General features: G+C 43.3%; 2 protein-coding genes and 1 long non-coding RNA gene across 6 annotated transcripts; 2 read left to right on the top strand and 1 right to left on the bottom strand.

Moving 5' to 3' along the window:
- Positions 1–40,359: 40,359 nt before the first annotated feature.
- On the top strand, positions 40,360–62,819 carry pdzk1 (PDZ domain containing 1). Its single transcript, XM_041198735.1, has 8 exons — positions 40,360–40,569; positions 43,371–43,602; positions 47,476–47,612; positions 50,185–50,380; positions 52,864–53,060; positions 54,710–54,910; positions 57,548–57,877; positions 62,760–62,819. Exons 1-8 carry the CDS (start codon positions 40,360–40,362, stop codon positions 62,817–62,819), a joined length of 1,563 nt encoding a protein of 520 aa, XP_041054669.1.
- Positions 62,820–72,744: 9,925 nt separating this feature from the next.
- Positions 72,745–121,363, bottom strand: si:ch73-390b10.2 (Golgi pH regulator). 4 transcript variants are annotated; one of them, XM_041199644.1, is made up of 14 exons: positions 121,276–121,363; positions 116,900–116,959; positions 115,570–115,673; positions 113,507–113,613; positions 112,158–112,259; positions 109,247–109,367; positions 105,056–105,136; positions 85,767–85,876; positions 84,521–84,609; positions 82,206–82,298; positions 79,637–79,732; positions 77,137–77,226; positions 75,224–75,289; positions 72,745–73,985 (listed from the first exon to the last, which is right to left on the bottom strand). In XM_041199644.1, exons 1-14 carry the CDS (start codon positions 121,315–121,317, stop codon positions 73,779–73,781), a joined length of 1,368 nt encoding a protein of 455 aa, XP_041055578.1. In that variant the 5' UTR covers positions 121,318–121,363; the 3' UTR covers positions 72,745–73,778. The 4 variants fall into 4 exon arrangements, with proteins under 4 accessions (XP_041055578.1, XP_041055580.1, XP_041055581.1 ...); XM_041199646.1 differs by having other exon boundaries at positions 121,227–121,336; XM_041199648.1 differs by lacking the exon at positions 72,745–73,985 and adding an exon at positions 74,007–74,688.
- LOC121284290 lies at positions 121,165–153,040 on the top strand. The gene is made up of 3 exons (XR_005944461.1): positions 121,165–121,446; positions 140,489–140,617; positions 152,803–153,040. It is a non-coding gene; the product is annotated as an uncharacterized LOC121284290 (long non-coding RNA).
- Positions 153,041–226,410: the final 73,370 nt, after the last annotated feature.

The raw sequence follows: 226,410 nt of genomic DNA, 5'->3' as shown, positions 1-226,410 counted from the left end.
ACACAAGTAAAGAGATATAAATTAAACTTAAATATATGGCTTATTCCTAACGCACACAAATACAAATATAAATTACTTAAAACTATCTCTAGTTCCTCCTGTTCTGCCAAATCCAGCCCTCACACTCACACATTCAGACAAACACACTCAAACAGATATTCTCACACATACACAGCCACTCACAGACTTTAGGTGTCCCTGCCAGTGGGTGTGAAAGCAGGGGTCTCAGAAAATCCAGTAGGTAGCCTGCCCACCACCTGCCAGGCCACCTTTGCCCCAGTTACAATTTTACCAGCAATGGGGGTGGCATTGTGTAGCCCACAGGCCAGTAGGCCAACTAATGCCCTTATGTGGGCAATTAATGAGCACTTAAGGGCCTCACCCTCCCACCACTGGGACTTAACCAGCAGTGGGAGGGGCCCACGGTAAGTGGACAGCCAAGAGGTTTCCCTGTGCGGCCTGGTGGTGGGCTGGGTGGAGCTCCCTCCTTAAGGGGCCCTCTGGGCTTATTGGAGGCCTCACCCCCACCAAAGGTGTTATCCTCCTGTGTTCCCCTTCTGCACGGCCTCTCAAACTCCAAACCCAGCCCCTTTGCCAGGCCCTGCCGGTTTGGCACCCATTGAGACCCCCAAACAGAACGTGATCCAGCACAGGTCACCTCCTCACCCCTCCACCCACAACCCCCCACACCCCCACCCCCCACCCCACCCCAACTGAGTACAATACTGGCAGCGGCCACCGCTCCCAGTACTAGAGAGCCGCTAGCCTCTGATTGGCCGATAGCCCTCTGGGGCGCGACTACCTGGTCCTATGGGGAAGAAATCCCTCCTCCAGTCTATTACTGGCCAATCGGACTTTAATTGGCAGCGGGACAGTCGTTCTTTGCTTTGGGTGGGCATTTTAGCCATGGGGTTGGGGACCCCAGAACCCTGTAAGACCCAGCCCAGTGACACTCACACACATGCACTCAGGCTGAATCTCCCAGCTCCCCCTCTGATGTGGAAACCCCACGGCGGGGCCTGCAAGCCATTGAAATCTCTGTTCACATCGATGGGCATGAGCGGCTGGAAATTCCAGCCTCAGAATCTCAATATAAGCCTCTCACAGAGACACATAAACTCACAAATCATCAATTAATCATGACCCACTTTCACCAATTTGTAGCATTTATTCAAGAAACTTAAGCATTGAAGCAGTCCCTGACTGAGTGATCACCCACATCTACTCAAAACACAGTGAGTGTTTAACTTTCTGTAAGCTGAAAATTTACAATTAACAATAAAAGTAATGAAAAATGCTTTATAATCAGTTTTATCAAACGCCCAATTTAAACATGGGTTCTTAAGTAATGAGGCCTCCATCAAGGACATTTGTTCATTTGCCAATCTGTCAGAAAAGGAACAGTGATACAAAGGCCTGGTCAGACCACACCTGGAGTTACTGTGAGTAGTTCTGCGCAACAAACCTTCTGAAGGATATAAAAAATAGAAAACGCTGGAAAAACTCAGCAGGTCTGACAGCATCTGTGGAGAGAGCAACAGAGTTAACGTTTCAAGTCCGCATGACTCTCTGACGAAGGATCAAAGGGACTCGAAACGTTAACTCTGTTGCTCTCTCCACAGAAGCTGTCAGACCTGATGGGCAGGTGGGTGCGAACCCAATTGGGTCTGTGCCGCCATTTTACATGGGCGGGCCAGCTAAGGCCCACCCAGCGTGACACCCACCCAGAAGTGCTGCGCACTCCCTGTGCGGGTGGCGAGGGTTTGCCTGAGTCAGGAGTATGCTGTTTCGTGCGTGGGCGCGAAAGAGGTGCCTCAGGGAGATTAGTTTTAAGCCCAAAAAGTTTAATAAAGTGGCGAGAAAGTTTTTATGACATGTCCACCTCATGTGAAACTGTCACATGGGCTGGAACACGTCCATTCATTTCAATAAAAATTTCTGTCAAAATTTAAAATCATTCATGAAACCTCATCCCGCCTTGTGGATGTGATCCCATGAAAAATGCGAAGGCCGCCTGGGCTCTTCGCCTGTCCGACAACCTTAAGGTCGGACAGGGAACTCTGTTAATTATTTTAATTGAGAGTTAAATGTCCTCAACAGGCCTTTGACAATTTGGTGGGTGCACAGCTGACTCGGGTGCTCACCCACCGAACTGAAAGTCTGAATGACGCGCAGTGATGTTGGGACACAGGCTCAACAGCACCATGTGTCATTTTGTGTCTCAGCGAATGGGCCCCACCCCCGCTCGCCAAGCCAAAGATTCAGCTCGATGAGTTTTTCCAACATTTTCTGTTTTTATTTCAGATTTTCAGCACCTGCAGTATTTTACTCTTATCTTAAGAAGGATATATTGGTTTTGGAGTGAGTGCATTGTAGGTTTATCAGAGGGATACCTAGACTTCCAAGGGTTAAATTATGAGGAGAGATTACACAAACTAGGGCTGTTCTCTCTTGAATTTATAAGGTTAAGGGGGTGATTTGATCAAAATTTTCAAGATATTAAGGGGAAATGATAGGGTCAATAGAGAGAAACTATTTCCGCAGGTTGGAAAGTCTAGGACCAAGGGACATAACCTAAAAATTAGACCCAAACCTTTCAGGAATGAAATTTGGTAACAAGAAGTCTGGAACTCCCCTTTTCAAATGGCAATCGATGCTGGATCAATTGTAAATTTTAAATTTGCGATTGATAGGCTTTTGTTATTCAGGGATATGTGACAAATGTGTATGTGGAGTTAAGTCACAGATCAGCCATGATCTCATTGAATGGTGGAACAGGCTCGAGGGGCTGAATGGCCTCCCCTTGTTAACACTTGTCTAGATTTTAAGACAATTTTCTCCTGAACATTTAACAAAGATTCACAGTTTCATTAACATGTTTTTAATAGCAGGTTTTTATTGAGATGCGTGACATACAGAAAGAAATTATAAACACAAGCGAGTGTAAAATAAAGAACTCAATCCATTTTTAATACCGGGAATACTCATCTGACCATGAATATCAAATTCGCCTGGAACTGAAGGTAAATTTAAATATAAACAGCTAATGCTGGAAATAGTCAGCAGGTGAGGAGGCATCTGTGGCGAGAGGATGTTTCGAGTTGATAACCTTTCATCAGAACTCAATACTTTGCACCCTTCTGGACTTGACAACTTCAGATCATAACCACCATCTCTTCAGGCAGCAGGTGCTGGGAATGATTCTGTTTACCATTTACACCTCCTCTTGACCCATCTTTTGTTTCTTGTTCCATTACAATCTCCTTTTGGATTGCCCTAAGGAGAGATTGAGGAGACTGCTCCTGTATTCTCTAGAGTTTAGAAGAATGAGAAGTGATCTCATTGAAGTCCACAAAATTCTTCCAGGACTCAACGGAATAGCTGCATGAAGGATGTTTCTCCCGGTTGGACGGGTCTAGAACCAGGGGACACAGTCTCAGAATAAGGGATTTAGGATTGAGATGAGGAGGATTTTTTTCACTCAGAGGGTGGTGAATCTTTGGAATTCTCTACCCCAGAGGGCTGTGGAGGCTCAATCACTGAGTATATTCAAGACGGAAATTGTTAGATTTCTAGATATTAATGATGTCAAGGGACATGGGGATTGTGTGGGAAGACGGCTTTGAGGTAGAAGATCAGTCACGATCCAGTTAAATGGCGGAGCAGACTCAAGGAGCTGAATGGCCTACTCCTGCTTCTACCTTCCTATGTTCCTTTTGTCTAACGTCATCACCCCATCAGTATTTTAATCTCTCCTGCTGTCCACCCTATCAGAGACACTCCCCCTTGTTACTTCCTCCCTCCCCCTGCCTTTCCCTGCCACTGAACTTGCTCAAAACCTATTCCATCTCTTTTTCCAGTTTGAATGAAAGGTCATTGGCCAGAAACGCTAACTCACTCTCCACAGATGCTGTCAGACGTGCTGAGCATTTCTAGCGTTGTCTCTTTTTATTTCAGATTTCCAGCATCTGCAGTACTTTGCTTTTGTATGAAATGATTAAAATGTCAGTTTAATAGGTGTTTTGATATTTCCTCAAAACCGTTTTAAATTACATGCCTCCATGTAAACAAACTAAAATTAACTCAACAAAGAGAAGCTTCCATCCACGACAGCCCAGACTTTGTCACTACTGAGTCAATCTCCGAAGACAGAAACTCAAAGTTTTTCACCAAGTTTCTGCTAGGTAGAATTTCCAATTTAACCCTGGAAACAGCCTGTAACAAAACAAATATCAAAGTGTTACAGACCCCAACCCCATACCCCAAGCTTCAAAATACAAATTGGAATCAAGATCAGGGACAACAGACACACTTACAGGTCACTCAAGAGCCACTCCAGAGACTTGAGAACAATATCCAGGCTGACATTCTCAGTGCAGTACTGAGGGAGTGCTGCACTGTCAGATGTGCCATTTTTCAGATGAGATGTTAAACTGAGGCTCCGTCTGCCCTCTCAGGTGGATGTAAAAGATCCCATGCACTGTTTTGAAGAAGAACAGGGGAGATCTCCCTAGTGCCCTGGCGAATATTTATCCCTTATTCAACATCCCTAAGAAAACAGATTATCAGGTCATGACTTGGACTGAATAAAGTTTTACAATCGGCCCCCTGTGATCTTGTGAATAAGGGCTAGTTGGTCAAAATAGCTTATGGTGAGTGCTGTTGACAGTGCATTACGTATAACCATGAGATAACAATTGGTTTATTTTTAACTGGAAGTGAATCATTATCTTTCTGTCTCTAAAATCACCTCTGGTCTCCATTACTCTGCTCCTTGGTGTGTACCTTTCTCTATCGATAGTAATGATAAAAGGAAAAACATTACATTGATATTGCATCTTCCATATCCTCAAGACATTCCAAGGCATTTTACAGCAAATGATATACTTTCAAAGTGTCCCTGTTTTAATTTAGGAAACACAGCAGCCAGTTTGTGCAGAGCAAGATCCCACAAGCAGCAACGCGATAAAGATAAGATAATCGATTTTGTTTTGATATTGATTGAGTTAATGGTAATAGTCGAAGAATAAATATTGGTCAAGGCACCAGGGAGAACTCTCTCTGCTCTTTTAACTAGATAATAGTTTCTCAAACAATAATGGCAACAAGTAAAACTAGAGATCAACAAGGTGTGGGACTGATAGTTACAAAAGTAATTTCAGCAACACAGATAGTACATTCCAGATCACAACAACTCGCTGTGTAAAATAAATTACCCTCATCTCCCCCTATGGATATTTTGCCATTTACCAGAAATCTGGGGTCCTCTGGTTATCGATGCCCTGCTACTGGGGATATTTTCTGTCTATCTACTCAATTAAAAGATAAAAACAAGAACTCGAAATGTCAACTCTTTTCTTCTCCGCCGATGCTGCCAGACCTGCTGAGTTTTTCCAGGTAATTCTGTTTTTGTTTTGTACTCAATTAAAAGCTTTGCCGATTGTACTCAGCCCCTCGTTAGCTTTTCCTGTTCTTCACAGAACGCCAGGAGTCAATTCAGATCATTGAGATCGATGAGGGAAAGAAATTGACGCTGAATTGCACCGTGAAATACAGCAACTTAAATAATGGAAAGCCTAAGATTCATTGGTGTAAGAGACTGAAGGGAGAAATCGGACATCCTGGGATAGAAAATTACAGTAACTATGAAGTTGACTTCACAGAACTGAAATCACATGAAGATGGCAGCTTTGCGGTGATTGCGTTAAGGAGGGAGCTCCACCCAGCCGAGCTGTCAACCGCCACTTAAGGACTTTAAAAAAGTAATTAAGCCAATGAATGTGCCTACCCGTCCAAGGTTAAGGTTGGCGGGCAAACCAGGAGGCCAGGCGGCCTTTAGAAAAAACATGAAACCTCATCCACGGGCGGGGTGAGGTTTTGCGAGGGATTTAAAATGTTTATGAAATGTTCAAATGAAAGAAATGGACATGTTCCAGCTCATTTTTTCCCCTCCTTTATTGAAATTTTCAAAGCTGAGCTGATCTCCCTGAGGCAGTGCTTAGCCCCAGGGAGATGAGTGCGTTTGTTCACGCGCAAGCACGAAACAGCGTGCTCCCCGCTCAGGGAATCCAGCCCCCCACCACCCCCCCAACCCGCACAGGGAGCGCTTAGCTCCTTTATTGGCCCACCCATGTACAATAGCAGCGCGCCCCCGACCAGGGCGTCGATCAGGAACCCGCCTGCTTGCGCCTGCTCCTGCACAACACCCCACCCCCACCCCACAATGGACGAAGCCAAAAACAGTTGAATATCTAATCTCATTGAGATCACAGTCATACCACAGTAATGACGTGACTAATTTTACACAGCAACTTGTTGTGATCTGGAATGCGCTGCCTGAAAGGGCGGTGGAAGCAGATTCAATAGTAACTTTCAAAGAGAATTGGATAAATACTTGAAAAGCAAAAAATTGTAGGCCTGCGGGGCCGGCGGGGGCGGGGGGTGGAGAGAGCAGAGGGAGTGGGGCTAATTGGATAGCACTTTCAAAGAGCCAGCACAGGCACAATGTGCCGAATGGCCTCCTTCTGTGTGGCATCGCTCTAACATCTATTGGCTAAATATTTGTGCTAATATCAGCTTCTAGTTTATTACGAAAATCTGCTTTAGGCTGTAAAAGACAGATCTCAAAGACAATTGAATTCATCTTTTTTAAAGAAAACGGTGTGTCATTTTTTAAAAAATTTGTTTTTAGGATCTGAGTGAGTGTGGCTCAGGGGTTGGCACTCTCACCCCTGGGTCTCAGGATGTGGGTTCTAAGTCCCACTCCCACCCACTTGCTTTTGTCCACTTCTGAATTGGAGGAGGGCAGAGGTCTCAAGAGCGTTGTGGGGCTGGAGGGGGGTCACAGAGATAGGGAGGAGGCCAGGCCATGGAGGGATTTAAAAACAATGGGCGGACTCCCCTGGTCATGCTGGCTGTGACGGAGTTGCGGGGGGGGTGGGGGGGGAACTTAATTTGATGCGAGGCCAAAAATCAGTTTCACGAGGGCAGGCTGAGCTGTAGGAGTTTGTTCCTGGGACTTTAAAGGTGGGTTAAGGGGTGGGGGGGGGGGGGTCAAGCTTCCTGACAAACAATGTCGGGAAGTCCTTTTGCATACATTAGCATGTCATGCATGCTCATTAAAAGGCCACCTAGCTGGAAATAAGTTCCACCTCCAAGTTAAGCTCCCTGCTGGCAGGAAATAGAACATTCACATTTACAACTGTGTATAAGTGGCGGGTTTCTGGTGAGCTTCACTTCTTCCACAGCTTTGGGGTCAGCATGTGTTGCTTTCACCTTCTTGGGGTCGGCTCATAACTTCACCCATAGCGGGTGCTGGGAGGTGGCGGGGGGAGGGGGGCGTTGGGGAGTGGGTAGGGGGTAGGGTGGAAGGGTGGAGAGTAGGCTGGACCTTGGGTGGCAGGCTAAGGGCGGAAGGGAGGGAGATTGTCCGGGTTTCCTTTAAATATGGCATCGTCAAGTCCATGAGGTAACAGCGGGGAAGGTGATTCCCTGCCCACCCCCCGCCGTGACATTCACTACGTGGGAATCACTCCCACTTCCATGCCCATCACCAAACTTAAGACTTCAGAGTGGAGGATTCCACCCAGGAATGGGAATTTTAAAGCTGAGGCACTGGCAGTCCAAGAGAGATAGCTAGCATGAACATGACGGGCCTAATGTCCTCCTTCTGTACTGTAACCATTCCACGATTCTCTTGGAGCTAATGCAGGTGAAGCGAGCACAGGGGCTGGAGAGTGAACAGGACTTGGTGTGGGTCAGGACATGGCAGCAGCAACAACAGGAAAACAAGTTGGAAGACGGGTTTTAAAAGGCCATGAACTGATTTTGAGGTTGCGGGGACGTAATGCAACACTTAAACTTTGGTCTTTGAGTTTATGATGTGATTAAAACTCTTTTGATAAGATTATCTAGTCTGCTATCAGGTTCATTGTGACACGCAATAAAACACAAGGGGCAGGATCTAGCCCTCGATGGGCGTGTGGGCCCCACCGGCTCGGCAGAGGGCGGAGACAGCCGACCCCCACCACCGAAACGGGCCCCGCCGCCATTTTGAGTGGGTGGGCCAATTAAGGCCCACCCAGCGGCCTGCCCGACAGGAAGCGGAGGGAATCCCCATCTGTCAAAGTGCACTCTGCACCCTGAGGCAAAGTCCTGTCTCAGGGAGATTCGTGACAGGTAAGAAAAGTCAAAAAATAGAGAAATATTAAAATTATTAACATGTCCCCCTCATGTGACAATGCCACACGAGATGGGACATGTTAATAATAAACACTTAAAATTTATTACGTTTTTTAAAAACGGATATGAAGCTTCATGCCGCCAGTGGATGAAGTTGCATGAATAATCTGGAGCCCACTGGGGCTCCTGGCCTACCCGCCGGCGTTAAGCTTGGACGGGCAGGTCTTTAATTATCTTAACTAGCCTGTCAATGGCTTCAATTGGCCATTGACAGGTCGGTGGGCGGACAGCTGATTTCACTGTTCGCCCACCTTCCTTAAGATTTAAAGGGACTGGGATGACTTCGGGGATTCCTCTCGATGTCATCCCGCGTCATTTTCCCCTCGGCGAGCAGGCCCCACCCACAAATCGCCAAGGGGGAAATCCTGGCCAAGGAATGAAAATTATAATTGGATTGATATCATGTAAAGATGATCTAATTCTAATTAATTTACCCAATACCAATCAACAATACATAAAATGTGATTAAAAATAGACTTTTCTACCATCCAATATCACTGAACTGAGTCCACTGAGTTAAAATTGGCTCAATATAAGAGAGTCACTAATAAAACCAATAGGGGATTCAGGAGAAACTTCTTTACCCAGAGAGTGGTGAGAATGTGGAACTCACTCCCACAGGGAGTGGTTGAGGTGAATAGTACAAATACATTTCAGGGGAAACTGGATAAACACATGGGGGAGAAAAGAATAGAAAGATATAGTGATGGGGTGAGATTTATAGGGATGGGAGGAGGCTCATGTGGAGCATAAACACCAGCATGGACCAATTGGGCCGAGTGGCCTGTTTCTGTGTTATAAAATGTGTGAATTGGCTCCTGACCCAGTGATTGCACAAACTGGAATGACTTTCAGGCACTTAAATAACACCAGCTTGCATTCACGTAGAGCCTTTAATGCTGTAAAAGAGCTCAAGGTATTTCACAAGAATGATTATCAAATAAAGTAAGACATTAGAATAGATGAGCAAAAACTTGGTCAGAAAGGTAGGTTTTAAGGAGTGTCTTTAATTGAAGGAGGAGAGAGAAGTGGAGAAGTAATGAGGGAGAGGCGGAGCGGTTTATGGAGCGAGAGGCCGTTGAGGCTCTTGGGTTTTCCTGCCATTTAGAAGCTGCCCCTGGGCACACATAAGGCAAATACAGGGCTGGTCCCACCCTGGGAGCGTTCAGGTGTTGAGCTGCAGTGGGCAGGGAAGTGGACAATGGGGAATTCTGATGGGGCATCTCACAGATCCTCTTGCCACCCATTTCAGCAGCTGATGAGTTGAGGTGAAGTGGAGGCAGGCGATATTATGGGGGTTATCTTTGAGATGTTTGTTTACATTCTTGGACTCCCCCCACATATTAGTCATTATCAAGCATAAATCAACCAGAGAGATAAATAATTAACTCCTGCTTGTCAAAACAAGTGGAAAGCCTTAATCAACATCTCCTTGAGTTAACAACAAGGATAAAGCAATTAATCACAAGGCTAAGTGCAAGGTTAGGTAAAATAATAATTAGGTAAGTACTATTTTTCAACAGAGCATAAAAGCAGAAAAGTGAGGTGCTGGAAATCTGAAATAATAACAGAAAATGCCGGAAATACTCAGCATGTCTGGCATCATCCGTGGAGTGTGAAACAGAGTTAATATTTCAGGTTGGTGACCTTTCATCAGAATTGGAAGAAGTTCAAGTTAATATGAGGCAGGGAAAAGATGGGAGGCAGGGAAAGAACTGATAAAGTGGAGGGCAGGAGTAAATAAATGTCAAAATTATCGTAAGTCCAACAGTGATTGAAGTGTGGCACACTAGCTCACTCAACCTGAACACTGTTAATATAATACAGGTGAATGTCTAATTAATGATAAGAAAGGTATATTTATGATATCAGGGCTAGTCCTAGGCTCTAATCAGTGGAGGAGCTATGACATATGAAGCAGCCATCCATTGGCAACTTTGCTCAGGAATTGTGTTGATGGCTTCATTTGATCTCGGAATCACTGGATGATGCCAAGGATGGAGTCCAGGTCTGTTGTTTACTGAAAATGCCACAGTATGTACAGCTTGAAAATGACACCAAATGGCATTTATATAGCACCTTTAAGACAGCAAATTGTCCTAAGGTCCTCCATACGAACTTATCAGACAAAATTTGACACAAAGCCAGTAAGGAGATATTATGACAGGTAAACCAAAAGCTCGGTCAATGAGGTAGGTTTCAAGGAGTGCCTTAAAGGAGGAGAGAGAGGCAGAGAGGATTCGGGAGGAATTTCCAGAGCTTAGGGCCCAAGGCCACCAATGGTGGTGTAATTAGATCTGGGGTCTTCAAGAGGCCAGAAGTGGAGGAGCTCAGAGGTCTTAGAGTGCTGTAGGACTGGGAGAGATTACAGAGAAAGGGAAGGGTGAGACACGGAGGGATTTGAAAGCAAGGATGAGAATTTTAAAATCGAAGCGTTGCTTGACTAGTAACCAATGTAGGTGAGCAAGCACTGGGATAATAGGTGAACAGGATTTGGTATGAGTTAGGACATGGACAGCAGAGTTTTGGATAAGCTCAAGTCCATGGAGGTTGGAGAAAGGAGACCAGCCAGGAATGCAGAGGAATACTCAAATCGAAAGATAATGAAGGCATGAATGAGGGTTTCAGCAGCAGATGAGCTGAGACAGAGGCGGTGCTGGACGATGTTACAGAGGTGGAAATAGGTGGTCTCAGTGATGGGACGGATGTATACTCAACTAGAGGTCATATATGACAGGATACAAGCAGTCTGATTCAGCGCCTCAGGTAGTTACCACAGAGATGAATGAAGTCGGTGTGGGAAAATGGAGCTTGTGGCAGAGATCAAAGACTCTTCCCAATGTTTACTTAGAAGAAAATTCTGCTCATCCAGTACTGGATGTCGGATAAACAGCCTGATAATTTAGAGACAGTGAGGGATCAGGAGAGGGGCTGGTGAGGTAGAGCTGGGTGTTGTCAATGTGCATGTGGAAACTGACAGCTGTACTCAAAGTTGTCTGGTCACTGTGGAACCCACTTAGTCATAGTTGTTCACAAAGCCCGTGAAAGATCTATAATTAGAAGCAAGTTTTTAACCTGCAACTTACAAAATGATGCAACTCAAAAAACCCACCCTGGGTTATTGTGCGTGACACACGAGTTCCCCAAACCATCACCAACAGGCCAGCCTGTCATATTTTCCTATGGTGAAGCCTTTTCCTTTTTAGGTCAGCACCCACAATTCTGGCTGCATGTATAGTCTATAATTTGAATCTCCTGTTTCTTCACCATGCAAACCTGCAGTCTGATGGGTTTGACCATAGTGGATTCTTAACATTGAACTTACATCACCGAAACAGGCCGTTCAACCCATCTGTTCCATGCCAGGATTAATGCTCCACGTGAGCCTCCTCCCATTCCCAACTTCATCTCACCCTACCAGCATATCCTTCTATCCTTCTATTCATTTCTTCCTAATGTGTTTATCCAGCTTCCCTCTTAAATGCATCTGTACTATTCACCTCAACCACTCCCTGTTGTAGTGAGTTCCACACTCTCACCACTCTCTGGCTAAAGAAGTTTCCCTGAATTCCCTTCCGGATTTATTAGTGACTACCTTATACTTATAACCCCCAGGGATCTCCTCCCCAAGTGGAAACATCTTCTCTAGGTCTACCCTATCAAACTCCTTCATTCATTTTGACGGTCTGTATGAGGTCACTCTTGGTCAGTTTGTTGGCTACCAGGTAGCTTGGTTTCTCCTAAACCTGAAGGGGATTGCGATGAGTGTCCTCGGAACAGTCAAACTCGGTATAAGATTTCACAATAGCAGCGATCGGCATTCTGACACTCAGCGAAGGAGACGCGTGATATGCGGCCTGATTTTGGGGATGTAAATAAACGTCTGAGAAGATTGATGCTTCACTGAATTTTGAAGTACGAGGGTCTTAGAAGCTCACCGGCACCATGCCTGATTTACAAGCCCAGAACGGGCTATCGCCATGCTTGAAGGGCCCACCTGTCATATTGGTAAAGGCTCCTGTACATTCAAGCTTGGACATAAAATGGGGATTGGGCCTTTTGCAAATCGGGGGCTCAACTCCTGCTTCAAGACCTTTTTACAAATTTCGTTCACAACTGACCACAGAGTGGATGGAGTCAGTATTCTCAGGTTCTTGGCAGCCAACCCAGCGGTTTTTAAAGAGCTGCTGGGGGCTGACTCCCAAAAGGCTGAATTTTTATTTCTTTTTCTTACTACATTTTAATGTCAGGAAGAAGCAGGAATGGTCGCCCCTGTTTCACACTAAATTAGGGGGAGGCACTGCCTCCCTAACTCTCAAATACTTCATACCACACCCCCCCTGCATCCACTCCCCCCCAACCCCCCCGCCCCCACCCCAGGACTTACAGCCTCGGTTGGTGTTCAAGTTGACTGATCTTGGTGAACTGTCTGAACTGTCCGAGATCTCTGTGCTCCACCGATTCTGGCCTCTTGTGCTCCCCTGATTTTAATACAATTGGCGGCTGTGCCTTCAACTGCCTGGGCCCTAAGCTCTGGAATTTCCTCCCTAAATCTCTCTGCCTCTATACTCTCTACTTAAAATCTAGACCAAGTTTTTGGTTACCTGCCTGAATATCTTCTTATGTGGCTCAGTGACAAACTTTGCTTCATAACTCTCTTGTAAACATGTAGTCAGTTGAAGGCGCTATATAAATTCAATTCTTGCTCAGTCAGGGAGATAAAATTCTAACCTGACAGGTTTTGTTTCGACATTACAACAGTGGCTACACTTCATAAGCACTTCATTGGCTGTACAGCACTTTGAGTTGTCCAGCGGTCATACAAAGTGGTATATAAACGCAAGTCAGTCAGTCTTTCTTTCTCTCTTTATTTGATTCTCTCCTTCTCTCCCTCTCCTTCTCTCTTTTCTACCATTGAAGCAAATGCACTTCAGTGAAAGTTTAATGAATGTTGTAGGTGCACTGGGCTCTATACACACAGGAAGCCATTGGAACAAAAGCATTAAAGGTATTTTCCTTAAACACCACAACAGCCATTCTCTTAACACTTTCTGTCTGCAGAGCTACGGAGAGATAGGGGTGGTGGGTTAATGTCAAAGGAAACTTAAGCCAGGGGTTGCACCTCCAAATGACTAGCTAGCTGTTCAAAACCACTATAATATTTTCAGCAGCTGTTATGTAACATTAACATCTAGTCCAAAAGCGATAGAATTTGTGAGGTAAGGGTGGCAGAGGATAAGGAGAAAAGACAGGTAACTAAAGTTAAGGTGCAGATCAGCTGTAGAATTCTGGACCAACAAGAAAATGCAGTCAGATGGCACAGAGTAAGCTTTGCAAAATAAACCTATCTGCACAAATATCTGCACTTAGATCTTAATATTGCCTTAATGTATCTCTTCTTTCTAATTTTTAACACTTCCGCAACTTATCTTTAGATATTAGAAGGCCACGTCTCAGCACGTCACATGTTGTTGCACTGGAACTTAGGAACTGTCGAGCCTGATCCATCAGTCAGTGAGCTCATGGCAGATCTGCAATCTAACCTCGTAGACCCTGTCTTTGCCTCACATCTCTTAATACCTTGGATAACAACAGCTATTAGTCTCAGATTTAAATTAACAATTGACCTACCATCAATTGCCATCTGTGGAAGATAGCTCCAAACTTCTACCTCTGTGTGTAAAAGTGTTTCCGACTTTCACTCCTGAAACATCTGGCTCTATTTTTTTTTGACTGCGCCCCCTAGTCCTTGATTCCCCAACCAGTGGAAATAGTTCCTCTCTGTCTACCTGATCTGTTGCCCCTGATATCTCAAAAATTTCAATCAAAATATTCCTTAACCTTTTATATTCCAGGGAATTCAATCCTAGTTTGAGTAATCCCTCCTCAAGATGTAAATGTGGAGTCCAGGTCTCATTCTGATAAAACTACACTGTACTCCCTCCGAGGGCAACATACTCTACCTAAGGTGTGATGCCTAGAACTGCTCATACTCCAAGTGTGCTCCGATCAGGTGTTTGTTAGTAACTGAAGTGTGATTTCTTCCTGATGCATTCTAGTCCGCTTGATTCCTTGGTGATTAAAAGTCATCTTAAAATGCAGGTGATTTCAGAGCTGCAGCCTAGCTCAAACTGCAAACCTCCTTAACTGTTATTTTAACAAATTTGTACTTCATTCACCAAAGTATGAACAATAAGCTAATAATGTCCGTATAACTGGCTAAGCAGTAAGGTTTACTGTGAGAGTAAAGGATGCCTTTGACATTTCTATATCATCTCCCCCTCACTCACAGTGATCTGGAAGAAGGTCAAAGTTTGCAAAATGAAGGGACTGAATATATAATATCTATGATAAAATAGCATTGGGTTCAAATACAGAAAGTATACAATACGCTGATACAAATAAGCTGATAACCGTTAATGCTCTAGTTATACTGCAGGATCACTTCAAGAGCAAACAGTTCTAAATACATGAATGGTTTGGTTAAGAATGTTGGTGCACCAAGTTACATAGGCATGGGTTGCACACACACAATTCTCCATTTTAATTATCTGTGCTGGCAGATGGCACGGTTCAATGGGTTGCTCTCTCCCATCTAAGGTCATAAATTTAAGCCCCAGGCCAAAGGCTTGAGCACAAAATATAGGCAGACACTCCCAACGCAGTACTGAGGGAGTGCTGCACTGCCAGAGGGACAATACTGATGGGCACTGCACTGTCAGGAGGTCAGTACTGAGGGAGTGCTGCATTGTCGGAGGGTCAGTAATGAGGGAGCACCGCACTACCAGAAGGACAATATTGATGGGCACTGCACTGTCAGAGGGTCAGTACTGAGGGAGTGCTGCACTGTCTGAGGGACTGTACTGATGGGCACTGCACTGTCGGAGGGTCAGAACTGAGGGAGCATTGCACTGTCAGAGGGTCAGTTCTGAGGGAGCATTGCAGTGTCAGAGGGTCAGTACTGATGGAGTGCTGTATTGTCAGAGGTGCCATTTTTTGCTGTTCTGTTAAACCTAGGCCTTGTCTACCGGTGAATGTAAAAGATCAGATAGCAATGTTCATATCATTGCAGCACAGAAACAGGCTGGTCGAATAAATAGTTTGTGCCATATGAGCCTCCTAAATTCTTCTTCATCTCACCCTATCAGCATATCCCTCTATTTCTTTTTCCCTCAGTGTTTATCAATCTTCCCCTTAAATGTATCTGTACTATTCACAGCTACTCCATGTGGTAGCGAGTTCCACATTCTCCCTACTCTCTGTGTTAGGCATTTTCCATGAATTCTCCATTGGATTTATTAGTCACTATCTTACAATTATAACCCTAGGTCCAGTTGCCCACATAAATGGAAACCTTTTATCTACATCTCCCTATCAAACATCGTCATTACCTTAAAGATTTCAATCAGGTCACCCCTCAGCCTAAAGAGTTGGGGCATTCTCCCCAATATTCATCTCTCAACCAATATCACTAAATCTGCTCCTTATCTAATTAGAACCACATAAATTTTGGTGAGATCTGCTCTCTGTAAATCTTGAAGATCTTTATCAGGTTCCCCTCAAAATGAAAGAGCCTCAGCCTGATCAGTCTTTCCTGGTAGCTGTAAACTCACTTCTGACATCATCCTCGTAAATCTTTTTTGCCTCCAAAATCATTTTAAACTCCTTAAAGCAAAAGCAGAACGCTCACAGAAACTCGATGTGAATGAGAGATGCTCTTCCTAATACTCAGGCCTGATGTTAACCGAGATCCAGTGGCGATGCTCAGGGATAACGATGCAAACATCGATTGCAGCAAAGGTTAAACGAAACATTCAATATTTTAATGCATTAAAGGCAGCATTGTAACTCGCAGTGACCATATGTAACATCATAAGTACTTAACATTGAATCGGTCCAAAACTTTTAATAAGTCTGCAGAAACTCAAATGCTCACCACTTCATGGTGCTGAATTCCTACCTTTGTACTTGCAACATCCACAACAGCGTGATAGTCACAGACATAAGCTCATCTGCTATGTGCACTCGCAAACATGGTTAATTACCCTGATTAGAAAGCATTTTACAGTTAATGTTCTATTCTAATGATGAGGGGTAATAAATGAAACTCGACAGCGAAACCAATCAGGCTTTGTGTCCATTCCTGATGTACATGGTGTTACCTCCGAATGAACATTAATAGAGCGCACTGTCTTTTTCGAATAGTCCCATGACATCTTTAGCGTATGTTGCATCTGGTGGCTGCAAAAGCTGGACACTTCCTTGCACATCACCTCTGTAAACAAATAGTTTCCATTCACCTCGAACTCACGGTATGAGACACCCTGGGGCCGCTGCTGTTGCTGGTCCATTGACCGCTGACGCCCTCCACTGATTCGCCGCCCAGCCTTGGCTTGCACAAGGTTCGTGGAAAAGCTGGGTGCGGTGTGACTTTTCAATGGCTTTGTGGTGGCTCAAAAGAGCAACTGAGACAAAAGGGATACCCAGTCAGGGGGTTATGTCACCTTGGGGCATAGAATCATGCAGGCCAGAAAGAGGCCATTTGGCCTATTGTGCCTATTCTGGCTCCTTGAAAGAGATATCCAATTAGTCCCACTCTCGTGCTCTTTCCCCATAGCCCAGAAATTGTTCTTACCTTTTCAAGTAGATTTGTCTTGTATATTCCACTGAGAAGAACACACCATGTGGAGTTGTGATCTCAGCTGTAATTGTCACTGGACAAGCCTGAGCCCAGGTTGGAACCCAGCTTGATAGATCCTAACTGCAGGGGGGCTACTGAACAAAGTCACAGGAGTCAGCTAATGAACTTTTAACAAAAGCATAAAACATTTATTAAACAAGAAAAGATGAATTATATTACAATACTCCTTCACCCACAACAATACCTTTACAGATATCTATGGATTTGTAAGGATAACATGAATTTAAAAAACTACCTTATACTTTAATGTTCCCAGTAGGTACACAGTCCACGTAGGTCTATGGCACCCTGTGGTCAGACACACCACATTCTGAAACAAGTGACAGATGCCACCTTAACCAAATGCTATGGATCCTCATCAACTCCCCCCATACGCTTGTCCCAACAAAAGCCAACCAGTCTCACTGAACTCTGTCTTTCTCACAAGGGTTTCCAATCTCCACTCTCCAAGAACTCACTTTGCAGTCTTCTCCCAAACCCATGCTTTCTCTCAGACGCTTTCTGCAAGGGTTCACCTTCAGGGTTTCAAACTCTCCTTCCAATGTTCTTCTCCCCTAGGTCACCACATGCATTCAAGTTGTCTTCCCATGCACTCTCTCTCACTGACTCAGCCATCAATAGTACACCACTGCTGCACAAGCCCATAGAAAAGAGTTACAGACCTTCAGCCATCTCTTTGGACCTTCTTGCCTCTTGCAAGCTGTTCACGCTTTAAATCTGCTTTCTGCAACTTTTGTCTCTTTAAATATGAAGCATGGAGTCTTTCTCTCTATCCCTCATTCTTAACTTCACTTAACAGGACCTTTTCCAGGTTCCTGTCCTTCCTTTGATTAGACGGTCTGCTTGGGACTTTCTCCTGTTCCACTCCTCTGGATTCTTGGGGACTTTCTTCTTTATCTTGGGACTGGCTATCTGTCCCCTTTCCAGTCTCTCCTGCCAACTACTTTTAACCAAACTTTAGCTTGGGACTGGCTAATTGCCCCTTCTAGGCAGCTGTCTCCAAAATTGAACTCAAAAATGCTTTTCTAGCTCTTTCTGTGTGTGTCTGTGGGAGGGACCTGCCTCACTGGACCCCTGTTGCTAGGCAACAGCACTGGTTTTTTCTACTCTTGTTTGTTTAACTTAGCTGCAACAGTTGTAAAACTCTTATTAGAAATGCAAGCACCTTTTAAAGTGAAACTAAAACTCAATTTGACCTTTTATTAGCGCACACATACAGAAATACAAATCAAACTTGAACTTTAAAGCTAAAACTCATTCTTAACAACCACAAATACAAATATAATTTACTTTAACTATCTCTATTTCCTAACAGTGGATTCACTATAAGCAACCATTGAACTAACCTATTTACACCTCCCCAACACAGAGGGGAATATAACAAAATGCTCAGACCTTACAATATACAACATTCCCTCCCCACTTAAAAAAAGCTTATAAATTGAAATATAAAATGATATATGTGTATAAGTTCACAGAATATAATATGACTGAACCAATATTAACAATACCTGAAACGTAATAGGTTGGGTTGCATGCGTTTTGCTACCGTAATCACAACCAAAACATACATGACCGGAGCACAAATTGGCTGTCACATTTTCTACATTACAATAGCGTGTACAATTCAACAGTATTTCATTGGCTGTAGAGTGCTTTGAGACATCCAGTGGTTGTGAAAGGTGCTGTATAAAACAAATCTTTCTTTCTGTCTTCTCATTTCAATCCTTAATGAACTAGCTCTAATCTTATAATTAAATTCCCTTGTTCTGGATGCTGCTGTACAGAGGAAGTATTTCACCGTATCTGCTCCATTGAATCCCTTTATTATTTTAAACACTTTAATGAGATCACACCTCAACCTTCTAAAGGTAAAGAAATACACACCTAGTTTAGGCAACCTGCCCTCATAATTTAAATCTTTTAGGCCAGTATCATTCTGGCAAATCTACTCTGCACACCCACCAAGGCCATACCATCCTTGCTGAGGTGCAGAGCCCAGGACTGAAAACAGGGCTCTAAATGGGACCTAACCAACTGAAGCAACACTGCCTCATGTGAAGCAGTGGGGTTTGCACAAGGGATGGACTCAGAGGAAGAGAGTTCACATCCGGAGAATGTTGCAGAAACAGGGAGGCATGGGATCTTAGAGGGTCTTAAACACAAGGAAAGATTTACAGGAATGGTTGCTGGGACAGAGGGACTTCAGTTTCTTGCAAGGATTGGAGAAACTGTGGTTGTTCTCCTGAAAGAAGAGAAGGTTGAGAAGAGATTTGATGGAGGTATTTAAAAACATGAGGGACCTGGACAAAGTAGATAGTCTCTTCCTATTGATGAAACGGTCAAGAACCAGAAGACATCGATTTAAGGTGATTGGCAAAAGAAGCAATGGTGACATGAGGTAAAAGCCTTCTCACACAGCGCAGCAAGTGTTTAGGGTCTGGAATGCACTGTCTGAGAGTGTGGTGGAGGCAGGGCCAATCAAGTGGTTAGGAACTAGAATGCACTGCCTGAGAGTGTGGTGGAGGCAGGGCCAATCAAGTGGTTAGGAACTAGAATGCACTGTCTGAGAGTGTGGTGGAGGCAGGGTCAATTGAGTGGTTAGGGTCCGGAATGCGCTGCCTGAGAGTGTGGTGGAGGCAGGGTCAATCGAGTGGTTAGGAGCTAGAAAGTACTACGTGAGAGTGTGGTGGAGGCAGGGTCAATCGAGTGGTTAGGAACTAGAATGCACTACCTGAGAGTGTGGTGGAGGCAGGGTCAATCATGGCTTTCAAAAGAGAATTGGATAATTATCTGAACAGAAGAAATTGCAGCGTACAGGGAAAGGTTGGGGAGTGGGACTATCAATGCTGTTCTTGAGAGAGAGCCAGCATGGACACAATGGGCTGAATGGCCATCTTCTATGCTGTTACCATGTGATTCTACAAGCAGAAGAAACTTAAACAGGAGTCAATGCGGGTCCATAGGGCAGGGAACAACAACAGCAACAACTTGCATTTATGCAGCACTTTAATGAAGTCGAGCTCCCCAAGGTGCTTCACAGAATTGACTAAATTTAATACCAAGACATTTATGGAGATTTTAGGACAGGTGACTAAAAGCTTGGCCAAAGAGCTAATATTTAAGAAGCAGAGAGAGGTGGAGATGTTTAGGGAGGGAATTTCGGAGTTCAGGATGCAGGCAGCTGAAGTCATGGCTGCCAATGGTGGAACAATGAAAATCAGGGATGTGGAAGAGGCCAGAATTGGTGAGTTTGGAAAATGGGATTCCAGCAGTAGAATTTTGAATGAGTGCAATGCTGAAGATTTCTCACTGTGAGGATTGTTTCTACTGCAGAGTTGAAAGATTAAAAGGAAGAAAATTTGTGGAATGTAAGTTGAAGTATTTAATGAGTTACTTGTTATAGAAAAGAATACTCCTGAAACACACGGAGGGGAATTAAATTGTTGCATTTCGGTTTCTCTATAAAGCATCTCAGACAACTCTTCAGTTTACATTCTAACAGCATAGTCCAACATCTCCAAGTCAAGCTAGTGTGCACTTTTTGCAAATCAAGGCACCTTATCTGATCTATAATGCTCATCCTCTGGTAATAAATGATTAACAGCAGCTATTTTTGAAAAAAAAATTGGACTTTATTCAAACGGAAGAGATTATGATTATGGAGATTTTGGAATAACCTTTTCCTTGAGTTCTTTGAGACCTGGTATCTCTCACTCTGCTCGGTTTACATGTCCTTTATAAGTTAATCTTCAATGTCACTGCTGTCATGTAGCAGTCAGGGCCCTGAACTCTTTCTAAGCTGGGTTTCCTGAAACTGATTCACCCTAGAAGTTGGGAGTTGAGGAACCTGATGTTCAGGGAGGATAACAACAATGGCAATCTCAGCCCTGTCGACCCTGCAAAGTCCTCCTTACTAGCATCTGGGGGCTAGTGCCAAAATTGGGAGAGCTGTCTCATAGACTAGTCAAGCAACAGCCTGACATGGTCATCCTCACGGAATCATACCTTACAGATAATGTCCCAGACACCACCATCACCATCCCTGGGTATGTCCTGTCCCACTGGCAGGACAGGCCCAGTAGAGATGGCTGCACAGTGGTATACAATCAGGAGGGAGTTGCCCTGGGAATCCTCAACATCGACTCCGGACCCCATGAAATCTCGTGGCACCAGGCCAAACATGGGCAAGGAAACCTCCTGCTGATTACCATGTACCGCCCTCCCTCGGCTGATGAATCATTGCTCCTCTATGTTGAACAACACTTGGAGGAAGTGCTGAGGGTGGCAAGGGCACAGAATGTGCTCTGGGTGGGGGACTTCAATGTCTATCACCAAGAGTGTCTCGGTAGCACCACTACTGGCCAAGCTGGCCAAGTCCTAAAGGACACAGCTGCTAGACTGGGTCTGTGGCAGGTGGTGAGGGAACCAACAAGAGGGAGAAACATACTTGACCTCATCCTCACCAACCTGCCTGCCGCAGATGCATCTGTCCATGACAGTATCGGTAGGAGTGACCATTGCACAGTCGTTCTGGACACAAAGTCCCACCTTCATATTGAGAATACCCTCCATCGTGTTGTGTGGCACTATCACCGTGCTAAACGGGATAGATTTCGAACAGATCTAACAACTCAAGACTGGGTATCCATGAGGTGCTGTGGGCCATCAGCAGCAGCAGAATTGTATTCGAACACAATCTGTAACTTCATGGCCCAGCATATCCCCCACTCTACCATTACCACCAAGCCAGGGTATCAACCTTGGTTCAATGAACAGTGCAGGAGGGCATGCCAGGAGCAGCACCAGGCATACCCTAAAACTGAGGTGAAGCAATAACATAGGACTACTTGTGTGCCAAACAGAATAAGCAGCAAGTGATAGACAGAGCTAAGGGGTCCCAAAGCCAACAGATCAGATCTAAGCTCTGCAGTCCTGCCACATCCAGTCGTGAGTGATGGCGGACAGTTAAACAACTCACTGGAGGAGGAGGCTTCACAAATATCTCCATCCTCAGTGATAGAGGAGCCCAGCACATCAGTGCAAAAGATAAGGTTGAAGCATTTGCTACAATCTTCAGCCAGAAGTGCCGAGTGGATGGTCCATCTCAGCCTCTTCTGGAGGTCCCCAGCATCACAGATGTCAGTCTTCAGCCAATTCAACTAATTCACCGTGATATCAAGAAATGGCTGAAGGCACTGGATGCTGCAAAGGCTATGTGCCCTGACAATATTCCGGCAATTGTACTGAAGACTTGTGCTCCAGAACTTGCTGCGCCCCTAGCCAAGCTGTTCCAATGCAGCTACAACACTGGCATCTACCCGGCTATGTGGAAAATTGTCCAGGTATGTCCTGTACACAAAAAGCAGGACAAATCCAACCTGACCAATTACCACCCCATCAGGCTACTCTCCATCATCAGTAAAGTAATGGAAGGGGTCATCAACAGTGCTATCAAGCGGCACTTGCTTAGCAATAACCTACTCACTGACGCCCAGTTTGGGTTCTGCCAGGGCCACTCAGCTCCTGAGCTCATTACAGCCTTGGTTCAAACAGGACAAAAATGATTAAAGTTTGCGACATGAAAGATAAAACAATCTAGACAGGTATTGGAGGAATGCTGTGCCTCCCAGCCAGGTAAAGGAAGGCAACATAAACTTATACCAGGAAATAAGAAGGATTAAATGAGGTCACTGTGTAATATTGATCAATCAATCCACTGTAAACTTGGCACGTCTTCAAAAAAGATCAGAACTAGTGAATGTAGAACCAGATAAGACCCGGAACACCCCCTAACAGAACTGTGGGTGTCCCAACACCACTGGGACTGCAGTGGGTGAAGGTGGCGGCTCACCACCACTTTCTCAATGGCAATTAGGGATGGGCAATAAACGCTGGCCCAGCCAGCGAAGCCCACATCCCGGGAATGAATAAAGGAAAAAAAAGTTTACCCCATTCGCAGAGTATGATATTTGGGAAATGTACTTATGCATGTATCTGGCATGAAGATAAGGGCCTTCTGCAGAACTGCACCCATTCAACAGAACAACACTCCCTCAGTACTGATCTTCTGATAATGCAGCACTCCCTCAGTACTGACCTCTGACAGTGCAATGCGCTCTCAGTACTGATCCTCCAACTGGTCAGCACTCCCTCAGGACTGACCCTCTAAACGTGCAGTGTGCACTCAGTACTGACCCTCCAACTGTGCAGCACTCCCTCAGTACTGCAGTCCAACAATGTAATTAAGATGATTAGAGGGTTTGGTCGGGTCAATAGAGAGAACTATTTCCTTGCTGGGGGGTGGTGGGTGGGTGGGGGGTGGGGGAGGGTGGGTGGCAGGGTGGGGAGCCCAGAACAAGGGGGCAGAATCTTAAAATTCGAGCCAGGTGGTTCAGGGGTGAAGTCAGGAAGCACTTCTTCACACAAAGTGGAGTGGAAATCTAGAACTCTCTCCCCACAAAAGGCTGTTGAGGCTGGAGGGCAATTGAAAATTTCATGTTTGCTGCTCATGGTTATGAAACGAAGGCAGCAGAGAGAGACAGATCAGCCACGCCCAGTTTGACTGGTGGTGGAACAGAGTCCAGGGGCTGAATGGCCTTTCCTTGTTCTATTGAGTTCCCAGGAAGGTGTTTATCCTGTCGTATGGCTGTTTGATGCCTTGTTAATTTAATGCAATGAAACCCACTTCCCAGCATGATGCTTGTGAAAGTTTGATGCCACAAAATATACTGTCCAGGCAAGAGGTTGGAAACTCTGCTCTGGGTTTTAGGGGCAGAGTTCAGAAGCCCTGGAAAGGTGTTTTGAAAGTAGTTCTTGCTCTGTCCAACTTCAACAGGTTTGATCGAGTGGGGTGGGATGGGAGGGTTGCGCGTGACCCTTCAAAAGGCACCACCCTCATTTACATGTACAAGGGGTCCACCCTGGTTTAGGCGGGAACTTGCAAAACCCAAACATTCCCACCAAATGAAGCAGTCAACCCAAAGCAGGACATCCAACTGCTAAATTGGTCAGCGTTACACCTGATTTACACACAAAATAATGGGCACAACACACACCAATGTCTATTGTCAGGAGTTTGAATTTTAATGGATAGCACAGCTCTGGTGGACGGTGACAAGGTTCCAGTGACTTCAGGTCCTCTGCTTAAAGGCAGTCTGCCCCTCTGAAAGATAAGGGCTATCTCCTGCTGGTTCATGAAGATGATTTTCTTGGGCTCCCTTATTTTCTGATGGTGCCTTGAAGGGGTTCAAAGAGCAGGTGAGCTGTAGAAAGGAGAAACCCCTTCCCCTCTGATCAGTACAATGTGCTTCAGTACAATGAGCATTTATTGTCCATCCCTAATTGCCCTTGAGAAGGTGCTGGTGAGCTGCCTTCTTGAACCACTGCAGTCCATGTGGTGTAGGTGCACCCACAGTGCTGTTAGGGAGGGAGTTCCAGGATTTTGACCCAGTGACAATGAAGGAACGGCGATATATTTCCAAGTCAGGATGGTGAGTGGCTTGGAGAGGAACTTCCAGGTGGTGGTATTCTCATATACCTGCTGTCCTTGTCCTTCTAGATGGTAGTGGTCATGGGTTTGGAAGGTGTTGTCTAAGGAGCCTTGTTGAATTCCTGAAGTGTATCTTGTAGATGGTACACACTGCTGCTATTGTGCATCTGCGGTGGAAGGAGTAAATGTTTTTGGATATGGTGCCAATCAAGTGGGCTGCTTTGTCCTGGATGGTGTCAAGCTGCACTCATCCAGGCAAGTGGGAAATATTCCATCACACTCCTGGCATGCCCTCCTGTATTCTTCATTGAACCAGGGTTGATCCCCTGGCTTGATGGTAATGGTAGAGAGAGGGATATGCCTGGCCATGAGGTTACAGATTGTGTTCGAGAACAATTCTGCTGCTGCTGATGGCCAACAGCACCTCATGGATGCCCAGTCTTGACTTGGTAGATCTGTTAGAAATCTATCCCATTTAGCATGGTGGTAGTACCACACAACACGATGGAGGGTATCTTCAATGTAACGGCAGGGCTTCGCCTCCACAATGACTGTGCAATGGTCACTCCTATCGATACTTTCATGGACAGATGCATCTGCGGCAGACAGGTTGGTGAGAATGAGGCCAAGTATGTTTTGCCCTCTTGTTGGTTGCAGTTATATCCTTTAGGACTTGGCCAGTAGTGGTGCTACCGAGCCACTCTTGATGATAGACATTGAAGTCCCCCACCCAGAGTACATTCTGCACCCTTGCCACCCTCAGTGCTTCCTCCAAGTGCTGTTCAACATGGAGGAGGCACTGATTTATCAGTTGAGGGAGGGCGGTACGTGGTAATCAGCAGGAGGTTTCCTTGCCCATGTTTGACCTGATGCCATGAGACTTCATGGGGTCTGGAGTTGATGTTGAGGATTCCCAGGGCAACTCCCTCCTGACCTTATACCGCCTCTGCTGGGTCTGTCCTGCCAGTGGGTGACACTGGTATCTGGCACATTATCTGTAACGATATATGATTCTGTGAGGATGACTATTTCAGGCTGTGAGGCAGCTCTCCCACTTACCCCCAGATGTTAGTAAGGAGGACTTTGCATGATCGACAGGGCCGCGATTGCCATTTCCGGTTACTCTATGGCGATTTGATACGACTAGGCCATTTCCGAGGGGATTTAAGAGTCAGCCACATTGGGACACTGGACACTGTGGGTCTGGATCAGACTCCTCCCTAAAGGGAACCAGATGGGCTTTTACAACAATCAACAATTCAATTGATTTTTATTGAATTCAAATTCCACTAATCTGCCATGATGGGATTCAAACCCGGGTCCTCAGAGCATTACCCTGGGTTTCTAGATTACTAGTACCGTGACAATACCACTACGCCATCACCTCCCCACTGAAGCAAATGCAATTCAAACAGATCTGGGGTAATTATAGTTCAAATGTAACCTGCTTTTATTTAATTAGGCGAGAGTTAGCAGAAAGAAAACTTAATCAATGGGTGACCTGTCTTTGAGCTTTTGTTAGGGACAGGAGGTCTGCAGCTATTTCAATAAGGGATTTACATTATTCATGTAGTTCCTTGATCAACAAAGTTAAAAGCGCCTTTGTAAACAAGGGGGTTGTTTGGCAGAACCAGGAAGTCAGGGGAGAGGGTTGTTAATTTCATTAGAGATATGAATTATTCAGGTGGGTCCCATAATTGAAGAGTGTTTTGTTGATAACTATGATTAGTTTACACTTCTGTTTGGAACATCCCAAGTATGCTACTTTGTCATAGAGATGGGCTGTGGGGCTTAGCCATGTTCTTTTGTTTATTTTTCTGTGTGTTTGCTCACAGAAGCAAGTAGTCAGCAGCTCAGTTTGGAAAAAGACGGAGACAGTTGCAGCTCACTGAGTTGAGCTACCTGTACAGAGCCAGCCCTGACCTTAAGAAAAGAAAATACTAACTTTTTCATTCACCTTGTGCAATGCAGTTTGGAGAAAGAATTCACGAGGGAAAAGAGGCTGGAAGATTTGCCTAGCTTGGTCCCAGATGAAGAAATTTACAGTAACTCTCATAGAAAACCAACTTGTAGAAGGCAGGGAAAGAGAGAGAGAGAGGGAGAGATGGTTCTTGAGGAGCTGGAAAACAGCTATGGGACCAAGAACTTCACATCAGTGTAGAGACCATTAGGAACCAGGGGTGTTCCTGATGTTTAAATCACCGATCACAAATGCAGTGAAGCCTAAGCTTGAGCTGGAGTCCACAGTCATGAGATTCTGAAGAAAAGTTGGAGGATTGCTTAGCCAAAAGCTAATGGAAGGATCCCAATGAAATCTCATACCTCAGAGAATAGCTGAAACACTGAGGAGAAATGAAAGTGAATTCCGGAGAGCTGAGGCATACTTAGTTTGAAAAGGAGAAATTAAAGAATCCTCCATATCTTGTAATGTATACTAAAACTCTTGGGTGGAATTAGGAGGTGAAGGTGGAACTGGGTTTATAATCCAAGTCTTGACAAGCTAAGTTAACAGTGCTGCTTTGTTTAAATTTTTATAAGTACAGTAAAGTTTGTTTATGTTTAAAAACATGAAATCTTGTGGTGTGGTTCTTTCAGTTAATCGATGGGTATTCAATTTTCTCTTTAAATATTAATAGTCTCTACAGAGATTGTAACAATGCCCAGCCCAGTTTGACAGTTGCAATGGGATGAGGTGGAAGAGCAAATCAATGCCAGCCTCGTTGTATCCAAGAACAGTTCAGGAAGAAGTTTAATGATCAGACCAGGACTACAAAGGTAAGACTCACCCTTCAATGTCTGCCTTACTCTCTCCTTGGCCCCAGTACCAGCAATACTTCTCTCCATCTTACCGTTAGTCCCCCAACTTCCTATAACTGCCCTCCAATCACTCTGGGATGCTACACTGCCTATGCTTACACATTCAACTACTCACAATTACTCCCCCTTAGGCTGACATTTCTTGACCCTTCCCTTCAAGCACTGTTAAGCTGCCTAACACATCTTCAGAAAAATCCTTCAAAAGCTTACACACTAACCCTTCCTGAAGAAGAAACCTTCCTAACCTAGAGCAACACACAGCCACTTAGCTCCTAAACGGTAAAGAGGTTTACGCAGTGTCCTGGCCAAGTGTCTATGTTCACATTAGTTGGTAAATTCCCTTCACTACCAGAAGCGAGAATTGGATCAATTATTGGACGTAATGAAATAGAGAATGTTATTGACATCCCACTTATATTTTCCAGTCCTCTGTTGAATTGCTAAACCTTTTAACCAACCCTTGATCAAAGTCCATTGGTGTAGATTGCACCTAAAAAGGAACATTCAAAGATTCTTTCAGAACTGAGCCAGCCAGAGTTTGGTAAGCGCTTTTCTCCCATATTTTACCTGAATTAACTTTGGACAGAGATATGGCTTGAATTTAATTGTAAGTTGTTAACATTGTAATATAACCAGTGTCTCTGAATTCCCCTGTGTCTGTTTTAATCATTTATCACATTGCTAATCTGTGTCATGAATTATGCTGCTGTTCAAATATTGGCCGCAATCATCAAGAATCGGGTTTAATCGAATAATCAGGTAAATAACTTTTAATTACAAATTCTACACTTTCTTTGCATTTTCGCAATTTAAGCAAAGCAAAAAATTCAGGCAGCCTGGAATTCTCAGTCAATAAGATTTGTTATCCCAACTATTTTATTCCATAACAGACTATAGCCCTGGTTCAATTTTCCAAACTAATTTAACAGCATTGATTCAGGTACGGTAACTTACTTCTGAAAATCTATTTCGCAGATGGGATGATCACCAAATGCAAAAGGCATATTAATTATATTAGGCACCCTAATGTGGAGAAATAGTGTTGCTCATTTGGAAAGCCAGCAGACATGATGGACCAAATGGCCTCTCCTTCTGTGCTATTGCAAATCTCTAATTCTGTGATTTTGTGATTAGCAGATCTACACACCCTTTAGCTAAAATCTTTCTGTGTTAACTATGGCTCAATGATAGCACTCTTGGCCCTAAGTCAGGAGGTGCTATCTAAATGCAAGGTTTTTCTATTTTTATTTACACACATTGAGAATAATAAATGACTCTGTGCTGCTGACACTGAGTTCACTGCCACCACTCAAAGGGTTAATTTACGAGGACAGGCTGAACAGAGTAGGCTTGAATTCTCTTGAGTATAGAAGGTTAAGGGATGATCTAATTGAGATGTTTAAGATGATTCAGTAGTAAGGTTAATTCTTGCCAGGGTGGCAGCATGATCAGGGCTCATGTGGAGACCAAACCACCTCACTTCACTCGGTGTAGCAGCCTGGACTATTACCTATAATAGGGTAGATAGAGAGGAATTATTGCCTCTGGTAGGGGAGTGCAGAACAAGGGGTAGCATCTTAAAATTTGATAAAAACAAAAAAACTGCGGATGCTGGAAATCCAAAACAAATCCTTCGGGTCATGAGGCCTCGAAACATCAACTCTTTTCTTCTCCGCCGATGCTGCCAGACCTGCTGAGTTTTTCCAGGTAATTCTTAAAATTTGAGCCAAGCCGTTCAGGGGTGAAGCACTTTTTCACACAAATGAGAGTGGAAACCTGGAACTCTCTCCTCCCAAACATTTGCACCAATTGGCGCTTCAAGACTGAGATTGGTAGACATTGTTGAGTATGAGGATCAAGGGATAAGGGCCAAAGGCATGTAAATGGAGCTGAGGTAGAGCCATGAACTAGCGATATAGGCTGGAGGGGCTGAATTACTTCCTCCTGTTACGAATATGGCTTTGCAGTATGATCACAATGTTGTAGTATGCTCTGGAATCTGGTGAGAACCTCTGCCATGGGTGGACCTCTGGACAATTAGCCACAGCAATGTTCCCTCGAATTTTTCTCTGTTTTGTGTGGCCTATTTATAGCATTGCGTGGAACATTGCCAATCACTGCACTCACACAGCTTAAAGGGAACATTCATGCTGTGCCAAGGACAAAAAATTTGGTTCATGTGCATACCAGGGTTAATATTTACCTGTGCTACCAGTGCAGAGCTTAACATTAATGGCTGGAAATTCACAGCGCTATGCCCCTGAATTTCTGATATGCTTCCCTGATTTTTTGGAGATGCGGGTGCCCAGTGAGTGAGATTGTGAAACAAAAACAGAAAATGCTGGAAAAACTCAGCAGGTCCGACAGCATCCGCGGAGAGAGAAACAGAGTTAATGTTTCAAGTCCGAATGGCCCTTCTTCAGAGCTAAAGAGATGTAAAAATGTGATGAAATTTATACTGTTTAAGGAGCGGTGGAGCAGATGAAACTGGATAGAAGACCAGCGAAAGGTGGGGGCAAAGGAGAGATTGACAAAGATGTCATGAAGAAGCGGACAAACGGGTGTTAATGATAGTGGTACTGGCTAAAGGAGGTGCTGATAGAGGCATTAAGGTTAGAAAGCAGAATGTGATAATAGCAGGACAAGAGTAAGCACTCTGGAAAGAACAACATGAACAAGTGACAGACGGCCCTAGTGGGGGTGGGGAAAAAGATTGAAAATAGGATAAAAGGTGGGGATAAAACAATGAATATAAATGAAAATAAATAAAAATAAAAATAAGTGGATAAAAAATAAAAATAAAAATGAATATTGAAAAAAGGGGATAAAAAAGGAGTGAGAATGGAGGAGAGAGTTGATGGTCTGAAGTTGTTGGAGATTGTGACAATGAAATTGTGAAATTGTCCTGAATGGCTCTAATGCACCTCATGGTGGTGGTGGGACATTTCTGACAGCAGATCTGGTTACCAGGTCCCCTATGGGTTCCCAAGGTCTCTGCAATGCCTTGGGAAAAAGCCTTCCATCTGCCCCTCACAAGTTAAATGACAGCCAAGGCGGAGAAGAAAGAAAGATCTTGTATACCTGTGACACCTATCACAATCTCAGGCCAGCCCAAATCGCTTTACAGCCAATGAAATACTTTTAAAACATAGTCACTGTTGTAATGTAGGAAGCACAGTGGTCAATTTTCACACAGCAAGATCCCACAAACAACAATGTGAAAATGACCAGGTAATCTGTTTTAATATAAAAGCAAAAAGATAATCTGTTTTAAAGTGGTTTGCTGAGGGATCAATTGGCCAAGACACTGAGGAGAACTCCACTGCTCTCCTTCGAACCTGAGAGGGTGGACAGACTCTTGGTTTAACAATGCATCTGAAAGACAGCACCTCCAACAGTGCAGCACTCCCTCGATACTAAACTTGGAGTGTCAGTCTGGATTTTGTGCTTAAGTCACTGGTCTTGAACCCACAGCCTGTTGACTCAAAAGTGTGAGTGTCACCACTGAGACACAGTTGATAACTTAAGGAAGTCTCTTCCAACCGGGAACTTGGTTGGCTCCAGGGTATTATGGAGGCAGCTAGACCGAGTGAAGTGAAGTGGTTTGGGCTCTGGAAGAGTCCTACACAATGCCATCAACCTGCCAAGAATCAACATTATTTTTTGTAGCAGATTAGCCCCCACATTCGGGGAGGTGTAAGATCCACTAACAGATTCAGAGGACAGCTGGGTGCATGGGGGTGGATGCCAAACTTTCAGGTAGGCAAAGGCCTTCACCAATGGCAGCCATACCTCCAGCTGCTTGAGTCCCAAGCACTGGAATACCCTCCCTTCACCTGCCGGCCTTAGGACTGTCTTTAAAACCTACTAGACTTGTTCTAAAACCTTCTTATGTGACTCGAGTGTCAAAACTTCATTTGATAATTGCTCCTGTGAAACACATTGGGACACTTTACGGCCTTAAAGATGCTGAACAAATGTGAATTGTTGTTGGACACTTCAATATGTTCAGGAGGCTGCTAAGTCGGGCTACTGGGTGATGCTGGAGGCTGAGTCTGGGCTCGAGTCTAGTCTTATTGGGTGAATGAATGTTCTCTACCTGCGTAGAGGAGTCTTCATTCCTCAATGGCCATGTGAGAGCTCAGTGCGGGTTAGTGTTGCCCACCCTCCAGAACTGGCCTGGAGTCTCCAGAATTGAATATTGATCTTCAGGACACTGCAAAGAGCAAAAACACAGGAGAAAATTCACTGGGGATGTTAAAAAAGGTGCGTTTTATTCTCTTTGTTTGAACCCTTCCGTTCATCTCTTATTGGAGATGGGAAGAAATAAAAGGTCATTTGACTGGGAGCCAGGTATCATCCGATCAGACAGTGAAGAGTCTGTGGGAAGGACGTTGGGAAGGTTGTATTGGGTGACCAGCTAGCCAATGGCAGCACTGCAGGTGTTGGGCAGTTGGAGGTAGTGGGGAAACTTCGGGATACAATTGGTAAACCCTAGTGTGGATTGGGACCAAAGTTTAGCTCTCTGGGTCTGCATAGCAACCATCACCAGGGGCAACTCCATTCCAGCACATTGGTTTTGGTGGGGGGGCGATCCTGGTTTGTTGAGTGAAAAGGGTTTCCATCCACCTCCTGCTGAAGTGACAATGATCGAGAAGGGGGAAATTAACCCCCACCCCTGCCATATCCAATAAAATGTGAGGTGCATAATCATATAAAAGCAAACTAATGTGGAGGCTGGAAATCTGAAATAAAAACAGAAAGCGCTGGAAAATCTCAGCCGGTCTGGCAGCATCTGTGGAGAGAGAAGGGGAGTTAATGTTTCAAGTCCAATGTGACTTCTTCTTCAGAATGTGTGAGGTCTATAAGGACATGATGGTTGCAATGAGGAGCACAGTAAGTCACTACTCAAGGTACACCCACACACTTACAACAAAACAATTTGCATTTGTATAGCTCCTTTAATGTGGTAAAACATTCCACGTGCTTCAAAGGAGAAGTTATCAGACTATATTTGACACTGAGTCATACAAGGCAATATTAGGACAGATGATCAAAAGCTTGGTCAAAGAGGTCAGTTTTAAGGAGAATCTTACAGGAGGAGAGAGAGAGGTGGAGAGGTTTAGGGAGGGAATTCCAGAGCTTTGGGGCCAAGGCAGCTGCAGGCGCAGCCGCCAATGGTGCAAAGATAAAAATCTGGGGTGTGCACGAGGCCAGAATTGGAAGGGCACAGAAATCTCGGAGGATTGCAGGGCTGGAGAAGGTTACAGAGATAGGGAAGGGTAAGGCCATGGAGGGATATGAAAACAAGGATGAGAATTTTCAAAATTGAGGTGTTTCCAAACCGGAGCCACTGTAGGTTAGCGAGCATGGGGGTGATAAGTGAATGGGACTTGCTGCGAGTTAGGGTATGGGCAGCAGAGTTTTGAATGATGCTCTCGTCGGGACCTGGAAAAATTTATTAATTTTGCTTCCAATTTCCACCCCTCCATCATTTTCACATGGTTCATCTCTGACACTTCCCTTCCGTTCCTTGACCTCTCTGTCTCAATTTCTGGTGATAGACTGTCCACCAATATTCATTACAAGCCTACCGACTCCCACAGCTACCTTGACTACAGCTGCTCACACCCCGCTTCCTGTAAGGACTCCATCCTATTCTCTCAGTTCCTTCACCTCCGTCACATCTGTTCTGATGTTGCCATTTTCAAAAACAGTTCCTCTGACATGTCCTCCTTCTTCCTTAACCGAGGTTTTCCACCCGTGGTGGTTGACAGGGCCCTCAACCGTGTCTGACCCATCTCCCGCGCATCCGCCCTCACACCTTCTCCTCCCTCCCAGAAACATGATAGGGTCCACTTATCACCCCACCAGCCTCCGCATTCAAAGGATCATCCTCCCCTATTTCTGCCAACTCTAGCATGATGCCACCATCAAACACATCTTCCCTTCACCCCCCTGGTGGCATTCCGTAGGGATCGTTTCCTCCGGGACACCTTGATCCAGTCCTCCATCACCCCCTACTCCTCAACCCCCTCCCACGGCACCTTCCCATGCAACCGCAGAAGGTGCAACACCTGCCCCTTTACTGCCCCTCTCCTCACCGTCCAAGGGCCCAAACACTCCTTTGAAGTGAAGCACCATTTCACTTGCACTTCCCTCAATTTAGTCTACTGCATTCGTTGCTCCCAATGCGGTTTCCTCTACATTGGAGAGACCAAACGTAGACTGGGTGACCGCTTTGCAGAACACCTTTGGCCTGTCCGCAAGCATGACCCAGACCTCCCTGTCGCTTGCCATTTCAACACTCCACCCTGCTCTCATGCCCACATGTCCGTCCTTGGCCTGCAGCATTGTTCCAGTGAAGCTCAACGCAAACTGGAGGAATAGCACCTCATCTTCCAACTAGGCACTTTACAGCCTTCCGGACTGAATATTGAGTTCAACAAGTTTAGATCATGAACTCTCTCCTCCATCCCCACCCCCTTTCCATTTTTTCCCTCTCCTTTTTGTTTTTTTCAATAATTTATTTGGATTTTTCTTTTCCCACCTATTTCCATCCATTGTTTTATCTCTACCTTTTAGCCTTTTTCGATTCCTTTACCCCACCCTACCCCCACTAGAGCTATCTATACTTTGCTTGTCCTGCTTTCTACCCTTAATTAGCACATTCCTTAGATAATATCACCACCTTCAACACCTCTTTGTCCTTTTGTCTGTGACATCTTTTGGTTATCTCCACCTGTCGCAGGTCCTTTACCTAGCTCTTCTTGTCCCAACACACCCCACCCCCCCCCCCCCCCACCCCCTTAAACCAGCTTATATTTCACCCCTTTCCTATTTCTACTTAGTTCTGTTGAAGGGTCATGAGGACTCGAAACATCAACTTTATTCTTCTCCGCCGATGCTGCCAGACCTGCTGAGTTTTTCCAGGTATTTTTGTTTTTGTTTTAGTTTTGAATGAGCTTTGGTTTACACTGCTTGCATGAGGACTTGGGCCAGACTCCAGGTCAGGCTGCTATATGAAGTGAGCTGCACTGATTTCACCCCAGTGTAATTAAACAGGCCGCTGTACACAGACACGCAACCTTCCTCATTGGGTAATCATTATCAAAGCAAACAAGTTAATCATGAACATGATCATGAAAGTTCAGCAATGCTGGTCTTGCTCAGCAGTAAATAGCAGAAGTACCTGTCAGCAGAATTCCTGTACCTGTGCTATGTATAGCATTAAAGCAGCAGACCTTTGCTCCAAATGTTGCTGCATTAATAAATGTGTGAGAAATATTGCAGCTCAGTGTGAAGTCTCAGCTCTGAAGTTGTGTCTGGCAGGTGTGAAACACATCTGCTGGAAAATTCCTTCAAGGGAGCTGAGGTTTGTTTGATCTCGTGTGGAACTTTGGTGTGGAATCAATTCAGGTCACGACCCAGCGTATCTGGACAGTGAAGGGAATTTTGCCCAGGATTTGTAATGTATGGCAGTAGATATTAAAGAAATGGTGTGAATTTCCTAGGGAATGCTCCCTCTTGGTAGCTGTAATTCTTCATTTAGCAGAACAGGAAAATTCCCAATGGAATTCTCACCTCACACCATTTGAACAAGTGTGCAGAGAGTTTCCACGCAAATGGAATGCTACCACCTCCCACCCCACCAAAATCCTGGCTGAAACATTGACGCCCTTGACTCTGGAATCTCATCCCACAGATTGTCGTCGCCCCCTTGACGGCAGCTCACAATATCCTACAAACACCTTTGCCAGCAGAAATTCCTGTGTCAACATCTACAATGGGAAGTGATTTCAAGTCGATGGCTGCTTCCTTGCCCTGGTTTCTCTTGCAATGTCATTTTGGTTCGGAATCTGTTCTCAGTCAGCAGGACTGTGGTTTCTGGCCCCATACCAAAACCCGAGCACCTTACCTCCGTTAACACTGCAAGTCCTGCGAGAAGACTTGAAAGAACTTGCATTTATAGAAACGTTGAATCATAGAATGGTCACAGCTCAGTGCAAAAAAACTTCACTACTACTATCTGGTTGCTGTCACTGTCAACGGTTGTAACAATGCTACCACTGTCCCTTTTATTCTCTGCGCTCTTTTGAGGTTGTAACCCTTATTTGTTTTGCCTCTCTTTGTTCTTCCTGCCAAAATGTTTCACTTCACACTTCTCTGCATTAAATTTAATCTCCCACGTACCTGCCCATTCCACCAGTCTGTGTAAAATTAGTTAAACGTGATTTTTATGCAGTATCTTTCAGACTTCAGGACATCCCAAAACACTCTACAGACAACGGTGATTGTAATTTTCCCGAGTTCCCCTGTCTCTTCCGCTCCCTGATTTACAGCTTAAAATGTGGTCACTGTTGTAATGTAGCAAACGTGGCAGCAAATTTGTGCACAGCAAGCTCCCACAAACAGCAATATTCCTTTGACAGCACCTTCCTAAGTTGGATAGGAATATAAAGTCAGGTAGTAAGAGTTTTTATAGATATTTTGAAAAGAAAAGAGTTAACAAGTGAGTCCTATAGAAAGAGATTCTGGGGAATTCGTAATGGAAAATAAGAAGGTGGCAGATGAATTGAGCAGGTATTTTGTATCAGTCTTCACTATAAAGAATACAAGTCGCATCCCAGAAATAACTGTAAGTCAGAAAATGGAGAAGAGGGAGGAACTCAGGAAAATTACAATCACCAGAGAAGTGGTAATGAGTAAATTGTTGGAACTGTGGACTGAAAAGGTCCTGGGTCCTGATGGACTTAACCCTACGGTCTTAAAAGAAGTGGCTGGTTGACCTGTTGGTTTTAATTTTCCAAATCCCTAGATTCAGGGAAGGTTCCATTAGATTGGAAAATAGCAAATATAACTCCTTTGTTCAAAAAGGGAAGGAGACAGAAAGCAGGAAACTACAGGCCAGTCCACCTAACATCTCTCGTAAGGAAAATTTTAGAAGCTATTATTAAAGATGTTATAGCAGGGCACTTGGAAAAATTCAGAGTAATCTGGCAGAGTCAACATGGTCTTGTAAAAGGGAAATTGTGCTTAACCAATTTATTGGAGGTCTTTGAAGAAGCAATATATGCTGTGGATAAGGGGGAACTGGTGGATGTACTGTATTTAGATTTCCAGAAGGCATTTGATAAGGTGCCACATCAAAGATTATTGCAAAAAATGTAGTTGCTAAATTTGCTGATGACACAAAGGTAGGATAGTAAGATGTGAAGATGGGGATACAAGGAGGCTACAAAGGGATATAAGTAGGTTAAGTGAGTGGGCAAAGACCTGGCAAATGGAGTATAATGTGGAAAAGTGTGAAATTGTCCATCTTGGCAGGAAGAATAAAAGAGGAGCATTTTATCTAAATGGTGAGAGATTGCAGAACTCTAAGGTGCAGAGGGATCTGGGTGTCCTAGTGCATGAATCACAAAAGGTTAGTATGCAGGTACAGCAAGTAATTACGAAAGCTAATAGAATGTTAGCATTTATTGCGAGGGGAATTGAATACATAAGTAGTGAGCTTATGATTCAGTTATGCAGGGCACTGGTGAGACCACATCTGGAGTACTGTGTACAGTATTGGTCACCTTATTTAAGGAAGGATGTAAATGCACTAGAAGCAGTGGAATGGGCAGGTTGTCTCATGAGGAAATGTTGGACAGGTTAGACTTGTATCCGCTGGAGTTTAGAAGAGTAAGAGGTGACTTGATTGAAACGTATAAGATCCTGAGGGGTCTTGACAGGGTGGATGTGGAGAGGATGTTTCCTCTAGTGGGAGAACCTAGTACTAGGGGCCACCATTTAAAAATAAGAGGTCGCCCATTTAAGACAGAGATCAAGAGAAATATTTCTCTCAGAGGGTTGTGAGTCTTTGGAACTCTCTTCCTCAAAAGGTGGTGGAAGCAGAGTCTTTAAATATCAGGTCAGTCATAATCTCTTTGAATGTTGGAGCAGGCTTGAAGGGCTGGGTGGCTACTCCTGCTCCCAATTCGCATGTTCGTATGTTCCAAACCCACAACCACTACCATCTAGAAGGACAAGGGCAGCAGACACATGGGAACACCACCACCTGGAAGTTCCCATCCAAGTCACTCACCATCCTGACTTGGAAATATATCGCCGTTCCTTCACCGTCGCTGGGTCAAAATCCTGGAACTCCCTCCCTAACAGCACTGTGGGTGTACCTACACCACATGGACTGCAGCGGCTCAAGAAGGCAGCTCACCACCACCTTCTCAAGGGCAATGAGGGATGAGCAATAAATGCTGGCCCAGCCAGCAATACCCACATCCCATGAGTGAATAGATACATTTGATAATGACCAGATATTCTGTTTTTTTAGTTGGTAGTTATATTCTCCAGAATACTGCAGACAACTCCCCTGCTCTGCTTCAAGATGGTGCCATTAGGTTTTTTTACACCCATCTGAGAGGGCAGTTGAGGCCTCAGTTTAACAACAAATATGAATCATGGTATAGCTGGCAGTGCAGCAATCCTTCAGTGCTGCACTGGGACTGTCAGCCTAGATTTTGGTCCTCAGGTCTCTGGAGTGGGACTTGAACCCATAATCTTTTGACTCAGAGTGGGATTCCAGCCACAGAGCTGTGGCTGATATTGTACATCCAACTTCCAATGTTAAACCAGGGTCTAGCCTAACTTTTCACATCTTTGGTGAAAATCCCACAGCAGAATTAGAAAAAGCGCAGAAAGCTCCACTGGGCCAGTATTCCTCATTCAACCAATGTCATGGAGGAAAAAAGTTTATCTGGCCAATTCGTTCATTTGCTGCTTCTGGGATCTTGCTGTGTCTAAAATGCCAATATAGCAATGACTAAACTTCAGAAGTGCTCCATTAATTATAAAACACTTTGGAATGTCCTGAGGACGTGACAAGGTGATACATAAATGCATATTGTCTCTTCCTGAGAGAAATGATACAGAGCTGCCCGGGTGTATCAGTAAACAGCACAAGACCTGAGGAAATGGACAAGCCATTGATAACTGGGGGGAGGTACAGGAATTGGGGGGGAATTCCTCCACAGTGAGCTCTGTTACTAATTGCAGAGACCCTGATCTCATTATGCTGAGCTGGATTTAAATTCAAATCAATTCATTACTAAGTATTCAAACCACAGAGGAGTAACTTTACCCTAACTCTCCAGATGGGAATCCCACGGGAACAAACACAAGATGCTGAAAATCTGAAATAAAAACAGTAAATGCTGGAAATACTCAGCAGGTCAGGCAGCACCTGTGGAGAGAGAAAGAAACATAGCTAATGTTTCAGGACGGTGACCTCTTGTCCATGTGAATATCCTATGGGGTTCTAGGGGATTGTGTGGAATGTCTGTTTTACATGCCACCCAATATTGACTTCAACAAAGTGGGCATCAATGGAAAAACTAGCATTTGTTGCTCACCCCTAATTGCCCTTGAGAAGGCGGTGGTGAGCTGCCTTCTTGCTGCAGTCCATATGGTACACCCACAGTGCTGTTAGGGAGGGAGTTCCAGGATTTTGACACAGAGACAGTGAAGGAACAGTGATATATTTCCAAGTCAGGATGGTGAGTGACTTGGAGGGGAACCTCCAGGTTGTGGTGTTCCCACCTGTCTGCTGCCCTTGTCCTTCTAGATGGTAGAGGTCGCAGGTTTGAAAGGTGCTGCCTTAGGAGCTTTGGTGAATTTCTGCAGTGCATCTTGTAGATGGTACACAGACTGCTGCTACTGTGCGTCTGTGGTGGAGGGAGTGAATGTTTGTGGATGGAGTGCCAATCAAGTGGCTGCTTTGTCTTGGATGGTTTCAAGCTTCTTGAGTGTTGTGGGAGCTGCACTCATCCAGGCAAGTGGGGAGTATTCCATTACACTCCTGACTTGTGCCTTGTCGATGGTGGACAGGCTTTGGGGAGTCAGCAGGTGAGTCACTCACCGCAGGATTTCCAGCCTCTGACCTGCTCTTGTATCCACGGCGTTTATACAGCTAGTCCAGTTCAGATTCTGGACAATGGTAACCCCCAGGATGTTGATAGTGGGGAATTCAGTGATGGAAATGCCATTGAATGTCAAGGGGCGATGGTTAGATTCTCTCTTGTTGGAGATGATCATTGCTTGGCACTGGTGTGGCACAAATACTATGTACTACTTGTCAGCCCAAGCCTGGATATTGTCCAGAGCTTGCTGCATTTAGATTAAAATTGGATGGGGTGCAAAGCCAGCGAGCACCCAAGCCTGGCAATTTTCTTATGTGCATGTTGGATTAAAATTGGCATGATAGAAGCTGCAGTGATGACATCATTTATTTCCCACATACACCATTAGGCTTTGCCCGATTCACTGTGGACACAGTGGCTGAGCTTCCGGTTTGAGTGCAATCAGAAACCTGGGAGCAAATCACTCTCAGTGTTGAGCTAGCTTTCCAAACTGATATTTTTCATCAAATTTCTGCTCAACTTATTTGCATAACCACAAACGTGAAATCTTCCACCATGCAGCACAATCAGGTATTGGAATGTAATTGTTTTCCTTTGCTTTGCAAAGTATTCCTTGATAGATTTAAAGTGGTCACCAGGTGCAGTTTTATTAGCACAGCTGAAAGTGGATGTATCACCAAAAATAAGTCTTAAAAATTAGACCGAACGATGTGTTCGTTCCATTGGTGTACACCAGCCAGTTTCTTAGTAAATTAAGCATTTTTCTTAATATTGAAAAGCCTTTAATAGGTGCCTCGTATTGGCCTCTAAGCCAAAAAGAAAAGCTTAGTATGAAGAGCCTTCTGAAAGACTCATGAACAGGCACAATTAGGGGCAACCCATCATGAGGATCAACTTGATATGGGGCATAGGCTGTCTTGTGGGCGGGGCTGACTTGCTGCATGATTTTTTTAAAAAACTAGCACAAAGATTTAAATATATCAAGGAAACCCTAGTTGCGCTGGATGTAACTTGCATTAAAAATCCAGTGATCTTTTGGCTGATTCTGAGCGGCCTTTTTCTGAAGTGGCCGAGCTGTAACCCTTAGATACTTAACAGAAATATTTGTAGGTCTGAAACCAGCTAGTTCTTAATTTGACCAATTACTGCCACATATTTCATCTTTTTTTTTGTCTCTGAAACACCAGGTGATGGCAACTGACATTCAGCCTCGGGTCTGCAAACTGTCTAAGAAGGAAGGTGGAAGCTTTGGTTTCTACTTAAGGATAGAGAAAGATACTGAGGGGCACTTGATCCGCTGTGTGATGACAGGAGGTCCAGCTGACAACGTTGGACTGAGAGATGGTGATCGAATCATTAGGGTCAACGCGGTTTTCGTGGATAATGAGGAACATCAACAGGTAAGAGCTGCATATGCTGATGGCTTATTGTTAAGGTATCTTAGTTGTACATACACGTATATTGTGAGACTAGGATTTATGTTAATCACATGAGGTTAAAGTGCTTACTGATTTTTACTCAATGAAATGGTTAAAAGTTGTTCATTCCTAGGATGCTGTCAGGTTTTTTTGTGACAGGGTGTGCAATTTAACTTGAAACTTACAACATTCTTAAGGGCCTAGATAGGGTAGATGTAGACAGGATGTTTCTCCTGGCTTGGAGATTTAGAACCAGGGGACGCAGTCTCAGAATAAGGGGCAGGCCATTTAAGACAGAGATGAGGAGGAGTTTCGTCACTCAGAGGCTAGTGAATCTTTGGAATTCTCTACCTCAGAGGGCGGTGAAGGGTCAGTCATTGACTATGTTCAAAACAGATAGACTTCTAGATGTTAAAGAAATCAGGGATATGGAGATATGCGGGAAAATGGCATGGAGGTGGATGATCAGCCATAATCTAGTTGAATGGTGAAGGAGGCTCGGGGGCCTGAATTGGCTACTCCTGCTCCTATTTCTTATGTTCCAAACTCAGGTTAAGGTGCTGGCTGAAACTGTAGAATTTGTGTATTTTCACAGCAATGTTGTGAAACAGTTAAGGCAGCTTAGAGGTAAAAAATAAACCTATGGAAGCAGAATGAAAACAGCTGGAATCCGTTATCTTGAAGGAAATGGATCCTTTCTGGAGCTCATGTTCACAATAACACTTGTCATGTCATAATTAATTAGCACTGATAGTTCTGCTTTTGACGAACAGATAGGTCTTAATCTTTTCTTAACAAGTTACAGAGAGAGTTGGATTCGAAAAGGAACAAAAAAGATTTCTAACCGGGAAAACTGAATGGGGAAATAATTCGAAACAAAAACAAAAATAGCTGGAAAAACTCAACATGTCTGACAGCATCTGCAGAGAGGAATACAGTTAACATTTCGAGTCCATATGACTCTTTAACAAAACTAAGGAAAAATAGAAATGAGGTGAAATATAAGCTGGTTGAGGGGGATGGGACAGGTATTTCCATTATTTTTAAATTTATTTCCATCCATTGTTTTATCTCCACCTTTCAGCCTATTTCGATCCCTTCCCTCACCCCACCCCCACTCGGGCTATCTGTACCTTGTTTGTCCTGCTTTCTACCCTTAATGTCACCATTAGCACATTCCTCAGCTAATATCACCACTGTTAATACTCCTTTGTCCTCTTGTCTATGACATCTTTAGCAATCTCTTCTTTGCCTCCACCTATCACTGACCCTCTATCCAGCTCTACCTGTCGTTTCACCCCCCCACCCCCCAACCAGCTTATATTTCGCCTCATTTCTATATTCCCCCAGTTCTGATGAAGAGTCATACGGACTCGAAACATTAACTGTGTTCCTCTCCGCAGATGCTGTCAGACCTGCTGAGTTTTTCCAGCTATTTTTATTTTTGTTTCAGATTTCCAGTGTCCGCAGTATTTTGCTTTTATCTTATAAGGGGAAATAATTGTTTATTTCTTCATGTGTTGACTGCTTGAAGATACTGGGCGGGAATTTTACAGCCCCTCCGGCCGGTGGGATTTTCCGTTCCCGCCAAAGTCAATGGAATTTTGAACGGCTCACCGCATTTTACGGTCACGCCCCCACTGCAATGGGGCCTTGGAATCAAACCCATTGTGTCTATCTAGGGCTTGCTTGAATACAATAAGCAGAGAGTTGCAAACCAATAGTTAGGTGTCAGAAATCAAACTCCTTACATGATTCCATTCTACCTTCACTGTCCCTACACCGCCCCCCACCACCACCAGCCCACCGCCCCCCCCCCCCCCCCCCCCCCCCCCCCCCCTCCACCAACCACCACCACCCTTTTTTCGGATTGTATTGGATCGCCACAGGGATAGGGACCTTCTCTACCAGCCCCCAGAATGGAGGAAGAATTGTGCCCACAATGTATTTATAGGAATTTATGTAAAAAAAGAGGCATAGAGTACAAAAACAAGAAAATTATGCCAAGCCTTCATTATCTACTGGTTAGGCCTCAGCAGTATTGTGTTCAACTCTGGATGCTGTACTTTAGGGTGGGTGGTAGGGCCCTGAAGGGGGTGTAGAGGAGATTTATTGGAATTTATTTTTTATTCTTTCATGGGATGTGGGCTTCGCTGGCTGGGCCAGCATTCATTGCCCATCCCTAATTGCTCTTGAGAAGGTGGTGGTGAGCTGCCTTCTTAAAAAATGTCGGTGCAGGAACACCCACAAGTGCTGTTAGGGTGCCAGGGATATCAGGGTTGGGGACTTGAGTTAATGTGGAGACACTGGAGAGGCTGGGATAGTTCTCCTTAGGGATGAGGAGGTTGAGGAGAGATTTAATAGAGGTGTTCAAAATCATGGGGTGGGGGGGGGGGGTGTCAGTAAGCAGAGGGACACAGGTTTAAGATAATTGACAAAAGAACCAGAGGGGAGATGATGGGAATTTTTTTACACAGCAAGTTGTTGTGATCTGGAATGTGTTGCCTGAAAAGGTGATGGAAGCAGGTTCAATAATGACTTTCAAAAGGAAATTGGATCAATAGTTGGAAAGAAAAATTTTCAGGGCTGTGAGGAAAGAGCAGGGGGAGTGGGACTAATTGGATAGCTCTTTCAAAGAGCCAAGGACGATGGGCTGAATGTAAGGTAAACTGCGCACAGTATAAAGCTGATTCATTGTCGCCTGTCAGTGATCAATTTCAATCACATGGTATTGTAAAGGAAACTGATAGCTCCATGTTCCACACTGTCACTTTCTGTTTCAGGTGGTAGAACTGATTAAAAAGTCTGGGAATTCTGTCTCCCTTTTGATATTGGATGATGCTTCTTACACACATGCCAAGAAGCAAGGCATTGACTTAGCTCAACTGAGCAGTCCCAACCCCGCCCCAGTCCAGCCGGTGATGAATGGAGTCAGTGGAAAAACACTACAGCCAAAACTGTGCTACCTGGTGAAACAAGCTTCAAGCTTTGGATTTTCACTTCAGACCATCCAAGGTAAAGATTTAAAATAATTTAGTGTGTATTGATTGAAGAGGGCAAATGGTATGTTAACCTTTATTGCAAGCAGGTTGCAGTCTGAGTAAGCAAATCTTGATGCAGGTTATGTAGGGCTTTGGTGAGACCACATCTGGAGGAATGTGTATAGTTTTGGTGTTCTTACCTGGGGAAGGATATCTTTGCCTTAGAGAGAGGTGCAACTATGGTCCACTAGATTGATTCCTGGGGTTAGAGGGCTGTTTTATGAGGGGAGATTGAATAAAATTGGTTTATATTCTCTAGAGATTAGAAGAATCTTATTGAAATGGATACATTTCCTAGTGAGCTTAAGATAGATGCTGAGAGGCTGTTACCCCTGGTTGGAGAGTCCAAAACCAGGTGTCATAGTGTCAGAATAAGGAGCCAATCATTTAGGACATGCAAACATACAGATTAGGAACAAGAATAGGCCATTCAGCCCCTCGAAAATGCTTTGCCATTTAATAAGATCATCACTGATCTTATTGCAGCCTCAATGCCTCTATACTGTCTGCCCCCGATACCTTTTATTCCTTGTTAGTCAAGAATCTATTGACCTCTACCTTAAAAATATTCAATCACCTTGCCTCTACCACTCTTTGGCGAAGAGCTCCATAGTCTCATGAATGAAGCTTTGGAATTCTCTACCTTAAACAGCACTGGGTGGTCAGTCATTGCGTATATTCAGACAGGAATCAATAGACTTTTGGGAATAGAATTCAGGGATATGGGGATAGGGCAGAAAAGTGAACGCAGTGTAGATCAGCCATGATATGGATACCTGAGGACTGAAATAAGTGATATTTTTAAAAATCATTATTGTGATGTAAGCATCATTCGCAAAGCCAGCCAGCATTATTGCCTGTCCCTAGTTGCCCTTGAGAAGGTGGTGGTGAGCTGCCTTCTTAAACTGCTGTAGTCCATGTAGTGTAGGTACGCCCACAGTGCTGTTAGGGAGAACATAAGAACATAAGAAATAAGAGCAGGAGTAGGCCATTCAGCCCCTCAAGCCTGCCTCAGCATTCAATAAGATCATGGCTGATCTGCCCCAGGCCTCAATGCCTCTTTCGTGTCAGCTCCTCATAGCCCTCAACTCCCCAATATTTCAAAAATCTATCTACCTCCTCTTTAATTACTTTCATTACTTTAATTACTTTAATTACTTCACAACTCCCTGAGGTAGAGAATTCCAGACATTCACTACCCTCTGAGAGAAGAAATTCCTTTGCATTTCAGTTTTAAATCAGTATTCCCTTATTCTGTAACTATGCCCCCTAGTTCGAGATTCCCCCACTAATAATATCTGTTCAACATCTACCCTGTCAAGGCCTCTCGGAATCTTGAATGTTTCAATAAAATCACCCCTCATTCTTCTGAACTCTAATTAGTAAAGGCCAAACCTGTTTATCCATTCTTGATAAGTCAACCGCTTCATCCCTGGAATCAGCCTAGTGAATCTCTGTTGAACTGCCTCCAATGCCAGTATATCCTTTCTTAAATGCGGGGACCGAAACTGTACACAGTACTCAGGTATGGCCTCACCAACACCCTGTACAGTTATAACAAGACTTCCCTATTTTTAAACTCCAGCCCCCTAGCAATACAGGCCAAAATTTCATTTGTCTTCTTAATTACTTGCTGCACCTGCATGCTAACCTTTTATGTTTCATGCACAAGGACACCCAAATCCCTCTGTGCTGCACTTTTTTGGAATCTCTCTCTATTTAAGTAATAGCCTGCCTTTTGATTTTTCCTACCAAAGTGCATAACCTCACACTTTCCTACATTAAACTCCACCTGCCAAGTTTTTGCCCGATCACTCCACCTATCTATATCCCCTTGCAGATTCCTTATGGCCTCATCATAACATGTGCTCCCACCTATTTTTGTATCATTAGCAAATTTGGATACATTACACTCTGCCCCCTCCTCCAAGTCATTAATATAGATAGCAAATAATTAAAGCCCTAGGTCTGATCTTTGTGGCACTCCACTAGTTACGTCTTTCCAACCTGAAAGAGACCCATTAATCCCGACTTTCTGTCTTCTGTATGTTAACCAATCCTCAATCCATGCTAATACATTACCCCCAATATCATGAGTTCCCATCTTGTGCAATAAACTTTTATATGGCACCTTATCAAATGCCTTTGGAAATCTAAATACATTACATCTACCGGTTCTTCTTTATCAACTCTGCTTGTTCTATCCTCAAAGAACTCTAGAAAATTTGTCAAACATGATTTCCCTTTCACAAAACCATGTTGACTCTGTTTAATTGTGTTAAACTTTTCTAAATATCCTGCTATTTCTTCCTTAATAATGGACTCTAGCATTTTCCCAACGGTAGATGTTAGGCTGACTGGCCTATAGTTTCTGTTTTTTTGTCTCCCTCCCTTCTTGAACAGGGGTGTCATATTAGCGGTTTTCCAATCCGCTGGGGCCCTCCCAGAATCCAGTGAGTTCCGGAATATTTTGACCAATGCCTCCACTATCTCTGCAGCCACTTCCTTTAAAACCCTTGGATGCAAGTCATCAGGTCCTGGCGACTTGTCTGCCTTTAGTTCCATTAGTATCTCCAATATTTTGTCCCACGTGATAGAGATTGTTACGAGATCTTTCATACCATTAGCTCCTTGCACCTCTACCACAAAGACCGATGCAAAATATTGGTTTAAATTATCTGCCATTTCCCTGTTCCCCATTATCAATTCTCCAGTCACATCCTCCAAGAGTCCCACACTCACTTTAGCCACTCTCTTTCTTTTCATATACTCATAGGAGCTCTTGCTGTTTGTTTTTATATTTCTTGCCAATTTACTTTAATAATCAATTTCCATTGCTGGCTCCTAAAAAATTTCCAATCCTCTGGCCTATCACTAGTTTTCGCCACTTTGTATGCTTTAGTTTTTGATTGGATACTCTGGAAGTTCCAGGATTTTGACCCCATGACAGTAAAGGAATGGCAATATATTTCCAAGTCTGGATGTTGTGTAGCTTGGAGGGGAACTTCCAGGTGGTGGTGTTCCAATGTATCTGCTACTCTTGTCCTTCTAGTTGATAGAGGTCGTGGAATTGGAAGGTGCTGTTGAAGAAACCTTGGTGAGTTCCTGCAATGCATCCTGTAGACGGTACACACTGCTGCCAATGTGTGTCGGTGGTGGAGGGAGTGGGTGTTGAAGGGGGTGGATGTTGTGTCAATCAAGTGGGCTTCTTTGTCCTGGATGGTGCTGAACTTCTTGAGTGTGTTTGGAACTGCACTCATTCGTGCAAATGGAGACTATTCCATCACACTCCTGACTTGGATCTTGCTGTCGTGGGATATTCCAGACCTTTGATGTGTGAGCTGGTTTGATTTGCCTGATGTGTGTGAAGGATGATGTACTAGGTTAGCGCTGTGATAGCAATCAATAAGGATTGTAACCCCAACTACTTGGTAAGTCTAAGTACACAAACGGTAACTGGATCTTAATGTGGTGGTATTTACATCTATCTGTTCTTGTATTCAGTGCATCTTAACAAGGTGCAAGCTCCTGTGTAGACATAATTGTTTCTGCCCAAAATGAATAGATGCTTAAGACACTGTAACTGGTAACATTAAAATTGACATGGACACAAATAGTTACCGGTTATCACATGTTGGAGGAGATAAGCAGCTACTTAATTGAAAGTTGACAAATGGTGAGAACTGTATTATTTTACAAGGTTCCTTTAAAAAAGATGTGCGGGTGTGCATGTTAGAAAATGAACATTATCCACGTGTTCAGGGAGTGAGCATTCTTGAGGAGCCCCTGTCTGACCCAGCCCGGGATCCACTTAAGTTAGCATTTACTCAAAGCTCCCCTTTTGCAGGAGTCCCTGGTGTGTTCATGGCTGAGATCATTCCCGCTGGTGCAGCCTTCAACGCCGGAGTTCAACTCAACGACCGAATAGTTGAACTGAACGGGGAAAATGTTGAAAACCTCACTCATCAGCAAATGGTGGCTAAGGTACTCAGTGCAATGTCTTGACTCATTCTCCGAATGTATAACGAAATTTTCTTTGTAACAACAATTTGCATTTATATAGCACCTTTAAGGCAGTAAAACACCTCAAGGAAGTTGACAGGAATGTTTGTAAAACACTGAGCTGTGAGGAGGCATTAGGACGGGTGACGAAAAGCTTGGTAGATTTTAAAGGAGGGTTTTGAAGGAGGAGAGTGAAGTGGAGAGGTTTAGGGAGGGAATTTCAGACCTTACGGCCCAAACAGGGGAAGGTACGGCTGCCAATACTGTTAACGATTTAAATTGGGGATTTTAGGAGATCTTAGCTGGAGGATCACGGAGATCACCAAGTGTTGCAATGTTAGATAGTGAAAAGTTTTCCAAAATAGTTAGCCATTCAAGTCTAGGATGCAAACTAATACTTGATCAGGTGCTGGCACTGAAGCTATGGCAATGGTTGCTATAGGAACTGCTAGTGTCCTGCTGCTGTCTAATTTGCACAAAGTCTTGCTTGTCCATCATCCTGTATCATTGTCTGACACCTCAAATTTGAAATTCTCATCCTTGTGTTCAAATCCTTCTCTCTCTCTGTAAACTCCTCCAGCCTTTTAACCTTCCGAGATCGCTGCACTCATCTACTTCGAACCTCTTGTCATCTCTGATTGCCTTTGCTGCGCCTTTAGCTTGTTTTTCAGTCGTTCATGGGATGTGGGCATTTAGAGTCAACCACATTGCTGTAAGGACATCAGATTTCCTTCCCTAAATGGCATCAATGAACCTGATGGCTTTTCATGACAATCAATGATAATTTCATGGTTACCAATTTTCAATTCCAGATTGTTTTTAAATTGATTGAATTAATTCCACCAGCTGCTAGAGTGGGATTTGAACCGCTGGCCCCAGGGCATTAGCCTGGGCCTCTGGATTGCTAGTCCAGTGACATTACCATTACACGACTACCTTCCTCTCAAGTTGCGAAGACTCTAAGCTCTGAACTTCTCTGCCTCTCTGCCTCTCTACCTTTCTTGCCTCCATATTACATATAAGATGCAGCTTAAAACCTACCTCTCTGACCAAGCTTTTGGTCATCTGCCCTAATATCTTCTTATGTGGCTCAATGTTAAATTTTGACTGGAAACGCTCCTGTGAACCACCTTGAGGCTTTTTTTCACAATGTTAATGGCGCTATATAAATACAGCTTGCTGGGATGGTAACTTTGAAGTCGAAGTTAAGTCACAGTGTGGGGTAGAAAGATGCTGGAAGCCTTGGTACCTGATTATATTTGTTTGCCAAGATGGATTGTTCCAATCCTGGTGCAGAAGCTCTTTCTGGGGAGGGTGACTTTCTGCTTTCATCCTACCAGGTCATGGAACCATCAGAGTGATTTTCAAGGTGACCTGTCAACCATGTACTTTGTCTCTTTATCAAATCATATAGTGGAGAAGGAGGCCATTTGGCCCATTGTGCCTGTGCTGGCTCTTTGAAGGAGCTATCTGATTAGTCCTCCTGCTCTTTCCCCATAGCGCTGCAGATCTTTCCTTTTCAAGTATTTATCCAATTCCCCTTTTAAAAGTTACTATTAAATCTGCTTCCAACGCCTTCTCAGGCAGCAGGTTATAACAAATCGCTGCATAAGAAATGTTTCCTCATCTCCCCCCTGGATCTTTAACTGTATTTAAATTACACATGACCACACTTGTCAATGTGATCCTATCCATAGGACTGAGGGTGTGAGTCCTAACAGACTGAGTGGTGGTCTTACTGCTGGGTACAGTAGGATCCCTCCTGCTGGTGGTACCTAACGTGGAGAAAAGGTGGAGGGAGAGAGAGACAGCTCCAGCTACTCCAGGAAACCTAATTCCCCATTCTTTATATTATGGTCTGCCCATGTGGCATGAGACATTGACACAAGAAATAGGCAGCTCCTGATAATTTACTGAGAGGTAGGGTTTCTTGGGAGGGCTGCAAGTAACAATCAACATTCTAAGTGTATTCACAAGGAGCAGTGTGTGGTCTCACTACAAACAGAGCATTGAGGAAGCCTTTCCCCCAAGTAGAAGACCACAGTCTGACACTGAGAATAGCCGGAGTAAAGGTTCACCAGTTTATAGGATCTGGGCTGTGAACAGGTCGTTCTTGATTTCTCCGGCCAGTCCCGTGGTGGTGGGGGGGGCGCAACCAATCTTCTTCCTTCCCTGAAGCTGCAGGCTCAGGGCCTCCTGTGGTCCCGTTCTACTGCCCACCTTCCAGTTCCATTCCAAAGAGCCTGTTCGTTCTCACTATGGATTTAAAAACTCTATTGATGCTATGTAAAGAAGAGTAAGGTGTTCTCCCAACGTCGTGGCCATCATTCCACACCTTAACTGACTTAATTAAACAGATTTACCGGTTATTTAGTGTATTTGCTATTTGTGGAACTCGCTGTGCTACATTTATTGAAATAACACCAGTGGTTGCCTTTCAAAAGGCTTGTGCAGAGCACATGATGGCAGGTTCTTGCTTTTGTAACATTGGCTTTGGTTAAAGCTTCTTTTGTGAAACTTCTGTGTATTTTTAACTGTGTTATATCATTTTCAGATGAAAGATTTGGGGAACAATATGACGTTACTGCTGATTGACAGGGCCTCGGATAACTACTTCAAAAGCAAAATGATTAAGGTTGAGGCATCAATGGCAAGTGTGAAAGGACTGCCTCACAAACCACGGATTGTGCAGCTAACCAAAGGACCTCTAGGCTATGGTTTCTGTTTGAGAGTCGAACAAGGCCGTGAGGGTGTGTATTGTAAACCAAGGTGTTATTTGTAAGGGCTTGATTTCCTGATTGTGTGCTCCTGGTGCAGAGCCTCCCCAGTGGGACCCAGCATCAGGAAATCATAGGGGTGGCCCTTGGCCTTAATAAACCCTGCCTAATGAAGCTAAAAATGATATCAACCAAAGCTGCTGTTCCTATTCTTGCTCCAGCTGGGTTCACGGAATAATATTTGCATTCCCAGTGCCAACTCTCTCCCAAAGGGAGAGTGTTTTGGAAAGTTGACCATATGCTGTGCATCATATTCATGGTTTAAGCCTTGCTTGCTTTCAGACCTGACCATTCCAATTCTCTCCTCACTGACCTCACACCTTCTATCCTCTGTAAACTTCGGCTCACCCAAAACTCAACTATATGTATCTTAACTCGCATCAACTCCCATTCACCTATCACACCCTGGACTCGCTGACCTGCACTGGATCTCAGTGTTGCAACACTGCGATTTTAAAATTCTCATCCTCATGTTCAAATCCCTCTCTGATCTCATGCGCCCTCCCCTAACTTTGTAACATTCTTCATCCCCACAACAATCCAAGACATCTGCATCCCTCCAAATCCTTACATTCCTGGTTTCCTTCGATTCACCAGTGGGGGCTGAACTTTCAGCTGTCTAGACCCTAAGCTCTGGAATCTCTGCCCTAACCCTCTCCACGTCTCTTTCATCCTTTAGGATGTTCCTTAAAGCCTACCTCTTTGATGAAGTAAAACCAGAAAATGCCAGAAAGGACTCAGCAAGTCTGACAGCATCTGTGGAGAGGGACACAGAGTTTACGTTTCGAGTCCGTATGATTGTTCAGAGCTAAAGCACTAGCTCTGAAGAAGAGTCTTACAGACTCGAAACATTAACTCTGTTTCTCTCTCCACAGATGCTGTCGGACTTGCTGAGTATTTCCAGCATTTTCTGTTCTTATTTCTGATTTCTAGCATCCGCAGTATTTTGCTTTTATCTCTTTGATAAAGACTTTGATCACCCACCCAATGGTAGGTGAGTAACGTATCCAAGTTTATGGACAATATAAAGCTGGGCAGGGATATAAACCATGTAAAGAACACAATGAGGCTGCAAAGGGATTTCGACAGGTTAAGTAAGTCGACAATAAGATGGCAGTGGAGTATGGTGTAGGAAAGAGTGAGGTCATTCACTCTGACAGGACGAATAGAAAAGCAGAACACTGTATTTTTAAGTTGAGAATCTTGTTAATGTTAATGTTCAGAGCGACTTGGGTGTCCTTGTAAAAGAAACACAGAAAGTTAACATGCAGGTACAGCAAGCAATTAAGGAGGCCTTTATTGCAAGGGGATTGGAGTACAGGAATAACGAAGTCTTGCTACAGTGGTACAGGGCTTTGATAAGACCACATCTGGAATACTGTGTGCAGTTTTGGTCTCCATATTTAAGGTAGGGTATACTTACATTGGGGGCGGTACAGCAAAGGTTCACTAAATTGGTCCCTGTGATGAGAGGGTTTTCCTATGATGAGGCTGAGTAAATTGGGTCTATATTCTCTGGAGTTTAGGAGAATGAAAGGTGATCTCATTGAAACATACAAGATTCTGAAGGGACTTAACAGGGTGGAGACTGAGGGATGGTTTCTCCTGGCTGGGGAATCTAGAACATGTGGAATATGGTCTTGGGATAAACGGTTGATCATTTAAGACTGAGATGTGGAGGAATTTCTTCAGTAAACCTTTGGAATTCTCCAACCAAGAAGGTTGCTGATGCTTCGTCCGTGAGTATATTGAAGTCTGAGGTAGATTTTTTGGCCACTGAGAGAATCAAGAGATTATGGGGAGTGGATGCGAAAGTCCAGTTGATGTAAAAGATCAGCCATGATTGTACTGAATGGCGGAGCTGGTTTGATGGCCCCCCAGTGGGTCTATTCCTGCCCCTATTTTTTATAATTGTGGATCTAAAGCCAGCTTAGCTTTTACAAATTAATGCACAGCTAAGCAACAATTCTGATTGTTAAACTTTGGTTGAAATTTCAATGGCCGCTTGGGGAGACAGAAAATAATTCCTTTACCTTAAGTGATCTGCATTTTAACTCAAACCAAATTGAAAAGACAAGGGTGTTCTCTCTCTGTCTGGGATACAAAGTCACCTTTGACCCATCTCAACCTATTTTATAAAAGTGCCTCGAGTGTGCCACTATTTGATAAGAAGTTGGGAATCTTGTTTGAAGAGGAACAGGGTTGGCTGGTGTGTGAAATGAAGAACAATCAGAGATACAGTAAAGCTTCCAGTAAGTTGGTGGGTTCAAGTTCAGGAACTTTTACCTGCATCTAATGTGTATCTCCATCAGTTCTTCGTTGTTAGCCACAGATGTAATTCCCAACTCTTCATCTTCATGTCTGAAGACTACACCATGGTAAAAGTGACCTTGAACCTGTCGCATTGTTTAAAAACCCAACTGGTTTACTAATACCATTTTTTTGTAAACGTCTAGGTCACTGCATCAGGGAGATTGACCCAAACAGTCCAGCAAGTAAAGCTGGGCTACTTGATGGTGATCTTCTGGTTGCTGTGAATGGGAATGTCGTAGATCATCTAGATCATGAATCATTAGTTGATAAGATAAGGAAATGCGGGAACCAAACCACATTCCTTGTTGTCGATAGTCCAACTAATGAGCTTTACAAGCAGGTGGGTGAATGAATCAACATGGAGCCATACGCAAATGAGGAAACCCAACCTCACTGACCCAAGCGACACTGGGAGTGGAATCCAGAATTGTGTCCAGATTAAATCTCTCTCTTAAATCAGGACCCCATCAAATTGAAACTCCAGAACTGTGGGGATTTTAATCACATTTGGTTTTATTCTGATGCACCATGACATAATCTTAGCAAAGCGTCTATGTACTTTCCTGGGAGAGTGTACAGAGAGTTTATAGTGCAGGCCTGCTGGTTCATCTCTTGTTGAGATGGTATGAAGGCTCTTGCAACCTCTGAGTTAGGTTGGGGTTAATATCAGCCAGGGTTTCTGCTCCTAACTGCTAACAGTCACTTATGCTGCAATGTAGGTGAGCAGACATCTTGTGGATAGAAGAGATCAAGTATGGCTTCTACAGATGGGTAGGGGTCATGTTTCAGATACACAAAACCCTGGTTAGACCACACCTGGAGTAACTCTGAGCAGTTCTGGGCACCAGACCTTAAGAAGAATAGATTGACTGTGGAGGGAGTGCAGTGTAGGTTTACTAGAATCCCAACAGGTAAATTACGAGGGATGATTATACCCTGGGTCAGTATCACTCTGTACAGTACAATTACCCCCAGGGTCAGTAACAGTCTGTACAGTACAATTACCCCCAGGGTCAGTAACACTCTGTACAGTACAATTACCCCCAGGGTCAATCATACTCTGTACAGGACAATTACCCCCAGGGTCAGTAACACTCTGTACGGTACAATTACTCCCAGGGTCAATCGTACTCTGTACAGGACAATTACCCCCAGGGTCAGTATCACTCTGCACAGTACAATTACCCTCAAGATCAGTTTTATTCTGTACAGTACAATTACCCCCAGGGACAGTATCACTCTGTACAGGACAATTACCCCCAGTGTCAGTATCACTCTGTACAGGACAATTACCCACAGGGTCAGTATCACCCTGTACAGTACAATTACCCCCAGGGACAGTATCACCCTGTACAGGACAATTATCCCCAGGGTCAGTATCACTCCACACCGTACAATTACCCCCAGGGTCAATATCGCTCTGTACAGTGCAATTATCCCCAGGGACGGTATTACTTTGTACAGTACAATCACCCCCAGGGACAGTATCACTCTGTACAGTACAATTACCCCCAGGGACAGTGTCACTCTGTACAGTACAATTACCCCCAGGGACAGTGTCACTCTGTACAGTACAATTACCCCCAGGGACAGTGTCACTCTGTACAGTACAATCACCCCCAGGGACAGTATTACTTTGTACAGTACAATCACCCCCAGGGACAGTATCACTCTGTATAGGACAATTACACGCAGGGCTTATTTCCTCAATGACTAATTCTTGAGAATCATTGTCACTGGCTCTGATAGTTTTGATTATCCATTTTTAGCAAGGGGTCTGTGTGAGAGGGAGTGGAGGAGCAGCAGATTGCAGATAAAATCTTCTTCCTCCTGCACTATTTACATATGCTGAGATTACTTTAGCTCCCCACAACCTGGACGATGAACCTGTGAACTCCCCAAAATGAATCAAAATTTCATCCTGGCTGTTCAAGGTGAAGGCTAAATTAATGTGGAAATTTTCATCGTCTTCTTAATGCCTAATCACAGGCTGGCATTTCTCCAGTTTGTTACTGGGAAGAGGTTTATGAACCGTGTCGACCAGTGGAAGTTGAGGAGCCCCGAGAGAGTCAGAGATCAACAGACAGTCCTCAGTGTTGTCCCAAAGTGTGTCACCTCACAAAAGGTCCAGATGGATATGGCTTCACTATCAACGCTATCAAGGGTGTGCAAGGACAGTTCATTAAACAGGTACGAACATTTGGTCTGGGATCAAAGTAAGAATGTAGAGTCTTACAGCATGGGAGGTGGCCATTTGGCCCATTGCGCCTGTGCCAGCTCTTTGTGAGTGTCATCCAATTATTTCTCTATCCAATTCCTTTTTGAATGTTCCTGTTGAGGGGTCAGGAGGAGAGACGTGTACCCAACATAACAACATGAGTGTGGGTGGTGGTTAAGCTGCTGGACCAGCAATCCTGAAACATGGGGTAGAACTTTGCCCTTGGGCGTGTGGGATCGGCGGGGGCAGGCTGGTGGGGGGGGGGGGGGTGTGGAGGAGGGTGAGTGGGCTGAGTGTGAACCTCGCGCATGTGCGGGAGAGAGTGCAGGATAATCTCCAAGGCACGGAGCTGCCTCAGGGAGATGAAGAGATATTTTTAAAAAATAATAAAGATCAGCAAAGTGTAATGAAGCATGTCCCCTCATGGGAGTGACTCTGTCACGTCAGCAGGGACATGTTTTTAATTACAAAAAATAAAGGTTTTATCTTATTTGTATTTGCTTTTGGAAACCTCATCCCGTCCGTGGATGAGGTTTCCAAAGAATTGCCAAAGGCCGCTTGGCCTTTTCGCCTGCTCACCAGCCACAAGGTTTAACGGGCAGTGAAAAATTAAAGTCAATTGATAACTTAATAGGCCTTCTAATTGTCGGCGGGAGCACTGCCGGCTCTGGAGTGCGCCCACCAACCGAACAATCGCACGACTGCGCCTTGACGTCAGTCGGCTCAGTCAACGTCATCGTGTCATTTCACGCTCAGTCAGGTCGGTCACCCCAATCTGCTGAGCTAAAAATTCTAGCCGTGTGTTTAAATCCCACCATGACATCTGAGGTCAATTCATTAAATACATCCAGAATAAAAAGCTAGTATCAGTAACGGTAACCATGAAACAGCCAGCTTGTTATAAAAAACCCACCTGGTTCACTAATGCTCTTTAGGGAAGGGAATCTGTTGTCCTTACCCGATCTGGCCTGCATGTGACTCCAGTCCCACAGCAATGTGATTAACCCTTAATTGCCCTCTGAAATGGCCGAGCAAGCCATTCAGTTGCAGTCAAGAAGGCAGCTCACCACCACCTTCTCAAGGACAATTGGGGTGGGCAATAAATGCTGGGCTAGCCAGCAACAGCCACACCCCAGAATGAATAAAAAGAGCTTATGCCCTGCATTTGTAGCCACGGTGTTAATACAGCTGGGCCGGTTAAGCTTCTGGTCAATGACCACCCACCGTGATGTTGAAGGTGAAGTGAAGGAACTAACAATGGCTGAAGGTCAAGAGAGGTGATTTTGAAAAGCTCCTTTCTTGTTACCAAGAAGCTCATAGTGTGTAACAGCCAATGAGTTACAGTTGCATTGCAATGTTTAGGTGAATGTCGGGTGGGCAACAGTTACAGTCCTGCAGATGAAGTGACATGTTAAAATATGACTGGAACAATTTGGATCAATTATTGTTTTCATGGTTATTTGGAGGTCATTCCTGTAGCCTTTCAGTCAATAATTAACTGTAAGGTCTCTCAACCTGAGTCAATATCAGTATAACATTGAGATGGCAAGTTAAAGTTACAAGGAAGTAACAAACAGCGCTCAGAAATTTGCTGTACACAAGCCAAGATCCTAATTTATTTTCATTCTGTCATGGGACGTGAGAGCCTCTGGCTGGGCCAGCCTTTATTGCCCATCTCTAATGGTCCTTGAGCAGGTGGTGGTGAGCTGCCTTCTTGAACCGCTGGAGTCTATGTGGACCACAGTGCTGTTGGGGAAGGAGTTCCGGGATTTTGACCCAGTGGCAGTGAAGGAACGGCAATATATTTCTAAGTCAGGATGGTATGTGGCTTGGAGGGGAAGTTGCAGCTGGTGGTGTTCCCATGCATCTGCTGCCCTTGTCCTCCTAGGCGGTAGAGGTCATGGGTTTGGAAGGTGCTGTTGAAGGTGCCTTGATGAATTGCTGGAGTGCGAAAAATGTGAGCAGGAGTCAGATTGCTTGCATTTAAGGCCTAACATAGAATATCACAACACAGAAGGGGGCCATTCAGCCCATCCTGGCTGTGTCAACTCTTTGATAGAACTATCCAATTAGTCCCACTCACCCACTCTTTCTCTTTAGCCTTGCAAATGTTTCCTTTTCTCATATATATCTAATTCAAACTTAAGTTAGCAAGGAATCTGCTTCCATCACATTTTCAGGCAGCACGTCCTAAATAGGGTTGTCAACTGTGATTAAATGTATTTCATCACTTGATTTGCCACCATGCTCCAGCCATTAGTCAGCCAACACATCCATCCTTATGACACAATGCCTTCCTTTGCCAACTGGAAGGCAAAAAAAGACTCATTACCCAATTAGATTATGCTTGACTGTCAGCCAAACTGCCTTCTTTGCCCTTTTCCGGTATCTTTATATCTAGTAAAGAGAAATATTCAAAGAAAATTTCAGAAAATAACCTTTTTTAATGTCCCGAAGATTTTTCTCCAGGGTTGGACACAGCAATGTCCTGTAGATTGATCTTCAATTTCTGGAAACTCCAGGCTAATTCTGCAGGGTTGGCAACCTTGATTCTAGGCATTAACAATGTGCTGCACAAAGAAATGTCTACTTATCTTGCTCTGCCCTAGGTTGTTAAAGGAAGCACAGCTGAAGAAGCAGGCCTGCAAGTGAATGACATACTAGTCGAGGTGAATGGTGTCAATGTGGAGGCAGATACACATGAAGAACTGGTGGAGAAAATAAAGAGCAGTGGGATCAAGCTGAGCATGCTGGTGATTGGAAAGGAAGACTATGATCACTTCAAAGCAACCAACACCCAAACCTCTCCAACAGAAATCCCGGTGCCAAAGCCTGGACCAGTTAGTGCTCCCGAGAATACCAAAGAGGAAAGCACACCTGAGGAGCCAGTAACTCAGGAGCCAGTAGCCGACAGTCCTACCCAGGAAAGGAGAGAGCGGGTAAGTCACTCAATAATAGCAACAACTTGCATTTATATAGCACCTTTAACATAGTAGCTCCTCCCAAGACGTTGCACAGGAGCACAATCAAACAACATTTGACAGCAGGCCACATAAGGAGGTATTAAGGCTGGTGGTCCAAAAGCTGGGTCAAAGAGGGGTTTTAAAGAGTGTCTAAAAAGATGAGAGAACACTAGGGAGGGAATTCCATGCCTTAGGGTCTTGACAGCTAAAGGCATGGCAACCAATCTGAAGGGAATTGGGGATGTGCAAGAGGCTAGATTGGAGGAACGTAGAATTACAAAGTATTATACAATAGTTACATCACAGAAACAGATCATTTGGCCTACCTGATTGATGTTTATGCTCCACCCAAGCCTTTTTCCACCCTACTTCACCTCACCCTATCAGCAGCATATGTTTTGTTTCCTTAATCCCTCATGTGTTTATTCAGCTTCCCTTGAATGTATCTATACCGTTCACCATGCCCTGTGATAGCAAGTTCTGCATTCTCACATCTCTCTGGATAAAGAAGTTTGACCTGAATTCCCTATTGGATTTGTTAGTGAAGGTCATGGGTTCCAATCCCATTGCAGACACTTGACAATATAACTATTGCATAATGAACAAGTGCTGCACTATTGGAGAGGCAGTACTGAGGGAGTGTTGTATTGTCGAAGGGGAAGTAATGAGGGAGGGCCACACTGTCAGGGGGTCAGCATTGAGGGAGCGCTGCACTTTCAGAGGGTCAGTACTGAGGGAGAGCTGCACTATTGGAGGGTCAGTACTGAAGGAGCGCTGCACCATTGGAGGGTCAGTACTGATGAAGTGCTGCACTGTCAGAGGTGCCATCTTTTGGCTGAGAGATGAAAACGAGGCCCAATTTACCCAAAACAAAAACAAAAATACCTGGAAAAACTCAGCAGGTCTGACAGCATCTGTGGAGAGGGATGCGGTTGGCGTTTTGAGTCCGAATGACCCTTCAATACGGTCATATGGACTCAAAACGTCAACTGTATCCCTCTCCGCAGATGCTGTCAGACTTGCTGAGTTTTTCCAGGTATTTTTGTTTTTGTTCTAAATTTCCAGCATCTGCAGTATTTTGCTTTTACCCAATTTACCCACTCAGGTTCATGTAAAAGATTCTGTGGCATTGTTTTACGGAAGAGAAAAAGCATTCTCCCCGGTATTCTGGCCACAAATTAAATACAGCAGTTTGAGTTCTGTTATCTTTTACCCCCTCCCCCTGCCCCCAGCAAGGGCAAATCTTCCTTTTGAATTCATTGCAAAATTAAAACCTCAACTAAAAGAAATTCTAAGTTATCATAAGAGCTTAATCAGCTATGCTAAGTAGTGATTTTATCCTAAGATAAAATGTCCTTTCTTCCAGGAACTTTTAGACTAAACAAAATTAGTTCAGGAAGAAATATGCACCGTAGAGTGTAACAGATCTGTTATTCCTAAAAATAACACTCTCAGAAAATTTATAGAATCCTATAGTTAAGAATTCTAGAAGATTTATAGGGTTTGTGAGGTTACAGATTGAGACTATAACCTTTATAATAATTACCATATAATACTTCATAATAAGTTTAAATCTTGGATTACAATATTGTTTTGAATATAAGGCATAAACACAAGATAAACAAATTCATCTAAAAGTACTAACTTCAAATCTACATCAGGTAATAATATTCTCAGGACGTACAAACAATTAGCTCATTTTATACTTACAACCCGAAGTATAAAGCGTAGCTTTTGCCTTTTGATCTCCGTTTATGGGGAGATTTAATAAGACCTCAACTCTATAACTGCAGAGATCTTACTCCCTTGTGGATTTTGAAGGTTTGAGTACTTGTTTATGTAAATTCCTAATAAAAAGAGATTCTGTTGCCTTTTAGAATAAGACTCTTATTGTGTGTTTTACTTCTGAGGATTTGTCTGAAAATGTTTGAGAATCAAAACAACATGTTTCTGTAAAAAGCAACTGCGTGTTATCAGCTTAACAAAAACAGAATTACCTGGAAAAACTCAGCAGGTCTGGCAGCATCGGCGGAGAAGAAAAGAGTTGACGTTTTGAGTCCTCATGACCCTTCAACAGAACTGAGTAAAAATAGGAGAGGGGTGAAATATAAGCTGGTTTAAGGTTGGGTGGGGGGGGTGGGAGAGAAGTGGAGTGGGTGTGGTTGTGGGGACAAGCAAGCAGTGATAGGAGCAGATAATCAAAAGATGTCACAGACAAAAGAACAAAGAGGTGTTGAAGGTGGTGATATTATCTAAGCGAATGTGCTAATTAAGAATGGATGGCAGGACACACAAAGTACAGCTCTAGTGGGGGTGGGGTGGAATAAGACTAACCGGGCAAAAAAGGTATAGATTTAAAAATAATGGAAATAGGTAGGAAAAGAAAACTCTATATAAATTATTGGAAAAAACAAAAGGGAGGGGGAACAAACAGAAAGGGGGTGGGGATGGAGGAGAGAGTTCAATATATAAAGTTGTTGAATCAATATTCAGTCCGGAAGGCTGTAAAGTGCCTAGTCGGAAGATGAGGTGTTGTTCCTCCAGTTTGCGTTGGGCTTCGCTGGAACAATGCAGCAAGCCAAGGACAGACATGTGGGCAAGAGAGCAGGGTGGAGTGTTAAAATGGCAAGCGACAGGGAGGTTTGGGTCGTTCTTGCGGACAGACCGCAGGTGTTCTGCAAAGCGGTCGCCCAGTTTGCGTTTGGTCTCTCCAATGTAGAGGAGACCACATTGAGAGCAACGAATGCAGTAGACTAAGTTGGGGGAAATGCAAGTGAAATGCTGCTTCACTTGAAAGGAGTGTTTGGGCTCTTGGACGGTGAGGAGAGAGGAAGTGAAGGGGCAGGTGTTGCATCTTTTGCGTGGGCATGGGGAGGTGCCGTAGGTGGGGGTTGAGGAGTAGGGGGTGATGGAGGAGTGAACCAAGGTGTCACGGAGGGAACAATCCCTACGGAATGCCGCTGGGAGTGGGTGGGGGGGGTGTTGGTTGAAGGGAAGATGTGTTTGGTGGATGTGTTTCACCCTCCCGGGTGGCATTCCTTAGGGATTGTTCCCTCCGGGACACCCTGGTCCACTCCTCCATCACCCCTTATTCCTCAACCCCCACTTACGGCACCTCCCCCATGCAAACACAAAAGATGCAACACCTGCCCCTTCACTTCCTCTCTCCTCACCGTCCAAGGGCCCAAACACTCCTTTCAAGTGAAGCAGAATTTCACTTGCATTTCCCCCAACTTAGTCTACTGCATTCGTTGCTCCCAATGCGGTCTCCTCTACATTGGAGAGACCAAACGCAGACTGGTTGACCGCTTTGCAGAACGGTCTGTCCACAAGAATGACCCAAACCTCCCTGTCGCTTGCCATTTTAACACTCCACCCTGCTCTCTTGCCCACATGTCTGTCCTTGGCTTGCTGCATTGTTCCAGTGAAGCCCAACGCAAACCGGAGGAACAGCACCTTATCTTCCGACTAGGCACTTTACAGCCTTCCGGACTGAATATTGAATTCAACAACTTTAGGTCTTGACCTCCCTCCTCCATCCCCACCCCCTTTCTGTTTCTTCCCCCTTCCTTTTGTTTTTTCCAATAATTTATATAGATTTTTCTTTTCCCACCTATTTCCATTATTTTTAAATCTATACCTTTTATGCCCAGTTAGTCTTATTCCACCCCACGCCCACTAGAGCTGTACCTTGTATGCCCTGCCATCCATTCTTAATTAGCACATTTGTTTAGATAATATCACCACCTTCAACACCTCTTTGTTCTGTTGTCTGTGACATCTTTTGATTATCTGCTCTTATCACTGCTTGCTTGTCCCTACAACCACCCCCCCACCGCACCCCCCCACCTCTCCACCCACTTTAAACTAGCTTATATTTCACCCCCCTCCTATTTTTACTCAGTTCTGTCGAAGGGTCATGAGGACTCGAAACATCAGTTTTTTTCTTCTCCGCCGATGCTGCCAGACCTGCGGAGTTTTTCCAGGTAATTCTGTTTTTGTTATGATTTCCAGCATCCACAGTTTTTTTGTTTTTATCTCTGTGTTATCAGCTTAAACCTGTTTTTCTTGCCTGGAAAGGCCTCACTTTCAAGACCTCTTGTCTCTCTCTCTCTCTCTCTCTCTGTGTATATGTGTATTTCTCTCAGAAAACCTCTAGCTGCGTTTTGAGTTAAATTTTCAACCCTTTCATAGGCTGAGTCAATCCCTTTAACAGTGCTGTTGAATTTCCACACCAGTCACTGTCCCCACCCCATCACAAGATCCTCTCCAGCGGTCACGAACAGTCAATGGCTGGGACTTTCCAGCCCCCGTCACCTGCGGGTCCCACTGTGGGTGAGGTGGCCCCCCCCCAGCCAGAAGTCCATTGACTTGCAGTGGGACCGGAAGATCCTTGTGGTGGGCGGGAGCGGAAAATCCCACCCAATATTTTCAAGTGTCTTCTTTCTGCTGTTAGTGAAATATGCCAATTTGTTCCTTATTAACAGAAAAGTGCCAATTATATACAAGGCTGAGAATAAAACTAAAACTTCTTTATTAACATAGAATTTACAGAAAAATGTCATTGTGCCCATCTGGTCTACGCTGCTGTTTAAGTGCCACACGAGCCTCCTCCCATCTCTCTTCATCTTACCCCAACATATCCTTGCATTCCTTTCTCAGTCTTGGATGGTTGTAGAGCTGATGAGGTTAAAGATAGGGATGGTCGAGGCCATGGAGTGAGTTCAACACGAGGATAAAATTTTGAAGTGTTACTGAACTGGGTGCCAATATAGGTCAGCAAGCAACAGGATATGAATGAATGGAACTTGGTGCGAGTTTGGATATTTAAACTGAAGTGCTTATTATTATTTTCTAGGCCAAGTCATCTTCCCCATCGTCAGCTGAAGAGAGCACAGATGATGATACACAATTGTAACAAGTTCTTAGAGGAGCAACGTAATCACTTCCTAGCAACTTTTAATAACTGGAATAATCGGCAATGGTTTCTGGCTGTAGTTAATAATTTGCTAATCAAACTTTGTTCCTCATTGAAGCAAATTTCTTACAAAGAAGTGTTTCAAAGTGATGATACTTAATTATTCATTATCTTTAAAATTAAATCATAGAATATATCAGAGAGTACTATTCAGCCCATTGTACCTGTGCCAGCTCTTTGGAATTAGTCCCATTGTCCTGTATGTTTTCCATAACCTTGCAATTTTCGCCCTTCAAGTATTTAATCTGCTTCTGCTGTCAGATCCAGGTCACACCAACTCGCTCTGTAAAAATTTATTTCACGTCACCTCTGGTTCTTTTGGCAATCACCTTAAATCTGTGGCCTCTGGTTACCGACTGACCTGCCAGTGGATTAAATCTCCTTTAACCTTCTCTGCTCTAAGGAGAAGAATCCTCTCGAATGAAGCCACTTGAAATGAACCGAAGTCTGCAGCCAAGGAACTTTGCTAGGAAATATTATTTAACATATGTATCAACCTGTTCGAATTTAAATTCATGACCACTGACATAAACTTCATTGTAGGTGTGTGCAGTGTGCATGAAAGATAGACATGACAAGCTGAACAGCTTTATTCGCTATTGTAAACATTCTGATTCTATGTATTATCTGCATTAGCACCTATGTTACAGAGCTCATGATGATAGGACTGCTACTTGGAATAAAAACAAAAAAACTGCAGATGCTGGAAATCCAAAACAAAAACAGAATTACCTGGAAAAACTCAGCAGGTCTGGCAGCATCGGCGGAGAAGAAAAGAGTTGACGTTTCGAGTCCTCATGACCCTTCGACAGAACTTGAGTTCGAGTCCAGGAAAGAGCTGAAATATAAGCTGGTTTAAGGTGTGTGTGTGGGGGGCGGAGAGATAGAGAGACAGAGAGGTGGAGGGGGTTGGTGTGGTTGTAGCGACAAACAAGCAGTGATAGAAGCAGATCATCAAAAGATGTCAACAACAATAGTACAATAGAACACATAGGTGTTAAAGTTAAAGTTGGTGATATTATCTAAACGAATGTGCTAATTAAGAATGGATGGTAGGGCACTCAAGGTATAGCTCTAGTGGGTTTTTTTTTTATTTTTTTTTTTATTTTTTTTTATTTTATATAATGGAAATAGGTGGGAAAAGGAAAATCTTTATAATTTATTGGGAAAAAAAAAAGGGGGAAACAGAAAGGGGGTGGGGATGGGGGAGGGGACTCACGACCTAAAGTTGTTGAATTCAATATTCAGTCCGGAAGGCTGTAAAGTCCCTAGTCGGAAGATGAGGTGTTGTTCCTCCAGTTTGCGTTGGGCTTCACTGGAACAATGCAGCAAGCCAAGGACAGACATGTGGGCAAGAGAGCAGGGTGGAGTGTTAAAATGGCAAGCGACAGGGAGGTTTGGGTCATTCTTGCGGACAGACCGCAGGTGTTCTGCAAAGCGGTCGCCCAGTTTACGTTTGGTCTCTCCAATGTAGAGGAGACCACATTGGGAGCAACGAATGCAGTAGACTAAGTTGGGGGAAATGCAAGTGAAATGCTGCTTCACTTGAAAGGAGTGTTTGGGTCCTTGGACGGTGAGGAGAGAGGAAGTGAAGGGGCAGGTGTTGCATCTTTTGCGTGGGCAAGGGGTTGTGCCATAGGAGGGGGTTGAGGAGTAGGGGGTGATGGAGGAGTGGACCAGGGTGTCCCGGAGGGAGCGATCCCTACGGAATGCCGATAAGGGGGGTGAAGGGAAGATGTGTTTGGTAGTGGCATCATGCTGGAGTTGGCGGAAATGGCGGAGGATGATCCTTTGAATGCGGAGGCTGGTGGGGTGATAAGTGAGGACAAGGGGGACCCTATCATGTTTCTGGGAGGGAGGAGAAGGAGTGAGGGCGGATGCGCGGGAGATGGGCCGGACACGGTTGAGGGCCCTGTCAACGACCGTGGGTGGAAAACCTCGGTTAAGGAAGAAGGAGGACATGTCAGAGGAACTGTTTTTGAATGTAGCATCATCGGAACAGATGCGACGGAGGCGAAGGAACTGAGAGAATGGGATGGAGTCCTTACAGGAAGTGGGGTGTGAGGAGCTGTAGTCGAGATAGCTGTGGGTGTCGGTGGGTTTGTAATGGATATTGGTGGACAGTCTATCACCAGAGATTGAGACAGAGAGGTCAAGGAAGGGAAGGGAAGTGTCAGAGATGGACCACGTGAAAATGATGGAGGGGTGGAGATTGGAAGCAAAATTAATAAATTTTTCCAAGTCCTGACGAGAGCATGAAGCAGCACCAAAGTAATCATCGATGTACCGGAGAAAGAGTTGTGGAAGGGGGCCGGAGTAGGACTGCAACAAGGAATGTTCCACATACCCCATAAAGAGACAGGCATAGCTGGGGCCCATGCGGGTACCCATAGCCACACCTTTTATTTGGAGGAAGTGAGAGGAGTTGAAGGAGAAATTGTTCAGCGTGAGAACAAGTCCAACCCTGACATTGTCATCAAACCTGCTGACAAGGGTGGTGCTGTTGTTGTCTGGCGCACTGACCTCTACCACGCGGAGGCTGAGCGTCAACTCGCAGACACTTCCTCCTACCTCTCCCTGGACCATGACCCCACCACTGAACATCAAGCCACTGTTTCCAGGACTGTCACTGACCTCATCTCCTCTGGGGATCTCCCTCCCACAGCTTCCAACCTGATAGTTGCCCAACCTCGGACGGCCCGCTTCTATCTCCTACCCAAAATCCACAAACAGAACTGCCCCGGTAGACCGATCGTCTCAGCTTGCTCCTGCCCCACAGAACTCATTTCTCGTTATCTTGACTCCCTTCTCTCTCCCCTTGTCCAGTCCCTTCCCACCTACATCCGTGATTCCTCTGACACCTTACGTCACATCAACAATTTCCAGTTCCCTGGCCCCTACCGCTTCCTCTTCACCATGGACGTCCAATCCCTCTACACCTCCATCCCCCACCAGGATGGTCTGAGGGCCCTTAGCTTCTTCCTCGAACAGAGGCCCGAACAATCCCCATCCACCACTACTCTCCTCCGTCTGGCTGAACTTGTTCTCACGCTGAACAATTTCTCCTTCAACTCCTCTCACTTCCTCCAAATAAAAGGTGTGGCTATGGGTACCCGCATGGGCCCCAGCTATGCCTGTCTCTTTATGGGGTATGTGGAACATTCCTTGTTGCAGTCCTACTCCGGCCCCCTTCCACAACTCTTTCTCCGGTACATCGATGATTACTTTGGTGCTGCTTCATGCTCTCGTCAGGACTTGGAAAAATTTATTAATTTTGCTTCCAATCTCCACCCCTCCATCATTTTCACGTGGTCCATCTCTGACACTTCCCTTCCCTTCCTTGACCTCTCTGTCTCAATCTCTGGTGATAGACTGTCCACCAATATCCATTACAAACCCACCGACACCCACAGCTATCTCGACTACAGCTCCTCACACCCCACTTCCTGTAAGGACTCCATCCCATTCTCTCAGTTCCTTCGCCTCCGTCGCATCTGTTCCGATGATGCTACATTCAAAAACAGTTCCTCTGACATGTCCTCCTTCTTCCTTAACCGAGGTTTTCCACCCACGGTCGTTGACAGGGCCCTCAACCGTGTCCGGCCCATCTCCCGCGCATCCGCCCTCACTCCTTCTCCTCCCTCCCAGAAACATGATAGGGTCCCCCTTGTCCTCACTTATCACCCCACCAGCCTCCGCATTCAAAGGATCATCCTCCGCCATTTCCGCCAACTCCAGCATGATGCCACTACCAAACACATCTTCCCTTCACCCCCCTTATCGGCATTCCGTAGGGATCGCTCCCTCCGGGACACCCTGGTCCACTCCTCCATCACCCCCTACTCCTCAACCCCCTCCTATGGCACAACCCCTTGCCCACGCAAAAGATGCAACACCTGCCCCTTCACTTCCTCTCTCCTCACCGTCCAAGGACCCAAACACTCCTTTCAAGTGAAGCAGCATTTCACTTGCATTTCCCCCAACTTAGTCTACTGCATTCGTTGCTCCCAATGTGGTCTCCTCTACATTGGAGAGACCAAACGTAAACTGGGCGACCGCTTTGCAGAACACCTGCGGTCTGTCCGCAAGAATGACCCAAACCTCCCTGTCGCTTGCCATTTTAACACTCCACCCTGCTCTCTTGCCCACATGTCTGTCCTTGGCTTGCTGCATTGTTCCAGTGAAGCCCAACGCAAACTGGAGGAACAACACCTCATCTTCCGACTAGGGACTTTACAGCCTTCCGGACTGAATATTGAATTCAACAACTTTAGGTCGTGAGTCCCCTCCCCCATCCCCACCCCCTTTCTGTTTCCCCCTTTTTTTTCCCAATAAATTATAAAGATTTTCCTTTTCCCACCTATTTCCATTATATAAAATAAAAAAAATAAAAAAAAAACCCACTAGAGCTATACCTTGAGTGCCCTACCATCCATTCTTAATTAGCACATTCGTTTAGATAATATCACCAACTTTAACTTTAACACCTATGTGTTCTATTGTACTATTGTTGTTGACATCTTTTGATGATCTGCTTCTATCACTGCTTGTTTGTCGCTACAACCACACCAACCCCCTCCACCTCTCTGTCTCTCTATCTCTCCGCCCCCCACACACACACCTTAAACCAGCTTATATTTCAGCTCTTTCCTGGACTCGAACTCAAGTTCTGTCGAAGGGTCATGAGGACTCGAAACGTCAACTCTTTTCTTCTCCGCCGATGCTGCCAGACCTGCTGAGTTTTTCCAGGTAATTCTGTTTTTGTTCTGCTACTTGGAATATTGGGTTTAGAAGTTACTTACCTGATTCCTGGCCTGCCAAATAAAAAAAACATCCCCACCTCATGAGCCCCTTTATTTTCTCAATCCTCCAGTCATCTGGGTAATGAAAGGAGTGTTCATCAATGCTTAAAGGGGTAGATTTTCCCCAACAGGAGAGTCTAGAATAAGGGGTTGGCCCTTTAGGACTGAGTTGGGGAGAATTTTTTTTCATTCGAGAGGGTTGTGAAATTTTGAATTTCTGTACTCATGAGCTATTGATGCTCTGTCGTTGAGTACATTTGATACTGAAATCAAGAGATTTTGGGCATGAAGGGAATCAAGAGATGTGGGGAGCGGGTGGGAAAATGGAGTTGATAATGAAGGCGAGCTATGATCTTATTGAATGGGAGAGAATGAAGGCTGACTGTCCTACTCCTGCTATTTCTCATGTCCTTGTCAATTGAAAAAAGGTCCATTGGATCCCTGCAACTCACAGGTCTCTCCTCCTTTCCAACTGTCACAACAACTTGCATTTATATGAACACCTTTAACGCAGTAATAAAAAAAGTCCCAAGTAGCTTCACGAGAGTTAAAAGTCATCAATTTCAATTCTGCATGTTGGTACTTCCCAGTGACCAAGCATCTTAGCTTTATTCTGTTTGTGCACACTATCCTTTTTACATCATTTGTCGACAGGAACAGCCACTGGAAAAGAAAGCAGGGAGGGGTGCCTAGGATCACTTATTGATGGTGAGTGAATGAGCCAGACTACATTGTGATCACAGACATTCCAGTTTATTAATAGCATTTTCAACTTCGCATTTTGAGAGCACCTTTAATTTAATAAAATGCCCCAAGATGCTTCACAATAGTGTTATCACTGAGCCACACAAAGGTATATTAAGGCAGGTGTCCAAAAACTTCAACATCTCCTCTAAAAGGGGCAAAATTAAAATTGGGTTGACAGGAGGGTGGGTGTAAATCTGGTAGCAGCAAATTAACCCCCATTAAACATTTCATCCAATTCTTCCATCTACCTTTCGAATGAGATGTTAAAGAGGTTGCAACCACCCTCTCAAAAGATTCCACAACAGTAAAGACCAGGGGAGTGGACCTAACATTCTGCATCAATATTCACCCCACAGTAAAATCTGAAGTAGAAAATCTGGAACGCTCTTCTCCCAAAAGACTCTGAATTCTGGGGGTTGATTGGAGTTTTCAGGATTGTGTTAGATATTCTGCAAGTAAGGGGATCAAGGGATATGGAGCAAGGTAGGTAAATAGAGTTCAGCCATGATCCAACCACTCGATAGGCTGAACAGTCGTCTCCTGTTCCTTTAAACTTAGTTGAGGAAAATGTGATCCAGTTGCTTTATGACGAGTGCCCTGAGGATCAAGATATTGTTTTCTATTTTCTTTCATGGGATGCGGGTGTCACTGGCTAGGGCAGCATTTGTTGCCCATCCCTAATTGCCCTTGAATTGAGTGGCTTGTTAGACCATTTCAGGGGGCAGTTAAGAGTCAACTACATTGCTGTCAGCCTGGAGTCACATGTAGGCCAGGCCAAGGGTAAGGACGGCAGATTCCCTTCCCTAAAGAGCATTAGTAAAACAGATGGGTTTTTACAACACTCGATGATAGTTCTCACCATTACTGAGATATCCATTACAGGCAGCAGGGTCAGTAACCAGAGGACACAGATATAAAATCATCGGCAGAGAAATAAGCAGGAGATGAGGAGAATAATTTTTATGTAGCAAGTTATGATCTGGAATACATTACCTGAAAGAGCAGTGGGAGACATTTCAACAGTAACTTTCAAAAGGGAATTAGCAAAACACTTAAAAATGAAAAAATTGCAGGGCTGTGGGAAAGGACAGGAATGGACCTAATTGGATAATTCTATCAAAGAACCAGCACTGGCACAATGGACCGAATGGTCTCCTTCTGTGCTGTATGATTCTACAAGATTATATAACTTTTACTCAAAAACTGGCGATCCCAAGTCCTTGTCCAACACAACACCAGCAACGAGGTTAAACTTTGAGGAATTCATAGCGCACTTACAGTGCAATGTAATGTCCATTGAAAAAACACAAAGTATTGGAAATGCACAGCAGATCCAATGGAATCTATAAAGAGAAAAGGCAAGTTGTTTCAGGGATCATCTAGTTGGATGCAAGGGACAAACACCCATGAGTTTTCTCATTGGAACATGTAAACCTGACGAGTATTGCCATTATTCTTGTATTTTCATTTCAAACTTTCAGTATCTGCTGTTTTTTATGCTTTGTTTTCAACATCAGTTAAGCAAGATTGACAAACAGGATATTTCTATGTATACATGTACTTGAGCAATACATCTGGCATATTTGACTTTGTAGCTGTTCTCAAAACTCAACAGCTCAGGAGCCCAGCTAAAGTTATGAAGCGCTATTTTATTGAATCAAGGTAGAGTGAGTTCACTCAGCTGCAAACTTATCTTATTCTATCAAGGTTCAAAGCAACCTTTAATAAATCACTGTTCAAATATACTTCAGTTTATAGCTGTGTGTACGTGCACGCCGGTGTGTGTGTGTGTGTGTGTATACGTGCACGCTGGTGTGTGTGTGTGTATACGTGCACGCCGGTGTGTGTGTATACGTGCACGCCGGTGCGCGCGCGTGTGTATATACATGCACGCTGTTGCACGCCTGTGTGTGTTTGTGCATGTCAGTGTGTGTGGTTTGTGCATGTCAGTGTGTGTGTTTGTGCATGTCAGTGTGTGTGTTTGTGCATGTCAGTGTGTGTTTGTGCATGTCAGTGTGTGTGTTTGTGCATGTCAGTGTGTGTGTTTGTGCATGTCAGTGTGTGTCTGTGCATGTCAGTGTGTGTGTTTGTGCACGTCAGTGTGTGTGTTTGTGCACGTCAGTGTGTGTTTGTGCACGTCAGTGTGTGTTTGTGCACGTCAGTGTGTGTGTTTGTGCACGTCAGTGTGTGTGGTTTGTGCACGTCAGTGTGTGTGGTTTGTGCACGTCAGTGTGTGTGTTTGTGCACGTCAGTGTGTGTGGTTTGTGCACGTCAGTGTGTGTGGTCTGTGCACGTCAGTGTGTTTGTGCATGTCAGAGTGTGTGGTTTGTGCATGTCAGTGTGTGTGGTTTGTGCATGTCAGTGTGTGTGGTTTGTGCATGTCTGTGTGGTTTGTGCATGTCAGTGTGTGTGTTTGTGCATGTCAGTGTGTGTGTTTGTGCATGTCAGTGTGTGTGTTTGTGCATGTCAGTGTGTGTGGTTTGTGCATGTCAGTGTGTGTGTTTGTGCATGTCAGTGTGTGTGGTTTGTGCATGTCAGTGTGTGTGTTTGTGCATGTCAGTGTGTGTGTTTGTGCATGTCAGTGTGTGTGTTTGTGCGTCAGTGTGTGTGTTTGTGCATGTCAGTGTGTGTGTTTGTGCATGTCAGTGTGTGTGTTTGTGTATGTCAGTGTGTGTGCATGTCAGTGTGTGGTTTGTGCATGTCAGTGTGTGTGTGCATGTCAGTGTGTGTTTGTGCATGTCAGTGTGTGTTTGTGCATGTCAGTGTGTGTGTGCATGTCAGTGTGTGTGTTTGTGCACGTCAGTGTGTGTGGTTTGTGCACGTCAGTGTGTGTGGTTTGTGCACGTCAGTGTGTTTGTGCACGTCAGTGTGTTTGTGCACGTCAGTGTGTTTGTGCACGTCAGTGTGTTTGTGCACGTCAGTGTGTGTTTGTGCATGTCAGTGTGTGTTTGTGTATGTCAGTGTGTGTTTGTGCATGTCAGTGTGTGTTTGTGCATGTCAGTGTGTGTGTTTGTGCATGTCAGTGTGTGTGTTTGTGCATGTCAGTGTGTGTGTTTGTGCATGTCAGTGTGTGTGTTTGTGCATGTCAGTGCGTGTGGTTTGTGCATGTCAGTGCGTGTGTTTGTGCATGTCAGTGTGTGTTTGTGCATGTCAGTGTGTGTTTGTGCATGTCAGTGTGTGTTTGTGCATGTCAGTGTGTGTTTGTGCATGTCAGTGTGTTTGTGCATGTCAGTGTGTGTTTGTGCATGTCAGTGTGTGTTTGTGCATGTCAGTGTGTGTTTGTGCATGTCAGTGTGTGTTTATGCATGTCAGTGTGTGTGTTTGTGCATGTCAGTGTGTGTGTTTGTGCATGTCAGTGTGTATGTTCAGAAGGGACAATGGAAATGATCAATGAACGTGGATCAGTTTATTATGTACTGCATGAAAGGTTAATATATTAGCCTCATCCTTTTGAGTGTCACTGACCAACATCCTCATTCAACAATAAACACTGTTAAATGGTAGACCCTGAAATGGCTGCCTATACATTATTTTCATTTGATAATTTAATATGCAGAATGCAAGATTATACAATAAAGTTGGATTTGCATACACAACTTGTATTCATATCATGCTTGTAATGTAATAAAACATCCCAAGGTGCTTCACAAGAACATTTTAAAGGAAAATTTGACAGTGACCAAAAACTTGGTCATAGAGGTAGGTTTTAAAGGGTGACTTAAAGGAGGAAAGAGAGGTGGAGAGACGGGGAGGTTTAGGGAGGAAATTTAAGAGCTTAGAGTCCAGGTAACCAAGTCATGGATGCTAATGGTGAAGCAATTAAAATCAAGGATGGGCAATAAGTCAGGATAAGAGGAGCAGAGAGATCAGAGAGTTGTGGGGCTGGAGGAGATTACAGGGGTAGGGAGGAGCAATGCCGTGGAGGGATTTGAAAATAAGAATAAAAATTTTTAAACTGAAGTATTGCTTACCCTGGGTCCAACGCAGGTCAGTGAGCACATGGATGATAAATGATTAGGACCTTGAGAGAGTTAGGACATAGCAGCAGAGTTTGGATGACCTCAAGTTTACAGACAAGCTTACACACAAAATAAGTCACAAGTTAGAGATTTAAAACAAAATCTGGGAGATCAACAGTTAACAGCGAATCCACTCGTGTTCAATGCGCAGGCACAGCAGGAGGTGCTGGGAGTGTAAAGTAAATTGAGCTGCATAAAAGTTCATTCAGAATATTATAAAGCTTTGTCATTACGCTTTGTTGTTGAATCCAATATCTGCTAAAGCTCATATTAAACATCCATGATTTCTACACATAATTTTCTTTGCATAAGGAATATTTAATTTATTGGACACATTAAGTTTTTCAGGAAAACACAGCAGCACCATCACAACAGAAACACTGAAGTCAGGGTAATAAAGAACCTGGAGAAATCAGACACTATAAAACAGGACCCTTTTAGATCTTCCAAAGAATACAGACACACTTGAGGTAGACTCAGATGACATACAATGCACACATAGATGATGCTTCCACCTAGTGCTTATGATGCTTCTGTGAGAACAATCGGAAAGTCATGATCGACACACAATTTCTTTTACTGAAAGAATTTGAAGCATACCCTGGATGACACACTCCACATATCAGAAGCCTGAGAGGCTACCTAGAGAAGTGCCAATGTTGCTGGGGTCACCACTTCAACAATTCTCTAAAATACATTGCAAGGTCAGTGGTGGCAAGCTATGTCTCATTAAAATGCACCTTTCCGTTCACTGAAAGGAAAAGATCTTTCCGAAATGTTTACAAAGTAGGAGGTCAATCAAATTCCTATGCAAAGTTCCTAAGGCTTTGAGGTTATCTGCTGATGGGAATTAAGGGTTAATTTTTATAAATGCACACTCCCAAGCTGCAGCCTTACTTACTGGCAGCACACTCTTGGGAACTGCAGGTGCACTTCTGTAGCTTTTCTTCCAACAAATGGAAAATGTCTCTCTTAAAAGTTATTTTTTTTTTTACAGTACTTACGAAAACAAAATTCCAACATCAATGACAGTTTTCAAAAAACTGACTTATTGTGTATGATTTCAATTCAAAAATAATTGTAAACTTTAGCAGTGATTTTGCTTCTGATATTTATCCAAACGAAGCCTCCTATAAGTTAAATCTTTTCATTTCATTTACATCAAACCACCAACTATCCAGGTATTGTCATCCCCAAGTGGGCTTGTCTGCATACTGTCCTTTCTCAAGCCTTCTTGATATACAAGTGGTGGATTTGACAGAACTCTATGGTCCAGTGGTTTGTAGCGTGGATGTGAACACAGAAGCTGAGTGCCTGGATCGGCAGTGGTTTTAGAAGCTCATGTGTTTCTCTGGAGCTTGTTTGTGTGCCAGGTAAAGGAAGACGATACTGGACAGCGCACTGACTAAGAAGATGACATCAAACCAGCGATGGTAGAAATTAAACTGCAGCTCTCCCAGGACCTCAGTGACAATAGTGCGATACTCAAGGGGCATGCTCATTCTCATCAGCAACACCGATGACACAAAATACATCCCCTGTGCCAAGAGACAGGACAAGAGGGTAAAACTATGAACATTCTGTACATCAGAATAAATGTTAGTTAATATATGGTAACATTTTTAATGCTACTATTCATTCTGTGGTGCTTTTTGAATTTGGAGTCAAGGGTGAGGTTTGAAGCCAAGAGATATTTAATCAGATGTAAATCTGTTCCCATTTTAAAATCATTACGATCTTTATTCTCCATTACAAGTTTCTCTATCCAAATGTTTGTAATGTAAATTGCCTCAACTTCTCACTCTGCATTTACACTCTCCTAGTATTAGAAGTGGTGCAGTCCCTCCACTGGGAAGAGGAGGTTGTTACAGTGTGACACATTTACACAGGCAACCCCAGTATAAAATGTGGGAATTTATAATGGGAACAGTTTGCAAAATGCAAACACATAATTCATTTGCTAACATAGATAAATGCAATTTCTGTAACTGAACATTAAATGGAACAGCAATAATTTAAACAAGGCATATGGCACAAAGATCACAAGGTGTTTCCCCTCCCTTAAAAAACAGAAGAGGAGGAGTAGGCTATTTGGCTCCCTCGGATCTGCTCTGATTAGTCTGATCTTGGTTTTATTTCCACATTCTTGCGGGTTCCCATAACCACTGACTCCTGTTTAGTTCAAGAATCTCTCCATCTCAGTCTTGAAGATATTCAATGACTTAGCATCCAGTGTTGCTGCTGTATTCCAAAGATTGACAATACTTTGACAGAAGAAGTTCTTTTTATCACTTGTAAAGAAAGCTTGCATTTATGTTAGAATTCAGACATCTGGTTAAAAGCACCGACGACACAATACTGAAACTGGTCATTTGAGTTTTTTGTTACGTTTAGCATATTATCTGAAAGACGGCACCTTCGAAAGTGCAGCACTCCCTCAGTACTCAGCAAGTCTTGGTGCTGGAACCCAGAACCTTCTAACTCAGAGGCGAATGCTTCCCAGGGATATCACGTATCTAATCTCAGGTTAGCTATAGCGACTCCTATTCTCTGACCCAAGGTAAGATCTGCCTGATATTTAAATTCTCCAGACCAGCCAAAATTTCTCACTGAATTGAGCATAACTTTGTTTTAGGAACTGAGTTGCAATTGTCCCAACTTATTTCAAATAGAGCTCTTATAGCTAGCAGGCAGAAGAAATATTTGTCCACTTATCTCGAGCTGCCCATAAATCACTAACAAGCCCAACCACCTTACCAATGCTTTCATTACTTACCATAATCTGTGCAAGGACCAGTACTATAACATTGGATGATTTATTGCTGGAGATTGCATAGAAGAACTAGGAGAGAAACAAAGCAAGCATTAAATTAAATTAGATCAAAGGAGAGACAAGACAAACTGGGATTATTCTCCTTTCATTTACATCTTTTGTTTCTTTACTATACCCATTACCACTCTCTTTAGCTTTTGTACCATGAAACGTTTTGCCATTTAATCTCTCTTGCCCTCCAAACCATCACAGACTTTCCCTGTTGTTGTTCTTGCTCCTGCCCTCCTTTGACTGTCTCAAAATGTATTCCATTTCTCGAGGATCTTTCGATTAGGCACTTTACAGCCTTCTGGGCTCAGTTTAACAATTTCAGGCAATTAATTAATCCTCCATTTTGATTCTGCTTTTTTTTTGTCATGTGCTGGTTTGAATCTTGTTTCTCATGTTTTTGCTCTTGCACAGAGCTGTTCATTATTCTGGCATTTACACTCACTCTAGGCAAAATGCTTTATCTCCTTATTATAAACATTATCACTCCCTTTGGCTTTTATTTCAGGACATCTTTGCCATTTAATCTCTCCCACCCTCCACCCTTCCCTTCCCTTTTGTTCTTCCTTCCCCTTTCGATGGTATCTAACCCATCACATTTCCAAAAATAGCTGGAGAAACTTAGCAGGTCTGACAGCTTCTGATGAAGATTGATACGGACTCGAAACGTTAACTGTGTTCCTTTCCGCAGATGCTGTCAGACTGCTGAGTTTCTCCAGCTATTTTTATTTTTGTTTCAGAGTTCCAGCATCCGTAGTATTTTGCTTTTACCATCACATTTCTACCTCCCTTCAGTTCTGAAGCGCCATATTTGACTTGAAATGTTAACTCTTGTTTCTCTCTCCACAGATGCCATTACACTTGCTAGGTATTTCCAGCATTTTCTGTTTTTATTGCTCTCCTTACAGCAGAAAAGGTTAAGGAGAGATTTAATAGAAATGTTCAAAATTATGATGGTGGGTTGTTCAGAAAACCTATCACCACCTTCCCAAGAGCAACAAGACATGACAATGTTGGCCTTGCCAGTGACATTCACATTCTGTGAATAAATTTCAGCTAGTAACTCTGAGTTAAAGTACAGTTATGCAGAACCAAATGCCTAATGGCCACAGTGCTCAGCGAGAGACAGTGTGTTGTTACTGGGTGAGAGCATAAGTATGTACACAGGTATATGTCAGCGTGTGTGTTAGTAGTCTGTGTGTGAATGGTGTGTGAGTGAGAGCATCAGTATATACACAGGTATATGTGAGTGCATGTGTGAGTAAATGTGTAATAAAGAGAAGTGTGTGCCCACTTGCATATTTCTTCCTTCTGTTTCTTTTGTACTGCTCTTCTCTTTGTTGGCTTGCTGTCTTTGTGCTGTTCTGGTCTGGTTGTGTATGTTGCTTATATTTTCCCCCCTCTCTCGCCTCTCTGGTTGTCTTTCTCACTGTTTGACTCTATCCCCTTCTCCCTGTTTCTTTCTGTCCATTTCCTTCCTCTTTGTCAGTCAAATAAGTTGGAAAGTGATGGAAGCAGATTGGCTTTGGGGGTGATCAGGAGAAGGATCTGGCCAGGGCCACAGGCTGGCAATGAAAGAGGGACCAGATCAGGTCCCATCCAAAAAAAAAGAGAAGTCCAGCTCCTGGCACTATGGTGTAGAGTGTCACCCTACCTTAGAGATACAAATTGAGAGCTGGGAAGACTGAAAGTTATGTTGTATTTAAAACGTTACAACCAATTGTGACAGCTAATCATGAAAGAAATAGCATGAATTGTGCACTAGAAGCAAGAGAATTAAAGGTTAATAGAAATTCTACAATATATGCAGCTATCCTTTACACTGAATAAAAACACAGTAAAAGCTGAACCTTTGTTCTCGCACATACCTTGGTGAGCGTTATCAACAAGCCCCGAATGGAAGTGACAATAATGATTCCCACAAGTATAAAGGAAATATGTTGAGACCAAAACTTCACCTGCATTCAAAGGAAACCGACATGAAAATGTAACATGAAGACAGAATGTTTCCCCATTCTGCTCAGAAACTAGGAGCCAAGAGAGAATATACAATAACTCAGGGCTAATATAACATTACATACGAGAAAAAAAAGTCTTTCACAAACTCAGGGCATCCCAAAGCACTTTACCACCAATGAAGCACTTTTGAACTACAGGCCAGGGATTTCCCCTCAGTGATTTGGGGGCGGGGCCCGCTCACCGAGGGGAAAATGACGCGGGATGATGTCAGGAGGAATCCCTGATGTCATCTGAGGCCATTTACATCTTAAGGAAGGCGGGCGGACAGCGACATCAGGCCACTGACAGGCTCATTAAGATAGTTAAATGCCCTGGCCGGGACAAGCTTAAGGCTGGCGGGTAGGCCAGGAACCCCAGAGGCCTGTAGATTATTAACGAAACTTCATCCAGGCGGGATGAAGCTTCATTAACGTTTTGTAAAAACTTATTAAATTTTATGAGTTTGTTATCAACATGTCCCATCTCGTGTGACATTGTCACATGAGGGGGACATGTTAATAATTTTAAAATGTCTTTATTTTTTTTTGACTTTACTTACCTTTCACTGAACTCCCTGAAACAGGACTTTGCCTCAGGGAGCAGTGCGTTCTTTGACATGCATGCGCGAAAGAGCGCACTTTGACAGATGAGGATTCCCTCCCCCTCCCGACCCCTGGGAACAGGAAACACATAGCACTTTCTGTCGGGGATGCCGCTGGGTGGGCCTTAATTGGCCCGCCCACTCAAAATGGTGGCGGGCCCCGTTTTGACGGCGGGGTTTGGCTGCCCGTCTGCCAGCCAAGGGCTAAATTCTGCCCATAGTCACTGTTGCATTACAGGAAATGTGGCAGCCTATTTGCACACAGCAAGCTCCCACAAGCAGCAATGTGATAATGATCGGATCATCTATTTTGGGTTGTTGATTGAAGGGTTAATAGGGTAGATCATCCCTGCTCTTCGAAATAGTAGCCAAGGGATCTTTTACCTTCACCCAAAAAGGGGGATGGGGTTGTGGTTTAATGTCTCATCCAAAAGACAGCACTTCCAACAGTGCAGCACACCCTCAGCACTGCACTGGAATGTCAGCCTTGATTTTTGCTTTCAAGTCCTGGAGTGGCACTTGAACTCAGAACTTTCAAAGGCGAGTGCACTACCCATTTGATATCTTGTGGGCATTGAGGACAAATATTAAGAGGAAAATATTTGGAACAATATATAAAATGTGATAACAGGATTACTTAAAGTACAATTAGGTGACATAACTGAAAAGCTCATGTATGAGAAGGCTGAACTTTGGTGGGCTGAATGACCTTTGTTTCTTATTCCTGACTTTTATGTTGTCAGCAATGAAAAAGTAAAGAACAGTGTTGATACCTACTTGGCCACCTACAATCAAGGTGAGGATTCATTTGGAATTAACCTGGCGTAATAAATTTACCACAAAATGCATGACAGATTGAAAATTATCTTTGTCCTCCTAACAGTCAAGCAGGCTATTTTGAACATGTCAGTGTCATGTGAAGCATGTGGCTGAAAGTACAATCTATTTTGACCTGATGTACAGGAATAGATCAAGAGTTACTTCCCTCAAAAGAGAGCTCACTTCTGTAAAAGTAAACACAAGAAACAAGGAAGCAAAAATGTTTAGTTTCCTTAATGAAATTTAACGTCTGCAGTTATGACAGGCTCTCCTCTTCAGTTTGGATTCTGCTGAGCCTGTATTTTCAAGAGGCTCTTGTCTCACTGGTAGACACATCTCTGGCAAAACAACCAGAGGGGAGATGAGGAGAAATTTAACACAGTACGTTGGTATCTAAGGGTGGTAAAGCAGATTCAATAGTAACGTCAAAAGGGGATTGGATAAATAGTTGAAAAAGAGAAATTTACAGGGCTATGGGGAAAGAATGGGGGAGTGGGGCTAATTGAATAGCTCTTTCAAAGGGCTGGCACAGGCACGATGGGCCAAATGGACCCTTTCTGTGTTGTAAGATTCTATCCCACATCAGAATCCCAAGATATGTCAGCACCAGTTACTTCAGCTATGTGTAAATGAAGAAAGACTTGAGTACAATTTTGTATGTGGCCTGTATGATACGCCAATAATGCAGTCTTTAAACACAAAAGCTTGGTATCTCTTTTATTGGAGTGATGAACTTTGATGGCTAAATGGCTTTTCCCTCACTCCTGAACTCCAATTATGTTCTGAACTCTATTTTGGATAACTTGATGAAGAGTGGCAAGTGTGAGCCAGGTGGGTGTTAGGCAATAACTATTTAAGAATCAGAACAGTAGGTATTCAACCAGTCATCACATCAAGATGATTCCAAGATCCAGAAATCAGGCATTACAATGGGCGATAATTAGACTTACATCAAACTGAATGCCCAAATAGTTCACTGTGATCTCTATACCGCGAGTGACTGGGTCAGTTTTACCAACTCGATCGAAGACAATATTTATGGTTGCCTGCAATTTGAATGGGGGAAAAATACAAATCAAACATCCAACAAGACCAGGGTTACCTACAATGGATTACATTTAAGTTACATCAGCTTGTCCATGTTAACATAGTTTAATAAAAGCAAAGAAGTCACTCACAAATAGCTTAAAATGTCAGACCGAAAACAATTGATGAATACTAACTTGGCAGTGTCAGATTTAGTGTGGACGTCAAGTGCTTAAAACTAACTCACTGAACCCTTTAAAGTCAGCCTGCTGTAAATTAACAACAAAACAGAGCCTGGAGGAAACCATTCAGCCCCTTGAGCTGGATTCACCGTTCAATTGGAACATGACTGATCCATATCTCAACTCATCTATGTGCCTTGGTTCTGTAGTCCTTAATCCTCTTACCCAACAAAAATCTATCCACCTTGGTTGCAAAGTTTTCAATTAGTGTTGATTGACTGAGTTCCCCAGGATTATTTTTCTTATCTGGGTTTCTTCTCCTCCTCTCCCAGGAGGTTATATAGTTGTGGCAGCACATACGAACAATCGAATTAGCAGGAGTAGGCCACTCAACCCATCGCTCCTGCTCTGCCATTCAGTAAGATCATGGCTGATCTGACTGTAACCTCAACCCCACATTCTCTCCTACCCCCGAAAATCTTTTACTTGCTGTGAGGGAGGTGGGAGTGGGAAGGGGTGTCTAATTAAGATGCACTGCTTCTCAGGCTTGATGGACCAGCTGGACCTTTCCTGCCTGTGAATTCTGCAGGTTCAATAGAAGCACTGAATAAATTTAAGGTGGAGATAGACAGATTTTTAATTAGTAATGGGTTGAAAGGTTATGGGGAGAGGGTGGGAAATTGGAGTTGAGGCCGAAATGAGATCAGCCATGATCGTAATGAATGGCAGGGCAGGCTCGATGGACTGAATTGCCTACTCCTGCTCCTAGTTCTTATGCTCCAGGACAAAAGGGGGCTAGATATTCTGCCGTTGCAGACTTGCAGAGCGGTTATGCTGCGGTGGTACATAAATTCACCACAAATGGGGATCCCAGGACCTTGGCTGTACTACTGGCTGTGGGTTATTTTGATAGTTTTTGGCTTTTGCCAGGGAGTCTGCTCAGAAGGATGGGATGGAGATTGGCTGAAAGGAAAACCAGTCATTGTGTAGTGTGGCCAGGGACGTCCACGTGCCTGTTAAAGGTTTTAAAAAAAAAATCTAAAATCTTTAAAAGTTGGGCCCAAACATGTGCAACTGGATACCATAGGTCTTACAGATGTCAAATTTTAAACTGTTTCCCCCTTGCCTCTAAACCAAATCTTGGACGCCAGGAGAGAACAGGTGTCCCTTAGGTAATGTTGGAATATGTATTTTCATCCTTTGCATATCTGTAGAGCTATGCGGAAAGAGCAGGGGGGTGAGTCTAATTGGACAGCTCTTTCAAAGAGCCAGCACAGACACAATGGACCAAATAGCCTTCTTGTGTGCCGCATCATTCTAAGATTCAGAAATACACATCACATCTGGGGAAAATGATGGGGCCATAAAAATAATCTATTATCCAACCAAAAAGCAATCTATGGAGGGAACTGGAGTTTCGTAGCTAGAATTTTTCTTGCGATTCTCCATTTGGTGAGTTACCAATCTCAATTACTTTGGGGGACCTGAGATGGAGGCAGGTGATTCTTGCAAAACGAGAATGGTCAGAAGGAGAGTTTATCAGCAATGCACCAAACTAACACTGGGACTCAAAGCATTATACTTAAGGTACAAGTTATACACACAAAGCTGACATTCCCTTGAGTGTAGAAGATTAAGGGGTGATTTAATTGAGGTATTTAAGATACTTAGAGGATTTGATAGGGTAGATAGGGAGAAACTAAAGTTCGAGCCAGGCTGTTCAGGGGTGATGTCAGGAAGCACTTCTTCACACAAAGGGGAGTGGAAATCTGGAACTCTCTCTCCCACCAAAAGTGTTGAGGCTGAGGGTCAATTAAAAATTTCAAGACTGAAATTGATAAGATTTTTGTTGAGTAAGGGGATTAAGGGTTACAGAGACAAGGTGGGCAGATGGAGTGAACCAGCAATGGTCTAACCCTACAGTGGAACAGGTTCAAGGGACTGAATGACCTTCTCCTGTCCCAATGTAACACACAGCTCCACTCAAGAGCGGGATTGGCCTAGCTATAATCTCAGCCAGTGATGGTGTTGAGTGCGGGGGTGGGAGAAGAGAGAGAAGGGCAGGCTTCCTTAAGTAACTGAGACATTCAGTTCAGAAAATATCTGGACTGGAAATTCTGTGGTTTACATTAACCAGACAAAATTCAAACAGAATAAGATTTATATAAAACAAAAGAAGTGATTTGCCTAGGTTTCATGCAGCTGGGGGTTTGAGGTCCACTAATAGTGGCTTAACACGGTAAATGCTTCCATCAACCCCAACCTTCCCCTTTCAGAGTACATCAGTGCCACATGATAAAGTTATACTCACCATGAAGATTTTCCAGACGCAGTATATGGAGAAAAAGTAACCCAAGAAATTGAAATATTTCCCTTGAAATGTTTTTGAGTATTCAATTCTTTCCTGTAAAAAGTTAAAAAGGAGACATGCTTTTAGCACCAAATTTCTGCATCTCTAGGATGTTTTTGTTATGGTGAAGGAAGTGTAGAGGCCAATCCCATGAAACCTTTAGGGAAGGTCTGGAATTCTCTCAGTCCAATCATTTTCCAACTGCAACTTTGTTATTCATGATCTCTTTGTTACACATGACTACATCAAAGCTATTCCATTTCCATCAAAGGCAAAAAATAATATGGAGATACAAAAAAACATGATCTCAGTTTGAAACAATTACCAAAGAAGCTATGTTAATCCTTTATTGAACACTGGTTAGACCGCGGGTGGAGGATTGTGCCTAATTCTGGGCACCACACTTTAGGAAGGATGTCAAGGCCTTGGAGAGGGTGCAGAGGAGATTTACTAGGCTGGTACAAAGGATGAGGGACTTCAGTTACATGGAAAGACTGAAGAAGCTTGGGCTGTTCTTCTTGGAGCAGAGGTGGTCAAGGGGAAATTTAATAGAGGTGTTCAAAATCAAGAGGGGTTTTGATGGAGTAAATAAGGAGAAGCTAATACAGCAGGCAGAAGGATTGGTACCCAGAGGGGCAGAGATTTAAGGTAATTGGCAAAAGAACCAAAGGCGAAATGAGGAGAACTTTTATGTAGTAAGTTACGATGATCTGGAATGCGCTGCCTGGAAGGGTGCTGGAAACAGATTCAATAGTAACTTTCAAAAGGGAATTGACTAAATACTTGAAAGGGAGAAAATGTTTGGACTACGGGGGAAGAGCAGGGGAGTGGGAATAATTGGATAGATCTTTCCCAGTGTTGGCATAGGCTAAATGGGCCAAATGGCCTCCTTCAGTGTTGTAAGATTCTATCCCACATCAGCAACTTGCAATATCTGTAAATTAATGAAGACTTGTTTAAAACTTTGTATGTGGCTCCCATGATATGTAACCATGCAGCCCACAAACATGAATGCTCAGTGGCTCTCATACATACAATTTGATTGAGGAAATGATTCATCTCCACACCATGCAATTTTTTGCAGGGATTATCCAAATTTCTTTTTAACCATACGTCTGTCACTTCCTAATTTTCTAACTGTAAACAAAGACTCAGTCATTAAGAATTCAATTAGTGCTTTGGTTAAGAAATTTTCCAAGCTGGAATGTAACTGTCAATTTAAGCCGGCAGACTTAAACACACCAATCTAGGCTTTACTGATGGAGTGCTACACTGTTGAGATGAGACATTAAATTGAGGGCCCTATCTGCCCTCTCTGGCAGATGTGAAGGATGCCATGGCCACTACTTTGAAGGAGAGCAGAGGGATTCTCTCCAGTGTTCTGTCTAATATTATCCCTCAAAATGGGTTATCTGGTCATCATCATGCTCCTGTTTGTGGGACCTTGCTGTGCTCAAATTGGCTGCTGCATTTCCTACCCTACAACAGTGACTACACTTAAAGTGCTTCACTGGCTGTACAGCATTTTCCTTGCCCTGAGGTTGTGAAGGGCACTACAGAATTATAAGCTCATTATTTGTTTCTTCCTGAAGTTCAGCAGTGCCCATACACAAATGCTCCATTCTTAATACATTAGTCAATTACCCAGGTGGACAAGGCCATAGTTTCCAAGTGAAGGAGGGTTGCAGGGTGAGAAATAATTCAATATAATACTTTTGTTTCTTTTTATTTATAGTTAAATGACAAAACCTAGGTTGGAGGATAGCAGTTTAGACACAGTAAGCACAAAACTGAGGCTGCAGCACCATCATTGGCAAGATGGTATAACTACAATGTCCAAGTTAACGTGGAGAGTTTCCAATAGAAATATGCACACAGGAATAGATAATGGAAAAAAGTTGACACAAAGTTGTGACCAGAAGCTGTGATTAAAGCAAACACAAAAGGCTAGTGGAAGCAGATTCAACAGTAACTCTCAAAGGGGAATTGGGGATATAGTTAAAAAGGAAATAATTGCAGGGCTATGGGGAAAGAGCAGGGGGAGTGGGACTAATTGGATAGCTCTTTCGAAGAGCCAGCACAGGCACGACAGACTGATAGGCCTTCTTCTGAGCTGTATCACTCTATGAATAGAAGTCAGATTTCATAAAGGGGGTGTGGAAGATTTTTAATATATCATAATAAAGTTAATCTTGATCTTTTCCAGCAGTACAAATTCTTGTAGACACATGTCTGTACTATTTCAGATGGTGAACCAATGGTCAGTTTATTAATACCTTAGTCGCGTGAAGGTCAACTGTTTCGAGAAACAACTGTCGACTCAGTTCCTCCAGTGCATCCACTTCTTGCTGGATAAGTGAAAGATCTGAAGAGAAATGTTAAAGAGAGTGCCAAGTGAACTGAACTGAGCCCAGCGTGACACCCATGAGCTGCATCTTTAACTACAATAGTGACAAAAAACTATATGCAGGTTAAGTAAGAGATGGAAGGAAGTTTGGCTACTTGCAAGAAATGATGTGGATTCTTTTAATATACTTCAAGAGCCACTGCCTTAGTTATGGTCTCCATATTGTACAAGGATCTACAGGCACTGGAGAAAGTGCAAAAAATAGATTTACAAGGATGATACTGGAGCTGAGATAACCCATCAAGAAAGACAGAAGGCTCGGGCTCTTTTCTCTAAAAAAAGATGGCTGAGGGGTGACCTGAAAGGGGTTTTTAAAACAATTAAAGGGTTCTATAGGGTAGATATAAAGATGTTCCCACATGTGTGGGAGTCCAAAATTAGTGGCCAAAATATAAGTTAGTCACCAATAAATCCAATTGGGAATTTAGGAAAACACCTTTACCGAGAGAGTGGTGAGAATATGGAACTCATTATCACAGGGTATAGTTGAGGAGAATAGTGTAGATATATTACAGGGGAAACTGAATAAACACAAAGGGGAAAGGAATAGAAGGATATGGTAATAGGTTGATATGAAGAGGGTGGGAGGAGGCTCATGTGGAGCATAAACACCAGCATAGTGTTTATGAGCAGGTGGTGGCATAGTGGTATTGTCACTGGACTAGTAATCCAGAGACCCAGAATAATGCTCTGGGAACATGCGTTCGAATCCCACCACAGCAGATGGTGGAATTTGAATTCAATAAAAAAAATCTGGAATTAAAATTCTGATGATGACGACCATGAAACCACTGCCGATTGTTGTAAAAACCATCTGGTTCACTAATGCCCTTTGTTAATGCTATTACCTGGTCTAACCTACAAGTGACTCCAGGCCCACAGCAATGTGGTTGACTCCTAAAACGCCCTCTGAACAATGACAATTAGGGATGGGCAATAACTGGTGGCCCAGCCGTTGACACCCACATCCTACGAACGAATTAAAAAAAGCATGAGGCAGTTTCTGTGCTGTAAATTCTATGCAACTCAGGGTATATCAGATAGCTTTGAAATCCATTGTGTAAAATAACATGTTACAGAATGTGGCATCCCATTTAGTCATCATCAAAGGATATTTTCACTGTTGGAAGATGATGATGTCACACTTTTAATCATTCCCCAAAATCCTGCAGGTTTATTCTGCACCTCTCCACGTTGATACATCATCCTCCTGGTCATTGCAATTCTATCAGGGAACCAAACAAGAATTAAATCAGGTTGGATCTCTTACATGGGGACAGGCACATTACTAAGTAAAACACAATATCACCAATTAACAGAAAGGTTATCCAGAACTCAACACACATCAAGGAAATGTATTGAAATAAAAGCAGACAGTGCTGGAAAAACTCAGCAGGTCTGGCAGAACCTGTGGAGAGAGAAACAGAGTTAACATTGAGTCAAATGTGCTTCTTCAGTGCTCCTTCAGGTTAACAGCAAAGGGCAGGTTTTGGAGAGGAAAAGGCAGGGGGGTGGTGGCTTGGGGGAAAGGGTTGAGAAGCTCAGAATTTATATTATAAATATAGGAACAAACTTTAGCTGAACAGGTACAGCCATTGGGTACAGCTGCAACCGAAGAGTCCACTGCAATTATCATCATTACCAACAGCCCAATGCTGCTCAACAATGTCCTATAAGTCACTGATAACCTAGCCATTATAGAGCTCTGCTGAACATCTTGGAAAGTTATGGGTTAATAATTGAACTTCCTTGAATCTTAGAACAACAGGTTTTCATGATAAACAGAATGGTTTCAAAGTGTCACGACGAAAGCATGGCTTGTTTTCGGCTTTTAGTGCCCGAGCGTTATATACGAGAAATGTTTGCGCAAGGAAATAAAATGACAGCGATGTCATCAAGCATGAGTGATTTAGGTATAGCTTTGGTGGTGAGTGCAATAACTAAAGGTAGAGGGATCCATTAACTATAGCATGGAAAGATAATGGTTAAAAAGTCTATTCTTCGAAGGATTCAGGAACAGTCAAGTCATGAAGTCTTGTTTAATGGAAGTAGCTTTGCAGTAAACAAGCACAACTGTTAACACAGACTGTTTCCAAAAGATTCATGAATAGAAACATCATGAGGTCTTATCTGAGACATGTATCTTTGATGTAAAATATAGTGTAGACAAATGAGCATAGCTTTCAACAGTTGTTTGGAGGGCTTGAAAGATAAAAACAGGGAAAAATCCACAAGCTGTTAGATCAATCACCAATACGCAGTATCAATGAAATCTATTCCGTATACCCCACCATCATGTGTCTTGTGCTGACTCAAAGCATGCTGCTGTGAACCAGAGTAGGAAGGAGTTTGAGAGATAGTTAAATGTTAACAGACTTTTCTGAAGGGTTGAAAGTGCTTGGTGCCAGACATTCTCAGTGGGTAGCACTCTCACCTCTGAGTCAGAAAGATGTGGGTTTAAGTCCCACTCCAGAGACTTCAACACAAAAATCCAGCCTGACACCTCAGTGCAGTACTGAGGGAGTGCTGCACGTCAGGGGTGTAATGTTAAACTGAGGTTCCATCTGCTCTCTCAGGTGTTTGTGCAAGATCCCATGACACTAATTGAAGAAGATCCAGGGAGCTCTCTGTGGTGTCCTGGCTGATATTTACTCCTAACATCACCAGGAAACAGATCATCTCGTCATAATGACATTGCTGTTTGTGGGGTCTTGCTGTGTGCAATTTGGCTGCCAGGTTTCCTACATTTCAAAAGTGAATATACTTCAAAAGTACTTCATTGGTGTAAAGCACTTTGGAATGTGAAAGGGACTAAAGAAAGCAAGTTCTTTCCTTTTCATCTTCAATGCTGAACTTACCCATCTCTCCCCTTTAGAATGCTTAAAGCATAGCTCTTTGACCAAGCCTTTGGCCACTTGTTTTAATCTCTTTATGTGATTTGATGTCAAATTTTGTCTGATAATGCACCTGTGAAGTACCTTGAAGAAAGTTTACTATGTTAAAGACGCTATGCGAAAGCAATACACTGTTGTTGTTGGTTATTGGGTATTTGGGTTACAAAAGATTACCTGTACTGCTAAAAATGCACAAAGTTCCATGCTCCAGCGGCTTTTAAAGGCTGATGTATTAACAACTAGACTTATCCTTGGAATTGGAATTCTCTTCCTTTTGACTTGGAAATGATTGCAGATTTTGGATGGCTATGGGAGCTGGGGACCAAATCCCAAACACCAGAAATCTGGCATCAAAAACTTTGACAGTTTAAGTTGCCACTTTGCTGTCCTGTTCTTGGTTTCACATTATTGAGGCCTGACTAAGTGGTGTGATTGATGGATTTTAAAAAAATTCTTTGATGGGATGTGGGTATTGCAGGCAAGCATTTGTTGCCCATCTCTATTTGTCCATGAATTGAGTGACTTGTCAGGCCAATCAGAGGGCAGTTAAGAGTCAACCACATCTGGAGTCACATATAGGCTAGACCAGGTAAGGGCAGCAGATTTCCTTCCCTAAAGGGCATTAGTGAACCAGATGGGCTTTTATGACAATCGGCAATGGTTATGTAGTCATCATAAGGCTTTTAATTCTAGGATTTTTTATTGAATTCAAATTTCGTCTTTTGCCATATTGATTCGAACCCAGGTCCCCAGAGCATTAAGATAAAAGCAAAAAACCGTGGATGCTGGAAATCCAAAACAAAAATAAAAATGCCTGGAAAAATTCAGCAGGTCTGGCAGCATCTGCGGAGAGGAACACAGTTAACGTTTCGAGTCCGTATGACTCTCCAACAGAACTAAATAAAAATAGAAGAGAGGTGAAATATAAGCTGGTTTAAGGAGGGGGTGGGTGGAACAAGTAGAGCTGGATAGAGGGCCAGTGATAGGGGGAGATACCCAAAAGATGTCATAGACAAAAGGTCAAAGAGGTGTTGAAGGTGGTGATATTATCTAAGGAAGGTGCTAATTAAGGGTAGAAAGCAGGACACACAAGGTACAGATAGCCCTAGTGGGGGTGGGGTGGGGGGAAGGGGTCGAAATAGGCTAAAAGGTAGAGATAAAACAATGGATGGAAATACATTTAAAAATAATGGAAATAGGTGGGAAAAGAAAAATCTTTAGATAGCTTACGAGGCTTGATGAGTAGTTAGCTTGATTGACAACCCCCAATTCTTGTTCAGCCTTGTCCACTAAAATGACCTTGCTTGAGCCCATTCTCACCTCAGAGGGAATTTAAACTTTATTTATTTGTAGAATCTTACAATACAGGAGATGGCCATTTGGCCCATCATGCATGTGCCAGCTCTTTGAAAGCTATCCAATTTCATCCCACACCTCCACCTTTTCCCCATAACCCTGAAAATTAATTCTTTTCAAGTATATGTCCAATTACCTTTTGAAAGTTTCTATGGAATCTGATTTCTCCATCCTTTCAGGCAGTGTTCCAGATTTTAATAACTCTCATTTCTCCTTTTACTTCTTTTGCCAATTATTTTAAATCTGTGATCCCTGGTTACCATCTCACTTGCCAGAAGAAATAGTTTTGCCATCAAGACTCCTCATAATTTTGAATGAGTTTTTATTTCTACCTTTTAGCCTATTTCGATTCCTTCATCCCACCCCACCCCCACTCTGTTGAATCCCCCCTTAACCTTCTCTGCTCTAAGGTGAGTAACTCCAGCTTCCCCAGTCTCTCCAATTACGTAAAGCCCCATATACTTGCTACCATCCTCACAAACCTCCTCTGTAATTTCTCCAAGGCCTTGACATCCTTCATCATGTGTAGTGCTCACAACCATATTCATTCTCAAAATGTGGGCATCACTAGCATGGCCAGCATTTATTGCCCATCACTGGTTGTCTTTGAAAAGTAGTGGAGTGCTGTGTTCCTAAACTGTTACAGTACTTGTGGGTGAAGGTACTGCCAGGGCCATCAGGTCTTCACAGTCTTTTTGGACCCCAAACATTGACACGGTTTCCCTTCCCACAGATGCTGCCAGAGTCTCTCCAACATTTTGTTTTTATTTCAGGTTTAAACAGTGTTCCCCGGACAAGCTCTCTGGATCTCCTGGAGGCTTTCTAAAACGTACCCGGAGATAATGCAGATATGTAGTGCAATGCTTTCAGCTACACTCCTTAAAATTGAAATGTTGAGAGAGCAGCTGTGTTAAATCAGGCAACATAAATGGGCCTTTGTCCATCTGGAAATGATCTGAGCATCACACATGAGTAATTGTAATATAAGTACAGCGTAAGATTTTATTTTCTGCAAAAATATTCTACTAACTTCACTGATTCATGTACAGCTAAGGGGCATAAATTCAACAACAGCTTCTATTTATACAGCAGCTTTATTGGAGAAAGGCAATTCACAGGAGTGTTAGCAAACGCAAAACTAACAATGAGCCAAAGGTAGAGATTAAAGGAGTGAGAAAGCTTGGTTTAGGGGTAGGTTATTAGGTTAGTTTTAAAGGACAAGAAAGAGCTGGAGAGGTTTAGGGAGGGAATTCCAGAGCTTAGGACTTTGGCAGCCGAATGCATGGCTGAAGCAATTAAAATTGGGTATGCACCAGTGACCAGAAATGCAGAGATCTCAGATGGCTGGAGAAGGTTACAGAGATGGGTGGGGGGTGGGGGCATATAGATGGCTCTGAATATGAGGATGAGAATTTGAAATTTGTGCTAGTGCACTGGGAGCTAATTTGATGGATGAACGGGACTAGCTTCAAGTTAGTATACCTTTGAATGTTTATCGAGGGCTATCCCAAGAAGAATGAAGAAGGAAACCAGAAGAAATTTTCCATGGAGTTATTAGCTCATGGAATACTTTATCAGAAGTGGATTGTAAGAAAGACATTAGAACATCACTTACAAGGCAATTAGATAACTTTGAAAATAATTCACAATGATGCAGAGGTCGCGAAATGGGCATGGTGAGATGCAGTGTAGAAGTGTAACACAGTGACCTTTAAACTTAAGCCAGGATTCAGAAAATGCTGAAGGGAGTTGCAGGAAATAGAACATTTATTCAAATCTCTTTTTCTCCTGAAGATTAAAAAAAAATCCCTACCACTTCAATCTGCATGCTGGTTTCACCAAATGCACATAACAGGCAGTGTAGGCACACGGAAAGTACTGCGCAGTTTACCAGAAACAACATGCAGCAAGAAAATCAGATTTAACTCATCGGGTATTGCATTGTAACATTCTAGACCAGAGTGGGAGATGCAGGAGATGAAATAAAAGGCTGTTAGGCATTTCAAAACCAGGGGCCATAAACATAAGATAGTCACTAATAAATTTAATAGAGAATTCAAGAGAAACTTTCTTTACCCAGAGAGTGGTAAGAATGTAGAACTCACTACCACATGCAGTGGGTGAGGAAACTAGCACTGATGTGTTTAAGGGGAAGCTACATAAATACATGAGGGAGCAGGCAATAGGAAGACCTACTGATAGGATGAAATGAAGTAGGGCGGGAGGAGGTTTGTGTGGGGCATAAGCACCAGCATAGACCAGTTGAGCTGAATGACCTGTTTCTGCACTGTAATTTATATGTAATTTTGAATGCTTATAGCATCAGCACTATTCGGCCCATCATTTCGAACCAAGCTCTTTGTTTAGGCAATTCAAATTAATTGACCTCCCTTGCTTTGTCCTTGCAACACTACTTTCTTCCTGCTTCAAATATTTAATCCTTTCCCCCCTAAAAAGCAAAGGTTTCTACTTCAGTCAGTCTATGCGCCAAAGCATTCCATGCTCCAGAAAATTTCTTTCCATCGCTCCTCTCTCTGTGAATATTTTAAATTCGCCATTAATGACTCCCCAACGAAGGGAGTAGTCTTTTGCTACTCACCCGATCAAAGCCCACCATCATTTTAAAAATCTATTAAATTTACACGCCTTCAGTGGCAGAAGCTTTTAAAAAAACTGTATTTGTCAAAATCCTGGAACTCTCTCCCTAATAGCACTGTAGGTGCAGCGGTTCAAGAAGGCAGCTCACCACTACCTAAGGGCAATTAGGGATGGGCAATAAATGCTGCCCTTGCCAGCGAAGCCACATCCCAGGAATGAATATAAAAAGAACTTGTGAAGCAAACTTTTAATTGGTTATTTCACTGCAGGTTTCTAAATATAAATTGCACAATGACACACTGACTGCTTAGTTCAGCAGTAAAAGACATTTTAAAACAAGGTGTGTTACTACATGGTTAAATGAACATAAAAAAAACTTACAAGGCAGAAAAAGACCAGCTGAAACACAGAGATAAAAACAAAAAAACTGCGGATGCTGGAAATCCAAAACAAAAACAGAATTACCTGGAAAAACTCAGCAGGTCTGGCAGCATCGGCGGAGAAGAAAAGAGTTGACGTTTCGAGTCCTCATGACCCTTCGACAGAACTGAGTGAATCCAAGAAAGGGGTGAAATATAAGCTGAAACACAGCCTGCTCCGGACCTCATGAAGGCTAGAGCAACAGGACCAGACACTTCACACATCTCTGCATTTTTTGAGAAAGCCACCACAATACAGATATTGTTCCTGTGGCCCCAACATTGTTAGAAGACATGAAGGAATATATATATATGTCTATATCATCCTGACTACTTTATAAACTTAGTACTTTTTTTAAAAAATTGTCAAATGGCTGGACTGATAAAAAGGCAGCAGCTGACCACATGATGGTAGTTTTGGAAGTTTCCGAGTAGTTGATAAATGGACAAAGGTTAAATCATCAAACTCCTGTAACGTAACCATCTTGCATTGTGTAAACATTCTAGCCAAGTCAACACAAAGGGCTAATAGACGTGCGCCTGCACCAGCCAGTGCTGGACAAAGGCAGAGCTTTTGGGACACCTCATCTCTATGGTTCTACAGTTACCTGCTTGAAACACAATGAGTTTTAACAAGGGGTCCTCGTTAGCTGAACAGCTTGACCCGAAACCACCCTGTCACATGACCGAGACTTGAGCTGTTTGAACTGCTTTAATTTTACAGCTTTTGGGTTCTATCTTCAGTCACTGTTTAGTCTCAGAAGAGAAGCAGGACTCCAGGCTAGCAGCCTGCCTCTGTCTACCATTTACCACCTAACAAGTTTCAATTGTCTGGCCCTCATCTACAGTGTGTACTACTGGAACATTTAAACTTCTGTATCTGGGCCTACAAGACTAACTCATCTCTACATGCAAAAACAAAAATACCTGGAAAAACTCAGCAGGTCTGGCAGCATCTGCGGAGAGGAACACAGTTAACGTTTCGAGTCCGAATGACCCTTCAACAGAACTAAGGAAAAATAGAAGAGAGGTGAATATTTTTCCTTAGTTCTGTTAATGGGTCATTCGGACTCGAAACGTTAACTGTGTTCCTCTCCGCAGATGCTGCCAGACCTGCTGGGTTTTTCCAGGTATTTTTGTTTTTGTTTTGGATTTCCAGCATCCGCAGCTTTTTCCTTTCATCCCTACATGCCTTCTTCCATCGTGGAAGTCATCACTTCTGGAAAAGCAGATCATCCTGCAACAGTTTCAGTCTGCTAACCTCAGAAGGAATGCACCATGGACATTTTGAGCTTGGACTCATATGAAACCATAATTCTTATTTTTGCCTGTGGTCTTTGCCTTGAACCCCTTTCTTTCCCCTTATCCCTCTTTTATTGTATGAATGCAAAAAGGAATGGACATTGCAAACCCTCTTCTCATGTTTTGTGTGTAAAAAAAACTAACCCACTTATTTTGTCTTATCTCAAATTAGCTGTGGGATTATTAATTGAAGAAACTGAAAGGTTGGGGAAAATACACCACCATTTGTAAAGGGGGGGGGGAATCAAAAACATTTTTTCTGTTTATAGGTGGGTAGTGGGTGGAGAAATCAGGGCTGTGCTAAATTCAAATCCCTCCTGTCTACAACAATTGTCTAGGGTTATTAAGGTGCCGAGGATCAGGGTATATGGTACATGCTGTTCCAGACATTCAGTAACCCTCAATCCTCCCAGAAGGTGAAATGATGCACCTTTAAACAACATGATTGATTAGGTTCGTAAAAATATTAATTAGTCTCAAACTAGCATTTGGAAGGTGACTTTATAGAATTTGGCAAATCATCTCTCTTGCTTAGAAATGCAGAGTGTAGATCCTTGGACCACTGGTGCCATGCCAGAACAAAAAAGATGACTTTCCTCCTTTTATTGCCACTTTTCAACAAAGGCAAGTCCTAGAAGAATGGTTCACTTACTAATACCCAGTTATATATCTGTCGTAGTTCAGTTGGTAGTGTTCTCACCTGAGTCAGAAGGTTCTGTGTTGAAACCCACTCCCAAGACTACGGCACAAAAATCTAGGCTGACACTCCAGTGCAGCACTGAAGGAATGCTACACTGTTGGAGGTGCTGTTTTTCGGATGAAACTTTAACTCATCTGCCCTCTCAGGTGGAAGTAAAAGATCCCATGGTACTATTGGTAGAAGAGCAGGGGAGTACTGCCTGGTGTCCTGGGGCCAATATTTATCCTTCAATCAAAATCACTAAAACAGATTATCCGGTCATTATCACATTGCTGCTTGTGAGAGCTTGTTGTGCATAAACTGGCTGCCACAATTCCTACATTAGAACAGTGATGACGCTTCAAAGGTAATTCATAGGCTGTAAAGCACTTTTGGGGGGCAGGGTGCCTGATGTTGTGAAAGACGCTATATAAATGCAAGTCTTTTTTATATGGACTATCTGACCCACGGATCCATTCCCATTTTGTGTGGAGTTACTTAATCTTGTTTGGGGCAACTTTTGAATGGGTGCTATAAATGGCCATTGGACCACAGAAGGAAATCAGCTAGTAATCCTGCCATTGACACCCACCCTGCTGGAAGCTGCCCATGCTCATGTGAGGGTAGGATAAAGCGTGCAGTCACAGTTGAAGTGTCTGTCAACACACGCTTTTGAGCTTCATTTTAGAACGGCCATTTGGATAAAGTGCTAAAGGCCAACTCACGGCAATGGAATTGTACAGATATCAATGACTGGACTTGGGTACACAGGACATAATTTCAAAATTTGCAGATGACATTGACAGAGTGGCAGGCACATGATGGATGCAATTTAAAGCTGAGAAGTAAGGAGGGATGAGCTTTAAAAGGAAAAATGGGGAGAAGCAATATTAACTAAATGGTACAATTTTAAAAGGGGTGCAGGAACACAAATCTTTGAAGGTGGCAGGACAAGTCAAGAAGGTTGTTGAAAAGGCATATAGGATCCTGGGCTTTAAAAATAGAGGCATGGAGTATAAAAGTAAGGAAGTCACGTTAAACCTTCATAAAACACTGGTCAGGTCTCAACTGGAGCAGTGTGCCCAATTCTGGGAGCCACGCTTCAGGAAGGATGTCAAAGCCTTGGAGAGGGTTTACTAGAATGATACCAGGGATGAAGGACTTCAGTTATGTGGAGAGGTTAGAGAAGTTGGGATGCTCTCCTGAGAACAGAAAAGGTTGAGAGGAAATTCAATAGAGGTGTTAAACATCTTGAAGGTTTTGATAGTATCTCCTTATTTACTCTATTTCCACTGTTAGAAGGATCAGTAACCAGAGGATACAGATTAGAACCAAAGGTGAAATGAGGAAAAATGTGCGCACGTGTGATGCGCATGTGTGCCCGCGCGCGTGATGCACGCATGTGATGTGCACGTGTGCGCGTGATGTGCACGTGTGCGCGTGATGTGCACGTGTGCGCGTGCGTGTGATGTGCACGTGTGCGCGTGCGTGTGATGTGCACGTGTGCGCGTGCGTGTGATGTGCACGTGTGCGCGTGCGTGTGATGTGCACGTGTGCGCGTGCGTGTGATGTGCACGTGTCTGTGTATGTATGTAGGGAGAGGGAGGTGGGAAACTTCAATATTGCAATATGAAAATACTTTAAAAGGAACCCAAGTATTTCGGGATTTCCCTGTCCATTAAACTATATAAATAATAATGCTTTATGTAACACATTTAATGGAGTTTCAAACAACATAATATTCCTCTTGATTCAAATTATTAATTCTTTAAGAGCATAAATTCCCATTTCTGTCATACTTAAAAGAAAGACTTGCGTTTATATAGAATTTTTCACCACCTCAGGACATTCCAAATGATTCACAGGAATGAGTAACTTTTGCGAGTACAGTCACTGTTTTAATGTGGGGAAATACAGTAGCCAATTTGTGCACAGCAAGCTCCCACAAACAGTAAATGTGATAATGACTAGATAATCTGTTTTAATGATGTTGATTGAGGGATATATATTGCCCAGGACACCAGGGAGAACTCCACTGCTCTGCTACGGAATATGGCTACAGGGTCTTTTATGTCCATCTGAGGGGGCAGATAGGGCCCTCGGTTAAAAATGGCACCTCTGATAGTGCAGCACTCTCTCACAACTGTACTGGGATGTCAGCCTGCATCTTGTGGTGTGGGCCTTGCACACACAACCTTATGACTCAGGGGCAAGTGTGCTACCTCAAAAGCATGGCTGACAACTTGGAGTTGCTTAATTTGAATTATTGAGTAATTCAATTTATTTTTAATTGTAAATAATGGATCAGTAGACTGCAACTAATGTAGATGTTTAAAAGGTGCATTGGTGCCAGAGATTTCTGCTTTCAGATAAATTGGACCATGATCCAAATCCAGTATTCCAATCAACAGAAAGTCAGCTACCAATTTTTCAACATTAGTCTGGACACTCTTTGCGTGATGTCTCTTCTCTTTGAAGCATCTGAACACTGACCTTTCAATAACATCCTCAGCAATTTCAATCCATTACTCTCCTCACCTCCGAAGGCTGGAAAATTCCACTGGCTAGTTCGCCCGAAACAAATTAATGTTCAGCTTTGGTGAGTTGAAAAACAAAGCAACTTGTTTTTATCCCTCCACTGCTATCTGTAAAAGGGAACAGTGTAGGGCAATCTCCTACAAAAGGCAGTAACATTCCAAAGAGGTAAAAGCCCCTTTTCCACCTCTATTAAATATTACATAAATTATTGAAGAATGCATTTTTCCATCATCATTTCTTTTAAAAATTAAACCATTAGTTGGAGAGACTGCAGAAGCTGGCATTATTCTCCTTGTAGTGGAGGAGGTTAAGGTGAGATTTGAGAGAGGTGTTCAAAACAATGAAGGAATAAATAAGTAGAAACTGTTTCCACTGGCAGAAGGGTCGATAACTGGAGGACACAGGTTTAAGGTAATTTATAAAAGAGCCAGAGGGGAGATGAAAAAAATTTTAATGTGGTGTATAATGATGATCTGTGCAGCCTGCAAGGGTGGTGGAAGCAGATTCAATAGAGAATTGGATAAAGGCTTGAAAAGGAAAAATTTGTTCATAGTGGGGAAAGGGCAGGGGAGTGAGACTTTTTAAAAAATTAATTCATGGGATGTGGGCGTCGCTGGCTAGTCCAGTATTTATTGCCCATGCCTAATTGCCCTTGTTCAGAGGGCATTTTAAGAGTCACCCACATTGCTGTGGGTCTGGAGTCACATGTAGGTGAGACCAGGTAAGGACAGATTTCCTTCCCTAAAGGTCATCAGTGAACCTGATGGGTTTTTACAACAATTGGCAATGATTTTATGGTCATCATTAGACTTTTAATTCCAGATTTTTACTGAATTCAAATTCCACCATGGCAGAATTCGAAACCGGTCCCCAGAACTTTACCCTGGGTCTCTGGATTACTAGTCCAGTGAAAATATCACTACACCATCGCCTCCCCTCGGGCGTCACTCTTTGAAAGAGCTGAGACAAGTATGATGGGCTGAATGGTCTCCTGTGCTGTATTACACTGATTAGTCCTCGAATGATTTATTCTATCCAGTCGATTTAATTTACTTTAATTGGATGATATTGAGGTGGTGAAAGGTATGATTTAAAAGCATAATTTATCTTTCTTGAAAAAAATATACATTTCTTCTCGTTTGATTAGCCAGTGTGCAGTACAAAACTTAAAAACCACGTCTTCAAACTTTGCATTTCCTCACTGTTGTAAAAAGCAGAATGTGAAACGTGCTGCAAATCACACTCTGGAAAGGTGCAGTACTTTAGATAGTCCTCCTTTCAGTTATGAAAATGAAAATTTCAGCTTTTGTATCAACTGCTACACTCCTGTCTTAAAACATTGCTACAGCTTTTCTTCCCATTGTTTGTTGTTTACATTCTTCATTTGAATTTCATCAGTTTGTTTTCCATCCTTTCTGCTCCCAGGGTGTTTAAGGGTACTGCAATGTTGATCTGATTAGTATAGTTGCTGTTATGCTAAAGTAACAAGCCCTTTGTGCAACTAATCTTTGTGAATCAGTAATGTAGGTCACAGACTTACGTTACAAGGTAAGCACTATGAAACCGCAGTGATCCGAAAATGTGCACTTCCTGAGAACTTTAAATTGCACAGTAAAATGATGAAAAACTTTCAAACTCTAGTTGCAATGCAGATAAACCACATCCTGACAAAAATTGTGTATTATCCTATGGCAATATTATGCATATTATTGAGAATATTCGAAGAGAAATGAGCAATTTACCATATGTGAAAGGAAATGGCCACAACGAGGTTTGAGATCCATGTGTACAAGAAGTCCCATAAAGAGGACAGAACAAAAGGGATTCTAGGTCATTTAAAAAAAGCCTGTATCCCAGAACAGAAAATGGACCCAGAATTACGAAATGTTTGAAGAAGAGGAGCTCGCCCCAGTGTCATCTGATCCCAAGAGAAGTTCGCCCCAGTGTCCTGGCTAATATTGGTCCTTCAATCAACAGATGAACTGGTTCATTACCCCATTACTGTTTGTGGGAGCTTGCTGTGTGCAAATTGGTTGCCATGTTTCCTACGTTACAATAATGATTACACTTATATGCCTTCCTAATGACCTTGCGAGATTTGTGATGTCTGGCTGCTTTGGGCCATCCTGAGGTCATGAAAGGCGCTGTAGTAATGCAAGTCATTCATTCGATTTGACTTTTCTAAGCACGTCTGGTACCATGAATATGCAGAAGCATCAGGTTGGCATTGAGCTTTGTACAGCACAGGAACAGCTACATGTCAAGTCAGGAAAGCTGGTTGTTGTTTGAGACGCAGGAGCAGAAGTAGGCCATTTGGTCCATTGAGTCTGCTCCACCATTCATGGGGAGGCAATGCGGAGTGGTATTGTCGCTGGCCTATTAATCCAGCGACCCAGGGTAATAGATTCAAGATAAGAGGCAGAAGGTGTAGGGGGGATATGAGGAAGAACTTTTTTTTTAAACACAGAGGGTAGTGGGTGCCCGGAATTTGCTGCCCAAGTTGGTGGTAGAGGCAGAAACTTTAAACTCTTTTAAAAAGTACCTGGATCTGCACCTAAAGTGCTGTAAGCTGCAGGGCTATGGGCCGGGTGTAAGAAGGTGGGATTAGAAAGGGCACCTGGGTGTCCTCGGGCTGGCATGGACAAGATGGGCCGAACAGCCTCCTTTTGTGCTGTAACTTTTCTATGGTTCTAATGCTCTGTGGACCCGAGTTCCAATCCTACCACGACAAATGGTGGAATTTGAATACAATAAAAATCTGGAATTAAAAGTCCAATGATGACGATTTTGTAAAAACCCATCTGGTTCACTAATGTCCTTTAGGGAAGGAAACCTGCCGGTCTTACCTGGTCTGGCCTACATGTGAGTCCAGACCCACAGAAATGCCCTCTGAAATGGCCTAGCGAGCCACTCAGTTATAACAAACCACTACAAAGACACAAAAAAGGAATGAAACCAGACGGACCACCTGGCATCAACTTAGGCACCGGAAACGATAACAGCAATCTCAGTCCTGTCGACCCCGGAAAGTCCTCCTTACTAACATCTGGGGGCTAGTGCCAAAATTGGGAGAGCTGTCTCACAGACTAGTCAAGCAACAGCCTGACATAGTCATCCTCATGGAACAGATAATGTCCCAGACTCCACCATCACCATCCCTGGGTATGTCCTGTCCCACCGGCAGGACAGACCCAGTAGAGGTGGCGGCGCAGTGGTATACAGTCGGGATGGAGTTGCCCTGGGAGTCCTCAACATCGACTCCAGACCCCATGTAGTCTCATGGCATCAGGTCAAACATGGGCAAGGATTACCACATACCGCCCTCCCTCAGCTGATGCATCAGTGCCTCCTCCATGTTGAACACCACTTGGAGGAAGCACTGAGGGTGGCGACGGCGCAGAATGTTCTCTGGGTGGGGGACTTCAATGTCCATCACCAAGAGTGGCTCAGTAGCACCACTACTCACCGTCTGGCCAAGTCCTAAATGACATAGCTGCTATAATGGGTCTGCGGCAGGTGGTGAGGGAACCAACAAGAGGGAGAAACATACTTGACCTCATCCTCACCAACCTGCCTACCGCAGATGTATCTGTCCATGACGGTATCGGTAGGAGTGATCACCGCATAATCATTGTGGAGACAAAGTCCCACCTTCACGTTGAGGATACCCTCCATCGTGTTGTGTGGCACTACCACCGTGCTAAACGGGATAGACTTCAAACAGATCTAGCAACTCAAGACAAGACATTCATGAGGCGCTGTGGGCCATCAGCAGCAGCAGAATTGTACTTGAACACAATCTGTAACCTCATGGCCCAGCATATCCCCCACTCTACCATTACCACCAAGCCAGGGGATCGACCCTGGTTCAATGAAGAGTGCAGGAGGGCATGTCAGGAGCAGCACCAGGCATACTTAAAAATGAGATGTCAACCTGGTGAAGCTAGAAAACAGGACTACTTGCGTGCCAAACAGCATAAGCAGCAAGTGATAGACAGAGCTAAGCGATCCCACAACCAACGGATCAGATATCAGCTCTGCAGACCGGCCACATCCAGTCGTGAATGGTGGTGGACAATTAAACAACTCATGGGAGGAGGTGGTACATAAATATCCCCCTCCTCAATGATGGAGGAGCCCAGCACAGCAGTTCTATTACATTCGTAACAATCTTCAGCCAGAAGTACCGAGTGAATGATCCATCTCGGCCTCCTCCAGAGGTCCCCAGCATCACAGATGCCAGTCTTCAGCCAATTCGATTCACTCCACGTGATATCAAGAAATGGCTGAAGGTACTGATAATGCAAAGTCTACAGGCCCTGACAATATTGCAGCAATAGTACTGAACACTTGTGCTCCAGAACTTGCCGCGCCCCCTAGCCAAGCTGTTCCAGTGCAGCTACAACACTGGCATCTACCCGTCTATCTGGAAAATTGCCCAGGTTTGTCCTGTACACAAAAAGCAGGACAAATCCAACCCGGCCAATTACCGCCCCATCAGTTTACTCTCCATCATCAGTAAAGTAATGGAAGGGGTCATCAACAGTGCTATCATGCGGCACTTGCTTAGCAATAACCTGATCACTGATGTCCAGTTTGGGTTCCACCAGGGCCACTCAGCTCCTGACCTCATTACAGCCTTGGTTCAAACATAGACAAAAGAGCTGAACTCCCGAATCAGTGGGAAAACTCTTTACTGATTGGAATCATACCTAGCATAAAGGAAGATGGTTGTGGTTGTTGGAGGTCAATCATCTCAGCTCCAGGACATCACTGCAGGAGTTCCTCAGGATAGTGTCCTTGGCCCAACCATCTTCAGCTGCTTCATCAATGATCTTCCTTCCATCATAAGGTCAGAAGTGGGGATGTTCGCTGATGATTGCACAATGTTCAGCATCATTTGCGACTCCTCAGATACTGAAGCAGTCCATGTCCAAATGCAGCAAGACCTGGACAATATCCAGGCTTGGGCTGACAAGTGGCAAGTAACATTCGCACCACAAAAGTGTCAGGCAATGATCATCTCCAACAAGGGAGGATCTAACCATCGCCCCTTGATGTTCAATGGCATTACCATCATTGAATCCCCCACTATCAACACCCTGGGGGTTACCATTGGCCAGAAACTGAACTGGGTCAGCCATATAAATATGGCTGCAAGAGCAGGTCAGAGGCTAGGAATCGTGCAACGAGTAACTTGTCTCCTGACTCCCCAAAGCCTGTTGTCCATCTACAAGGCACAAGCCAGGAGTGTGATGGAATACTCCCCACTTGCCTGGGTGAGTGCAGCACTACAACACTGAAGAAGCTTGACAAAGCAGTTTGATTGTTTGGCACCACATCCACAAACATTCACTCCCTCCACCACCAACACACAGTAGCAGCAGTGTGCACCATCTACAAGATGCACTGCAGGAATTCACCAAGGCTCCTTAGACAGCACCTTCCAAACCCACGACCACTACCAGCTAGAAGCACTAGGACAGCAGATAGGTGGGAACACCACCACCTGGAAGTTCCCCTCCAAGCCACTCACCATCCTGACTTGGAAATATATCACCGTTCCTTCACTGTCGCTGGGTCAAAACCCTGGAACTCCCTCCCTATCAGCACTGTGGGTGTATCTACACCACAGGGACTGCAGTGGCTCAAGAAGGCAGTTCACTACAACCTTCTCAATGGCAACTAGGGATGGACAATAAATGCTGGCCCAGCCATCGAAGCCCAAATCTCGCGAATGAATAAAAAAAAAATCATGGCTGATCTGATAATCCTCAACTCCACTTTCCTGCCTTTTCCCCATAACCCTTGATTCTCTTACTGATTAAAAATCTGTTTACACTATAAAGGCTCGTCCCCCTCAGGGATGAGATTGCCCGACACAATATCAATAGTGAGATCTTGAAACTTTGCTTGTGCTCCCTTGAGCTTAGAGGGTTGAGTGGTGATCTAATTGAGGCATTTAAAGTGATAAAAGGATATAACAGGGCAGATACAGGCAAACTATTTCTTTTGGTGGGAGAGTCCATAAAAAAAAGCGTAATCTTAAAAGCAACACAACCTTTCACAGAAGGTAATGGAAATCTGGAACTCGCCTCTTCTAATATCCTGGGGATCGTATGAAATGAATACTGAGCTCAAGATGTTTATTAGGTAAAGGGGCAAAATGGCCCACTCCTACTCCTAACTTGTATGCTCATACGCAAGGGATATTAAAAGTGCAAAAATGGGGTTAAGGTACAGATTAGCCATGTAACTGAATTGTGATACAGCTCTGATGGACCGAATGGCTGACTTCTGTGCCTATAAAGTTGATCTCGAGTAGATGCATCTAGTAGCTTGATAGTGCCACCAACTGGAGGTTAATAGTATGGCAGCCCTTTGCACAGTCACCTTAATATTCAGAAGCAACTAAGACAGTAAGGGTAAATGTCTGAAAATTAAGGTGAACTCACCCAGTATCTGCAAAGTAAGCTGGAGCTAGGTGCAACATCAGTACTTCAATGCATCAATTATTCAAGACACTTCAATCAATACTGATGCACGGCAAGATACAAACCTATCCAAAAGTCACTATATCCATCCATAACAAGGGATGTTTTTGTATATCACAGGGTAAAATTGTATAATATGACAGAGTAAAATACAAATTGAACTGCAAAGTTATGTTAAATACTCGTGGATCTGCTCATGTGAAATTTCAGGATATTGCTTTATCATAAGACTTGCAGTCGGATAGAAATCACTGACAAGCCCCATGTGTTCCCATAGCAACATTATTTAAGGTACATGCACTAATTTTAGTCAAAAATGCCTTATACATAGGTAAATGTGCTTCACATGTGTACATTTGTTTCACAAACATCTTCTCCGTTCAATAACCAAGGGAGTAAAGCGCTCATATCAATCAAAAAAGCACACACAATCAGCTTTTCCTCTTACTATTTTACCAACAAATGCATAGGAAGGTTTAAAGTTCTCATGCAGGTGCTGTGAGGACATGAGTATTGAGATCATAGACCCAATTACTCACTGTTCAGTTACTTATGAAAAATGCATTTGGCAACATATAGATTTCCAAATGTCCCTGTGTGGCTAGTGACTAATGTACTGGGCATCACTATTTTAAGGACATTCCTCATGTGAATTGGGGGATACAATGTTTTATTTAACACTGAATACAGTCTATGCCTCCTTATTCATTGCTCATTTAGTCATTCTGATTAAGCAGTTTGAATGCAATGGCATTTTCTTCTGCTCCATAAAATTCAAATTAACAGATAACAGACAGCTTCAAATCAAAAGTAGACTGTATAGAAACAGATTATTAGAAATTCCTCTTGGTCAACAGGAACACAATCGGAATAACCATGTGATCACAATGCATTCCAGTATGTCCGACAGCATCATGAATTTCTGTTACAGCTTTTACCTAGTTGCAGGAATTTTGCAATAGTCATAGAATTCGTATAAAGTGATTTTTTTTAAAAAAAATTCATTCACAGATGTGGGTGTCGCTGACAGGATCAGCGTTTATTGATCATCCCTAAATGCCTCCAAGCAGGTGGTGGTGAACTTTTTTAAACTGCTGCAGTCCATATGAACATACATGTGAATTAGGAGGAGTACGCCACTTGGCCCTTCGATCCTGCTCTGCCATTCAATGAGGTCATGGTTGATCTGATTGTAACCTCAACTCCACATTCTCGCCTACCCCCGTTAACCTTTCACCCTCTTGCTTATCAACAATCTATGTACCTCTGCCTGAATAAAAATATTCAAAGACACTGCTTCTACTGCCTTTTGAGGAACAGAGTTCTAAAGACTCCATGTGTTGTTGGACCACCCATAATGCTGTTAGGAAGGAATTTCCAGGGTTTTCAATTAGCGACAGTGAAAGAATGGTGATATAATTCCAAGTTGGGATGGTGCGCGTCTTGAAGGGGAACTTGATTAATAAGGAAATTGGAAAGAGTGTAAATCCAGCTTCCGATTTTGCTATTAACCAAGAGGAATTTTATAATATTCTGTTTCTATACTGCCCACTTGTTTTGATTTGAATCTGTTTGTTGCCAATCAGGAGGGCGGTAAACAACAATGCCTTCAGCTGCCTGGGCCCTAGCTCTGCAATTACCTCCCTAAATCTCTAAACTCCTTTAAGAAACTCCTGAAAACCCACTCATTGACCAAGCTTTTGGTCACCTGTCTAATGTCTCCTTATGGTTCAGTATGTTTGATAACACTCCTGTAGAATGCCTTGGAAGTTGCTACTATTTAAAGGTGCTATATAATGCATGCTGTTGTTGTATTGTTCAAAGGCATGGACTTTTCCAAACAGAACCTGGTCCCTACCCTTGAGGAAAAAAGCAAAATACTGCGGATGCTGAAAATCTGAAACAAAAACAGAAAATGCTGGAAAAACTCAGCAGGGATAACAGCATCTGTGGATAGAGAGACAGAGTTAATGTTTCTAGTCCATATGACTCTTAAGAGTCATATGGACTAGAAACGTTAACTGTCTTTCTCACCACAAATGCTGTCAGACCTGCTGAGCCCTTCCCCTTGAGGTCCTGCTGTAAAGAAAAGCTGCTGGTGTTCGTAATGCTGACAGATCCTACCTCTTCTTCTTGCTGACGATCATGTCCATCGTCTGCAGTAACCGTCTCTCCAGTGCAAGTATGTCACTGTCAGTCACATTTCTTGGAACAGGGACAAAAGGAAAGAGTGAGAGGCACATCATAAAATCAGATACATGTCAAAATGGAATCTAAATAGCTATCAGCACACACAGTAGAAGAACCCATGGTTGTAGAAGATAGCTCAAGGCAAGGTACATGGACTGAGGCTGCATGCTTTGAAATTACACTGATCCATAAGATCTTTCGGCAGTGGCATAGTGGTATTGTCACTGGGCTAGCATTCCAGAGACAAAAACAGAAAATATTGGAAAAACTCAACAGCTCTGACAGCATCTGCTGAGAGAGATACAGAGTTGACATTGCGAGTCTGTATAACTCTTTTTCAGAGCTCATTAGACCCTTCCTCAGAGCTCAGAGTATTCCAGAGACCTAGGGTAAAGCTCTGGGGATCCAGGTTCAAATCCCACCATGGCAGATAATGAAATTTGAATTCAATCAAAAATCTGGAATTAAAAGTGTGATGGCGACCACGAAACCATTGTCAATTGTCATAAAAACCCACCTGGTTCACTAATGTCCTTTAGGGAAGGAAATCTACTGCCTTTACCTGGTCTGGCCCATATGAGACTCCAGACCCACAGCAACGTAGTTGACTCTTAAATGCCCTCTGAACAAGGGCAGTTAGGGATGGGCAATAAATGCTGGCCTTGTCAGTGATGCCCACATCCCAAGAACGAATAAAAAAAAAATCATAATCAGGAAATCTTACAGCACAGGAGGAATCCATTTTGTCTATCATGTGTGTCTTTGAAATATCTGTCTAACTAATCAACCCCCCACCCCTCCCCCAACAGCTTTTTCCTCTGAGCCCTGCAAATGTTTCCTTTTCAAGTATTTATCCAATTCCCTTTTGAAAATTATTACTGAATCTGCTTCCACCACCGGTTTAGACAGAAAATTCCAAATCGCAACTCGCTACATAAAGAAAACTCTCATTTCCCTCAGTTCTTTTGCTAGTTATTTTAATTATTTTCCTGATTACTGGTCCTTAAAGTATAAAGATTGTTGTATGTAAAAAGGCAAATTAAATTTTAAAAAGAAAGCAGCTGATCTTCTATTGCATTACTGAGGTTAAAATAAACACTGAGTGTAAACTTCCTCACTGCTCAACTCTCATCTTGTGTCTTCAACCCTTCAATTCCTTTCCATTTGTGCTTCTATTGTTTCCATTCTCCCTTTCAGTCAATCTTTGCCTTTCCGTGCCCCCTCGCTTTTGTACACACACTTGTGTACAAGTGTGTCTGTGCCCTACTGATTTACTCAAACATCACTTTAACCTCTTAAGAAAATAAAAGCAAAACCCAGAGCTGTTTTAATATTAATTTTTAAATGGAAGTTAGTCTCCCTGTGTCATGAAGGTTATCGGCTGGTTTTTAAGATCAGCACTGAATGAACAGCCTTCTCCAATGAGCTCAAAAAAAAAATGCCCACAAAGAATCAGCGGGGTTCTAGAGTACAGACTTCCTCTATTCAGGTGTCAGTTTGGCCGTTCAGCACCAAATATGACTTGGTTTGCCATAAAAAGCCCAGTTATACCTGATTGAACAAGGGTTAAAATTCTCATTGGTCATTTCACTGAGAATAATGTGCAAATTGTTGGAGGTTCCTGACAAATCAGTTCATTCCTAATGATTTAACCTGTGAAGACTGCAACAGTGAACCCTGTGGAGGAGCCGGGTATCACTGACTCAACAGTGAGCTCTGTGGAGGAGCCGGGTATCACTGACTCAACTGTGAACCCTGTGGAGGAGCAGGGTATCACTGACTCAACTGTGAACCCTGTGGAGGAGCAGGGTATCACTGACTCAACTGTGAACCCTGTGGAGGAGCAGGGTATCACCGACTCAACTGTGAACCCTGTGGAGGAGCAGGGTATCACTGACTCAACTGTGAACCCTGTGGAGGAGCAGGGTATCACTGACTCAACTGTGAACCCTGTGGAGGAGCAGGGTATCACTGACTCAACTGTGAACCCTGTGGAGGAGCAGGGTATCACTGACTCAACTGTGAGCTCTGTGGAGGAGCAGGGTATCAATGATTCAACTGTGAACCCTGTGGAGGAGCAGGGTATCACTGACTCAACTGTGAGCTCTGTGGAGGAGCAGGGTATCAATGATTCAACAGTGAACCCTGTGGAGAAGCAGGGTATCACTGACTCAACTGTCAGGTTTCGGTCATTAACTGTACCATGTGCAGATGCCAGAATTTGCTGTCTGATTTAAATAAAGTGAATGCGTACAGCCTCACCATTATTACTACTGCAAGCTCCAGGACATTATTTAATCGCGAAGAAAATTAACTCTTCAGGACTATTCGTTGCAACCACACATCTATCTTGCGAATTCCTGAGTAAGACCTCCAAAGGATTTCAACTTTTTTTAAGCTAGCTGAAGCATATTTCAGTATTTGTTCTTAGAATGTGGTGACATGAGTATGGCCACAGTTGTTGCCCCTTGGCAGTGGGCTGCCTCCTTGAACTGCTCATAATCGTCCCATGTGGCCTTATATCAGGAATCTCAGGAAACTGATCCAGCAACGATGAAGGCACAGCAACATATGCCCATGTCAAGAGTGCTGCGTGGCTCGAAGGAGAAACTGGAGATGGTGGGCTCCCATGACATTGCTACCCTTGTCCCTCCAGGCGGTGGAAGTTGCAGATAAGGGAGGTACAACCATTGTGCAGTGGGTGGGGTAGACAGAGTTCTTTGGCAAGGACACCAATCCTGTTCACATCCAGACGAGTGACAGCCCTTGACTTCAAAGCAGCATTTGACCAAATGTGGCATCAAGGAGCCCCAGCAAAATTGAAGGCAATGGGATTCAAGGGGAAAACTCTCCACTGGTTGGAGTCATGCTTATCACAAAGGAAAGTGATTGTGGTTGTTGGAGGTCAATCATCTCAGCTTCAGGACATCGCTGAAGGAGTTCCTCAGTGTAGCGTTCTCGGCCAAACCATCTTTAGCTACTTCATCACTGACATTTTCTCCATTGTAAGGACAGGAGTGAGGATACTTGCTGATCATTGACAGTATTCAGGCCCATTCTTTGCTCCTCAGATATTCAAGCAGTCCATTTCCATATGCAGCAAGGCCTGGGCAATATTTAGGCTTCGGCTGATAAGTAGCAAGCAACATTCGCGTCACACAAGTGCCAGGTGACGACCATCCCAACAAGAAAGAATCTAACCATATACCACTTAACTCACCTCCTGACTCCCGAAATCTTGTCCGCCAACTACAAGGCACAAGTCAAGAGTGTGATAGAACATTCTCCACCTATCTGGATGAGTGCAGCTCCAACAACACTCAAGAAGCGTGATAGCATTCAGGACAGAGCTGCCACTTGATCGACAACCCATCCACCACCTTAAACATTCACTCCCTCTACCACCACTGCACAGTGATAGCAGTGTGCACCATCTACAAGATGCACTGCCGCACCTTCCAATCCTGTGACTGCTACCACCTGGAAGAATAAGGACAACAGACACATGGGAACACCGTCAACTGCAAGTTTCCTTCCAAGTCACACATCATTCTGATTTAGAAATAAATCATTGTTCCTTCATTATCTCTGGGACAAAATCCTGAAACTCCCTCCCTAACCATGGTCTCGCTTTCCGGAATTCAATGGAGTTATTTGGTCTCAGGAGTGGGGAGCAGGTATAGAGCTGCTCAGAATTTATGGGGTGGTTTTGGTCTCACACACACTTGCAGGGTTTAGTGCTCAGAATTCGAGGCGCGGTTTCTCTCTTGATGGATTTGATACCATCAGACACTGATGTTCGCCATTGTGATTAGGTGCTCTTAAAAGTTAATTGAACAGTGTAAATCCGCTGATTCAGATCAGAGTGAAACCAGAGGCACTACAACCAGGGAGGGAACGCATTACTATGAAGGTAGTGTGCTCTGCTGATCGATGATGGAGAGGGGAGCATTTATTGTCAAACAAGAAGGAAGACACACAGCCTGAAATTGAATGTGAAACAATGGGCATCAAAAGTGAGTGGTAACTTAAATGGGCACACCTAACAGATGATTCCTAGAATAACAGTAGGGGAGTTTGAGGGTGCAATAGAGCTGTACAGCAACCAATCATCAGCTTCCTCACCTCAGAAAGTATGACATGTAGGTATACGGGCAATTGACTGCACCAAAGCCTGATAGCAGTGCCATTAGCGTGACACCAATGACCCCAACTCTGCTGATCAGTTGTTCGATTGATAGAATACCTGATGGAGAGAAGATACAGAAATCAAACACAAATGAATTTGCATGTTAATGACACCAGGTTTCTAAAAATAAAATGCAACATTGCTAGAAATCACAAATATATCTGCTATATAATCAGTCCGGACGAGCATAGTAAAACCCAATAAACCTCTGATTTAAGGTAAACCCACTAGAAAATGCCAGAATGGTTTTAAAAACATATAGTTAAGATCATACTGACTGAAGTAAAATGACGGTGCTTTAATATTACTGACAGCACATTGTGATACATTTAGAGAGGACAGGTATTTAGTATCAGGATTCCATCCACAACTTATCTGCTCAAGTTATTAGTCTCAGCTGTATGACGGAGGAAATAGAAGTAGGAGTAGGTCATTCAGCCCCTCAAGCCTGCTCTGCCATTCAACTAGATCATGGTGGATCGTCTGCCTCAACGCCATTTTCCCTCACTATCCCCATATCCTTTGACATTATTAATATCAAGAAGTCTATTGATCTCCGTGTTGAACATATCCAATGACTGAGCCTCCACAGCCCTCTGGGGTAGAGAATTCCTAAGATTTACCACCCTGAGTGAAAAAATTCCTCCTCATCTCAGTCCTAAATGGCCTGCCCCTTATTCTGAGCCTGTGTCCCATGGTTCTAGATACTGCCCCACCTGCCCCATCAAGCTCTCCTCATAGGATAATTCCACCACCCCAGGATTCAGTCTGGTGAACCTTTTCTTTTTGTTATTCTTTCGCAGGATGTGCATGTTGCTGGCAGGGCCAGCATCTATTGCCAATCCCTAATTGCCCTCGAGATAGAGGTGGTGAGCCGCCTTCTTGAACCATTACACTCCATCTAAGGCAACTATATCCTTCCTTAGTTCAAGAGACCAAAACTATGCACAACACTCCAGACGAGATCTCATCAAGGCTCTATACAATTGCAGCAAGACATCTTTATTCCTGTACTCAAATCCTCTAGCAATAAAAGCCAACATACAATATGCCTTCTTAACTACTTGCTGCACCTGCATGTTAGCTTTCAGTGACTCATGAACAAGGACATCCAGGTCTCTTTGGACATCAACAGTTCCTAAACTCTCACCATTTAAGAAATACGTTTCATTTCTGTTTTTCCTACCAAAGTGGATAACTTTGCATTTTTTCACATTATATTCCATTGCCATGTTCTTGCCCACTTACATCACTATGGGGAAACAACAGTGGATCAGACAAGGGGCTCTCTCAGCTGTGTGTAAGTCAAGGAGGGAGTAAATCAAAGCTGTTGTTATGGGACTGTAGAATCCACAGCAAAAGCAATCTCTGGCCATTACACACCAGTTTCAAGGAGAAGCAATTCAGAGAATAAATTGAGCATGGATGATGGGAAAAGTTTTGCTTCTGGCAAGGGTAAAACCCACTAGGTCTCACTTATTTTAGTGTAATAATGTGACTCATTGGAATGTACATCAAAATAAAGACAACTGCAAGTTGTACCAATGGGCCTTCAAGCTGTCTTTATGTCAGAATTTCAATAACTTTTCCCCAGTGTCGACAGCTCTTAACAAGAATATGCATGCAATTGTAAAACAACATTTTGCGTCATAATAGCACCTTTTAATTACTACACTCACTGGTTTTTCCATTTTCTACACCAACCATTCTGTGACTTGAGCGAAGTTTGCCAGTTTGCGGCTAGTTAACAACCGTGGGTGGCACTGGGTTAAAGAGTGCTTAAACTCATTTCTCTTTACATAGACTTTCCTCCCACTATAGTCTAGGCTACATCTGGGCCCACATCCCATCCAATCTTCCCATCAGTACATTTACTCTAGTTGTGAAGATTGAATTTGATAAATCTAACAAATGAAAGACTGGTCAGTGCCGGAGAAGTCACTGTAAAAATTACTCAATTGTAGTAAAAACCCAGCTGGTTAGAATCATAGGATCTTACAGTACAGATGGAGGCCTTCATGCCTGTACTGGCTCTTAGAAAGGGCTGTCCAATTTATTCCCATGCCCCAGCTTTTACCCCATAACCCTGAAAATTAGTTATCTTCAAGCACACATCCACTTATTTTTGGAAGCTCCTCTGGAATCTGATGCCACCACCCTTTCAGATAGAGTATTTCACATCTTAACAACCCTCTCTGTGAAAAACAAATTCTCATCTCCCCTCAAGATCTTTTGCCAATGATTTTAAATCTATAGCCTCGGGTTGCTGATCCACTTGCCAGAGGGAATTCTTTATCCCCATCTACGCTATCAAAGCCGCTCAGGTTTTCCAGCTTTGTCTGCACCCCAGAATCAAATAATCAAATGATCACACATTTCCATACAATTATTTTGAGTTATGAATGACGATCTGGTTTTAGTTATTATAGAAAACTGACTCTGACAGTTTTACAAGTCATGGGTGACCCAAGCAGGCTTGGGACAGAACCCACGGGCTACAAAATGACTTATCTGTCATAATGTCCTTCATCTTTCATAGATGAAAGGATGCCGTACAAATGACTCTACTTAAGAATGTAAGAAATCTGAGCAGGAACAATGACAAATATACAAGAGACTGGAATATTTATTCTAAAAGACTGGGCTTTGAACTAGGAATCAATGATGAGGTTTAAATAGGTTTTCTCCACAGCCTCCTCATTACTCCAAGTGCAATTCAATCCATCAGGTGTTTTTGCAAAAAGAAAATGCAGCTGCCTTTTAATGGTAAGAAAAACCTTTCATCAATATATTATTTGTGAAATTATATGTAGCAAATTATCCTCACAGAAGTTGGAATGGACTCACCATGTTTTGGGCTTAGGATGGGAAAAGGATCTCCAATCTTCCAGAAAAAGTATATGAATGCCAACCAAATGACACATGCAAATAGGAATCTCTTTCTCTGTACTAAAGAAAATATACAGGTTATTACCAGAGGAATGGAGCACACAAAGCCAATTCAGCTCATCATGCCCATGCCAGCTCTTTGAAAGAACTATCCAAATAGTCCCACTCTCATGTTCTTTCCCTATAGCCCTGCAAATTTTTCCTCTTGAAGTATTTATCCAACTCTCCTAAGACAGGTTTCCTATTGAATCTGCTCCCACTGTGCAGTGCATTCCAAATCAAAATAATTCGCTGTGTAAAACATTTTCTTCTTTTCTTGCCCCTGGTTCTTTTGTCAATTACCTTATATCTGTGTCCTCTGGTTACTGACCCTCTTGCTAATGGAAACAGTTTATTCTTATTTACTTGATCAAAACCCTCCATGGTTTTGAACATTGATCAAATCTCCCCTTCACTTTCTCTGCTCCAAGAGGAACAATCCCAGCTTCTCCAGTCTCCCCATGCAACTGTTAATAGGGTCTACAAATGTGATCACCACTCTAGTGTAGATAGGGATTTGCTAATGTGAGCAATGTACCCTCTAATTTGTTTTTGTGGTGATTTAAGGGCTTACGTTTTTTTGCAAGGCTGTGCATGAGCGTTAACTTAAGGAGACGGACTTGTGCCCGGCCTGTGTGGGAACGTTTGCCCAGCTGCGTAGCTTAGAGGGAAAACTGAACGTTATACCTTCATTACAAATTTCAACAAAATGGTTCCAAAACCTTTGCTCCAAGTAGATATCAGCAAGAACCACAGAAAATAGCTCAACTTGAACTGGATCATAACATTTTTGAAGGGTAAACAATATACCATCTTCGATAGGGGCCGTTTCTAATTTTAATTTTATGGTCAATTCCATTATTTGACCATAATATAAGACTGTAAACAAAAAGAAAAGCAATAGCTATCATTTATTATCACATACAAATTGTTGACTAATCGCCAAAATTGCATAGTAAAAGAATCAAACATATAAGGATGCAAATTACCAACCCTAATGTCCCAGCCTCGATGACAGATCTAAATGGACAAGTGATTAGACTGTTTCAGTGATGAATTTTTAGGATGATAATTAATAGTCAGGATAATTAATAATTATCGTGATGAGGCACCTTGGCACCTGTAAGGATTACTGAGAAATTGTGACAGCACATTCTAAAACAAAATTATAGCTCAGCTCACTTCAAGATATACAAATCAAATGTTTTTTAATGTATATATGCATTGTAATATTATTTTGGGTACATGATATGGTTGCAACTACTTACAAAGTCGAATGTTGCTGACCACAAAATAGCCAATGTAGAAAGGGACGATAAAAATAAGTGCCACAAGGGTGACATATAGATTCAACTTCCAATGAAAATACCTTGAGCTGGAAGACGACAAAAGTTAGATGCAGTTAAAAGTCCTGTACTGCTAAAATGCTGACCGTAAGCAGAATGTCACTTCATCTGATCAGAATGGCCCAGGTTTTGCTTTTATTTGCCCTAAATGACCTGGATTATGCCTTTACCTGCCCAATAAGGCTCAGATTATGTCTCTAGCTGCCCAATATATAGGCCAATGTAGCGAGACTCGGGGATCAGACAGGGCATCCTTACCGTTGTGCTCTGGTTTACTGGATCACATACAGCAAAATGATAGCAAGCTCTTCAATAGATACTTGAATAAACATTGATCAAATTGAGACTCAGGATAAGTAACCAACAGAGCAGTGTTCGTCCATGAAATTCAGCCCAGACAGTTGGGATGAAAGTCTCTTCTGTTTGTTGATGTTTGTTGGGTAAGAGTGCCAAGGAATATGGATCAGAGATGGGTGAAGTTAAACTCAGATACAGATCGACCATGATTTGATTGAATGATGGAACAGGCTCAAGGGGTAGAATTACCTCCTCTTGTTCCTGTTTAATGGCTCTGCTCTTTCTCCCAAATTCATTCAACTTTCCATCTTGCAAACCATCCAAAGTTGCCAACTTTTCTACCTTCTAACTTCTTTTATCTTCAGATGTATTAAATGGCAGTTAGTCTTACCCATGTTCTCAAAAGTACTTTAAGCTTTAGGGATTGTTTCACCTATTTTAAAGGGAACATTCCAATTTTTGTGCCTTAGAGCTACAATTTAAATAAAACAGGAAGAACTACAAATGGTGATTAAAACCAAAAAAGAGAACAAATTAGCCAGTGTGTGGGCTGGAAATCTCTACCCAGGATATTGCGAAAACTAACACGGCTTAAAAATTTAAATAAATACAGTATAAAAGTGACAGATTTAAGATTGTGTTGTTATAAAATAACAAGGGCAAGCACTGCAATACCATTATTTTAAGGTAACATGGACCAAAATTAAACATTCAATTTAATTTTGCTGTTGACTCACAGAATACTTCAGAGAAAACACACACAAAGTTGGCGACTAAAAACTAGTGTTTCGTTTTTCTGATGACTAGAATTGTATTCTTCATATTAAAAGCTAATTCAATCTCAAATCTCACACCTAGTTTGTACGTCGATTATAATCTAGAGTTAGTTACTACATACAGACAAAGCAGCCCACTTGATCTGCACCCAATCTACCACCGATGCACAGTGGCAGCAATACGTGCCATCTACAAGATGCACTGCAGCAACCTTGCCAAGGCTCTTTTGACAGCACCTTCCACAACCCCACCACCTTGACTATGCCAAGGGCAGCAGGTGCATGGGAACATCACCACTTGCAAGTTTTCTTCCAAGTCACTCGCCATCCTGACCTGGGGCTATTTCACCATTCCTTCAGTGTTGCCAGGTCAAAATCCTAGAACTCCCTACCTAACAGCACTGTGGGTGCAGCTACACTGCCATGGACTGCAGAGGTTCAAGGCGGCAGATCACCACCACCTTCTCAAGGGTAGTTAGAGAAGGGCAATAAATAGAGGTCTTGTCAGCATTGCCCATATTCCATAAACAAATTTTAAAAATGCTGAGGTGGATGGAAAAAATCCCATAGCACTATTTCGAAGAAGAGCAGGGGAGTCCTCCCCAGTGTTCTGGCCAATACTTACCTGCCAATCAACATCATTAAAAGCATGATCTAATCATTATCACAGTGCTGTTTATGGGACTTGTAATGTGCAACTTTGTAGTTTTTCTATAAATAAGAATTTGGCAAGGAACTTATTTTGGCTAACTGTGCTGGTAAAGTAATAAGCAAATTAACTCCAATTAGCTCAAAAACACCTGACAACCTTTATGTACAACTGGAAAAGCACAGGAAGGATGTTCTTGGGCTGATCAATAAGGGGTGCATCCCTACACAATCTTAAAATGGTGATAAGGAATACACACTCACCTGCTGTTTAGAAGACCCAGAATCTCAAAGATGATGAGTTCAAACATAGTACAGGAGAAAGCAAACATCACAGAGAAAACTATTTGGACAACATACTGTCGCACCTGCATCAAAGAAGAAAGACAACATTTAGCAATGTGTAGGACGATGGACTGTAGCTCCCAGCAGTACAAACATGGGGACAGCTGCTAATCTTGGTAGTAAAATATTAAAACAGGCAAACAGGCAGAATAATGTTATTCAGTGTAAAGACGGTAATTATTGCTGGTAGCAGGAAGAGTAGGCAATGTGGTCCAGGTGTACCCATCGTAAATGCATCACATAGAATATACAGCACAAAAAACAGGCCATTCAACCCAACAGGTCTATGTCAGCACTTATGCTCCATATAAGTCTCGCCCTACCTTATTTCATCGTATCACGAAATCATTTCTTCTTGGTAGTGTCTGGCAAGGCCACTCCTAAAGCACATTCCTAGTTGCCATTAACTGAATGACTTGCTAGGCCAATTTACAGGAGAGTTAAGAGTCAATTGCGTTGGTGTTGGACTGGGGAAACAAAGTGCCACACCAGGTAAGGAGGGCAGGATTTGTTCCTGAAGGGACACTGATAAATACTGGTCTGATGGATTACTGGTATTAAGTATCAGAAACTCTAAGCCTTGATGATAAAAATTTCTCCCACACAGTACGATCTACATGTGTAATCTGATGAAGAAAACTTAAAATGGGGGGGGAAAAGACAGCTTAATAAATTTTTAAAAATTATTTCTGCTTCTGAACAGCCCCAACCTGTTCAATCTATACTGATAGATATAACTTCTCAGTTCTGGTATTTTCCTTGTAAATCTTTTTTATATTTTCTCCAGTGCTTTTACAACACGGAGAGCAGAACTGTGCACACTGCTCCAAGTGCGATCTAACCAAGGTATATGGAGAATAGAGCCATGCACTGTGTGGACTAACCAAGGTATATGGAGTCTAGGACTGTGCACAATGCTCTGAGTGTTGTCTTACCAAGGTTCTATATGTTAAACAATAATTTATACAGTGTTTTTAATGTAATAAAACATTCCAAGACACTAATTACATTCAACCTAATTTTCCTAATGTTAAATCTATTCTTCTAGAGCATAGAGAAAAGGAGAATGAAAAAAACAAATAATTACACTCAGAATCCCAAGAATTGGGATCCAAAACATGGTACAACCAAAGTAAAAAAAAATAATAATTTGAGGAGCATATTGTATCCAATGACAACCCAAGACATAACGAACCTCATTTTGGATATTTGTTTTATTGAGTTGACTTTGTAGGACTTGGAAATTTACCTCATAATCCTTGAATAACTGCCGCATGAAGAAAAGCCATCCGAATCCAAAAAACAAGACCTGCAAAAGTGACACACAAAAAATGTCAATTTCCCTAGTCAACTGCAGGGGCTTCATTCTTATATGTAGGACTGAAATGTTCCAATGACTCAGACTAGCACAGTACAACGACTTGTATTTAAATAACACTTTTAACGTAGAGCCTTATCAGACAAAATCTGACTCTGAGCCATGTAAGATGATATTAGGCCAGATGACCAAAAGCTCGATCAGAGGTAGGTTTTAAGGAATGCCTTAAAGAAGAGAAGCAAGGTGGAGAGGCGATGAGCTTGTAACAGTTGCAAGGTGGGATACGGACAGCAGAGTTTAGAATGAGCTCAGGTTTATGGGAGATGCAAGACAATTGGCCAGCCAGGAGAGAATACTATCAGGATCAAAGGATAATTTAGTCAAGGCTATCCGGTAGTAATTTTACATCTGACAGTAAGTTCTAAACCACTCAAAAACAACTTGTATTTACACAGCACCTTTAATGTAGTAAAATGTCCCCAGGTGCTTCATGTGAGCGTAATCAGCCAAAGAGTGACACTAAGCCAAAGATATTAGGATATGACCAAGCATTTGATCAAAGAGGTAGGTTTTAAGTGTGGCTTTAAAAGCAAGAGTGGTGGAGATGCAACGTTTGGGCAGAGGATTCCAGAGTTCAGAGCCCAGGCAGCTGAAAAATCGACCACCAATGGTGGGGCAAGGGATACATAAAAGGCCAGAATGGAAGGGGCACAGATATATCAATTTGACGGTTGTGAGTCTGGAGGAAATTAGGGATAGGGAAGGGCAAGTCCACAGAGGGATTTGAAAAACAAGGATGAGAATTTTAAAATTAAGGTTTTGGTAGACCAAGAGCCAATGTAGGCCAGCAAGAATAGGGGGTGATGGGCTAGCTGGAGCTTTTACACTCAAAATTTAAAACAGAACAACCTAGTAATTTAACAAGTACACAAAACGCAAAAGTTTTTTTTTTGCTTTTGAAAATTGTTTTTGTACAACACATTGGGACCACATCTAGGGCAGTGGAGACTTTAAATCCATCTCCAAAAATATTGCTGCAACCAGTAATCCCGCTATTTGTTTGGCCATCATGGCATGGGGAAGCATTACTGTCTCAGCTTGGCGTTTCAAAATCCAGTCAATTATCAGAAGGCAAAAAAGAAAGATACGTGTCTATAGTCTCAGAATGTCTCACAGTTCTTTACAGCTACTGAAGTACTTTTTGAAGTCCAGTCACAAATATAACATAGGAAATACAGTAGCCAATTTACACACAGCAAACTCCCACAGTGTGATAACAACCAAGTCATATGTTTTAGTAATGCTGACAAATATTGGTCAAGGCACTTCTCAAAAGCTGACTATGGGTTCTTTTATGTCCTTCTACATGTGCTTATGGGCTCTCAGCAGAACACATCACCCAAAAGACAACATCTCTGACAATGCAGTGCTTCCTCAGTAGTGCCCTAAAAGTATCAGCCTGGACTGCTGTGCTCAAATTTCTGGAGTGGTTCTTGAACCACCAACCTTCTGACTCAGGGGCAAGCATGCTATCTACTGAGGCACAGCTGACACAGAAGACTGAAGGCACTTTTATCTTAGAGGATTGCCCTTGATCACAGTCACAGTTCTCAATATTTTAGTGGTACTGTCAAACATCCTGGCTGCTAGTTCCGCCGGAAATGCAAGCTCACGCTTTTGTGGTTTTACAGTCCATTTCTGGGTTAATTGCCCGTTAAAGGCAGGGAGTTGGGTTGTGTGTTTTTAACACAAGTGAAACACCAAAGACACACATGCCCAGCGCTGTGTACACCTTTCCAGATCCATTCTTCAAAATCCTGGATTGAATATCTTCTTGCTGGCAACTGGTGCTTTGAATCTCGATAACACTAGGCGAGTCACTATGTGAATATGTCACATCCGGAAGTCACTACTACAAGGAATAGCTGGGCAGAATAGCAAAGATACATTTAAGGGGAGATGGCCTAAACACAACAGAGAAAGAGTTTGAAGGATATGTTGTTCCAGTGATGAAGTTCATATGGAACAGAAATCAGATAGGCCTGTTTCTGTGCTGTAAATTCTAACACTTCTGTTCATTCTAAAGGATAGAAAATCCTGCACACCCAAATTACAGACAAAAATGTGCAGCCAAAGAAGCTCAACACCAAAGGGAACAAATTAGCATAGAACCCCTTTTGGTGCAAATGCAAAATACTACATCTGTTGGAAATTGGAAGTAGATACAAAAAATACTCAGCAGGTCAGGCAGCAGCTTTGGAGAGAGAAAGAGAGTTAATGTTTCAGGTCAATGATGACTTATCGTGAGGCAGGGTCATGGCTGACCTGAAACTTTAATTCTGTTACCCTTTTCGCAGCTGCTGCCTGACCTGATTGTTTCCAGCATTTTCTACATTCATTCTCCTTTTGGCAGTAGGGAAAGGGTGAAGGTGCTGAGGTGAGAGAGGGGGACAGGGAGGGCTGAGGGATGAAGGGGGCAGCAGAGGGGGGGTGTGCTGGAGGTGAGGATAGGACAGGGTGGGGTGAAAGGGGCAACAGAGGAGGCTGAGCTGGAGGTGAGGAGGGGACAGGGAGGGTTGGGGGGGCGGACAGGGATGGCTGGGGGGTGAAGGGGGCAGCAGAGGAGGGTGTGCTGGAGGGGACAGTGAGGGGTGAAGGGGAGGAGGGGACAGTGAGGGATGAAGGGGAGGAGGGGACAGTGAGGGGTGAAGGGGAGGAGGGGACAGGGAGGGGTGAAGGGGAGGAGGGGACAGGGAGGGGTGAAGGGGACAGGGAGGGGTGAAGGGGAGGAGGGGACAGGGAGGGGTGAAGGGGAGGGAGGGGACAGGGAGGGGTGAGGGGTGAAGGGGAGGGAGGAGACAGGGAGGGGTGAAGGGGAGGGAGGGGACAGGGAGGGGTGAGGGGTGAAGGGGAGGGAGGAGACAGGGAGGGGTGAGGGGTGAAGGGGAGGGAGGGGACAGGGAGGGGTGAAGGGGAGGGAGGGGACAGGGAGGGGTGAGGGGTGAAGGGGAGGGAGGAGACAGGGAGGGGTGAAGGGGAGGGAGGGGACAGGGAGGGGTGAGGGGTGAAGGGGAGGAGGGCTCAGGGAGGGGTGAGGGGTGAAGGGGAGGGAGGAGACAGGGAGGGGTGAACGGGAGGGAGGGGACAGGGAGGGGTGAGGGGTGAAGGGGAGGGAGGAGACAGGGAGGGGTGAAGGGGAGGGAGGGGACAGGGAGGGGTGAGGGGTGAAGGGGAGGGAGGAGACAGGGAGGGGTGAAGGGGAGGGAGAGGACAGGGAGGGGTGAAGGGGAGGGAGGGGACAGGGAGGGGTGAGGGGTGAAGGGGAGGGAGGGGACAGGGAGGGGTGAGGGGTGAAGGGGAGGGAGGAGACAGGGAGGGGTGAAGGGGAGGGAGGGGACAGGGAGGGGTGAGGGGTGAAGGGGAGGAGGGCTCAGGGAGGGGTGAGGGGTGAAGGGGAGGGAGGAGACAGGGAGGGGTGAACGGGAGGGAGGGGACAGGGAGGGGTGAGGGGTGAAGGGGAGGAGGGGTCAGGGAGGGGTGAGGGGTGAAAGGGAGGGGTGAGGGGTGAAGGGGACAGGGAGGGGTGAGGGGTGAAGGGGAGGAGGGGTCAGGGAGGGGTGAGGGGTGAAAGGGAGGAGGGGTCAGGGAGGGGTGAGGGTTGAAAGGGAGGGGTGAGGGGTGAAGGAGAGGGAGGGGACGGGGAGGGGACGGGGAGGGGTCTAGGGGAGGGAGGGGACGGGGAGGGGTCTAGGGGAGGGAGGGGACGGGGAGGGGTCTAGGGGAGGGAGGGGACGGGGAGGGGTCTAGGGGAGGGAGGGGACGGGGAGGGGTCTAGGGGAGGGAGGGAGGGGACGGGGAGGGGTCTAGGGGAGGGAGGGGACGGGGAGGGGTCTAGGGGAGGGAGGGGACAGGGAGGGGTCTAGGGGAGGGAGGGGACAGGGAGGGGTCTAGGGGAGGGAGGGGTGAGGGGTGAAGGGGACAGGGAGGAGTGATGCACTGTCAGAGGGTCAGGTGGGCAGGTGGGGGTGGGGAGGGGGGGGGAGGGGGAGGGTGGGGGGTGGGGGGGGAGGGGGAGGGGGAGGGGGAGGGGGAGGGGGAGGGGGGCGGGTAAGGCGGACAGTGCGTGGGCCGAGCTGTAGGAGGTGAATGGGGAGGGACGGGTGGCAAAGGGGGAGTGAGGGAGACTGGGAAATGGCGGGCGGGGGACAGACTTTTTAGGGAGAAGTGGGATAGGCTTCGGGTCTCTGTCCTGGATTACCGTCCCTCGCCCGGCCAGGGGTGAGAGTCCGGCCTCCGGCCACACCGACCTGCGACGAGAACATGATAACCGAATCCACAACAAACGACATGGCCCCAGCCCGGCTCCCGCTACGTCATCAACACGCGACCACACGCTGACGTCATGTAGCGCGACGGAGGGTAAAGAAACCATAGCAACCGGGGGAGGGGCCTGAGTGACAGAAGATGGAGAAAGCTCAGTGAGTAAATACACAAACCTCACAGTCTGCAAACTACATCCAGTGCAGAGTCATCAGCTAAGAACTGTAGGGTCAGTACTGAGTGAGCACCACACTGTCAGAGAGTCAGTACTGAGGGAGTGCTGCACTGTCAGAGGGTCAGTACTGAGGGAGTGCTGCACTGTCAGAGAGTCAGTACTGAGGGAGTGCTGCACTGTCAGAGGGTCAGTACTGAGGGAGTGCTGCACTGTCAGAGGGTCAGTACTGAGGGAGCGCTGCACTGTCAGAGGGTCAGTACTGAGGGAGTGCTGCACTGTAGGAGGGTCAGTATTGAGGGAGTGCTGCACTGTAGGAGGGTCAGGACTGAGGGAGTGCTGCACTGTAGGAGGGTCAGTACTGAGGGAGCGCTGCACTGTCAGAGGGTCAGTATTGAGGGAGTGCTGCACTGTAGGAGGGTCAGTATTGAGGGAGTGCTGCACTGTAGGAGGGTCAGGACTGAGGGAGTGCTGCACTGTAGGAGGGTCAGGACTGAGGGAGTGCTGCACTGTAGAAGGGTCAGTACTGAGGGAGTGCTGCACTGTAGGAGGGTCAGTATTGAGGGAGTGCTGCACTGTAGGAGGGTCAGGACTGAGGGAGTGCTGCACTGTAGGAGGGTCAGTACTGAGGGAGCACCACACTGTCAGAGGGTCAGTACTGAGGGAGTGCTGCACTGTCAGAGGGTCAGTACTGAGGGAGTGCTGCACTGTCAGAGGGTCAGTACTGAGGGAGTGCTGCACTGTTGGAGGGTCAGTACCGAGGGAGCACTGCACTGTTGGAGGGTCAGTACTGAGGGAGTGCTGCACTGTAGGAGGGTCAGTATTGAGGGAGTGCTGCACTGTAGGAGGGTCAGGACTGAGGGAGTGCTGCACTGTAGGAGGGTCAGGACTGAGGGAGTGCTGCACTGTAGGAGGGTCAGTACTGAGGGAGTGCTGCACTGTAGGAGGGTCAATACTGAGGGAGTGCTGCACTGTAGGAGGGTCAATACTGAGGCAGTTCTGCACTGTCAGAGGGTCAGTACTGAGGGAGTGCTGCACTGTCAGAGGGTCAGTACTGAGGGAGTGCTGCACTGTCAGAGGGTCAGTACTGAGGGAGTGCTGCACTGTCAGAGGGTGAGTAATGAGGGAGTGCTGCACTGTCAGAGGGTGAGTAATGAGGGAGTGCTGCACTGTCAGAGGGTGAGTAATGAGGGAGTGCTGCACTGTCAGAGGGTGAGTAATGAGGGAGTGCTGCACTGTCAGAGGGTCAGTACTGAGGGAGTGCTGCACTGTCAGAGGGTCAGTACTGAGGGAGTGCTGCACTGTCAGAGGGTGAGTACTGAGGGAGTGCTGCACTGTCAGAGGGTGAGTACTGAGGGAGTGCTGCACTGTCAGAGGGTGAGTACTGAGGGAGTGCTGCACTGTCAGAGGGTCAGTACTGAGGGAGTGCTGCACTGTCAGAGGGTCAGTACTGAGGGAGTGCTGCACTGTCAGAGGGTCAGTACTGAGGGAGTGCTGCACTGTCAGAGGGTCAGTACTGAGGGAGTGCTGCACTGTCAGAGGGTCAGTACTGAGGGAGTGCTGCACTGTCAGAGGGTCAGTACTGAGGGAATGCTGCACTGTCAGAGGGTCAGTACTAAGGGAGTGCTGCACTGTAGGAGGGTCAGTACTGAGGGAGTGCTGCGCCACCAGAGGGTCAGTACCGAGGGAGCACTGCACTGTTGGAGGGTCAGTACCGAGGGAGCGCTGCACTGTAGGAGGGTCAGTACCGAGGGAGTGCTGCACTGTTGGAGGGTCAGTACCGAGGGAGTGCTGCACTGTTGGAGGGTCAGTACCGAGGGAGTGCTGCACTGTTGGAGGGTCAGTACCGGGGGAGTGCTGCACTGTTGGAGGGTCAGTACCGGGGGAGTGCTGCACTGTTGGAGGGTCAGTACCGAGGGAGTGCTGCACTGTTGGAGGGTCAGTACCGAGGGAGTGCTGCACTGTTGGAGGGTCAGTACCGAGGGAGTGCTGCACTGTTGGAGGGTCAGTACCGAGGGAGTGCTGCACTGTTGGAGGGTCAGTACCGAGGGAGTGCTGCACTGTTGGAGGGTCAGTACTGAGGGAGCGTTTGCACTGTCAGAGGGTCAGTACTCAGGGAGTGCCACGTTGTTGGAGGTTTAGTACTGAGGGAGCGCCCTGCTGTTGGAGGTTCAGTACTGAGGGACCGTCAAGTTGTGGGGGTTCAGTACTAAGGGAGCGCCGTGCTGTTGGAGGTTCAGTACTGAGGGAGCGCCATACTGTCTGAGGGTCAGTAACAAGGGAGTGCTGCACTGTTGGAGTGACCTTACTGAGAGAGTGCCACAATTTTAAGATGAAATGTTAAACCGAGGGTTCATCTGGGCTGTACAGGGTTTTGGTGAGACCATAGGAGTACTGTGTGCAGTTTTGATCTCCATTTAAGGAAGGATACACTTGCATTGGAGACGGACAGCGAGGGTTCACTAGATTGGTCCATGGGATAAAGGGGTTGTCCTGCGATGAGAGGCCGTCTAAAGTGTGCTTGTATTCTCTGGAATTTAGGAGGATGAGAGGTGATCTCATTGAAACCTACAAGATTTCAAAAGGGCCTGATGGAGTGGACGCTGAGAGATTGTTTCCATTGATTGGGGAATCTAAAACATGGGGTCACAGTCTCAGGATAAGGGGTGGATCATTTAGGACTGGGACGTGGAGAAATTACTTTACTCAAAAGGTTTCTGTAATTCAGTAATCATTGTGCAGTTTGCAATGATTGCAAATCTTTGGAATTCTCTATCCCAGAGGGTTTTGGATGCTTCAACATTGAATATATTTAAGGCTGGGATAGACAGATTTTTGGTCTCTTGAAGTTGAGGGATATGGGGAAAATGGAGTTGGAGCCCAAGATCAACTATGATTGTGTTGAATAGCCGAGCAGGTTCTGAGGGCCATTTGGTCTACTCCTGCACCTATTTCTTATGTCCTTGTGTAGTAATTCTCCTCTGCACCCTCTCGAAGGTATTGATATCCTTCCTAAAATGTGTGGTTTCCAGAATTGAACTCTATATAAAACAGGGTGAATATAGGTTTGGCATGACTTCCTTGCATCTTGACAGCCTTTTCAACTTGTCCAGCCACCTTCAAAGTTTTGTGTACATACATTTCCAATTCTCCCTGTTCTTTCACCTCCTTTAAAATTGTACCCTTTAGTTTATATGGCCTACTTGTTCTTCCTACCAAAATGTATCACTTCACACTTCTCAGCATTGAATTTAACCTGCTGTGCGTCTGCAGTTTCACCAGTCTGTCCATGTCCTTCGAACCTCTCTTATTATCCCCCTCATTATTAATTACATTTCCCCGTTTCTTTCTGTCTTTGCATTTTTGCTGCACTATTGATCTGTGGCCACAAGAGAGTAGCAGCAAACTGCACAATGATTACTGTTCCACGATTACATGTTATAGCTCTATCTGGTGGAAGATATTAATTCTACTAGGGAAATTCTTTTTGTAAATGTGAGTCTTGATGTGAATCTTCACTTAATGGAGTTTGGAGCAGAGAATTGGGAGTGCAACTTCTGGTAGTAGGAAAAGGCTTGTGATCAGGTTGGTTGGGAGTTTGGCTTGGGGGTGGGGAAAGACATAATTACAGTGGGAGGAGACTTGTGTGGTGTAGAATCACTGGCAGAGACCTGTTTGTCTGAATGATCTGTTTCTGTGCTGTGAATTTTTTGTAATTCTATAAGTATAAAATAAGACTAATCAACTATATTTCTTCACGTCCATGGGACATCTCAGGGCAATTCACAGCCAATGAATTCCCGTTGAAGTGTATCACTTACTTGCACAAGCAAATGTAGCAGCCAATTTGCCAATTTAACACACAGAAAGATCCTTCAAGCAACAATGAAATAAATATTTTTCTGTGGTCTTTGTTGAGTGTCAAATTCTAGTCAGAATGCTGAGAGAACTCCCTGTTCTTCATCAAGGCTGTACCATGGGATAATTTCCTTGCATATGAACAGGCTTAATGTCTCGTTCAAAAGACAGAACCATTGACAGTGCAGCGCTCCCTCAGCACTGCACAGAAGTGTCAGCCTAGGTTATGTGATCAAGTACTACACAAAATTAGGGCTCATGAGACTGGGAAGTAATATTTTAGCAGGAACTGGGGATTGGTTAACAAACAGAAACCAGAGTAAGTGGGTCATTTGTGGGTTGTCAAGGTGTAACTAGTTGGGTACAGCAATTATCAATGATGGGGCTTTAGCTGTTAACAGCCTATTCAATCACTTAGATGAGGGGACCGACTATAATGTATCCAAGGCTTGGCCTAAATAGCCAAGTGGTTATGGTACTGGGTTTGTAACCCTAAGATCAAGAGTTCAAATCTCACAATGGTTAAAATCATGAAACAATGTAATTTCATCTGAAAAAATAGATGGAAATGTGTTTGTACTTGAAAGAGTTATAATGTATCCAAGGCTTGGCCTAAATAGCCAAGTGGCTATGGTACTGGGTTTGTAACCCCAAGATCAAGAGTTCAAATCTCACAATGGCAAACTATGAAACAATGTAACTTCATCTGAAACAGATAAAAATGGGTTTGTACTCGAAAGAGTTACAGACATCAAGAGTTCAAATCAAGAGTTCAAAAAATCTCACAATGGCAAACTATGAAACAATGTAATTTCATCTGAAACAGATGGAAACGGGTTTGTACTCGAAAGAGTTACATCTTTAAGGCTTGGCCTAAATAGCCAAGTGGTTATGGTACTGGGTTTGTAACCCCAAGCTCAAGCGTTCAAATCTCACAATGGCAAACTATGAAACAATGTAACTTCATCTGAAACAGATGGAAATGTGTTTGTACTCGAAAGAGTTATAATGTATCCAAGTTTGCTGATGATACAAAGGTAGGTGAGAAAGCAAGTTGTGAAGCTGCAAAGGATTGATTAAGTGAGTGGACAAAGATGTCCCAGATGGAATATAATTTTGCAAAGTGTGAACTTATCCTTTTGTTAGGGAAAAATAGAAAAGTAGAATAGTTTTAAATAGTGAGAAATTGGAAATTGTTGGTATCAGAGGGACCTGGATGCCCTTGAACACAAATCACAGAAAATTAACATGCAGGTAGGATGCAATTAGGAAAACAAAAAAATATATTAGTCTTTATTACAGAAGTATTGGAGTATAACAGTAAAGAAATCCAAAACAAAAACAGAATTACCTGGAAAAACTCAGCAGGTCTGGCAGCATCGGCGGAGAAGAAAAAAGTTGACGTTTCGAGTCCTCATGACCCTTCAACAGTACTGAGTGACATTAGGAGAGGGGTGAAATATAAGCTGGTTTAAGGTGGGGGGGAGAGGGGGGTTGGGGGGAGAGAAGTGGAGGGGGTGTGGTTGTAGGGACAAGCAAGCAGTGATAGGAGCAGATAATCAAAAAATGTCACAGACAAAAGAACAAAGAGGTGTTGAAGGTGGTGATATTATCTAAACGAATGTGCTAATTAAGAATAGATGGCAGGACTTACAAGGTACAGCTCTAGTGGGGGTGGGGTGGAAAGACTAACAGGGCATAAAAGGTATAGATTTAAAATAATGGAAATAGGTGGGAAAAGAAAAATCTATATAAATTATTGGAAAAAAACAAAAGGGCGAGAGAAGAAACGGAGAGGGGGTGGGGATGGAGAAGGGGGTTGAAGATCTAAAGTTGTTGAATTCAATATTCAGTCTGGAAGGCTGTAAAGTGCCTAGTCGGAAGATGAGGTGCTGTTCCTCCAGTTTGCGTTGGGCTTCACTGGAACAATGCAGCAAGCCAAGGACAGACACGTGGGCAAGAGAGCAGGGTGGAGTGTTAAAATGGCAAGCGACAGGGAGGTTTGGGTCTTTCTTGCGGACAGACCGCAGGTGTTCTGCAAAGTGGTCGCCCAGTTTGCATTTGGTCTCTCCAATGTAGAGGAGACCGCATTGGGAGCAACGAATGCAGTAGACTAAGTTGGGGAAATGCAAGTGAAATGCTGCTTCACTTGAAAGGAGTGTTTGGGCCCTTGGACGGTGAGGAGAGAGGAAGTGAAGGGGCAGGTGTTGCATCTTTTGCGTTTGCATGGGGAGGTGCCATAGGTGGGGGTTGAGGAGTAGGGATTGATGGAGAAGTGGACCAGGGTGTCCCGGAGGGAACAATCCCTATGGAATGCTGCTGGGGTAGGGGTGAAGAGAAGATGTTTTTGGTGGTGGCGTCATGCTGGAGTTGGCGGAAATGATGGAGGATGATCCTTTGAATGCGGAGGCTGGTGGGGTGATAAGTGAGGACAAGGGGGACCCTATCATGTTTCTGGGAGGGAGGAGAAGGCGTGAGGGCGGATATTTTGTTGCAATTATATAGAGTCTTCGTGAGACTGGACTCGGAGCAGTGTGTGCAGTTTTATCTCCTTGCGAAAGGAAAGACATACTTGCCTTAGAAGGAGTGCAATGAATGTTCACCAGACTGATTCATGGGATGAGGGGATTGTCCGATGAGGAGAGATTGAGTAAAGTAGGCCCATATTCCCTGGAGTTTAGAAGAATGAGAGCTGATCTCATTGAAACATATAATATTTTTAAGGAGTTTGATAGGGTTAATGTTTCCACTGCTGAGGAGTCGAGAACTGGGGTCATAGTTTCAGGATAGGGAGTTGATCATTTTGGACTGAGAAGACTAGAAATTTCTTCACTCTGAGGGTTGTGAATCTTTGTAATTCATGACTCCAGAAGCTGTGCATGCTCAGTTCAGTATATTCAAAATGAGATTGATAGTTTTTTTGTACGTCAAGGGATATGGAAATAGTGCAGGTAGTTGTAGTTGATGCTGAAGATCAGCCATGATTTTGTTGAATGGTGAAGTAGGCTCATGGGGCCGAATGGCCTTCACCTGCTCCTTTTTTTATGTGTCTGGAGTGGGGCTTGAACCTATGACCAAGGAGTTAGAGTGCTGCCTATTGAACCAAATGGACATTTGTGATAAGGAATATGGCCGTGATTTACAATGGAGCAGTATTCACAGGGATGGAAATGGTAGTACACTTCTCATCATTTTCCAGACTCTGTGGATGGTTTTTCTTGAAATGCAATCCCTGCAAGGACCACTTCTCATGCGGCATATCCATCCTGGAGTTACTACTGAAATGCAATGACAATTGTATGAATTTGTAGAGTTTGACCACGCAAGTTAATGGATAAAAAATCATGGGGTGTGTGCACTCTAATTCCTGATCCTGTGTTTCATATTGGGTATTGCAAATTTGCAAAAATGTTACCCCTGTATTGCTTTACTTCGTGCATTTAAGGGTAAGCCAGATAAACACAAGAGGGGGAAAAGAATAAATGGATATGCTGATAAGGTGAGATGAAGTAAGAGTGTGAAGCATAAATACCAGCATGGACCACTTGGGCCGAATTGCCTGATTCAGTGCTGTATACTCTATGTAATGCAATTCTTGAGCTTGGGGTTATTTTCTTTGGAACAGGGGAGACTGAAGCAACATTTAATTGAAGTGTATAAAATTATGATGGGCCTAGATGGAGCGGATAGGAAGGAGTTATTTCTATTCTCAGAGAGATCAATAACCAGGAGATTTAAACCATAGATTTAAAGTAACTTGATGAAGAACTAGAGGAGAATTGAGTAATGTTTTCAGCCAGAGGGTGGTGAGGGTCTGGAACTTACTACCTCAAAGAGTGGTAAAGATAAAAACCCTCACCACATTTAAAAAATACTTGGCTATGCAGTTGAGATGCTACAGGATTATGGACCAAGGGCTGGAAAGTGGGATTAGGCTGGATAGCTCTTTTTTGATTGGCACAGACACAATGGACTGAATGGCCTCTTTCAGTGCCGTATATCTTTCTGTGTTTCTAAGGGCCGTATAGTTTACTCCTGCTCCGATCTCTTATGTTGTATTGTTCATAAAATACAGCTTCTCCTTAATAAAATGGTATTGTACCACTGTGTGACTTTGGATTCTTTATTCATTAGCTGTAACCTGCAGGCACTTGATTGAAGCACACAATTTGAATTCCTCGAGGAGATTATTGAATGCAGGTTTGTTTGCGTTACCCATGTAAGCTGATGCAGTGTTGCCGTATAATTTTCTAGCTGTTGAGAGCACAGTTAGTTTAATTCCCAGTTCATAGTGATTTAAACTAGACTGAATTTGGATTCCCCTTTGATTTGATGTTTGTTGCTTGTTAGTTGTTGTGTGACGTCATTTCATTTTCAATCACTGCTCCATGTGGAATAAATGTACCTACGCTGTCCCTTGTGAGCCAGACTACACATACTCCTCTAACAAGAACAAATTGTCGAATCTCAAAAGCCATGTTAACAAGATTACCTGGACTGTTTGGATAAAGCATTGAATTGCCCCCAAAATAATTCAGTGCAAATCTATACTAAATCATGAATCTCTCACGATCAGTTCAATGCTTTTTGTTTATATTTGATGTGAGCTACATATGTGAACCTTTGTTGCCAATGTTCCTCATGTCACCTTGGGCTTATTCCTTTATGCTGATAGCTCAGTTGGAATAGCAACCACTTTTTTGCACTTTCATGAGAATTGCATGGCAATATTGTTAGGCACACCTCTCCAAGGGATTAAGATTACCAACTGCTCATTTGAGATTCAGTGCTTTATATACTGTTTTTTTCCCCAACCCTTGTTTTCAGCTGCAAAGTTGTTATTTGTAAAATAGGGTACTGGAATTGTACAACTTTCAGTTCTATTTACAAATGTTGATGACTTTAATTATAAACAGAAAATGGTGGTAATACTCAACAGCAGGAAGCACCTGCGCAGGCAGAGAGAGAGAGAAAAACAGAGGCCAGAATTTTACAGGGATAGCTGAAGTTCTGCCATTGGGGCCGAAAGCTGGAGGCAGCTCCGTTTTGGTGGGTGGCGAGACCTGGGGAGATATTTCCCGATTAAGGATGGCAGCTTGCCTCCAAGGGCAATCACAGAGATGGCAGCTCAGCAGTCTTAGCCACACTACCGCTAGCGGTGGTCTTTGCTGAGGTTGTAGCTTCAAGGAGAAGGTGCCTTGATGGTCAGGCACACACCCAAAGAGGGAGGTGTGTTTGAGGGATGCCAGGGCCAGGCAGGCAGACAGGCCTGGATTTAGGAGGGGTCCTCAGTGCATAACTGATGCCCTTGCCAGATAGGTGGCAATTTCTTGTAGGCCATGGAATGCCCAAAATGGAAGGACCCTCTCAGAGTCTGATAGTAGGCTTCCAGGTTTCACTGGACTGTCTCCCACACAGTGGTAGCTTCCCCCCTACAATGTGGGAAAAGAACTGTGGAGGTGGGAGGTGACCCTTAATTGTCCACTTAAATGACTTTATTGGTCTCCTGGCGAACAGCCAATCTGCCAATGCTGTAGCCACTGGCAAAATGGGATGGTGGTGGGCGGAGGCTGGGCATGCCCCCAATGCCTTCCTGTGCTATTTTGCCAGCCTTTCTGCCTCCTAGCCTCTTGTCAAAGTGCTGGTAAAATTCTGGCCAAAGTTTCAGGTCAATGCCGTTTTTTCATCCGAATTGGAAAAAGATGTAAAAACAAAAAAACTGTGGATGCTGGAAATCCAAAACAAAAACAGAATTACCTGGAAAAACTCAGCAGGTCTGGCAGCATCGGCGGAGAAGAAAAGAGTTGACATTTCGAGTCCTCATGGCCCTTCAGCAGAACTAAGTGATCAATCCCCATCCACCACTACTCTCCTCCGTCTGGCTGAACTTGTCCTCACACTGAACAATTTCTCCTTCAACTCCTCTCAGTTCCTCCAAATAAAAGGTGTGGCTATGGGTACCCGCATGGGCCCCAGCTATGCCTGTCTCTATGGGGTATGTGGAACATTCCTTGTTCCAGTCCTACTCTGGCCCCCTTCCACAATTCTTTCTCTGGTACATCGATGATTACCTTGGTGCTGCTTCATGATCTCGTCGGGACTTGGAAAAATTTATTAATTTTGCTTCCAATCTCCACCCCTCCATCATTTTCACGTGGTCCATCTCTGACACTTCCCTTCCCTTCCTTGACCTCTCTGTCTCAATCTCTGGTGATAGACTGTCCACCAATATCCATTACAAACCTACCGATTCCCACAGCTACCTCGACTACAGCTCCTCACACCCCGCTTCCTGTAAGGACTCCATCCCATTCTCTCAGTTCCTTCGCCTCCGTCGCATCTGTTCCGATGATGCTACCTTCAAAAACAGTTCCTCTGACATGTCCTCCTTCTTCCTTATCCGAGGTTTTCCACCCACGGTCGTTGACAGGGCCCTCAACCATGGCCGGCCCATCTCCCGCGCATCCACCCTCACCCCTTCTCCTCCCTCCCAGAAACATGATAGGGTCCCCCTTGTCCTCACTTATCACCCCACCAGCCTCTGCATTCAAAGGATCATCCTCCGCCATTTCTGCCAACTCCAGCATGATGCCACCACCAAACACATCTTCCCTTCACCCCCACTGTCGGCATTCCATAGGGATCGTTCCCTCCAGGACACCCTGGTCTACTCCTCCATCACCCCCTACTCCTCAACCCCCTCCTATGGCACCACCCCATGCCCACGCAAAAGATGTTACACCTGCCCCTTCACTTCCTCTCTCCTCACCGTCCAAGGACCCAAACACTCCTTTCAAGTGAAGCAGCATTTCACTTGCATTTCCCCCAACTTAGTCTACTGCATTCGTTGCTCCCAATGTGGTCTCCTCTACATTGGAGAGACCAAACGTAAACTGGGCGACCGCTTTGCAGAACACCTGCGGTCTGTCCGCAAGAATGACCCAAACCTCCCTGTTGCTTGCCATTTTAACACTCCACCCTGCTCTCTTGCCCACATGTCTGTCCTTGGCTTGCTGCATTGTTCCAGTGAAGCCCAACACAAACTGAAGGAACAACACCTCATCTTCCGACTAGGCACTTTACAGCCTTCCGGACTGAATATTGAATTCAACAACTTTAGGTCTTGAGCTCCCTCCTCCATCCCCACCCCCTTTCTGTTTCTTCCCCCTTCCTTTTGGTTTTTCCAATAAATTATATAGATTTTTCTTTTCCCACCTATTTCCATTATTTTTAAATATTTTTAAATCTTTTATGCTCCCCCCACCCCCACTAGAGCTATACCTTGAGTGCCCTACCATCCATTCTTAATTAGCACATTCGTTTAGATAATATCACCAACTTCAACACCTATGTGTTCTTTTGTTCTGTTGTCTGTGACATCTTTTGATGATCTGCTTCTATCACTGCTTGTTTGTCCCTACAATCACACCACCCCCCTCCACTTCTCTCCCCCAACCCAAACCGCCACCCCCCCCCCTCCCCAACACACCTTAAACCAGCTTATATTTCACCCCTTCCTTGGATTTACCTAGTTCTGTTGAAGGGTCATGAGGACTCGAAACGTCAACTCTTTTCTTCTCCGCCGATGCTGCCAGACCTGTTGAGTTTTTCCAGGTAATTCTGTTTTTGGAAAAAGATGTGTCAGGTTTTCAGAAGTACAGATGCAGGAGAAGAGGGGATGCAGCAAAAAGGCCAAAAGGGAAAGTCTATGATAGGGCGGAAAACATGAGGGATTAAATGTTTGGTGGTGGAGTTAATGGGCCAAGTGAAAAAACAAAAGCTGTGTCTGGAGGAGGTGTAAATGGCAAATGCATTTTTTAGCACTTTTTAAATTTCAGATTTCCAATATCCACAGTATTTTTGATAACTTTGATATTAATTCACTTATGTTATTGTTATGTCAATATGACATGAAAAGAAATCCAAAATTGTACATATCAAAACTTGAGTCTTTTTGCTATTTCTAAATGGACTTTCTGCTGAACCAAAATAAGATGGCTGCTACTGAACTAGATTGGACCTGCTCCCTAATAATCGGATTGAATTATGTTTTAAGTCCACAGGAAGTAATCATTTACTCTTTTTAGTTGAATCGCACTTAAAATGTAACTAATTGTTAATATAAACAAGCAAACTTTAGTGCTATGATAGTGCTGAACTCTGGCTCCTATGTGAAAGAACTCCTCATTGGACTCTGATAATCATGTGAACTAATATCCGTTTCTGTGGTTTTTGTGCTGTTAGTGTCCATGGTTGTAAGCCTTTCTTTTTTTTCCTATCCCCTTACTGTGTATGTGTCGTGAAGTGGGACGATGCAAACACTCGTCCCCTGCGTTTGAATGTGAATAAACTAACCTACTGAGTTAATCATAATGTGAGTTTGCTGCAAGTCATTAGCAAATTGGATCACAAAAACTGAGGGTTTGAGAAAAACGCCATAGCCTACTTTAAAAAATAGTTCAAAAACACCTTCTGTTTACAGACAGATGGTGAGAGGAAAGAAGTTCAGTTTGCCTTTCTCTCCTGTCCGTAATATTATTTGCCAGTATCAAATATTATAGCACTAAAGTTTGCTTGTTTATATTAACAATTAGTTACATTTTCAGTGTGATTCAACTAAAAAGTAAATTATTACTTCTTGTGGATTTAAAACACAATTTGATCCAATTATTAGGGAGCAGATCCAATCTAGTTCAATAACATTGGATGAGATTTTAACTCACTCAAAAGCCATCCCCTTGCACAGCTTTAAAATTGCGCACATTGTCCACGATATTTCCCTGGCTTCATTTGTGCCAAATGTTTTACTGGAATAGGGTTTATAGTGTTGCAGGAGTAAATTCTGCCCTTTCAAAAGTGAAACATGGTGATAAAATTGCAATTGAGTTATTTCAAGACGAGTAGTGGAAAAGAATGAAATAGTACCTGAACATAAATAAATGTTCACTGGCGAACCAACATGGTGGGCCGAGTTACCGCCTCCTGTCTGATTCTATGAGTAGACATCAGGCTTTATGGGGATAGATTCTCTTTTGGCCATCACTTGTGATCGCTACAGTTGGACAATTGGAAAACTGGACACAGACTGAACAGCCAGTGCACATTTTAAAGTGTATGGGATCATATGTCCTTGCAAGTTTTCTGAAACATGTGATCTTTGGCTTGATTTTTCTGGTTAAGTATCAAATTCCTTCAGATTATTCTTAGTGTTTTCCCATATCTCAACCCCCCTCCTCCACCCCAATGTACTTTTTTTGCTTTCATAAGCTGGGTGGACAATATTGGTTTGGAGAGCTATTTGTCTAGTGTGTAACATGTCAAGGCAGTGCTGCAGTTGCTATACAAACCATGGCTTCACTGCTAGTCATGTTGGCATAGAATCACAGAATCTTTACTATGCAGAATGAGGCCATTTGGCCTGTCGAGTATGCACTGGCTTGCTGAAAGAGCATTCTACCTAATCCTGCTCCCTTGCCTAACCTTACACATTCTCTCTTTGCAGATAGCAATCCAACTCCCTTTTGAATACCTCGATCAAACTTGCCTCCAATCACCCTTTCAGGAAGTTTGTCCCAGACTCTAACCACCCTCTGGGTGGAAAAAAAAATCCTCACATCACTTCTACTCCTTTTGCCCATTATTTTGAATCTATGCCCTCTAGTTCTTGATGTACTCCTGAGAGGGAACACTTTCTCACTATTTACCCTGTCCATACCCCACAGGATCTTGAATACCTTGACCAAGTCTCCTTTCAGCCTTCTTTTCTCCAAGGAAAACAGACTCAACTTCTCCAATCTATCCTCATAGCTACATTTGTTTATCTCTGGAATAATTCTTCTGAATCTCCTCTATACTGTCTCCAATGCCTTCACATCCTTTCTCAAGTATTGGACACAGTACTCCAGATGAAGCCTAACTAGTGTCCTATACAAGTTCAACATGACCTCCTTACTCTTGTATTCAATGCTCCTATTAATAAAACCAGGATACCACATGCTTTATTAACTGCTCTCTCAGCATGCCCTGCCATCTTCAATGACTTTTGTACATATGCACTGAGGTCCCTTTGTTCCCGCACCTTCTTAAGAGTTTCTCCATTATTTTATACTGTCTCCAAATTCTTCCTGCCAAAATGAATCACCTCACACTTCTCTGCATTGAACTTCATCTGCCACTTGTCTGCCTAATCCACCAATGTGTCTATGTCCTTTTGAAGTTCATGACTATTCTCATCACAGTTAACAAAGCTTCCAAAGTTTGTATTAAAATCATGTTCTGCACACCATAATATATATCAGGAAGGGCAAGGGTCCTAACACTGACCTCTGGGGAACTCCAGTACAAACCTTTCTCCAATCTGAAAAACAACCATTTATTACTACTCTCTATTTTCTGTCACTCAGCCAATTTCTTATCCAAGTGCCTACTTTCCCTTTTATTCCATGAGCTAGAATTTTGCTCACAAGTCTGTTGTGTGGCATTTTGCTATTCATCTAGTTGTCTTACTATTTAGTTTTTATGAGAAATTCTGGGGGGAAGTTTTAAACCAAACAGATGGGATGGGAATACTTTGTACAGTTTTGGTCTCTCTATATAAGGAGGGATATACTTGCATTGGAGGTGATACAGCGAAGGTTCGCTAAATTGGTCCCTGGGTTGTGGGGATTGTCCTATGTTGAGATGCTGAGTACATTGGGCCTATATTCTCTGGAATTTAGAAGAATGAGGGGTGATCTCATTGAAATGTACAAAATTCTGAAGGTGCTTGACAGGGTGGAGGCTAAGATAGATTCCTCGACCAATGGGAACAATAACAAGAGGAGAGAGTCTCAGGATAAAGGGTTAATTATTTAGGACTGAGACGAGGAGAAATTTCTTCACTCGAAAGGTTGTAAATCTTTGGAACTCTCTACCTCAGAGTGTTGTGGTGCTCCATTGTTGAATACAGTTAAGACTTAATATAGATAAATTCTTGGTCCCACAGGTAATCAAGGGATTTGGGGAGTTGGGGGTGGGGGGAGTGAGGTTGAAGCCTAAGATCAGCCATGATATGGAGCAGGCTCGATGGTCTGTAAGGTCTACTCCTACTTCTATTTCTTGTGTTCATATGCTACATTGGTTTTACACTTGCTCAAGTTTACTTATTCATCTAAGTCAACAAAGGGTAATATTGGACAGAGTTTAAAACTAACCAGTTCCATGAATCCATGGACTTCCCTCCTGGCAACTGAAGTTAAAATTATCCCCAAATATGTATTTGTTGAAAATAAGGAAACCAAATGTTCAGGTTTTGTGGTATGAATCCAACTGCACTGTCTCTCTACAACTTTGCCTTTACCTTCAGGTTGTGTTGGGTTCAATAGGCCATGATGTAAGGGACTGTATGAACCATTGTACTTGATGTGGCTGTTGTTCTCTCCATATACACATGTACGAAGCTTATTTATCTTTGCTCCCTTTCATGATCTTGGGTTCATTTCAAACTTTGTGCAGTGGAGAATATTGACAACACAGCCATGTTGGATGGCGTTGTTGGGGTGTTGCCGTTAGTGGAATCCATCCTCATCAAATCCATTGCTCTATATATCTTGAAGCTTTACTGAATTCAGAAGCAAGGGATGGGATCAGATGGCAATCATGATTCTCTAATTAAAGTCTTCAATTTATTTTTTAATTGTGTGTTTTTATTTAGCAGTTGTGCCCTGAGAATGTCAAATTCAATTAATATCAAATTTCAACACATTTTGATGAATGACCAATTAAATTTATTTCTGTATACGACATTTACACAATCTCAGTGATTTTTAAAGTTTCTCCCCCCTCCTTTTTGTTTTTTCCAATAATTTATATAGATGTTTCTTTTCCCACTTTTTTCCATTATTTTTAAATGTATTTCCATCCATTGTTTATTTCTACCTTTTAGTATTCCCCCACCCCCACTAGAGCTATCTGTACCTTATCTGTCCTGTCTTCTACTCTTAATTAGCACATTCCTTTAGATAATATCACCACCTTCAACACCTCTTTGTTCTTTTGTCTGTGACAGCTTTTGGTTATCTCCACCTATTACTGGCTGCTTGTCCCAATAACAACACCCCGCCTCCTTAACCCAGCTTATATTTCACCCCTTTCCTATTTTTACTTAGTTCTGTTGAAGGGTCATGAGGATTTGAAACGTCACCTGTGCTCTCCTCCGCCGATGCTGCCAAACCTGCTGAGTTTTTCCAGGTATTTCTGTTTCTGTTTTTGTTTTGGATTTCCAGCATCCACAGTTTTTTGCTTTTATCTCTGTATTAAAATGCTCTTAGCTCCTTAACCTCGGTTTGACCAGCAGAAATCGTTTTTTAAATGTCACAGTAATAAGTTAGAATTCTCCATTACTACATCATTAATTTTCACTCTCAGAAACATAATAGGAGGCCATTCAGCCCCGCAAGCCTGTTCCACAATTCAGTGAGATCATGTACTTGGTCAAGAAGCGATTGGTCTTATTTTGTCAGAAGCACCCATGATCTGTATATTAACTCCATCCATCTACCTTGACTCCATTCATCTGCCTTGACTCCATATCCCTTTAATACCCTTGTCTAGGAAAATCTATTGACCTCAGATTTTAAATTATTAATTGAGCCAGCAGCTACTGCTTTATGTGGGAGGGAGTTCCACACTTCTACCACTCCTTGCATGAAGAAGTGTTTCCTACCTTCTCTCCTGAATGGTCTGACTCTGATTTTAACTTGTGTTCTTTTGTCCTGGATTCCCCACCAGTGGAAAAAGGTAGATAGTGAGAAACTATCAGTTCACTGTCATGAAAAAACATTGATTCCATTGCCTTTGGAAAGTTTATTTAGTTCCACAAGTCAGTCACTTCTCCGCCATCCTGCAAGATGATGTGTGTGAAGACGTAGAAACCATTGACGCACCTGAAAGGGCGAGGGGTCGGAGGGAGGGGGGGTCTAAGGAATCATGAATTGATACAGATTCAAGTATTAATGAACAGAAACCATTAATATAACTTTTCAATTGCTACCATGAAAATAAAGCTCCCATTAAGGACACAGGGAAAACAAAAATCTGAGTCGGCCCTCGCGAGGAGAGCTAGGAGGTAGGGAGAAGCTGGGAAAATCACAAGGAGCCGCAACAGATCTCCCTTTCAAGTATTTATCCAATTCCCTTTTGAAAATTATTGTTGAATCAGCTTCCATCACTCTTTCAGGCAGTGAATTCCAGATCACAACTCACTGTGTAAAAAACAACTCATCTCCCTGCTGGCTACTGATTACCTTAAATCTGTGTCCTCTGGTTATCCACCCTCCTGCCAGTGGAAACAGTTTGTCCTTAATTATTCTGTCAAAAGCCTTTGTGATTTTGAACACATCTGTTACATTTAGCCCTAACTTTTGAATTTAATCATTTCAAATTGTTACATTAAAGATGACTTGCTTTAATTCACTTCATCAGATGGGAGACCAAGTGCTGTATGTCACCAGTATTTTCTATTTATATTTCAGGCTGCTAGCATTTCTGTGTTTTTAATTGTTTTATTTATGTTAAATATGGTTTGCCACCCTGAAGAGATGGAAAAACAAACATTATTAGCATCCCAGCCTTTTGTAGAATGCTAGTGGGAGAGTATGCATGGGTTGGATAAAGGGTCTGGTCATATCTCCAGGTCAGTGCGTTCACAAATAACAAATTCCTTTGTGCACAATTTACATATTTGTCATAGGAACAGAAGGAGGCCTTTCAACCCCTCTAGCCTGTTCTGTCATTCAGTTAGATCATGTAGCTTAACTCCACCTACCTGCCTTCGTTCCATAACCTTTAGTACCCTCATCCACAAATATCTGTCAATCTGTTTTGAAATTTTCAATTGACCCCCCAGCCTCAGCAGCTTTTTGGGGAAGAGAGTTCCAGATTTCCAAGCGTCTTTGTGTGAAGAAGTACTTCCTGGCATTACCCCTGAACAGCCTGGTTCTGGCCCCTTGTTCTGGTCTCCCTGCCCCACCACCAGAGGAAATAGTTTTTGTCTTTATTCAATCAACCCCTTTAATCACCTTTAACATTTCAATTAGATCAGCCCCTAATTTTCTATATTTGAGAGAATGTATATTGGTGGGCTAGACCATGGTGTAGAAGGCACAATTTCAAAGTTTGCAGATGATACAAAACTTGGAAGCATTATGGATTGTGAAGAGAATAGTGTAGAACTTCAAATGGACATAGCCAAGTTGGTGGAATGGGTGCACAGGTGGCAGATGAAGTTCAATGCAGAGAAATGTGAAGTGATTCATTTTGGTAGGAACAACATGAAGAGCCAATATAAAATAAAGGGTGCAACTCTAAACAGAGATGCAGGAGCAGGGGGACCTGGGTGTATAAGTCACTGAAGGTGGCAGGACAGGTTGAGAGAACAGTTAATAAAGCATACAGTATCCTAGGCTTTATTAACAAGGGCATAGGGTACAAGAGCAAGGAGGTTATGTTGAACTTGAATAATAACTAGTTTGGCCTCAGCTGGAGTACTGAATCCAGTCCTGGGCACTGCAATTCAGGAAGGATGTGAAGGCATTGGAGAGAGTGCAGAAAAGATTCACAAGAATGATACCAGGGATGAGGAACTTCTCTTATGAAGATAGATTGGAGAAATTAGGACTATTTTCCTTGGAGAAAAGAAGACCAAGAGGGGATTTAATAGAGGTATTCAAAATCATGAGGGATGGACAGAGAAGATAGGGAGGAACTGTTCTCATTCGTAAAAGGATTGAGAACAAGAGGTCAAAGATTTAAAGTAATTGGTGAAAGAAGCAATGGTGACATGAGGAAAATCTTTTTCATGCAGTGAGTGGTTGAGGTCTGAAATGCACTGCCTAAGAGTGTGGTGGAGGCAGTTTAAACTGTAGCACTCTAAAGGGAATTAGACTGTTATCTGGAATGTGCAGGGTGATGGAGAGAACAGGGAGAATGGTACTAAGTGAATTACTCATTCAGAGAGACAGTGTAGATACGATGGGCCAAATGGCATCCTCTGCATTGTAACAATTCTGTGATTCTGTAAATACAAGTTTCTAATTCACCTCAGGGTGTGCCTTTCTAGACAACCTTCCCACATTTGATTCCAAGGTATCTGCAGAATTAAACTAATTTCTTCACTTTCCTATATATTACAGGAATATCTCAGGAGGAAATAGACTTGGCTGCTGAAAACAATGAGATGAAAACCCTTGAGTTTTCTGTGACTAAACTGTGGATATTAATATTTCTTTTACAGTGGGTCACTGGGTTCAATTGGTGAACATGTAAGTGGAAGATTTTCTTCACAATGTCACAATTACATCCATGCTTTTACCGTATTAGTTTTCCCAATGATATCTATTTAATGTATTCAGTCCGGGATGTGGGTGTCACTGGCAAGACCGGCATTTATTGCCCATCCATAATTGCCTTTAAGGTGGTGATGGTGAACTGCCTTCTTGAACCGTTACTGTCCATGTGGTATAGGCACATCCAGGGCACTGTTAGGGAGTTTCAGCACGTAACCCAGCAATGATGAAGGAAGGGTTGATATATTTCAATGTCAGGATGGTGTGTGACTTGCAGGGGAACCTAGAACAAGATTTTGTACTGTGCTGCGGAAGTAAACATTATTTTGTATTTCCCCAAACTAACAAGCCTGCGCATGTACACGAGATGTTTACATTAGTTGTTCTGAGAACATGAGCTGAGTAGATTGAATAAAAGCTCCGTGTCTTGGCAGAAGATGTAGGCTTTATATCATGTTGGTGGATTTACAAGGTGCAGGCATTTTTTGAATAAGTCAGAAGATGACTTTAATCAATATTATCTGTTTGAAGGAGCTGGCTGTACCATCAAGGTGGCTAGGACAGGTTTCCTGCGTAAAATATTTACAGACAAATGCCCTTTTCTGGAGAGCAAGGGAGTAGCCATGGTCAAGTTAATTTGGTAGCCTTGCTTAATTAGTAATGCTGTAAAAATTTGTCGAGGTTAAAAACTTATTTATTTAGGAAATTTTAATCTTGCCATTTGTTTTTTTATTCTTTCCTGGGATGTGGGCGTCGCTGGCAAGGCCAGCATTTGTTGCCCATCCCTAATTGCCACTTGAACTGAGTGGCTTCCTGGGCCATTTCACAGGGCAGTTAAGCTGTGGGTCTGGAGTTACATGTAGGCCAGACCAGGTAAGGGTGGCAGGTTTCATTTCCTAAGGACATTAGTGAACCAGATGGGTTTTTATGACAATTGGCAATGGTTTTGTGGTCATCATCAGACTTTTAATTCCAGGTTTTTTTATTGAATTCAAATTTCATCATCTGTTGTGGTGGGATTTGAACCCAGATCCCCAGAGCTTTACCCTGGTTACCAATTACAATGCTGACTTAAAACTAAATGAACAAACTGATTAATGACCTTACCTTAATTCATAAATCTGGAAAAATAAGCAATTTCTTTTTATTAGAAACTTTCTTGATACTATGATTATATGATTTGCAGTATCATTTTTGAATGGCTCTCCTAGAAAGTAATGGAAGTTAGGATATAATTTGTCTGGTCCCCATATTATAAAGAGGATATAGAGGCACTGGAGAAGGTGCAAAAAAAGATGCATCAAGAAGATACCAGAACTGAGAGGTTATAACAATCAAAAAGATTGAACAGGTTGGGGCTTTTCTTCCCCAGAAAAGAAAAGGTGAGACAAAGTAGAGTTGGGGGAGGAGGCTCCTGTGGAGTATAGGCAGAATAGCTTGTTTCTGTGCTATAAATACTATGTAATAACAAAGTTTTAGTTTTATTCTCAGTCTTGCAAGTGTCGGTTACTAGACATATGTAATTGACGATTTTTGGTCAATAAGGAACAAGTTGGTTTATTTCAGTGGCTGCACTAATGTTATGGTCAGGACATTGAGAAGGTCTCCCTATCTCAGCAAGATGGATCTCAGTCTCAGCATCATGGATCTCAGTCTCAGTGCGATGAATCTCAGTCTCATAATGATGGAGCTCAGTCTCTGAATGATGGATCTCAGTCTCAGTGCGATGAAACTGTCTTTAAAATATTGCTGTGGGAACCTTTACATGTACCTGAGCAGGTAGGTAGTAGCTCAGGTAGTAGCTTCCAACAGTACTTCCCCTTTGACAGTGCAGTGCTCACTCAGTAATTGTCCCTCCGGCAATGCGGCGCTTAATCAGTACTGCCTCTCTGACATTGCAGCACTCCCTCAGGACTCCCGCTCTTGAGGGCTTTTAGATTTCCACTGTTACTTCAGTGGATTTGTTACAGAATGAGAGATACAGTTCCAAATGATTGAATATAATTGTACCACATTTTGTCATGCAGACGCTGTACACGTATTACTTGCAATTCTTTTTTCATATTCATGCCCAAGTGGAAGAAAAAGAAACCTAGAAACAGGTGGAGGTCATTCAGCCCTCGAGCCTATTACCCAGGAATAGGACGAGGCCATTCAGCTCTCCAGCCTGTTACTCAAGAACAAAAGGAGACCATTCAACCACTTGAGGCCAATATACAGGAACATGTGGAGGCCTTTTAGCCCCTCAAACCTGTTATGTAGGGACAAGTGGAGCCAGTCAGCACCTTGAATCAGTTATTCAGGAACAGGTGGCGGCCATTCAGCCCCTTGGCTGTTTCCCACCATTCAGTTAGCTCATGGCTGAACTCTGTCTTAAATTCATTCACCTGCCTTGGTTCAGTAACTCTTAATACCCCCAACACCCACCACCACCCCCCCTGCCAACTCAAGCCTCAATGGCTTTTTGTAGGAGTTCCAGATTTTCACACTCCTATTCTATGAGGAAGTGCTTCCTGACATCATCCTTGAACGGTCTGCGGCCTGGTTCCAATTTAAGGTTCTGTTCCCTGGTTCTGAACTCCCTCACACCCCATACCAGAGGAAACAGTTTCTACCTAGTTACCCTATCAAAGTGCATGGTATGAGCCTCCTCTGTCTCCCATTTGGCTCTAGCACTTGGCTTTGCTGAGGAAGCAACTCCATTCTTCTTGAGGGCTTTTCTCCCTCATTGAAGTTCATCTGTATCTCTTTTGGTCCACATCTGCATCACCGTATCATTCACCACTTGAGCTATGGTAGGCTCCCTGCTAATGAGAGATCCTGTCAGGAGGAGTTAGATCTGTATGGCTACTGACTTCCAACTCAGGAAAAGGTGTTGGAATAATCTGACCCACTGCTACTCAGCCCCAGTGTGGAAAATACTGCCCACACTCTTTCAAAGAACTGGCACAGGCATGATAGGCCAAATGGCTCCCTCTGTGCTGTATCATTCTATGATATCTTCTGTCCTAGAGCCTGTGACTATAACCAGGAATAATACACAACCATACATTGTACATCTCAGACATTAGTAGTGATTGTGCATCTCAGACATTAGGAGTGAATAATTCCAATTTCATCACTCCCCACCAATCTCTATACAGATCCACAGTTTCTCTTTACTGGTATGTGCCTGTCTGAGACACCCATTAATAATAAATGGCAACATTTGGTGCTACTTTTGAATCACAATTACTTCACTGAAGGAGTACTCAGAAATATAAAAGTAATATTGATTAAAGTGAAACACTGGCAGACCCAATAATACGATGCAAATCTACTGGGACATTTTGTAACCAACCATCTATTGTTTTGCAGTATATGTTATTACACCCTGGGGTTAGAATCTTTAATTTAGTTTGTGATATTAAGTAGTTTTCATTCAAGCATTGGGTCTGCATCCTAAAGGTTATCATTATATTTCAAGTGCAGACAGATTTAAGTGCTATTTATTGTTGTCCTTTCCTCTGAAGCAGATATTTGTTGACCTACATCTCAATAGTAACTAGATGGAAGAAATCCAGATTCAAGGAGCATAACCTTAAAATTAGGGCCACTGTATGCCATTTAAGAGGAAAAGGAAAAAAAAGCAGAAACTTTACACTCCCCACCCCCTGTAAAATCAGGTAGGATAGTGGGGAACACCGAGCCTGTCACCTATCCACCTCTGCTAGGATTTTTACCAATTAATGGCCACTTAAGGGCTTCCTCCTGCCACTGTTGGTATTTTATGGGTGCCCCACTAAATAGCGAAGCTGCCAGTTGGGAGAGAGTCCCTCCTATTCAGGTACCCTGTGCCCAATGGCACAGACCCCCAGAAGCAAAAGGCCCCCCACCTCCAGCGCTGCTCCTGGCCCCTGACTTACTGCAGTTTCCCCAGTGACCACTGCTCCTGGTGGGACAAGATTGTTGTCAGCCCTCTGATTGCCCGATAGCTCTTGGAGGTGGGGCACCCTCCCATGTGGGGGCGGAAGCCACAACCTCAGTTAGTTAACTGCCTGATGACTGTAAAATCTGGCGATGGCCTCCAGGGCCAGTGGAGGTAGACCCTCCTTTGACTTTTAGTTGGTGGGTGTGGCCTCCGCAAAAAATACCAGCCAAAGTGTAAATGAGATGTGGAACTCTCTCATCCAAAAGGCTTTGGACACTGGAGGAGAATTTGAAACTTTCAAGACTGAGATCGATGGATTTGTGTTGGGTAAGGGTATCGAGGGATATGGAGCAAGGGAGGGCAAATGGAATTGAGGTACAGGTCAGCCGTGATCTAATTAAATGACAGAGCAGGCTTGAGGGGTTGAATGGACTGGTTTTCCTATTATTGCTGAGATTCCTGATGTAGCAGGAGTGGTGAGTGTGCACACATTACCCCAGTGGAGCTGGAATGAGAAATCTCAGTCAGGTCCGGAAAGCAGCATTAGCACCCCATTCTCCTGCCATTGTCACTGCAGTCCCCCATACTTACTGATCGATAGTGGAGGAAATTCCAGTTTTACTTCTGCACAGTACCCACCATCTATACAATTTCTACTTTAATCATGGTTCATTATACTCTGGACATATTAGTAATTTCATTACATGTATATGTTTTTTCAGCATTATCCTTGAGGTAAAATGTTTTTACATAGAAACATAGGAAATAGAAGTAGGTGTAGGTCATTCGGCCCTTTGAGTCTGTGCCGCCATTCAATATGATCATGACTGATCCTCTACCTCAACGCTGTACTCCTGTGCTTTCCCCTTGACACTTTTAGAGCCCAGAAATCTATCTATTTCTTGCTTAAATATATTCAGTGACTTGGCCTCCACAGCCTTCTGTGGTAGAGAATTCCACAGGTTCACCACCCTTTGAGTGAATAAGTTTCTCCTCATCTCAGTCCTGAATGATCTACCCCATATCGAGACTGTGACCCCTTGTTCTAGACTCCCCCAGCCAGAGGAAATATCATCCCTGCATCCTGCATACCTGCAGTCTGTCCATCCCTGTCAGAATTTTATATGTTTCAGTGAGATCTCCTCTCATTCTCCTAAGCTCTAGTGAATACAGACCTAGTCAGCCCAATCTCTCCTCATAAGACCAACCCTGCCATCCCTGGAATCAGTCTGGTAAACCTTTGCTGCAATCCCTGTATGTCAAGTATATCCCTTCTTTGGTAAGCTGCACACAGGTGTGGTCTCACCAAGGCCCTGTACAGCTTGTTATGACACAGCAGTTGGTAAAGGCTGAGCTGTTTAAATCCCAGAGGGAAACTTGAACAACTGTCATAACCTATAGTTTCAATTGGTATGTTGAGATGCAGCTCTGAATTCAGTAATAAGACTATTAAGCCTCAAGAGTATTTTATAAAACTAAATTAAACATTTATTAATTTAACAATAATTAAACACATACATATATCTACAAATTACTACCATAATAACTTTTAAACGAATCCCCAAATTAATCACCCCCCAGGTAAATCTCCACTAAGACTACAGTAACCCATGGACTTTAAACAGACACTGGGCAAAGTACATTTGACCTTTAGAATTCCAAATGAGGTTCCTTTTTTGGTTGTAAGTGTATAGGCTGGTTAGGTCTTAAATGCTTCTACCTTACACACACACAAACTCCTTTCTTTATATACCTAGATTTCCCTTTGATTGTAAATTTTCCATTGTATCACTTGTTCATTTGAACTTCATCTCTTCTAACAATAAAACCCCTTTCATAGCACCAATTTTAGTAATAAGCTGAAAAATTAAACACATTGTTTGGCTTCTTGCTAGGTGCAAAATTTTACCCGCAGTCTTGAATTGTTTATTCAACAAATGCAAATTGCACTTTTAACTTTTACTCCTCACATTTATCTAATTAACATCTCAAACAACTATACATCAAAGCACCCAGATTAGCTGGCTTTAATCCAATTAAGGCACACATAGACACACACATATACACACACAAAAACACAGACCCTACTACAAGTCCAATTTAAAAATAATTTCCAATAACATTATACACATTAATATCTCTTCATGGCAAGCTGCATCATATACTGAAGTCCTCTCACAATGAAGGCCAACATACCATTTGTCATCTTAACTGCTTGCTGCATCTGCATGCTTGCTTTCAGTGATTGGTGTACAAGGACACACGGGTCCCTTTGTATATCAACTTTTCTCAGTCTATCACAATTTAAGTAATCCTCTGCCATTCTGTTTTTCCTAATGAAGTGGATAACTTCACACTTATTTATGTTATATTGCATCTGCCATTTATTTGTCCACTCACAACCTGTCTAAATTGCCATGAAGCCTCAACACCCTCCTTATCGCTCACATTCCCACCAAGTTTTGTGTCATCAGCAAATTTTGAAATATTACATTTGGTTTCCTAATCCAAATCATTGATATATGTTGTGAATAGCTGGGGTCCAAGCACTGATTCCTGTGGTACTCCATTAGTCTCCGCCTGCCACTCTGAAAAAGACCCATTTATTCCTACTCTCTGTTTCCTGTCTGCTAATCAATTCTCAATCCATGCCAATATATTACCCCCAATCCCACATGCTTTAATTTTACACACTAACCTCTTATGTGGGACTTTATCAAAAGCCTTCTGAAAATCCAAATACACCACATCCACGGGCTCGCCCTTATCTATTCTGCTGGTTACGTCCTCAAAGAACTCCAGTAGGTTTGTCGAACATGATCTCCCTTTCATAAATCCATGTTGACTTTGTCTAATCCCGTTGATATTTTCTAAGTGTCCTGTTATTACATCCTTTATAATAGACTCTAGCATTTTCCCTACTGAGGTTAGGCTAACTGGTCTGTAATTCACTGTTTTCTCTCTCCCTTTTTTTAAATAGTGGGGTTACATTTGCCACCCTCCAATCTGCCTGGACTATTCCACGATCTACAGAATTTTGGAAAATGACAACCAATGCGTTCACTATTTCCATGGCCACTTCCTTTAGTACACTGGGATGTAGATTATCGGACCCTGGGGATTTATCAGCTTTCAGTTCCATTTATTTTCTCAGCATTATTGTTTTGATAATACTAAGTTCCTTCAATTCCTCCTTCTCACTAGACCCTTGGTTCCCTAGTCTTTCTGAGAAGCTATTTGTGTTTTCCTCCATGAAGACATAACTGAAGTAGTTGTTTAATTGCTGTGCCATTTCCTTGTTTTCTATTATAAATTCTTTCAGTTCAGACTGTAAGGGACCTACATTTATCTTCACTAATCTTTTTCTATTTGCATACTTATAGAAGTTTTTACAATCTGCTTTTATGTTCCTTGCACATTTACTTTCATACTCTATTTTTCCCCTCTTAATCAATCTCTTGGTCCTCCTTTGCTGAATTCTAACCTGCTCCAAATCCTCAAGCTTGAGTCTAGCAACTTTATATGACTCCTCTTTAGACCTATACTATCCTTAATTTCTTTTGTTAGCCATGGTTGGGCTGCTTTTCCTGTTGTGTTTTTGCATCAGAAAGGAGGTATAACTGTTACAAAGCATACATTTGTTCCTTAAATATTAGTCATTGTTACATTGGGTCTGAAGCAATTACAAATGGAATCCATCAATGTAGTCCCTGTGCCACTGCTGGAATGGAATCTGTCACTGACTTGCTGAGGAGTCCTTTACGTTGATTGCAGGATCACCTTCATTCTATAATATTGAAATTCATTTGTTGTATGCTTGACCAAAGTAATACGAAAAATATTAAATGAATCAACAGTGAGATGCCATCTTTTTGACACGATGTTAATCTGAGGCCCCATCTGCCCTCTTGGATGGGCGTATAAGATTGCATACCTCTATTCCGAAGAAGAATAGGAGAATTCTCCTTCATATCTTGTCCAATATTTATTCCTTAAGCAATACCTAAAAACAGATTATCTGGTCATTATCACATTATTGTTAGTGGGAGCTTGCTGTGTGCAGGTTGGTTGCTGTGTTTCCAACAATAGTGACTACATTTCAAAAAGTACCTCATTGGCTGTAAAACGCTTTGGGATTTCTTGAGTTGTGAAGGGAGCTGTATAGAAGCAGGTCTTTGCATTCATGTTGGGACTAAATACCCATACATTATGATGAAGTATTATTGATATGCAGTTTATAGCTAAATGATAAACTAGTGGGTAAAATCCACTCTTTCACAGTGACAATCAGATTGAAGATCATGAATCAACAAATAATTATTTTAAGAAAGAAGGACTTGAATTTATATCATGCCATTCATGCCCTCAGGATATGGTAAAACAATTCACAGCTATTGGATTACTTTTGAAGTGTAATCATTGAACACATTGCTCCTGGATTAGGTGGAGGTAGGACAAGTGGTCCTGGAAGTCCACCTTCTCCTACTGCTGTGGGCTGCTTCTCTTGTTTGGTGATTGTGCTCCATCTCCCTTTGATGTTGCTGCCCCATGACTAGGAGGAAATGGCAATCTCAGAGCCCTTACAACTGCAGCCAACTCCTTCCCCATGAGCAGCATCACTCCCTGCAGACTTTAGAGCAACCTTTCTGAACTCCTCCAAGGACCCAGTACTTCCACAAACTCAGCAAGAACCAGTAGAACGTAGTAAGTGCTGAACCTGCAAGTTGTTAATGATTTGTTTAGATAGCATCAGTGAAGGGGATGGTCCCTCATGCTGCTGAATTGCATGTTCAGCTGTGTGTGTGTTTAAGAGAGGATGTTAACTAGACCGATGAGGATGAAAATGGCAGATCAGGAACCAGGGGCACCAAGCAGCCAAATTTTGCAGCTAGTGATTCTGTTAATACAGCCCTTGCCTCGATACTGCACTAAATTATCATTAATAGATCAAGTACTTAAATCCTGCAGTGCATCCTTAAACATCACAAAGTTTTGATTTCAGGATAAGAGTGTTAGCAACTGAGGCAAATAATCTTAAGGATGAACGTCAAACCATGAAAACAAAAATGCTGGAAATACGCTGTCACTCAAATAGCATCTGAACGGTTAAAATGTTAAGTCTAGCTCTTCAACAATCAGTCATTCCAAATGTTAACCAATTTCCCCCTTCAAATGTTCACCATTTCTAACATTTTCTGTTTTAATTTCAGGTTTTCAGCACTACAGGACTTGCATAATTTATGAGCATTACCAGAACTGCAAATCTGAATTACTACAACCCCTCGTTTGTTTTATTTTCTAGTCTATAATATAATTTTTAGAAAGTTGTTTTATTTTGACTTTTATGATAACATGCAAAATTATTTATTGCTTTTCATATCTGTAGGTGACACTATTACTAGGTCCTTTTAATAGTGGATTACCTCAAATATGCTGCATAATATTTGAAAGATCTGAGATTATTATATCTCCATAGATTAACACCACAACACCGGTTACATTCCTTCCCCAATCTGTACACCATTTTCAGTGTTTTAATCTATAAAGTGTACATGATGCTAATAGGGGAGGTGATGGCGTAGTGGTATTGTCACTGGATTAGTAATCCAGAGACCCGGGGTAATGCTCTGGGGACCGGGGTTCGGTGGGTTTTGAATTCAATTAAAATCTGGAATTAAAAGCCATGAAACCATAGAGGAGCAATCTTTTGAATGAAGTGTTAAAACATGTCTGCCCTCTCAGCTGGATGTAAAAGATCCCACCACGCTATTTTGAAGAAGAGCAGGGGAGTTCTTCATTGTTTATTGGTCAATATTTAACTCTCAAACAATGTCACTAAATAAAATGAAGATCTGGTCATTATCATATATGGGAGCTTGCTGTGCACAAACATCTTGCTATGCTTCCCATATTGCAGTGTCAGCCTAGATTATGGACTACAATTCAAAAGTACCTCACTGGCTGTAAAGCTTGTTGGGGCATCCTGAGATCATGATAAATGCAATATCAATGCAAACTCTATGTCTCTCTTTTATCTTGTATGCTGCAGCTCGGCTGCATTACTAGTTGCAGTAACATTGTCAGTACATGTTGAAGGAGCAGCTATTTGTGCAATCACTTCAGTAAACATCTAAATACTTTTCAACATTTAAATGTCTTTCACATGAATATGTGGATTTAATTTAATTTGAAGTACATGGCAACCAACATCAAAAATTTTGTCTCAAAAGTTGTTTAACCATATACGTTTTGCTCTTTTTACCCCTTTGCATATTTGGTGTGGTAATAGTAATGGAAATTCCATGAATTTTTTTCTAATTATAAATCAGAAATGGAACCCCCCCCCCCCCACAAACACACACACACAATGGTGTAATAGAGTTAATTCTGTGACAAGATGAGCAACACCTTGGCATATCTTTTAATTTATGTATTACAAATAATGAAAAAACTGTGCACTATTTAAAAATCCATGACTTTAAACTAATCCTCTCAGATTAACATCACACTAGCAGTTACATTCCTTTCCCAATGTTTTAATCTGTAGAAATGTACCTAATACTATTTTACAAGAGGCAATATCCCTGCTCATTAATCATATGCTTGAAATAGGGAAAAACAAAATTAAGAACACAAGAGGAAGGATTGCTCATTGTTACTTGTATTAAGATCATAATACATTCCTTTTTCATCTGAGTCAAAACGTTGAGGGTTCAAATTCCACTGCAGAATATTGATCCCAAAGTATATTTTTTATAAATATCCTATGTTTCCTGCCATCATCTGCCATTTTCTACCCTCAGTCTGAAGATCAGATGAACCCATGCCTTCTTGAATTGTTGCTGCAGCTGAACAATTGAATGGCAAGTCCATGAATTGCTTGTGTCTACTCAAAATATTTCTGGACAACTGGTGTTTCTGGATTTCAGATTTCTGGACTGGAGAGATTATAGTGTATAAGGATACAGCACATATTATTTATTAAAAATCTTACACTTGCAAATATTTATTGTGTAGAAAGCCTTACCTTCTGTTACACTTCTATTAGTCCACTTTTGTATCAGATTTTTCCATTATAAATCACTATGTCAACATTCCTATGCAAAACAACCTCTATAAAGATGTCACTTTCTAATTACATCCTATGCTTGGGGTGCCAAGGTTTTACTTCCTCAAGCCTACGCCACAGAGATATTCTCTTACCCAGGACTTCCCAATCTTTTGCTTCTTAGCCCGCCCCTTTGTGTAATAAAAAATTCCACTGACCCCTGGAGGACAACATGCTACCTTTTTCTGTATAAAATTCAGCTCGGGTGAGGGATGTAGTGATGTGTTGAAGCTCAGTTACTGGCTAATAGCTGAAACAAATGTCATAGCACTGAAGCACAGGTTTCACTCTTCATTAATGTATAGGTGCAGGCAGATTGCGCAAGGCCCGCATTCTACACATTCTCTGGTAATTTTTCGTGGACCTCTTGAAACCTTCTTTTGGACCCCTAGGAGGCTGTGGACCCCTAGTTGAGAATGCCTACTCTGACCAACTCTGCTTCTCAACTGCCAATAGTTTTAATTTAGCTATTACATTTAACTAAATATAACATCAGCTATTACATGAAAATATGAATATATAGCTTTGAAATAGGGACTGCATTATATCTATGTATTCTGATCTAATTACTGGCTGTCCTGTAATCTGCTTCACCTATAATCGACACTTGGTCTTGTGAGTGCAATCGCGAGGAAGATCCAATAGTGAGAAAGCAAAAAGTGAAGAAATATTTTCACATTAAATCATAATATTGGTCTAAAGATCACCATGAAAATAAGGGTGAGGCTGATAGCAGTTGCTGTTACTTATGAGAAATGCTACATCAACAGCAAACAAGGAGTGGATACACAATTAAACACGGGAATCGAGAAGTTCCTGTCCAAGATGTGCACTGTGCCGTTAATTTTGCAAAAATTGCATCTGGCTCTCTGGCTCACGGTTTAAATGTATTGAACAATGTGCAATTCCTGTATTCGTGGTAGGTATGAACTAAAGTTGCCACAGAAAATTAAGTCAAGTAATTTCAATCTGAGGCTCTTTTGTTGGGATGATGTGTTAATTACTGCCAATCAACTTCTCTGGCCCTGAAAATTAACTTTTATAAGTGTAGAGACACATTACTTCAGTTGTTAATTGTTGAAGATTTAAAAAGAAAAATGTTTTTAAACTTAATCTAACCTTTCTTTCTCTCTCTTCATACAGTTTCTACAGTTGCCCAAAAGGTTGCTAGTCATGCCTCTTCTCACATCTCTATCTCTAGCAACTTTTCTATGCTGCCATCATATCATGAAGGGGCAAGTAGAAGAAGCAGCCCCCAAAAACTACCTTAGCCAGTACGGGAACTGAACCCACATCATCCGTGCCATCAAGCACCACAACCTAACCATCTAAGCTGACCGGCCTTACTAATCTTTCTTTCCCTCCCGTTATTTTGCTTTCTGTACCTGATTAAACATTGAATTCAATATTCTAACTTAGATTTTCTGCTTCAGGCTCTACACTAGCCAGAGCAATTCTTCATTTTGATTGGTTTAGGAGATACATAGTTGCTGCCTTGTTCACACAAGACGCTGATGCTCTGTAGAGGATGCTGCACCATTTCAGTCTCCCACTTGTCGCAACTTACTGTACAAAAATTCCTGGAGATGAAACTAGCAAGGCCAACCAACAGTGGGTGCCGTTCATTCAACAGTTGGCAATTTTTGAGCCATTAGCTTGAAACCAACAAATTTGTAATAATGTCAGGAAATATTTCACAAATAGAAGCAGGAAGAGTATTGTGTCCTGCTCTGGGTGCCACACTTTAGGAAAGATGTCAAGACCTTGGACAGGGTGCAAAGATTTACTAGAATGGTACCAGGGTTGTAGGATAGAGCTGGGATTGTCCTCCTTAGAGCTGAGATTTAAAAAGAGATTTAATAGGTGTTCAAAATTATGAAGACGTTTGATAGAGTAGATTGGGAGAAACTGTTTCACTGGTAGTAGGGGATGGGGGTCAATAATCAGAGGGCATATAATTAATGTAATAGGCAAAAGAACCAGAGACCAGGAAAGCCTTAGATTGCAGGATGATATAGATGGAGTGGTAAATTGGGCAGAGCAGTAGCAAATGGAATTTAATCCTGAGAAGTGTGAGGTGATGCATTTTGGGAGGACTAACATGGCAAGGGAGTACACGATGAATGGTAGGACCCTAGGAAGTACAGAGGGACCTGGTGTATGTGTCCATATATCCCTGAAGGCAACAGCACAGGTAGATAAGGTGGTTAAGAAGTTGTATGGGATACTTGCCTTTATTAGCCGAGGCATACAATATAAGAGCAGGGAGGTTATGTTGGAGCTGTATAAAAAGCTTGTTACACCACAGCTGGAATACTGTGTTCAGTTCTGGTCACCACATTATAGGAAGGATGTGATTGCACTGGAGAGGGTGCAGAGGAGATTCTCCAGAATGTTGCCTGGGCTGGAGCGTTTCAGCTGTGAAGAGAGACTGGATTGGCTGGGGTTGTTTTCCTTAGAGCAGAGAAGGCTGAAGGGGGGACCTGATGGAGGTATACAAAATTATGAGGGGGGGGAGATAGGTAGAAACTTTTCCCCTCAGTGGAGGTATCAATGACCAGGGGGCATAGATTGAAGGTAAGGGGCAGGAGGTTTAGAGAGGATTTGAGGAAACATTTTTTCACCCAGAGGGTGGTTGGATTCTGGAACACACTCCCTGAGGGGGTAGTAGAGACGAACCCTCACAACATTTAAGAAGTATTTAGATGAGCACTTGAAATGCCATAGCATACAGGGCTATGAGCCAGGTGTTAGAAAAGGGGATTGGAATAGATAGGTGCTTGATGGCCAGTACAGACATGATGGGCCGAAGGGTCGGTTTCTGTGCTGTATAACTCTATGACGAGGAGGTGGGGATATTTTTTAAATTCTGAGTTGTTGTGATTTGGAATGCAGTGCCTGAAAGCAGATTCAACAGTAACTGGCAAAAGGAAATTAGTTAAAAACTTGAGGTGGAAATTTTGCAGAGCTGTGGGAAGAGAGCAGGAGTGGGACCAATTGGATAGCTCTGTCAAAGAGCCAGCACCGGCATGAGGGCCGAATGGCCAGCTCCTTGTGTTCTGTGAGATCCGATGATTCGAATGGACTTTCCATTGGGGCAAATGAACAATCAGTGAATCATTAAAAAAACTTGGATATCTGACTCGGGCTGCAACTAAATGTCATTTCTGCTGCAGGTTCGGGTTTTTTCTCTTGCATGTTACTTTAGTCTTTTTGGGGAGTGGGTGTTAAATTGTTATAGTCTCTCCAGTCTTTGGATGTCTTCATAGGAAATAGACAGGCGGGGAGCCAATCAGAACCTTGCCTTTTACTTCACCGTGTAGGAATGTGATTCAAGGATTGAGACCCATCCACATAGGGACATTCAACACAACATGCACCACTATGTGTAACCGAGGTCTTCTGTGTATTTACAGATGTCTAGATGTGTGTACGGAAATGCATGTGGATGCATTCTGTGGAATGCACACCGGGATAAATGCACTGATCCGGATTTTGCGCGTGTTGGTGGAGTTTCTCTCAAAGCTTGGAGAAAAAACAATGGGCTTCTTTACAGAAAGAACGCGCCTTCCTGGATGTCTAACGTACGGTGCCAATTGCCGGAAGCGTGCAGTTTCCAAACAGCTCCATCCAACCAAGCACCAATGTTAGTTCAGGCACAAAACGATAAGCGTCTCCTCAGCAATCTCAGCTGAGCTGGAGTCAGACTCGGCGGCGATGCTGCCGTTCGAGTGAGGCAACCACCTCTGTTTGTTAACGCATCATACCGGCTGTACACACTGTGGGTGCAGATTGGTGTGGACCCTCACTAGGTGTTTTGTTTTTGGTTTGGGGGTCCGGGGGTGGGGGTGAGGAGGACGGCGAAAGCAGCTCCAACCGTTTGGGTAGGACTGGGACTGTGGCTAGGATTGTCCATGTTGCTCCGCCGACCGGGTCTGTGTGGCCTGATTGAGAATTGCAGATTCGCTGATCACCGGGAAACACCCGCTGTAAAACACAACTGATTCCCGCAACACCAAAAAAAAAGAGAGAAGAGGAGGAGGAGGAAGCATCATCGGTGTTTGCACAGCCTCCGCCAGCTGGGACTTGCCTCTCGAATTGGTGGAGGACACACAAGAGGATGCAATCTGGTGGTGTTTCTCTACCTCTGGGTCCAACAGATGCTCAGTAGATCCACCCCATCCTCTTGCTTACCCTACCGACCAACTACTGGGCGATACTTCTCTCACTGGGGATGAATTGTCTCTTGTTACCAGATTAGTTTTTTTGGGGGGTGGGGTGGGGTGGTGGTGGTGAGGGGTGTCCTTGTTAACACACCGACTTCTTTCCCTCCCAAGACACCTTGCGCTAGAATAAAAAGAGCGCTCCTTGTGTTTTTCTGCTACCCCTATGTTGCTGTAACCACCATCAATTGTCTTTATTGAGAAGTGTGAGATACGATCACGTGAGGCACAGAGAGAGTGTGTGTGTGTGTGTGTGTGAGAGGGAGAGAGAGAGGGAGAGAGAGAGAGAGATCGGAATATCATTTTCTATGCGAAATTTCGTGCCACCAGTCAGCAGACGGACTGAGCCGAGTCTATTATGCAACCAGGAGAATCTGCATCTCAGGGTGTCTAAGCTGCTGGATTGTTCTTCGCCGAAATCAATGTGGTTTCTTTGGAATATCTTCAGCAAAGGAACGCATATGCTGCAGTGTCTTTGTGGAAAGAGTCTTAAGAGAAACAAGAGTCCAGTTGGTAAGCGTCTGCCCCTTTAGATGGGCAATCGTTCTGTTTTTTTCTCTACCTGTCTGCACCCTCACACGTATATCTGGCAGGTTTTTTTTTAAATGTAGATCTTTTATTTCCGAGCTGCTGCCTATATCTAACCGAGCTAGCTGTCTGGTTAAGGCTTAGGCTGCTTCTGACGTTGGCACTGCGGTGTAGTAGATCATTACCCTTTCTTTGGCATTCTGACACCCTGGAATCAGCCAGGAGCAGCTTTCTTGCTGCTACTTCATTAAAGAGTTTTATTTTTGCATGGTCTAAGGTAGCAGAAAGTCACTGTTTGTTTATAACACACACACACACACAGCTCCCCGTGTAATGTACCAGCCGAAAACCCTTTTCATTTTCAGATGCATCGCGCATGAAAGTTACGTGATGTTTGCCTCTCTTGTCACCATAGATTGGATGGAGTCTCTCGGTGCTTTGCTATCGACATTGACCATGGTTTATGGTCCAGCCGGCGCGCTCCGCCGAATGATTCCCCTCGATTGCTTTCTTGAAACCGTGTGAAGTTCTTTTTTTTTCAGCTAGTTTTGTTAAAAATCTGATGTCGGGCTTGTTGACTTGAACACTCTGAGTAATGCAGATGTTTCCCCTGATGTGTGTGCGATCGAAGCAACGCGTCCTGCTCAATTACAATAAAGTTTCAGGAACTCTTTGAAAGATGCTATTGGATTATTTATTTGTTTTGTCGTGGGGTGGGGGAGGGGCAGTCTCTAATAACTCGGGCTGCTTATGTCAGGTTGCAGGATCTCTAGTTTTCATTAAGTTGAATGGTGGAATTCACCTCAACTTGGCCGCCGGGGTTTCAAACCCCATCCCTCGGTGTGCGTGGGGAGATTAGACATTGCTTCCTCCAAGCCCTGTTAATGAAATGCCACTTTATAAGAACGAGCATTTATGGTTATTCTGGGGTTAGTCCCACTGTATGCTAATTGAGGTCAGTTTGAAGTCTCAGTTGACGGCAGGACGGAGTTGGCGATGGGAGAATTATCCTTCCTAACATTCCACTGGCTGAACTGCTACTACCTCAGCAAAAAAGTTTTGGGGGACCAGAATATATTTCTTCAAAGTACCTTAACTGTCAGATCCGAGGATTCACACGCACACAAAAAAATCCAGGACCCATCCTAACCATGCTTGCACTTCCTTTCATCCCGTTCCTGTTTAAACATATAAACCTTTGTAGAACGCTCAAAGGGAAGTCGTACAGGTAAACGCGCCCCGATGAACAGGTAGTGTTATCCACACCCATCTTGTTACCGCTGCAGTCTCAGTGTTTGAGGACAGCCTCACACAATTGCTTATACCAGTCTATACATTCTTTATGGATTATGGAGGTTGATATTATTCCTTGGAATCGTAGCTCTGCCCTGCTTATGGAGCGACAGTTTCCCAAATCTTCCCTTTCATTAAAACTAACTGGCAGGATATGTGTGTGCGTGCATCTGAGTATCATTTATTCTGCCCCCTTTGACTCTTTTCTCCCTGGGGAGACAACCCGAAAAGGACCGCTTCTCTCAAACACTATTCGTTGCTCAAACTTCATTGGCTTGTGTAACTGAGGGGCAAAGACGGGGTGTGTGTGGGTTTTAGGGCTTGCTGTAGCGTGGCAGTATTTCTCTGGAATTAGTTGGTCTTTTTTATTCAGTTGAAAAGAAAAAAAACAGTTGCAAAGATTCGGAAAGAAAGCGCCTCTGACTTTGAAGTCTTTGTGAATTGTCTAATTTGGGATAAAGAGAGAGAGACAAAAACGCGAGGATATTTCACTTATTCTTTGCATTTAGGAGCCCCTGCGGAGCTAATTTGACGTAACTGCCTCGCAGCTTATTATAGATTTGTTTTAGTCATGGATTTCCTGATTTACATTTTAGTCTTATTCCAGTTCAGTCTGGTTCTGCAATACGTGTTTGGTGACACGGCGCCCCTTCATCTCAAGTAAATTGTTTATTTGCATCGTTCAGGTGTTAACTAAAAATGAAAATCTTTGGATCTTTTGTTCAGAACAGGTTACAATCCCCCTGCAGGGGCTGTGTCTGTTCACCCCCTACAACATAGACACATCCTGGATGTGCTGGTAAATTCCTCCCTTGAAGTTTGCAGAAGAATGCATTTGAGTTAAATCACCCCTTCCTGCAGCACGTTTCCAACAAAGTCCAAATGAATCCATAAATCAACCCAGGCGCCCGCTTTCCTTTAGCAGCAATTGCTGCAAAGCCCACTCTTCGCTTAACACTGCATTACATTGATTTACCTCGCTCTCTGCAAACTGCTTTCTGTCCACCCAGGAGTGCAGCCGTATGTACAACATACAAGCATTGCACTTGCATCAATCAGCACCTTCACACGTAATCGTACGAGTAATGTGTGTAAACATGCTATTGTGTCCCATATATGGAACGCACATAGACACCTATCTAAATAGGTAGAAATGTGTTTGTGTGTGGGTGTATGCATTGGACATACATGTGGCTCCCTAAGATAGATATGCATGTACCATGGATTTGTGATCCGGCAATTAGAATTGTAAATATGTCATTTTAAGTGAAAACTACATAGCGCGGTCCCTGCTCCGTGTTTATATATGCATTGTCTTTTATTTGCTTTTATAAATTGTGTAAATATGTAGCTTAATGAAAGTGTGTCTGGTCTATATGCCTTGTGCGTGTGTACACACACCAGCCCATCTATCCCCCGTCGATACTGGCTGTTTTCTTACGGTGTAATGCAGTATAGTAAATACAGTAAGTGCCGCATGCTGTAGTGTTTTCATCTGCTGGCGTGTGGTGGCACAGAGCCTTGTCTTGCCCAGCTATCCTCCCGCACTCGCTGCTTACTTCCAGCCCGCACTATCTGCGACAAAAGCTTCATGTTGTCAAACAACAGGGCCGTGCTAGCCGAGTCGGGATAAAACGGGGGAGTGGATGATTGCTCCTGCTGACTCGCTTGATGCATCCATAAAATGGTTTGCGATGTGCAAAAAGTCAAACCTCAGAGAGAAAACGGGGAGAAAGCATTTACGCACAGAGCAATTTTTCCCATTCAGTTATTCATTGTTGGTGCGTTATGAAATTTTAGACCAAATAACCGGAGCCTTTTTTAATTGCCATCTATTAATGTATAATTCCGGCGGTGCCTGATTCTGTTTTTCTTGCTGAAGAAAATGGAAAAGCACAGTGATAGTAATTGAATGCTGGTGTCTGGTGGAGTACAGTACTCCAAACATCATCTTTGACCCCAAATTCATCATTGGAAAAGCGAGCATTCACCCGAGGGCTCATCAATGTTGAGCAACAATTAATGGGTTTGCTTCCATCTAAAGCAAACCAGACCAGCTCATGCCAACTTTACTCACCGTGTACACTATTTTAATCAGTTACTGTTCAAAACCAGACAGGCAATTGATCAAACGAATCTTTTTGATAGAGTGAATAAGGAGAAATTGTTTTCACTGGCAGGAGGGTCGAGAACCAGAGAGACACAGATTGAAGATACTTGGCAAAAGAATCAGAGGTGGGGGGGGGGGGGGGGGGGGGTGGTGGTGTAGATGAGGAGAATTTTATTCATACAGCGAGTTGTGATGATCTGGAATATGCTGCCTGAAAAGGTGGTGGGAGCTGATTCAACAGTGACTTTCAAATGGGACCTGGATATAAATTTAAAAAGGACTATGGGGAAAGAACAGGGGAGTGGGACTAATTGGAAGCTCACTCAAAGAGCCAGCAGAGGCAGGATGGGCTGAATGGCCTCTTTCTTTGCTGTTAGATCCTATAATCACATCAGTTTTAGCATTTGTGAATGAATCTGAGCGTTACACAAAACAGGCACAACACATTTAACTAGATCCATTTATTCTGTGACACAGAAATAACTTTAAAACTTTGTTTCTCAAACTGTCACAGTTTTTTTTTAACTATCTCCAGTTCTTGTCTCTCCAGTTATATTCTGCTTTGGACAGTATAATGCTTAAATAATTTATGCCTCTTTTTCCTAAGTCTTAAGTTATAGTATAATAGAAATGAATCACAGTTGGATACCCAAATCCATTCCATTACTTCATTCTACCCCATCAAAACTTTCCTCCCAATCCCAATCAAGGGAATTAGAATTAATCTAAATTTAAACACTTCCAAAATCTCAAACCTGGAGAATCCCAGGGCAACATTTAAAAGAAAACTACAGCACCATCTTGCATCCAAATATAAAGCATTTTCCTTTGTCGAGGCTTTTTTTAGGGATAGTCAAAGCGGAGTTGTTCGAAGATCATTGGATTTTTTCTCCGCAGACATAAAGAAATGGATGCGAGACCTTCCCCATCACAGCAACAACTAGTAAAAACAAACTGATTCAGAAACATGACTTATTTAACTTGGGGATTAGCGGAGGGATTGTCTTGAGCAAACTGGCTCTATAATTGGGCAGACGAGAAATTGGAAGATGCCTAATTCTCTGTTCCCCTGAGAAGTATTTACTCTATCTCATATTCATTATTATACATAAAGGATTCATTGGAATATTAGTGTAAAGGTGCTTCATCTTCCCATTCTGTCAGGTGAAATGCATCGCAGACACTGTTACTCCTCCAAACACACATGACCCAACAGCAAGTCAGAGAGTTTTGTGTTTCCACTCAGAATGATCATTTTCTATCACATGGCCAGACGTTCCAATTTCTGCTGTAATTTCATGTAACACATCCAGATGATTATTTAGTCCTTGTCCAGCAGTCAATTATGAAGGTGAACATGAAACTATTTACAACAGATTTAAATCAAGTCTCCAGGCCATTGCATCACTGTGCTCTCATTAAAATGTAATCTTTAGAACCCTTCACCTTAGAGCTCCTTCTGAAACAAGTCCATCTCTTCCAGAATGTTGTTTCACTAACATAATTGAATCCAGTTTCATCGTTTGAGTCCAATAGGGTAACAATAAAAATGAGGTATTGAACTCTTTTGTCCTCCGTGTGATAGCTACACCAAGGTGCCATGTATTGGTACTCTAACTGGCTGTGCTGGGGCTTCAGCCACTTGTGGTGAAAAAAGTTGTGAAAGAATTTGGAACTGTATTTTTCAGGCCAGGCTGCCCATTAATATACTCTGGGGGTGAAAGTGAACCTCCTCCCCACCTTGCACCTAAAGGATGTCTGATTAATATCCAAACCCATGTTGGTTCTGGCGGTTTTACAGGTGTCTCTGGCAGCTGCCTAAATTGGCATTGAACAAGTTACATCTATAAACAAGGAGCCCGATAGCTGTTTTAGGACTCCACTGCTAAGTTGACTGAAGCAGGCGCAGGTGCAAGGCCTCCTTGACTCAGGAATCTCCAGCAGTCACTGTAGGCAAACAACAGCTGCAAGCAACATGGGATGGAGAAGAGCTCTCCTGAGTGGTGCTGCTGGCCTGTCTATGATTAACCCCTCTACCCCTCACCACAATCCTTCCTGTTATCCTTCCACCACCACCCCCCTCCCCAGCTTCCCTCGCTCACTGTTAACTGTGAGGCAAACATCCTGAAATTCATCCTTTAGAAGTGAATAATCTGCCTCTGGAAACAAGAGTAATTCACATGTTTTACACTTGTCTATAGCTACAGAGTGTCTCCAGAAAGGCAATGAAACATTTATAATCTATCACTCATGATGTGCAAGAGGGATCTACTGAATACCCATAAAATTAATAAGAAGTTATGTTAAACTTATCTACAACCTTGGTGAGATATACTTGGAGTACTATGAGCAGTTCTGGTCTCCATATATCTTGGTTAGACCAAACTTGGATTACTCTGCACACTTCTAGTCTCCATGTCATAAATCACAAAATCACAGAATTTTAACAGCACAGAAGGAGGCCATTCGGCCCATTGTGTTTGCACCGGCTCTCCAAATGGGCACTATGACATAGTGCCATTGCCCTGCCTTTTTCCCGTGCCCTTGCACATTGTTTCTATTCAAATAATCATCTAATTTCCTCTTAAATACCTCAAGTGAACCTGCCTCCATCACACCTCCAGGCAGTGCATTACAAACCCGAACCACTCATTGTGTGAAAATATTTTTTTTATTTGTATGTGCTAGGCCCGCATTTATTGCCCATCCCTAGTTGCCCTTGAGAAGGTGATGGTGAGCTGCCTTCTTGAAACATGCAGTCCATGTGATGTAGGTACACCCACAGTGCTGTCAGAGAGGGAATTTCAGGTTTTTGACCCAGCGACAGTGAAGGAACAGCGATATATTTCCAAGTCAGGATGGTGAATGATTTGGAGGTGAACTTCTGGGTGGTGGTGTTCCCATCTATCTGCTGCCCTTGTCCTTTTAGATGGTAGAGGTCATGGGTTTGGAAGGTGCTGTCGAAGGAGCCTTGGTGAGTTCCTGCAGTGCACCTTGTAGGTGGTACACACTGCTGCTACTGTGTGTTGGTGGTGGAGGGAGTGAATGTTTGTGGATGTGGTACTTCTTTGCTTCTTTTGCAAATCATTTTAAATCTGTGCCCTTTCGTTCTTGATCCTTTTATGAGCAGGAACAGTTTCTCCTGATCTACTCTGTCCAGCCCCCTCATGATTTTGAACGTCTCTATCAAATCTCCTCTCAGCCTTCTCCTCTCCAAGGAGAACAGTCCCAACCTCTCCTCTAATATACTTTTTCACCTCCCCTCTGAACCTTCCGTATTCCTCTTGGTTCCCAATTGTATTTTCTACCTGACACCTGTCATAACCACACTTTTCTTCTTTATCTTAATTTCAATCTCCTTTTTCATCCAGGGAGCTCTGGATTTGTTTGCCCTACCTTTCCCTTTCAATGGAATATACCTTGACTGTGACTGAACCAGTTCTTTTTTGAAGGTACCCATTGTTCAGCTACAGTATTTCCTGCCAATCTTTCATTCCAGTCTATCCAGCCCAGCTCTGTTCTTGCCACATTGAAGTCAGCTCTTGTCGAGTTAATTATTCTTACTCTGGATTGCCTATCATCCTTTTCTATCATCATCCTTAAACATAGAATACAATGATCACTGTCTTCTAAATGTTCCCCCACTGATATCTACTTGGCCCACCCCATTTGTAAGAACTAGGTCCAGCAGTGCATCTTTTCTTGTTGGATCAGACACATACTGCTGTAGAAAATTCTCCTGAACACAGTCAAGGAACTTTTGCCCCTCTCCGCCCTTTACACTATCACTGTCCCAGTCTACAGTCGGGTAATTAAAGTCCCCCAATATAATTACTCTGTAATGCCTGCATCTCTCTGTAATTTCCCTGCAGGTTTATTCTTCTATGTCCTTTTCACTATTTGGTAGTCTATAGACTACACCAAGCAATGTAATTGCACCCTTTTTGTTCCTTAGCTCTAGCCAAATTGATTCTGTCCTTGATCCCTCTGGGACATCCTCTTTCTCCAGCACTGCATTGCTCTCCTTAACTAATACCGCCACCCCTGCTCCTTTCCTATCTCTTCTGAACACTTTGTACTGGGGAATATTTAATCCCAGTTCTGCCCTTCCTTGAGCCAAGTCTCTGTTATCGCCACAACATCATATTTCCACATAGCAATCTGCGCCTGTAACTCTCCAATGCTATTTATTATACTCTGTGCATTCACATACATGCATAGTAACCCTGATTTAGATTATGTTACTTTCTCCTTTGCCCCAGTTTTACCTATTAACTTACTATTCCCTATACTAGTGCTATCTGCCCCTCCCAGTATTTTGTCCACCCTGGTATTCCTCTCTAATATTTTCTCTTGGTTCCTACACCCCTGCCAAGTTAGTTTAAAGCCCTCCCAACAGCACTTTGGGACAAAAAGGATATAGAGGCGCAGAAGCAGGTTCCATAAAGATTTGCAAGGATGATTCTAGAACTGAGACATTCTAACAGGCTAGGGCTCATTTCTATAGAGAAGAAAAGGCTGAGGGGTGACCTGATGGAGGTGTTTACAATTATGAAGGGGTTTGATAGGGTAGAAATTGAGATAGTGGTCCCACTTGTGGGGGAGTCCACAGATGCTGTCAGATCTGCTGAGTATTGCCAGCATTTTCTGTTTTACTTCAGATTTCCAGCATAAGCAGTATCTTGCGTTTGATATAGGGTAGTCACTAATAAATCCAATCAGGAAATCGGGAGCAACATCTTTACTGAGAGTAGTGAGAATGTGGAACTCTCAACCACATGGAGTAGTTGAGGAATCTAGTATGGATACATATAAGGGGAAAATAGATACACATGAGGGAGAAAGGAATAGAAGGATATGCTGATAGGGTGAAGTGGGAAGAGTATGTGGTGCATAAACATGGACCATTTGGGCTGAATGGCCTGTTTCTGTTCTGGGTATTTAACATAATTACAAAGATGCTGAGAGTAGTGTGACTCTGCAACCCACAGGTTGATGATTAGTGGTACTTTCCTTTTTCAGTTCAGTTTTTTATTGGCTTTTTATCAATTTACGTTCGTTCATCCATTACTATCAAATTGAGCCAATTGGACTAGTTACATATACATGTATTAAAGTTCATCTAACAGTGCTAAATGCTTTGAGTGAGTAAAATCTGTGCCAAGCCTTCATTACACTGCTATTCAGTGTGCATTGACCCATACATACAGATTAACGTTCCTGTGTAAATGAGAAGCTTCTCTTCCTTCTGAATGTCACAGAACATGCTACATAAATTGAGTCTCAATCAGTTAATTGGATTTAAGATTAGGAGACAATCTATATAGATGTTTTAAAGATGCAAACACCCAAATCTTAGTTTGTTTTTTACTTTAGACCAGTTTGTGCCCCACTCTCCTACACAAGGCTGTGGGATCCTATATGCTCAATATCTCCAAGTATTAACAGTCCCTTAATATTGCTAGTGCTGAGCCACCTATTTCCAGTTTTCAGGATTCTGAACCCTGATCTCTAGGCTACCAGTACTTCCAGATCCCTTCCTGGTATCCACTATATATGTATTGCCTATTCACGTTGGATGAATTCCTGGATATTTCATCTCATTACTTCCTGCCTCCTACCATTGGCAACTCCTCACCATTCCTACTCTTGGCCATCCAACCTGCTCATCATCACAGTGCATTGCCTCCCCGTGGACAATGGAGGCAAAAAGCCACTTCAGTGCCTGATTGGACAATGGTTGCCTGTCAGTCAACCATTCATTTTATTCCATATCCAGTAATTTTTTATAACTAATAGATTTTTAAAAAGAATGGAAAAAGATTCACTCAATTTATCTAATGCCTTATCTATGATTTTTCTCCTGGAGTTCCTGATTGCAATGACCTCGAAATTGATCTTCAATTCCCAGGCACACCAGGACAATCCTGGAGGGTTGGTATGCTCACAACTCCTTTACTATGTCTCTGGGTAGATCTCAGAAATACTCTAATGCTCGCAAAACCAGAGATATCCCTTCTCAGCTCCCTAGATTCCAGGAATTGGAATCCTGGGAGCCCCAATGAAAATACTACCACACCTCTGAGTGTCTTAAGAGATATGCTGGTATTGCTAACAAAGACCTTAATTGGTGGCTTTTTGGATAAAAAGTGCTATTTCAACACTTGTTGCAGAATACCATGAGAGTTTTATACAAGGTGATGGGGCTGCGCTCAGTAGTGAGCCACCTGACTGTTTTGTAGTGTGGATTTTTTGGATGCCAAAGAGGTGAAAACAGGCACAAGTTCTCTTGGCAATGACAGAAGTCATTTGTCTCGTCACTCCTGAGCTACAGAGAGTATTTTCCTGCCACAGAATAAGAGTACTGTCTCTCAGCTGACTATTTTACACCACCTGACCACAAAACAAGGCCAGTCAGTTGAACAACCTCCTCCTATTCCTGAAGATCATTTGGTTTTCCTATTTCTCCAATTAGCACTTAGTACACTGTCACCCTCTTGAAATAAATGATGAAACTTGAAAATCAGCACTTTGGGCCAACACCCTATAATTTAAGGAACTTACAATTCATCATCAGATAACGATAGTCCTACCACATTAGCTTTGCCTGATGTAGCTCCTTGTGCTTAAATTGTGCATCGTAGGATGTTTGTGGATATATCTTGCCCTGCTCTGTGAGCTTCTGCCGGTAGAGGAAAATCAGCCTTATTGATTATTTTTATCTCAATAATGGACGTGTATTTTTTAATTTGAAGGTGCTGATGATAGAATAGTACAGCACACAAGGAGGCCATTTGGCCCATCGAGCCTGTGCTAGCTCTTTTGAAGAGTAATCCAGGTAATCTCACTACCCGATATCCCTGCAATTTTTTTTCTCCTTTACGTGTTTATCCAATTTTCTTTTAATGGCTACTATTGAATATGTATCACCACCCCAACAGGCAGCGCATTCCAAATTCTATCCACTTCATGACATTTGCCATTCCCACCTGTACAGGCACAGTGCTGTACCAGCTCTCATCTGCTGGAGTATTGAGAACAATATTTCAACTCCCATGGGTCACATTTTTGAATTTGTGGAGCTCCATGAAAGAAGTTTATGACATGACAGATGTGCAGAAGGCTGGCAACCAGCAGCAGTCGCATTCGATTTGTTTCAGTCTCCAGGTTGCCATTGAAGTGATGGGTAATGGGGGTTTTATAAGTTGAATTATGTTAATGATACAAGAACATTGTTGCCATGGCTTGAGGGTGTCTGTCAATTGCAGAAGTAAACGTCAGCAGAACATATCATTCCATACTGATAATTTACATTGTATGGTTCTGATTTTGGATAAGCTTATAGTTAATGTATGATTCAGCTACCATGTGACCAATTAAATGACCCGTTAGACTGAAATGAAAGGTAATGAGTATTTGACTCTGGTCTTTCACTGTTTCTTAGTGTGTCTGCATGTGTTTTTTTAAACTCTCAGAGTCACACTCAGCCATCTGTGGTTCAGTACACAGTTCAATGGTTAACAGGTGGCGTTAATAGTCATATGATTTTTTTTTACATTTTCTGATTTTAATACAATAATCCCTTCATTAGGATTTTGTATAAGAAATGCCTGCCACAAACCATTTATAAAAGATTTTAGCAAAGGTACCTGTTTAATAAATCACATGCATAAAAATGCATTGAATGTTAAATCGATTTTGTTGAGATTGGCCACTTTCTAATGCACTTTTAATATATGGCTATAATAATAATAGAATTTACAGCTCAGAAACAGGCCATTTGGCCCAACTGGTCTATACTGGTATTTATGCTGCACATGAGCCTCCTACCACCCTTCTTCATCTCACCCTATCAGCATAACCTTCTATTTCTTTCCTCCTAGGGTACTTATCCAACTTCCCCTTAAATGCATCCTGGTTATTCACCTCAATGACTCCATGTAGTAGCAATTCCTGAATTAGCATCATAGAAACCTACAACACAGAAGGAGGCCAATTGGCCCATTGTGTGTGTGCTAACTATTTGAAAGAGAAGTCATGCTTAGTCCCTTACTTGGGCTTTTTGTCTGTAGCCCTGTAAGTTCCTCATCATCTAGTAGCTGTCCAACTCCCTTTTAAAATTATTCATGGAATCAGCTTCCGCCACCTATTCAGGTTGAGCGTTCCAGATGCCAACAGCTTGAAAACCTCTTAACCTTCTTTGTTCTGAGGAGAACAGCCTGAACTTTTCCAACCTATCTTCATAACTGAAGCCTAGCATCATCATCTGGGAATAATTGTGGAACATATGCTGGTCACAAATTATTTAATTGTTTGGGACATATACCCCAGCATGGACCAGTTGGGCTGAATGGCCTGTTTCTGTGCTGTAAATTCAATGTAACTTTAAAAATATATATCAAAGAGATTTATTGTTCAGTGCATTTTTGTACGTGTGTTTTATAAAACATATATCATTACTATCTAGTTCAATGCTTTGTGGTATGTCTTTATTCCATGTCCATGATAATCTTTTCCAGGCAAACCTCCTCAGTACTCTCTCTAAGGCCTTTATATCTCCCCTGAATAGTGTGCCCAGGATCATCCGCAATATTATGGATAAGTCCTAACCTGTCATTTATAAAGTTCGAGCGTGATCTGTTTGCTTTTATATTCTATTCCTCTATTTATTAACCCAAGTAACCTATATGCCTTTTGAACCACTTTATCAACTTGCCCTGCCATCTTTAAGGATTTGTGTATATGGACGTAGGAACATAGGAGTAGGAGTAGGCCATTTGGCCCTTTGAACCTACTCTACCATTTAACTAGATTATGGCTGACCTCCTACCTCAACGCCATCTTCCTGTACCCCTTGATGTCATTGGTACCTAGAAATCTGTCACCCTCTGCTTTGAACATACTCACTGACTGAGCTCCCTCAGCCTCTCAGGCAGAGAATTCCAAAGATCCACCACTCTCTGATGGAAGAAATTCTTCCTCATCTCAATCCTAAATGGCCTATCTCTCATTATGAGACAGTGTCCCCTGGTTCTAGACCCCCCCAGCCAGGGGGAACATCCTTCCTGCATCTACTCTGTCGAGTGCTGTAAGAATTTTGTTTGCTGCAATGAGATCACCTCTCATTCTTTAAACTCTAGAGAATACAGGCCCAGTCTCCTCAATTTCTCCTCACAGGAAAATTCCTAGGGATCAGTCTGGTGAATCTTCGTTGCACTCCCTCTATGACAAGCATCTCCTTCCTTAGGTAAGGAAACAAAAACTGTACACAATACTCCAGGTGCGGTCTCACCAAGGCTCTATACAATTTCAGCAAGATTTATTTACTCCTGTACTCAAATCGCCTTGCTATAAAAGCCAAATACCATTTGCCTTCCTAATTGCTTGCTGCACCTGCATGATCGCTTTCAGTGATTTATGAACAAAGACACCCAGGTCCCTTTGGACATCAACACTTCCCAAACTCTCACCATTTAAGAAATACTCTGCACTTTCCTACCAAAGTGGATAACTCCACAGTTTCCACATTATTTTCCATCTGCCATGTTCTTGCCCACTCACTTAGCCTGTCTATCTTTGTTACTTCCAGCAACCGAGGATATTCTCCCTTAAGCAGAAAATATCATGCTATGTAATTAATTTTCCTAAATTAGTAGCTGCAATATATATATATAATTGCATGTGGAATGACAGTTATCTGCTCTAAGTATTTTTATCTCCGGGGAAATGTCTTGGCCTAGTGGTACATAAACTGAGGTTAACATGCCCTTTTTGGATTATTGTCAAAATTACACGAACATAGGAGACATATATAGGCCATGCCTGAAGGTTCAATATTGCTGTCTCACTGGATGAATCGCGTATAAAACACTGCATGCTGGTGTACAAGTGGAACTGACAGGAAACATGTTTAATAGTCAAGCTCTTTATAGTTCTTGGAAGTTTTTTTGTGGCATATGTAATAATAAGTTTTTCTTTTCTTATTCGTTACATAAAGAACCGTATCCGTATCTACATGAAAGCAAAACAAAGACGCATCTAAAATTGTTACGATTTGGAATCTGCTGCTGGGCAGGGCGGTAGAAGCAGATTCAATAGCAACTTCCAAAAAGAAATTGGCCCAAGTACTTGAAATGGGAAACATTTTCTGGGCTGTGGGATTTTTTTATATAAGGTTTGTAATTTCACTTTGCAACTTTAGATATGACAACAAATTGAATCTTTCAATTTAAAAGGTCTTTTCTGAATGGTTACAAAATTGATGGCGTGCAAAGTTATTCTTGCAAACAACGAATGCATTTGTATCAAATTCCCCACTCCGTTATTTTAACAGGTTTGTTTTATCTAGTGGAGAGGAATTTGATTAAATATGGAGCATTGTTAGTCATTTCAAGGCTCTTAATTTCAATTTACCAAAAGCCTATAAAAATGCAACTTTTTAAAGGGAATGTGTTTAAGGGAAAGCTAGGTAAACACATGCGGGAGCAAGGAATATAACAATGTGATGGTAGGGTGAGATGAACTGGGGAGGATAGAGGCTTGTTTGGAGATTAAACACCTGTTGGGCTGAATGGCCTGTTTCTGTGCTGTGAAATTCTATGTAATAGTTTTAGTAAAAAATGATTGAGTTACATGGAATTATCTATTGCTGCTGCTTATTCTCAAACTCTGGATGCTAACGTGTTTGCCACCTTAAATAGGATGAGAGATATCTCAGCCTTGGTCTTAGAGTCACGCTGATCTGCACCAGAGTTTGCTTCAAACAGTGGTAGCATTGAAATGTGGTTAGGTCATAAGACAGGTGATGCCGAAAGGGGACATTTAAGTGAGGACATGACTTCTCACCCATTACTGCCTCCCACTCATCTCGGCAGTAAGTACCCCATGTGCTGTTGTCTCCCGATAGCTAAGTCTGTCCATGCATTGCCGAAATTGGAAATATTGTTCACCGTGTCTAGTATTTCGGCTGGTTTAATGCCTTGTTATGGCAACTCACACTTAATTGCAGTTCTTGCAGCTCAGCTGCAAAGCTCATCTTGTTCAGGTGCATCATGTCACTTGCTGCTGTATTCCCAGTTGCCAAGGTTACTACAAGATTACCCTTTCAGTTTGCAATTTTTGTTTTGTTTGTAATGTAATTATTTGGGGTCAAATCATAGTCATTTTCTTTTGTTATCAAAGCCGAAAAGTTAAAATTCTAATTTGATTCATTTTGTTAGTTGTGATTTACTCCCTATTTTAGATATTACATCCACAGGAATTCCAGTAGAACCAGGCCATTCAACACAACTGGCCCATGCCAGTGTTTATGATTCACACGAACCTCTTCCCACTCTATTTCATCTTGCCCTATTAAAATATCTTTCTATTTTATGACTCAGCACTCTTAACTCTGAGTCAGAATGTTGTGGGTTCAAGCCCCATTCCAGAAACTTGAGCACAAAAATATCTAGGCTGACACTCCAATGCAGCACTCACATACTGCTGCACTGTCAGAGTGCTGTCTTTTGGATAAGAGTTTAATCCGAGCCTTATCTGCCCTCTCTCAGATGGACATAAAAAGATCCCATGGCGTTACTTTGAAGAAAAGCAGGGGAGTTACCCCTGGTGTCCTGGATAGTATCTGTCCATCAACCCATATCACTAAAGCAGATTGTCTGTTCATTATCACGTTGTTGTTCATGGGAGCTTGCTGTGCACAAATTGCCTGCTGTCTTTCCTATAGTACATTAGTAACTATACTTTGAAAGTACTTCATTGGCTGTTTAGCTCTTTGGGACATCCCACGGTAGCGAATGGTGTCCCTCTTTCTTTCATTTGTTTCTCTCCCTTTCCCTTCAAAGTGTCCACAACTACACTTTTCACTTCAACCAATTGCTGTGATAGCGAGTTGCACATTCTCCCTACTCTCTGGGTAAAGAAATGTCTCCTGAATTACACATTGGAGTTTTTTCTTGATTACCTTATATTGGACTCCCTCCCAAATGGGGCTACCTTATGAATATTAACATGAATTGTACAAATGCACAGATGGGTGTTGAAAAAATGTTTACAACACAATTACAGAAGAAAGGTTGCTGCAATGTTTCCTGTGCTGATAAAAAATGATTACTTTCTAAAATTCAGATTAAGAAATAAAACAAAATGGTTTCCCTCCTATTTATTAAGAGTAGGTTTCTCCCTTGATTCCCTTTATATTCAGGGAGTACCACTCTTCTCAAAGAGCTAATGAAAATGTTAATTGTTCACAGTGTTCTACAACTGCCTTTATTAAGGAATGACCTTAATAAATTACACGTCCCAAGGAATTGACAATTATCTGATTTTTATTCACTATGTATTATATTAGGCAATTATAAAAACATATTTTAAAGGAATTGGCTGTTTCCATCCTAGTTACACCCATCCCCAGAACCTGCTCCGCTGGTGTGAAGAGGATTTGATGGATGATTCTGGTGGCTTTCCAATTTTGATATTTTCTAGACATTTGATTTTTAATTTTTTTTCATGTTCGTTTTGGGATGTAAGCTTCACTGTCAAGGCCAGCAGTAATCCTAATTTATTCCTAATTGCCCTCGAGAGGTGGTGTTGAGCTACCTTCAACCGAGTGACTTTCTGGGCTATACCAGAAGGCAGCTAACAGTCAACCACATTGGTGTGGGCCTGAAGTCAGATAAGATTATCAGACCCTTCCTCTGAAGGCATTAATAAACCAAGTGGGTTTTTACAGCAGTCCGGTTGTTTCATGATCACTGTTAATGAAACCAAAATTTTATTCCAGATGTATTAATTAAATTCCCCAAGTGCTATGGTGGCATTTGAACTTATGTATCTGGAGCATTAGTCCCGGCCTCTGGATTACTATCCCAGTAAAGTTACCAGTGTGTTACTGGGTCTCCTGGTTGTGATAAGGTAAACGAGATCGAGATCTGGATTAACCATCAAAAAGACAAATTTAAAAAAATTCACCTAAATGTGGAGCCAGCAAGTGGGAGGAATGTCCCCCATCCCCAATTCCACATTAATACCTCAAGCTCCTGGAGGCTGCCATCACTACCCCTCACACTCCATCTGCCTCTCCTGCTTAATCCCCAACCCCTCTTGATTGCTTCCCTCCTCCCTCTTTTCAGATCAGCAACCCAGAATTTCTCTTCACCAAAGAGCTGCCTAGGAGGTTCACCAGGTGCCCACAGGATATTAGGGTGCTCTGAGGCTCGTTGTCAGGGGTCTCAGTTGGTGCCAGCCTGCTGGTGAGAATTAATTTCGCTGCCAGTCTGTCAAGATATACTGTGGTTCTAACTCATTACTGATTATAGGTAATATTCATTAGTAGAGGGGAATGCCAGAAATTCAATTAAGCAGTTTTGGTTTATGAAAGATGACAAACGTAAAATTAATTATAGTGAAATGGTGTGGCCTTTATTTTTATATGGTGGATGTCACTGATGAACTTGTTTGGAAATGACAGGATTACAAAGAATTGCTGCAGGATCAGCATGTTTGCCAAGAATTGTTAACACTCAAACTGCCCCTGAACGTAGCTGATTCGTAAGTAGGAGGTCTTGTAGTGCCCCTACCTCTGAGCCAGAATGGCCACAGAAGATACATTCATAACTTAGCCAAACAGGTTGATTATCAATCTTCAAGTTCTTCCAATGTGAAGTGAAGAGGACGCTTGCCACGGAATACATCCTGTGGCAAGAGTCTGTGCTTGGAGTCAGTTAACGTGTTGTGATGCAGCTATCCCATGGTTCTGGCTGACAAGGAAACTCTCCCCCTCTTCCTGCTGCACTGGAAGGATTTGCAGATTGATACTCAACCTGTTTGGCTGTGCTGCGAAAGTACCTTCTTTGGCCATCAAGTCTTGGGGTGGGATTTGAACCCAGAGCTCCTTGCTCAGAGGCAGGTAAGCTACTATACTACAAGACCCCCTCTGCTCCCACTATTTATTGCTAACTTTCTGCCTGAAATTGATTTTATTTTTGATGCATTTTGTGTTTTTAAGAAGCAGCAGTACTGGTGATCAAGGACGTAATTGCTCTGGAGAGGGTGCAGAGGAGATTTACAAGAGTGTTGCCAAAACTTCAAAATTGCAGCTATGAGGAGAGATCGGATAGACTAGGTTTATTTTCCTTAGAACAGAGGAGACTAAGGGGTGACCTAGTTGAGGTGTAGAAAATTATGAGGAGCCTAGATGGGGTAGACAGGAAAGACTCGTTTCCCCTCACTGAGGGGTTAATTACCAGGGGGCACAGATTTACGGTGATTGATGGAAGGATTAGAGGCTGAGGCTGAAACACTCAACTCATTTAAAAGGTACCTGAATCTGCATCTGAAGTGCTGTAACCTGCAAGGCTATGGACCAGGTGCTGGAAAGTGGGATTAAAATGAGCGGCCAGTTTCTTTTGATAGACCCTACCCTTTTCTTAGTTATTCTCTTACTCTTAATGTATTGGTAAAACATCTTGGGATTTTCTTCGATTTTTACCTGCCAATATTTTTGCATATCCTCTCTTTGCTTTCCTAATTACCTATTTTACTTCACCCCTATACTTTCTATACTCCTGTAGGCTTTCTACAGTATTAAGTTTTTTTATGACTGTCATAAGCTTCTTTTTTCTGCTTTACCTTGGCCTGTATACTTCTAGATAACCAGGGGGCTCTAGATTTGGCAGTACCATCATTTTTCTTTGTGGGGACATATCTAAACTGTGCCCATAGAATCTCGCTTTTGAATGCCTCCCACTGATCTGTCACTGATTTCTCTTCTAGTAGTTGTAACCAGTCCACTTTTGCCAGGTCACCTCTCACCTTTGAAAAATTTGTCTTCCCAATGTAGAAAATTTTACTCCCATTCTGTCTTTATCCTTTTCCATAATTATACTAAATCTAACTGTATTATGGTCACTATCTCCACAATGGTCACCCACTGCTCCTCCATCCACTTGTCCAGCTTCATTTCCTAAGACTAAATCTAGAATTGCACTCCTTCTCGTTGGGCTTGTTACGTACTGGCTAAAAAAGTTCTCTTAAACGCAGTTCTGGAATTTTGTGCCCTCTATGCCTATTATATTGTTCTTTTCCCAGTTGATATTAGGGTAGTTGAAGTCCCCAACTATTATTGCTCTATTGTTTTTGCACTCAGAAATTTGCCTACGTATTTGTTCTTCTATCGCCCTCTTACTATTTGGGGGTCTATAGTAGTGCAGCTACCCCCTTTTTATTTCTGAACTCAACCCAAATAGCCTCATTTGATGATTCATTTAGTATATCATCCCTGCTCACAGTAGTAATTGATTCATTAACCAATAATGCTGCACCCCCACCTTTTTACCCCCTTTCCTACCCTGCCTGAAACCCCTATATCCAGGGATTTTGAGCTGTCATTTTTGCCCCTCTTTAAGCCAAGTTTCCATTATAGCAACAATATCATGCTGCCATGTGAATGTCTGTGCCCTCAGCTCATCAGTTTTATTCGCTATACTCCTTGAATTTAAATAAATACCTTTTAAAATTGTCAAATTCCTGTGTTTAAATCTTTTAACCTTTATTTCTTCTGTCTTTCAGAGTCAGCCGCTAATTTTCTGTCTAATCTTAAATTGTAACATGTTAAGTCATGGTTATGGTTATGACCATACTCTCAACCCATAAGGTGTTGATTATCTGGAGCAGAGGAGATTAGTGGTGTTCAAAATTATGAGGGGTTTTGATAGCATAAATAAGGGGAAACTGTTTCCATTGGCAGGTGGGCCAGTAACCAGAGGATAAGGAAATTGGCAAATGAACTGGCTTTGACATGAGGAAATATTTTTGTTACCCAGTGAGTTGTGATCTGGAATGCGCTGCATGTCATTAGGAGCAGATTCAATAGTAACTTTCAAAAGGGAATTGGATAAATACTGGTAAAGAGGAAATTTGCAGGTCTGTGGGAAAGAAGCGGCACTAATTGGTTAGCCCTTTCAAAGAACTGGCACAATCACAAAGGGACAAATGACCTCCTTCTGTATGAGATTCTATGATTCGTATATGGGACTTAAATGGTCAACCTGCAATAACGGAATACAGAGTTATAATTAACTGGAACATTTTGTATCTGATGTATTAGCTCATCAGTTTTTAGCAGAATGACTATTAATATCTCTCTTAACACTGAATTTGTTACTGTATTGCATGTCTGTTTTAAATGTCAGATGTCCCTTTTTTGACATGAAATCATCTTAATGCAATTCATGGCAGTAATGTTTTGTTTTTTTCCCCCAATGGAAGCATGTCAGATGCTCTTCGAATCAAGATCTGTAACGTTAGGTCAACACATGTGTCAAAGTTCAAATTTCACAGCTGAACAATATGACCATGGTATTCTAAGTCATGTTGCTGTGTCTCCTCGTGACTGTAGCATTGGAGCCACTTGGCTTTTCCGTGCCTACTTCATTTCATTTCTTGTGGGCATTAATGCCTTGCTGGGGGTACAGTCATCCACTGGATCTGGTCATTCTCTGGTGTTGGTGGTGGTGTGTTACAGTTCAGTCAGAGAGTCTGAGTTGCTGTGGCAACATGCACTTTTACATACGTGGTGTAGTCTGGAGCTATGGACAGTGGTGGTAGAGACACCAACGTTCATGCCATCACAGCCTCTAATCGCCATTGAAGTGTGTTGTAAGGATTTGCAGTTTGATACTCGACCTGTTTGGCTGCGTTATGAATGCACCTTCCTTGGCCATCAAGGGGGTGGGACTTGAACACGGAACTTCTGGCTCAGAGGAATATCACCCACTGCACCACATGACCTCTCATTCTTTGGTACCTCACTGTTATTCCCATATGAACCTTCAATATTTAGGCTACTGGACTGCTTGAACAACCCACTTCACTCCTGACCTTTCCCATTCCTGCTAGAGTCACTAGATAGTGATCTGATCACAGCAATAAATCTGACTGATTCTCCTTTCCAAAGGCCAGAGATATTGGGGTTAGCTGTACAACATGGATCTTTGTTGATCTATATAGGTGAGCCAGGCAGTTGCTAAACTTACATTACCACCAGATTTTCCTGTGTTCCTGGAATACTGCTGATGGTGGATAGCTCATGAGGTGGGTTGGTGGTGATTTCATTAAGCTACAAACCAAATTACTACCCTGTGTCCTCAGGCTACCAACCTTCCAGCATGTAGAAACAGTTTCTCCTGATTTACTCTATAAAAACACTGCATTTAAAAAAAATAGGAGCAGGAGTAGGCCATTCAGCCCTTGGGCCTGCTTTGCCATTCAATAAGATCATAGCTGAACTTCTACATCAACTCCACCTTTCTGCCCTATCCCCATAAACCCTTAAGTTCTTTATCAGAAGATCTATTGATCTCATTAACTGAACATCCACAGCCCTCTGGGGTAGAGAATCCCAAAGATTTACAACTCTTCGAGTGAAAGAATTTCTCCTCTTCTCAGTACTAAATGACCGAACTCTTATTCTGGGGATTTTGACCCCATGTTTTCAATTCTCCAACTAGGGGGGAACAACCTCTCAACATCTACCTTTTCAAGCCCTTAAGAATTTTATATGTTTCAGTTAAATCACCTCTCATTCTTTTAAATTCCAGAGAGTATAGGCCCATTCTATTCAATCTCTCCTCCCAGGAATCAGTCTAGTGAACCTTTGTTTCACCCTCTCTAAGGCAGGTGTACTTTGACATATTATCCAATTGTTGAGCTTGTCTCCTATACATCAGCTCTTGCAGTAGTTGCATATATTTGATATCTTCAATATCTGCAGTTGTACTGCTCTCGCTTCTCTGGCTATGAAATGGTACAATTCCAACTGAGCCCTTTATATTGCAAATCATGGCAGGCCTGCCAAATAGACATTGCTAGATTAACATAGTATACATAAACCTTGGTTAGCCCACACTCAGAGCCCGTGCACTGTTCTGGTCTCTATTATAAAAAGGAAATAGAAGTACTGGAGCAAGTTCAAAAAAGTTTCATCAGGTTGCCACCAGAACTGATTGATTATAACTATCAGGAAAGATTGAACAGGCTGGGGCTCTTTTCACTAGAAAATATAAGGCTAAAGGGTGATCTAATAAGAAGTCCTTAAAATTATGAAGGTGTTTGATAGGGTTGATGGGATAGACATGGAGAAGGGGCTTCCTCATGCGGACGAGACCAGAACTAGTAGTCATCGATATAAAATAGTCACAATAAATCCAGTGGGGAATTCAGGAGAAACCTCTTTACCCAGAGAGTGGTGAGAATGTGGAAATCACTACCACAGTGAGCAGTTGAGGTGAATAGAACGAGGAAGCTGGATAAACACTTGAAGGAGTAAGGGATAGAAATATACGCTGATAGGGTGAGATGAAGAGAGCTGGAGGAGGCTTGTGTGGAACATAAACACCAGCATGGATCAGTTGGGCTGAATGGCCTGTTTCTGCGCTGTAATTACTTTGTGACTCAATACAAATTGCCGCTGGACCATTTCATTTATTGACACAAGCCAGTGGTTTGGAGGTAGGGGTCAGATTTGTGGTTTTCATCTATAGAATATCTGAAAACTTACAGAATCTATAGTTTCCCGATGACAGCAGGATTATTTCTCCAGCAGAATGCAGTCAGTGGAGGGTAGTTACATAATGCACGTAATGTGGGTAAGATCAATCCCAGCCACTTACAGCAGAATAGGCTCCAGACATAATTGTTGGGGAAATTAGCCAATCATTTCCCCATCCTGACCCGAGCTAGTGGTTACACTATACACAGTCCTTAATTATATCAAAGCTAATCTATTTGTTTTAGTGACACCACTGATATACTAACACACTAAACTGCAATATAAGGCATTGCAGAATGCTGAGTTTTATACCAGCTTTGTATTGGTGCAAAGTGAAGCCTGTCACATTACGCAGGAGACTTTGGGAGATCATTTGACATTTCACATTTGGTATTTGCTTGTGATGCTTTTATTGCAGAATGGATTCCTGATAATATGAAACATTTAAAATCAGCCATTTGTTCAAATGCTATCAACTGACAAACTTAAAAAAAACAAGCCTCACGTTTATTAACAAAACCGTATAATCCTATCATTGGCAATGTCTGTCAATAGCAGCAGGGAGCTCAGCTATTTTGGAAACAATTAAGCTTAGACAGCTTGAAGTGTCTGCAGTTTGGACAACTTTTGCCACGATTATTTCCTGTTTAGCTGGTGGTAACTTTTATTTCTAACCTGTGTAGAATTAGATGCATTCTCATCCACAGTCGTATTACACAGCAAAGTTATGGCTATTCATTTTCACCTTGAAGTAAGTGTTGCAAAACTTCAGATATTTTCAGCCAAATTTGTCACATTCTTTTGCGATATAAAACCAGAACACTGTTGCTGAATTGTAGATGAGCTTTTCCAGTTATCCACTGGGTAGAATTCTCCCCCCTTTGTTGGAGCCGGGGCGGGGGGTTGTGTGGGGGTGGGTGCGGACCTGATTGATGCCCCCGATCCAGTCCACGCCGCCATTTTACGCGGGTGGGCCAATTAAGGCCCACCCAGCGTATCGTGCACCCGGAAGCGCTGAGCACTCCCTGTGCGGGCGAGGGGGGGTGTGTGGGGGTTCCCTGAGTCGGGGTGTGCGCTCTTTTGCGCATGCGAGCGAAAGAGCACAGAAATCTCCCTGAGGCACAGAGGTGCCGCAGGGACATTAGTTTTAAGTTTCAACAGTTCAATGAAGTGCTGAAAAATTTTGAATGACGTGTCCCCTCATGTGAGACTGTCACATGGGCTGGGACACGTGCATTAATTTCAATACAAAATTTTTGAGAAAATTGAAAATCATTCACGAAACCTGATCCCACCTGTGGATGAGGTTCTATGAAAAATGCGAAGGCCGCCTGGGCTCTTCACCTGCCCGACAACCTTAAGGTTAGATGGGCGGCTCCATTAATTATTTTAATTGTTAGTTAAATGGCCTTAATAGGCCTTTGACAGCTCGGCAGGTGTGGCTGCATGCCCGCCAAACTGAAAATCGAAATGACGCGCGGTGACATTGGGACACACGCCCAACTTCACCCCGCATCATTTTACGCCTTGGCAAGCGGACCATCCCCCCACTCTCTGAGCCAAAGATTCTCCCCACAGTCTCTAATCTTGTCAGATTGCTTACCTGACATGCGGTACTGAATAAGCAAATATTTCCTCCAATGGAAGGCCGAAGCCATTGCCTTTGGACTCCACTCCAAACTCCTTCCCCTAGTCACCTCTCTCCCTGTCTGAGGCCAAAGCAGTTTCTTCTCAATCTTGGTGCAGGTATGTAACATTGCTGGAGTGCACTGGAGCACTGCTCCAGTACCTCCATCCAGCGCCTGGCAGAGGAGGGTGCAGACAGTTCCAAACGCGGCCTGGGGGCTAGGGGGATCCGGGCTCGGTGTTTTAAACAGAGTTCTCGTCATCAAGGCTGGGCAACGAGAGCTTAGGACCTGACAAACTGGCTTAGACAAAATAGAACTTCCAAACGGAGGGACCTGATTTTTTTGAAACTGGTCTGTCAGGTCAATTTCACTCGTTGCTGCACTGTTGCTGGGGAGTTTGGGAATTGGGGGGCAGGGGGGTGGGGTGTTTATGGGGTGGAGGAGGTTTGAGGCTGGGGAGGGGAGTAGGAGAGTTGGGGATGTTGGCGGGGAAAGGTGGGGAGGAGGTTGGAGGGTGTTGGGGTGGAGGGGGAGGTTGGGGACTGCGGGGGTGGGTGGGTGGTTTGGGAAGTGGCGGTTAGGGATGGGGGAAACTATTGGAGGGAGGGGTGAGAAAGAGGCTGGTGGCAATGGGGGAAATTCATATTTTTCACATTAAAAAGCATAATTTTACTGACTTTTGCGATCTCAAATGATTAATACTTAAGAAAACAATATAGTAGTGGATTTAGAAATGATATGGCCAACACATTGTCTTAGAGCTCCAGCACCTATACCCCTGCCTTGATGTCATATAAGATGATCTCCCAACCATATATCTGCATCATCACTGAGACTGCTTATTTCCACCTCCATGACATCATCCAACCCTGTCTGTGCCTCAGCTCATCTGCTGCTGAAACCCTCACCCATACCTTTGTTAACTCTAGACTTGACTATTCCAATACACTCCTGACTGGACTCCCACACTCTGCCCTTTGTAAATTTGATGTCATTCAAAACACTGCTACCTGTGTCTTAATTCTCACCAAATCCCATTCACCTACCACCTCTGTGCTCACTGACCTACAATGGCTCCCAGTTGAGTAATACCTCAATTTTAAAATGCTCATCTTTGCTTTCAAATCCCTCTGTGACCTCACCCCTCCCTATCTCTGCAATCTCCTTGAGCCCCACAACCTTGTGAGAACTCTGCACTAATTTAATTCTAGCCTCTTGTGCATCCCCGATTTTTGCTCCATTATTGATGGTGGTGCCTTCAGCTGCCTGGGTCCTGAGTTCTGGAATTCCTTGCCTAAACCTCTCCCCTTCTCCACCCCGTTTTCTTCCTTTTAAGATGCTCCTTAAAATCTACCTCTTTAACCAAGCTTTTGGTCGTCTGCCCTAATATGGCTAATGTGTGCTTTATAATGCCTCTGTGAAGCACCTTGGGTGATTTTATTATGTTAAAGGTGCTATATAAATACAAGATGTCATAGTTGTTATTGCTGAACATGTAAAATCATTTTTGTGATGAGTGAGGTGCATTGAATAAATGTAAACATCAGTGAACTCCATCCAACAATGCTCACAAAATGTCACTCAACTGGAAGATGTCAATAAAATGATGAAAGTTAAATGGAAACGTTAATTGTCTGGTACAACATGGAGTATGTGACTATAGTATTGACAATGGGAGGCCTTGTAGCACAGTGGTGGTGTCCCTATCTCTGGGCCAGAAGCTTCCGGTGACCAAGGCAGGTGCATTCATAATATGGTCAAGTAGATTGATTGTCAGCCTGTAAATCCATCCAATATGCCTGATGGACAGGCGGTAAGAGTGGGAGAGTTTCCTGGTTCGACATACTGCAGAAGGCAATGGCAAACCACTGCTACATAACCATGGACCAATCCAAAGGAAGTCCATGGTCGCCAACACCCTCTTGGGGCATGGTGCCAGAGGGAGGAGGAGATTTGTTGTACAATGATTATTTACACACTAAGTGCGGAGACATTTTATTAAATTAAAGTCACTATATAAATGCAAGTAGTTGTTGTTTAAAGCACTAAAGTAGAAAGTTTTAAAATTATAGTGCAGCAATACACATTTTTCTACTTCTAAATATTAAGTTAAAACTGCTGTATACAAAATACTATACACTATATGTGGACACAGAGAATTGTTATGGGCACACAAAGAAAGTTAAGGGAAGATTTAATAGAGGTGTTCAACATTATAAATAGTTTTGATGGAATGAATAAAAAGATACTGTTTCCATGAATGGAAGGGTTGGTAACCAGAGGACACAGATTTAAGATAATTAACAAAAGAACCAGAGGGGAGATGAGAATATTTTATGCAGTGAGTTGTTGTGAACTGATATGTGTTGCCTGAAAGGGTAGCTGAAGGAGATTCAGTAGGAACTTTTAAAAGAGAATTGGATAAATACTGGAAGGAGTGAAAAGTTGAGGGGCTATGTGGAAGAGCAGTGTGGTTGGGACAAATTGGATGGCTCTTTCAAAGAGCCAGCAGAGGTGTGAAGGGCCGAGTGGCCTCCTACTGTGTTGTATCCAGTGAATTATAACAATTGAGAATTATCAAGAGAAAGTATAACTGCAAAGCTGTGAAAGGAAGCAAGTACGATGATGACAAAGGAAAGTATTTTAATATGTTATGGATTGTTCATAATTTCTTGTGATGGAGCCTCTCAGTTTCACAGCTTTTGATTTGCAAGAAACATTGGCAGAAACTTCAGTTTTGCTTTGCTTACAGCTGTTAATCAGAGTTTGGAGTTTGTAGTTTGAGGGACATGTGAAAAGCCTTTTACTAAACTAACCTGTTTTTTAAAAAGCCAATCCTTATCTCCAGCCATCTAGTCTTAATTCCTTGGATTCCCTCCCTAAACCTCTCCCTTTCCACCTCTCCGTCCATCTTTAAGAAACTTCTTAAGACCTTCCTCTTTCACTTGCCCTAAACTCACCTTAAGTGACTCATTGTCAATTTTTGTCTGTTTTTGCTCTTGTGAAGTACGTTGGGACATTTTTACTATGTTAACGAGGTGCTATGTCAATTCAAGTTGTTGTGTTAGGAGTTGAGATTTGAAACATGAGTTTTGGTAAAGAGTTTCTTTTTAGTACTAAACCTTAATTCCTGAAACTGTGTCCTCAGTAAGTGTGGGTTGAGTAACTATGCTAAAATTGGATGTAATAGTCAATTGAGGATGCTCTGAACATATTCTATGCAAAATGGATTTCATGATATTCAAACGCCAAGAAAATTAATAGGTAGGATAGCTCCGGTTATTCCAGGAATGAGCACCAGTGAGCTTGAAGTAGCTTATGGGTCATATTCATTTTGTCTTGGCAACTAGAGAGTTGCATCACCATACCTTGTGTGGGTTGTCCCTTCCTCTGAATTAGATTAGGCTAGTGTCATATGAATGGTTTGCCCAGATAGCTTGCCCTCGTCTAGCATGCTGGGCTGGGGAGTGTAAAATTATAGGGAGTCAGCAGCTCGTAAAGGGCTGCAGCTCAATCCTTAAAGGGGAAGATATGTTGATGACAAAAAAGTTGGCCAATTGATCGCAGAGAGATGTGCTGCTTTGATTTTGAAAAGTTGGAGGTCCTGCTACAGGTGGGACATGAAAGGAGAGTGACTTTGTTTGGGCCAGGTGCCACTCTGCAGTAAGAAGGCAGCTGTATGCTGTACGGAGGGACATCTTTGACAGAGTCATTGTAGCTGCCCAGGATTGAAGTGAGCCAAACATGAGGTGCACTTTGGATTTCTTGATTAATCTGATGATTTTTTTAATCTATGCCAAGATGTATTTACATAAACTGAATCTGACTAATTGAGGTGTACAAAATTATGATAGAACTAAGATAGGGTAGACAGGAAAGGCTTGTTTCCCCTTGCTGAGGGGTCAATTACCAGGGGCATAGATTTAAGGTGATTGGTAGAAGGGTTAGAGGGGAAATGAGGAAATATTTTTTCACCCAGAGGGTGATGGACATCTGGAATTCACTGTCTAGATTGGTGGTTGAGGCTGAAACTCTCAACTCATTTGGACCAATTTTGCATTGCTTACGGCTGTCAATCACAGAGTTTGGGGTTTGTAGTTCAGGGGAGATGTAAAAAGCCTTTTACAAAACTAACGTTTTTTTTTTAAATCCAATCCTTGTCTCCAGCCACCAACTCAACCAGGATCTGTATCTGAAGTGCTGTAACCTGCAAGGCTATGGACCAGGTGCTGGAAAGCGGGATTAAAATGAGCGGCTAGTTTCTTTTTTCTCTTTTTGGCTGGCGCAGGCATGATGGGCTGAATGGCCTCTTTCTGCGCCGCAACTTTTCTGTGGCTCTATGACTACAGAGAGGGAGCTGCTCGCCTTATAAATGTCAGTGAACTACGAGGCTATTGCCACCCACTTCCACAAGATACAAGTTCAAATGTAAAGCAACATAGGCAGTTCGTTATAAAAGGCCAGGATTTTTCAGTCTGTGTGCGGGGAGCGGCTCTGACACGCCAACGCGCAAAATGACATGCGATGACATCGGGAATGCTCATCGCGCGTCATTTAGATATTTCGATCGGCGGGTGCACAGCTGTCTCTGGCGTGCACCCGCCGAATTATCAATGGCCTATTAAGGTCATTAAAAAATGAATTAAAGTTGTTTGCAGCACTGCCTGTCCAACCTTGAGGTCGGCCGGAAGGCAGGGAGCCCAAGCAGCCTTTGCGTTTTTTTAGGAAACCTCACCCACAAGCGGGATGAGGTTTCCTGAAGCTTTTATCAATTAAAAATAAAAAAATTGTCCTAAATATAAAAACATGTCCCAGCGCATGTGACACTGTCACATGAGGGGACATGTCTAAATAATCTTGCACTTTATTTATAACAACATTTTTCTTATCAATTTAATCTCCCTGAGGCAGCGAGATTGCTGCACTGTTCCCCCTGCCCACACAGGTAGCGCTGTACCAGCCGCGTGTTACGTTGGGCGGGCCTTCATTGGCCCCGCCTACGTAAAATGTCGGTGCACAGCCAATCGCGGGCGGCAATCGGCTCCATGCCTGCCCCTACCCCTGCCTGCCCGACATAGGCAAGATGCTGCCCAAGAATACTTACCACTCGAAGCGAACTCAGCAAATATTCCTTTGGAGTATAACGTTGCTGGTAAAACTTCAGCTGTGTTATATTATTCATATATCTGGATTTTATTTTAAAAAAATCAACATGTTATCTTGCTAGTTCCAACTTACTTCCTGCTGTTGTCCTTGGTTGTTTATCTCTTCTGGTTGTTCACTTGACAGCAGGTTTGATGCCTTATTCATATAGCACCTTCCCCAAGACATCGATACCTGCCTCCCAGCAATTGGCAAATCTACCTGACATCATTAAAAGACACAACAATGTTGGTAATATAGCAGCGGTTCAAATTGTTCTAATCTCTGATTCATCCCTAGATTAATTCTCTACAGGATTTCAGTTATTTTAGTGTCAGGCATATTTAATTGGGCACCACTCTCGCTTCTAATCAGTAGGTCATGGAGAGTCCCACTGCAGAGACTCAAGTACAAAATCTGGGCTGGCGCTCCAAGTGCAGTACTGACGGAGCACTTCACTGTCAGAGGTGCCAACTCTCGGAAGAGATGTTAAACCGAGACCCTGTTGGCCCTCTCAGGCGCATGTAAAAGATCTCACCACTATTTTGAAGAAGAGCAGTGGAGCTCTCCCCGATGTCCTGGTCAATATTGATCCTTCAACCAACATCATTATAATGAAATCAAATTATCTGGTCATTATCACAGTGCTGTTTGTGGGAGCTTGCTGTGTGCAAATTGGCTGCCACATTTCCTATATTACATCAGCGACTACACTTTAAAAAAGTACTTCATTGGTTGCAAAGTTTTAAGGCACAGGGTCATGAGAGGAATTCTTGAAATGCATTATTTTCTTTTTTAAAAGACTTTTTAAAACGTCTAGGCCGTGGGTCTCATTCTCCTCCTAAAGCTCCATCATGGCTTCCCTCACACCGACATCACTTATACCAGTCACATCATTTAAGTGAGTGGAGTAACCTGTTGGACGCGTTAGGTTGGGTTAAGTCAAAAGATAAAGAAGTAAAGGTAAAACGTCATTTCAATTATGCAATCATTTGCAATTAGATTTGCGTCTAATTGAACAAATGCCACCTTGTATGGCTTGCATTGATTGTGAAGTGCCTTGGGATGGTTCACTACATTAAAGATGCTATATAAATGCAATTTGTTGTTGTATAGTAAAGTACAAGACTGCAGTCTGGAAAAACTAATACCAGTCAATGACCCTACTTCCTCAAATAACGATCCCTCAAATATCCTCACATGATCAGCTTTCACTAGCTTGCGAGGCACTTCATTTCACACATCTGTGTAAAGACACTGAATTTAAACTGTGTAAATCCCCTCTTCCAACCTTGAACCTGTGTGCCCTGGTAAGTATCTGTCAATCAAGAAGTGCTAGGGGAAGGAACAAGTGCCTGATTCTTGGATGAAAAATTAGAGTTTGGAGGAACTCAGTGGAAACACCTTTTCTACACTTACCCTATCAAACCCTTTAATAATTCTAAAGACTCCTATTAGGCCACCTCTCAGCTGTCTCTTTCTGGGACAAAGAGCCCCAGCCTCTTCAGCTTTTAGTTGAGTCTCCAGCACAGTTTGAGTTGACTGAGTGCAACCGGAAGCAGGATATTCTGTAACTGAGTAATGGAGGGTGAGGAGTACAAATTGGCAAAGTGGGCTCCTCAAGCAAGTTTGATGATGATAAAAAGTGGAAAATGCTGGAAATAGTCAGTAGGTCTGGTAGCATCTGTGGGGAGAGAAACAGGGTTAACATTCCAGGTTTGAGACCTGTCATGTTTTTATTTCAGATTTCCAGCACCTGCGGTATTTTGCTTTTGAACTGATGTTTGATGATGAGGCTGTTTGGGATTTAGGGCATTTTACCTGGGGAAGAATTTTCTCCCCGTTGGGCGGGCTGGGCAGGAGCGGGCGTGGGTGTGGGCGGGCACACAGCCGATCATCGGCCGCGCGCTGTCATTTTAAGTGGGTGGGCCAGTTAAGGCCCGCCCAGCGTGACGCGCACCCGGAAGCACTCAGCGCTACCTGTGTGGGTGGGGGTGGGAGGAGGGCGAGCTGGGACATGTCAACGAATTTTAATAAAAATTTTTATTAAAGTTATAAACCCTTCACGAAACCTCATCCCGCCTGTGGATGAGGTTCGATGGAAAATACGAAGGCCGCCTGGGCTCTTCGCTTGCCCCCCAACCTTAAGGTTGGAGGGGCAGCTCTGACAACTATTTCAATTAGGTGATTAATGGCCTTAATTGACCTTTGCCAGTTCGGCAAGGAAATGTTGATAGGCTGAGATGAAGAGGGGAGGGAAGAGACTCATGTAGAGCGTAAACATCAGCATAAACCCATTGGGCCGAATGGCCTGTTTCTGTGCAGTAAGATCTACGTGAGAACAGAACTGTGTCCAGCTACAAATGATAAAATGTCGATAGCTTATTTTTCTTAAAGTTTAGTTGTAGGTACATAAATGTGATTTTTTTTTTCACTTTATTCGTTCTAAAAATTGAAGCTGCCTTGCCCAGCTGACCAAGAAATGGAAGCTGGAAATTGGGCAGGTGGGTTGATATTTAGGATGACTGGATAAGTTGTGAGGAGGATGCAAAGGGATGTAAGTAGTGAGCGGGCAAAAAATTAGCAGATGGAGTATAATGTGGGAAAATGTGAGGTTGTCTTTGGCAGGAAAAATAGAAAAGCAAAATGGTATTATATTATTATTACTGAGAGTTCCGAAGAAGAGTCGTATTGGACTCAAAACGTTAACACTGTTTCTCTCTCCACAGATGCTGCCAGACCTGCTGAGTTTTTTCAGCTCTTTCTGTTTTTATTTCAGGCTATTATTTAAATAGAGAGAGACTGCAGAATGCTGTGATACAGAGGGGTCTGGGTGTCCTTGTAGATGAATCGCTAAAAGTTAGCATGCAGGTACAGCAAGTAATTAGGAAGGTAAATGGAATATTGGCCTTTATTGTAAGTGGGATGAGGTATCACAGTAGGGAATCTGGCTATAACTGTGCAGCGCAATCGGGAGACTGCATCTGGAGTTGTGTGTACAGTTTTGTTCTCTTTACTTGAGAAGGGATATACTTGCATTGCAAGCAGTTCAGAGAAGGTGAACTAGACTGATTCCTGGGATGAAGGAATTGTCTAATGAGGAAAGGTTGGTCAGGTTGGGCCTGTATCCATTGGGGTAGAAGAATAAGAGGTGATCTTATTGAAACATATAAGATCCCAAGGAGATGTTTTCCTTCAAAGGGGGAATCTAGAACTCAGGGCCCCAGTTTAAAAATGAGGGGTCTCCCATTTAAGACTGGCATGAGGGGGAATTTTTTCTCTCTCAGAGGGCCATTAGTCTTTGGAATTGTCTTCCCCGGAGAGCAGTGGAGGCTGGGTCATTGAACATATTCAAGGCTGAGTTAGGTCTTTGATCAACAAACGGAGTCAAGGTTTATGGGGATGGGGGAGAGGGGGAGACACTCGCAGGTCTAATGGAGTTGAGAACACAGCCAGATCAGCCATGATCTTATTGAATGGTGGAGCAGACTTGATGGGCCAAATGGCCTACTTCTGCTCCTATTTCCTTTGATCTTGTGAGTACAGTGAAGGTTGTATGAGGTAAAACACAATGAGAAGCTAGAGACACTAAATCAAGTGAACTCACAGTTCTCTGCCGAAACCCAGGATTGAACCAGGAACCTTTAGTTCTTTAGTCCCAACTGCTATTTGACTCCCAACTGAGCTATTTTTTACTGATTGGTTGCAGGAAGTCCACCCTATGAATAATTAGGATATGCCTCATGAAGGCATTGATTAGATTATTTAATTGAGCCAGTAAAAGCTGCTTTGTGTTGTTTGATGCATCACCATGTCTGTAATATGACTTGATTGACATTTATATACAACAGCTGTGGATGGGCGAGTAACTTACTCTTGTGATCTTGCAGTTTAGTTTTGTTCATGTCTGAGCTTTGTGTGCAAAGCGAGCACATTGCCTCTCTTGCACTTCAATCATCACATCAGAAAGCCTATGAAAGTTAACCTAGTTCACAATCTCGTTGTTTATTGAACTGTGCAAAGAATATGTTCAAAGATATATTTTTAAATTTTCGTGGACTGATTCCTTTTTTTAAGTTAGTATTCATACCATCTGTGTTTTGTTGCATTCTTTGATTTTTATGTGGCCTTAATGTAATTTTTGCAAATAAATTCTCTTTGCATTGTTAGTTGAATGATATGCTCTGACAACATGAGGTCAGGTGTTGCCTGGTGAACAGCTCATGCAATCTCCAGACTGAAATAATTTGATTGTAGGGTAAATGTTAACCATTAGGGCAAAGGACACAATCTATTGGCTTCAAATCCCGGCAAAATGACCTTTAGAAGTACAGACATCCCAGTCCTATTTATACTTTATATTTTTACTGCTTACCCTGTCGTTTTCAAATGTTTTGAGTTTGGAGATTTGCGAATGAATCCTTTTAGTATTATTGCTGTACTGGTGAATGAACTCTAAAGAAGAACTTCAAATCCTGTTGGCTTATGTAGCTTGGGATATGTGCACATTAATGAGTAAGTTAATATAAACTTTGCACCTGACCCTCAGTTTACCATGGGGTACAACTTCATTAGCTACGAATACAAAAGATTGAACATCCTTACATTATAATTGCAGGAGGCATGAGTTGACCTATAGACACTGGTGAGTATGTGGAACCTGTTACCACTGGGAGTGGTTGAGGTGGATAGCATAAGTATATGAGGTAAATATATGAGAAAGGAATAGAAAAATAGACTAATAGGGTGAAATGGAGAGGGGTAAGAGCAGGATCGTGTAGAGCATAAACACAGTCACGGACCAGCTGGAGTGAATTTCCTGTTTCTGTGCTGCAACATTCAGTGTAGTTCTATGAATCTTGCATGAACAAGGCAAGTTGAGAGAAAACCTATGTTATTATAGTTGGTAATAGTGACCAACAATATGGAGTGATCAGTGATTAGCAATGGGGGTTTTTAATAACCTATGTAGATGGAGCCATTAATGATTGTGGAACTCACCTACATTGCTGGTTTCAGCAATGGCAGTCTTGTTTGTTATCTATCCAGGGAGGTTCCACCTGAGTAATCAATCTGCTTTTTTTGGGTGCTGTTGAGCTTCATGTTTGTGAAAGAAGTTCATCTGAAGATTGGTCCATGCATGGAGTCATTTATGATCTTGGGGTCTATCTTTGTAAATATCACTTGGCTTAAGGTGGAAACGAGTGCTCGGATTTCTGGTTTCTATGAAAGATGGGAATATTTGGGTGATCAACAGTCTAATTACTTGATTTGGCAATATGGATAAATTAATTAGTTAATTTCTATTAACCATCCAAGGGACTATTTTGTGATATGTAGAATGGCCAATCATTGCAGTGGTCTGTTAATTATAATCTTTGAAATTATCATCACCACCTTTTCTAGAATGGACTCAAATCTGAATAAAGCTACCAGCTAGAAATGGCAGAAAATATGGGAAGTATTTAGCTAGCCAGAAAGATTTCAGATAGCCTAAGCCTTTCTAAACATTAAAACAGCTGATTTCAATATTCATCTGTAGGCTACCATTACTATTGTGTGTTAGTGGGTTAACTTTATAATGTTTCATAAAATAGCTTATTCACAAACAAACACAAGAATATTTTGAGTACTCAGGTGCTGGAAATATTTAGCTTTGTTCTGCCTAAGATAACACACACCATAACCATGGACAAACATGTTTCATTTAGCATTGAGTAAACAACCTCAGGATTGCAAGACAATGTCAAAGAAATCCTGTCTTTCTATTAATGTGAATAAGTTAACAAGTTGAAATGGTCGATAATATTCACTGCGAATAAAATTGAAAACTTGGTCATGGGTGTAATAAACCTTTGTTTATTACATGGAGGCTAAATTGGATAACACCGGAAAATGGTTGAATGGATCGTGATGTGGAATTAGCCTGTGCCTGTTCACTGTAATGCAGGCAGAATACCAACCTGGCACTGCACATTCATTTGAATGATTGCAGCATGCAGCTAGCACTAACTGTACTATTCACTGGCTGCAACATCAATAGGGGGCCCAAAATCCTAACTTACCAGCAGCAGTTATAAACTGGCCTACGCTGACTATTTCAGCAGGCAATCTCACACGAGGGGTGAATTACGGTTTGAGCAGGTACTGGCAGCTGTGCTAGGGAGTGAACCTGTCCTGGGAAACGATGAAGAATGGTATGACATGGCAGACAATGGGCTCTAATGTTTCTGATGCTGTACTGGGGGCCTCAGTAGAGGTTGTGTAAAATAAGAGGGATGTCCTGTAAACATAGGGAACAGGAGGCTGTCCAGATACATGATCAAAAGGCAAATGGAACACATAGCCATGGAGGCTAGTGTCAGGAGTCTAACACTGAGGACCTTGATTCAGTGCCACGCAAAGTTCAATGACTTCAGACGAGTGGTCAAGATCTGAATTCACCTTTAAATAATATATCCCACCAACTGCACCACTAGCCTCACACACTGCTCAAATCACCACTCCCCATCACTCAGCTACCAACAATCTCTACAATCACGATTCATACCTGACATTCGTAGCTTCGCCTCACGCTCTCACACAAGGCACTGCTGCAAGCCTCACACCCACATCTCACAGCTTGCACACACTGGCAGCTATTCAACCTTGACAGCCACGTCACCCAAACAGATTGCATGACACTCATTAACACATTTCCTTTACTCCTGCAGGACAAAGTGCCATACAACCAGAGGCAGCAGCATCTAACTGCAGGAGTACAAACCCACTTGCATGTTCTTAACCTCAAGAAGGAGACAGTTCTGGCCAATATCTGAGTGGCCTTGACTTAGGCTGTGGTCAGCAATGGGGCTGACCTCATCAACAACGACAGTATCCTCAAACCTAAACTTCCTCTTCACAGCCCACTGCCCCTTCATTCCACATTTTCTTCTGATTTTAAAGCTGCAGATGGTGTAAGCACCTCTTACTTACAGGTGCCAGCTAACCAGAGAGCAAGATCACACGTGGGTTCTGCTGCAAAGACTCAGATGAGCTCTTTGATGGGGAGACTTACAGAAGAATGCTGTGGATATGCACAACAAAATACTCGGTGCGTTGATGGAGCTCTCGATTGCTCTGCGAGCAATATCAAGGAATGTGGAGGACTCCATTACCAACTTAGCACAGAGCTCGGAGGCCACCCTTTCAACTGTGGAAGTGGTGACCAACTCCATCAGCACACTTGTTGTCCCAATCATAATGCAGCATCTGATGGTCAATGTCTCAGTTCCCACCCCAGCACAAGCAGCCAACCAACCAATGCCTGAGCGCTGCAGTGGAAGCTGAGACTGCTACTAACATGGCTCTGGATTATAATCTGCAAATTAGCTCACAGCAGTCTGGCAACCTGTGCTCCAACAGATTACTAGGATTTCTGAGGTGCTGCCCCAAGGGAGTGGCAGTGTCTTTGTGGAACACAAACCTGCTGTTCTCACTCAGGATGACAGTATTTGTCCTCCCACCCCTGCCACTCCACCAATGCCCTTGCTGTTACCTGTCAGCGAGCCCAAACTGCTGCTGCCTATGTTGAGATGGTAGTCTGAAGCCAGTTTTCTCGGTCCAGAGCTGCTTTAGGTCATCCTCCAAGGACATCTACAGTCTCCTCTACTGAAAGTCAGTAGCCTTCCACTAGCCATGCTACAGCCACTGGGAATAGCATTGTGCAAGAACACCAGAACATGTGAAGGCACATGGAGACAGACACTGAGAAAATGTACAATGCTAATTAGTTGACTTTTGCATGCAATATAGCATGGTTTCATTTGCAAATTAGGTTTGGAATGTTTATATTGTGTTTGCTTTTATTTTTGCCTGGTAGTCAATCAGGCACTATAGTGGTCAGTGACAGAGGGAAGGTAGAGTGTAGGACTATTGGTGAATGGGGAATTGGAGCCATGATTACAGGTATTCACCCAACTGAGTTCTTCATGCTCTGCCTGGGCAATTGGGGTTGCATCCTCCCTTCCTCCTGCTCCTCCTTCTCCTCATGCTCTGCAGCTGTTCACTGTAAACGTGATGGAAAGGATTGATGGTGAGGTTGTACCGTATACAACAGACCACAAATCTTGACACCCACTCTGCATCATGAGGAAGCCTGAAATCCTACCAAAGTCATACACTTATTCGTCTGCTTGTCCCTGGAAAGAGAAAATGAAACGTAGCCAGCTATCAATGAATAGAGATCCTCAGTGACCTCCCTTAAGCAACAGTGGATGGCAAACTGGGAGATGTTGCAAATGTCTCCAGTTCTAGCCTGGAAGGAGCCAGAGACAGAAAGGTTCGTGGTCACGGTCACCTTTGCAGCCAATGGCAATGCAATCCTCTTTCTGCTCTGAGGCTGCAGCAGATGACAGATCTCAGTGAGGACATCCTTACTGCAGCTCAGGGACCTGACACACTGTCCCTCACTGAGGTTCAGCTAGGGGAATTGCTTCCTTAAAATGAAAACAGAAAATTCAGGAAAAAATCAGCATGTCTGGCAGCATCGGAGAAGAGAGTTAACATTCCGAGTCCGTATGACACTTCTTTAGAGCCGAAGAGAGGTAGAAATGTGATGGATTTTGTACCGTTGAATGATCGTCGGGGGGTATGGAGCAGGTGGAGCAAAATAGAAGGTCAGGGATGGGTGGGAGATCAGGAGAGGTTTGACAAAGATGTCATGGACACAAGGCAAAGTAATGACTAAAGAAGGTGCTGAGAGTGGCAAAAAGGTAAGAAAGCAGAATGTGTTAAAAGCAGAACAAGGTCAGCGCTCTGTCAAAGCAAGACATAAGAACAAGTTACAGATGGCCCTGTTGGGGAGGGGGCTGGGATAAACAATAAAAAGAGATCCAAATGGAGTACAGAGTTCATGGCCTGAAGTTGTTCCACTCAATGTTAAGCCCGGAAGGATGTAAAGTGCCTAATTGGAAAATGAGGTTCTTTTCCTCCAATTTGCATTGGGCTTCACTGGATCATCAAGTGAAATGCTGCTTCACCTGAAAGGAGTGTTTGGGGCCTTGGATGGTGAGGAAGGAGGAGGTAAAGGGACAGATGTTACACCTTCTGTAATTGCATGGGAAGGTGCCATGGGAAGGGGATAAGGTGTTGAGGGTGATGGAGAAGTGGGCCAGGGTGTCACAGAGGGAATAGTACCCACGGAATGCTGACAGATGTTAGGAAATAGAGATAGTTTAAGTAAGTTATATTTGTATTTGTGAGTGTTAGGAATGAGCTTCAGCTTTAATGTTTAAGTTTGATTTGTATTTCTGTACTTGTGTGTTAAGAAAGGTCAAGTTGAGTTTTAGTTTCACTTTAAATGGTGTCTGCATTTCTAATGAGAGTTTTATGACTGTTGCAGTTAAGTTAAACAAAAAAGAGTGGAGAAATTGGGCTGTTGCTTAGCAACAGGGGTCCAAAGAAACAGGGGTCCCAAAGACACACCCAGAAGAAATTAGAAACAGCAGTTTGATTTTGGAAGCTGTTTGAGTTCAGTTGGTTTTGAAAGTAGCTACCAGGGGAGACTGGGGCAAAGGGGACAGATAGCCTGTCCCAAGCCAAAGAAAACTCCAAAAATCCAGGGGAGTGGAACAGGAAAAAGTCCCGAGCAGGCCTTCTAGTCAAAGGAAGGACAGAAACCTGGAAAAGGACCTGTCCTGTCGAAGTTAAGAATGAGGGACAGAGAGAAAGGCTCCAAGCTTCAGACTTAAAGAGACAAAAGCTGCAGAAAGCAGGTTTAAAGCAAGAACAGCTTGCAAGAGGCAAGAAAGTCCAAAGAGACAGCTGAAAGTCTGTAACTCTTTGCTATGGGCATGTGAAGCAGTGGTGTACTGTTGATGGCTAAGTCGGTGAGAGAGAGTGTGTGGAAGGAAGCTTGAATGCGTGTGGTGACCCAGGGAAGAGGAACATCGGAAGGAGAGTTCGAAACGCTGGAGGTCAACCCTCGCAGAAGACATCTGGGAGAAAGTGTCAGTTCAGGAGAAGGTTCCAAAACGAGTTCTTGAAGAGTGGAGATTGGAAACCCTCATGTGAAAGACGGAGTTCAGTGAGACCGGTTGGCTCAAGGTGAGATAAACGTCTGGGGAGAGTTGATGACAGATCCATAGCATCTGGCTGAGGTGGCATCTGTCACTTGGTTTCAGAGTGTGGACCATTTTCATGTTTTTATTTCAGATTTCCAGCAACCGCAGTATTTTGCTTTTACTGTTTCCTTAAAAATCTGGGTGAATATGGCCTCCTCCTGAGAGCCCTTCTCCCCTTTCTCCTCCCTCAGCAGCCTGTCCTGCTTTGTTTGGGCTCTGCTCATTCCCCAAGCCATGCTGTATCGCAAGGGGAATGCCTATTAGTGTGCCCATGCCTGGGGACAACTGATCTGAGCAGAAGCCTAGAGGTCAGCAAAAAACTTCTTCAACACTATCCACACCACACCCTGTAGACTTTTGCAACTTGAAATCGATGAAAGAAAGCACCAAACTGTTGTTCATAACAACAACAACAATCCCCCAGTAACTAAGCAGTAAGTAGTTGACGATTCCTTTAAATGGCACTGGTACAGGGGCCTTTCTGCTGCTGAATGCATATTCAGCTCTGCGAAGTTAAGAGAAGGCATTGGCTGGAGTGCTGAACTCCAAAATGGCGCAGCTGGATTTAAATCAAGGTTGTTTGCTGATTGTCGTCACGATCTGCCTGCTGTGCCTATACCCGGTGAATGGTCCCTGTGCATGAGAATGCCTGCAACAAAATGGTGTCCAACACAACTCATCCCACAAGTGTGTGTGCTACCAAGGATGCCATCTTGGAACTCTAAGGACACTCGTAATGTTCCATAAGTAGATGCAAATGAGCCCAATTTCTTGCCCCAAGCGTTTTGATAACATTTTTAACTCTTGATTTTTATCACACTGACTCTAACATGACCTGAAATTCATCTGGTAGTAGTGTGTGCATTGCAATTAGAGCAGCAGCTTCCTTGGTGAATCCTGCCATAAATCTGCCACATTTGGTGCTTTATGCTTATAGCACCAGGTTACAGACTGATCTACAGAACTGAAATGGCAAGAGTGGTTCCCATTTCAGTTAACAACTGACAGAAATATTCTTAAACATTTTGCCGTTTTATTGTTTAATTCATTCTTGGCATGTGGCTGTCATTGTCAAGGCCAGGATTTATTACCCATTCCTAGTTTCCCCTTCAGAAGGTGATGTTGGGTCTCCTTGAAGCACTGCAGTCCATGTGATGAAGGTGCCCTCGCAGAGTTTTAGGGTGGGAATCCCAGGATTGTGACTCAGCGACAGTGAAAGAATCGCATGGTAAATGGTGGCATTCCTGAACTACCTTTCCCCCAACTGATAATCATTGTAGTGGTGTATTGATTCATCAGCAAGAGATTTCTTTACCCGTGTTTGACTTGGAGCAAAGAGACTATTTTGTGAATATTCCTCGTTCTCTTAACTCTTATGTACTGCACACAGAGCACTGGTGTGGATGCTTTTGTGAGGGAAATCAATTATTTGTCATCAAAGTTATCAAGGAATACGAGTATATGCAAAGTTTGCAAAACAAAATGAAATATAGATTGAGGAAGTGGACGTACATTGGAACATTGGGAATTCCCTACTCTGTACGTTGTAGTTACTTTGAATGTATAGCACAGAAACAGGCCATTTGGCCCAACAGGTCCCTGTTTCTGCTCCACATGAGCTTCCTCCGACTCCTCTTCAAGTTGCCCTATCAGCATACCCTTCCACCTTTTTCTCCCTTATGTACTTACCTATTTTCTCCTTGAATGTCTCTATACTATTTCATCTCAACCACCCCATGTGGTAGCGAGTTCCACATTCTCAGCACTCTCTGGATTTCCCCTGTATTCCCTATTGGATTTAGAAACATTGGCCGAAATTTTCCATCCCCGTTGGAGTTGGGCATCATGCCGGGTGTGAGTGGACAATATGGTGGGAAGGCCAAAATTCGGTTTCACAACATCTTGAAACTAGTTTGCAATCGTTCGTTCCACCCGTCAATGGCAGGCTGTGTTTCCCGCTGCTGGACATTGGGAACGTCATTTTAATACATCTGCATATAATTATAATCCCTGCCCGCGAGAATCATCCCCCACCCTGAATCACCCAGGAATCACGCCGACGTGTTTCACAGCTGCACATAAGCGACGTGCACCTGCCAAGCTGCAGTTCGCTCGGGGATTCGAGGTTTGTTTGCCTATCTTGCTTCGGACAGCACTCACAGTCATCAGCACCAGGCTCCACAGGCAGCACCACATCACTGTTAGGGAGGCTCACGGGCAGCTCCCTACCTCCCAGACCAGCCGTAAGGCAGGGGCGTCTTTTCAATGGCTGCAGGACGAGGGCTGTACTGGGGAAGGGCGGTATCCCAGGGTGTGTGTGGGGTATCCCATGTTGATCTGTGCAAGGCCTGAAGATGGTGAGGGCTGAGGAGGCAGTCTCCAGAGGAGATGAGGCCAGATGAACATGTGAGGGTGTGTGTGTGAGAGAGTGAGTGGTGATGTCCCTTGAGCTGGCAGTGAGTGAGATGCCAGTGAATGTGTGATGGGCTTGTGAGTGTGTGAGTTTAGAGGGATGAGATGGTTGCCTTACCCTGGCTGCACAGATGAGATAATTCATCCTCTATCTGCACTGGATGGCCAACCTCTCCTGTGCAACGTGGGCACTGACCACAACAGCCACTGCCTACCAAGCTGGAGTGGTGAGATTTCTGGACCTCCTGCAGCCAGGGCATGGGTGGAGGACATCACAGGGACCTCAAAAAGGCATTCCAGTGATGGGTCACTGAACTCTTCCTGGCTTTCAGGGCCATGTCTTTACTGGAACAGCCCTGGGCTGCAAACATTGAGAACTGGGTGGGTAGCTGCAGTTTGGACATGGCACCCAGAGCGAGGAAACTGTGGTAATGGCTTGGCAGGTGATTCGGAGGCTGCCCGCCAGTGAGATGGTGTGTTTCCTGTGGGTGCATAATTAATAAGGCAGAAAGTGTATGATATGGTGTGAAAAGCCGCCATTGTGGCTGGTGGGTTAAACATCCTTTTTCCACACGCTACGGCACTTAGTGCCAATCTGGGATGATTCCACCTTTTATATTTATAGACCCTAGTTTTGGCCTCGTCACTCGCACCCTCCCTCTTCCATCTCCCATGTCTAGAAATATCTTTTAGTCGACCTTATAAAACTCTTTCGTAATCTTAGAGAACTCTAACAGGTCACGTGTCAGCCTTCTAGTCTCTAAAGAGCCCCAGCTTGTTTATACTTTCCTAGTGGATATTACCTCTTAGTTCTCCATTAGCAAGTTGCTACAGTGATAAGCAAATGATAGCATTTATCAAGGTTTATTTACTCTATATTGAGATAGTGTACGGCACGTGTAGTCAGTCAAATTAAGGCAAGAATAGCACCTATCCTGAGCAACACCTGGCTTATTATTTATTTAGCTAAGAATGAAGGTAAGAAGCCACATCTGTGTCTGCAATAGGCAGCAGATAACAAATATTTATCCTGTGGGAGTTTGAATGTTGAACACGTTTGACAGACCAGGCTGTTCCCACCAACCTCAACTACAATAATCCTGATTAATATCGCTTTGGAATGAGTTATAGCTGAACCATGTAAACCTGTATTCAGTTGTTCCAGTATTCAAGCACTACATCCCCTCTTGGGTTCCTATAATGGTCTTTGTGAGGATTTCATGCATGTTTGCAGCACTTGAAGTGAATCTGTAGTGCTTAAAAATTATATACTCCTAGCTTTTCCAAAAATCTATTAATTAGCTCTTAATGACAAAGGCTGCAATTCTTCTTTGAAGTCAACACGGTTTTCTAATAGATGCCGAATAGGTTTCTCTTTAAATCTCTGACAGTTATGAGGTGCCATGGGCTGTTTGCTAATGGTGGTTATTAAAGCAAAATACTTGGTCAGCAATGTATGTAGGTCTTGTATTTCACAAGTTACTGATCCATGGAAGTTACATCAGTTGAATTTTTTATATCATAGAACTTGTGTACTATATGGTCTTTCAGGACCTTGGAGAGCAGTGTTTATAACGGACACTGAACACACAAGATGGCAAGAACACATCAAATAGGAGCAGGAGAAGACCATATGGCTGATTTTGGGCTTAAACTTCACTTTCCTGCCTGCTCCCCATAGGATAACCTGAGAGACCAAAATCTGTCTATCCCAGCCTTAAATGTATTTAGTAATGGAGCATCCATTACCCTCTGGTAGAGAATTCCAAAGATTCATAACCCTTGGACTGAAGTAATTTCTCATCACCTTGGTCCTAAATAATTGCCCGCTTACCCTGAGGCTGTGCCCCCGTGTTTTAGATTGCCCGACCAGTGGAAACAATCTCTCTGCGTCTACCTTACCAAGCCCCTTCAGAATTTTGGAGGTTTCTTCTAAAACCCAATTTACTCCAATTCTAAGCCTAATTTACTCAGCCTCTCATCACAGGACAACCCTGTCATCACAGGAACCTATTTAGTGAACCCTATTTGTATCACCTCTGATGCAATTATATCGTTTCCTAAATGTAGAGACCAAAACTGCACACAGTATTCCAGATGTGGTCTCATCAAGACCCTGTACAATTGTAGTGAGGCTCCTGTATTCCTGTGCTTCAATTCCTTGGCAATAAAGGCCAACATGCCATTTGCCTTCCTAATTGCTTGCTGCACTTTTTGCATTTCTTGTACAAGCACACCCAAGTCTCTTTGAATATCAACGTTTACAAGTTTCGCACCTTTTAAAAAATATTACAACCAAAGTGATTAATTTCGCTCTTCCCTATGTTATACTCCACCTGCCACTTGTTGCCCATTCACTTAACCTGCCTATACCTACCTGCAGCCTCTCTGTGTCTACCTCACAGCTCACCTTCTACCTAGCTTGGTATCATCAGCAAACTTAGATGCAATACTCTCTGTCTCTTCATCTAAGCCATTAATATAGGTTGTAAATAGCTGAGGCCCCAGCACTGATCCTTATGGCACTTCACTATTCACTGCCTGGCAACTTGAAAAAGCCCTGTTTATGCCCATTCTTTGCTTTCTATCCATTAACCAATGCTCTATCCATGCTAATATATTACACCCAACTCCATGAGCCCTCAGCTTGCCTATTAACCTTTTGTGTGGCACCTTATTAGATACCTTTTAGAAATCCAGGTAAAGTACTCCTACAGGTTCTTCTTTATCTACCCTACTAGTTACATCCTCAAAAAACTTTAATACATTTGTCAAACAGTATTTTACTTTAGTAAAACCATGTTGACTAGCTCTAAACAAACTATGCTTTTCTAAGTGCATTGTTAACACTTCCTTAATAATAGAATCCAGCATTTTCCCAACAACAGATGTTAGGTTAACTGGTCTATAGTTCCCTGTTTTCTCTCTCCCTCCTTCCTTGAAAAGTGGAGCAACATTTACCAACTTCCAATCTGCTGGAACCATTCCCAAACCTAAAGTACTTTGGAAAATTATAGCTAGCACATCCGCTATCTCAGCAACTTTCTCTTTTAAAACCCCAGGGTGTAGGCCAGCAGATCCCAGGGATTTGTCAGATTTTAGTCCCTTGGGTTTCTCCAATACTTTCCCCCTGCTGATATTAATTTCCTTAATTTCCCCACTATTTGTAGTCCCTAGGCTGCCATCTATTTCTGGTATGAAACTTATGTTTTCCACTGTGAAGACAGACACAAACTATTTGTTCAATGCCTCAGCCATTTCCTCATTCCCCAGGATAATTTCTCCTGCCTCTGCTTCTGAGGGACCAACATTTATTTTAGCTACTCCCTTTTTATATACTTATAACAGTTCTTATGATTTGTTTTTGTATTTCTGGCTAGATTACTCTCATTCTATTTTTTCCCTTTTTTATTTGTTTGTCCTTTGCTGGTTTTGAAAACACTCCCAGCCTCAGTTTTCCTGCTGTAATTTTGCAACATTGTAGGCCTCTTCCTTTAATCTAATACTATAACTTCCTGAGTGAGCCATGGATGGGTCTCGCTTGCTGAGTTTTTTGTTTATCAATGGGATGTATTTTTGTTGAAGATTTTGAATTGTTTCTTTAAATGTTACCCATTGTTCATTTACCTCAATACCTTTCAGTCTATTTACCCAATTAACATTAGCCAGTTCTCTCCTCATACCTACGTAATTGGCTTTGTTTAAGTTTAAGATTCTTGTATGTGATTGGAGTATGTCACTTTCAAACTTAACATGGAATTCAACGGTATTAGGATCACTATTTCCCAGTGGATCTTTTACTACGACATTACTAATTGACCCTGCTTCATTACACAATACTAGATGTAAGACAGTTTTGTCCCTGTTCAGTTCCACAACATATTACTGCAAAATACTGTCACAAGAGCATTCTACAAATTCATCTTCTAGACCACTCTTGCTAATTTGATTGCCCCAGTCTATTTGAAGATTAAAGTCCCCCACAACTATTACATTGCCTTTTTTATCGGCACCAGTAATTTATTATTTAATGCTCTGCCCAATGGTATAACTATTGTTAGGGGACCAATAAACTACTCCCACCAGTGTTTTCTGACTCCTGCTATTCCTGGTTACTACCCATACTGAATCAACTCTATGACCTTATGAGGAAAGATCCTTTCTCACTATTATCCTTATGCCATCCTTTAGTATCAGGGATACCCCTCCACCTTTGTCATTCTGTCTATCTTTCTGAAATATTATATACGCTGCATTATTTATTTCCCAACCTTGATTACCTAGTAACCATGGGCTGAATATCACAGGGGAGTGGATGACTCACACTGCCCACAGCCCTCCATCCATCAGCAAAGTCGGCGTGGAGCTGACTCAGTCCGCACCAGCCTGCTCCATAGCCATAAAACGCTGCAGGCTAAACAGGGCCAGTGTAGAGCTTCCACCACTCACTGGGGAGGACATCCTGCCCCTGGGAAACACCGGCCAATCCGATTGGCTGGCAGCTCCGTCAGTCCCGGCCGCACCAAGATTGCATTAGTGGGCGCTGCCGGGATTGCAATGGGGAAGCAGTGGATCCTCAGAAACAGGTAATTCCAGGGTCTTGGGCAGGGAGGGTTTAGGCAGCTTTTTGGGGCGGGGGGTGGGGGTGATGAGTTTAAGGCAGCAGGGGGGTAGGAAGAAGTGGGGGGTGTATCTATCTTAGGGGGGGCCACCCTGATCCACCAAGGGCAGCTCCCAAAGATAGAACGCCCCTTCCTTCTGGCCTTTTGAAGAATTTTTAAAAATCAGGCTGACTACTCCTGCCCGATTGCCTATGCTAACTGTTTTATGATGTGGGCAGCGTATTATTACAGTCAATTGGCTTGGTAACAAGCCTAATTGACTCTTGATTATCTATTTAAATATGGCAAATGGGCTGCCAATTTCAGCACCCATCCATTCCCCCTCCCCTGTTATGGGGGTAAGCTTGGGGATGGGTGGGAAGGCAGTGTCCTCCTGTTTTATGTGTCCCCTCCCACCTGCCGAATCGACGCCTGGTAGGGGCAATCCCACCCTATGCCTATGTAAAGGCAACTGGATCTGAACCATTTACCTCTATTTGTGCCGCTGGTTCATCTATCTCATTGCAGATTCTTCGTGCATTCAGATAAAGAACCTCTAATTTCATTTTTGTACTTCTATTCCCTGCAATGACCTTACTTGTTGATGAGCAATGGTTTTTAAGCTTTCTGTCCCACTCTGCTTTTACCTTTACCCACGTCGCTACACTGTTCTGATGCCTTGACTGTTCTCCTTGGATTTTTAAACCTCCCTCCCCCCCAAACCTTACTCCCCCATCCCCTGTTAGTTTTAAGTCCTGTCCATAGCCCCAGTTGTACAATTGACCAGGATACTAGTCCCAGTCCTGTTCAAGTAGAGTCCACCCTATTGAGATACCTCACCCTTCTCTGAGTACTGATGCAAGCGCCCCATGAATTGAGGCACTGGCACGATAATGACATCTACTGAAGGCCACTGATATCTGCTCTGTGTAAAAAACAAACCTCGCTGAATCCCTTCATGTGAGAGCTGGACCTGTTTCTGCATGGGGCAGAGATAATCTTGTATAAAAAAGTAAGAACTCAGGGCAGTCAGGGCCAGAATGATCTTCTGGACTAATTTCAACTGTCTCCGGGTTTCGGAGTGCATTGTCCCAGAATTTTTCACCTCCAAATTAGCCTAAGCTTTTCTGTTGTTTTTTACCACCTCGCCCCCACCCAGGAGATCACATGCTTTCAGGTGGGGTGGAGAGTGTCTACATTCTGATACACACAATTGTGCTTAATGGACCAGGAGGCCTTTACCAGCCCATCATTGTTCGTATCTATGTTTTGTGTTCAAATCCATTGATCCCCCCCCCAACATTGGAGACAAATACTATGTAGATTCTCTCGCCCCACACATTTCAATGTGGTGGTAATGCGCAGTGGTGCGTGCCAATGAGCCATGCCAATGATTGAGTAACACTTTTGTTTCTTCTAGGGATTTCAGCATAGTTTGATTACCATCCAAATGTTACCACTTTCCTCTCAGCTATCACTTCTCTCCAAAAAAACAAAATCGAAATATAAACTTTCTTGTGGCAGATTGATTATTATGGCCCAGGATTTTCTGGGATTTGCATCCATATCGTAGCGACATTTGAAAACAGTGTAAAAGTTTGAAATTATGGAGTCAGTAGCTTGCAAGAATTATGCTGCAGCTGTATTTTCCTGGGACTGTTATGCAATTTCCCTCACTGGAAACAATCCCACCCCAATTAAAATCTATGTTGATCCCAATTTTCCTGCATTTATTCCATCTTTCACGCTGCTGACTTGCACATAAATATAATAGTGTTGGTGCCCTGGCATCAGAGTGATTTATTATTCCAAGATCAGAGTTAAACTCCCAGTTGCTAAAAATGTATGACTGTTGCAAAGATTAACCAATTAGGATTTTGATTATTCACTTCCTGCGCCTGGAAATCTTAATTTTAATCTTGTCACATTCTGTATCTGGAACCCATTCACTTTGAGATTGTTTCCAGAATTTAAACGGCCTTTTTCTCCCCTCTTCCCACCCTGCTGTTCAATCTCACTAAAACCACTAACACAACTTATGTATTTCTGTAAATCTAATTTAGATATTAATCATCATCATCTCTTCAGCTATGAGTAACTGTGTCAGCCACGGCTCAGTGGGTAGCATTCTCACCTCTGAGTCAGATAGTTGTGGGTTTAAGTCCCACTCCAGAGATTTAAGCTTGAAGGGAGTGCTGCACTGTCAGAGGTGCCATCGTTTGGATGGGTGTTAAACTGAAGCCCTGTCTGCCCTCACAGGTGGATGTAAAGGATGTCCTGACACTATTTTAAAGAAAAATAGGCTAGTTTTAACTAGTGTCCTAGCCAATATTTGTCTCTCAAACAACATCACAAAAACAGGCAATCTGGTCATTATCATGTTCTGTTTGTGGGATCTTGCTGTGCGCAACTTGGTTGCAGTGTTTCCTGCATTATAAGAGTGAATACACTTCAAAAGTATTTCATTGGCTGCAAAGTGCTGAGGTCATGAAAGATGCTATGGAAATGCACCTCTTTCTTTTTGTATCTCAAAAACAGTTCCAATCCATCCATTCAGAGGTGTCAGCAAGTCATTTCATCATTTTATTTTGCTGTCCACGGTGACTCGCAACATTCAGTCTCCTTCAGACCCAGAACTTTTCGGGAAGTTGAAAAATTCAAGGCTAACTTGCTTGGTTTATTTCATGCGGTGCATTCCATGAAAATAAAAGCCACTAATTATTGAATTTTGGAATGTTATTGATAATTTATAACATAGCATCCCAGAATGGCCTGTGTACGACCGTGAAACTGAAGATAACCTCAAAACTTGAAAAGGGGACACGACGGCTCCAAATAATTGTAGATCGCAGTTGAATCAAGTTCATGGAAGGTTTCCCACAATTCCAGAATGTGCCATCCCTTCAGCTTTTGAATGTTCACTCAATGCTCTTTTCTCTGCAATGTCACAGAATGACAGAATTGTTACAGTGCGGAAGGAGGCCATTCGGCCCATCATGTCTGTACCGGCTCGCCAAATGAGCATTATGATTTAGTGCCATTCTGCTGCCTGTTCCCCATAACCTTGCACATTGTTTCCATTTAAATAATCACCTAATGCCCTCATGAATGCCTCGATTGAACCTGCCTCCACCACACTCCCAGGCAGTGCATTCCAGACCCAAACCACCCGCTGTGTGAAAATGTTTTTTCTCACATCACATCTGCTTCTTTTGCAAATCATCTTAAATCTGTACCCACTCGTTCTTGATCCTTTTAGGAGCGGGAACAATTCCTCCCTATCTACACTCTCCAGCCCCCTCATGATTTTGAATACCTTTATCAAATCTCCTCTTGGCCTTCTCCTCTCCAAGGAGAACAGCCCCAACCTCTCCAATCCATCTTCATTACTGAAGTTTCTCATCCCTGGAACCATTTTTGTAAACCTCTTCTGCACTCTTTCCAGTGCGTTCGTATCCTTCCCATAGTCGGCACTCAAAACTGTACACAATACTCCAGCTGAGATCTAACTAATGTCTTATATAAGCTCAACATAACCTCCCTGTTCTTGTACACTATGCCCCTATTAATAAAGCCCAGTATACTGTATGCTTTATTAACTACTCTCTCACCTGTCCTGCTACCTCCAATGATTTATGCAATGTACACCCAGGTCCCTCTGCTCCCACATCTCCTTACAAATTATACCCCTTATTTTATATTATCCCTCCATGTTCTTCCTACCAAAATACATCACCTCACATTTCTCCACATTGAACTTTATCTGCCACCTATCTGCCCACTCCACCAACTTGTCTATGTCCGTTTGAAGCTCTATTCTGTCCTCCTCAGTTTACGATGCTTCCAAGTTTTATATCATCTGCAAACTTTGAAATTGTCCCCTGCACACCAAGATCTAGGTCATTAATATATATCAGGAAAAGCAAGGGTCCCAATAATGACCCCTGGGGAACTTCATTACAAACCTTTCTCCAGCCCGAAAAAAGCCACTGGCCATTTCTCTGTTTCCTATTACTCAGCTAATTTTGTATCCACGTTGCTACTGTCCCTTTTATTCCATGATCTGTAACTTTGCTCACAAGTCTGTTGTGTGGCACTGTATCAAATGCCTTTTGGAAGTCCATGTACACCACATCAACAGCATTACCCTCATCAACTCTCTGTTACCTCTTCAAAAAACTCCAGCAAGTTAGTTAAACATGGTTTCCCCTTTAGAAATCCATGCTGGCTCTCCCTAATCAACCCTCATTTTTCCATGTAACTACTCATTCAATGCAGAATAAGTTTTTCTAGAAGCTTCCCCACCACTGAAGTTAAACTGACTGGTCTGACTGGGCTTATCCTTGCAAACTTTTTTGAACAAGGACGTGATGTTTGCAATTTTCCAGTCCTCTGGCACCTCCCCTGAGTCTAGGGAAGACTGAAAGATTATGCCCAGTGCCCTTGCAATTTCCACTCTCATTTCCTTAAATATCCTTGGATGCATCTCATCACGTCCCAGTGCTTTGTCAACTTTAAGTACCGACAGCTTATCCAATAACACCTCCTTATCAATTTTGAACCCCTCCAATGACAGTTTCCTCCTCTGTCACCATGGCCTGGGTAGCATCTGCTTCCTTGGTAAGGATTAGATGCAAAGTATTCATTTAACACTCAGCCATGCCTCCTGCCTCCATGTGTAAATCCCCTTTTTGGTCCCTAATCGGCCCTACTCCTCTTTTTACCACCCTCTTACTATTTGTGTGCCGATAGAAGATTTTGGGATTCCTCTTTATTTTGGCTGCTGGTCTTTTCTCATAACCTCTCTTTGCTTTTTGACCTCCCCTCGGAACCTTCTGTGTTCCTCTCGGTTCTCAATTGTATTTTCTGCCTGACACCTGTCATAAGTACACTTTATCTTCTTTTACCTTAATTTCCATCTCCTTTTTCATCCAGCGAGTTCTGGATTTGCTTGCCCTACCTTTGCCTTGTGAGGAAATATACCTTGACTGTGACCAAACTATTTCTTCTTTGAAGGTAGCCCATTGATCAGCTAGAGTTTTTCCCGTCCTTGGTTCCAGTTTATCCGGTCCAGCTCTGTTCTTGCTCCATCGAAGTCGAGTCTCCCCCAGTTAATTATTCTTACTCTGGATTGCAAATTGCCCTTTTCTACCGTCATCCTAAATCTTACTATACAATGATCACTGTCTCCTAAATGTTCCCCCATTGACACTTGATCTACTTGACCCACCTTATTTTCAAGAACCAGGTCCAACAATGCATCCTTTCTTGTTGGATTGGACACATACTGCTTTAGAAAATTCTCCTGAACACAATCTAGGAACTCTTGCCCCTCTCCACCCTTTACACTATCACTGTCCCAGTCTACATTCGGGTAATTAAAGTCCCCCATTATAACTACTCTATAAAGTTTGCATCTCTCTGTAATGTCCCCGCAGATTTGTTCCTCTACCTTCTTCCCACTAGTTGGCGGTCTATAGACTACACCGAGCAATGTAATTGCACCCTTTTTGTTCCTTAGCTCTAGCCAAATTGATTCTGACTTTGATTCCTCTGGGACATCCTCTTTCTCCAGCACTGCAATGCTCTCCTTAACCAGTACTGCTACCCTTCCACCTTTTCATCCTTTCCTATCTTTTCTGAACACCTTGTACCCGGGAATATTTAATACCCAGTCCTGCTCTTCCTTGAGCCAGGTCTCTGTTAAGGCCACAACATCATATTTCCACATGGCAATCTGCGCTTGTAACTCCCCAGTCTTATTTACTATACTCTGTGCATTCACCTGTATGCGCAGTAACCCCAGTTTAGAGCTCATGGGCAGATTCATGGGGAGCTGATCCCCACCGGAGAAGCAGGCCCTGCAGCTATTTTAAGTGGGTGGGCCAATTAAGGGCCGCCCAGCGTGATGTCCGGTGGGAAGTGCTATGCGCTCCCTGTGCAAGCGGGGAGGATTCCCCAAAAGTCAGAGTGTGCTCTTTAGTGCAGCCTCAGGGAGATCACTGACAGCTGTATAAACTTTAGAAATAGAAAAATAAAAAAATTCTTAACATGTCCCCTTCATGTGACAATGTCACACGAGATGGGACATGTTCATAAATTTCACTGAAACTTTAATAAACTTTTTTAAACCCTATGTGAAACTTCATCCCGCTGGTGGGTGAGGTTTCATGTTTTCTCTACTGCCCGCCGGGGCTCCCAGCCTACCCACCAGCCTTAAGGTTGGACGGGCGGGTCCTTTAATTGTTTTAATGATCCTGTCAATGGCCTCAATTGGCTATTGACAGGTCGGCGGGCGCACAGCTGATTTTGCTGCGCCCCCGCCTTTCTGAAAATTTAACTGGGGTGGGATGACATCGGGGGTTCCGCCCAACCTCATCCTGCAACGTTTTATGCGTTGGTGAGCAAGCCCCACCCCCTGATCGCCGATGGCAACATTCTGCCCCATGACTTTCTCCCTTACTCCGGTTCTTACTATTCTCTATACTTGTGCTGCCTGTCTCTTCCAGTACTTTGTGTACACTGGTATTCCTCTCTAATATTCTCTCCTAGTTTCTGAACCCCTGCTGAGTTAGTTTAAATCCCTCCCAGCAGCATTAGCAAAATGCCCACAAGGAAGTCGGTCCCAGCTTTGTTCAGGTGCAACCTGTCCGGCTTGTACAGGTACCATCTTGCCCAGAGCAGTCCCAGTGTCCAAGGAATCGAAAGCCCTTCCTCTTGCACTATCTTTTGAGCCACCCATTCATCTGCCTTATCTTCCTATTTCAGTACTCACTTGCACGTGGCACTGGGAGTAATCTGGAGATTACTATATTTGAGGTCCTGCTTGCTAATTATTGACCTAGCTCCCTAAGTTCTGATCGCAGGACCACATTCCCCTTCCTACCTAAGTCATTGGTATCAATTTGGACCATGACCCCTGGCTGATCACCCTCCCCCAGAAGAAGGTCCTGCAGCCACTCAGTGACATCCGTGACCCTGGCACTAGGGAGGCAACATACCATCCTAGAGTAGCGTCTACAGCTGCAGAAATGCCTGTCTGTTCCCCTAACTAGTGAATCCCCTAACACCATTGCTCTTCCTTTCTCCTTCCTCCCCTCCAGTAAAGCCGAGCTGCTCATGGTGCCAGGAACTTGGCTCTGACTGCACTCCTCTGAGGAACTAGTGCCCTCACCAGCCTTCAAAATGGAAAACTGATTTGTGAGTGGGACCCCAGAGGACCCCTGCACTACCTGTCCAGTTCTCTTGGACTGACTTGCGGTCACCCATTCCCTTTCTGCCTCCAGGCTCCTAAGATGTGGTGCGACCGCCTCTCTGAATCTGCTATTGATGTAGCTCTCAGCCTTGCAGATGTGGTGCAGAGACTCCAGTCATTGCTTGAGCCCTGAAACCCGGAGCTCAAGGTTCTGCAGCTGGCAGCACTTCCTGCACACGTGGTTGTCTAGGACACCGGTAATGTCCACGACTTCCCACATTTTATAGGACACGCATTCCACACAACCGAGCTGCCCTGCCGTGTCCTAACTTTATTTTACTTTGGTTTACTTGTATTACTTTGTTATACTGGTCCTGACTTTCCCTTCTTCCTGGTGTTTCTCACTTACAGAAGTAGCTATACCTGGATTTTAAAAAATATGCACTTCTCTAATTCACAGCAATTTAAAGACAGTCCTTAACATCAGTTTCTTACCATCCAATGAACTTACAGTTTTGCTGTGATGTCACGACTAGTTTTTTCTCACTGTCCTTTCAAACACAGTGCGGGCCAGTTCTGAGCAGCTGACTGGTCCACCACCGCCTCTTTGACTCCCAGGTAGGTGATGTAGGCCTCGAGCCTCCATCCCGACTTATAGTCTCCCGCTCCGGGTTGCTTCCCCGTGGGCCCGTCGCCTCTCCGACTCCCAGGAAAGTCTGGAGCAGGCTACAGCAGTGAATTTTAGGGTGAGATTTATGGTTTGGATTGCTAATATTGCCATTGCAGAAATGCCTGTTACAATATTCCTGTGTCATAATATGGCCATTTTATAAACAAATCAAACATTACTGCCAGACATATTGAATATTAATATGATTAACAAAGGAACGGCATGAATTAGTTATGTATAGAACGAATGCATTAACTTGTTTTCCAGAACATTCCCTTCTCTTTTCTTCCCAGTGGCTGAATCACTTACACATTAAAGAAAGATAGACTTGAATTTATATAGCACCTGTCATGACTCCAGGAAGTCCCAAAGTGCTTTATGCCCAATCAAACACTTTTTGAAGTTTAATAGCTGTTGGTTTGTGAGAATTGCAGCTGTCGATTAGTACACCGCAGGCCTTCACCATTTGATAATAACCTGATGATCTGTTTTAGTGATGTTGATTGAGGGATAAATATTGGCCAGGAAACCAGGAACCTTCTCTTGCTCTTCTCCAAAGTGGTGGCTGTGAGATCTTTTATGTGCACCTGAGAGGGCAGATGGGACCCTACTTTAATGTCTCATCCAAAAGACAGGATCTCTGACAGTGCAGCTCCCCCTCAGTACTGATTCTCTGACTCTCCGGCATTCCCTTGATTTTGCCTGTCTGATAATACAATGCCCCCTCAGCATGGCCCCTCCAACAGTGTAACACTATTGTCCCTTTGACAGTGTGGCACTCCCTCAGTACTGCTGCTCCGACAGTGTAGCAGTCCCTCAGTACTGCCACACCAACAGTGCAGCGCTTGCTCAGTACTGATCCTCCAACAGTGCAGCACGCCCTGAGTACCATTCCTCTTACAGTGCAGTCTTCCTTCAGAACTGCTCCTCCAGCTGTGCAGCAGTCCCTCAGTATTGCCAATGGACTCCCTCAGTATTGCATTGGGCATGTCAGCCTGGATTTTGTGCTCAAGTCTCTGGAGTGCGATTTAATCTTCTGACTGAGAGGTGAGAGTGTGATCCACCGAGCCACATGGAAACAATAGAAATAGTTCAGATACATCTTGAATATCTGATACCAAACACGACTGCTTTACTGTGGTGTAAGATGGTCTTTCCTGAGCTTGGAGGCATCTCCTGTGACAATGCTGTAGTGTGGAACTCATTGATGTTTGTATGCAATTGTCCTGGGATCCAGCTTGCATTCCCTATGTTAGTCTGCTGTGTTGTGTTTAAATTCCCTGAACCAGTGCTTTCCCTAAGATAGTATGTCCACACTATTCAATCACTAGGCTTCAAAACATAAATCATGCCTCTTAGGAAAGAAAGCTGTAAATCACATGACAGACCAGGTATGCATTTCAGGAATAAACCGTACACTTCTGTCTCACTTTAAAATTACGTGATAGGTTAAGAGATGGAATGTTTATTGAGAGGTGATTGAAAGTTGAGTGGGGCTGTATCTCTTGAATGTTTACCTATTTCAACAGGTGAGTGACAAGAGTGTAGTAGCTTTGCTAAAAACGTGAAAAGGAAAGAATTGTATTTTGCCATTAATCCTTTAACCGTGATCTTCAAAAGAGTAAATTATATGGTTGAATTTCTACAGACTACAGGGGGAGTGGTGTTGTCCTGATTGCATGCTGCAACTGAGGCGGTGGGATATCCTAGAGAAATCCACTGCTCTGGTCTTCCACAGATCTCCTGCCAGTGTTATCATTACAAGCCCACCTGCAGATATTCATTGAGGAAGAATTTTTTTCATGTAAAGAGTAGTTTTTTTTATTATTTGTTTATGGGATGTGACCACTGCTGGCTGGGCCAGCATTTATTGCCCATCCCTAATTGCCCTTGAGAAGGTGGTGGTGAGCCGCCTTCTTGAACCGCTGCAGTCCATGTGGTGTAGGTACACCCACAGTGCTGTTAGGGAGGGAATTCCAGGATTTTGACCCAGCAACAATGAAGGAATGGTGATATATTTCCAGGTCAGGATGGTGAGTGACTTGGAGGGGACCTTCCAGGTGGTGGTGTTCCCATGTGTCTGCTGCCCTTCTAGATGATAGACGTTGTAGGTTTGGAAGGTGCTGATGAAAGAACCTTTTGCTGCAGGGTATCTTGTAGATGGTGCACACAGCTATCACTGTGTACTGGCGGTGAAGGGAGTGAATGTTTAAGATAGCGGTTGGGTTGCCAATCAAGCATGTTGTTTTGTCCTGGATGGTGTCAAGCTTCTTGAGTGTTGTGGGAGCTGCACTCATCCGGGCAAGTGGGGAGTATTCCTTCACACTCCTGGCTTGTGCCTTGTAGATGGTGGACAGGCTTTGGGGAATCAGGAGATGAGTTATTTGCTGCAGAATTCCTGAGCTCTGAACTGCTCTTGTAGCCACAGTATTTAAATGGCTGTTCCAGTTCAGGACCCCTCCAAGCCATTCAGTTTCTGGCCAATGGTAACTCCAGGTTGTTGATAGTGGGGGATTCAATGATGGTAATGCCATTGAATGTCAAGGGGTGATGGTTAGATTCTCTCTTGTTGGAGATGGTCACTTGTGTGGCACAAATGTTACTTGTCACTTATCACTGGTCAGTGGTAACTCGAAGATGTTGATAGTGGGGGATTCAGCGTTGGTAATGCAATTGAATGTCAAGAGGAGATGATTAGATTCTCTTTTGTTGGTGATCATCATTGCCTGGCACAGGTGTGGGAAAATGCTACTTATGTCACAATCCCAGCTGATGTTAATACTGGACAAGTCAGATCCCAGAGGGAAACCTGTCTTGATAGATCCTAACATTTTTTTCTCTCAGAAACTGTGGAGGTAAGCTACTGAACAAATTCACAGGAGTCTGCTGATGAACTTTTAAACACAAAGAATAAAATATTTAGTAAACAAGAAAAATGGACCATCTTACACCAAACAAAAAGGTTGGAAAGGTCTCAATACAAACACAAGAAAATTATTCAAATATTCACGATTCCCTCACCCCAGCTATATCCTTACAGACACATACAGATTCAGAAAGATAAAACAATTTATCTTATCTATCTTATACTCTAATATTCAGGGTAAACATATAGCACATGTGAGCCAACTGGTGAACTGTGGTTAGACACACCACACTCCAAAGTAAATGACGGATGTGACCAAAGCAGATTCTATGGATTTCTCAACAACTACCCAGACGCTTGTTACACCATGAGCCAACCTGAAACTCACTGAAACTCTGTCTTTCTCATGAGGGTTTCCAATCTCCACATTTGAAAAACTAGCCTTGGAATTTTCTCTCAACGCTACTCCCACTCAGATGGCTTCAACAAACCTCGAGGGTTTCAATCTCACCGTCTGAGATTCCTTTCCCTGGGTCTCCGCAGACACTCAAACTTCACCTTCCAAGCTCACGTACAGATCTTCGGCTGTGCCAAGCAGAACACCAGCGCTCCAAAGGATACCTTTGCCCTTATGGCCGGCAACATGGGGTCACCAACCTTGGGCTGCCTTTTCTGATCTTCTGGGCTTCCTTCGAGTCCACTTTGCTTCAAGTCCGCTCCCCACAGCTCTCTGTCTATAATTCGGAGCCAATTGCGCTGCTCCTATCTCTCAACTTTGTTTAAAGGATCTATTTCTGATCTCCATCCTTGTCCTTTACCTAGGAGTGTCTTCTGTGATCTGTCTCTGCCTCACTCCCCGGTTTTGGACCTCCTTCTTGGTTTGGGACCTTCTCCCTGTTCCCCTCAAATATCCTGCTCCTTGGGACACACTGTCTGCAATGGCGCTCCTCTTCAGGCTACCTGGTTTTTGCGCTGTTTCACTTTTCTTCTTCATTTTTTTCTGCGCAGACGCGCAGGGCCAGTTCCTGGCCTAAAGACATAAAAGAAATGAACTGTGCCTGTGCTCAGGGCTGGTTCCCGACCTTAAAAAGTGAACGACATCAACTGTGCATGTGCAGCCCCTTCCCCAGCTGTTACATGCATAGAATCAACAAACTACACATGTGCAGCCATCTCCTGGCCGGCACAAGCACAGGAGGCCTGAGGACCGCTGGGAACTGTAGTTCCTCTGGCCTCTGAACTCCTAATCTCCACCGCCAATTATGGTAAGTATCGGAGTTTAGGACACTTGCTACATGGAAGTCTAGAACTCTTTCCCCTCCACCCCCACCCCCACCCCCACCAAAGCACTCTGGATGCCAGATCAAATGAAATTCTCACAACAAAGATTTTGTTAAGTAATAGTAAAGAGGGATATGGAGCAAAGGAGGGTAAATGGAATTGAGGTATAGATCAGCTACGGTCTAATCAGATAATGGAACAAGTTCGAGGGCCTGATTCGTCTCCCATCTGCCTTTACTAAAGGTGGTGAGTCGACCTCATTGGATGCCCAGGTATGTGTTTTATCTCCCCTGATATGGATCTTGGGTTGGACTACACATCCCAGATAAAACCCAAGAGGTTGGCCCACGTGCTCCAAGAATTTGCAGCTGCTGCATGAGGGCTTACAAGAATGATTATGTTGGAAGCCTCACAAAAATTGATTGCAAAAATGCAAATGGGTTTGAACCTTACAAAACTCTGTAATTTCTTGTAAAGCCACAATCTACATGAATATTTTCCCCGAGAGTGATTCTCAATTTATTCTGAGCAATCTGGATTTTTCATTCTAATGAGGTCTGGGCCATTGACTATTTTCATTCAACTCAATCACATAAGCTAATTTTTAAAAAAAATTGATTGCTCCATAACAGTCCTCTTGCAAAGTCCCGATTTCCTTTGCTGCATCATTGGGGGCCGATATTTCTGTGCTCCTTCAATTCTGTTCTTGTACACATCCCCGATTTTAATTGTTCCACATTGATGACCGTGCTTTCAGTTGCCTGGGCCCTAAGCTCTGGAATTCCTTCCCTAAATTTCACCGCCTCTCCACCTCTCCTTCTTTTAAGATGCTCATTAAAACCTACCTCTTTGACCAAGCATGTGGTCATCTACCCTTATAATGCCTTCTGTGGCTTGGTGTCAAGTTTTGTCCAGTAATAGCGCTGTGAAGTGTAGTTGGCATTTATCTATGTTAAAGGTGCTGCATGAATCCAAGTTGTTGTTGCAGCATACATTTCCAAATCTTGTAATGTTAAGAATAGCAACTGTAATAATTGCAATAATGGCAATTGTATCAATGCATTGGTAAATTCTGCTGCTCCAAGTATATAAGAAAACTTTTTAAATCTAACTACAGTGAAACCTTGGCTAGGATAAGTCCTTGGCATGTGTGAAGGTTTGAGAGTGCCAGAGTGTGTTTACTGAGAATCATTGACCAATAGTTTGAAGCACAGAAGGGAAGCATGCATCAGCTCAATCAGGTATTGGTGCTTTGCCAGAATTGATTCAATGAATGATTTAAAGTCTCTCCCTCAAATCCATTGAAAAACGTCACCTCTTTCTGGGTTTGAGAAGACTTGCACATTCTATTCAAAATTTTCAAAATAAATGTCTCTTAGACCTACTGTGCCCTGTCACCGAATTCAGCTTCACAGAATTTTTTTAAAATTATCACATCAGAAAAGAAATACTCTGTGATAAAAGGTCTTGGCTTCAGTTGATATATTGTAAGCAAGCAAAGTGGTTATGTTTGAATTTGAACATGGGGTCACTAAGTTTGGATGATGCTGGATTTTAAGGTAATGCTTTGGTAAACTGAAGACTTATTTGATTTCATAGTGTGGAACTGACTATTTGATCACAGCACGAGAGTTATTGGGAACAGATGGTGAGATTGTGATCTTCACACAATCTTCAGGTGAGGTTGCATACAAATGAAGTAGGTTGGCATGTGAAGTAAAGTGAATAATGCAAGAAAGATGAGATGGTGAAGCCATTGAACCTGGACCACTGGGTGAACAAATGAGACAACAGGAAGGGGAAAAAAACTTAAGACCTGCATTTTTATATAGTGCTTTCCATGATCTCAGGATGCCCCCAAAGCACTCTATAGCTGATGAAGAACTTTTGAAGTGTGGTCACTGTTGCAATGTAGGAAATGCAACAACCAATTTGCACACAGCAAGACAACAATTTGATAATGACCAGATAATTTGGGTTATAGTGACATTGGCTGAGGGATAAATGTTGGCCAGGACACCAGGAGAATGCCCCCGTTCTTCTCTGAAAGTGGCTGTGAGATCTTTTACGTCCAACTTGAGAAAACAAGTGAGGCCTCAAAAAATGAGATCTCTTCTGAAAGATGGCACCTCCAACACTGTGGTACCCCCTCAGCATTGCACTGAAGTGGCAGCCTAAATTTTGTGCTCAAGCCTCTGGAGTGAGGCACAACCTTCTGGCTCAGAGATGAGAGTGTTACCCACTGAGCCACAGCTGAAAGGGTATAAACTGGGAGAAAAAGAGAACTTATTGTAGAGAATTGAAGGAAGAAGCAGGACTGATGTGTCTCCTGAGGGGAGAGGGTAATACCAGTTCTCTTACTCCTCTGTGCTATTACTGAAGTGATTAGGGTGGAGTTTCTGCTAGTTCTGCTGGTTTTTATCAGTGCAATTTATCTAAAACTGCTGAAACAGGTACAAAAGATCAGGGAATTTTAAGCATAAGTTACGCTGCACAAATCGAGTTTCCCTGATCTTTTGATTGAAAAATTGATTTAAGTTGATTTAAAGAAAAAAATCACATTAGGAACTGGGATCATAATTCTTCTGTATAGATACTCACACCTAAAACCCTGTCCGAAGGAATCATTGAAACCAGGTTTGTTATAAATTCTATTAAACAGTTCATTGAATTGTGAGTTGTGCATAACCCCGACCACAGCATATTCAAGGGCTTATATTCAGATGAAAAGCTATAAATATTTTAGTTTACCACTTCTAAGACTGCAAATCCTGACACTATGGGCCTGACTTTATCTCTGTGCAAGTGAACTCCACTCACAATATTACTGGAAGTCCAATTGCAAAGGAGGATCTGGATACCCTTCTTTTTAAGGACAAACTCATGGCTTACACCATCCCCATTGATAGTTTGCTGTATTCTAGACATTCAGAAAGATGAATTGTGAAAAAGAGAATAAATTGTTCCGGCAGCTCTTTGGCCATAATCCAGATGTTTGGCCCAACTCTGTTAAATCAAGCGTTAAGGGTATTTGACTCCAACTATAAAATATCCCCTGTGAAAGACAATTAATATTTATGCGACTCCATGTAAAAAACAAGGTATTCTGATTTTGACACAAAATAATCAAACAACCCCATCTAAACATGGATCCCAGAATTTTGTGGGAAACTTGTTATAATTCAGATGTAAGTAAATTTGAAGAAGGTGCAGGGACAGAGAGGAATGAAAATAAACAAATCTTGAAGTTGATCAGGTTGTTTTAAAAAAAAGCCTAAGGGATCTTGGACTTTATCAATAAAGGGATAGAGTAAAACAGCAGGGAAATCATGTTAACACTTTATAAATCTCTGGTTAGGCCTTAACTGGAGTATTGTGTTCAATACTTTAGGGATAATGTCAAGACCTTGGAGTAAGTGCAGAAGAGATTTACTAGCATGGTGCCAGGGCTGAGAGGATTCAGTAATGTGGACATACTCTAGAAGCTGGGACTGTTCTTCTTAGAGCATGGAAGGTTAAAGGGAGATTTAATTGAGGTTTAATAAGAATAGCAGAGAAGAAGCAATGTCCACTGGCAGGAGAACACAAATTGAAGATAATTGGCAAAAGAGCTGGGTTGGGGACTGCAGGGAGGTGGTGGGGAGATGAGAATTTTTTAAGCAACTAGTTGTTATGGTCTGGAATGTGCTGCCTAAAAAGGCAGTGGAGGTAGATTCAGTAGTAACTCACAACAGGGAATTCAATGCTTAAAGGAGAGCAAATTCTCAGGGATATGGGGAAAGAGCAGGGAGAGTGGGATTAATCAGATAGCTCTTTCAAAGAGCCAGCACAGGCACAATGAGCCGAAAGGCTTCCTTCTGTGCTGGAAGATTCTATGAAAGTGATTTAAAATAAGTTCACATCAGAGAAAGTGTTGAGTTTCAGCTAATGATGATGTTGTCTATAGCAGTTTGATTTTAATATCAGATCAGAAATACCTACTTGCATTCTGCATTACAAGTGGCTAGAGAGTCTACTTATTTACTGAGTATATTTATTGAGTATATTTACTGAGTTTATTTTAGATGGATAAAAACAAAAAAACTTGGCAGCAAGCCAAGGACAGACATGTGGGCAAGAGAGCAGGGTGGAGTGTTAAAATGGCAAGCGACAGGGAGGTTTGGGTCATTCTTGCGGACAGACCGCAGGTGTTCTGCAAAGCGGTCACCCAGTTTACATTTGGTCTCTCCAATGTAGAGGAGACCACATTGGGAGCAACGAATGCAGTAGACTAAGTTGGGGGAAATGCAAGTGAAATGCTGCTTCATTTGAAAGGAGTGTTTGGGTCCTTGGACGGTGAGGAGAGAAGAAGTGAAGGGGCAGGTGTAACATCTTTTGTGTGGGCATGGGGTGGTGCCATAGGAGGGGGTTGAGGAGTAGGGGGTGATGGAGGAGTGGACCAGGGTGTCCCGGAGGGAGCGATCCCTACGGAATGCCGATAAGGGGGGTGAAGGGAAGATGTGTTTGGTGGTGGCATCATGCTGGAGTTGGCGGAAATGGCGGAGGATGATCCTTTGAATGCGGAGGCTGGTGGGGTGATAAGTGAGGACAAGGGGGACCCTATCATGTTTCTGGGAGGGAGGAGAAGGCGTGAGGGCGGATGCGCGGGAGATGGGCCGGACACGGTTGAGGGCCCTGTCAACGACCATGGGTGGAAAACCTCGGTTAAGGAAGAAGGAGGACATGTCAGAGGAACTGTTTTTGAATGTAGCATCATCGGAACAGATGCGACGGAGGCGAAGGAACTGAGAGATTGGGATGGAGTCCTTACAGGAAGCGGGGTGTGAGGAGCTGTAGTCAAGATAGCTGTGGGAGTCGGTGGGTTTGTAATGGATATTGGTGGACAGTCTGTCACCAGAGATTGAGACAGAGAGGTCAAGGAAGGGAAGGGAAGTGTCAGAGATGGACCACGTGAAAATGATGGAGGGGTGGAGATTGGAAGCAAAATTAATAAATTTTTCCAAGTCCCGACGAGAGCATGAAGCGGCACCGAAGTAATCATCGATGTACCGGAGAAAGAGTTGTGGAAGGGGGCCTGAGTAGGACTGCAACAAGGAATGTTCCACATACCCCATAAAGAGACAGGCATAGCTGGGGCCTATGCGGGTACCCATAGCCACACCTTTTATTTGGAGGAAGTGAGAGGAGTTGAAGGAGAAATTGTTCAGCGTGAGAACAAGTTCAGCCAGACGGAGGAGAGTAGTGGTGGATGGGGATTGTTCGGGCCTCTGTTCGAGGAAGAAGCTAAGAGCCCTCAGACCATCCTGGTGGGGGATGGAGGTGTAGAGGGATTGGACGTCCATGGTGAAGAGGAAGCGGTTGGGGCCAGGGAACTGGAAATTGTTGATGTGACGTAAGGTGTCAGAGGAATCACGGATGTAGGTGGGAAGGGACTGGACAAGGGGAGAGAGAAGGGAGTCAAGATAACGAGAAATGAGTTCTGTGGGGCAGGAGCAAGCTGAGACGATCGGTCTACCGGGGCAGTTCTGTTTGTGGATTTTGGGTAGGAGATAGAAGCGGGCCGTCCGAGGTTGGGCGACTATCAGGTTGGAAGCTGTGGGAGGGAGATCCCCAGAGGAGATGAGGTCAGTGACAGTTCTGGAAACAATGGCTTGATGTTCAGTGGTGGGGTCATGGTGTGGGAGAGGTAGGAGGAAGTGTCTGCGAGTTGACGCTCAGCCTCCGCGAGGTAGAGGTCAGTGCGCCAGACAACAACAGCACCACCCTTGTCAGCGGGTTTGATGACAATGTCAGGGTTGGACCTGAGAGAATGGAGTGCAGTAAGTTCAGAGAGAGACAGGTTAGAATGGGTGAGAGGAGCTGAGAAATTGAGACGACTAATGTCGCGCCGACAGTTCTCAATGAAAAGATCGAGAGAAGGTAAGAATCCAGAGGGAGGGGTCCAGGTGGAGGGAGAATATTGGAGATGGGTAAAAGGATCCGTTGAACTGGGAGAGGACTCCTGCCCAAAGAAGTGAGCCCGGAGACGAAGACGGCGGAAGAAGAGTTCAGTATCATGCCGAGCCCGAAATTCATTGAGGTGAGGGCGTAAGGGTATGAAACTAAGTCCTTTGCTGAGCACTGAACGTTCAGCATCGGAGAGGGGAAGGTCAGGGGGTATAGTGAATACACGGCTGGGGTTGGGATTGGAAGATGGGGTGGGGACGGAGGGACAGGCAGGGGTGGAGGGTCCTAGATGGGTGTTGGTGTCGATGAGTTGTTGGAGCTTGCGTTCCTTAGCACTTGAGAGAAAGAGAAAAAGTTTCTTGTTGAGGCGTCGGATGAGCCGAAGGATAAAATGAAACTGGGGGCACGCGCAGCTTTGAAAAAGGGTACGGCGGTGCTGCTGGAGGGAGAGGTCGAGTGTGTTCATATGGTGGCGCATGGCACTGAGTGTGGATCTCAGGATGTGACGGCAACAGCAGTCCGAGAAACATTTTATGTCCCAGGGATACCTGTAATCCTGGGTGGGTTCGAAACATGAGGGGTGGAATTTCAGTTGAAATCCACGTGGGGTAAGTCGGAGACGGAGACAGTCACTGAGAAAGGAGATATGGCTGTGAAAGCGGGTTTTAGTAGACACCTTGTCAAACACTAGGAGGGAAATGGAAAGCAAGGAAGGAAGGTGAGCAAGACAACAGAGAGATACGGAAATCTTGTCGCAGAGAGCAACAGAACTTCTTCAAGGAGGTAGGCATTTCTTGAAGAGCAGTGGCAGTCAATTAAACACAGAGATAAAAACAAAAAAACTGCGGATGCTGGAAATCCAAAACAAAAACAGAATTACCTGGAAAAACTCAGCAGGTCTGGCAGCATCGGCGGAGAAGAAAAGAGTTGACGTTTCGAGTCCTCATGACCCTTCGACAGAACTTGAGTTCGAGTCCAAGAAAGAGTTGAAATATAAGCTGGTTTAAGGTGTGTGTGTGGGGGGCGGAGAGATAGAGAGAGAGAAAGATGGGGGGGGTTGTGGTTGTAGGGACAAACAAGCAGTGATAGAAGCAGATCATCAAAAGATGTCAACGACAATAGTACAATAGAACACATAGGTGTTAAAGTTAAAGTTGGTGATATTATCTAAACGAATGTGCTAATTAAGAATGGATGGTAGGGCACTCAAGGTATAGCTCTAGTGGGGGTTTTTTTTTATATAATGGAAATAGGTGGGAAAAGGAAAATCTTTATAATTTATTGGAAAAAAAAGGAAGGGGGAAACAGAAAGGGGGTGGGGATGGGGGAGGGAGCTCACGACCTAAAGTTGTTGAATTCAATATTCAGTCCGGAAGGCTGTAAAGTCCCTAGTCGGAAGATGAGGTGTTGTTCCTCCAGTTTGCGTTGGGCTTCACTGGAACAATGCAGCAAGCCAAGGACAGACGTGTGGGCAAGAGAGCAGGGTGGAGTGTTAAAATGGCAAGCGACAGGGAGGTTTGGGTCATTCTTGCGGACAGACCGCAGGTGTTCTGCAAAGCGGTCACCCAGTTTACGTTTGGTCTCTCCAATGTAGAGGAGACCGCATTGGGAGCAACGAATGCAGTAGACTAAGTTGGGGGAAATGCAAGTGAAATGCTGCTTCACTTGAAAGGAGTGTTTGGGTCCTTGGACGGTGAGGAGAGAGGAAGTGAAGGGGCAGGTGTTGCATCTTTTGCGTGGGCATGGGGTGGTGCCATAGGAGGGGGTTGAGGAGTAGGGGGTGATGGAGGAGTGGACCAGGGTGTCCTGGAGGGACCGATCCCTACGGAATGCCGATAAGGGGGGTGAAGGGAAGATGTATTTTAGATGGAGTTAGCTATTCTACATTTGATTAGTGTCACTAAATACACTTGCAATACTGGCACCTCTAGTTATATTTGAAGTGATTTGAAACAACAACAATTTGAAACTGGGCACAAGAGAAAAACAGTCATGCATGATCGACCTGTAATAATGCTCATTTCCTACTCCTCAAACGGTCAAAATCTTATTGATCCAGCTGTACGGAGTGTGCAGAGAGCGGTTTAAAAGGTCCAATCAAAGATTTTGCCAGGAGCAGAATATTGTAGATGCTGAAAATCTGACATTTAAAAGCAAAGAATTGTTGTAAATACTCAACAGGCACAGAGAGAGAGAGAGAAATTGAGTTAAAGTTTCAGATTGATGGATGACCTTTTGTTACAACTGGAAGATTTTGGTGAGGAAAAGTTTTATAACCAGGGAAAATGGGAATTAAACCAAAAAGGGAAGGTCTGTGACAGGCTGGAACAGGGGAGTGATTCATTGATGAAGGGATGATGATAATGGGACAAATAAAGGAACAAAACCAATCATAGAATGGTTGCAGCACAGAGGCCATTCAGCCCATCGTGTTTGTGCGAGCTCTCTGAAGGACCAGTGCACCTAGTGTCATTTTCCCACCTTCTCCCCATGACCCTGCATATCCTTCCTTTTCGGATAATAAGATTGACCTAGAGGACGTGTAAATGGCATCAACAGAACGGCAGATGAGGAAGAAAGATATGGAAATAAGAAGACTCCTGTGACACCAAAATGTTGCAGGAAAGTTGTGGGGGAGGAGACCCTAAGGGTTCAGACGACTCTATTGGCTGTGTACTGATAGGGACCCCAGCTACTCAGATAAAAGCAAAATACTGCGGATGCTAGAAATCCGAAATAAAAACAGAAAATGCTGGAAAAACTCAGCAGTCCTGACAGCATCTGTAGAGAGAGAAACAGTGTTAATGTTTCGAGTCCGTACATACTGACTCAAAATGTTAACTCTGTTTCTCTCCACAGATGCTGTCAGACCTGCTGAGATTTTCCAGCATTTTCTGATGTTACCCCAGCTACTCAGCACCTGCCCAGCCCTCCATCGCTTCCAGTGCCTCTGGTGCAGACATTATCCATCACCAGAATCCACTGGCAGGGAAAACAGAAATGATTTTGCTGTGCCATTTTACAGTGTGATGCATGGAGCTCCAGTTAGACAGTTAAGCTAAAAGGTGTGGTACCCAAATGGCCAGTGCTGGTTAGCCCTGACCTAAATTAACTACCACTGGGACTCCATGCTGACCTGAATCTTGCTGACTGATCACATGCTAAAACGAAGCAACCTATAGTTCATCACTTAGTGTTGGAGTTGCAAAAATGGAACGAAAATTTGTATTCTGTTTTCAAAGGTAGGAATGCAATAATTCTGTCTCAGCTGTGCTGGGTCAAGTGGCCTCCCTCTGTGCTGTATCTTTTTATTATGATGAACAAATGTGACAGAATTTATTTGATAGCATCGTTTTAAGTAAAATGACAGGTTTTAAACTAACAGTCAGAGGCATATTGCACTGTCACTGATGTGTCTTTCACATGAGACAATAAACCAAGGCCGGACCTGCCCTCTTGGATAGACATAAAATATCCCATGGTCAATATTTGAAGAGGAGCAGGGGCATTCTCCTCTGTGTCCTGGTCAATATTTATTCCTCATCCAGAATCACTGAAACAGATGATCTGGTCATTGTCACATTGTTGTTTTTTGGATCTTGCTAAGCGCAAATTGGCTGCCACATTTCCTACGTTACAACAGTTACTGCACTTCAAAAATTACTCCATTGACGGTAAAACACTTTGGGAAATCTTGAGACCCTAAAAGGCACTTGGTTTAATATCTGGTATTCTTGTAGAGAAATATTTTTTCAGGCTTCTTTAATTGATGTGCAGCACATCTACATTGGAAAAAAAATCTTAAAGTAAAAACACAATTGTATATGACATCATCCTTGTTACTTACAATCTAATGACAGGTGCTTTTAAAAAGGTCAAGATGCCTTTTGCTGATTGCATGGAGTCTTGCAGGGCTGTGCTAATAAGAGCTTGTACAATCTGCACCGTCTTTGAAGTGGAAAGGTTAAAGCTGTCTATAGTGAAACAGCTTGGCACATTCAGAGATCAGCTGCTGATGTCCCTTTCTATAATTAAATAAAATAAATTCTCAGTAACTTGCTTAACACTGAGCCATGAAATATACAATGCTAGCAAACATTTGTTTCACTGTGAGCGCTTTATGAGCTAAATCCTTTATTTAATGCAGTTCTTTGTCAATCTGCACTGAAAATCTTCTGGCTCTGTTGCTGCCTGCTCTTTGTTATGCCTTATCCAACAACCTCTGCTTATTTTTTTGGTCTGGCGAAAGATAAAAGGCAACATTCAAAATCCTCTCCTTTTTCAAAAAAGACTTTCTTTAATCCCCATCAGTATTAAGTTCCTCTCCTCCACACTGGGCCTTGAATGGATGAGAGTGAAAAATGTATCTATGCCAAATATAATTTTAATGTGTTAATGTGTTGGAACATTCGGGATGTTGAAATGCGGAACAAATCTGACTCTTTGTGAAAATAATTAGTCATATTTATCATAGACTCTTGCATATCTCAATCCCAGGCTGGTTTTAAAAACGCAGGTACAAGCTTAAAGTTATTCATCAATATCCTTGTGAAGATCTCTCATGGCTTTGTGCATAAAAATTACTTTTCTGCTCCTTGGTGCCCCTTCACTTTGGCAACTGTAAAACCTTCAGCGAGATTTCTATTGCCATTTAAGTGAATAGGTTTCTTCAAAACTTGGTGGAATTGGCAGCAGTTTTCTTGCTTTGGCATTTTTAATTCTGGCGTATATGTGGCTTTGGTTTCTAGCACTGCAGTTATTTTGAGAATTGGTGCAGTGCAGCTAGCTCCCATCTGAATGGTATAATTACTGATTTTCTATTTGACTCCTGGACTGAACATTTTTTTTTACTGAAGCAAGTGTGATGGGAGGCATCCAGTTGCATTATACTAAAACTGCATCAGCTTTTCAGTTCCTGAGATCCCGTCCTTGCTGGCAACATCACTACTTTCTAGCATTCCGTCTTTTAACTTGGTACTGGAAGTGAAAATGCTTTATCAACAATTTAACTTGACCATGAGCAATCCCTCTCACTCCTGCTGCCTAATGCTGTGTCTATGCTGAGCATAGACTGCTGTCTTACTGGAATTTTGCATATCAATGCTGTCAATCATTCTCCTTCATTGATTTAACTATAAGATTAATTATTTGTCTCATTTGATTCTTAGGCAGTGTGTATTCATTACAAAGTTGGCTTAAAGCCCATCTGTTTTGTAGTAAGAAACATTTTTAAAACCAATTAAACGGCGTTCTTTTTTTTTGGCATGAGCAATTTCTGTGAGATTTGTCACGTGTTTAGAAAGCACTGTCCTAATCCTACAGCACATTCTTTCCTTATTCCCTTATGTTAGATTTCAAAACCATTGGTACAGAATTTGTAGGTAAAATAACAGGTGAGGTTATTGACGCTCGCCTTTATTGGTGTGTACGTCCTCCCTGTGAGTTCAGGAAATTGCTTATTTGCATATCAATTATCTATTAAAATCATCACAGAAGGTTAGGTACTTAGCAGAGTAAGGACCCTTTAATGGTGAGATTTCTGTTTCTGCAATACCACTCAACCTCTCCGGCCCAGAAAAGTAACAATTGAAGCTGTGGAATCTCACTCCTACAGCTAGTAAATTGTTCTTCAAGATGTTTAAATCTTAAATGGTGACATATTTTTCTTCTGTTTCCTTTCTGTCTCTTTTTTACTCTCTCAATCCAGTCTTTCTTTCCCTCTAAGATAAAAGCAAAGTACTACGGATGCTGGAAATCTGAAACAAAAACAGAAAATGCTGGAGAAACTCAGCAGGTGTAACAGCATCTGTGGAGAGAGAAACAGAGTTAATGTTTCGAGTCCGTGTGACTCTTTTTCAGGCTCTTCTGTTTTTCTTCCTTTATCACTCTTTACTTCTCTTTCTGATCTGACTCTAATTCACTCAATTTCCTTCCCCAGCATTTCTCTATTTTTTTCTTCTCAATCTTTAAATCTCATTGGTTAAGGAGATAGAATGTCGGCTAGATCATTCACTCAGGCTCCAGGTGTCCTGTTGCCTTCGTTGTGCCATTATCAGCTCCACACTCGCAGAAACTTACAGGACAAAACATGCTCAAGTTAAAGATTGAGGAAGGTAGTTTGACTAACAGGGTCATGCTGATAGCTGACCCACTCCAACAAAATTCCAGTCTATTGTCACAGTTTGAAACTCATTTTGAAGTAAACT

Source organism: Carcharodon carcharias, chromosome 11 (genome assembly GCF_017639515.1).
Source record: "Carcharodon carcharias isolate sCarCar2 chromosome 11, sCarCar2.pri, whole genome shotgun sequence".
NCBI lineage: Eukaryota > Metazoa > Chordata > Chondrichthyes > Lamniformes > Lamnidae > Carcharodon > Carcharodon carcharias.
Note: the sequence above shows the minus strand (reverse complement) of the source record. Positions and strands in the feature narration are given on the sequence as shown.

Coding starts and splice junctions, on each gene's coding strand:
- pdzk1 (XM_041198735.1), top strand. CDS start 40,360: ATGGCAACTGACATTCAGCCTCGGGTCTGCAAACTGTCTAAGAAGGAA. Junction 43,603..47,475: donor TTCACTTCAGACCATCCAAG/GTAAAGATTTAA, acceptor CCCCTTTTGCAG/GAGTCCCTGGTGTGTTCATG. Junction 54,911..57,547: donor AAGGACAGTTCATTAAACAG/GTACGAACATTT, acceptor GCTCTGCCCTAG/GTTGTTAAAGGAAGCACAGC.
- si:ch73-390b10.2 (XM_041199644.1), bottom strand. CDS start 121,317: ATGTCGTTTGTTGTGGATTCGGTTATCATGTTCTCGTCGCAG. Junction 109,368..112,157: donor CATCCTAAGCCCAAAACATG/GTGAGTCCATTC, acceptor TCTCTCCATCAG/GTATTCTATCAATCGAACAA. Junction 84,610..85,766: donor ATCATCTTCCAACAGTGAAA/ATATCCTTTGAT, acceptor ATTTCTCTTCAG/ATCTTTCACTTATCCAGCAA.